The 276,871-nt window shown below is 33.2% G+C and overlaps 44 protein-coding genes, 2 long non-coding RNA genes and 1 other non-coding gene across 75 annotated transcripts; 33 read left to right on the forward strand and 14 right to left on the reverse strand.

Annotated features, from left to right (window-relative positions):
- Positions 1–6,674: 6,674 nt before the first annotated feature.
- On the reverse strand, positions 6,675–8,231 carry LOC101251827 (uncharacterized). Its single transcript, XR_002026698.3, has 2 exons — positions 7,777–8,231; positions 6,675–7,226 (listed from the first exon to the last, which is right to left on the reverse strand). It is a non-coding gene; the product is annotated as an uncharacterized protein (transcript).
- A 1,075-nt stretch (positions 8,232–9,306) lies between these two features.
- Positions 9,307–16,404, forward strand: LOC104645436 (uncharacterized). Of its 3 annotated transcripts, none has more exons than XR_011212219.1 (3): positions 9,411–10,423; positions 10,644–10,729; positions 15,520–16,404. It is a non-coding gene; the product is annotated as an uncharacterized lncRNA (long non-coding RNA). The 3 variants fall into 3 exon arrangements; XR_011212217.1 differs by lacking the exon at positions 15,520–16,404 and adding an exon at positions 11,969–12,110 and having other exon boundaries at positions 9,479–10,423; XR_011212215.1 differs by lacking the exon at positions 15,520–16,404 and having other exon boundaries at positions 9,307–10,423; positions 10,644–11,184.
- A 1,108-nt stretch (positions 16,405–17,512) lies between these two features.
- On the forward strand, positions 17,513–22,767 carry LOC101250059 (uncharacterized). 3 transcript variants are annotated; one of them, XR_003244934.2, is made up of 3 exons: positions 17,513–19,941; positions 21,083–21,149; positions 22,251–22,767. XR_003244934.2 is itself a non-coding variant. In XM_069290616.1 (2 exons), the coding sequence occupies exon 1, from the start codon at positions 17,941–17,943 to the stop codon at positions 19,909–19,911; it is 1,971 nt and encodes a 656-aa protein (XP_069146717.1). In that variant the 5' UTR covers positions 17,513–17,940; the 3' UTR covers positions 19,912–19,941; positions 22,251–22,767. The 3 variants fall into 3 exon arrangements, 2 of the variants coding, with proteins under 2 accessions (XP_069146717.1, XP_004230899.2); XM_069290616.1 differs by lacking the exon at positions 21,083–21,149; XM_004230851.5 differs by lacking the exon at positions 22,251–22,767 and having other exon boundaries at positions 21,083–21,301.
- A 6-nt stretch (positions 22,768–22,773) lies between these two features.
- Positions 22,774–28,321, forward strand: LOC101266273 (probable pre-mRNA-splicing factor ATP-dependent RNA helicase DEAH5). 2 transcript variants are annotated; one of them, XM_069290600.1, is made up of 2 exons: positions 24,454–24,745; positions 24,934–28,321. In XM_069290600.1, exon 2 carries the CDS (start codon positions 25,376–25,378, stop codon positions 28,208–28,210), a length of 2,835 nt encoding a protein of 944 aa, XP_069146701.1. In that variant the 5' UTR covers positions 24,454–24,745; positions 24,934–25,375; the 3' UTR covers positions 28,211–28,321. The 2 variants fall into 2 exon arrangements, with proteins under 2 accessions (XP_004230869.1, XP_069146701.1); XM_004230821.5 differs by having other exon boundaries at positions 22,774–28,321.
- A 72-nt stretch (positions 28,322–28,393) lies between these two features.
- On the forward strand, positions 28,394–29,894 carry LOC138339177 (uncharacterized). Its single transcript, XR_011212221.1, has 2 exons — positions 28,394–28,553; positions 29,501–29,894. It is a non-coding gene; the product is annotated as an uncharacterized lncRNA (long non-coding RNA).
- Positions 29,895–31,081: 1,187 nt separating this feature from the next.
- On the forward strand, positions 31,082–34,873 carry LOC104645439 (auxin-responsive protein SAUR22-like). The gene has a single exon (XM_026028826.2). The coding sequence runs from the start codon at positions 31,216–31,218 to the stop codon at positions 31,450–31,452; it is 237 nt and encodes a 78-aa protein (XP_025884611.2). The 5' UTR covers positions 31,082–31,215; the 3' UTR covers positions 31,453–34,873.
- Positions 32,871–34,724, forward strand: LOC138337072 (uncharacterized). Its single transcript, XM_069295367.1, has 3 exons — positions 32,871–33,115; positions 34,083–34,182; positions 34,467–34,724. The coding sequence occupies exons 1-3, from the start codon at positions 32,871–32,873 to the stop codon at positions 34,722–34,724; spliced, it is 603 nt and encodes a 200-aa protein (XP_069151468.1).
- Positions 34,874–35,395: 522 nt separating the features above from the next.
- Positions 35,396–36,947, forward strand: LOC101253036 (uncharacterized). The gene is made up of 3 exons (XM_004231399.5): positions 35,396–35,623; positions 35,753–35,831; positions 35,911–36,947. The coding sequence occupies exons 1-3, from the start codon at positions 35,514–35,516 to the stop codon at positions 36,706–36,708; spliced, it is 987 nt and encodes a 328-aa protein (XP_004231447.1). The 5' UTR covers positions 35,396–35,513; the 3' UTR covers positions 36,709–36,947.
- On the reverse strand, positions 36,720–50,774 carry LOC101253333 (pentatricopeptide repeat-containing protein MRL1, chloroplastic). Of its 2 annotated transcripts, none has more exons than XM_010317055.4 (19): positions 50,386–50,774; positions 48,400–49,291; positions 47,985–48,213; positions 47,556–47,619; positions 47,322–47,466; positions 46,729–46,844; positions 45,273–45,401; positions 44,944–45,117; positions 44,676–44,840; positions 43,552–43,692; positions 41,611–41,710; positions 41,189–41,297; positions 40,974–41,065; positions 40,199–40,289; positions 39,371–39,602; positions 39,183–39,275; positions 38,788–38,836; positions 37,827–37,920; positions 36,720–37,345 (listed from the first exon to the last, which is right to left on the reverse strand). In XM_010317055.4, exons 1-19 carry the CDS (start codon positions 50,689–50,691, stop codon positions 37,111–37,113), a joined length of 3,456 nt encoding a protein of 1,151 aa, XP_010315357.1. In that variant the 5' UTR covers positions 50,692–50,774; the 3' UTR covers positions 36,720–37,110. The 2 variants fall into 2 exon arrangements, with proteins under 2 accessions (XP_010315357.1, XP_004231448.1); XM_004231400.5 differs by having other exon boundaries at positions 48,400–49,384.
- A 1,191-nt stretch (positions 50,775–51,965) lies between these two features.
- LOC112940595 (ribosome biogenesis protein WDR12 homolog) lies at positions 51,966–57,372 on the forward strand. Its single transcript, XM_069290648.1, has 14 exons — positions 51,966–52,248; positions 52,797–52,897; positions 53,013–53,119; positions 53,604–53,639; positions 53,750–53,835; positions 54,242–54,309; positions 54,392–54,502; positions 54,602–54,724; positions 55,634–55,777; positions 56,185–56,293; positions 56,463–56,599; positions 56,696–56,731; positions 56,814–56,913; positions 57,139–57,372. Exons 1-13 carry the CDS (start codon positions 52,077–52,079, stop codon positions 56,904–56,906), a joined length of 1,323 nt encoding a protein of 440 aa, XP_069146749.1. The 5' UTR covers positions 51,966–52,076; the 3' UTR covers positions 56,907–56,913; positions 57,139–57,372.
- A 570-nt stretch (positions 57,373–57,942) lies between these two features.
- On the forward strand, positions 57,943–61,249 carry LOC101257023 (uncharacterized). The gene is made up of 5 exons (XM_004230876.5): positions 57,943–58,532; positions 59,629–59,925; positions 60,186–60,404; positions 60,585–60,713; positions 60,914–61,249. The coding sequence occupies exons 1-5, from the start codon at positions 58,281–58,283 to the stop codon at positions 61,130–61,132; spliced, it is 1,116 nt and encodes a 371-aa protein (XP_004230924.1). The 5' UTR covers positions 57,943–58,280; the 3' UTR covers positions 61,133–61,249.
- Positions 61,177–70,159, reverse strand: LOC138339173 (pentatricopeptide repeat-containing protein MRL1, chloroplastic-like). Of its 6 annotated transcripts, none has more exons than XR_011212207.1 (10): positions 69,770–70,158; positions 67,784–68,768; positions 67,369–67,597; positions 66,940–67,003; positions 66,706–66,850; positions 66,113–66,228; positions 64,657–64,785; positions 64,328–64,504; positions 64,060–64,224; positions 61,177–61,436 (listed from the first exon to the last, which is right to left on the reverse strand). XR_011212207.1 is itself a non-coding variant. In XM_069290603.1 (10 exons), the coding sequence occupies exons 1-10, from the start codon at positions 70,073–70,075 to the stop codon at positions 61,383–61,385; spliced, it is 2,274 nt and encodes a 757-aa protein (XP_069146704.1). In that variant the 5' UTR covers positions 70,076–70,158; the 3' UTR covers positions 61,177–61,382. The 6 variants fall into 6 exon arrangements, 4 of the variants coding, with proteins under 4 accessions (XP_069146704.1, XP_069146703.1, XP_069146706.1 ...); XM_069290603.1 differs by having other exon boundaries at positions 64,328–64,501; positions 67,784–68,675; XM_069290602.1 differs by having other exon boundaries at positions 64,328–64,501.
- LOC138339174 (COBRA-like protein 2) lies at positions 61,810–63,693 on the forward strand. Its single transcript, XM_069290625.1, has 4 exons — positions 61,810–62,367; positions 62,473–62,552; positions 62,801–63,254; positions 63,375–63,693. The coding sequence occupies exons 1-4, from the start codon at positions 62,295–62,297 to the stop codon at positions 63,629–63,631; spliced, it is 864 nt and encodes a 287-aa protein (XP_069146726.1). The 5' UTR covers positions 61,810–62,294; the 3' UTR covers positions 63,632–63,693.
- A 1,122-nt stretch (positions 70,160–71,281) lies between the features above and the next one.
- LOC138339179 (ribosome biogenesis protein WDR12 homolog) lies at positions 71,282–77,166 on the forward strand. The gene is made up of 14 exons (XM_069290657.1): positions 71,282–71,632; positions 72,181–72,281; positions 72,397–72,503; positions 72,988–73,023; positions 73,131–73,216; positions 73,623–73,690; positions 73,773–73,883; positions 73,983–74,105; positions 75,015–75,158; positions 75,566–75,674; positions 75,844–75,980; positions 76,077–76,112; positions 76,195–76,294; positions 76,520–77,166. The coding sequence occupies exons 1-13, from the start codon at positions 71,461–71,463 to the stop codon at positions 76,285–76,287; spliced, it is 1,323 nt and encodes a 440-aa protein (XP_069146758.1). The 5' UTR covers positions 71,282–71,460; the 3' UTR covers positions 76,288–76,294; positions 76,520–77,166.
- Positions 77,167–77,328: 162 nt separating this feature from the next.
- Positions 77,329–80,630, forward strand: LOC138339178 (uncharacterized). Its single transcript, XM_069290655.1, has 5 exons — positions 77,329–77,913; positions 79,010–79,306; positions 79,567–79,785; positions 79,966–80,094; positions 80,295–80,630. The coding sequence occupies exons 1-5, from the start codon at positions 77,662–77,664 to the stop codon at positions 80,511–80,513; spliced, it is 1,116 nt and encodes a 371-aa protein (XP_069146756.1). The 5' UTR covers positions 77,329–77,661; the 3' UTR covers positions 80,514–80,630.
- Positions 80,631–81,597: 967 nt separating this feature from the next.
- Positions 81,598–83,890, forward strand: LOC101253637 (COBRA-like protein 1). Its single transcript, XM_026028828.2, has 6 exons — positions 81,598–81,748; positions 81,854–81,933; positions 82,182–82,635; positions 82,756–82,915; positions 83,024–83,271; positions 83,349–83,890. Exons 1-6 carry the CDS (start codon positions 81,676–81,678, stop codon positions 83,648–83,650), a joined length of 1,317 nt encoding a protein of 438 aa, XP_025884613.1. The 5' UTR covers positions 81,598–81,675; the 3' UTR covers positions 83,651–83,890.
- A 727-nt stretch (positions 83,891–84,617) lies between these two features.
- On the forward strand, positions 84,618–90,931 carry LOC101256428 (5'-methylthioadenosine/S-adenosylhomocysteine nucleosidase). Its single transcript, XM_004230874.5, has 8 exons — positions 84,618–84,867; positions 84,982–85,045; positions 86,118–86,209; positions 87,917–88,023; positions 88,264–88,338; positions 88,820–88,894; positions 89,774–89,866; positions 90,391–90,931. The coding sequence occupies exons 1-8, from the start codon at positions 84,645–84,647 to the stop codon at positions 90,586–90,588; spliced, it is 927 nt and encodes a 308-aa protein (XP_004230922.2). The 5' UTR covers positions 84,618–84,644; the 3' UTR covers positions 90,589–90,931.
- A 575-nt stretch (positions 90,932–91,506) lies between these two features.
- On the forward strand, positions 91,507–93,844 carry LOC101257313 (type III polyketide synthase B). The gene is made up of 3 exons (XM_004230877.5): positions 91,507–91,784; positions 92,248–92,839; positions 93,242–93,844. Exons 1-3 carry the CDS (start codon positions 91,607–91,609, stop codon positions 93,621–93,623), a joined length of 1,152 nt encoding a protein of 383 aa, XP_004230925.1. The 5' UTR covers positions 91,507–91,606; the 3' UTR covers positions 93,624–93,844.
- A 122-nt stretch (positions 93,845–93,966) lies between these two features.
- Positions 93,967–95,060, reverse strand: SN2 (snakin-2). Its single transcript, NM_001320213.1, has 3 exons — positions 94,923–95,060; positions 94,623–94,668; positions 93,967–94,415 (listed from the first exon to the last, which is right to left on the reverse strand). Exons 1-3 carry the CDS (start codon positions 95,007–95,009, stop codon positions 94,234–94,236), a joined length of 315 nt encoding a protein of 104 aa, NP_001307142.1. The 5' UTR covers positions 95,010–95,060; the 3' UTR covers positions 93,967–94,233.
- Positions 95,061–99,682: 4,622 nt separating this feature from the next.
- Positions 99,683–106,118, reverse strand: LOC101258414 (uncharacterized). Its single transcript, XM_004230881.5, has 6 exons — positions 105,574–106,118; positions 103,331–103,530; positions 100,874–101,014; positions 100,659–100,739; positions 100,113–100,237; positions 99,683–100,020 (listed from the first exon to the last, which is right to left on the reverse strand). Exons 1-6 carry the CDS (start codon positions 105,794–105,796, stop codon positions 99,972–99,974), a joined length of 819 nt encoding a protein of 272 aa, XP_004230929.1. The 5' UTR covers positions 105,797–106,118; the 3' UTR covers positions 99,683–99,971.
- A 237-nt stretch (positions 106,119–106,355) lies between these two features.
- LOC101253328 (probable alkaline/neutral invertase B) lies at positions 106,356–111,486 on the reverse strand. 2 transcript variants are annotated; one of them, XM_004230862.5, is made up of 6 exons: positions 111,350–111,480; positions 111,229–111,246; positions 109,683–110,155; positions 108,296–108,727; positions 107,281–107,839; positions 106,356–106,891 (listed from the first exon to the last, which is right to left on the reverse strand). In XM_004230862.5, exons 3-6 carry the CDS (start codon positions 110,106–110,108, stop codon positions 106,602–106,604), a joined length of 1,707 nt encoding a protein of 568 aa, XP_004230910.1. In that variant the 5' UTR covers positions 110,109–110,155; positions 111,229–111,246; positions 111,350–111,480; the 3' UTR covers positions 106,356–106,601. The 2 variants fall into 2 exon arrangements, with proteins under 2 accessions (XP_004230910.1, XP_010315360.1); XM_010317058.4 differs by lacking the exon at positions 111,229–111,246 and having other exon boundaries at positions 111,350–111,486.
- A 7,907-nt stretch (positions 111,487–119,393) lies between these two features.
- LOC101250258 (uncharacterized) lies at positions 119,394–119,975 on the forward strand. Its single transcript, XM_004230940.5, has one exon. The coding sequence runs from the start codon at positions 119,490–119,492 to the stop codon at positions 119,880–119,882; it is 393 nt and encodes a 130-aa protein (XP_004230988.1). The 5' UTR covers positions 119,394–119,489; the 3' UTR covers positions 119,883–119,975.
- Positions 119,976–122,091: 2,116 nt separating this feature from the next.
- On the reverse strand, positions 122,092–128,291 carry LOC101246286 (triosephosphate isomerase, chloroplastic). Its single transcript, XM_004230837.5, has 9 exons — positions 127,826–128,291; positions 126,263–126,289; positions 126,067–126,136; positions 125,404–125,527; positions 124,244–124,328; positions 123,965–124,097; positions 123,428–123,601; positions 122,939–123,021; positions 122,092–122,341 (listed from the first exon to the last, which is right to left on the reverse strand). Exons 1-9 carry the CDS (start codon positions 128,051–128,053, stop codon positions 122,285–122,287), a joined length of 981 nt encoding a protein of 326 aa, XP_004230885.1. The 5' UTR covers positions 128,054–128,291; the 3' UTR covers positions 122,092–122,284.
- A 1,341-nt stretch (positions 128,292–129,632) lies between these two features.
- Positions 129,633–134,027, reverse strand: LOC101258704 (transcription factor bHLH121). Of its 2 annotated transcripts, none has more exons than XM_004230882.5 (5): positions 133,656–134,027; positions 132,295–132,419; positions 131,449–131,576; positions 130,887–131,357; positions 129,633–130,487 (listed from the first exon to the last, which is right to left on the reverse strand). In XM_004230882.5, the coding sequence occupies exons 1-5, from the start codon at positions 133,778–133,780 to the stop codon at positions 130,335–130,337; spliced, it is 1,002 nt and encodes a 333-aa protein (XP_004230930.1). In that variant the 5' UTR covers positions 133,781–134,027; the 3' UTR covers positions 129,633–130,334. The 2 variants fall into 2 exon arrangements, with proteins under 2 accessions (XP_004230930.1, XP_019067474.1); XM_019211929.3 differs by having other exon boundaries at positions 132,295–132,422; positions 133,656–133,995.
- A 1,727-nt stretch (positions 134,028–135,754) lies between these two features.
- Positions 135,755–141,106, forward strand: LOC101244814 (protein XAP5 CIRCADIAN TIMEKEEPER). Its single transcript, XM_004230832.5, has 12 exons — positions 135,755–136,132; positions 136,944–137,009; positions 137,107–137,171; positions 137,284–137,396; positions 138,285–138,363; positions 138,484–138,560; positions 138,687–138,748; positions 138,824–138,955; positions 139,046–139,099; positions 139,735–139,800; positions 140,498–140,572; positions 140,854–141,106. Exons 1-12 carry the CDS (start codon positions 135,962–135,964, stop codon positions 140,902–140,904), a joined length of 1,011 nt encoding a protein of 336 aa, XP_004230880.1. The 5' UTR covers positions 135,755–135,961; the 3' UTR covers positions 140,905–141,106.
- Positions 141,107–141,962: 856 nt separating this feature from the next.
- LOC101256722 (translocon-associated protein subunit alpha) lies at positions 141,963–146,494 on the forward strand. 2 transcript variants are annotated; one of them, XM_004230875.5, is made up of 8 exons: positions 141,963–142,255; positions 142,949–143,113; positions 143,234–143,284; positions 143,410–143,498; positions 145,121–145,198; positions 145,341–145,544; positions 146,003–146,080; positions 146,224–146,494. In XM_004230875.5, exons 1-8 carry the CDS (start codon positions 142,195–142,197, stop codon positions 146,272–146,274), a joined length of 777 nt encoding a protein of 258 aa, XP_004230923.1. In that variant the 5' UTR covers positions 141,963–142,194; the 3' UTR covers positions 146,275–146,494. The 2 variants fall into 2 exon arrangements, with proteins under 2 accessions (XP_004230923.1, XP_010315361.1); XM_010317059.4 differs by having other exon boundaries at positions 141,989–142,255; positions 143,234–143,287.
- A 2,516-nt stretch (positions 146,495–149,010) lies between these two features.
- LOC101254950 (proline-rich protein 4-like) lies at positions 149,011–151,138 on the forward strand. Its single transcript, XM_004230868.5, has 2 exons — positions 149,011–149,444; positions 149,654–151,138. Exons 1-2 carry the CDS (start codon positions 149,282–149,284, stop codon positions 150,793–150,795), a joined length of 1,305 nt encoding a protein of 434 aa, XP_004230916.2. The 5' UTR covers positions 149,011–149,281; the 3' UTR covers positions 150,796–151,138.
- A 1,089-nt stretch (positions 151,139–152,227) lies between these two features.
- On the forward strand, positions 152,228–153,076 carry CyP (cyclophilin). Its single transcript, NM_001247559.2, has one exon. The coding sequence runs from the start codon at positions 152,281–152,283 to the stop codon at positions 152,794–152,796; it is 516 nt and encodes a 171-aa protein (NP_001234488.1). The 5' UTR covers positions 152,228–152,280; the 3' UTR covers positions 152,797–153,076.
- A 7,408-nt stretch (positions 153,077–160,484) lies between these two features.
- LOC101256330 (eukaryotic translation initiation factor 4B3) lies at positions 160,485–169,363 on the forward strand. 8 transcript variants are annotated; one of them, XM_069292991.1, is made up of 8 exons: positions 160,517–160,949; positions 162,425–162,480; positions 163,349–163,487; positions 163,961–164,053; positions 164,158–164,401; positions 165,039–165,370; positions 166,826–168,234; positions 169,035–169,363. In XM_069292991.1, exons 7-8 carry the CDS (start codon positions 167,024–167,026, stop codon positions 169,090–169,092), a joined length of 1,269 nt encoding a protein of 422 aa, XP_069149092.1. In that variant the 5' UTR covers positions 160,517–160,949; positions 162,425–162,480; positions 163,349–163,487; positions 163,961–164,053; positions 164,158–164,401; positions 165,039–165,370; positions 166,826–167,023; the 3' UTR covers positions 169,093–169,363. The 8 variants fall into 8 exon arrangements, with proteins under 8 accessions (XP_069149093.1, XP_069149096.1, XP_069149094.1 ...); XM_069292992.1 differs by lacking the exon at positions 163,349–163,487 and having other exon boundaries at positions 160,485–160,949; positions 162,425–162,702; XM_069292995.1 differs by lacking the exon at positions 163,349–163,487 and having other exon boundaries at positions 160,485–160,949; positions 162,425–162,702; positions 164,158–164,385.
- A 1,824-nt stretch (positions 169,364–171,187) lies between these two features.
- Positions 171,188–173,692, forward strand: LOC101256630 (uncharacterized). The gene is made up of 4 exons (XM_004230959.5): positions 171,188–171,450; positions 171,809–171,942; positions 172,112–172,392; positions 173,121–173,692. Exons 1-4 carry the CDS (start codon positions 171,300–171,302, stop codon positions 173,470–173,472), a joined length of 918 nt encoding a protein of 305 aa, XP_004231007.1. The 5' UTR covers positions 171,188–171,299; the 3' UTR covers positions 173,473–173,692.
- Positions 173,693–173,824: 132 nt separating this feature from the next.
- Positions 173,825–176,965, forward strand: LOC101257218 (probable amidase At4g34880). The gene is made up of 5 exons (XM_019211931.3): positions 173,825–174,606; positions 175,296–175,510; positions 175,698–175,937; positions 176,058–176,256; positions 176,421–176,965. Exons 1-5 carry the CDS (start codon positions 174,133–174,135, stop codon positions 176,772–176,774), a joined length of 1,482 nt encoding a protein of 493 aa, XP_019067476.1. The 5' UTR covers positions 173,825–174,132; the 3' UTR covers positions 176,775–176,965.
- Positions 176,966–177,040: 75 nt separating this feature from the next.
- On the forward strand, positions 177,041–179,665 carry LOC109119323 (probable amidase At4g34880). Its single transcript, XM_019211930.3, has 6 exons — positions 177,041–177,617; positions 177,690–178,007; positions 178,140–178,354; positions 178,449–178,691; positions 178,836–179,034; positions 179,159–179,665. The coding sequence occupies exons 1-6, from the start codon at positions 177,408–177,410 to the stop codon at positions 179,510–179,512; spliced, it is 1,539 nt and encodes a 512-aa protein (XP_019067475.1). The 5' UTR covers positions 177,041–177,407; the 3' UTR covers positions 179,513–179,665.
- A 2,114-nt stretch (positions 179,666–181,779) lies between these two features.
- On the forward strand, positions 181,780–182,683 carry LOC101257513 (dirigent protein 23). Its single transcript, XM_010317061.4, has one exon. It carries the CDS (start codon positions 181,898–181,900, stop codon positions 182,447–182,449), a length of 552 nt encoding a protein of 183 aa, XP_010315363.1. The 5' UTR covers positions 181,780–181,897; the 3' UTR covers positions 182,450–182,683.
- A 281-nt stretch (positions 182,684–182,964) lies between these two features.
- Positions 182,965–183,525, forward strand: LOC101257810 (dirigent protein 1). The gene has a single exon (XM_004230963.5). The coding sequence runs from the start codon at positions 182,965–182,967 to the stop codon at positions 183,523–183,525; it is 561 nt and encodes a 186-aa protein (XP_004231011.1).
- A 576-nt stretch (positions 183,526–184,101) lies between these two features.
- On the reverse strand, positions 184,102–190,958 carry LOC101258108 (translocase of chloroplast 120, chloroplastic). 2 transcript variants are annotated; one of them, XM_010317062.4, is made up of 3 exons: positions 190,655–190,958; positions 185,740–189,952; positions 184,102–184,432 (listed from the first exon to the last, which is right to left on the reverse strand). In XM_010317062.4, exon 2 carries the CDS (start codon positions 189,931–189,933, stop codon positions 185,833–185,835), a length of 4,101 nt encoding a protein of 1,366 aa, XP_010315364.1. In that variant the 5' UTR covers positions 189,934–189,952; positions 190,655–190,958; the 3' UTR covers positions 184,102–184,432; positions 185,740–185,832. The 2 variants fall into 2 exon arrangements, with proteins under 2 accessions (XP_010315364.1, XP_004231012.1); XM_004230964.5 differs by having other exon boundaries at positions 184,102–184,586.
- Positions 190,959–192,915: 1,957 nt separating this feature from the next.
- Positions 192,916–194,680, forward strand: LOC101258705 (uncharacterized). The gene is made up of 2 exons (XM_019211932.3): positions 192,916–193,711; positions 193,791–194,680. The coding sequence occupies exons 1-2, from the start codon at positions 193,430–193,432 to the stop codon at positions 194,463–194,465; spliced, it is 957 nt and encodes a 318-aa protein (XP_019067477.1). The 5' UTR covers positions 192,916–193,429; the 3' UTR covers positions 194,466–194,680.
- Positions 194,681–196,925: 2,245 nt separating this feature from the next.
- Positions 196,926–198,556, forward strand: LOC101258415 (uncharacterized). The gene is made up of 2 exons (XM_004230965.4): positions 196,926–197,433; positions 197,518–198,556. Exons 1-2 carry the CDS (start codon positions 197,152–197,154, stop codon positions 198,190–198,192), a joined length of 957 nt encoding a protein of 318 aa, XP_004231013.1. The 5' UTR covers positions 196,926–197,151; the 3' UTR covers positions 198,193–198,556.
- Positions 198,557–210,774: 12,218 nt separating this feature from the next.
- Positions 210,775–214,038, forward strand: LOC101259003 (uncharacterized). Of its 2 annotated transcripts, none has more exons than XM_004230967.5 (4): positions 210,775–212,686; positions 212,802–213,401; positions 213,609–213,749; positions 213,821–214,038. In XM_004230967.5, the coding sequence occupies exons 1-2, from the start codon at positions 211,294–211,296 to the stop codon at positions 213,365–213,367; spliced, it is 1,959 nt and encodes a 652-aa protein (XP_004231015.1). In that variant the 5' UTR covers positions 210,775–211,293; the 3' UTR covers positions 213,368–213,401; positions 213,609–213,749; positions 213,821–214,038. The 2 variants fall into 2 exon arrangements, with proteins under 2 accessions (XP_004231015.1, XP_010315366.1); XM_010317064.4 differs by having other exon boundaries at positions 210,931–212,686; positions 213,609–213,721.
- A 290-nt stretch (positions 214,039–214,328) lies between these two features.
- On the reverse strand, positions 214,329–215,290 carry LOC101259298 (glycine-rich protein 2-like). The gene has a single exon (XM_004230968.5). It carries the CDS (start codon positions 215,026–215,028, stop codon positions 214,513–214,515), a length of 516 nt encoding a protein of 171 aa, XP_004231016.1. The 5' UTR covers positions 215,029–215,290; the 3' UTR covers positions 214,329–214,512.
- A 2,640-nt stretch (positions 215,291–217,930) lies between these two features.
- On the reverse strand, positions 217,931–219,014 carry LOC101259590 (glycine-rich protein 2). The gene has a single exon (XM_004230969.5). It carries the CDS (start codon positions 218,818–218,820, stop codon positions 218,176–218,178), a length of 645 nt encoding a protein of 214 aa, XP_004231017.1. The 5' UTR covers positions 218,821–219,014; the 3' UTR covers positions 217,931–218,175.
- Positions 219,015–222,448: 3,434 nt separating this feature from the next.
- On the reverse strand, positions 222,449–225,823 carry LAX2 (auxin transporter-like protein 2). Its single transcript, NM_001247746.2, has 8 exons — positions 225,606–225,823; positions 225,349–225,534; positions 225,014–225,126; positions 224,729–224,912; positions 224,408–224,505; positions 223,425–223,632; positions 223,088–223,345; positions 222,449–222,852 (listed from the first exon to the last, which is right to left on the reverse strand). Exons 1-8 carry the CDS (start codon positions 225,771–225,773, stop codon positions 222,583–222,585), a joined length of 1,485 nt encoding a protein of 494 aa, NP_001234675.1. The 5' UTR covers positions 225,774–225,823; the 3' UTR covers positions 222,449–222,582.
- A 9,062-nt stretch (positions 225,824–234,885) lies between these two features.
- On the forward strand, positions 234,886–238,852 carry LOC101260879 (thaumatin-like protein 1b). The gene is made up of 3 exons (XM_004230975.5): positions 234,886–235,147; positions 235,227–235,914; positions 238,287–238,852. Exons 1-3 carry the CDS (start codon positions 235,090–235,092, stop codon positions 238,369–238,371), a joined length of 831 nt encoding a protein of 276 aa, XP_004231023.1. The 5' UTR covers positions 234,886–235,089; the 3' UTR covers positions 238,372–238,852.
- A 6,240-nt stretch (positions 238,853–245,092) lies between these two features.
- On the forward strand, positions 245,093–247,082 carry LOC101261172 (thaumatin-like protein 1). The gene is made up of 3 exons (XM_004230976.5): positions 245,093–245,553; positions 245,660–246,329; positions 246,650–247,082. Exons 1-3 carry the CDS (start codon positions 245,481–245,483, stop codon positions 246,975–246,977), a joined length of 1,071 nt encoding a protein of 356 aa, XP_004231024.1. The 5' UTR covers positions 245,093–245,480; the 3' UTR covers positions 246,978–247,082.
- Positions 247,083–247,406: 324 nt separating this feature from the next.
- Positions 247,407–251,674, reverse strand: LOC101254249 (endo-1,4-beta-xylanase 5). Of its 6 annotated transcripts, none has more exons than XM_019211934.3 (9): positions 251,534–251,670; positions 250,744–250,842; positions 249,718–249,752; positions 249,494–249,641; positions 249,205–249,377; positions 249,019–249,120; positions 248,780–248,926; positions 247,981–248,619; positions 247,407–247,856 (listed from the first exon to the last, which is right to left on the reverse strand). In XM_019211934.3, exons 4-9 carry the CDS (start codon positions 249,597–249,599, stop codon positions 247,521–247,523), a joined length of 1,503 nt encoding a protein of 500 aa, XP_019067479.1. In that variant the 5' UTR covers positions 249,600–249,641; positions 249,718–249,752; positions 250,744–250,842; positions 251,534–251,670; the 3' UTR covers positions 247,407–247,520. The 6 variants fall into 6 exon arrangements, with proteins under 6 accessions (XP_019067479.1, XP_069149099.1, XP_019067478.1 ...); XM_069292998.1 differs by having other exon boundaries at positions 249,494–249,631; positions 249,832–250,842; XM_019211933.3 differs by having other exon boundaries at positions 249,832–250,842.
- Positions 251,675–251,723: 49 nt separating this feature from the next.
- Positions 251,724–256,327, reverse strand: LOC101261467 (protein NUCLEAR FUSION DEFECTIVE 4). The gene is made up of 2 exons (XM_004230977.5): positions 254,791–256,327; positions 251,724–252,386 (listed from the first exon to the last, which is right to left on the reverse strand). Exons 1-2 carry the CDS (start codon positions 255,975–255,977, stop codon positions 251,912–251,914), a joined length of 1,662 nt encoding a protein of 553 aa, XP_004231025.1. The 5' UTR covers positions 255,978–256,327; the 3' UTR covers positions 251,724–251,911.
- An 8,593-nt stretch (positions 256,328–264,920) lies between these two features.
- On the forward strand, positions 264,921–271,172 carry LOC101262058 (peptidyl-prolyl cis-trans isomerase CYP21-1). The gene is made up of 7 exons (XM_010317069.4): positions 264,921–267,005; positions 268,674–268,752; positions 269,636–269,683; positions 269,785–269,808; positions 269,946–270,128; positions 270,239–270,314; positions 270,770–271,172. The coding sequence occupies exons 1-7, from the start codon at positions 266,907–266,909 to the stop codon at positions 270,945–270,947; spliced, it is 687 nt and encodes a 228-aa protein (XP_010315371.1). The 5' UTR covers positions 264,921–266,906; the 3' UTR covers positions 270,948–271,172.
- Positions 271,173–271,819: 647 nt separating this feature from the next.
- LOC104644279 (uncharacterized) lies at positions 271,820–276,396 on the forward strand. The gene is made up of 3 exons (XM_004230979.5): positions 271,820–273,496; positions 275,208–275,550; positions 275,965–276,396. Exons 1-3 carry the CDS (start codon positions 272,448–272,450, stop codon positions 276,229–276,231), a joined length of 1,659 nt encoding a protein of 552 aa, XP_004231027.1. The 5' UTR covers positions 271,820–272,447; the 3' UTR covers positions 276,232–276,396.
- The last annotated feature ends 475 nt before the right edge of the window (positions 276,397–276,871 follow it).

The following is a 276,871-nucleotide window of genomic DNA, read 5'->3' on the forward strand; positions in this document are numbered from 1 at the left end:
TTTCTTGAAAATGGTGCTCTTTTATTTCTTCTCTATGTTTGGGTTCGCTTATCAAGAATAATATTTTTGTTACACTGTTGCTGGTGTCGAAGTAAATGCCTTAATGGATATAGGGAAAAAAAAAACTTTTTTTTGGGGTAAAAATTGGAGTAAAATCCAAAGAAAATTTGTTTCCAAAATGAATTTTATCATATTTTAGTTACTAAACAGAATTTAAGTTTGATTTTGAGAAAGTGTAGAAGTTCTGTCCAAAATGAGTTTTATCATATTTTAGTTACTAAACAGAATTTAAGTTTGATTTCGAGAAAGTCTTTAAGTTCTGTATATAATATGTACGTAATTTTATTTTTAAGGCATTATATATCAATATGTCTTTTAACTTGACTTTAAATCACATTTATAGTAGACACTTAAACTTGTATAAAGTTGAACAAATAGACTCACATGTTCTATATGTCATCCTACATGTCATTTTTTGTCCTACGTGGTGTCCTATATGTATTTTGTCATGCAGGACTCGTGTGTTTATTTATTCAAAAGTTGAATAGTTAAAGTACTTATTTGTGCATTATGAAAGTTGGAGATCAAAATTAAAATTTAAAATCAAATTTAAAATCTAATATATATATTATGCCTATTTTTAACTTGTTAAGGTATATAGGTTCTTTTCCTTAAATGCTGAAACGTTTGGTGCAAACTAAAAGGTACAAAATTTGTATTCAATAAATGATCAAAATTTGTTGTACTTAGCTCCATTCGTTTTAATTTCCATTTTTTATGAGTATTGTTATATCACTATCATCACCCATTTATGGCAAAACGTGTTATTAAAAGTCAGATCATAATAAGTATTGTTAAGTCAATGCAATTTATGTCAACACATTGTTAGTCATAAGAACCGATTATTGAAGAAATTAAGGAAGGCATACCCATCATTAATTAACAATTCATACTAGTTGTTGCCTAATTTTCTTCCATTTTTTGTGTCTGGAGACTGCAAGCCGATAGTTCACATTTAGCAATCGCACATGATTCTTAATTTTCACGTCCACTATTTGCTTAGTTATATTTTCAACAAGTCCTGTACACGTGGACATGATTCTTTCTCATAGGCCAATCACGTAGACATAACTTTTTAAATCAATTTTAGATGTAAGATATTTCTTCGAAAGTACGAGGTTAGTTGACTAATTAGACTTACTTAACATAACTAATTATCATGTTCAGATGTCTACAATCACATCTTTGATAATGAATACGGGGCCAAGTGAAAGTAATATAGTATTACTTATCCAATCCAAGTTGTCATTTGATCATTAGACAAGAGACTTGATCCATTCATAGTGGTATTAGTCAAATTAAAGAGGGTCCTCTTGCTTTTGGTTATGAGAAAAGTAGTAGGACATGATGTTTTTCTCTTCAACAAGTATTATATGGTCTAAGTACTTTGTCAATTAATGAATTGGAAAAGCAAACCATGTTATATTTCATGTGTTGTTGTCTTTCAACATCACTAAACATTTGGATATGCATTAGAAATTACTACTTGCCTATACTATATATACTTATGTACAGTGTTCTTAGCAAAAAAAAAAGAAGTTACTTTCTGTTGAACAATCAAGATAGTGATAGATTTTAGATGAAATACATGAAACTGAATTAGTTTGGCATAAATATTTGGTGTTTGGATTTTAGGCCATAGTGAAAACTGTCCATAAAAACCTTGAGGATCGGCGTTAGCATTGACCTTTATCATACATGGGACATTACATGAAGTAAGAGTGCATAGTCAAAATGCACCTAAAGTGCCTATGTTTGAACTTTGAGTGTTTAGCAGATTAGATTCCTACTAAAGAAGTGCTGCTCAATGTCGACTCATTATTCAATTTATGAAATTCAATGGGATCCAGAAGTATTGCTCAATGTCAACTCATTATTCAATTCATATAAATTTAATGGAATCCAGAAGTGCTGCTCAATGTCAACTCATTATACGATTTGTGAAATCTAATGGGATCCAGATACCATGTCTTCATCCATGAGATCCCAAGTACTCGGATCGATCAAAAGTACAATTCTATCCAAACCGCTCATTTTCAAATGATATCCATATTGCACAAGAATATTCATTTTTTATTTAAAAATTTTATATAGTTTGATCCATAACAATTCTCGCATTGTACCCACAACTATCTATATTTTTGAGTTATCCCGAGATCTTTCTTCTTTTGCTAATATCATTGCCCTTTGTGCAAGTTCGTCTACTGGAATATGTAATTTGTGCTAATGAATTTATCATAAATGATAGTATAAGTTTCTAGTTTCTACTTTCTACTTTCTTCTCTTGCTTGTCTATATGAACTTCTTATTGACTAATGAAACTGGAGGAATATTCTAGCTTAATCGATTTCTCTGTTATTTCGAATAATAATCATGGGAATTTGACCATTTTATAAGTACACTGCAGCACTACTTGAACCAAAATGCCTTCTGAGCGGTCCCCCTTTAGCACTATGAATGATCAGATTTTGTCTAAAATCTTCAGGAGATGCCCATATAGATTCAAATTTTATGATCCATCGATCGATGGGATGCTGACTACACTTTGACATCAAGAAATGTCTTCAGGAGGTCCCTAACTAAACTATTTCAAGAAAATGAGATTTCATGAATCTGTTCTTTATTTAGAAAAGCAATGGGGCCTTGTGCTTTTAGACAGTTTCAAAAGTCTAAATAGTTTGACAATTAGTTGGAAGGCATATTCATGCTTTGTACTCATGTGCTATTGTCTCTAAACAGTTCAAGCCAAAACTCAACTACACAAGTGATCTTTAACTGGTGCCTACTGAAAATGCCCATTCAATGAACATCACTAGGATTCCACAACTTGTCATAGGCCTATATAAACACAAAAAGAAAAGCCTCTACCACCACAACTCTCATCAAAACTTAAAACTATTTAAAGCTTCATTATTTGCTTATCTAATTGAGATAAACAACCATGGCTATCCGTATGCCTCGTATAATCAAGAAGTCTTCTACAGCTAAAGATGTACCAAAAGGCCACTGTGCTGTGTATGTCGGGGAGGAGCAGAAGAAGAGATTTGTGATTCCTATATCATTCTTGAGCCAACCTTTATTTCAAGACTTGCTTAGTCAAGCTGAGGAAGAATTTGGTTTCAATCATCCAATGGGTGGTCTTACAATACCTTGCAGAGAGGATGTCTTCATTAACCTTACTTCTTGTTTGAGGAACTGAAATGGAAACTTGCTTTCACAATTTTATACTAAAGCAAGATTCAGACACTGTAAAGTTTAGGAGTATTTAGAGAAAACAGTAATTAATGTTAGAATGAGGATTTTGCCTCTGACTAGGTCGAATAGTGAACTTATATTTACAAAGCCTGATTGTTAAATTATGGGAAGATAATGAAGTATTGAACCTTCTTCATTAATGATTTCATTCATTTAGAATTGGTGTTTTTTCAAGTTTTCATGGTTTTCTAACAATCTTGAGCCAGAATCAAGTTATCATTCCCAAACTAAGTGCAACAGAAGAACTACATAATGTTGTTAAGTCAAGCTGAGGAACAGTTTTGTTTTGATTGCCCCATTTGCAAACCAATCTTACTCTTACAAAATTAGTACATTTTCATATGTAAGGCAACACTAACTAAGTAACTAGTGGAAACAGTTTGTTGTTTGCTCCGACAGCAGGCAATTCAGAACTCCTTGAGACAAATTTAAACTCTTTTAACTTAGAAAACTGAACTTCAATACTCTGTGCTTGTAAAATTCAACAAGAAAAGTTTCACTACCCCTACGTTTTCTTCACTAGCTTTGTCTAAGTTAGTTGTAGCTGCATAGTTGATTGAGGGACATTATAAAACGCATCCAAGTGAAATGCTATATATAACCTGAGATCTAAGTTTAGCATATGACTAGGTCCTTACAAGTTACAGCTTCATTTATGGAAAAATCAACATAGTGATGAAACTGAATTTATTTGGCGTAAGTATGTGGTCTTTGGTTTCTAGGCCATAATGCTGACTGTCCATAGATACATAGACTGTTAATTTTGGTATAGTAATTTAGCTTCCAATTAAAGAAGTGCTGTTTAAAGTCTACTCATTATTTGACTTGTATATTCTCTCTTGACAAATTTAAGTCAGCATATTATTCTTCCGGATTTGTACCAGTGAATTATCAAAATGATCACCAGATTAGAAATAAGTTTCTACACTCTTCTAGTTCTTGTCTTTAACCTTCTTATTGACTAATGAAACTGGAGGAATATTCTTGATTTATCGATTTCTTTGTTATTTCCAATAATAATCATCGCAGTTTGACCAATTTATGTGTACTCAACTGCAGCACTACTTGAACAAACATGTATCCTGACCATCCCTTTAGCACTATGAATGATCAGAATTTGTCTAAAATCTTCTGGAGATGCCCATATAGATTCGCATTTTATGATCAATTGATCAATGGGATGCTGACTACACTTTTTTGATTCAATATCAAGAAATGGCTTCAGGTGGTCCCTAATTAAACTATTTCATGAAAATGAGCTTTCATGAATCTGTTCTTTAATTAGAAAAGCAATGGGGTCTTATGCTTTTAGACATAGTTTCACAGTCTAAATATTTTGATCATTAGTTGGAAGGCATATTCATGTGTAATACTCATGTGCTATTGTCTCTAAATAGTTCAAGCCAAAACTCAACTACACAAGTAATCTTTAACTGGTGGTGCCTACTGAAAATGCCAATTCAATGCACTTCACTGGGATTCCACAACTTTCCATTGGCCTATATAAACACATAAAGAGAAGCCTCAACCATCACATTTCTCAGCAAGACTTGAAACATTCAAAGCTTTACTCTGCTTTCAAAGTCCTTACAAGTTCTTTCCTTCATTATTTGCTCATCTACATTGAACTAAACAACCATGGCTGTCCGTATGCCTCGTATAATCAAGAAATCATCTACAGCTAAAGATGTTCCTAAAGGCCACTGTGCTGTGTATGTTGGGGAGGAGCAGAAGAAGAGATTTATAATTCCTATATCATTCTTGAGTCAACCTTTATTTCAAAACTTGCTTAGTCAAGCCGAGGAAGAATTTGGTTTCGATCATCCAATGGGTGGTCTTACAATACCTTGTAGAGAGGATGTCTTTGTTAACCTTACTTCTCGTTTGAAGAACTGAAATGGAAACTTGCTTTCACAATTTTATACTTAAGCAAGATTCGGACAATGTAAAATCTAGGAGTTAGAGAAAACAGTAATTGATGTTAGAATGAGGATATTGCCTCTGAGTAGGTAGATTAGTGAACTTATATTTACAAAGCCTGATTGTTATATTATAGGAAGATAATGAATTATTGAACCTTCTTCAATTGATGATTCCATTCATTTAGCACGGTGTTTTTTCAAATTTTCATGGTTTTCTAACAGTAAGTGATCATTCCCAAACTAAGTGCAATAGAAGAACTACACAATGTGATAAAATCTACAGTTCTTTGCCTCTCCGCTTCCTATTAAAATGGGACGTACAAAGGCCTAGAACCTTTGCTTTAGCCTTTGAGTATTAGTTTCAAGACTTGTTACGTCGAGATGAGTAGCAGTTTTGTTTTTGATCACCCCATTTGTGAACCAATCTTACTCTTGCGAAATTAGTACTATTTCAGCAATTTTGCAACCTCTTGTTACTCTTGAGTAATTGGTTAACACAGAACTGTGCTGCATTTTCATATGTAAGGCAATACTAACCAACTAATTAGTGGAAACAGTTTGTTGGTTACTCCGACAGCAGGCATTTTAGAACTCCTTGAGACAAATTTAAACTTTTTTAACTTAGAAAATTGAAATTCAGTACTCTGTGCTTGTAAAATTCAACAAGAAAAGAGTCACTACTCCCACTTTTCATTGCTAGCTTTCTCTCATTACTTGTAGCTGCACAATTGATTGAGGGACATTATAAAACGCATCCAAGTGAATAAAGGGAAGATCTGAGATCTGAGTTTAGCATTAAGACTAGGTCCTTGCAATGCATAGGAACTGACCAGGATCATCATCATAAGATTTTTAACTTTTCCAACTTGCTAGGTGTAACTTACCAATAGCAATATTTATGGGAAAATCAAGAATATTCGGTCTTTGGTTTCTAGACCATACAGGCCTTAATGCTGACTGTCCATTAATACATAGAATGTTTAGTTTGTTATAGAAATTTAGACTCCAATTAAAGCAGTACTGTTCAAAGTCAACTCATTATTCGATTAATATAATCTCTTGACAAATTTAAGTCAGTATTATTTTTGTGGATTTGTATCAGTGAATTATCATAAATGATTACCAGATTAGAGATAAGTTTCTCCATTCTTCTCTTGCTTGTCTATAATCTTCTTAGTGACTAATGCAACTTGAGAAATATTGTAGCTTACTAGCTTAATTGAGTTCTCTACAATAATCATCCTAAATTGACCGTGTTATAAATATTCAACAGCAGCACCATATGACAAGAATCAACATGCATCCTGAGCCGTCCCTTCAGCACTATGGATGATCACCTTTTGTCTAAAATATTCTAGAGATCATATAGATCGTGTTTTATGATCAATCAGTGGAATGCCGACTATACTTTGGTGATTCAACATCAAGAAAATGATATATCATGAATCTGTTCTTTTTTTGTTTAAATCAGTAGGGCCTTCTGCTTTTAGACATTTTTTGGAAGTCTAAAATAGTTGGAAGGCATATTCATGGGTCATCTCATGTGCAATTGTCTCTAAACAGTGCCTCACCAAAACTCAACTACACAATAATCTTTAAGCGGTGCCTACATAAAATGCATATCACTAAGACTTCTCTACTGGCCATTATCCTATATAAACACATAAAAAAGAACCCTTACCACCACAGCTCTCAGCAAAACCTGAAACTATTCAAATCTTTGCTCTGCTTTCAAAGTCCTTACTTACAATATTTGCTCATCTATATTGAACTAAACAATCATGGCTATCCGTATGCCTCGTATAATCAAGAAGTCTTCTAAAACTAAAGATGTTCCGAAAGGCCACTGTGCTGTGTATGTTGGGGAGGAACAGAAGAAGAGATTTGTGATCCCTATATCATTCTTGAGCCAACCTTTATTTCAAGACTTGCTTATCCAAGCTGAGGAAGAATTTGGTTTCGATCATCCAATGGGCGGTCTCACAATACCTTGCAAAGAGGGTGTCTTCATTAACCTTACTTCTCGTTTGAGAAACTGATATGGAAACTTGCTTTCACAAATTTATAGAAAGTAAAGCAGGATTCGCAGAGTCTGTAAATTTTAGGAGTTGGAAGAAAACAATAGTTGACATTACAACGAGGGTTAGTGCCTCTGACTAGGTAGATTAGTACTTATATTTACTATGCTGGATTTTTATTCATGTCAAAGAGATGAATGACCCTTTGACAATTGATCAAAGATACTGAAATTTTGGTAATTTTCTCCTAATCTTTTAATTAATGGATATATTCAATTAGCATTTGGTAATCCAGCAACGTCAAATTGAATCCATTGAAACTTTACCGATAAACTAGAGAACTCGTTACAATGATTAAAACATTACGTTGATATCATTAGCTAAGTAAATTGAAAGAATTTAATAATTGGGGATTAGGGCTAAAAAGGCCACTTTGTCCATTGATTTCTATTACTTATTCCTTCGGTTAAAATATATGAAAATCATAGTATAATCATTAGAATGGTATAAGGAATGCATACCTAGATTTATAGGATGCAGTTCCAACTGGCTGTTGCTTAATTCCGGCCGGTCTACTCAGTCTCCGGCTCCGACGATCCAGAAACTTGATTCTATCTTTTTCTTTGCGGGCTTCGACCATCAAATCGAACACGCTAATCAAGAAACCGCCCTATCACTCCAATCACAAAATTTAATCATCGTTTCAATGATTTAATTCCGAAAAACTCCCTTGTCCCCATTTACTCGCCCATATTTTCTGTTATATTTGTTTCTATTTACTAGTTCATTTTAACAAATCAAGAAAATATTTTTTTTGAAACAAAAAAATAAATTTATTATACTTGGTGAGTTACATATCTTTTAAGTTAAAAGTAAAATTGTAACTAACTTATGATAATAATTGGTGTAATATGTGTCAATTCAAAAGATGATAACTAAATAAAAACAGCGAGAGTATATACAAGGCAGATTCATGTAATCAAGAAACTAGAATTCTGGTAATTTTAAGAAATTAGTTCTTGCCATATGTTTTTTATTAGTTTATGTTGATTATCACACTATTATGAAGTTGTTACTGTTTTTCTAACTTTACCTTGCTTTTCTTATTAACTGCTATGTTTCTTTCATATTTTTCTTCTTTTACTAGAGTTTGATGCACTTGAGTTGAAGGTTTTTGGAGAACAACCTATCTACCTCCACGAGATAGAGGTAATATTTACGTATATTTTATTCTCACGTGACCCTACTTTATGAATTTCACTGGGCATGTTGTTGTTGTTGGATTCATGTGGACTCATAACTTTAAGGCTAGATGATCTATCTACAAGTCCAGCATACAAACGAAAATATCCTGTTTTAGTAAACTAGGCGACACAGGACCATAATGCTGGCCAAATTGGAATGAAGGTAGATTGCCATTATAAAAAGGTGCTATCTAAAGTCAACTCATTATTCTCCTTATAAAAACTAAACAACTCAAGGAGCACTGAGTCAATTGATTTTTCTGAAATATTTAAGTCAGCACAGCATGTTATTCTTATGGAGTAGAGATAATCTTCTATATTCTTCAGGCTACGTTCTCTTGGTTGTTTCCTACAAAATAGTGGTGAGAGTCCACACATGCTTAGCAGTGGAATAACAGGAGTATACACTGGTTGGCTTTGCTCTTCATTGACCAGAAACATTGAACAATTATGACCTTCTTATCGATAAATGGAACTCTAGAAATATTCCAACTTATCCAAATCTCTATTATTCAAATAATAATGATCCTAATTTGACCGTTTTATAGTTACTGTATAAGTCTTCAATAGCAGCACCAACTTGTATCATGGGCCATGACTTGAGTATTTTAATTGATCATTGGAATGCTGACTACAACTTGTTGATTCAACACCAAGAAATGTCACCAGGTGGTCCCTAAATCTACCATTTTCAAGAAGATGAGGTTTCCATTTGTTGTTTGTTGTGAATATCAGTGGGACCTTCTGCTTTTAGGCAGAGTTTCAAAGTCTAAATAGTTTGATGATTAGCCTTCTAAATAGTCTGATGATTAGTTGGAAGGCATAATCATGTGCTATTGTCTCTAAACAGTGCTGCACCAAAACTCAACCATACAAGTATTCTTTAGCTAGTGCCCACATAATGCCTATCCAATGCATATCACTAGGATTCTACTACTTGTCATTGGCCTATATAATCACATACAAAGAAAGGTTTATCATAACAGCTCTCACCAAAACTTGAAATCATACAAAGCTTTCCTCTGCTTTCAAAGTCATTTTACAAGTTCTTTCCTTCCTTATTTGCTCATCTATATTGAACTAAACAACCATGGCTATCCGTATGCCTCGTATAATCAAGAAGTCTTCTACAAGTGGAGACGTTCCGAAAGGCCACTTTGCTGTTTATGTAGGGGAGAAGCAAAAGAAGAGGTTTGTGATCCCCATATCATTCTTGAGCCAACCTTTATTTCAAGACTTGCTTAGTCAAGCTGAGGAAGAATTTGGCTTTGATCATCCAATGGGCGGTGTCACAATTCCCTGTAGTGAGGATGTGTTCATTGATCTTACTTCTCGCTTGAATAGGATCTGAGGCCTTTCCTTTCACAATTTTGTAAAGAACTAACCTGGATTTCCAGTTTGTACATCAGAAGAGTTAGAAAAGACATCATATATATACCGCGTCTTAGAAAATTAGATAGAGGGGATTACTGTCAGATACAACAGTAGATCCCAATTCGAATTGTAATATTCACTAGTTTATGCAATGAAATCTTTTCATACACATTTTTATCCAATTTGGTTTGATAGTAATCTTGTTGAACAAAGTTCCTTGAATAACTCCATTTTCTTCATAACATGGGAACTGGAGCTTCTGAAGTACAAGTCTCAGATTATCCAAGACATCATTTTAGTATATGGCATTCCATTGGACATTTTCATTCTTTGCTCATTTAAAAACAAATCTCTGACTTGATTTATCAGAACTTCTCTCTATCGGCTGAGTAACTTGGGATACTTTATGGTCTGCTAAGTTGATTAAATAATCAGATTAGAGGATTTATGATATGAGGAACAAAAATTGTCTGTTATTGATGAAACCAAAAGGAAGATATAAAACCAGTGCGTCTTGATAAATATTACAATCCAACACCTTACCGTAAAGGTAATTCTATTTGTTTGCAAATTATGCTTCTGATTCTCTAAACTTCACATCTAATCATCTACGCAGCCATAACTTGCTTTGCTTTTAAAATCTATTTTCTCCCATATTTGCGAAAATGGGTTCCACTCTCTTGCCCTCAATATCGTCTCATTCATGTATTAAATGGTATTTACACTGAAATCAGGATAGCTTTTAAGTGTGTGTCCTTTACATAATGCAGCTACGATGTTCGATGAAATTACTGAGAAGAGCATTTCCTGTCAGGCTGCTCTGAAGCTAAGATGTGGATAGAGGCCTTGTACACGGGTAATTTTTTTTTCTCTTTCAGATTCTTTAAGCTCTTTATTGGGCTCTTTGAATTAGGTAGGCAGTTTCATGGATATGTTATTCGGAAAGTTCATGACATGAAACCTGATTTTTCTGTTTACAAATGGTTATTAGAAATGTATGACAAGGTTAGGCCTGTATACACTAAATTTACAGCAGTGATTAGTTTGTATTACCACAAGTAGAATCTGGGGAGGGTAGAGTGAAATTTGACCTTACCCTACCTCATGGAACTAGAGAGACCGCTTGGCTCAAGAAAAGGGCATAGGGATAGAAGGAGCCAAACCAGTTGGTGTGGCATTCTGTGTGCCATGTGGCCCATGTCAGCTTGTAGTCACGCTTGCCAAGTAAATAAAGTACTTTGATCCTTGTGTGTTGCGATTGCAGTTCCGTACCCAGTCCCGAGCACTATAGTTGTTCAATTGACTTATTTTATCAAGCCAGTGTATGGAAATTTGTTATCTCAAATTATAAGTACACCACAAAAAGGACACCGAAGGAAAAGTGATATGATCCTTCATGTGCTAGTGTCTTTCATAGACATCAATCAAATCATTTTTACCACATGTTATAGGAAGTTTCAAGGTACCATGATCAGGTACCATTCTCTTTCTTCACCTATATGATCTGGAATGAAGTGCTTCTCAATAACAAAACTGATTAGGTAGCTGACCAATTCTTGCCATCACGCTCTGGCTTTAGCCTTTGAGTGGCCTTCTGTATATACACACAAATAATTAATAAGTCGAACAGTATATGTCTATGTGATGATGGGATGGAACAGAAGTACAATTTACAATCTTAGTACCAATTCCCAAATTTCTTCATATAAATTCTTTTCAACCATTTAGGCACTTATGATTAATGATAATTCTCCCATATATTTCGGATCAAGTTATAGACCTCAGGTAAGAAACGCTTGGAATTGGAAATTATGGTCATTTTAAAAAAATATTTACAACAAAACTGCATTACCATTTACAAATTTTTCAGGGATGTGTATCTAGACATAAATAATAACATGGCACAACTCTTGTTTAGCAATTGATTTTGAGAGATACCTTGTCCCAAGCTCAAAAAGAAGGTAGATCCGTTGTCCTTGATCTAAGGCCTAATGATAACTTATGTTTCAAGTCTGAACAAAGCTAGGAAGCACTTAGCTTCTCTCACATCACTGCTGTTTCTGGATAGTAACTGATAAATTTTCATGTCTCCCAGTATGGTGCTTACTATAAATCAAACAGCAATATATGTCCAGAGTTACCTTTTATCCGAGTGGTCCACTCCAGGCATAACTAAGCTCCAGGTCATATCTTATTAAAAATTCTACGCCTTGTTCCAAGTTTCAAGTAAGGTAGGGCCTATTGCACTTGATTAATATTAAAATCTAATACTTGGAGGGAAAAAGCATGTGATACTTCAGTGACATTGTCTTCTGCTGGGCCGACAGATACCTATTCAACACATATTGTATGAGTTGCCATTGTCTATATAAACATATTCAAAGAGGTATCTACCACCACAGCTCTCAGCAAACTTGAAAGTATTCAAAGTATTCTCTGCTTTTGAGTTCAAGTATCATCTATAACTAAAAGATTATGGCTATTCTTGGAATGATCAAGAAGTCTTCCACAACTAAAGATGTTCCCAAGGGTCACTTTGTTGTATATGTCGGGGAGACGCAAAAGAAGAGATTTGTAGTCCCCATATCATTCCTGAATGAACCGTTATTTCAACACTTGCTTAGTCAAGTTGAGGAAGAATTTGGCTTCAACCATCCAATGGGTGGTGTGACTATTCCCTGCAGTGAGGATTTTTTCATTGATCTCACATCACGCTTGAGGAAGTAAAAAGGAAACCAGTCCCCATTTTTGCTCAATTTTGTATAGTTGTAAAGCAGGATTATCTCCACCCTGTACAGTTTCAGAGTTAGAAAATACACTAGGTAGAACATAGCGAATGGATGTCATTTGACTAAAGAATTTTTTCTACTTCAAAAAGAATTGAAGTACTGAACCGTTTCACTTCTATGGTTCCATTCTAGTCCATATATTGATGTAATGAATTCATTGCAATAGAAAATTTTTGGTCAACTCTCATGGTTTGCTAATCTGAATGAGCTAGAATCTGATCTTCGAAGGTGGCATAACCCATAATTGATGATATTATGGTCATGCCATCTTTAGTAAAATGATAGTTGGTAAACGTTAGTACATTACTATTCTCTACCATTTGGAAACGGTTCTCAGAATATGTTGAAATAACATGGATTATCCTAATCTGGAAAGTTGATCCAAATGGCTCAAGTATGAGGGACCAAACAAATAATTAGTCGGATAATTCAGTAAATTTATCTTCAATCGTACTGTTGTAGAAGTCCAACTCTCAAATAATCCATTTATGAATCAGATAACCAGTTGGAACTACCATTGTTATAAACAACAAGACATCTTTTATCAAGTGGTCCAGACCTGAGTCATTACAAGACAATCAGCAATTGTTTTCAATTTGATTTCTAAAGATCCTGTGTTCTCTATCTTGTAATGAAAAATAGTGGTGCCTGTTGATCTTCAGGCACAATGGCCTAAAACCATAAATGCTTGAGGATGAGTTGGACAACAGAGCCATGTGATACTTCTTGACTTATTGTGCTATTGTCAATCCATAGTGTTACAAATGCCTCTTCACCAGTGAACTCCTATAAGGTTGGCATGTCTTCTCTTATTCTTCTTAAATATATGGACACACAGTTTGCATATATTTTAGTCCTTGAAATCATCATATGGCACTGTTCCATATTTATGGATTTGATTCCGAGAGATCCTTTGTTCAATGTATGAGAAAAAAGTAGGACCTACTGTTCTTGAACTTAAATGAGCTAAAACAATTAACCATGTCAATAAGCTGGAAGACAGGACCATGTGGTAATTGATATGTCATTGTCCTTCACTGATGCCCAACCCAAATGGCTCTTCACCACAAATCGAGGAGATTTTTTGGCTTGCCCTTCTCTTATATAAACAATGTTTTGAGGAGTAGCCACAACCACTACAACTCACCCATAAAACTAGAGAACTACTCAAAGATTTCCCTTTCCTTTCAGAATTTTTAGTAATTCTTCTCTTCATCATTTGCTCATCTTAATTAAAATATCATGGCTATCCGTGTTCCTCGTATAATCAAGAAGTCCTCAACATCTTTGGATGTTCCCAAGGGCCATTTTGTTGTTTATGTCGGGGAGCAGCAGAAGAAGAGATTTGTGATACCGATATCATACTTGAGCCAGCCTTCATTTCAAGACTTGCTAAGTCAAGCAGAGGAAGAATTTGGCTTCAATCATCCAATGGGTGGTATCACAATTCCCTGCCGAGAGGACATCTTCATTGACATCACTTCTCAATTTAGGATTTAAGTAAATAATTGAGATCAATTTTCCTTTTTAGATCTCATAATTTTGTATACGAAAGTAGGAGATTCATTTTGTACAGTTTGTTAAATAGAAGCTTACCACCACAAAGATTGGTGCTTTTTGATTCACAAAGACTAATTCAAAGAACACAGATTCAACATTATCAATGTGCAAACTCTAACCCATTGTTTTATTTCATTTGCAAAGTATTCTTTGAAATTGTATGTGAGATAAGACTTTAATGTTGAGGCACTTGTGTAGAGTACCAGACATTTTTGAATTAATGTAGTTTGCTTCGTGCGAATTAATAACACTGAGATTATCTTATTTAAATAGTGCATTCCATGCTGAGTTCTAATGTCACTAAAATAGAGGATCAAATTATGTGTGATCAAACAGATTAAAATTACTAATCTAACTTGAAAAGGAAAAATGTTAGAGACAAAAAACAAAATCTGAAGTACATTCAATTTTATATTACAAAATGTGGTATATATATTTTGACCCCTCAATAAGTAATTACACTTGAAAACTCGCTGCTCATCTCACACTTATTCCTTTTAAAACCTAAATTTCTAGTTTCAACACCCCATTGCATGTTAGCAGCATCATTTGAATTCTTCCTTTTCTTCATGTTTACTTCTTCAACAGCTCGTGGAAACTCTTCTACCGTCCTACAAGACTCTGAAGAAGTAGTGCTATTAGACTGTAGGAATCTGTTTACTGTGGCTCTTAGAGTCAAATTAGGCAAGAGAGCATCAACAAGTATATTTGTAGCCCCACATACACAAACAGAGTTAGACATAATATAATTCCTTATGCATTTGTCGCAGAAACTACTAAAACAACATTTACTTGCTATAACTGCATCTTTCATTAATCCTTTACACAATGAGCAGTGAAGCTCTGGTGGTATAGCTGTATAGGAATGCTTTGAAGAAGATCCTTGAACCACCTTAGTATCAGCTGCCACATAAGGCCTCAAAACAGCAACACTTGCACTGGGTGGCTGCAGTTTCTTGATGTCATAATTGGGGTCACCATTTGTAGGGCAATGCTGAATGAAATGGCCAGGCACCTTGCATCGATGACACACATACCCTGGTCCTGGTGGTGGGTTTTTCCATTCCGTTCTACCTTGTCCAACACTAGAGCCAGCTGATCTTGTGTTATTATACGATATGTTTCCTACTGAATTCTTGATTATACTACTAGAACAACTGGACTCTGGACTGCCTAATTGAATTGGCACTGCTATTTTTGGAATTACATACACATCATCGCCAAAATCATTGTAATCAATATCTTGAGAATATTTGGACTCTTTTTTAACTGAATGAACCTCCTCCTGTTTACACAGCACTTGCTTGGGCTCCTCTTTGATTACAATGGGGAAGCAAGGTAATCCAGCAACGCGACGAATCAAAACACTTGTACTTCTTGGAATCAAGGTGGCATGATCAACATAATCTTCGTTAGTTTGTAGGTTGGTGAGAAGAATGTCGAAATCTTTACCCCAACCATAACGCTTGGATTCAAATATCTTTGATTTCAGATTGCCCACAGAAATAAAATGATCAAGAATTGGTATCGAATCATAATCCTTACAACTTTTATACTTGATATACACTGCCATAACTGAAATATTTTTGCTAGAAAAACAATAAGAAACAAAGTCAAGAATTTGGTTTCACAGAAACAGAGTTAGGAATTGCGTTTATATAGACTTTTTTCTTTTTAACTTCCGAAACACAGTTGGAATCTGAAAGGAAAAAAAAAGTTTCCTAAAACTGTAAATCCCATTTCCATACTTTCCTAAGCCAACTCAGAATCTGAAAAAAAGTTTCCAAAAATTGTAATCCCATTTCCATACAAACTTAGATTACCTTATTTTATACTTACAAAAATAATTTGATTTTAGAAATTTATAATTGTCGTTATTCTAATATATTTTAGAATAATTTTATCTTTTCAATATTTTTGAATTTATAAAAAATACATCATATTCAATTATTTATAAGTCTAATTATTAAATTTGGAAACCTGATTGGGTTATTATATTTTTAGGTATGGAATGTATTTTTGTTTGACCGTAATAATTTTGGTGATTTTGTGCACTCTTTTTAAATCATTGTTTTTTTTGCTTGACTGTATTTTATGAGCGTTTTCTTGTTTAATTATATTTTTGTGGTGGTGTACAAAATACAATGCATTCAATGAATAACTAAATTATTTGAGATAATAATTATAAACTGAGTATATATTAATTATATATTTTTATTGTACAAGAATTATACAGAAATATAAGTGTGAAAGATTATAATGGCTATGACGCGTATATGCATAAAAAGTGTATTTACATTGTATTTAATGCATATACATTATCTATAACACATTCAATGCTCGTATATACTATGTATATAAATTGTATAATGCATACATATAGTGCATATACAACTTATAACATTTATATAATTATAAAGTGATTGAAATATAATGTCCACATGCCAAGTAAAATTTTTCTGTCACAAACAATTCTCATTTTCTTTCTTTTGTATTTTTTTATCCCTTTCTCCGGGAGCACTCACTTTTATTTTTTAATTGAAAGATGCTTATTATCGGAGCAAATTTCTCATTCTTAAAAAGTTATAGATAGAGCTTGAGAGTGCTAGGCTAGAGGTGGTTAAGTCTACTTTTTGTTTATTTAATTTGTAGTGTGTGATTTAGATGAGATTCTTTTATCAAGCACAAAATTAATTATAGATGATCAAACAAAAAATTGTTAATTCTTTAAAATAATATGAAAACCTCACAATGCTTGTTGAGTTGATAAAATTTACAATTCTTTAGTTTTGCTTGAAAATCAAATGGAACTCAAAGCCAGCAAAACACAAAAGAGATCAGCTCCATATCAAATAATTTGGCCTAGAAGCCAATTGTTTACTTGTACCATAAATTATTTCTATTAACTTTAATACTTCCTCAATTTTAATTGATTCAATTGTTGAGATATTTTTTATTTTTTAAATTAATTTAATTATTTGATTGTCAAGATTATTTTTTAAAATTTCAATTTTATCTCTCATTAGTACTTATTGAAATTAGTTATTAATTAATGTTTATAGTCATAAATTTAATAATAATTAATAAGAATAAAGATAAAAAGTTATGTCTAATTTATTCTTAATTTTGTTTTCTTAAACGATCTGAAACGTCTCAAGAATTCAATTAATTTGAAATGTGAAAATATTAAATAACTATATAAAATAATAGTAATAGTCAAATTTTAAATTTTAAGCATCCTCAAGAAAAAATATACCATATTAATATAGGCCAAATAATATAAAACAAAAAAATATTTTTTTGTATATGCGTCAAACACACCGAAAAAAAAAAATCTATTTATTTCCTAATTTTTTTCTTCTTCTAAAAAGGCAGTTTTTTATTGTGCCAAACGCACATTACATAAACTCATTTTCCATATTTTGAAAATTATAAGATATGATTATTTAAATTTTACATTAATATTGTAGTAGTAAAAATTAAATATGGATATAATTTTTTTTAAAATAAGTGGCTGCCTCGAAGTTGACAAAATAGTCTGCGTCGAAATTTTCAAAAAAATTAAAGGCGCCGTGTTAATAGGGCGCTTTGTGCAGATTTTGAAATAAACCCTAGACTGCTCTTCGCCGCTCAATCTTCTTATCTCATCTTCAATCCTCTCCATTGTACCCAAAAGCAAAACTCACCACAAAAATCGTTTAGCCAAACGCCATACACAATGGCCAAAAAGAAGACGACCCCGCAAGATAATCAACCCCAAAACCCCACTGAAGTGGTTAAGGAAAATCAGGTGAAAGAAAACAATCATTCCATTGCCATGGAAGAAGCTTCTGAGAAACTTGAGAATCTCAAGAACCTCAACAGTATGCTTCTCAAGGAGACTATTGAGAAACGGCAACAGGTGGATTCGCTAGTGCAGGCAAAAGGATGTCTGGAATCGGAACTCAAAAGGTCTAACTCGGAGAAAAGCGAGTTGCAGACTGAGTTGACTCAGTTGAGTGAACAGGTTGTTCGGCTGGAGATTGAGAAGAAATTGGTGTCTGTGTTTGTTGCTGTGCAGATTGGTTACCATGCTGAGGTGATTGAGAGTGAGAGGAATGGGTTTCGTGAACAGAATGACGTGGTTGAGAAGAAGCTGAAGAGTGTAGAGGTAGAAATGCGTGATGTTTTGAGAGAGAAGGGTGAGATTGAGAAGCTGTTGACTGAAAAGGAGAGTGAGATTGAAAACCTAAGGAAGCAATTGAATGCTGTTGCTGATGAGGTTGCACACGAGAGGAATGTTTTGGAGGGGATTCGTAAGGAGAAGGATGAAATAAAAATGAAGCTTGACGCCCAAATAGAGGAAGCAGATGGATTGAGGGTGAGGTTGGTTGAAACTGAGAAGCGAGAGAAGGAGATTGAAGGAGAAGTTGGGAAATTAAGGGTTGAATACGATGCTCTCACTGAGAAAATCAAGGACAGAGAAAGCAAGATCCAATCCATGGTGAGAGAGAAGGAATTGGTCGCAAATAGCCTTTTGGGTTCAAATAAAGTGATTGAAGAACTAAGGGGGCAGATTGATGGGATTGTTAGGGAAAAAGAAGGGATTGAAGTGGAGAGAAATGCGGAAATGAAAAAGAATGGTGAATTGCAAAACACAGTAGCTGGTCTTGACGATATGGTGCTGAGTTTGCAAAAGGAAGAGGCAAAATTGCGTGAAAATTTGGCTGGGTTAGAGAAGAAGTGTTTGGAAGGCTTAAGAAAGGAAGAGGAGATGGAGAAGAGGATAAATGAACTTGTGAAGGGAAACAATGAGAAGGACATCAGAGTTGAGAACTTGATTGAAGAAAAGGCCTTGGTTGAGAAGGAACTAGACAAGGCATTGAAGCAATTAGACGTAGAGAAGAAGAAGGTTGAGCAAACGGTTACAGCAAAGAATGAGATGGAAGAGGCTAAAGTTGGAAGGGAGACTGAAATTGTTGAACTGCAGAAACAATTAGCTGAATTCAAGAATTCTATATCTGAATTAGAGGTGTCTTGCAATGGTCAAAACGAGAAGGTGAAGAATTTGGAATCTGAAGTTGGTAAGTATAAGGCTGCCTTCGGGCGAGTTACCCTTGAGAAGGATGAGAGGCAAAAGCGATTTGTCGATGAGGAACAGAATGGCATAAACATGAAGAAACAGATTGAAGAAATGGAGGATCACATTCAAAAAATTGTGAAGGAGGTTGAGCAAACCAAGGCTGATTACCTCAATGCTGTTAGAGAAAAGAAAGAGTTGGAAACTCAATGTCAAGTGTTGAACAAGGAAATTGCTTTTGCGCAAACCTCACTTGGCGAAACAGAGAAGAAAATTAGTGATATGCAGTGCAAGGTTGAGTTGGCAAACAGCAATTCTGAGGAAATCTTGAATGCTTTGAGGACTGCTGCAGGTTCAATCCGCTCGGATGGTGAAGGTGAAAGTGGCAGTGTGGTTGGTGAAAAACAAATGAATGGGGAAGATGTCAAGCCTTGTGAAGCAGAGTTGGAGGCCATAACAAATGCAATCAAGAGTAAAGAGAACAAAGTTGAGGAGATGCAGAGGCAGGTTGAGTTTTTGCAGTTTTCAGTAGCTCAAGCACAAAACAAGAAGAATTTCTGGACCATGTTATCTTCAGCAACAACACTTTTTGCTGCAATTTCTCTTGCTTATGTTGCTCGTGGCCATTGAGTAAGGGAGTCCTTAGTATTATCCAAACTGGTAATGACAAGTCCGAAGAAATGACTTGAGTTTTGTTCTTATAGTTTACCTTTAAGAAAGGCACATGATGCTACTGGTATCATGGCCTAGGCTTGACAATCTGACTGTTGTTAGCTTGTTTCAACATCATATGTAACCATTATGACCCTTCTTTTCATCATTCCGTATGAAATAATATCAAGTCCCTTTAGTTTCCAGAAAAGATACTAGAAAGTCTCTATGTTTTCAATAGGCATAACTCATAAATATGATCCTTAACTTAGTGTGAATTAACAACTATGACCTTTAATTTTGGGTAAGCACAAATAGACACTTAAACTTGTATAAAATTGAGTAAATGAACACATTCGTCCTACGTGACAACCTACATGACAATTTTGTATTCTACATGGCATCCTACGTGTAATATGCCATGTAGGACACTTCTGTTTACTTGTTCAATTTTATAATAGTTTAAGTGTCTGCATGTGCACATTCAAAGTTGAAGGACGTACTTGTTTATTGACGCCAAATTAAGGCTCATGTTTGTATATTATGCTTCTTCAATAACAACTAAGAAAAAGTATGCCTCAGTTGAAAGATTGTAATCCATGTCAACAGCACTTTTTTGCTGCAGTTGTCAAAGATATGAATGAATTTGAATTTTTCTAATTCAAAAGATCAAGTATTGACCTTTTTTCACTTTATAGTTCCATTCAGCTAGCGTTTGTATTTTTCCTACTTGTGATTCCATATGCTCAAGTACTGTGTTTTTCTAGTTTTCTCCGTACGAAGATCGAAAGATCTTTGCTTTCTCAACTCCCAAACACTAGTTAACATCGTGCTCGAATGAAATTCAGATTTTTATGTCAGAGGTGGATATATGTAGTTAATCCAACTAATAAAGGGAGAAGAAACCATCTTCATCTGGAGTAGCTGTACTATATCATTGTTAAACCCACCTGAAGACCAAGTTCCAGTAATTCACAACCTTTTCAGTCTAATCACTTACAGCTGATGTGCACCTGAGACTCTGTTCTCTCTTCTTTTTTTTTTGGTTCTTATTTAATAAGTACTTGGTAATTTTTTCAGGATATGAGATCTCATTTCATATGCCTTGTGATTTTCCCCTGGTTCATATTCTGATGTTTTTTGTGATCAGGTCGCATTTCTAGAGAGCTATTTTAAAGTTATTCTGCACTTACTGCTTGGAAATATATGGCTTTAAGGTTAGTTATCTTTAGAATAAATGTAGGTTAGTCTGAGCCATCAGTTTACAAGGCCTTGCATCTCACTTCTATAATGCTGGCTAGAATATGATTTTACATAAACATTTACTAAACAATTTTTGCGAGGTTCTTAATATTCTTAATGCTTCAATTCCTAGCTTCTCTTATGCTTTTTAAAATAAGAATCAAAAAGGTTCCTGCCTCTGAAGAGAAGTTTTGAGTTATATATAGATTCGCTGCTGTCTCTCAGCACTTCCAAGCGGACATTCACCTATGAAATTTTGTCTAGCTTCTATTTTTCTTTAATGATGATTGTGTAGTCCCCATTTTCCGGAGGTGCTTTCTTATGATTCATCAACTGTTACAGTGGTAATTTCAAGGTATGTCTCAGGATTCATACAACTGTTACAGTGCTAATTTCGAGATCTATCTCAGGTTATGTTTTATCCAAGAGGTCAATAACTTGGTCTTTCTCCTCACCTTAATTTAGAGTCTTTTCCTCTATATGCAGTCATGAAAGTCATACAATGCTTCATATGCAACCAAAATGGTCTTAAATTATAAGCACTGACATAGAAGGCAAGGTCATATGATGCTTCATGTGCTACTGTCTTTAATATTGTTATTAATCAAATGCCTTTTCACCAGCTATTATTAGGATGTTTTTGAGTACAATAATCAGGTACTGTCTATGAAACAGAATGCTTCTCAAAATCACCAAATAAATAGTGCTAAGTAGACACTGGTTATTTTTTTTCTTCATTAACTAGAAACATTGCAGGACCAATGACCTTTGAACAACAACTGTGCCTTTGTTGTGAAAATCAGTGGGGCCTTTTGCTACTAGCTCAATGTATGAATTGTGTGTATGACAATGAGTTGGAAGGCAAATCCATGTGATACTTTAGGTGCTATTGTCTTTAGCTGGTGGTCCACAGACCTATCCAGTGCACATCAATTGGATTCTACATCTTGTTGTTCGCCTATATAAACACTTACAGAGAAGGATTTACCGTAACAACTCTTAGCAAAACTTGAAACATATACGGCTTTTCTCTGCTTTCAAGGTCCATACTAATTCTTCCCTTATTTTCTATCTAGATTGAACGTAACAACCATGGCTATCTGCATGCCTCGTATTATCAAGAAGTCTTCTACAGGTGGAGATGTTCCCAAGGGCCATTTTGTTGTATATATTGGGGAAGAAGAGATTTGTAATCCCTATATCATTTTGAGCCAACCTTTATTTCAAGACTTGCTTAGTCAAGCTGAGGAAGAATTTGGCTTTGATCATCTAATGGGCGGTGTCACAATTCCCTGCAGTGAGGATTTTTTTTGTTGATCTCACATCTCGCTGACTAGGAAACCAGTCCCTTTTTTTTTTCTTACACAATTTTGTAAAGCTGTAAAGCAGGATCACAGTGTACAGTTCAATATTTAGAGGAAACACTAGTTAGGCTAATGAGTTTAGCACATAAAGAATGGATGTCACTCTGGACACATTTTTCTACTTCAAAAGAAATTGCAGTGATATACCTCTTTACTTCTATGGTTTTATTCTATTCCATGTACCGTTGTACCCAATTCATTGCAATACAAAAGTTTTGGTCAACTCTCATTGTTTGCTGATCAAATGAGCTGAAATCTGGTCTTCTAAAGTGGGCATAACCCATTCAATTGGTGACATTATGGTCAATAGGCTCTACCAAATTAGCAATATAATAATTACTCCTTGTGGTTTCAAATGAACTTAACATGTACTAGAGCTCTCCTGGATTGTGGAAACACTCGGTGCAATTGAAAATGGATACAAATTATTAAATCTTAATAAGATATGATATCTACACTTACCTTGAATATTAACTCAAATTTCTGGCAATAATAAGGTTGTGACTGACTCATAATTCAACGGATATTCGAATAACATAGACACATACATGTTAGCCATTAAACATTTGTATCAGTTTGTATCAATTTTGATTTCTGTCTAGTATTTTGAAGCAGTTGGGCCTGCTGTTCTTCAGGCACAATGGCCTAAAATCATAAATACTTGACAATGAGTTGGACAACAAAGCCATGTGATACTTCATCTGCTATTGTCTATCAACAGTGTAAAAAATGCCTCTTTACCAGTGAATTTTTTATCTGAGGTATGTTATAGTCCTATGGATTTGATTCTGAGAGATCCTTTGTTCCATGTAGGAGAAAAAGGTAGGACCTAATATTCTTGAACTTATATGAGCTTAAGCAATTAATCTTGTCAATTAGTTGAAAGACAGAATCATGTGGTAATTGATATGTCATTGTCTTAACAAATGCCTTGCTCAAATGGCTCTTGTCATGAGATTTTATGACTTGCCAAAGGCTTATATAAACATGTTTTGAGAAGTCTGTAGTCAGCACCACAGCTACTCAAAGCTTTTCCTGTGCTTTTTCAGAATATTTAGTACTTCTTCTCTTCATCATTTGCTTAAAAGAGCATGGCTATCCGTATGCCTCGTATAATCAAGAAGTCTTCTACAACTAGAGATGTTTCAAAAGGCCACTTTGCTGTTTATGTAGGGGAAAAGCAGAAAAAGAGATTTGTTATCCCCGTATCATTCTTGAGTTAACCTCTATTTCAAGACTTGCTTAGTCAAGCTGAGGAAGAATTTGGCTTTGATCACCCAATGGGTGGTGTCACAATTCCCTGTAGCGAGGATGTGTTCATTGGTCGCTTGAATAGGATCTGAGGCTTTTCCTTTCACAGTTTTGTAAAGAACAAGATTTACAGTATGTACATATGAGAATTAGGAAATACACATTATTTACTGAAAATTATGATGTCTAAAAGATATACAACACAATCTTTAACAAATGAAATTTGTTCTTTAGCCAATTTTAGTTTTCAGTTTTCTTGTTGAAATATTTTGTCTACGTGGTGTGTCCTACATAACTATTTTCTGTCTTATTAATTGTCTTGCGTGTATTATGTCATGTAAAATATGTGTGTATTTGTTCAATTTTAATGTCTATTTGTGTGCATTTAAAAATAGAGAATATAAATGCTAGCTTAAATCAAGTTAAATGAAATATTTAGCACCAACAGGAGTCGGTACTTGTGAATAGGAGAACATTCTTTATTGCAAGATGTTCGTCTACCCGCCGCCTTCGGTCAACTCAAACAATGTCGTAGTATGAAAAAAAGGAAAATCCTTCATCTTATTTGATCTTTTAAGCTCTTTCGTTCAATAAAATGGAGGTAATTGTAATTAACTCAAATTTCAATTGCTATATAACACATTATTTTGAATAAGGAAACAGCAAGGAAGATAGGATTCAAAACGTATTTTTTTTGTTTGTGAAAATAAAATAATGTCGACACTCTAATAATACCTTTTATTCTTGTGGAGGAGGAAAAGTAATTTGTAACTCTACAAAGTCAAGTTTTAATAGTCAAATTGAGTTCTCTGTCATCTCTCTTTGTAAATTAACTCCGTCGGCGACGCCGCAAGTCTACCGGAAGATTTCTTCAGGAGCTATTCGTCTGAAGGATGGGAGCCGACATCGCAGAAAGCGAGTTGAAGAAATTGGAATACCTCTCGCTAATTTCTAAGGTATGTTCCGAGTTGGAGGCACATTTAGGGTTTGGTGATAAGGTTTTAGCTGAATTTATAACTGAACTTGGTAGAAGTTGCTTAACAGTAGATGAATTTGATGACAAATTGAAAGAAAGTGGTGCTGAAATGCCCGACTATTTCGTAAGAACGTTGCTCACTATAATCCATGCTATTTTGCCTCCTAGTGCCAAGTCCAAGTCGGAGAAGGAGTCGAACAAGGATGGCAATGATTCCGAGTTTTCAGCTCTGAAGATCAGAGATAATAGGGATAGGGTTAAGGAGTTGGAGAAGGAGATTGAATTGGAGGCTAGGAGTAAGAGGAGAGATGAAAAGGGAGAAGAACGGGATAGGAGGCGAGAGGGGGATAGAGATTATAGAAGAGAAAGGGGTAGAGACAGGAGGGATAGGGATAGGGGTAGGGATCGAGATAGAGATGATGGTAGAGTTGAACGCAGGGCTTCAGAAAGGCGCAGAGACAGGGATGGAGATGGAGATGTATATGCAAAGGGTAGTAGAGATGATTATGAGCAAGACGGGGATGATGATCGGAGGGATAGGAGAAAATCGAGGCATCATGTGGATGAGCCAGAGTTGTATGCAGTATATAAGGGGAGGGTATCAAGGGTGATGGATTCTGGTTGTTTTGTTCAGCTGAATGAATTTAGAGGGAAAGAAGGCTTGGTGCATGTTTCACAACTTGCTACTAGAAGGGTTAGTAATGCCAAAGATTTGGTAAAACGGGACCAGGACGTTTTTGTGAAGGTTATCTCTATTAGTGGGCAGAAGCTGAGTTTGTCAATGAGAGATGTTGATCAGAATACAGGAAAGGATCTGCTTCCATTGAAGAAGAGCTCTGACGGTGGTGGATTGACAACAAATCCTTCAGGCATGAATAATGAGGGCTCTAAGACCGGAATTGGCCTGTCAGGAATTAGGATTGCGGAGCAAGAGGATGTAGTTCCATCACGTAGACCGGTGAAGAGAATGAGTTCACCTGAAAAGTGGGAAGCGAAACAACTTATTGCTGCAGGTGTCCTGGGGGTCCATGAACATCCCATGTTTGATGAAGAAGGGGATGGAATGCTATATCAGGAAGAAGATGGTGTTGATGAAGAGCTTGAGGTTGAATTGAATGAAGATGAACCCCCTTTCTTGCAAGGGCAGAGTCGTTATTCAGTTGATATGTCTCCTGTCAAAATTTTTAAAAATCCTGAAGGATCATTGAGTCGTGCTGCTGCACTACAATCAGCTTTGATAAAGGAGAGAAGGGAAGTAAGGGAGCAGCAACAGAGAACGATGCTTGATTCTATCCCAAAGGATCTCAACAGACCATGGGAAGACCCAATGCCGGAGACAGGTGAGAGGCATTTGGCTCAGGAACTGAGGGGTGTTGGTTTGTCTGCCTATGACATGCCAGAATGGAAAAAAGATGCTTATGGTAAAGCCGTGACCTTTGGCCAGAGGTCTAAGCTATCCCTCCAGGAGCAGAGGCAGAGTCTTCCTATTTACAAATTGAAGAAAGAACTGGTTCAGGCTGTCCATGATAATCAGGTCCTGGTCGTCATTGGTGAAACAGGTTCTGGCAAGACAACACAGGTGACACAGTATCTAGCCGAGGCAGGGTATACAACGAGGGGAAAAATTGGCTGTACTCAACCTCGTCGAGTGGCTGCAACATCTGTGGCAAAGAGAGTTGCTGAGGAGTTTGGTTGTCGATTAGGTGAGGAGGTCGGTTATGCTATTCGTTTTGAAGATTGTACTGGGCCAGAAACTGTTATCAAATATATGACTGATGGTATGCTTTGGAGGGAGATCCTGATTGATGATAATTTGTCCCAGTACTCAGTCATAATGCTTGATGAAGCACATGAAAGAACAATTAACACTGATGTTCTCTTTGGTTTGCTTAAGCAGCTTATGAAGAGAAGACCTGACCTTCGTCTAATTGTCACGTCTGCAACTTTGGATGCAGAGAAATTTTCTGGTTATTTCTTTGACTGCAACATCTTTACAATCCCAGGAAGAACTTTTCCAGTTGAGATACTCTACACAAAGCAGCCAGAAAGTGATTACCTTGATGCGTCTTTAATTACTGTTATGCAGATCCACTTGACAGAACCTGAAGGTGATATCCTCCTCTTCTTGACTGGTCAAGAGGAGATTGATTATGCTTGCCAATGTCTCTATGAGAGGATGAAAGGACTAGGTAAAAATGTTCCTGAACTGATCATACTACCTGTCTATAGTGCCTTGCCCAGTGAAATGCAGTCCAGAATTTTTGATCCTGCCCCTCCTGGGAAAAGAAAAGTTGTTGTTGCTACAAATATTGCTGAAGCATCTTTGACAATTGACGGTATATTCTATGTTATTGATCCTGGATTTGCAAAGCAAAATGTCTACAATCCAAAACAGGGTCTTGATTCACTTGTTATTACCCCAATTTCACAAGCATCGGCAAAGCAACGAGCAGGGCGTGCTGGACGTACTGGACCTGGGAAGTGCTATCGTCTGTATACTGAGAGTGCATTCCATAGTGAAATGTCTCCTACTGCAGTTCCAGAAATCCAGAGGATAAATCTTGGGAACACCGTTATTATGATGAAAGCAATGGGTATTAATGATCTTTTGTCATTTGATTTCATGGACCCACCTACCCCTCAGGCTCTCATATCTGCCATGGAGCAACTTTACACTCTTGGAGCACTGGATGAAGAGGGGCTTCTGACGAAACTGGGAAGAAAAATGGCAGAATTCCCATTAGATCCTCCTTTGTCCAAGATGCTTCTTGCTAGTGTGGACTTCGGTTGTAGTGATGAGATCTTGACCATCATTGCTATGATTCAAACTGGAAACGTCTTTTACCGACCAAGGGAAAAACAAGCTCAGGCCGATCAGAAAAAGGCCAAATTTTTTCAGCCTGAGGGTGATCATCTTACCTTGTTTGCTGTTTACGAGGCTTGGAAAGCGAAAAACTTTTCAGGTCCATGGTGTTTTGAAAATTTTGTTCAGTCACGATCACTTAGGAGGGCACAGGATGTCAGAAAACAGTTGCTCTCCATCATGGACAAGTATAAATTGGATGTTGTGAGTGCCGGAAGGAACTTCACAAAGATCCAGAAGGCTATTGGAGCAGGTTTCTTTTTTCATGCTGCTAGAAAGGATCCTCAAGAGGGTTATAGAACTTTAGTTGAGAACCAGCCAGTTTACATCCATCCTAGCAGTGCTCTTTTCCAAAGACAGCCGGACTGGGTTATTTATCACGAGCTTGTTATGACAACAAAGGAGTACATGCGTGAGGTGACCGTGGTAGATCCTAAATGGCTTGTTGAGTTGGCACCAAGATTCTTCAAGACGGCTGACCCAACAAAATTAACGAAGCGCAAGAGACAGGAACGTATTGAACCTCTTTATGATAGATATAATGAGCCAAATTCATGGCGATTGAGTAAACGCCGAGCATGATATCCTTTTTTTTTAGAATGTTTTGTGTTTGTTTAATGAAATACCCACTGTTTGTTTATGTAAAAGTGACACATGTATGGTCTATCTAAAACATAACTTTTGACACTTGAAGCACTTCTTTCAGATAAGGCTTTTCCCCATTTGACCTATTACAGTTTTCTCTGAAGTGGACTCAAAATTGTTTTAACCTCTCTGTTGTATGCTTTTTGCTAGGGAAGTAATCTCTGGTATTGAACTGCAATTTTTTTTTCATGTTCGAAGTATTGAATGGTTAAGCTTGACTACTTAAGTGCCTTTTGAGTAGAATCAAGTTTAAAGTGGTCCAAACTGGTGTCAATTTCAGGTCAGTCAAAGGATGAGTAGAATTAATATTTTTTATATGGAACTGTACTGCTGTTAGCATTCTATGGTTACTCTAGCTCAATTGTACAAGAGCTGCAGCTTTTTGGGAAGCAAAAAGTCTGACTGACTGTAATAGTAAAACTAAATGTTGTGATATACTAATATATATGTTACGTAGATCCTTCTGCCGTTTTGATTTGCCTAAATGAAAAGCTCCATGTTCCCATACCAGATAGGTACACACACCTGTATTGAAATTTTCCTGCAAACAAGTCCTTGTGAGTTCTAACATAATATAAATGCTACATCTTCGGCCTCTAAAGGTGAAACAACTCTTTGTTTACTAAAAAATCCCAAATCACGAAAAAAAAAATGTGCACAAATGCATTCCTGATTGGTAGGTTGTGATTTCCATCTTTTTCAAGGAAATGCATACCGGAAAACCATGTAATTGACAAGAAATGTCTGGGAGTATATGTAGACATGAATAGTCACAACTAGGCTATATTTCATCTTTAGCATTTAGATTGTGATGCATGCTATGTTCCAACTAAAGATAAAATGTAGGGCCTTATGTGTTGATCTGATATGTTCTAAAGGTATCAATACTTTGACAATTTGGTGGAAGACAAAACCATGTTACTTCAGATGCTATTGTCTTCTGTGGGTGCCCATGAAATAACTCTTCACTATCAACTGGATTCTCTGAGTTTGCATTTGGCCTATATAATCACATCCAAAGAGGTGTCTACCACCACAGCTCTCAACAAAACTTGAACGTATTCAAAGCTTTTTCTGATTTTGAGGTCTTACTTGCTAATTGTTTTTTCCCTTCTTTTGCTCATCTATACTAAAACCAAAAGATCATGTCTATTCACATGCCTCGTTTAATCAAGAAATCTGTTATATCTGGAGATGTTCCCAAAGGCCATTTTGTTGTATATGTAGGGGAGAATCATAAGAAGAGATATGTGATCCCGATGTCATTCTTGAGCCAACGTTTATTCCAAGAGTTGCTCAGTCAAGCTGAGGAGAATTTGGCTTTGATCATCCAATGGGTGGTCTCACAATTCCCTGCAGAGAGGACGCGTTCATCAACCTTACTTCTCGTTTAAGGAACTGAAAAAGAAAACTTTCTTAACAGTCTGTAGAGTAGTAAAGCAGGATACACAATCTGTATAGAGAATACAATTTTGATGTTAGACTAGGTAGACTTAGTGAAACTTTAACTCCACAAAGACTGATTGTTAGTACATGTCAAAAGGACAAATGACATATTTGTTTCTACTACAAGTTCTTTGAAATTTTGAATTAATGATGGTTCTATTCGGTTAATATTTAATTTTTTTGTCCTTGTAATTCTCTAATCCTCTCATTGAATATTGGTTTTGAAGTTTAATGTGTTGCTAATCATAATGAGCCAAAATCAACTTTAAAATGGCCCAAACTGGTCACATTTTCAGGTTAGTTAAAGATGTGCAGAATTTAAATTTTATATGGAACTATGCTGCTGTTAGCATGCTATGGTTACTCTAGCTCAAATGTACAAGCGCTAAAGCTTTTGGCAAGCCAAAGTCCAACTGAGTGTAATAGAGAAACAAATGATGTGATAAAGTGTATGGTACAGAGATCCTTCATCCGAGTTGATTTACCTAGATCAATAGGCGTGCCATAGAAAGGTATTGTTACTTAATGAGGATTCTTCAAAATTCTTTTGAAATTAACAAAGAACTGCATGCTGCCATGCTGGTTAATTACACTCACTTGTATTGGAATGCTCCTGCAAACAAGTCTTTGTAACTTAATTTAAAAGCTACATGTTCAGCCTTGAACTAAAAATCTGCACGAATGCATTTCTGATGGTCTTCATCTGGAGTACTTCCTTAATGTGAAAGCTTTTGTGTCCTATGACCTAACAGAAGACTCACATCTAGCTCGAACATTGTTCTTCGTTGTTCTTATTGACCGAAATTTCAGAATTTTCTGTCAGAATGTAAGATAATGATACTATTTTCATATGCAGGACACATGATTCCTATGGTTCATGTTATTATGTTTAGAGTTTATCAAATTCTCATATCTACATAGCTACTTACAGAATCAGTTTTCACTTGAGGAGCCCCTGTTGGCTGCAACACAAATTAACAGTATCCACAGGCCAAGCTGTCATCATTGACTTGTCTGGTATTTCTGAAACCTCCACTAATTTTTTTTATCCAAGTTGTAAGATTAGACACATATTTTGGATTAAATTCAGGATCAGGTTAAGAAGCATCTGGACATCCCATTTCCATTGTTCTGTTGGTATGTAGTGATGGATAATCCATATATTTTTTTCGAATAAATAATTCCTGGAACGCAACCTTAAAGGTAGGCCTGTTGTCTTGAGTTGATGTGACCTAAGTCACAAATACTTTGGGAATGAGTTGAAAGGCAAAACCATGTTACTTCAGGTGCTGTTGTCTTCCATGGTACCCACAGAATAGTGATTAACAGGACTCTCTTAGTTGCCATTGATCTATATAAACACTTTCAAGAAGGTGTGTACCACCACAACACTCAGCAAACTTGAAAGTATCCAAAGCTTTCTCTGCTTCTGAGGTCTTCAGTATTTTATTCTTTCTTTCTCATCTATACTAAAGCTAAATATAATTGCTATCCGTATGCCTCGTATAATCAAGAAATCTGGAGATGTTCCCAAGGGATATCTTGCTGTGTATGTTGGGGAGGAGCAGAAGAAGAGATTTGTTATCCCCATATCATTCTTGAGCCAACCTTTATTTCAAGACTTGCTCAGTCAAGCTGAGGATGAATTTGGTTTTGATCATCCAATGGGCGGTCTCACCATACCCTGCAGAGAGGACATCTTCATTGACCTTATTTCTCATTTGAGAAACTGATGAAAAGACTTTCTTTCACATTTTTGTAGAGCAGCAAAGCAGGATTTGCAGTCTGTACACTTAGGATTTAGAGAAAACAGTAGTTGATTTTAGAATGACAGTTGTTACTAAAGTCTGACTAGGTAGATTAGTGAACTTATCTCTGTAAAGGCTGATTGTTATTCATGTCATGTCAAAGGGATGAATAACACTTCATTTTTTTCTACTTAAAAGATATCGAAGTATTGAATCTTTATCACTTTATTGTTCCATTCAGTTTGCGTTGATACTTCTCCTTAAGATTCCATATGCTCATTTCCTGTGGTTTGCTAATGATTACGGACCAGAATCAAACTTGACCACAATCAGTCACACTGTTGTGTTAGTCAAATGATAAGTTCACCTGGAATTGTACATAGAAACTAAGCTAGAGTTGAAAAAAAAATAATAATAACGCAATCATGGTTGCTCTATGGCGTCTTATTTTAATGGGAAGCTAGGATCTTTGCTTACAAAAGGATGATTCTATTTATTCAAGTTAATTACCCTTCATATGGAGTAGTAATGTACTTTATCAATGTTTTAACCCACCAAACTAGAGGATGTTCCACTAATTAGCTAGTGTTTTAGTCTAATATCCTTACAGCAGATGCACATCTGAGCTCTTCTTTTCTTTCTTTTTCTTTGTTCTTATTTAACCAAAAGTTGAGAATTTCCTGTCAGGATAGAAAATTGTGTGTCATATGTCTCATATCTAGAGAGCTATTTTAACGTCATTTTTCACTTAAGGACCTAGTGGCAGGCTGTTATACGAGCTAACTTAGCAGTGTCTACATGCCAAGCTGTCAGCATTATTTGATATGCTTGGAATCATAAGGCTTCAGAATTTGCTATGTTCAGATATATTGAGCATTTTATTGTAAGTGATAGGGCCTGTAGTCCTTGAACTAAGGCCTAATGTTAATTTGGTTTTTTAAGTATCGACAAAGGTAGGCCTCTCCCATGTTACGTTTTGTTTGTGATAATAAGAGATGACATTTTGTGTTTCCAGAGTTCGTTTTTTATCCTAGTGATTCAGGCAAAGTAAGCTCTAGGATAGGTATCTTATTGAAAAATTCCAAAATGAAGGATGCTTGCTCAAGTTGATTGCAGTGGTAGGGACTGTTGTTCTTGAACTAACAGTGTCTTAATTTAATTCACCTGGAAGGCAAAAGCATGTGATACTTAAGTGACATTGTCTTCCTCTGGTGCCCACAAATTTATTTTCAACACATTTCAGGATTCTATGAGTTGTCATTGCCTATTTAAACACATTCAAAGAGGTATATACCACCACAACTCTCAGCAAAACTTGATAGTATTCGAAGCTTTCTTTGCTCTTGAGGTCTTTGATACATATTCTTTCTTTGTTTTCTCATCTATATTAAAACTAAAAGATCATGGCTATCCGTATGCCTCGAATAATCAAGAAGTCTTCAGATATTCCCAAGGGTCACTTTGTTGTGTATGTTGGAGAGAAACAGAAGAAGAGATTTGTGATTCCGATATCATTCTTGAGTGAACCTTTATTTCAAGATTTGCTTAATCAAGCTGAGGAGGAATTCGGCTTTGATCATCCAATGGGTGGTGTCACAATTCCCTGCACTGAGGATTTGTTTGTCAATCTTACATCTCGCTTGAGGAAGTGAGATGAAAACCAATCCCCATTCTTTTGCTTACACAATTTTGTAACTACGTAAAGCAGGATTTTCAGTGTACAGTTCAGGAGTTAGAAGAAATAGTAACTTGACGTTAGAATTAGGGGAGTCTAACTAGTTAGACTAATGAATTTAGCTCCATAAAAGAATGTAGATGTAATACTGTCTCTTGATTAAGTTGACACTTTTCTACTTCAAAAGAAATTAAAGCAATTATATTTTTTTTACTTCTATGGTTCCATTCAATTCCTCAATAACTCATTGCAATATAAAAATTCTGTATACAAATACAATGAGCTTGTTGATCGGTTTTCTTTGTTCTTATCTGATCCAAGATCTTAAGTATTTCCACTCCTGATTAAAATGTGTAAGTTAATTTACTTATGATAAGATATGGCATCTGTACTTCTCTTGAATATTGAACACAGATATCTGGCAATAACAAGATTATGACTTATAATAAAGGAAATTTGGAAATTGTAGCCTTCTGTATTCTCTGTTATTTGGGAACATTTTCTCTGCTGAGATAATTCGAGTAATTATTATCTAGCTAGTTGATCCTGCATGATGACTTAGCATGAGGGACCAAACAACTTTGTCAGATATTGCTGTAAATTTGTTTCTAATTGTAGAGTTTATTGAATTACAAGACAATTAGAAATGGTTATAATTTGATCAAAGATCATGTGTTAGACAATTACATTTTATAAATTTGATTTCTAAAGATTCTTTGTTCTCTATCCTGTCATGAAAAACATTGTGTCCTGCTGTTCTACAGGCACAATGGCCTAAAATCATATATACTGGGCAAAGAGTTGAATAGCAAAACCATGTGATACTTCATGTGCTATTGCCAATCAACAGTTCAACAAAATGCCTCTCTACCAGCTAAAAATCTTACATATGATTGATTTGTTTTCTCTAATAGTTTGTTTATACATGGACACATGACAGTTTGCATCTGGGGTATGTTCCAGTGCTAGTGGACAGTGTTGCAGACACAAATCGTCATAAGGCACATATGGTTTTGATGATGAGAGGTCCTTTGTTCCAGGTATGAGAAAAAAGGTAGGACCTATTGTTGTTGAACTTATATGAGCTAAAGTAATTAATTTTGTCAATTAGTTGGAAGACAGAACCATGTGGTAATTGATATGTCATTGTCTTCACCACAAATAATGAGATTTTATGACTTGCCATTTGCTTATATAAACTTGTTTTGAGAAGTTGTGACCACCACAACTCTACACAAAACAAAGAATACTACTTAAAGCTTTTCTGTTCTTTTGGGATCTTAAGTACTCTTTCTCTTCATACTTTGCGCATCTTAAATTAAAGATCATGGCTATTCGTGTACCTCGTATAATCAAGAAGTCCTCGACATCTCTACAAGTTCCCAAGGGACATTTTGCTGTTTATGTTGGGGAGAAGCAGAAGAAGAGATTTGTGATACCAATATCATACTTGAGCCAATCTTCATTTCAAGACTTGCTAAGTCAAGCAGAGGAAGAATTTGGCTTCGATCATCCAATGGGTGGTGTCACAATTCCATGTCCAGAAGACATTTTTATTGCCATCACTTCTCAGCTTAATTAGGATTTGAGAACATAGTTGAGATCATTTTTTCTTTTTATAGGTCTAACAATTTTGTATACAAATTAAAGAAGGAGATCCATATTGTACAGTTGATTAGTTACAAGTTAAATGAGACTTAGCACCTCAAAGATTGGTGGTTTTTTAGCTAATTCAGAGAATACAATACGTCATTTTCTCTCTCTTAAATTGTGTTTCCTGGTTTATGTTTAAAAAGTTTTGCTTCAATCAGTTATCAATTGGGCTGCAATATGCCCTAGACTATCTAGTATAGCTCCAAGCATATAATAGCAACAACATACCTAGTGTAGTCCCATGACATGGAGTCCTGAAAAGTAGAGTGTAGGCGTATCTACCTCTAGCTCGTAGGTGGAGCTCCGAGTATCTACAACTTTATTTATTTATTTATTTATTTATTTATTGCTATCAACAAAATAATATTAGAATAGATTATCTACAAGGGGACATGCCAAAATATGTCTTTGTTTTTTAACCTTATTTCTTGGTAGGGTATAACATATATATGTCGTGAAGTGTTGAATAAAAAGGATTATCCGTTATATTTAGGGTATATGCGTGAAAAGGGATCTTAGACTAAGTGTATTTTGACACTAACAATGAATAGAAATGTTATAAACTAGTCCAGCTCGATGTACAAACATACAAATATATATTTTTAAAAAGAAAAAGAAAAAAAGTAGTTAATTTAGGAAGCTTTATACATATATAACCCGCCAAATGGACATACTTTTTCATGAAAAAAAAAACATAACTTGTTGAACGTTTATCCTTATGGATTCTACTAATGGAAATGTTCTAGGGGATGAAGAAAGTCAGCTTTCTTTTGGAAGCAGTAATAAAATTCAACCTACTATCTCTATTACACAAAAGCAAGTACCCAGGTTTTCTTTTTAAACTCTTCCCTCATCACTATTTATGATAAGCCTCAGATATTTTATCTTTTTTTGGTTTGATATCTTTTCAATTTGTTCTTACATATATGTATGGTGTTTGGCTTCTTTTTTTAACAGCTCAGATGATGAAAAGAAGAAGTATACTTGTCTCACAATGGCTGAAAGGCTGGGCTTACCTGACTTCTTCTCTTTGGACGTTAGTATATTTCATCTCTTACTCATCTTCTATACGACTGTATTGACTAAGCAATAGAATTCGACTATTTTTTATGTAGGTGTGGCGAGCATCGGTTGGAGAGCTTTTAGGCTCTGCGGTTCTTGTTTTTATGTTGGACACCGTAGTGATTTCCACCCTAGAAAGTGATGTCAAAATGCCAAATTTGATTATGTCAATTCTCATAGCAATTACACTCACCATTCTAATCCTTGCTGTTTTTCCTGTGTCTGGTGGCCACATTAGCCCTGTAATTACCTTCTCCTCAGCACTAGTGGGACTAATATCAATGTCACGAGCCATAATTTACATAGTGGCACAATGTGTTGGTGCTATTTTAGGTGCACTAGCACTCAAAGCTGTGTTGAGTAGTACCATTGAACAAAGATTCTCTCTTGGTGGTTGTACCGTTACGGTAGTTACGCCTGGGCTCAATGGGCCTGAAATTGTGGGCTTGGAGATAGCCCAAGCATTTTGGCTTGAGTTTATGTGTACATTTGCTTTGCTTTTTGGTTCACTTTGGATGGCCTATGATCATCGCCAGTCCAAGGCACTTGGGCTTATTACTGTCATGTCTATTGTTGGGCTTCTAGCAGGGATTCTTGTGTTTATTTCAACTTCAGTTACTGCTAAAAAGGGCTATGCTGGAGCTGGAATGAATCCAGCTAGGTGCTTTGGAGCTGCTTTTGTTAGAGGAGGCCACCTGTGGAATGGGCATTGGATCTTTTGGGTTGGGCCTGGACTTGCTTGTTTTGCTTTCTACTTCTATACAAAGATCATTCCTTCGGATCATTTCCAAACTGATGGATACAAGCATGATTTCTTAGCGATAATCGAGACATTGTTCAATCAGAGATAGTGTAGTAGTAGTTTTTGCAAATCATGTACTTATTGCAAACAAAATCCCTATCAGTGGTAAACATATAACTTGTATCCTTGTCAATTGTTTAGCTAGCATTCGCTCAAAAATAGCCCGACTCAATATCACAAACTGCACATAGAACAACTAGTGGCACTTGGACTGCTCCATGTGTAGTCCAATTGATAAGCACAGATTCTGCGGTAACGGTTTGTATGCTTTCTTCTTGCTTCTTTCTCCTCTGGCATCAAAAATTCACCTAGCCAGTTTTCCAATTTTCATTACAAAGTCAACTGGCAGCTACAGCACTCTGTTGTATCATCATGGTCATTAACTAAACCAGACCATTAATTCATTAATTAATTGAGTTGTCTAGTTTCATTAGCCCTCCTTGAACTTCTCCTAATCTAAGGACAAATCACCAGTTCGAATAGTACGTTGTTGATGGCTTATTCCTTTTCGTAGCCGTGTCTGGGAGAAGCTGAAACCTGTCTGTTCCCAACTAAAAGGTGATTCGAGCTTTGGCTGGAACCACCTTTTCATAATAACACCATTGATTCGAATCTTCCCAAACGATTCATTCCCTTGGTACGGCAGGCGAAGCCTCCTCAAAAGTGCTGCAACTGCCCTGTTGATCCTGTTGACCAAATAAGAGAATTTTGAATGTTATGTGATCGTACAGCTCTTAGAATGAAATAAACATACTGGAGCATACGAAGGATGAATTCCAAATAGGCTTAACTTCGAATGAAATGTTATTCACTTTTCCAAATGGGTACCCTTGGGCTTCTTTTTTCGCCAGTTAGTGATATCTTGGTTAACATGGTACTGCTCGCTGGGCATGGGAAATATTAAACTAAAAATAGTAGCTTAATATGCATCAGCCATGCAGAAATGCAAGACTTGTATACTGCCAAATTAACATTATTTTCTGAGTCTTACATTTGTCCTTTCTGTGTCATGCTATTAATGTTATTTCAGAAAGAAAAAAAGAAATACTGTATATGTTTGAAGTAGATGATTTACTTTTTCTCATGTCATATTACTTACTGGTATATATCTTAAAATAAGAAGTTGTACACAGAAGGAAATTTCTTCAAGAAAAGAGCTCTCATTACCTTCCAGCAATCTTAATTGTTTTCTGGCCTGTGGGTGTCTGAATATGTGACTGCTCTACAGGGAGTACAATGGATATGTTCGGTATTTTTGCACCTGCAGGATTTTCCATCATTTCAAGAGATGCTAAACAATAAACATAAAAGCAACACATTATCATCGTAAAGATATTTCAAGTCTTGTGATCTTTCTTAATTCTCTCTTTTTTATGATTATTGATAAGGAAATAAAGAAGCTTTTACTCTCTTCATCTGTTATAATGATAAAGTTTTGCCCTTAGCATTAACGTCATTTCTATTCTCTTAATTTGAAAATGAACCTAAACTTGGTATTATCTTAGTTGACGAGGGCACAAGGCTATGCCACATCTTGAACTATACCATGGAAGTGGGAGCTAAAAAAGAATCAAGGCATCATTTAATATTTTTGCATAAAGAATTCACAACTGGTATGATAAAATTCCACAAATTGCTAATACAACTTTAGATATAAAACTTTGCATAACTAGTACTCCCTTTATTTCAATTTGTTTTTTGACTGTTTTTATTTAGCACAGAGTTAAAGAAAGTAAACTGACTGTTTTTATTTAGCACAGAGTTAAAGAAAGTAAACAAGACTTTTGAATCTTAAGGTCTTAAACTAAGAATATGTAGTATGTACCAAAATATTCTTTAATCTTGTGGTTTCAAACATGGCACGTGAAAAGTTAGAATTTAAGAAACATTATCTTTCAAATGGACTAAGTACTACAAATAAATTGAAAAAGAGGGAGTACAGTATTTGATCTCTAGTATAAAATTTTGCATTACTACTACAAGCAAACCTTATGTGATGCATTATTATATGCAGGATAGAATGAGGGATGTGGAATTGTACTATAAAACTTTGCAATACTAATATTAGCAAACCCCTTATGTGATGTAACGAGGAAATACTCTTTCAAGTAGGCAAAATAGTCTTTACCTGCAGCCAAACGATGCTTGAGACTCTTTAGGACAGTCAAAAGATATACCTGGTTAATTTTCAGAAAGAAAAAAAAACTGTCAAACAAAGTATTAGCAACAGAATTGTTGTGAAAATGGATCGGGAACCTATACAATGTATAAGATTAGCAAAAGTAATACAGATGCATGAACAGTATTTTTTAACTTCCTAATCTTAAAAACTATTAGGAATCCTGCGAAAGAGGGAAACATAAAAACAGAAAAAGAGAGAAACCTTTGCAGCCAAGTAGGATAAACTCCTATTATTAGTAACTGAGACCAATAAAGCTCGTCAAGCATAAGAATACTCTCGTGTGGTTACAATTGAAAAAAATAAAGTAAATACTTAGTTACTGCCCACTAAGACAAGCTTACCTGAGCTGCATGAATATGCAAATTCCTCACATCGACAACAATAGGACTTCCCTTAAAGGAAGTCAATGGGACGATCCCAAGTGAAGCTGCCTCCTAAGAAACAAGAAAACATGTGAGATAATCCACCATAGTAACCAATAAGATGAAGTTGTAAACCTGATAAAAGACAATTAAGATAAACCACGGACCTCAAGCAATGAACAGGCACGGGGATCATATTCACCAAATCCATCAATCAAAGAGCAAAGATTTGAGCCTTTTGATGTTTCCACAGTTAATCCTAGATTTTCAATAAGTCTTTCTTTTATGGATGCATCACGAGGAAGCTGTAGGCAACCCAGAACTAGTGATAGCTCCTCAATTGTGGGTACCACACCAGCTCCAATTGTTTCCCTGTAGACCATTAAGGCCAACGATGTCCTGCAAACCAATTAAGAATTTCACAACTGTGTACCACGTCTTTTAACAAAGCCAGCATTCATATAATTAACTTTAGTGACATCTTTTATATTTGGACTAGGCACAAGCAGTCCAGTCCCCCTTAAGCCTGAAGGGAACATGAACATCCACTCAAGAAAAGAAAATTCTTAAGATAATTCCTCACCGTATACCAAATTTCCCTGAAATAGGCTAGACAAATCAAGATGGCAATCTGGCTATCTCAATACATGATTGCAACAATATGTTCAGCACGGCCTCTTATATCAACTACTTTTACAAAAGAAATTGAGTGCATTCACTACGAGATAATTTTACATCCATCTTAATACATCATGCAGTTCAGCCAAAGCATTTCAAAGCATTTAGAATCTGTATCTGATATAAATAAAACAAAATAACTACAGAAAGGTAGTAAACTATCACCAGAGGCATTTAAGATGGAAATGTTGATCTTAAAAATCATGTTCAAACTGGCAAAGCCAACAACAGCGTCACTATAACAGTATATATTAATCCTCTGCAATCCCTTTTTAACAGATATGTCAGAATCAGCAGCAGATTAAATAGAACCTTACCATTTACTGTCAAGCTGCAGGCGACCAGAGTTATTAGACAAGACAGGCTCACCAAGTGTACAAGCTTTCTGGAATCTCCTTGAGCACATAGCTACAAAAAAAATTCATATAATCAAATAAGTATGATGCCCAAAACAAATGACACAACAGAAAAATTCATTGCTTCTGGATAGATACAATGGCAAGACTGGTGAACATTCTTGTCATGAAGGACAACAAAAAACAAAAACTGCAAAAGGTAGTGAGCCTCTCCTTTATAATGACCAGGTAAGGAGCATGATTACTAATATTGGCTAATCTACTAAACATACCACTCTTGTAGAAACTTAGATGATATCCTAAAAACATTCCTTACATTGGCATTATAGGGAGAGAACAAGGGACTTACATATGATGTTCAATCACCTAGAAAAAACTTAATGTTCAACCTAGAAAAAACTTACATTAAAGTTCCCAGCCATTCATCTCTGAAGGAGATTAATGGAGCAGTATAGGGAGATATACCGCGTATGTTATTGTTGTGGTTGTTAGGTCTAAGAATTGCTGGAAGGGATCAATTAGTGCATAAATGCTCCAGCACTAAAATCCACGATGGAAGGATCGATTCAACTTAATTTGTTAGATGGGCATAAAACATACATCTTTTTTCACCACCATGAACATATCCAAATAAAAAAAGAACATGCAATCCCACTTGGTGACGGTTTAGCACCGTATATCAAGTCAAGATTCAATAATAGCAAACGCAATGCAATAACAAGCTTTTAATTCTTACCAAGAAGACATCTGCACATAACAAGGTTTGGGGCAACACCATCTTTTTTAGCATGAGAAAGAAGCATGAGGCCAACATCCAGGTCATCCTTTCTGTCATGAGATAGGAAAAATAAATGATAAAACTCAAAAACTCAGACATACAGAAAATGATATATTGACAGGAGAAAATGGTCATAATACATAAACGTCAATGTAAAGGAATCAAGGTATTACTTTTCACTTGCCACTAAAAGAGTGGAGTATGTAATGGTGTTAGGGCATAGGTCCACTCTCTTCATTTCAGAAAAAATTTCCAGAGCCTTCTGATATTGATCGGCATAACCTATTACAAACACATCTCATTGAGGAAAATAAGCAAATGCTTATGAAATGGGAAACAACTTCCACACATAGCAAAAACTAAATGAAGATCATGAAAGTCCATAAAGCAGCTATTGAAGCTAATTATGAATCATGAAAGAATCTTCCAAGTTAGCTCTACCAATGGACTGAGACCACTTAAAGGTATGAATTATGAGCCTTTTGAAACAAAAACTAAACAGGAGAAAGAAAAAAAGGAGTGTAGATATTATGGAGTAATAAAAGAGGGATCAGTGAGATGCTTATGTTGAGAAAACGTTTAAGATGTGACTTACACAATGCAGTTATCAATGCATTCATCATTGAAACAGTTGGTTTTAAGTTGATGCCTTTAATATCCTCATACAATTCTAGTGCCTTCTGCCAGTTCTTTGCCTGCAAATGGATTGGAGAAGTGTTTTATGACCAAGTCAAATGACTTCGAAAGAAATCTTAAAACCAACTTCACATTCTTGCCTCAGATGCCAAAAAAAAAAAACTAGCAGCATCTGAAAGTGTATTTGGGGCTAATACTTGCTAATTGGTCGAAAGAAAGTTCATGCTGGTTGAAATGACTGAGAGTAACAGCATAAAACAAGTTCTTTATGGCAGCAGTGGAAGACAATTTCACCTAACTAATGCTAGTAAGATAGTTCTGTATTATAGACAGAAAAGTGGAACATAACATGATCCACTTTTCTAGCTTGTCTAAATATATGATCTTCCAAGGCACACTTAACCTCAATCTAATATTGATTTCGCTTGACATTTGTTTCTTCAGATTGGTATTCTCTCTTTTTAAGTGTCTACTCTGTGACATCCACATGTGCACCGAATTTATCAAATAGAATTCATAAAGGTGCTCTTCAAGCTGTTCAACTGGGTAGTCCCAAAGGTATGAGAATAATGAGACAACAATATCATCAATTCTTTACTACTGACAAAATGTAATTTTACTGCACACAATCTTTTAAGCAACTATGTCATCTGCACATTCTGTTATTTTCAGGAGATCCATTTATTCATTTCATTCTTATTTTTCTAAAATTAGAAAGAGACCTTGAACAAGTCAGGTTTCAAAAAATATGTATACTTAGGGTCCTCTTTATCCCATTCATATAAGAAGAAGAGAGTTAATATTCAGAACATCATGGTAGGAGAAGCATGTGACCAGAATACAAGCAGTGACCTGAAATGAAATTGGAGAGCAAGTTCAAAAAGTACCAAAAATTCACACAAAACAGAACATAAGTCAGAGACTAAATTCCAGGAGGAGCATTAAGTTTAGAATTTCCAATATTGTCTTCTGCTGTTCTACGAAATATAATAAAAGGAGCTAGAGTTTATTTGCACGTTGGTTAACTATGAATCTCTATCAATTATTTCCCATCTACAGTGTCTGCATGTGACATTGTGTTTCCTCTTTGATGTTTTTTCACTGTTTTGTATTTTCCTAAAAGCTATTTCAGAATTGGCTAAAGAAAGACAGGTAGAACACAGCTTGACTACTTCTAGGTATTATTTAGTAGAATAGTGACCCGTAAGACATCCCTCCATACATAACTCCCTCTTAATTACGGGCCAGATGATCACTTCTTAGAGGCATTCACAAATCAAATGTTCAGTGAACTACAAAAGTGGCTTAAATACAACTACTACTCACTATCATAAATGAAGGTACCACAAGGTGAAGAAGACAAATTCGTAGGAGATCTAGCAGTCCAACGTCAAGTCTCAAGAATAGCCAACTTAATGCCCACAAAGCTGGCATAAAAACTACATGATCAAGACATATGAAAAAACAACAGTGTCGTGTTAACATAATGTGTGCGTTTTAAACTTTCGCATTGTTCCATATTATATGGACCATATAAACTAAACTTTCCCATAATGAAGCTTCATTGATCACAAGATATGGAAAAACGGATGTCGGTATTGCATCTAATTTTGAACATCTAAGTTGTATGACATTATCATCCCATTATAGCATATCCAATTACACTGAAATCAGATACACTATCAATTTTGAGACTTAGAGCAGGTAACACTCATTGATATCAGTTTCTGACATTAAATATGAACTTAACCCACAAAATTGGTATTAGATCTCAATCGAAGAGGATGATAAATTTACACAGACAAGTCCTATCACTTTATTTCAGAGACGAGAGGGGACAGAAAGCAGAGGTTGTACAGTCGTCTATATGAGGAAACACAAAAAGGATCAGTGTTCATACATTACAGCAGGCTCCCATCAATGAGCTATATGATATCGATCCCAAATTTATGCCTTTAGCCCTTGCTTCTTCTAGAACTTCAAATGCAGCTTCCAACTTACCTGTGTGCCCTGCCACATCTATCAGCGCACTGATAAACATCTGCACGAATAAAGGAAACTTAAGTTTTTTTTTCTAATTTAATTATTTATCAAAAAATATGACGGAAGTAAGAAATATCAGTGGCGAAGTTTTAACTTAATGCTGACAATTGATGAAAAGATGGAGACAGATACTGATGCATTTAAGCTCCGATTTCAGAAACAAGGTTGAGAGGCATGATTTTGGAGATAGAGGCCGACAAAATCTGTATTTCAGGAAACCTGACTCAGCTAATCAATCAAAACAAAAAATACTCAGCTATGCCGCGCTAGACCGACTACTCCAAGAGCACTCATCCATAAACCAATTACTGGTACAAACAACAAACAAGAGAAAGAAATGTAACCAAACGTTTATTGGGCACGCAGACCTAAAATAAAAGCCAGAATATCTCTTGGATTAAATTGCCCCAAGGAAGTGCATAATACTTTATGAGGAAACGCAAAAGCTGCTGAAATTTCATTGCAGTGTCATAGTCAGGTTTTTCTGCATTCCAGTTTCGGTATTGAAGATTCCAAACTTGTTTTGTGGATGAAAGATATCCTAAGCTTCTAAATGCTGTCAACTCGCAAATTTATTGTGGTTGTAGCTTTGAAGGCTGTTTTGGTGGTTGAGAATTCGGTTTGATGTCATCATCATCAAAAACCCCATTTTCTTTTCCCAGTCAGGCGTACTAAGCCTCATAATATATTGAAGAGAAAAAAAGAGTTGCAAGCCATCAAAATGTATAAAAATCTCCAGACATGCAACCACAACAGTTAAAAAATTAGTACCTCCTCATGCAACCACAACAGTTAAAAAATTAGTACCTCCACATGCAACCACAACAGTTTAAAAATTAGTACCTTCACATGCAACCACAACAGTTTAAAAATTAGTACCTCCACATGCAACCCAAAAGTTTAAAAATTAGTACCTCCACATGCAACCAGAGAAGTTCAAAATTAGTACCACATGAACCACAGCAGTTTAAAAATTAGTACCTCATCTGGATTAACACCTTTTTTGGACATGTCATCATAAATGCTGCGTGCAAATTCCCAATTACCATTTTGACTGCAACAATTTACAGCAATTGTGTAAACCTCTGGTGTTCCCTTGATATCACATTTATCAATCATACGATAAACCTCTAGAGCTCGATCAACCTAAAGCAATTCATGTCAATGGTTTATTATAATAGAGGAGTAGCTGAATATGGGAACACCAATCTCATTCAACTGAGATTTAACATCTAAAAACAGAATATACCTGACCAGAATTCGCACATGCCTTCATCAAAGCCCCAATAGTAATCTGATCAGGTTCTATTGGTCGTGCTTCTGCTTTCATTTCTGATAAGACATCAAAAGCACGATCGACTGCTCCCGATTGACCACAAGCTGTGATAAGAGCATTGAATACAACACGATCTGGCTTCACATTCTACTGAATACAACAGGAATCTAATGTGAGATATTCGGCCGTCGAAGTACACGTCACTTTTCAGTACAATTTGGTAAATGGTAAGGTGATACAAAATGAAAAGTTAAAGCAATACCCTCTATAATTTTGTACACCCTGAGTAGATAAATTCATACCTTAGATCTCATTATACCATAGGCACCAAAGGCCTTGGCAACTTGTCCAGCTTTAGCACAACCATCAATGAGGGCACCATATGTATTAGCATTTGGTTCGACTCCAGCATTGACCATTTCATGAAAAACCTACAACTTCAGAAAATATCAACTCGAAAGATGGTATATAACTTTATAAGTGCAAGGACAGGCAGTAAGAATCTAAGAAATCATGTAGGTCTAGCTATAATAAAAAACAAATTACCCTAAATGCAACTAGTGGGAGTAGCAAGCAACTATATTCATTCTAAAACATAATTATGAGAAAGGTCGTGAATTTGTTTCTGCCGTTTGAAGTACACTCTTTGACACAATTGTCATGTTGTGATGATAATTGAAAATTGCAAACGACAATCATGCCTTAATCCCCAAGCTAGATAAGATCGGCTATTTCCATCCCTCATTATCCATCTCGCTCCATTAAGATCTATCCTGATCTAATCTTCAATAATTTAAAATTATCTAATACTGCTTCTTTACATTTTCTACTGCATACAAATCTCTAACAGTAATCAAACTCCTAGTTTTTTTCTTTTTTGATCAAATAAACAAATTAATTTTCATAAAGCAGAAGTCCAAAATCGGCCATAGAAGAAATATACCAAATAGTAAAGAACCTACAAAAGATACCCAATCCTCTATATATACCAGGACTACATGATACACAAAAAATAAATAAGGCATGAAGATTACTCTTTTACTTCCCAAAACTCATTCTGCTCTCTTATTTCTACCTCTCCAAATGATCCACATCAAAGCCTGAGGAACAACATTCCGTGCCGTCCTTTTTCTCCTGCTTCTTCCCGCTTAGCTTACCAACCCAACTGAACATATACTACCATAATCTCCTTGACAGTCTGCACTGTAGTAGAAGATGATCAACATCTTTGCCCGCCTCCTTGCATATGTAACACCAGCTGTACAAACAGCCTTTCTTTTCCTAAGGGTTTTCACCGTCAAAATTACTCCTCTAGCAGCTAACCATGTGAAAAAGCACATCTTCCTTGGTAGCTTAGGAATCCAAATCAACTTTACAGGAAAAGACTGCTAGTGAATACTGGATTTAAAGTAAGTGTACTAATATGATCAAGCATTAATCACAAGCTAATTGGTATGCATACATGTATCTTTTTCATCTATTCTATGCTTAAGTCTACAGGGTTCAAAAAAATTGTAGATATTTCTGGAGTATTCCACTGTTTAACACCTTCTATCAATATGGTTTCACACCTATGGACAATGCGACTGGAGATCAACATAAGACATAAACTACTCATATTAAGCGACATTTTCTCATTTTATCCTCAGTGCTACTTGTAACTTTTGTAGAATATTTCAAGTGCCCAACACGCCCTCCTTAAAGAGGATATTCAATAAAACATTTTTTCATGAGAAATCAAAAAATGGCGGTACTTACCTCAAACATGGTATCAACTTTTCCAGCCTTTGCACAAGTTGATATAAGAGTAGTGTAGAGCTTGCAATCGGGTTTCAGTCCAGTCTCACGAACAAGTTGAAGCACTTGAAAAGCACCTAAGTAAACAAAATAAATTGACCAAAATTAAAATGGGATAATGTCAGTCCAATAGATAAAGTTTCATTTGCTACAGTTAACATATTATTTTGATGTTGCCATTGCTCTCTTCTTCATTGTTTTCGGCTGTTTTCGGCATGACTTCCTCGCTACTGTATTTGTTTTACATGCTTCTTTTTTATATGTTTTACTTGAACCAATGGTCAATTGAAAAGAGTCATTCTACCTTCACAATGGAGGTAAGGCTACATACACACCATCCTCCCCAGACCCCACTTGTGAAATTACACCGGATATGTTGTTGTGTGTTACAAGGTCATAAAGACAAACTGGAATTTTCCAAAGAAATATTGGAAGTTGATTTCCAAAGTCTATTGAAAACAATAACATCCCCTTGCACTTTTTCCTCTTTATCCGTGTCACAGAACCTTACCAAAGAAGAAACAGGAATAAGCATCAAGAAAAAGAAAACTTACGCTCCAAATCCCGAGAGCTTGCACATACAGACAAGAGCATATTGAACGTGCTTAGAGTTGGATTCTGGATAAGCTTGGTGAAACGGAAAGCTTCCTTCACTGCCTTTTGACTTTTACAGACTTGGAAAAAACCGGCATGGTACACCTGTAAATGGGACCTTTAACAAACTACGAACAAGCCAAAATTCATAAATAGAATATGAAGTAAATATAAGCAGAAATCTCCCAATTTACTTTATCCATATTCAGCGAACCGTGCCTTTCCATATCTTCAAGGATTTTTATGCAGTCCATCAACCTGCACCAGGAATTCCTGTGCATGAGCTTGAATGGTATAAACAAGAGCAACAGACCAAGGATGTCCATAGTCAGTGGTTACACAATTTTATTTCAATCAATTACATCATTTTGTTATTCAGCCACCATTTCCATAGTTTTGCTAGTTCAATCCCCTAAGTCTGGATGTTTTCATCAAGTGCAAACACTTTGTTAAGAAAGAAGCAGAACATCCAACAGGAGAACATGTTCACGTCCCAAGTATCATCTTTTTAACTATATCAGAAATATCATTTTCTACGTGCTAAACCTTTCAAACAAATATTATTGATGACAAGCATAAGGACCGGTCCAAGAATGAAGTCAACGTGTTAAAATATAGGTTACCTGCCCTCTCTAAGGAAATGGCGGTAAGCCCTGAACTGGTCGGATGGATTAGGTCGATCACACACTTGGATCGACTTTGGATTAGAAACCTGTAATTGTTTCGAGGCACCATTGTCCGATAGGATACTCTTTTCCTTATTAGTGAATTGCTGCATTCTTTTCACAAAGTCCTCTTTGTTGAATGGTCGTTCTTTATAACATCCATGAGACCTTTTCTCCTCAAAATCCTCTGAAAAATAATTGAATCTCATAAAAAAAATCAATACTGAAGAACACCAAGGAAAGAACAAACAAACCCCCCAAAAAAAATAAAATAAAGGGAGATGTATAAAAATATGATAAATTGGAATGAAGAGGTTGCAGCATTTCCATAGAACACCCTGCTGGATAATGCAGATCTGAGGAGATGCTTTACCTGCTCGTACTGAAAATGCTTTTGAGGGGGGTGAAAAGGTGCCAATGCCTTGACGGGAAGCATGAGAAGTCAATGCGTCTTGCCCATTTAGACTTTTGCTAGATGCCCCAAAGAACGAGTAAAGATCTTCGCGTGTAGAGTCCCTGAAAATAAGATTGTGGATAATGACTTCATCCTCTGCAACAAATCTATGGGCTTTCTTAAGTTCGTCCTTCATCATCAGTTCCTGGTCCATTATCTTGGTTTTCTCAGTTCTATTATCTATGTTGATTGTAGGAAACAAAGCAACACTACGCTCTGAACTGACTTCCTCTGTAGTCAGTATGTTACTCATTTTAGTTTCATGCAGATGCTCCTGCAGATTAATGTTTTTCGACTCTTCCATAAAGGAAGATGGTACTGCATCTGATTCGGTGTGTGCAATAGGTTCAGGTTCTCTGACTTCCTCTGTAGTCAATATGTTACTCATTTTAGTCGTCCGTAGATTTTCCTGCAGATAAATGTTATTCGACTCTGCCACAAAAGAAGATGGTACTACATCTGATTCAGTGTGTGCAATAGGTTCAGGTTCTCTGACTTCCTCTGTAGTCAATATGTTACTCATTTTAGTCGTCTGTATATTTTCCTGCAGATAAATGTTATTCGAATCTGCCACAAAAGAAGATGGTACTGCATCTGATTCAGTGTGTTCATTAGGTACAGATGCTCCCAAGGTCAAAGAGCCATTGGAACTAGGAGCCAACTGATTAGTATCTAGAGACTCAATATTGTTGGTAACAAACGTTTGTATCAAATAGGTTCCATCATGTTGCAGCACATCTGCCTCCCCATCCTCACGCTCATTGCTGACTTTGGTTACTTCCTTCATTTGAGTTTTGACAGATTTCTCCTCCTGTATGTTTATAAGAGCAAATACATGACGTGGAAACCAGTTCATCACATGTCTTATTTGTCGCCGCAAAGCAAGAGTTAACTCAGCTGAAATCTATGAAAAATTGTGGACATCAGAAATATGGACCTCCTGAAGTAACTCTGGTAAAACTGTAACACCTCTTGCTAACGTGTTTTAGAAAAAAATATTCCTACTTTTAAGTACCAATGACTAAAAAATTTGACTTACCACAGATGCCAATGACCAGAAAACTTCAGACATAATATTTTCAGTTTCTATAAATTTATCCAACAACTAAGAGTTGAGATGGTAGAGGACTCAATGTTTCCAAGATGACTTCTAAGACCAAGAACTTATCTGAAGAGAAACATGTTCTGACATATTAACAACTAGGATAATATTTCACTTTCATATTACTGAGATATACAACTCCAAATACTAATTGAAGATTGGAAAATTAAGAGTTAGCCTTGTTGCAATCAAACAGCATGTGTACTGAACAAATGATGATCTATGTTAAATGATGAGGATAGAAATTAGCTATCAACATCTACATTCTTGATTCTACACAACACAATAGAATCACTAAGACGTATACAGACTCAAGACACATCCTCTTTCTGTATTTGGCAACAAAAGTTAACTAGTAAAGTTATACACCGAGAAATTGCTAGGCTTACAAGAAATTGGTCTCTTTCAAGAAATAACAGTAAAAAGTGAACCGGTAATGTTATTCACAAAGTAGAGTTTACCTCTTTGAACTTGGCGTTGGCATTGGTATTTATTTTGGAAAATTCAAGAAAGATGATTATAAGAGCAAAGATAGTGACAACGGATGCAAAAACTACCTTTAGCGAGTCAAGAGAAGCATAGTTCTGAGATATTAATAATTAGTATATTATTTCCCTTCCATATAAACAACTCCAAATCACTATTAACAAATGAAGAGTTAGCCTTATTGCAATCAAATAGCATGTACTGAACCAACTACATTCTTGATTTTACAATACAAAATTTTCAAGAATCAAGAAATCGGCGTCTATTTCATGAAAAGAAAGGTGAAGCGTTTATGTTATTCACAGAGTATAGCTTACCTCCTTGAACTTGGCGTTGGCATTGGTATTTCTTTTGGAAAATTCAAGAAAGACGACTGTAAGAGCGGAGATAGTGACAACTGATGCAAAAACTACGGTTTGCGAGTCAAGAGAAGCTCTGAGAACAAATCTTGAAGTGTTGCCGCCGAATTGAAAGCCGATATTTCGACATCTCCTCCGCGAGTGAAGGCCAGGAGGCCGTAAAGAATGGGTAGAACCGGAGAGAAATTGGCGGCGAGGAACGAGAGAAGAGGAGATTGGAGAACAAGAAAGGAGAGAAAGTTTTGGAGAGAAGATTGAGTCCATGAAATTGGAGAGGAAGAAGAAGAGAAAGTGAAGATAGCGTGATGACTGGATAGGAAGTTATAAGCCATGAGCCATTTGACGGAAGAAACCAAGTTACTTACGTGGCCTTTTATATATCAAAATCCGAGCCGTTACAGATATTTTTATTCTTTTTCTTTTTTTATTTATTTTCTTTTGTTATAAAAAGAGAAAAAGAAAATAAATTTACTTCTTCCGTCCACGATTGTTTGATCAAGATTAATTGTCAATTTAAATAAATTAGTCAATTTTTTCAATTCTATCCTTAATAATTACTCCATTTTATTCAATAAAAAAGTTATGTAGACTATTCTTGGTACAGTACAATTATATTAATTAATTTATACCTTATATTAAATTTCATTGAGAAGAGTTCACGACATTATCTCGAAAAACAATTGTGGACAAAGGGCGTAATAACTACAACTATTCCCTTCAATTCATATCATGTTTTTCTTCTTTCTTAGAAAAAAATAAAATATTAACTTATTGTCAAAATTTATTTAATATTACTTTTTAATATCTTCATATTTTATCAAATAAAAATTATAATTATAATTTATCATTAATTATGTTTTAATTCTCAAAACGATAATTAGTTTAAATCGGATATTTTTAGTAAATTCGAATTGATAAAAATTAAAGTAGGCCGGATCAAATAGTATACGACTTTAAAAAGTATAAATATTTTATGTGAAATAAGTAATTGAAAATAAGAAAATATGTATTATACTATCACGATCTTTGACGATCGTGCAGTTCTACTACGTATAATAGGAGTAAGAATAAATAACAAGATTTGCACCATAATTAATATCTTGGAACATGTATGAAAAAAAGAACAACATTATTCATGTCTAAAAATAGTTTTTAATAAATAATCAAAAGAATAATCTCAATATTATTTCACATACTAATGTTATTATTTAGAGAGTCTATTTATTATCTTGGGTGCTACCACATAAGTAAAATAAATATTTCAAGAGCTAAGGTAATATTATTGTGCCAAAAACTTTATTGTAATTATTATGGAGCAACTTTCTTATAAAGTAAGCATAAGAAATTAAATTTGTATAGTATAATTATAGTTTATATAATTTGCTTGCTCCTCATCAGGTTTATATAATTTCACCAAAATTCTACGAAATATATTATTTTTTTAGATTAGATGGCCGAAAGAAATCGGGCTGTTGTCCATAATTGGGGTGGATAACGCGTTACACGAAGCCCAAACCCAAAAAGGCCCAACTCTGTTGTCAAAGTGTTCCGCACCCGCCAACTTCCACAAACAAACAACGCCTTAAACCCTGCGAATTTGGCTGTGAACGTCTTCCTCATACTCTCAAAAACAGTATTAGTATTATTTTATGGCGGAAATGGATAATAATGGGCAAGTCGAAGAGGCTGCAAGGCGTGTACAGGTCCGGTTCGTAACGAAATTGAAGCCCCCATTTAAGGCCCCGCCTACTTCCATTGCTATTCCCTCCAACCTCACCCGATTGGGCCTCTCTTCCATAGCCAACAACCTCCTTAAAGCTGGTAATTTTTTAGTTCTAACAGATTCTGCCTACTATTAGTTTTCTTTTTTTTTTTAAAAAAAAAAAGGGGGAATGTAGATCATATAGCTAAGCGGAACTAGTTTGTACCTTAAGCGTAGTTGATTGATTGGTTGTGTTTGTGTACCTGAGTTATAACTTTGAATTGGTGTGGAAATGGTTTGCCTTTTGTCGTAGGTAAATAATTATAATTATAGAGGATATGGTCATTCACGCTGAAGTAGATTTTTGTGGGAAATGATGAACTCATGCTAATTGTCAATTTGTCTTAATTGACTAACTCACCTCACTTGACTAGTAGAATAGATTGCTAGTTGTGGTCCGAGATATTTGTTATTATGGGTTAATGGTGCCATAAATGAGTTATTTTATCCTTAGAAATGACTATCAAAATGTTATTTTGTCAAAATTTGAGTCAGGGATAAAAGAGTCAGGTTTTATATTTAACTAAATAAAAGGAACTGTTCTCACCAATTCTGCTATATGTGTTTTTACTAGTATGCTTACCTGTTTTCATTTGATTGTTATTAGGAAAGGATAATTGGAATCCTGAGCCTTTCGATTTTCTCATTGATGGAGAACTGGTCCGCATGTCACTTGAAGAGTTTCTCCTCGCCAAGGGCATTTCAGCTGTAAGTCTCTTTCCTGACATCACTACTTGACTGCTAAAAATAACAGTTATGTCTCTTCAGACCAACTCAAAAATAAAAGGTACTCATGGAGAACTGTTATTTATTTCTTATACAGGAGAAAATATTAGAGATTGAGTACATTAGAGCTGTGGCTCCAAGAAAACAAGAAGAACCATCTTTGCATGACGACTGGGTCAGTGCAGTTGATGGTTCTAATTCTAAGTAAGCATGAGTGTGAAATTTGTTTTTCAAGAACCTTCAGTGTGATCCTTGTAATCTTTTCCGCCTTGTGTATCTTTCTATGTTTGATATATTTAAGACTTGATCTGAGTATGCTTCGCTTCTAAAGGAACTTCTGTACTAAAAGAGAATATTGGCTTATCCCGAAAAAAAATAGAGAGCCCTCATAATATAACTTAATGGACGGTTTTATGTTTTTGGCTATTGCATCTCTGTACCTTATACATTGTGCATTCACTTCACTCATAGATATCTGTTACACACTAGATTACCGAGGACAATGTTGATGATATTATTACATTGTGCTGCTTTTGTTCCAAGTGTTTTTGAGTTAAATTTCATCCTCCGTGTGCTTTTCTCCACTAAAATATGGGATGGTGATAGTTAAGAATGTAATAATGGTCTTCTTTCCATACAATGAATTATTGCCTTAACTAACAATATGTGCATATTTGTGATCTGTCAGGTTTGTTTTGACTGGATGTTATGATGGCTTAGGAAGGTGATCCACTGATTGTATCTTCTTTTGCTAGTCGCATTTTTTGGTTCAGAACTCAACTTTTTTTTTTTTTTTGTTATTACATCAGCCTAACATTTGATAGTGCTAATCAGAATATGGAAGGCTGCCGGATCTTGTACACATCTACTGGAGGGCCATACTGGGGCAGTTACTTCTGTTTGTGTTGTCAACCCAAGAGGTATCAGAGGGAGATAGTTTCTCCTCAGTTGCTCATTTTCTTGCATTATGCTTTACCGTCTGCTGCCATTATCATTTATCTGTGACACCAAAAGTTCATAGGTATCAGAGGGAGATAGTTTTTCCCCAGTTGCTTGTTTTCTAGCATTATTCTTTACAGTCTGCTGCCATTATCATTTATCTGTTCATACTCTTACATCACCTGCTTTTGGTATTTGTTTTTTCGAATAATATTTCTTGTTGATATTGCAATGCTGAAAACACGCTGGATACCAAAAACTATTACCAGCATGAGAATAATGCGGACATATAATTTGACATTCTCCTGGATGTTTTACTTCTTTGTGTTTCATTTCTTCCGCAATTCTGTCTGTGTTTATCATATTTATACCTTTTATTTTCTTAAGTGGCTCAAGATGGCGCTGATCAAATAGTCGTTACGGCTTCCAAGGATAGGACACTGCGGCTCTGGAAGGTAACATGATGTGCCTTTACTACGAATAACTCTCTGCCTAATTCGTGATCTTCCTCTAATTAGTATTTGTTTGGCTTAAAAGTTTGATTCAGATGAGCCTTCAGATCAGATAAAGAGGATTAGAGCATATAAAATTTTACATGGACATAATTCTTCTGTTCAAAGTGTTGCAGCAAATCCTGCTGGAGATATGGTCATTCATCTCTTCACTTAATTGATCATTTGAAGCTTTTTAATTACGTATTTGATTATAAGAAGTTTACTGACTCCCTGTTTTTGTTGTGTTGGACAGGTGTGTTCAGGGTCCTGGGATTGCCAAATAGCTCTGTGGCAAGCAAGTGGCTCAGATACAGGTGATGTAATTTCAGTCAAGAGAAGGAAGAAGGATGCCAAAGAGGAGGATCCTCTAGTAGAAGTATGGCCACATTTCTTCTAACTTGTCTAGGTTAAAGATAGAAAAATACATCTATTTCATGCCACATAGTGTTAGAAATCCATGACCTGTTTAATACGGATAATGTGTTTGTTCTAACATCTACCTTATCCCAAAAAAAGGGTAATGTGTCTGTTCACAAAACCAGTGAAAAAGAAGGAAAGAACAGTTTATGGCTGTTGTTACTATTTGATTTCAAAAACTTTTCAGTGCAAGGCATATACTTAACAAAACAATCTACTTTTACTCTTTGGCAAAACCTCTTCTTCCCTGAACCCTATTTTGAATCCTTCTTCATCCTACCTCTCATATGCCACACCCATCCAATTGTCCCAACTTTGTGTTGCTACTCCCTCAATTTTAAATTATGTGACATAGTTTGAACCAGCACGGAGTTTAAGAATAAAATGAAGATTTTGGGTACGTGTGGTCTAAAATATGCCATAACATTTGTGTGGCTGTAAAGATTTTGAAACTGGCTATCTGTCCGGTAGATTCCTCCCTTGTTCCTTATCTACCACCTTTGTTGTCATTATATTCTTCTTTTCAAAGTTGTTTCAACAACAATTTTGTGCCAGTCCAACGTGTTTCTGACTTTCTATGTTGTATCTCATAGAAAATTGATATTGATTAGCAAAATCTTTTGTCCCTTTTGATGAAAGACAAACAACCTTCTGATTTCCTTAAATGACGATGTTCATCAATGCAACTGAAGGACCAAACTAATGTTGAAATTGGTGTTCGAAATATGTCGGTCTTTGGCTCACTCTGAGTTGCTTAATCTTTGTTCTGTCTCTTCCTTTTTTATTTTTTTTATTTTCTTTTCAAAAGATTTTTTAATGATTGTTATCCTAATCTTGTAAATAATTTTCTCACATCTTATGCTCACAGGAGGAGGCTAAATCTACACTTGTAGGACATACACAATGTGTGTCTACCGTGGTGTGGCCACAAGATGAAGCAATCTATTCAGCATCGTGGGATCACTCTATTAGAAGATGGGATGTTGAATTGGGCAAGGATTCGTTGAACCTGGTGACATGCCATCTCTTTTCTTCTGTTCTTCCAGTCACATCTTTACTGTCATGTGCATGCTTTCCTAAACTTACGTACATATGGATCGGAGAGGGAGAAGTAAATATCAACTTGCAGAATATGAAATTATGAAAAAAATGTGGAAGGTGTCGCACTCAGATATGCCAATCCTAGTGATATTGCTTTCCTTTTTTGTCAGAGATAACATTTCTCTTCAGCAGTTAACAATCATATTTTTAAAAATTACACCGTCTTGAAGAAAAAGATACCTCCCCATCATGACAAGTAGCTGGGTTTGAACTTTGGTAATACCAAAATGTATCTTTCTTTTTTAAGTCTGTTCTGTTGAGAGCTTGAAACTGTATTTTCCTGAAAGTATGGATGATGATCGCCTTCCTCTTCAACAGTATTGCGACAAAGTCATTAATTGCCTTGATGTTGGAGGTGAAGGTTCTGCCCTCATTGCTGGTGGTGGTTCTGACCCCATTCTTAGGATATGGGATCCTCGCAAACCAGGTTTCTTTCTTTTTCTGTACAACTTGCAGAAGCACTTTTAAACATCCACTTGAACTTGGAAAACCTCGTCTCTATGTGCTTAAATACCTTTTTCTCTGTATTTATTGTCCAAGTAACTGTGACCTTACATCACATATTGATATATACTCTTTCATTTACCACTTAACAGGTACTTCGGCTCCTGTCTATCAGTTCTCATCGCACAGTTTTTGGATATCCACCTGCAAGTGGCATGAAAAGTCACGGTTTCACTTGCTTTCTGCATCATATGATGGAAAAGTAATGTTATGGGACTTGAGAACTGCGGTTAGTACTACACTTTTTACGTCTCTATTATTAGTAGTACGACTCTTTATAAGCACTTACATTTTCTGTTCCTGGGTAAAATAATTTGTGTTGCAGTGGCCCCTTGCTGTCATTGACACTCACAATGACAAGGTACTATTTTTGCCTTCTAAGATTTGGTTTAAGAGTATTTGTTCTACTATAGCATTTCCTAAACATCAGGCTGTCAATACAGGTACTATGTGCGGATTGGTGGAAAGGTGAAAGTGTTGTCAGTGGTGGGGCTGACTCGAAACTTTGCATCTCTTCTGATGTTTGTGTGTTGTGATATAGAGGTAAATTACTCTATTTTTTGTGTAGAGCTTTGAAACCTATTATCTTTCATCACTTTGTTCACTGGAGTAGAACAGGTTATTTGAAAAAGGATTAGAACTCATCATAATACAATTCGCAGACTGATGGTTGATGTGTTTTACTAACCACCCTATTTGAAGCACTCGATCCCTTGATTGAAATGATGGTAGCTGTGACAATTGTTCACTTGGCTAATTTTCTTTCAGGATTGATCTCCCCTCCCCTATTGCAGAGGCGACGGTGCTCCATATTGATGCGATTTTGCTAATAGAATTCGTTGGGTCAAGCTGAAGTTGTGATAATTTACTTCATAAAACAATTTTGTCTGTGCTAAAGTATAGTCTATAAATGGTTTGTATCATATATTCCTGTGAGTTAGATTGAATTGAAGTTGTATCTCGCGGATGTACATTTTTATTTTATTACAAGATATTTACCCTCAAGCAAATTGATCAAGAGTTACTATTTTCAACCATTGAACTATCCAAACACTGATTTCATGTGTTATTGAGTGACTGCAACTTGTCATCCAGGAATATGACGAATTGATCGATGTTCTTGGTTTGTTAGTTAAAGATTTGGTGTTCGAATTAACATTTTTAGTAATAAAGCACGTGTCATGTTACAAACACGCGAAGCATCGATCCGTTATTCTTGGCCAGTCCAAGTGTCCACAAAGCCCATGGAATCCACATCCGGCCCACTAAATTGTAAGCCCTGGCCCATGAGAACCAAATTACGTGTATACCAGGGTATACGTGCCCCACAAAAAAGGACACGCGTCACATAGTAAGCAAGAAAAAAAAGTTTCAAATCCCATGAGGTCACAAAGACTTCGTACAATTGCCCACCCTAACCGCCCCATCTGTCCCAACCACACAAAATATATATATTTGAAATTGCTCTATATTACTTATTCATATTTTTTTAATAAAATAAATTTCATGTCTAAGAATACAAGATAAAAAATAATTTTATATATTTAATATAATTTTAATTTCTTAAATTTCATATCACATTTTTTTTAAAACAAAGAAAGTATTAGTTTCATCCCAAACAATTATCAGGCTTAAATACTTTTTGATTGACTCTGCTTAAATACACAAACCTATCTCAACCTCTCCTAAAAGTGCTTATTTAAAACCAACAGTGAACATAAGGTGTCCTTATTGTCACATCGTTTTCTCTAGAACTCTCTCTCAAAAGAAGTAGTACACATAAGTCATACTAGTATACATTGATTTGAGACGCACCTTTTCTTTTCTTTTTTTTAGAAGAGAAGAGAAAAGAAAAAGAAAGTTGGTCACGAGGAGAAAGTGAGTTGTGTTGACAAGGAATTAAATTAAAAATGGAGAAAAATGAATTGATGAAGTTGAAAAGTAGTGAGAGTCAGGTGATGGACGGTTCAGATATAATGAAGTTAGTTGGAAATGAGGCTGTGTTTAGTAACTTTGTAGATCATAAGTTTGAAGAACTTGACATAGACAAAGACGGTAAACTTTCAGTGAAGGAGTTACAACCTGCTGTTGCTGATATTGGTGTTGCCCTTGGTTTACCTCCTCAAGGTTCTTCCCCTGAATCTGATCATATCTACTCTGAGGTACTTCCATTTCTCACTTCAAAAATACCATAAAAACTTGTCAGGTTTGTTAGTATTAAATAAATTTATCAGGTTACTTTATCCATCAAAACCTAACTAGGAGTAACATTTTTTTTGTTTCCGTTGAATTTTGAACCACGATCCCTCTAATTTTCACCCACTTTGTTGATGTTGTTACATATTCTTAAACAAATATATATACACATGTATTTTGGTTAATTATTGGTTGAAATAGTAAATGCATATCGCAAATGGTACTGGTATGGGGCCGTAAGAAGCCAGATGTTTAATGATTACAGAGTGCTTGAGATGAGACAGCAACTCAACTGGACTCTTGTGTTTGGACTGTTTATTTATTTTCTTCATTTTTTTAATTCAAGGGTTCAAGTTATCAAGTTTCAAAGTCATGGATATGGATGCGGTTCCATTTGCACGCACTCAAATATTTTTAAGGGATAGTCCAAAAATAGATATTTTAATATCGCCTAACTCCCAAATAAACAATTAAACTTTTGAAAATGTGTATCTAGGCACTTTAACTTTTAAGTTGTCCTATAAATACCACACAACTTTGAGAATGTAGTCCGTTGAAGGTGTCTGATGTGTATAAACAAAGTTAAAAGGTGTTCGTGAGGTGCACCTATGTAAGTAGAAGAGTTCATGAAAAAAATTACACCATATATAGATAGCTTAATATCCTAGTTGAAAATATTATTTATTCAAAAATAGTGTATGTCTTTTGATGAGTCTTGGCATTTAAGTTGTTCTGTCTGTACTTTTTTTTGTTTTTTGTCCCCCTCCTTTTTCCTTAACCATTTGGAATCACCATTGAAGAAGAGATGGAGATTGCCTAGAAATGTTCTTCTTTTTTTTTTTAACTTCTTAATTTTTGAATCTGCCGACAATGATGATATGGACAGAAAAAATTTGGTTAATTCTATTTTTTAAAGATTGTTCTCAGAGGCAGCATTCATACTTTTTATGGACAGGTACCTGTAAAAGTTTTTTACATTGTCAGTGTATAGTAGTTAAATTCTTCTCTATATCGAGAAATATTTTGTCAACCCTTTTCATTAGTGAACTTGTTGCGACTTAGGTTCTTCAAGAATTCACACATGGAAAGCAAGAGAAAGTAAGCAAGACTGAGTTTAAAGAAGTTCTTTCAGATATTTTACTAGGAATGGCTGCTGGTCTAAAGCGAGATCCTATTGTACTCCTTCGTATGGATGGTGAAGATCTTCTTGAGTTCGTTAAAAGTCCTGCATTCGAACCAGAGATGATTTCCCTGTACTCTGAGTTAGAATTGCCTGATGGATCCCTCAAAGATTACATCATCAAGGCTTTTGAGAAGCTCACGGTTGATCAAGGGATGCCTCCTGCATCAGACTCATGGGTAGTTCATTTTTCTCTTTGATGGCTTAACATTCATGTCTAGCTAGAAATTTTACTCTAGAAGATTACATAAATTTGGTTACTTGCAAGACATGACAAATTAACGGTTACAAGTATAGTCTTTTAAAATGTGATTGCTCACTGATTCGTAAAATTTGTTGCTTACAATCCTGTGTAACTTCTTTGTTACACATTTATTTTTATGATGAGTTCTTTTCTAATTATTAGAGCATATTACTTTGTTATTATCTTGATCTGTAGGTAATGAGTAATGTTGTGGAGCCAGTAGTTGAATCCTGCATTGGAGCAACTAACGAGCAACCTGTTACACAAGAAACATTTTTGGCTGAATTTAAGAAAGTTGCAGAGAGTGCTGCTCAACGTCTCAAGGAGCAGCCAGTCATTGTTGCTCACAGCGAGAATACATTTGATGGAAGTGGAATTAAAAGACTATTGTCTAACAAGTTTGAATTGGATAAGGTATGTACACATCACCCATGGTGTTGTCTTCAGGACCTAATAATATATAGTAAAATATCATGCTACAAGAAATGAAACTTTCTTTGGGACTAATGTCATACAAGAAGTGAAAAGTTGCGACAAGAGACTTTTCCTTGTGGCCTGAGGGTCTTTTTATTTAGTTGTTTATCTACGGTGCAGACGCTGGACTCTGCCTTAAAGACTATACCCAGAGATCGCAATGGGAAAATGTCAAAGGAATACCTACGAGTTGCACTTGATGTTCTTGCACCATCAGCTGGTTTACCTCCCATTGGTGCTGTTGATCAGGTATTTGTCAACTAAGGATTGAACTTCTATGCACTAACAATATCAGCTTCTTAAACATATTGTAGCCAGTAATCTACCTTAATTTTCAAATTAATAATCTTATCAGTGTGTAGAAGCTAAACTTGTCAACTAATAGATCACATTTTTGCTTAATTAAAAGCTGGCCTTGCGTATGATATAGTTGTATCCCGTGTTTGCAGATGGATAAGGTCATACAAGAAGTCTGTAAGATGTTGGATGCCGATGATGGGAAGATGGTTAAAGAGGAAGAGTTCAAGAAGTTGTTGACTGAAATACTGGGCAGCATGATGCTGCAATTAGAAGGGAAGCCAGTTTCGGTGTCCACAAACTCTGTTGTGCACGAGCCTCTTGCTTCTTCCTCTACGCTCTTGCAGCCTCCATCTATTTCTGAGATGTAACTGATCTTATTAAATTAGACAAAAAAAAAGAATAACAGGGGATGTATGATGTAAATTTCTGTTAAAATTTAAAGGCTGAGAGACACTGCCTTACTAATACAGTATCCATTTCAGCAATTAATAGTGTCATATTACATGAATTAAATCAGTGCCTGTTTAAATAACTTAATGATCAACTGCGCAAGCGAAGCCGGGAAACGGACCGCAGCGCAACGACTAGGACTCGTGTCGGAGGAGTTTTGAGCGTGAGCTAACACTCATGCAGCGGCAAGGACCCGCAACTCTCGAAGGGGCCACCAACCGCCTATTTAGAAATAAAATCATGAGCATAGACTATCATCATATTCATGAGATGGTGAAGATTTAAAAACTCAGCTAAACTGCGACTGTTCAGAATGTTGTGTGATGTTTTATGATTTTGACAGGATGGTTTGCATCCTCCACCTTTAGTCAGAGGATTTATGTGGTGTGAATTCAGACGAGTCAACGAGGGGTTTCCGATACTGAATGTATAAAGACAAAAAATAAGAACTTGGAATTTTGAAAATCATGATCAAAAGTATTTTAGGTTCCAAGATAAAGATTCTAGTTTTGTCTGCAAGTGTGAGGTCATTCTGTGACTCATACATGAATGATAAAATCTTTGTAAGTCAACTATGTGATTATAGTTGACATTTGGAGGATAAGTATTGAACTTTGAATTTTTCAATCCATCAAAGATGTAAGCTTTTCATGTTTAGTCATAAAAAAAAACTTGTTTTTTTCAAAATCTCAACTAAGAGAAGTTTAGTTTATTAATTTTCACCAACAGAAAGTAGATAATATAGGAACTTCTGGAATGATTACTCATGCTTTATTTACCTCTCTTGCATATTGCATGTTTGCCTCCATAACTAAAGGATGTTGGAAAGGACAAAAACTCCTACTGAAGATTTCTTTTATTGGTTAAATATACAAAAAACATGACTTAGCAATTAGTTGAGTATCTGAGAAAAAGTTCTTTTTGTCCTATTTGATTCTGTGTTGATATTTCCAATAGTCTTTTGCTTTGTTACAACCAAACATTGTGGATTTTGTTCCAAGATGGAATAAACAAAAGTTTGTCTCATTCTACTTGTGAAGGACTATATCTCTGTTCCAAATTGTACTTTCAGAAAGGATCATGGACTTGATCAGTGGACCAGGGTGTTTTCCCCTGATGTTGGTATTGATAATTACTATGTTCAATCTTTCAGGCAAACACCCTTTTCCTATTTTCATCTTTTTTTTGCTTCTGTTTTGGATATAGTAAATACCTTAGCCACTTGTTCTTCTGTTATGTTGGGTGCTTTTAATTTCAGATTGCTATGATCCTCTGGATCCTACTGGAAATATATCGGTTAAGTATGACATTGTTAGATGGACAGAAGATGGTTACCAGGTAAGGAAAAACGAATTACTTCCATATTGAGTAGGACCCAACATCTATTTTCTTAACACGATATCAGAGTCATTACCCACGCTCCAGTTACCAGGCCTGGTCGTGCATTTGGGAGGGGAGGGTGAAGTTTTTGAGATTAAGTCTGAAGTTCATTGTTTTAGTAGTTTCATTGCGGCCAAAAGTTTATATATATCCATCAGTTTAATATTAGTAGTTCTTTGCTCTCTAACTTGAATATAGTGCTTCAGGCAAGGATAACCATTCAAAATTACTACAAGTATAGACACATCGAGAAACCGGGCTGGCAACTAGGGTGGACATGGGCAGCTAATGAGGTTATTTGGTCAATGTCTGGTGCTTTCGCCACTCAACAAGGAAATTGTTCAGCCTTCAGATCTGAAATTCCACATTGTTGCAAGAGAAGTCCTATTATAGTAGACTTTGCGCCAGAAGCTCCACCAGAGAACAAATTAGATGGTTGCTGTCATGGTGGACTGCTTGCTGCCTCAGCTATCAATCCTTCCAATTCTTTTGCGTCCTTTGAGATGAAAGTTGGAAACTTAAGGGGAAATTTTACAGTTCACAAGCCTCTAAATCTCACTCTAATGGCTCCAGGACCTGGTTATACTTGTGATGAATTTATGGACACAGATCCAACAACATCTTTGGTTATAGAAGGACAAAGACAAGAGCAAGTAATCAGTAAGTATTCTGTTTTGAACTTATACTACTAATTTGAGTTGATATCGTTATGTGTTCTGCCTCATTTTTTAAGTGTTCACTGTAAAACATTAGATTGGACATTAAATCCCTTTTCTTCAGGGACATGGAAATCAACATGCACCTACTCAACTTTCTTGGCCAACAACTTGCCAACCTGTTGTGTTTCTCTTTCAACATTTTACAATCCTGAGGTAACACCATGCAATTTGTGTAGCTGTGGATGTAAATTAGCTGACAATGAGGCAAAAGCTGCTGAAATTTCATTGCAGTGTCATAGTCAGGTTTTTCTGCATTCCAGTTTCGGTATTGAAGATTCCAAACTTGTTTTGTGGATGAAAGATATCCTAAGCTTCTAAATGCTGTCAACTCGCAAATTTATTGTGGTTGTAGCTTTGAAGGCTGTTTTGGTGGTTGAGAATTCGGTTTGATGTCATCATCATCAAAAACCCCATTTTCTTTTCCCAGTCAGGCGTACTAAGCCTCATAATATATTGAAGAGAAAAAAAGAGTTGCAAGCCATCAAAATGTATAAAAATCTCCAGACATGCAACCACAACAGTTAAAAAATTAGTACCTCCTCATGCAACCACAACAGTTAAAAAATTAGTACCTCCACATGCAACCACAACAGTTTAAAAATTAGTACCTTCACATGCAACCACAACAGTTTAAAAATTAGTACCTCCACATGCAACCCAAAAGTTTAAAAATTAGTACCTCCACATGCAACCAGAGAAGTTCAAAATTAGTACCACATGAACCACAGCAGTTTAAAAATTAGTACCTCATCTGGATTAACACCTTTTTTGGACATGTCATCATAAATGCTGCGTGCAAATTCCCAATTACCATTTTGACTGCAACAATTTACAGCAATTGTGTAAACCTCTGGTGTTCCCTTGATATCACATTTATCAATCATACGATAAACCTCTAGAGCTCGATCAACCTAAAGCAATTCATGTCAATGGTTTATTATAATAGAGGAGTAGCTGAATATGGGAACACCAATCTCATTCAACTGAGATTTAACATCTAAAAACAGAATATACCTGACCAGAATTCGCACATGCCTTCATCAAAGCCCCAATAGTAATCTGATCAGGTTCTATTGGTCGTGCTTCTGCTTTCATTTCTGATAAGACATCAAAAGCACGATCGACTGCTCCCGATTGACCACAAGCTGTGATAAGAGCATTGAATACAACACGATCTGGCTTCACATTCTACTGAATACAACAGGAATCTAATGTGAGATATTCGGCCGTCGAAGTACACGTCACTTTTCAGTACAATTTGGTAAATGGTAAGGTGATACAAAATGAAAAGTTAAAGCAATACCCTCTATAATTTTGTACACCCTGAGTAGATAAATTCATACCTTAGATCTCATTATACCATAGGCACCAAAGGCCTTGGCAACTTGTCCAGCTTTAGCACAACCATCAATGAGGGCACCATATGTATTAGCATTTGGTTCGACTCCAGCATTGACCATTTCATGAAAAACCTACAACTTCAGAAAATATCAACTCGAAAGATGGTATATAACTTTATAAGTGCAAGGACAGGCAGTAAGAATCTAAGAAATCATGTAGGTCTAGCTATAATAAAAAACAAATTACCCTAAATGCAACTAGTGGGAGTAGCAAGCAACTATATTCATTCTAAAACATAATTATGAGAAAGGTCGTGAATTTGTTTCTGCCGTTTGAAGTACACTCTTTGACACAATTGTCATGTTGTGATGATAATTGAAAATTGCAAACGACAATCATGCCTTAATCCCCAAGCTAGATAAGATCGGCTATTTCCATCCCTCATTATCCATCTCGCTCCATTAAGATCTATCCTGATCTAATCTTCAATAATTTAAAATTATCTAATACTGCTTCTTTACATTTTCTACTGCATACAAATCTCTAACAGTAATCAAACTCCTAGTTTTTTTCTTTTTTGATCAAATAAACAAATTAATTTTCATAAAGCAGAAGTCCAAAATCGGCCATAGAAGAAATATACCAAATAGTAAAGAACCTACAAAAGATACCCAATCCTCTATATATACCAGGACTACATGATACACAAAAAATAAATAAGGCATGAAGATTACTCTTTTACTTCCCAAAACTCATTCTGCTCTCTTATTTCTACCTCTCCAAATGATCCACATCAAAGCCTGAGGAACAACATTCCGTGCCGTCCTTTTTCTCCTGCTTCTTCCCGCTTAGCTTACCAACCCAACTGAACATATACTACCATAATCTCCTTGACAGTCTGCACTGTAGTAGAAGATGATCAACATCTTTGCCCGCCTCCTTGCATATGTAACACCAGCTGTACAAACAGCCTTTCTTTTCCTAAGGGTTTTCACCGTCAAAATTACTCCTCTAGCAGCTAACCATGTGAAAAAGCACATCTTCCTTGGTAGCTTAGGAATCCAAATCAACTTTACAGGAAAAGACTGCTAGTGAATACTGGATTTAAAGTAAGTGTACTAATATGATCAAGCATTAATCACAAGCTAATTGGTATGCATACATGTATCTTTTTCATCTATTCTATGCTTAAGTCTACAGGGTTCAAAAAAATTGTAGATATTTCTGGAGTATTCCACTGTTTAACACCTTCTATCAATATGGTTTCACACCTATGGACAATGCGACTGGAGATCAACATAAGACATAAACTACTCATATTAAGCGACATTTTCTCATTTTATCCTCAGTGCTACTTGTAACTTTTGTAGAATATTTCAAGTGCCCAACACGCCCTCCTTAAAGAGGATATTCAATAAAACATTTTTTCATGAGAAATCAAAAAATGGCGGTACTTACCTCAAACATGGTATCAACTTTTCCAGCCTTTGCACAAGTTGATATAAGAGTAGTGTAGAGCTTGCAATCGGGTTTCAGTCCAGTCTCACGAACAAGTTGAAGCACTTGAAAAGCACCTAAGTAAACAAAATAAATTGACCAAAATTAAAATGGGATAATGTCAGTCCAATAGATAAAGTTTCATTTGCTACAGTTAACATATTATTTTGATGTTGCCATTGCTCTCTTCTTCATTGTTTTCGGCTGTTTTCGGCATGACTTCCTCGCTACTGTATTTGTTTTACATGCTTCTTTTTTATATGTTTTACTTGAACCAATGGTCAATTGAAAAGAGTCATTCTACCTTCACAATGGAGGTAAGGCTACATACACACCATCCTCCCCAGACCCCACTTGTGAAATTACACCGGATATGTTGTTGTGTGTTACAAGGTCATAAAGACAAACTGGAATTTTCCAAAGAAATATTGGAAGTTGATTTCCAAAGTCTATTGAAAACAATAACATCCCCTTGCACTTTTTCCTCTTTATCCGTGTCACAGAACCTTACCAAAGAAGAAACAGGAATAAGCATCAAGAAAAAGAAAACTTACGCTCCAAATCCCGAGAGCTTGCACATACAGACAAGAGCATATTGAACGTGCTTAGAGTTGGATTCTGGATAAGCTTGGTGAAACGGAAAGCTTCCTTCACTGCCTTTTGACTTTTACAGACTTGGAAAAAACCGGCATGGTACACCTGTAAATGGGACCTTTAACAAACTACGAACAAGCCAAAATTCATAAATAGAATATGAAGTAAATATAAGCAGAAATCTCCCAATTTACTTTATCCATATTCAGCGAACCGTGCCTTTCCATATCTTCAAGGATTTTTATGCAGTCCATCAACCTGCACCAGGAATTCCTGTGCATGAGCTTGAATGGTATAAACAAGAGCAACAGACCAAGGATGTCCATAGTCAGTGGTTACACAATTTTATTTCAATCAATTACATCATTTTGTTATTCAGCCACCATTTCCATAGTTTTGCTAGTTCAATCCCCTAAGTCTGGATGTTTTCATCAAGTGCAAACACTTTGTTAAGAAAGAAGCAGAACATCCAACAGGAGAACATGTTCACGTCCCAAGTATCATCTTTTTAACTATATCAGAAATATCATTTTCTACGTGCTAAACCTTTCAAACAAATATTATTGATGACAAGCATAAGGACCGGTCCAAGAATGAAGTCAACGTGTTAAAATATAGGTTACCTGCCCTCTCTAAGGAAATGGCGGTAAGCCCTGAACTGGTCGGATGGATTAGGTCGATCACACACTTGGATCGACTTTGGATTAGAAACCTGTAATTGTTTCGAGGCACCATTGTCCGATAGGATACTCTTTTCCTTATTAGTGAATTGCTGCATTCTTTTCACAAAGTCCTCTTTGTTGAATGGTCGTTCTTTATAACATCCATGAGACCTTTTCTCCTCAAAATCCTCTGAAAAATAATTGAATCTCATAAAAAAAATCAATACTGAAGAACACCAAGGAAAGAACAAACAAACCCCCCAAAAAAAATAAAATAAAGGGAGATGTATAAAAATATGATAAATTGGAATGAAGAGGTTGCAGCATTTCCATAGAACACCCTGCTGGATAATGCAGATCTGAGGAGATGCTTTACCTGCTCGTACTGAAAATGCTTTTGAGGGGGGTGAAAAGGTGCCAATGCCTTGACGGGAAGCATGAGAAGTCAATGCGTCTTGCCCATTTAGACTTTTGCTAGATGCCCCAAAGAACGAGTAAAGATCTTCGCGTGTAGAGTCCCTGAAAATAAGATTGTGGATAATGACTTCATCCTCTGCAACAAATCTATGGGCTTTCTTAAGTTCGTCCTTCATCATCAGTTCCTGGTCCATTATCTTGGTTTTCTCAGTTCTATTATCTATGTTGATTGTAGGAAACAAAGCAACACTACGCTCTGAACTGACTTCCTCTGTAGTCAGTATGTTACTCATTTTAGTTTCATGCAGATGCTCCTGCAGATTAATGTTTTTCGACTCTTCCATAAAGGAAGATGGTACTGCATCTGATTCGGTGTGTGCAATAGGTTCAGGTTCTCTGACTTCCTCTGTAGTCAATATGTTACTCATTTTAGTCGTCCGTAGATTTTCCTGCAGATAAATGTTATTCGACTCTGCCACAAAAGAAGATGGTACTACATCTGATTCAGTGTGTGCAATAGGTTCAGGTTCTCTGACTTCCTCTGTAGTCAATATGTTACTCATTTTAGTCGTCTGTATATTTTCCTGCAGATAAATGTTATTCGAATCTGCCACAAAAGAAGATGGTACTGCATCTGATTCAGTGTGTTCATTAGGTACAGATGCTCCCAAGGTCAAAGAGCCATTGGAACTAGGAGCCAACTGATTAGTATCTAGAGACTCAATATTGTTGGTAACAAACGTTTGTATCAAATAGGTTCCATCATGTTGCAGCACATCTGCCTCCCCATCCTCACGCTCATTGCTGACTTTGGTTACTTCCTTCATTTGAGTTTTGACAGATTTCTCCTCCTGTATGTTTATAAGAGCAAATACATGACGTGGAAACCAGTTCATCACATGTCTTATTTGTCGCCGCAAAGCAAGAGTTAACTCAGCTGAAATCTATGAAAAATTGTGGACATCAGAAATATGGACCTCCTGAAGTAACTCTGGTAAAACTGTAACACCTCTTGCTAACGTGTTTTAGAAAAAAATATTCCTACTTTTAAGTACCAATGACTAAAAAATTTGACTTACCACAGATGCCAATGACCAGAAAACTTCAGACATAATATTTTCAGTTTCTATAAATTTATCCAACAACTAAGAGTTGAGATGGTAGAGGACTCAATGTTTCCAAGATGACTTCTAAGACCAAGAACTTATCTGAAGAGAAACATGTTCTGACATATTAACAACTAGGATAATATTTCACTTTCATATTACTGAGATATACAACTCCAAATACTAATTGAAGATTGGAAAATTAAGAGTTAGCCTTGTTGCAATCAAACAGCATGTGTACTGAACAAATGATGATCTATGTTAAATGATGAGGATAGAAATTAGCTATCAACATCTACATTCTTGATTCTACACAACACAATAGAATCACTAAGACGTATACAGACTCAAGACACATCCTCTTTCTGTATTTGGCAACAAAAGTTAACTAGTAAAGTTATACACCGAGAAATTGCTAGGCTTACAAGAAATTGGTCTCTTTCAAGAAATAACAGTAAAAAGTGAACCGGTAATGTTATTCACAAAGTAGAGTTTACCTCTTTGAACTTGGCGTTGGCATTGGTATTTATTTTGGAAAATTCAAGAAAGATGATTATAAGAGCAAAGATAGTGACAACGGATGCAAAAACTACCTTTAGCGAGTCAAGAGAAGCATAGTTCTGAGATATTAATAATTAGTATATTATTTCCCTTCCATATAAACAACTCCAAATCACTATTAACAAATGAAGAGTTAGCCTTATTGCAATCAAATAGCATGTACTGAACCAACTACATTCTTGATTTTACAATACAAAATTTTCAAGAATCAAGAAATCGGCGTCTATTTCATGAAAAGAAAGGTGAAGCGTTTATGTTATTCACAGAGTATAGCTTACCTCCTTGAACTTGGCGTTGGCATTGGTATTTCTTTTGGAAAATTCAAGAAAGACGACTGTAAGAGCGGAGATAGTGACAACTGATGCAAAAACTACGGTTTGCGAGTCAAGAGAAGCTCTGAGAACAAATCTTGAAGTGTTGCCGCCGAATTGAAAGCCGATATTTCGACATCTCCTCCGCGAGTGAAGGCCAGGAGGCCGTAAAGAATGGGTAGAACCGGAGAGAAATTGGCGGCGAGGAACGAGAGAAGAGGAGATTGGAGAACAAGAAAGGAGAGAAAGTTTTGGAGAGAAGATTGAGTCCATGAAATTGGAGAGGAAGAAGAAGAGAAAGTGAAGATAGCGTGATGACTGGATAGGAAGTTATAAGCCATGAGCCATTTGACGGAAGAAACCAAGTTACTTACGTGGCCTTTTATATATCAAAATCCGAGCCGTTACAGATATTTTTATTCTTTTTCTTTTTTTATTTATTTTCTTTTGTTATAAAAAGAGAAAAAGAAAATAAATTTACTTCTTCCGTCCACGATTGTTTGATCAAGATTAATTGTCAATTTAAATAAATTAGTCAATTTTTTCAATTCTATCCTTAATAATTACTCCATTTTATTCAATAAAAAAGTTATGTAGACTATTCTTGGTACAGTACAATTATATTAATTAATTTATACCTTATATTAAATTTCATTGAGAAGAGTTCACGACATTATCTCGAAAAACAATTGTGGACAAAGGGCGTAATAACTACAACTATTCCCTTCAATTCATATCATGTTTTTCTTCTTTCTTAGAAAAAAATAAAATATTAACTTATTGTCAAAATTTATTTAATATTACTTTTTAATATCTTCATATTTTATCAAATAAAAATTATAATTATAATTTATCATTAATTATGTTTTAATTCTCAAAACGATAATTAGTTTAAATCGGATATTTTTAGTAAATTCGAATTGATAAAAATTAAAGTAGGCCGGATCAAATAGTATACGACTTTAAAAAGTATAAATATTTTATGTGAAATAAGTAATTGAAAATAAGAAAATATGTATTATACTATCACGATCTTTGACGATCGTGCAGTTCTACTACGTATAATAGGAGTAAGAATAAATAACAAGATTTGCACCATAATTAATATCTTGGAACATGTATGAAAAAAAGAACAACATTATTCATGTCTAAAAATAGTTTTTAATAAATAATCAAAAGAATAATCTCAATATTATTTCACATACTAATGTTATTATTTAGAGAGTCTATTTATTATCTTGGGTGCTACCACATAAGTAAAATAAATATTTCAAGAGCTAAGGTAATATTATTGTGCCAAAAACTTTATTGTAATTATTATGGAGCAACTTTCTTATAAAGTAAGCATAAGAAATTAAATTTGTATAGTATAATTATAGTTTATATAATTTGCTTGCTCCTCATCAGGTTTATATAATTTCACCAAAATTCTACGAAATATATTATTTTTTTAGATTAGATGACCGAAAGAAATCGGGCTGTTGTCCATAATTGGGGTGGATAACGCGTTACACGAAGCCCAAACCCAAAAAGGCCCAACTCTGTTGTCAAAGTGTTCCGCACCCGCCAACTTCCACAAACAAACAACGCCTTAAACCCTGCGAATTTGGCTGTGAACGTCTTCCTCATACTCTCAAAAACAGTATTAGTATTATTTTATGGCGGAAATGGATAATAATGGGCAAGTCGAAGAGGCTGCAAGGCGTGTACAGGTCCGGTTCGTAACGAAATTGAAGCCCCCATTTAAGGCCCCGCCTACTTCCATTGCTATTCCCTCCAACCTCACCCGATTGGGCCTCTCTTCCATAGCCAACAACCTCCTTAAAGCTGGTAATTTTTTAGTTCTAACAGATTCTGCCTACTATTAGTTTTCTTTTTTTTAAAAAAAAAAAAAAGGGGGAATGTAGATCATATAGCTAAGCGGAACTAGTTTGTACCTTAAGCGTAGTTGATTGATTGGTTGTGTTTGTGTACCTGAGTTATAACTTTGAATTGGTGTGGAAATGGTTTGCCTTTTGTCGTAGGTAAATAATTATAATTATAGAGGATATGGTCATTCACGCTGAAGTAGATTTTTGTGGGAAATGATGAACTCATGCTAATTGTCAATTTGTCTTAATTGACTAACTCACCTCACTTGACTAGTAGAATAGATTGCTAGTTGTGGTCCGAGATATTTGTTATTATGGGTTAATGGTGCCATAAATGAGTTATTTTATCCTTAGAAATGACTATCAAAATGTTATTTTGTCAAAATTTGAGTCAGGGATAAAAGAGTCAGGTTTTATATTTAACTAAATAAAAGGAACTGTTCTCACCAATTCTGCTATATGTGTTTTTACTAGTATGCTTACCTGTTTTCATTTGATTGTTATTAGGAAAGGATAATTGGAATCCTGAGCCTTTCGATTTTCTCATTGATGGAGAACTGGTCCGCATGTCACTTGAAGAGTTTCTCCTCGCCAAGGGCATTTCAGCTGTAAGTCTCTTTCCTGACATCACTACTTGACTGCTAAAAATAACAGTTATGTCTCTTCAGACCAACTCAAAAATAAAAGGTACTCATGGAGAACTGTTATTTATTTCTTATACAGGAGAAAATATTAGAGATTGAGTACATTAGAGCTGTGGCTCCAAGAAAACAAGAAGAACCATCTTTGCATGACGACTGGGTCAGTGCAGTTGATGGTTCTAATTCTAAGTAAGCATGAGTGTGAAATTTGTTTTTCAAGAACCTTCAGTGTGATCCTTGTAATCTTTTCCGCCTTGTGTATCTTTCTATGTTTGATATATTTAAGACTTGATCTGAGTATGCTTCGCTTCTAAAGGAACTTCTGTACTAAAAGAGAATATTGGCTTATCCCGAAAAAAAATAGAGAGCCCTCATAATATAACTTAATGGACGGTTTTATGTTTTTGGCTATTGCATCTCTGTACCTTATACATTGTGCATTCACTTCACTCATAGATATCTGTTACACACTAGATTACCGAGGACAATATTGATGATATTATTACATTGTGCTGCTTTTGTTCCAAGTGTTTTTGAGTTAAATTTCATCCTCCGTGTGCTTTTCTCCACTAAAATATGGGATGGTGATAGTTAAGAATGTAATAATGGTCTTCTTTCCATACAATGAATTATTGCCTTAACTAACAATATGTGCATATTTGTGATCTGTCAGGTTTGTTTTGACTGGATGTTATGATGGCTTAGGAAGGTGATCCACTGATTGTATCTTCTTTTGCTAGTCGCATTTTTTGGTTCAGAACTCAACTTTTTTTTTTTTGTTATTACATCAGCCTAACATTTGATAGTGCTAATCAGAATATGGAAGGCTGCCGGATCTTGTACACATCTACTGGAGGGCCATACTGGGGCAGTTACTTCTGTTTGTGTTGTCAACCCAAGAGGTATCAGAGGGAGATAGTTTCTCCTCAGTTGCTCATTTTCTTGCATTATGCTTTACCGTCTGCTGCCATTATCATTTATCTGTGACACCAAAAGTTCATAGGTATCAGAGGGAGATAGTTTTTCCCCAGTTGCTTGTTTTCTAGCATTATTCTTTACAGTCTGCTGCCATTATCATTTATCTGTTCATACTCTTACATCACCTGCTTTTGGTATTTGTTTTTTCGAATAATATTTCTTGTTGATATTGCAATGCTGAAAACACGCTGGATACCAAAAACTATTACCAGCATGAGAATAATGCGGACATATAATTTGACATTCTCCTGGATGTTTTACTTCTTTGTGTTTCATTTCTTCCGCAATTCTGTCTGTGTTTATCATATTTATACCTTTTATTTTCTTAAGTGGCTCAAGATGGCGCTGATCAAATAGTCGTTACGGCTTCCAAGGATAGGACACTGCGGCTCTGGAAGGTAACATGATGTGCCTTTACTACGAATAACTCTCTGCCTAATTCGTGATCTTCCTCTAATTAGTATTTGTTTGGCTTAAAAGTTTGATTCAGATGAGCCTTCAGATCAGATAAAGAGGATTAGAGCATATAAAATTTTACATGGACATAATTCTTCTGTTCAAAGTGTTGCAGCAAATCCTGCTGGAGATATGGTCATTCATCTCTTCACTTAATTGATCATTTGAAGCTTTTTAATTACGTATTTGATTATAAGAAGTTTACTGACTCCCTGTTTTTGTTGTGTTGGACAGGTGTGTTCAGGGTCCTGGGATTGCCAAATAGCTCTGTGGCAAGCAAGTGGCTCAGATACAGGTGATGTAATTTCAGTCAAGAGAAGGAAGAAGGATGCCAAAGAGGAGGATCCTCTAGTAGAAGTATGGCCACATTTCTTCTAACTTGTCTAGGTTAAAGATAGAAAAATACATCTATTTCATGCCACATAGTGTTAGAAATCCATGACCTGTTTAATACGGATAATGTGTTTGTTCTAACATCTACCTTATCCCAAAAAAAGGGTAATGTGTCTGTTCACAAAACCAGTGAAAAAGAAGGAAAGAACAGTTTATGGCTGTTGTTACTATTTGATTTCAAAAACTTTTCAGTGCAAGGCATATACTTAACAAAACAATCTACTTTTACTCTTTGGCAAAACCTCTTCTTCCCTGAACCCTATTTTGAATCCTTCTTCATCCTACCTCTCATATGCCACACCCATCCAATTGTCCCAACTTTGTGTTGCTACTCCCTCAATTTTAAATTATGTGACATAGTTTGAACCAGCACGGAGTTTAAGAATAAAATGAAGATTTTGGGTACGTGTGGTCTAAAATATGCCATAACATTTGTGTGGCTGTAAAGATTTTGAAACTGGCTATCTGTCCGGTAGATTCCTCCCTTGTTCCTTATCTACCACCTTTGTTGTCATTATATTCTTCTTTTCAAAGTTGTTTCAACAACAATTTTGTGCCAGTCCAACGTGTTTCTGACTTTCTATGTTGTATCTCATAGAAAATTGATATTGATTAGCAAAATCTTTTGTCCCTTTTGATGAAAGACAAACAACCTTCTGATTTCCTTAAATGACGATGTTCATCAATGCAACTGAAGGACCAAACTAATGTTGAAATTGGTGTTCGAAATATGTCGGTCTTTGGCTCACTCTGAGTTGCTTAATCTTTGTTCTGTCTCTTCCTTTTTTATTTTTTTTATTTTCTTTTCAAAAGATTTTTTAATGATTGTTATCCTAATCTTGTAAATAATTTTCTCACATCTTATGCTCACAGGAGGAGGCTAAATCTACACTTGTAGGACATACACAATGTGTGTCTACCGTGGTGTGGCCACAAGATGAAGCAATCTATTCAGCATCGTGGGATCACTCTATTAGAAGATGGGATGTTGAATTGGGCAAGGATTCGTTGAACCTGGTGACATGCCATCTCTTTTCTTCTGTTCTTCCAGTCACATCTTTACTGTCATGTGCATGCTTTCCTAAACTTACGTACATATGGATCGGAGAGGGAGAAGTAAATATCAACTTGCAGAATATGAAATTATGAAAAAAATGTGGAAGGTGTCGCACTCAGATATGCCAATCCTAGTGATATTGCTTTCCTTTTTTGTCAGAGATAACATTTCTCTTCAGCAGTTAACAATCATATTTTTAAAAATTACACCGTCTTGAAGAAAAAGATACCTCCCCATCATGACAAGTAGCTGGGTTTGAACTTTGGTAATACCAAAATGTATCTTTCTTTTTTAAGTCTGTTCTGTTGAGAGCTTGAAACTGTATTTTCCTGAAAGTATGGATGATGATCGCCTTCCTCTTCAACAGTATTGCGACAAAGTCATTAATTGCCTTGATGTTGGAGGTGAAGGTTCTGCCCTCATTGCTGGTGGTGGTTCTGACCCCATTCTTAGGATATGGGATCCTCGCAAACCAGGTTTCTTTCTTTTTCTGTACAACTTGCAGAAGCACTTTTAAACATCCACTTGAACTTGGAAAACCTCGTCTCTATGTGCTTAAATACCTTTTTCTCTGTATTTATTGTCCAAGTAACTGTGACCTTACATCACATATTGATATATACTCTTTCATTTACCACTTAACAGGTACTTCGGCTCCTGTCTATCAGTTCTCATCGCACAGTTTTTGGATATCCACCTGCAAGTGGCATGAAAAGTCACGGTTTCACTTGCTTTCTGCATCATATGATGGAAAAGTAATGTTATGGGACTTGAGAACTGCGGTTAGTACTACACTTTTTACGTCTCTATTATTAGTAGTACGACTCTTTATAAGCACTTACATTTTCTGTTCCTGGGTAAAATAATTTGTGTTGCAGTGGCCCCTTGCTGTCATTGACACTCACAATGACAAGGTACTATTTTTGCCTTCTAAGATTTGGTTTAAGAGTATTTGTTCTACTATAGCATTTCCTAAACATCAGGCTGTCAATACAGGTACTATGTGCGGATTGGTGGAAAGGTGAAAGTGTTGTCAGTGGTGGGGCTGACTCGAAACTTTGCATCTCTTCTGATGTTTGTGTGTTGTGATATAGAGGTAAATTACTCTATTTTTTGTGTAGAGCTTTGAAACCTATTATCTTTCATCACTTTGTTCACTGGAGTAGAACAGGTTATTTGAAAAAGGATTAGAACTCATCATAATACAATTCGCAGACTGATGGTTGATGTGTTTTACTAACCACCCTATTTGAAGCACTCGATCCCTTGATTGAAATGATGGTAGCTGTGACAATTGTTCACTTGGCTAATTTTCTTTCAGGATTGATCTCCCCTCCCCTATTGCAGAGGCGACGGTGCTCCATATTGATGCGATTTTGCTAATAGAATTCGTTGGGTCAAGCTGAAGTTGTGATAATTTACTTCATAAAACAATTTTGTCTGTGCTAAAGTATAGTCTATAAATGGTTTGTATCATATATTCCTGTGAGTTAGATTGAATTGAAGTTGTATCTCGCGGATGTACATTTTTATTTTATTACAAGATATTTACCCTCAAGCAAATTGATCAAGAGTTACTATTTTCAACCATTGAACTATCCAAACACTGATTTCATGTGTTATTGAGTGACTGCAACTTGTCATCCAGGAATATGACGAATTGATCGATGTTCTTGGTTTGTTAGTTAAAGATTTGGTGTTCGAATTAACATTTTTAGTAATAAAGCACGTGTCATGTTACAAACACGCGAAGCATCGATCCGTTATTCTTGGCCAGTCCAAGTGTCCACAAAGCCCATGGAATCCACATCCGGCCCACTAAATTGTAAGCCCTGGCCCATGAGAACCAAATTACGTGTATACCAGGGTATACGTGCCCCACAAAAAAGGACACGCGTCACATAGTAAGCAAGAAAAAAAAGTTTCAAATCCCATGAGGTCACAAAGACTTCGTACAATTGCCCACCCTAACCGCCCCATCTGTCCCAACCACACAAAATATATATATTTGAAATTGCTCTATATTACTTATTCATATTTTTTTAATAAAATAAATTTCATGTCTAAGAATACAAGATAAAAAATAATTTTATATATTTAATATAATTTTAATTTCTTAAATTTCATATCACATTTTTTTTAAAACAAAGAAAGTATTAGTTTCATCCCAAACAATTATCAGGCTTAAATACTTTTTGATTGACTCTGCTTAAATACACAAACCTATCTCAACCTCTCCTAAAAGTGCTTATTTAAAACCAACAGTGAACATAAGGTGTCCTTATTGTCACATCGTTTTCTCTAGAACTCTCTCTCAAAAGAAGTAGTACACATAAGTCATACTAGTATACATTGATTTGAGACGCACCTTTTCTTTTCTTTTTTTTAGAAGAGAAGAGAAAAGAAAAAGAAAGTTGGTCACGAGGAGAAAGTGAGTTGTGTTGACAAGGAATTAAATTAAAAATGGAGAAAAATGAATTGATGAAGTTGAAAAGTAGTGAGAGTCAGGTGATGGACGGTTCAGATATAATGAAGTTAGTTGGAAATGAGGCTGTGTTTAGTAACTTTGTAGATCATAAGTTTGAAGAACTTGACATAGACAAAGACGGTAAACTTTCAGTGAAGGAGTTACAACCTGCTGTTGCTGATATTGGTGTTGCCCTTGGTTTACCTCCTCAAGGTTCTTCCCCTGAATCTGATCATATCTACTCTGAGGTACTTCCATTTCTCACTTCAAAAATACCATAAAAACTTGTCAGGTTTGTTAGTATTAAATAAATTTATCAGGTTACTTTATCCATCAAAACCTAACTAGGAGTAACATTTTTTTTGTTTCCGTTGAATTTTGAACCACGATCCCTCTAATTTTCACCCACTTTGTTGATGTTGTTACATATTCTTAAACAAATATATATACACATGTATTTTGGTTAATTATTGGTTGAAATAGTAAATGCATATCGCAAATGGTACTGGTATGGGGCCGTAAGAAGCCAGATGTTTAATGATTACAGAGTGCTTGAGATGAGACAGCAACTCAACTGGACTCTTGTGTTTGGACTGTTTATTTATTTTCTTCATTTTTTTAATTCAAGGGTTCAAGTTATCAAGTTTCAAAGTCATGGATATGGATGCGGTTCCATTTGCACGCACTCAAATATTTTTAAGGGATAGTCCAAAAATAGATATTTTAATATCGCCTAACTCCCAAATAAACAATTAAACTTTTGAAAATGTGTATCTAGGCACTTTAACTTTTAAGTTGTCCTATAAATACCACACAACTTTGAGAATGTAGTCCGTTGAAGGTGTCTGATGTGTATAAACAAAGTTAAAAGGTGTTCGTGAGGTGCACCTATGTAAGTAGAAGAGTTCATGAAAAAAATTACACCATATATAGATAGCTTAATATCCTAGTTGAAAATATTATTTATTCAAAAATAGTGTATGTCTTTTGATGAGTCTTGGCATTTAAGTTGTTCTGTCTGTACTTTTTTTTGTTTTTTGTCCCCCTCCTTTTTCCTTAACCATTTGGAATCACCATTGAAGAAGAGATGGAGATTGCCTAGAAATGTTCTTCTTTTTTTTTTTAACTTCTTAATTTTTGAATCTGCCGACAATGATGATATGGACAGAAAAAATTTGGTTAATTCTATTTTTTAAAGATTGTTCTCAGAGGCAGCATTCATACTTTTTATGGACAGGTACCTGTAAAAGTTTTTTACATTGTCAGTGTATAGTAGTTAAATTCTTCTCTATATCGAGAAATATTTTGTCAACCCTTTTCATTAGTGAACTTGTTGCGACTTAGGTTCTTCAAGAATTCACACATGGAAAGCAAGAGAAAGTAAGCAAGACTGAGTTTAAAGAAGTTCTTTCAGATATTTTACTAGGAATGGCTGCTGGTCTAAAGCGAGATCCTATTGTACTCCTTCGTATGGATGGTGAAGATCTTCTTGAGTTCGTTAAAAGTCCTGCATTCGAACCAGAGATGATTTCCCTGTACTCTGAGTTAGAATTGCCTGATGGATCCCTCAAAGATTACATCATCAAGGCTTTTGAGAAGCTCACGGTTGATCAAGGGATGCCTCCTGCATCAGACTCATGGGTAGTTCATTTTTCTCTTTGATGGCTTAACATTCATGTCTAGCTAGAAATTTTACTCTAGAAGATTACATAAATTTGGTTACTTGCAAGACATGACAAATTAACGGTTACAAGTATAGTCTTTTAAAATGTGATTGCTCACTGATTCGTAAAATTTGTTGCTTACAATCCTGTGTAACTTCTTTGTTACACATTTATTTTTATGATGAGTTCTTTTCTAATTATTAGAGCATATTACTTTGTTATTATCTTGATCTGTAGGTAATGAGTAATGTTGTGGAGCCAGTAGTTGAATCCTGCATTGGAGCAACTAACGAGCAACCTGTTACACAAGAAACATTTTTGGCTGAATTTAAGAAAGTTGCAGAGAGTGCTGCTCAACGTCTCAAGGAGCAGCCAGTCATTGTTGCTCACAGCGAGAATACATTTGATGGAAGTGGAATTAAAAGACTATTGTCTAACAAGTTTGAATTGGATAAGGTATGTACACATCACCCATGGTGTTGTCTTCAGGACCTAATAATATATAGTAAAATATCATGCTACAAGAAATGAAACTTTCTTTGGGACTAATGTCATACAAGAAGTGAAAAGTTGCGACAAGAGACTTTTCCTTGTGGCCTGAGGGTCTTTTTATTTAGTTGTTTATCTACGGTGCAGACGCTGGACTCTGCCTTAAAGACTATACCCAGAGATCGCAATGGGAAAATGTCAAAGGAATACCTACGAGTTGCACTTGATGTTCTTGCACCATCAGCTGGTTTACCTCCCATTGGTGCTGTTGATCAGGTATTTGTCAACTAAGGATTGAACTTCTATGCACTAACAATATCAGCTTCTTAAACATATTGTAGCCAGTAATCTACCTTAATTTTCAAATTAATAATCTTATCAGTGTGTAGAAGCTAAACTTGTCAACTAATAGATCACATTTTTGCTTAATTAAAAGCTGGCCTTGCGTATGATATAGTTGTATCCCGTGTTTGCAGATGGATAAGGTCATACAAGAAGTCTGTAAGATGTTGGATGCCGATGATGGGAAGATGGTTAAAGAGGAAGAGTTCAAGAAGTTGTTGACTGAAATACTGGGCAGCATGATGCTGCAATTAGAAGGGAAGCCAGTTTCGGTGTCCACAAACTCTGTTGTGCACGAGCCTCTTGCTTCTTCCTCTACGCTCTTGCAGCCTCCATCTATTTCTGAGATGTAACTGATCTTATTAAATTAGACAAAAAAAAAGAATAACAGGGGATGTATGATGTAAATTTCTGTTAAAATTTAAAGGCTGAGAGACACTGCCTTACTAATACAGTATCCATTTCAGCAATTAATAGTGTCATATTACATGAATTAAATCAGTGCCTGTTTAAATAACTTAATGATCAACTGCGCAAGCGAAGCCGGGAAACGGACCGCAGCGCAACGACTAGGACTCGTGTCGGAGGAGTTTTGAGCGTGAGCTAACACTCATGCAGCGGCAAGGACCCGCAACTCTCGAAGGGGCCACCAACCGCCTATTTAGAAATAAAATCATGAGCATAGACTATCATCATATTCATGAGATGGTGAAGATTTAAAAACTCAGCTAAACTGCGACTGTTCAGAATGTTGTGTGATGTTTTATGATTTTGACAGGATGGTTTGCATCCTCCACCTTTAGTCAGAGGATTTATGTGGTGTGAATTCAGACGAGTCAACGAGGGGTTTCCGATACTGAATGTATAAAGACAAAAAATAAGAACTTGGAATTTTGAAAATCATGATCAAAAGTATTTTAGGTTCCAAGATAAAGATTCTAGTTTTGTCTGCAAGTGTGAGGTCATTCTGTGACTCATACATGAATGATAAAATCTTTGTAAGTCAACTATGTGATTATAGTTGACATTTGGAGGATAAGTATTGAACTTTGAATTTTTCAATCCATCAAAGATGTAAGCTTTTCATGTTTAGTCATAAAAAAAAACTTGTTTTTTTCAAAATCTCAACTAAGAGAAGTTTAGTTTATTAATTTTCACCAACAGAAAGTAGATAATATAGGAACTTCTGGAATGATTACTCATGCTTTATTTACCTCTCTTGCATATTGCATGTTTGCCTCCATAACTAAAGGATGTTGGAAAGGACAAAAACTCCTACTGAAGATTTCTTTTATTGGTTAAATATACAAAAAACATGACTTAGCAATTAGTTGAGTATCTGAGAAAAAGTTCTTTTTGTCCTATTTGATTCTGTGTTGATATTTCCAATAGTCTTTTGCTTTGTTACAACCAAACATTGTGGATTTTGTTCCAAGATGGAATAAACAAAAGTTTGTCTCATTCTACTTGTGAAGGACTATATCTCTGTTCCAAATTGTACTTTCAGAAAGGATCATGGACTTGATCAGTGGACCAGGGTGTTTTCCCCTGATGTTGGTATTGATAATTACTATGTTCAATCTTTCAGGCAAACACCCTTTTCCTATTTTCATCTTTTTTTTGCTTCTGTTTTGGATATAGTAAATACCTTAGCCACTTGTTCTTCTGTTATGTTGGGTGCTTTTAATTTCAGATTGCTATGATCCTCTGGATCCTACTGGAAATATATCGGTTAAGTATGACATTGTTAGATGGACAGAAGATGGTTACCAGGTAAGGAAAAACGAATTACTTCCATATTGAGTAGGACCCAACATCTATTTTCTTAACACGATATCAGAGTCATTACCCACGCTCCAGTTACCAGGCCTGGTCGTGCATTTGGGAGGGGAGGGTGAAGTTTTTGAGATTAAGTCTGAAGTTCATTGTTTTAGTAGTTTCATTGCGGCCAAAAGTTTATATATATCCATCAGTTTAATATTAGTAGTTCTTTGCTCTCTAACTTGAATATAGTGCTTCAGGCAAGGATAACCATTCAAAATTACTACAAGTATAGACACATCGAGAAACCGGGCTGGCAACTAGGGTGGACATGGGCAGCTAATGAGGTTATTTGGTCAATGTCTGGTGCTTTCGCCACTCAACAAGGAAATTGTTCAGCCTTCAGATCTGAAATTCCACATTGTTGCAAGAGAAGTCCTATTATAGTAGACTTTGCGCCAGAAGCTCCACCAGAGAACAAATTAGATGGTTGCTGTCATGGTGGACTGCTTGCTGCCTCAGCTATCAATCCTTCCAATTCTTTTGCGTCCTTTGAGATGAAAGTTGGAAACTTAAGGGGAAATTTTACAGTTCACAAGCCTCTAAATCTCACTCTAATGGCTCCAGGACCTGGTTATACTTGTGATGAATTTATGGACACAGATCCAACAACATCTTTGGTTATAGAAGGACAAAGACAAGAGCAAGTAATCAGTAAGTATTCTGTTTTGAACTTATACTACTAATTTGAGTTGATATCGTTATGTGTTCTACCTCATTTTTTAAGTGTTCACTGTAAAACATTAGATTGGACATTAAATCCCTTTTCTTCAGGGACATGGAAATCAACATGCACCTACTCAACTTTCTTGGCCAACAACTTGCCAACCTGTTGTGTTTCTCTTTCAACATTTTACAATCCTGAGGTAACACCATGCAATTTGTGTAGCTGTGGATGTAAATTAGCTGACAATGAGGCAAAATCATGCATTGGGTTGGTAACTAAGCAAAACAGCTTTTTTTATAGGATGAAATACTTCAATTTTGCCCATTTTGCAAAGAGTGCTGATTTTGTTGTGGTTTATATATATGTGTGGAACAGGCAAAGATCATCAGGACCATATGTTCGCGAGCTAATTCAGTGTACTGATCATATGTGTCCCCTTCGGGTTCACTGGCATATTAAGAAGAACTACATGAATTATTGGAGAGTGAAACTCACTGTTTCCAATTACAACTTAGGCAAAAACTATTCCAATTGGAATTTGGTAGTCCAACATCCTGGTTTTAGCCAGCAGACAACTGTCTTCAGCTTCAACAGTACAATGCTCTCTACCGTTGGTGTCCCAGGTATTTGCTCTACATTAAAGTCGCGCTACAGATGTAGATGATAGTATAATAAAAAATAATTATCGATGTTGATGCAGATGAAGTTGCACTGTTTTGGGGTCTAGACTTGTACAACGATGCTTTGTTGCAAGCTGAAGAGAAGCAAATGGGATCTGTGACTACAGAAATACTTTTACTTAAGGACATGAACTCATTTACACTTAGAAATGGATGGGCATTTCCAAGGAGAATATATTTCAATGGTGAGAACTGTGAAATGCCTCTTCCACAGAGTTTCCCTATGCTTCCAAATGGTTGCTCAAGGGAAAAACCTTGTAATAGCTATCTTTCTATGCTACTACTGTCGATATATTTGACTTACAAGACACTTAATTTCTGATCCTAAATCAAGATTATTCATCTTCCACCTCATGAGAATCAACTTTATTGATCCTATTCGATATGCTGAAGGTGAGAAATCATCAATAATGCAGCTTCCTGGGCTTAAAAGACGAAACTCTAGTGATGAAGAGTCATTTCATTTTTTGGCGCATCAGTACATTCCAAAAATATGGACCATGTTAACATTATTGGTTTGAGACCTTTGGCATATGATTAACTTGTACATGCTTCCTCACAATTGTATGCAAGCATACAAATGAGAATAACATTGCTTTGTAATTAATAACTTCCGGAAGTTGTGAAAAATATAGCATAAGGTAGAGTGATTTCAAGCGTTTTATAATATTCAAGAGTTAAACAAAAATGTGGCATGAATCAAGACGAATGATGTATTTTTCTTATTTTATCCGAAATATTTTGTATAGATAATATAAATTATAAGAAATATGCACAAGTACTTCCTAAATTATTACCAAAATTTCAGAGACACACCTTAATTAAACTAAGGTCCTATTACCACCTGAACTTGTTTTTTTTTGTAATTTTATACACCTTTTGTGGCACATCCGTGACTCTACACAATTAAGGCGCGTGAGAGATATTTGAATGTCATGTAAGTTAAAAAAGTGCACAAAATTACAAAAAAGAATAAGTTCGGAATAATAGGACCTTAGATTAATTAAGATATATCTCTAAAATATTAATCATAATCTAAGGGATACTTGTATATTTTCCTTAAATTATAAGTATAAACCTTTTAATTATTTTCATTTCTTTCAAAAGATTCTTTCACATTTATCGAAAGTTATAAATGAGTATTGAAGAGAAAGTCTAATATATCCTTTGTTATAAAAGTAATTTCTACGGATCTAAACTTTTAAAAGTTACGACCACATGAGTGCGTGAGTGTGAACCACAAAGTTGGGGGTATATTAGGAATAGTCAAATGCCTAATTTATTGGATTTTGGGTCGGGTCGGGTCGGTGCGACATATGGGCGGTTTAACAACATTATCAATCAAGAGCTCTCCAATAATAGACCGTACAAGTTACCACTTCGATTCTCAATTTCTCAATCGAAAAAAGTTTTCAAAGGAATTACCTGTAAAAATGGCTCCTCCTCACGGCGATAAGTCAGCAGAAGTCAAGGAGGAGGCCGCCGCCGCCGTTTCCTCAGTCGATAACCGCCCTATTTCCACCATCCTCTTCATCGTTGGTACTTCTTTTTTCTTTTCAAAAAGAACTTTGTTTGTTTGTTTCTTACTTGTGATTGCTCCGTTTATTAAGAAATCGTGTTGACGGTAAAAAAAAATTATTTGTGAATCTTCAGCTATGCAAACAGAGGCGTTACCTCTTGTTAAGAAGTTCCAGCTTACCGAGGACCTCAATTCCGTGTAAGCTCCATCTGTTCTTATTTTGAGGCTTTTGCTACTCAGAATTGAAGAGATTATATGAAAAATCACAACTGAAAAAGTTACAAATTCTCTCCTTTTTGCTTTCCCGCTTACTTTTCGGATATTAATTCTCTTGTACCGAAAGATCAAGAATAAGAGACTAAGTTTAGTTGTGAGTCTGGAAATACCTTTTTCCTTTTTGAAATATAAGCTACATATATAAATAAATCACAATTTCATAGCTAAAATATTCATTAAAAATGTTGAAATATGTAAGCCAAGGTAAAAAGAATTTGACTTTTTCTTTCGAAATAGAATGATGAGTCTTCGAGATGACCAAAATACACATGTGAAGATAACCAGAAACTAGTGGTAGAAGAAATGAAAGAGTAGTTATTAGACAAGTTTTGAGGCGGTAAATATTATAGATGCTAGAGCTCTATGTATATTTTTTATGACAACAAATGTTGCAGTGTTTACCTGTTGAATCATATGGACGTGGTATGAGGTTGCTTGTTAAACAAACTAGCAAGATTATGATGTGTTGCATATGTATTGATTCACCCGGCCCATTTTATGAGACACCCTTTCCTTTTTAGTCCGTTCAAAAAAGAATGTCACCTTATTATACTTATAAACAATGTAACTTTTGAATTTCCCTTATAATACTAATGAAATGATTTACACACACACAAATATCTAAGGATTGTTTGAGATTACAAGTTTCAAAAGTCTTCCTTTTCTTCTTAAACACCGTGTCTAGTCAAACGGCACCATAAAATGGGATGGAGGGGGTAATACTTATTCAAACTGAAAATATTTTGAGGATGATTCACATGATTTAGAAAAAAGAATGATATCCTATTCGAAAATGAATTGTGTAAGAGTTGTTGCCTTGTTGGATTCTTTCAAAAGACCTGGGAATTTTATTATAATGATGACCAGGAACCTCTAAATTTTCCACATGCTCAATATAGTTTGTAATTATTTATGCAGTAGATTTTTACGATGCTTGGTGGTTTGTTCTGCTGTCTCTTCTTGGATCTAATATCTGATGATGTGCCCAATGCAGGTTCCCAAAGGGAGTCCCTTGGGTGCGGTTCTATGGTAATTACAAGGGTCTCACCGTTAATATTGTTTGTCCTGGGAAAGACCCAGCATTGGGTAGGGTATTTTGATCTTGGCAATTTTTACTTTGCTGATTACATCTTATGAACGTGGCGCTTATATAACCAATGCACGAGCATATTGTTTCCACATTTGAGATAGAAAATTATATTATAGTAACAATCCTTCTTTCCCTTCGAGGTATTAGCATATTGTGTATTGCCTCATTTAGTGGTAGGATAAAGTTTCACCAACCAGTTCTTCAAATGGGAAGTTTTATGTGGACTCTCTCATTTTCTTCGTGGGGTATGTCTCCTATTAGTCCAATCATTAAGTACATTGAAGTATATAGAAAATGTCCATCTCTATAGATACATCTTTTTTCTATAAAAAAAAAATGGGGGGGGGGGGGTTGATGTAAGGAAAGTTGTATTATTCACAAACTCAGCACTGTGGGATTGTTGTGAACTACAAAACAGGCTAGGTTATCCCTATTCCCTGTTAGGGTGGTACTAATGTAGGGTGCCTGAAATCCAAAAACTCACATAACTTCACAAACTGAAAATATACCCAAGAACTGAAGCATTTAAGCAAATTATAAAAAGCCCTCAATCTATGAAGAGGATTATATTTTGCTTCAATGAAACTAGTTATTCTCTCCTTCAAATAGTCCAAACAGTAAACAGTGATACTGAACCTGTAGACCTTTTTTTCCTGCATCACTTAGTAGGCCTATCATACACGGTTTGGTGTCTAAGCTAGCTTACGGTTTGTGCCCATATCAGTTCAACTTAGGACCTGGTAGCTCTCACAAGCACATGGACTAGATCACTCTGCCATTGGAAAAAATTACACAAACGTATTTTTGATCTCAAGTGGGATTTGAGCCTAGTTTTCCATTATTTTTGTCCGCTTCACTGACTGCTTGGCCACGCCTTGGATGATGCCACAACTCAAAAGTATCCAAAATCATTAATTATCTTCCTTGCTATTCCATGATGCAAAAATTGAGTTGTTAAAAATCTTCACTATCCATCAGACTTGAATGGTATCTACACTGATGAAGCCCCAGAAAGGTGTGGTTAGCAACTTAGCTTCTTCACTATCCAAACACCGCAGTTATGAAAAAAAGACTTGATTCATGCATAGTAGTCCATCCAAAACAGGTTACTTTTGTAAGGGCCCTATTCTTCCACGGTCATACCTTATCAGCTCTGCTAGAGTGTATCATATTTGGTACATGCTGTAACTGTAAAATACCTTTTTTACCCAACCTGCTTCACAGCACCCTTCCTCCAGTGTTTTCAGTAATGAAATCTGTCTTTTAAACTTCTAACAATTTCTCTAAAGGTGATATTCGAACTCCATTGCCTTTGTGTTGGGTTATGGTGGCTTCTACATGTGCGGTGAAGATCTGGAAATTCATCCTTGAGAGGCATGTGGCTTAGCTAGTTATCCTGGGTCAAAGGATGAATTGCATTTTCAAGATCAAGGCTGTAATTTAGAGTTAATGAGTACATATATATGGGTGTGCCCATTTGCAGAGGAACGTAGCCAGTAGTCTTAGAGCCTGGTCTTCTACTCTTGAAACCTTCCTCTTGCTTGAAGGAAAATAACTTTGCCAAAGCACTAAAGTATCTGATGCTCTAAATAGTTTGATGTTTTCTCTTGCAGTGTGTGTCCTCGTATACCTCAAATATCTTATATGCATCAAATCTAGTGGTCTAAAGTTTGTCAAACTAACTTATGAATGGTCTAACACAGGGGTTGATGGTGTGGGCACGGTTTCTGCATCTCTTGTGACATATGCTTCTGTCCAAGCATTAAAGCCAGACCTCATCATAAATGCTGGCACAGCAGGTGGATTTGGGGTATGATTTGTGTTTTTAGATTCTGATATAATCTTCCTTTTCCTCTTTCCCTGTTATTTCTCTCATCTCTCTTATTGAGCGCTAGTAAGATAAATTGTTAGAGGAAAAGCGACAACCTTGTTGGAACAGGAAGATATTGGGACAGATTAATTGAAAATTTTGTTCCTGTTATTCCTCCATGTTGAGCAAACATAAATTTTTCTTTGGTTATGTTATTTTTGACGCGTTAACTTATTTCAGGCCAAAGGTGCTTCAATAGGAGATGTTTTTATTTCATCAGAAGTTGCTTTCCATGACAGAAGAATACCAATCCCGGTAATATCCATTTTCCATCCACGCATTATGTCTTTTGAATTCTATTGTTGTTAAGAACCACATAGAATGTGGGAAACTGGATCAAAGCTGACACTAGGTTGACAAACCATTTGCCTCTATACCTCATAACCAGAGATCACAATTCCTATTATTGTTGTGGCTAAACTTCTACATTTTACATCATTTCCAGTTTATTTACTGGACTTGGTGCTTCAACTGTTTTAAGGACATTGTGATCAATAATCTAGTGAAAGAAGTCCTTGGTTATAAAGTTATCATTCTCAAAAAAAAAAAGAAGTCCCTGGTTATTTACTGCAAACCTCAAATTTTTTGATTCACCTACGTTATGATTTGGAAAGTTTTTTTGCTAATTTTATGGGCAGCTAAGCTGTAGGTCTTTGGGTGCATGATTTGGATTATTTTTTGCTAATTTTATGGGCAGCTAAGCTGAAGGTCTTTGGGTGCACTCATATATGTGTAGGTATTTGATATATATGGAGTTGGTTCGCGGAAGGCTTTTGCTACACCCAATCTTCTGAAGGAGCTTAACTTGAAGGTAAATATTGTTCAACTGTGCATAAAAAAGAACCAACTTTAATTAGCTCATGGCTCACCTGCTTTGATATCTATTCTTGTCTATGGCTGCTGAATGTACTTCTCTAGATTGTGGTTTTAGCTTCTTCGTCATTGACATTTTGTGGATTCAGATTGTCCTTTCATTATCATTTTGTCAAGTTGGATTTGGGCATCTGTGTCATTTTCCAAACTAATTTTGGTTGGTTATATGAAATCCTAACATCCATTCCTCTCCAATTTGATTTATATGAAATCTTCTTTTCTCGGATTGGTGGGTGATTATCTTAATGTGAATGATGGTGCTGATGTTATATCAGATACGATCTTCTACTATATAAGTACGTGTTTCTATAGTCCACTTTGTGCCAGTACCTGTACACTATCTGCTATTTTCTTTCTGAAAAATGATACTCAAGTATAGACAATCTTAATAGGTCCTACCAACTTAAGATGTGGTCTTTTTGAGAATGAGAAGTAACATAGATGTGGTAACTTTTAACATAGTGATCTCTACAAGTTTAACATGTACCTAAAGGATATATTTTAGCAATATCTGTAATTAGGTGATTTTGGATGCTCGTGAGTTGGCATGTGAAAATGGGATTCTCTCGAAAGAGTGTAGTAATGATCTAGATGTTACGATGTGCTTGAGAACCATGTAAGACTTACATGCCTTTTTTGTCAAACTTGTTAATGTTCATGTATATACTTTCTTCCACAATAACATCTGATTGTTTCCTGCCTAGCTTATAGTGCCCATGTACTTGGAAAGTCATTAGGTATATTTAATAGCAAAAAGCTTTCCTGATTAAAAAAGACATTGAATTAATTTGTCATGTAATTTATCTCCTCATTACAGGTAGGCAAGCTGTCTACTGGTGACTCTCTAGATATGTCTCCAATGGATGAAGCATCTATCATTGCAAATGACGCAACAATCAAAGACATGGAGGTAACATCTAAATGTCTAAGTTTAGTATGATTGCTTTTGTGAAGACTTGGAGAAATTAGTCCGCTGGTCATTCTGTAGTCCCCTGTAGAGATTGGTCAAATAGTGTTATTCTGGCCATCAACATGTCTTTCCTGGTTGTCCTTGAGCTCCACATACTTCGTCGATTAGATAAACTCTTGTTGTCTAAGATATATTTTTTTTTTTTTTGAGAAAGATTGTCGTCTAAGATATTTAATATCTCAAAGTTGACCTTTTCAATAATAAAAAATAACTTGTTCCCTCCCAGGCATGTTTGATGCTAGTGCTAGGCATGATATTTGGAAACCTAATTCAAGACTGAAATTGTGCCAAGTTTTCAATGTAGCTTCCGTCTTTCCCCTCTAATTCAAGACTGCAATTGTGCCAAGTGTTCAATGTACTTCTGTTTTGTTTCCTAATCACTGTGCTCATTTAGCCTTGCTCTTTCTTGTTAGGATATACATTTTCACTCCTTTTTCTGTTCCAATTTGTTTTTTGGGTTTTAGGGAGCAGCCGTAGCTTATGTGGCAGATCTGTTAAAAGTTCCTGCCATTTTTGTGAAAGCTGTGACAGACATTGTGGATGGTGATAAACCAACACCGGAAGAATTTTTGGAAAATCTGGTGGCAGTAACCGCTGCACTTGATCAAACTGCCACCCAAGTTGTTGATTACATCAGTGGGAAGTGCTTAGTGGAGCTGTGATCTAATCTTATTTCATCTCGTGCATGCTTCAGTGGAAAGAACCTATGACATTTGTGTCTAGGCAATTATTAGACTTCTGGGCAGTGAGAATGTTACTTCCTTCGAACTGCATTATACTAAGTCACCAGTGACTCTAATTTTTATTATATTATGGTAAATTAGTGTATCAAGATGTCACTCTGAAATTTAATGTTGGTTCGATATGTCCACTTTCGTCCAGGTGTACAATTCATCGGCCCACATTGTTCCAGCTAGTTTCTCTAAACATAGCTGATATTCTGTAATCGTTGTAAAACTAATGAATGAGTTATAAGATTTATGGAAATTTTAGTCAGGGAAGAAAGCGGTGTTCCTATATACTAGTTGGGAAATTATCTGCAAAGCACTTGAACAACGTTTAAGTTCCTTTGAGGTTCAAAGTTTACAACCTCCATTTGCTCTTTCCTATTGATCATGAGATTGTTTAATTTTTTTAGTTAAATACATTGATTTTAATTGTCGACTTTCGTATCGCAATTAATGATGTTGTATCATTATTAGTGGCTTAGTAATTGTTTCAAGAGCGGGTGAGCTATGAGTAGGGCAAAAGTTCCAACTCATAAAAGAGCCTAGACTGCACATTACGTGAGGGAATTATTTGTGTCTATTTGTTCTTGCAGTAACAGATTCATTCTGCTCAAGGTTGTATCTTGAACTTCTTCTAACCAGAATGCCACCAACCACGTATCAAGATTCAACATTACTAAATTGAGATAGAACTTGTGGACTGTCAAAATCATGAACATCTTGTTCCTCAACTAATCCCCAAAAACTCAATAGTCAACAATATTTGAGCCCCTCTACAGTTTGATGATACATCTAAAACCGCTTAAATTATCTAACATAAACTATTCAATACCTGTTATAAATAGAAAGTTGTGCAACTTCAAAGTGGCAAGTATTGAGTAACATAAAACTATTTAGTACGTGTTATAAACACAAAGTTATATCCACCTTCAAAGGATCAAGTAGTGAGTAAATGGGGATATTAGAGAAAATGGAAGGAAGGAATGAAATCAACTTTGGAAACGCCACCATTCTTGCTCTGGGCAAAGCTTTCCCTCATCAGCTTGTTATGCAAGAGTTTTTGGTTGATGGCTATTTCAAAAACACCAACTGTGATGATCCAGAACTCAAGCAGAGGCTCACTCGACTCTGTAATCTTTTCCTTTCTTTCACTCTTTTAACCGTAAACATCTATTTAGCAGCTGTAAGGTGCTGATAGCATGATTGTTTTCTCGTTATATTATCTTGGGTAATCCTCTTCTCGTGAGCTAGCTTTTGAGGTTCATTTTCTTAACAATGACATCAGAGTCAGACTCATGAGTAATTCATGCTTCTTGTTGAGATTAAGTTACAAGTCCAATGCCCTTTGATTGAGAGAATGTGTTGATGTCTCGTATCAAACAATTTTTATCTCATGATTAAAATTTTGATATTAACTTACAAGTCTAATGCCCATTTTTTGCGTCTTCCAGCTACCTGCCTAAACATAGTTCATATATTTTATAGATACTTTATGTTCATGAATAACTAGTTAGTGCAATATTTTTTTGGATCCTGAATTTGCCTCTTGAGCGGATTTAATTATCTTGTTCTTCGTTTCCTTTAACTTTGCAGGCAAGACGACTACAGTGAAAACGCGGTACGTGGTAATGTCAGAGGAGATCCTAAAGAAATATCCTGAACTAGCAGTTGAAGGACTTCCAACAGTAAAACAAAGATTAGACATATGCAATGCAGCAGTTACAGAAATGGCAATTGAAGCCTCACAATCTTGTATTAAGAAATGGGGAAGGCCAATTTCAGACATTACACATGTAGTCTATGTTTCTTCAAGTGAAGCTAGATTACCAGGAGGAGATCTTTACTTAGCCAAAGGACTTGGTTTAAACCCGGAAACTAAACGTGTTATGCTGTATTTTGCTGGTTGTTCTGGTGGTGTGGCGGGCCTTCGTGTTGCTAAGGACATTGCTGAGAATAATCCAGGAAGCAGAGTCCTGTTAGCTACTTCAGAGACTACTATAATTGGGTTCAAACCACCTAGTGTTGATAGGCCATATGATTTAGTTGGTGTTGCTCTTTTTGGTGATGGTGCTGGAGCTATGATAATCGGATCTAACCCGATTCGAGATATCGAAAGACCTCTTTTTGAATTGCATACTGCTATTCAGCATTTCTTGCCTGATACAGAAAAGATCATTGATGGCAGGTATAGCGAGTATATTTTTAGTTCTGAGAAACCAATGTTATAACCTGTTAAATTAAGTCTTACACTTAACTCATGCCCCAAAAGTTAGCTCATAGAGAAGAGAATTATCCAAGCTTTACACCCATCTCATTAATCATGTGAGATTTTTGTCATTCTTTAACACCCCATCTCACTCCCAGTGCTCAGTATCTGGTGCGTGGACAATTTTGATTTTGGAGATCTCAACATCAAGTGAGACGAGCTCTGCTCTGATAAATTTGTTAAATTAAGTCATAGGCCTAACTTATGGCCCCAAAAACTAACTAGCTTATAGGGAGGAGGATTGTCCAAGCCTCAGTCAAGCCTGTTTAAACTTAGACAAATTACTTTAATAGATTAATTTAGCCACCTCTAAATTTGCAGGCTTACTGAAGAGGGAATTAGCTTCAAGCTAGAAAGGGAACTACCTCAGATAATTGAAGATAATATTGAGGATTTCTGTGACAAGTTAATAAATATTTCTGGAATCAAAGATAGAGAATACAACAAATTGTTTTGGGCAGTTCATCCAGGTGGTCCTGCTATTTTAAACAGGCTAGAGAAAAAGCTAGATTTGTCTCCTGATAAATTGAGTGCTAGTAGAAGAGCTTTGGCAGATTATGGTAATGCAAGTAGCAATACAATTGTGTATGTGCTGGAATACATGTTGGAGGAGAAAAAAGACATCACTGATTGGGGATTGATTCTCGCATTTGGCCCTGGGATTACCTTTGAGGGTATTCTTACAAAGAATCTCACTATTTGAATCGTGCGTCACTGATCTTTGAAAATTTTTCGACAAAATAAACGAAAAAGAGTCTCATCATTCGAATATGTTAAAAGAGTACTCGATGCAAGTCCAATTGTTGAACTTTTTTTTTTTGGTGTTTACTATATTCCTTCTGGTTCAATTTGTTTTATAATTTTCATTTACTGATGTATTCAATACCACAGGTAACATGATGTTATAAAAGTTCTTTTAAACCATTCGTGTCTAGAAGTATATTAGAAGCAATGCGATAGTATGAAAAATAATGAGCTGCGAATGAGACAAATAATCTTTATTTAATTCCGTACTATAAAACTTAACATCCAAGAATAAAACACATATAAAATAATATACTCAAACTTCATTTATTCCTCATCTTATTATACAATACAATGCAAACCAGAATAAATATTACACCAGATGTACTAATCAACACACAAATAAAATTTCCTCAAAATTACAAAGACAACACCCCAAAAAATAAATTACCCACGCTAAAGATATTTTACTGGATTTTGATTATTGACACAATATATGACAAAATAATACACTACAATAATAACATATCCGTGGTAATCACACGATATACGATATTTTTAGAAGAAATTTAAGGGCATTTACGTTTGTTGCCATGAGTAGTCAAACTGGCATAGCAAGGGCAAGTCTCAGTGTTGCCAGAAGTACCAGGAGGAACACAGTTGCATCTAGCACAACAAGTTCCACATGCCCTATGACACAATCTTGGCCTTGATGATAATCGGCACCTTGCTGCACAAGCTCCCCCACAGTCTGTACGTAAACAACATATATATGAGAAATTAATAATTAGTTATATATGCTCGAATTTCGCTTAAGGATGTTCGAGGTTTAATATATAAGAAGCGTATTATTTATAATTGATACATGACATAGGGGAATAGATATTTATAAATTGAAAAAGGTGACAAAATGTTGTATGGCATTCTAGCGGGAGAGTAATAAGAAATTAGAAAATACCAATTTTCTTGTAGGAATCAGCGCCTTCAGAAATAGCATTGCTGCTCTGCAAAAGTCAAACATATATCACCAGTGAATAAATTAATCTTGAAAAATTAAGGAATATGATTAAATTTTTCTATATATACTTAGATAGTCGACTAATTTTTTTTCATGTAGTAAAGAAAACGTTTGAAACATAATTTTATGATGAAACACTAATCCAAATTATAATCTTTTTGACTGTTTATTACGAGTTCAAAATATATCTAGGATAAATATAATTTTTGTGTAAGCTAAGGAATAAATAAAATAACTCACCACTTGATCAGTCTGAATAGATTGGACTTGCTCGAGAAGGAGCAAGGAGAGAAGTAATGAAGCAAAGAGAGCTTTAGAAATGGCCATTGGAATTTGAAATATTTTTGAGATTTTTTCTCCAAAAAATTGATTTATGAAAATTGATTAGTAAATGGGGTATTTATAGTGGGGGGAAATAGTGGTAATGTATAGAATCATGTATATGAAGACAAATAGAATAGAAAAACACACTTGGCAAAAAGAATATTTTTTTAAAAAAAAAAAAATATATATATATATATACTATACAAGTAGGTTTCATGCATGCGATTTTTTTTTCGTACGTGATGCTTAATACTGTAGTAGGTTAATGGGGTATATGTTAGGTTATAAAGCCTGATTAATATTTGATATACTGACATATATTAATGTTTACGCGGTTTAAATTTTAGATTGTACTGTTTATTCTGTATTTATTCTCTGTAACTGTTCATACTCTGAATTATTAATATATATATCTCACCACTGTAAAAGTTTATTCACGAAGTGTTACCACAAACTATTGGTTTCTCTCTCTAGATTTTTCATCTCTCTCGAAAACTCATGTATTCTTCATTTATCAAGTGTGTGTGAATTCGATCCTAACAGTATACTATTAAATCGAGAAAAGGAATTTAATTAATTACTTGATAAAATATCTAACAGCTTAATCATGGAGTCTGGAATGATTAGTACATTTTTCAAAGTGTATATAAGTGCTGTGGTAGGTGTACATAGCTAACACAAAGTCTACAAAGCTACATTAATTAAAACAAGTTGGTTCCTAATTATATTATCCTTGGCCAAAAGAGAACTTAAGATTCTATCTAACAAATAATTCAAAGTACCATTCATGTATATCTCTTTAAAACACTCTTTTTCATCTTAATTACTCTACCTCTCTCTGTCAATTTACCTGATATTATTTAAAATTACACTTTTTTTATCTTAATTACTCTACCTCTCTCTGTCAATTTACCTGATATTATTTAAAAAATTTAAGAGCCAGATTGTTAATTTTTTTTAATCATGAATTATTTTAGAAATAAAATTTATATATTTAAAAATTATTTTACAAAATATTATAAATCATAATACTCTAACACATTAGAAAAAACTTTTGAATCACATAAATCGAGATAAAAATTCAGTTTATGATAAATACTGTTATCCCTCGATAAAAAGTTCAACTACTTATATATATATTGGCATAGTCAAATACTGTCAAATTGGACACTTTTTGTCGGAAAAAATTAGCATATATACAAGTAAAATGACATACAAAATGATTAAATAACCTATTTTAGAAACTTTTAACATAACAAGTTGTTATTATTGGACACCCTTTCAGAAATTTCTAATTCCGCCACAATATATATATATATATTCAAGTTAAAGATAATAAGAAGCTCATTTCTTACTCGACCCCATTTGTTTTCATAATTACCTTTCATAAATGTTGATTTTTCGAAGATTTTTTATGCTTGGAAATTGAATTTTCCAGTGAAACATACCTTTTTAAAAAGTACTAGAAATAACACATAAATACGTATCCTAAAAAAAATAAAATTATTTGACTTTATACCAACCAAGAAACTATTTAAACTTGAGAAAATTTCAAAAACGTCCAACTTTAAAAAGAAAATCAATCTCTTTTAACTAATATTTTTCTATTTCAATAGTTATTGTTTAATGTGCTATTTCATTCATTAAATATATTTCACTTCTAAAATTTGTAATATATACAAATAAGTTTAGGTGATATACATGCATGATCGACACAATTTTTTTAAAATTAAAGGTTTTTTGACGAATCATGCACATTATCTTTTGTCCTAATCATCTTTAATCGATAAGACTCTTCAAGCTTTAAACTTCATTGTTAAACCACAATATGTAAAATTTATGATTCAAAATTCACAAATCAGTTCCAATATAAGTTAAGGTACAGTGTTTATTTTTTTTAAAAAAAATAAACAATAAATCCCAATCATTCACGAGGAGTCAATTAATACTTCTGAGTCAGAAATTATCCACTATGAATAAGTTAAAAACAATAAAATATTACTAGTATATTATGCATTGAATCTCGTTGACTATTTTGTGTATTTACTTTTTTTTTTTAAATATATATTTTAATTTATATCTTAACTGACTCCACTATTTATACTAGGAAAAAAAAGGGTATCTATCTTAATCTTTAGCACACAGCTAATAAAGCTATAATATGACCACAAAAGAGTTCCATTTTAATAAGAAAACGCGTATGGACCAGTAGTTGAAGTTTATCAAGTTAAAAAGCATTAATGTTGTATATGTGACAATTATTTAGGATTTTGGAAATTGTGCCATCACAAAAACTTGCAAAGTTGCATATGAGAAAAAAAGATAAGATCATGATTTTTCAAGTCAAAAGCAAACAGCATTCAACAACCATGGTACGATATTAAAAAATTTGAACTTTAATTTTATCCAATTCAAATTTTACTAGTGCGATTGTATCAAATATTTTGTTATTCAAAAAAATACATATATCATTATCATATCAAATAAATTCAATACATTTAATGACTGACAAGATAAATAAGTAAACATTTTAATCATATCATAATACTTTTTCTGTCCCTATTTACTTGTTTATATTTTCTTTTATATTTATTTCTATTTATTTGTCTATTTTAACAAATCAAGGAAGGACAATAATTTTTTTTTCTAATATGTCTTTATTTAATTCTAGAAAATTTTTAGTACTACTAAGTTGTAATGCATGTTTTTTGGAACTAGAAAAATACATTTATTATACTTGGAGAGCTGCATAATCTTTTAAAATAACATAAAATTGTAACTAACATATGATAATAATTGGTGCCGTGTCACTTCTAATGTGGACAATTAAATAGGGACAGAGAGATTATCAGTTAAGTAGGTAGAAATTTTTTTAACAAAAAAGTACAAACAATCATTTTCATTAATAAATTATACAAATATTTCAATCAGATAAAATAATCAAAATTTTAACGTTTAAGTAATTGATTTCGTATTAATACTAGTTTATTATTAATAATAATAATATGTAGTATATAAATGATATATACTTTATTAGAGTACTATATTTGTAGCATAACAACAACAATAATGAATGCTACTTCCTTTTTTTGTGGTGTAATGTGATTACTGTGAATGAGTTAAGCCCAACAGCTAGCATCTTGTGTGCATTACAGCTGTTTGTATTCTGGAGCTCTCCTTTTCCTTTCTGTACAAATATTTATATTCCATTTTAATTTGAAACTTCTGGACGCACTTATAACAAAAAATCATAGCAACCCAACAAAATGAAATAAAAAGGAAAAAGGACAACAATGAAAATGAAATTTTTATTTTTTACTTCAATAATACTCTGCTGTCACTTTCATCTTCACATCCCACATTTTAAACCATATACGATCAGGCAACTTTTTAATGATGTTACCGCACAATGGTAATTAAATAGTACTGCTAGTACAAGATATGGATCCAGACTTGTGTATGTTGTTAGTTATTATAATAATAATAATAACTTACGTAAATATATTATAATATATAAGTATTTACTATTTATAGCAATAATATTTTTTTTTCACTTGATCAATTTTAAATCATTTATAATACAAGTTTAATTTATATTACAAAGAATAATTTTTTATTCATATATAATACAAATTTTAATGATAGATAATTCATTTATCAGACATTTTAATATACTTTTGATACAATGTGTCAAATTTTTACCAAACAATTATAATATATTTTATAAAATAATTATAATTCAAATATATTGTATGTATAATTCACTTTTAATACATATTGCAAATTTAATATAATATTGCTATAAATGGTAATATATAAAAAGTATTGCTAAAATCAATAATTATTTTTCAAATATATCAATTTATGTAAAAAAAATTAATAATAATAACATATTCAATTCATTCCCACGAATAATGGTAAAGGGTATGTCGTTGTTCAAGAAAAAAAACTTGGCAAATCAACTTTCTCATCGATACAATATATTTAAAATGATTTTCTTCTGTTTTAAAAGCACTGCGGTATCATTTTTTAAAATATCATAAAACAATAATCTGTTCAGTTGGCAGCTATGTAACTTGATTATCCTCCCTTATTTTTTAGCTTTAGAAGGAAATGACAAAGATAAAGCAAAAGCTGCTTACCTAATCAAATGACTCTGAATTAGTGGAAATATATCTGAAAATAGGTTACATACTCAAGGGTAGAGCCAATGTCCAAAGACACATTTGGTTAAAAAGAAGTTCGGTCAGGAAACAGGCAATGTGGCAGAGGTAGGAATACCAAAATCTAAACAGTCGTGAAGCTAGGGGCGCAAAGGGTTCATCCTCTTAACGTCTTTCATATGTTCGCATTTAGGTTTCATTAGTTGTACTTTTATGCAAAAGGACAGTCTCTACGCTTAAAAAAAAGGGGTAGGAGTAAGATGTACATAAACCCTACACTCCCCTTCATCCACATACAAATTTACATTGTTGAAAATTTCTCAACAAATGCAGATCAAAAGAAATGGACGTTCTGTGGTGGAAGTGAAATGATGATCTGTTGTTGCAGATTTCACTCAGAAAACTTGTGTTACGAGTTCATCCCACTATGACAGAAACGAGTAAGTGTATGTCCCTTGTTACATGACCCTACTGAAAGGGAAAGGGCGAGGGGAGGAGTACATTCAGGAAAAGTTATGTCAGAAATCATTTATCATTCATTGTACATTAGTACATGAGTACAAAAATGAGTACATATCCAAAAGCCATATGTTAGTGCTACCTGCTAAACAAAGTAAAATAGTCTATCATAGCAAGAAAATCTACTGCTTATATAATTAAGATAGTGCTAACTTCACAAAAGGTGCATTGCGCCTCAAGGGTCCTAGACAAGAGCTGGGACCTTCTACAGAAACCCAAGATAACCAAAAGAAAAGTGACAAACGAATGTGAAATTTCTGTCCATAACTATCACAATCGTAAGTTACACGACCCCAGAAGGAAGGCGCATTACCAGCTGTCCACCGAAAACACTGCCAATAAATAAGAAAAATGTAAAAGGTCATCATCAATACGGAATGGCAGAGGATAAGAAACAGATGGACATGAGAGAAGCTTATTTTACCTTTTAACATAGTAGTAACAAAAGTCTGCTAGGATAAAGGTTTGAACTATTTCAGATATCAAAACCATAGAAGGCCATAGACCATGACCCAATGCTACCAGCAGATGGCCGCGACTATCCAAAACCTGTCACAAAGCAACGAAAAAATCATAAGGTTGTTAGAGCTAAAACAACATGCTAACAAAATCCAAATATGTGAAAATTTGCCCAACCAATGCATTAAACATCTTGATCAACCAATTAAAGAAATAATTGAACATCCCTAATGAATTCCACATAACATAGTGAGTACTTGGTATGTGATCAAAATGCAACTCCTTGCCTGCCCAACTAATGGTATTCCATACAGTAAAACTTGGCCAGCCAACAAGGAACATGAAATCATAGCATCATATAAGCTCGTTAATTGTTCGTCAAAGAAAACCATGTTGGGTAAAATCATAAAATGAGGCATCCATACAGGAACTATGAATGATATTCAAATAAAGTTACTTAAAGAGTTTTAAAATCCAATTACTACAAGAACTGCAAATTTGCAAATCAAACCTGGAGAACCCAGTGAGCGCAGCTTAAGAACCTTGCAACACCCAATGCAAATACATAATGAGCTGTGAATGGTTCAACTATCTGTGCACAAAACAGCAAAGAGGTGGTCAAAGGCAAGCAAAGGCAGTTCTCACAACACACAAAAATAATGAGGGAGAGGGGGGGGGGGGGGGTTGAGAAATCTGCATTACATAACTGTTGGCATGCAATTATACCTTAGTGTTTTGCATGACACGAAGTTGAGGTAGCACAGAAACTGCCTCCAAGTAAACACAGAACGCCCAGAAGACTCTATTGACGAAGAGATGTGATGTAGATGGATGAATTAGTAAAGCTAAGGCAGCACAAGGGATCACCTGCAGAAGACGGAAAAAAGAACAGATGCTTTCTTCTCAAAATGAAAAGAGGAAATATTGTGCAGAGGGTAGCATCACAAGAGTCATGCAAACAAAATCACAACAAAAACAAAGAGAATAATGACACCAGCTGCTTGAGAGAACCAAAGACAATTCACATTCTCAGATAAAACTGAAACCCACTCTGACTCCATTTAGAGTCCAGAGATAATTCTATGAAAACGAAAGATTCTAGGCATGGAAAAATAAGAAGCCTCTCTGGTCACTTCACTAACATGCTTTTGCTAAACTGCAAAAAATAATATATGAACAGAGTACTACTTCAAAATGCTTACAAGCAGCTAAAACAGAAACCAATAACAACGCCTCAGTCCAAATGATGATAAAAAATTGTATTCCCTCGGTCACATTCTTTTATACATAATTTGATTATTAATGAGTTTTAAGTTTTCAAATTTGACTTATGAACTACACAAGTAATAGTCATCACCTCTAATAAAACTAATTGAACCATTTTCATTATCTTAAATCCCCTAAATAACACAGATCTCAATAATTTAACACAACCAAGAAACATATATTCATGCTGGTGTGGATTTTGCCTAAGAATAAACCTAATTTCCTAATGTGTGCTATATATCGTAAATGACTACACATTATGTTCAAAACACTAAAACACATGATACGAAAACATTTTTGTCTCTGTTATCTATGAAATTATGAAGATGTTAAAATGCAATAAAAAGTTTTACACATCCTGAACATTGTTATGACAATATATTATAGCTTCGTTAATACAAGAATAGAAGGTTTCCTATATATCATGTGGCAAAGTTCAATGTAGACTGGAGATTTGAAGACAAACCCTAGAGTTGAAAGGCTTCAGATTGAGCAGTACTAAAAAAGACCACATGGAGTGCAAGTTTAGTATTGCACTGAAGGAGGAGGAGGGGAAGTGAGCATTGATATACAAGTCATCCTTAAGCGAGGGAACTTCAATTATCTTGGGTCTATCATCAAAGGAAATGAGGAGATCAACGGAGACGCTGCACATCGTATTGGAGCAGGGTGGATGAAATGGAGGCTTGCAGGTCTATGCGATAAAAATGTGCCACCGAGACTTAAAGATAAAGCAGAGTGGTTGTTAGATCAACTATGGTGTACATGGTGAAGTGTTAGCCAGTCAAAAACTCAAACGTCCAAAAGATGAAGGTAGCAAAGATGAGGATGCTTAAATGATGTGTGGACATAGACAGGATTAGGAACAAAGACATACGGGTCAAGGTGGGAGTAGCCTCCATGGTGGAAAATTTGAGGGAAGCGAGGTTAAAATGATTCGGGCATGCGAAGAAGAGGAGTGCAAATGTCCGGTGAGTGACATAGGGCATGCGAGTATGTTTCTTTTTTCAAAATTTTCATTGAAGTGTTTTACTCTTGCATTTCTATAAATTGTTCTATCACCAAACAACCTCTCTACCCCAACAAAGGTAGGGGTAAGGTCTGCATACGCCTCACTCTCTCCAGCCCCCACGTGTAGAACTATACTAGGTATGTTTTAGAAATAGTGACAAATGTTACAAAACTGAAAACATGCAGAAGTTAATACCTGCACGATTTTCTGATATAAATTGCGTAGTAGGTCAAACAACCCTTAATATTTAAACCTTTTTATGCGCCAGAAAATGTTATTCTACATTACTTGAGAGTTGGCCAAGTACATCTAGCATTGCATAAGAAAAAGAGTGCCTGGTGGCGGCAATCCTTTTAGACTGTGTCATTCTACAGCTTCCAATAACTATCCTACTGTTTCCTGGCAACCAGTTCATATTATAAAACAATGCAGAGATTTATAAATGGAAAAAATTATTCAGAGCAAAATAACCTCGCATCTAATAACTTAATATCATTTTCGTATAATGAATAGAATTAACAATTATGAAAAAGTCGTGCAAAAACCACTAGCAACATATTTTATGCAAAAAAACAAATAAGTCAATAAGTGAAATATTTGGAAATAGCATTGCAAGGGACGAGACCAGATCATGATACCGTTAGTTGTGCATAATACACTTATACTTTTGAATTGCTTAAACCAATCAATAGACCTTTATATCAACAAAATGACTTCTGAAGTCCAAATAACTCAAATTAGCCTCATTACTTGCATGTAATATCCATGAGCCACATACATAAAACACTATAAACATAACAAGATATCTCTTGGAGACGAAAATACCAAATGAGAAACTAGCCTCAACTAAGTCCAACTCAAGAAGAAAACTGGAAAAAGGTATACATAAGTTGTTTGTGACTTACCACGTAATAGATTAAAAAATTGTCTTTGTCCTCCATGTAACTTGATCTAAGATTAAACCGGATCATATAAATAACCCACAAGGTTGTAGCTAACGTAGCTAAATCAAGTAAGGTGTGTATATCATATTCCATGACAAAACTGCAATACAGCCTAACAGCCAAAAACATAGCAGTGAGCTCCTGGGATTTGAGTGAAAGACCTGCAATGATATACATCAGAGTCAATCAGAACAAACTGAGGCATAGGATTGAAACAGAAATACAAGACCAAGGTCCCTAATACATGTTCCAGTTTCCACATTGAAATCAAGAAACAGATCCCTAATGGAAGAAAAATTTGTACCTTCTAAGAAATAAAGAGGATATATGAGAAGAAAAAAAACTCAAAACCAAAATTTAATAGGATTCCTTAAAAACGTATAATTTGGCGAGTTAGTCTGAGCTTATCCACGCAGTTGCGCACTCTTTGAATAGGAAACCATTTTATGAAAGATCTTGGCTTTCGAACTTCGTGGGTCTCGGAGATCCTGTCGATGACCTATGTTGAAGGGATATCTGTCACTTTTTATTTTTTGGATATGTTTCTTCACTTAAATTCTCTCTAAGATGGTACAACAGGCGGCAGCCCTACCTACCCGCTAATTAGCTTCTGATGTATTCACTAGCATTGATTTTATTAAAGGAATGGTACAACGATCAAATCAATTGAAGATTAAAGTCTTTCTTTCTTCCTGAAAATGTAAAAGAAACCACCCATACTCTTATAACTCAAATTGGATGACTTTTAAAGAGCTCAAGGAAAAATCTTTTGTCAATTCCAACGATGACATTTAACTAGCAGAGAAGTCATGAAAGAAAGTTTGACTGCTTCACTCAATCTCAAGAAGGTTGTTTTACTCCTTTTTTTGGTCCAACTCAAAATATTATCACTTTCCTTAATGAGAAATCTTTGTGCTGCTAATAACTATGATGGTTCAAAATCCCACACAAAGTTTCTAGCTTTACTTTGTTGGTCATTAGAAAAGCCTGCTTACTGAACCTTTACAGAGCAGAGGTTTACATTTGCAGATTTTCTCAAGATGCCAGTTTGTTGACGGGATGCAGAAAACAATAAGCATCTATTCCTACATAGCAAGACAACAGTCTGTATTAAATGTTCTTTAATATTCTTGGAGTGAGCTGGTTAATACCAAAACTAATTTTCAAATGCTTAACAGTTGGAAGGGAGTGGGGGTAGACAAAACACAGAGTTGGTGGCAATGCTGGGAAGCATATGGTGGACAGTGTAGAAGGAAATTAGAAAAGAAATTTTGAAGATAGAAGCAGTCAGATGCAGAAAATCAAGATGAAATCCCTCAGTTGCTTCTATTTTTGGTGTAGACAAGACCAAATGGGGGATATAGATGATTTAGTAGAATTCAAAGGACAAGAGTAAAGCCAGTTGGCTTTTGCTTCCACCATCTCATATTTTACTTCTTTCCAATGGATATGTAACTCATGTTTACTATGTTAAGAGACATCATCTCTAGCAAGAACTTCAAATCTAAGCAAGTGCTCTAGCACTTCTTCACAGTCACCTCACAGATCTAAAATTGCTAGCTACGAGAAGACATACTGCTTTATACAGCTGAGTGTACTACTTTTGATTAATGTTGACAATGAAAAAGAAAAAAAAAAGAACCAAAGCAAGTTTTGCAGCTACTACATTTTAACCTACAACAATAATTGCACTCATTAAGAACAAGGCACCAAAAGGAAAAGTTGCTCTAATTTACTGGTGGATCATACAATTCACTAGTCACATTCAAACTACTACAAAATCAACACCACTCAATAAAATTGAAAATATATATATTAACCGATAAAGAGCATAGCATATGACTACAGCAGACAAGATTCCCCAACCCCTTCACAACACCCATCCTACGAACTCTTCAGACCTAAGAAAAAAGTCATTTTTAAAAAAGAATGCAATCAAACATGAAAAACCCTTCTATTCTTCAGTTCAAATTTCGAATCCAACAACTAAACCCTCGAATTCATCAGCAGCTGAACCAAAAAACCTCTAATCTACGAAGTTCGCATTTTTTCCCCGTAAAACATGTTGTTTCTAACCTAAATGACTAATCAATAAAACTTCTGCTAATTAGATCTTCAGTAATTCAGGCCAAAGAAGCAATTTTTTCTAATCCATCTGTTCAATAAACAATAATAAGAAGGCTTTTTTGAAGAAATTGAATTACCGGCACAAGTTTTTTCTTTCATGAGCTTGTAGATGAGAACGGAGATTCCAATTGAATGAACAGCTTCAGCGGCGACGAAGAGGTTATCGTGATCGTGGACGATGGCGCGTAGCAAGACCAACGCCGCCATACCGGTAATGACGGCCAGAAAAGCCTTGACCTTAGGCGGTTGCCGGCGGACCCATGTCGACACGACTTGGATCGGCCTCCGTGTCGTCCTCATACTGATTTTTCTCGATTAGTTGATTTACCCAAAATTCGATGATGAAATCTACAGATTGAAATATTGGAACTTCAAAATGAAATGGCAGTAGTAATTTAGGAATCCTCTTTGGAGTTGGACTGGGACACCACTAACTATGCACCTACCTTGTGGCCTGTGGGTCGATATATTTATTTATTTAATTAAAATATTTTATTGCCTTGATTTAGCAATTGTAATTATAAAATTACTATTATCCATCTCTAATTAAATGTCTCAATAATAATAATAATAATAATAATAGATCTGCCAAAAATAAAATCTTATTTTTCAAAAATATGGCAAATTTTTTTGAAGGATATTGATGGTTTCATAAACATGTGATAAGGCCATATCAGGCTTAAATTTTTTTAGGATTTTTCAAATATTAAATTAAACTTTTTGTTTCTTTTTCACCACTAACTTTAACCTCTTTGTGAACATATAATTCTACCATTTGAATCAAGTTCTCTTCACCACTTTTGGGAACATACTCTTCAACATGAATATGATCGTACGTATCAACAGGTGGTCACAGCAATAAGGTTGCAAATGCAGCTAAACTGAGTACAAGAAACAAGATAGCATGTTTTGGGCAAACAGAAACTAATAGCAATTCCAGTTAAAACAAGAAAGAATCAGACTAACCATATCTGACTACACATTCTATACTATTTCTTACAAGACCACTGAATTGCCTTGCTGGACCTGGGGACTTCAATTGTATTTCTCCGCATGTTATAAGCTAGAAACAACTTCTGAATGTCAGGTAAGATGGATGTAGTAATCAAAACGAAGCTGATCGTTTCAACACAGGTTTCAGCTGCTTGTCCTCCTCAAGTGAAATCATTCCCAAATGGGATGGGTCTTCAAGCATCATCTTTGCCACCAAATAACCAGCAATTGACCATGTTTGGTGTTTACGAGCTTGCTTGCCAATGAATCGGCCAAGTTTTCCATCATAATATTCAGGCCACCCATCCTTGGACAAACGCTGTTCAGCAAGTTCAATGGCACGCCTTGCAATCTGAGGCCTCCCGGTCTTGATACATGCAGCTGTGAGGAGCCATAGAAGCACTGTAGCCACATACAATCAAATATGAGAGGGATCTACTACACACTTCTTTTTATCAAAATAGGGCATACAAGGAAAATCACTATAATAAAATATTATGTATGAGCTGAGCGGCGCACAGCCATGATAAAAACTCTGTCAATGATGTTTCTAAAGAATTGAATACCCAGTTTTACACAGTTTCGGAAGTCCTTGGGCTTGTTTTATGAGGAACTAAAAGAGTGATTCGATATCCCAACCAAATTATGCAGATCTTCAAATATAACTAAAATCAACCTTCAAACAACAATTGGAAAAACATTTTTTTTTTCCCTGAGATAATCATCAGCTCATCCCTATTATATTCCAAAATTCAGTTTATACCATAGAACAAAACAAGTTAAATAGGTACCTGGCCATGATCCCCCATTGTGATAGCTCCATCTAGTGTTTTTTGGGTCGCATCCTGTTACAATCCGCCACTCATGACCCTCTATAGCCGGATAACAAACCTTCAAGGGCATCTCTCCTACCAATTCGTGCCAGCGTGAGTCAATAAGATCCATGATCTTGGTTGCCTGTTCGGGGGTTGCTAAGCTTGACAAAATTGCAATACAGTTGCCTAAGCAAAACCAACGGAAATCCATGTTTGAAGGACCGACATTACCAAGGAAATAACCACCAGAAACTGGCATGAAATCAAAAACCCATTCTGGAAGAGAATCAGGCATGACATTGAACTTGTTGACTGCTGTGTGGGAATATTCTTCAGTTTTATATCGGTAAATGTCATTAAGTTGCTTCAAATCAAGCCAAAAATAATTTCTCATGTGGTAGCTCAATGCATGCAGTCTCTTCACAATCCGTTCTACGAACTCCTTCCCTTCAGCATCATGCTTGAGTAAAAGAAGCGCACACCTTAAAGCCATGAAGAATAGTGCCTGTATTTCTATTGGGTACCCATACACACCCTGATATGTTTGTTTACCACAAAAAGTAGTCAGTGAAATTGCAGGATATAAGTGCATACTTAAAGCACAGAAGATACAGAAGGGCAAGTTTCTTTTAGTTGCAGCAAGCACTTGCACATTATGTATTTGAATGTAAAGGTTGATATGAAAAAAGAAGAGAGATAAAGAGAGACACGTATGCAAGAAATGTTTAGGAACTACAAAAAGAGATGCCACTTGAAAAAAAATCCACCTAATCTCAACATTCATGCTAAATGAAGAGATGTACTACAGTTATGAGAGACCTATCTTTCTAGTAAAATAAGAGTACAATATTCAGCCTATCTCAAGTAGGTGAAAACAATTTTGTCATGGCAAAAGAGCATATATATTATTTGGACTCCACAATGACAACCCTGTCCGAAGGGGAATTAGAGTAATTCAAATTTAGAACAAGCTTGAAAAGAAGAAACTCACCATTCTACGATCTATCATAGAGCACCCATCGGCACAAAGAAGAGTTGGAAATGTGTCAAACCCCTCTGAAAGGCATAAACTGAGAATCAAGCGCATACCCTTCTGGCATTCAGGCAGCTCAGACAAGGAGGTGTCCCCTGTAGACTTTGTGTATGCACGAAGTAATATAATCCACCAAAATCCAGAATCAATAGGAGCCACTCTTCCTATTGCACTCTCGCCAAAATCTGCTATTAATGTCTCGGTATTTCTAACCGGATCATGGAGTACCTTGAAACTAGCTGGCATTACACCCTCTCCCAGTTGGAACCGGTCTATCTTTTTCTCCCACGATTGAAGACGAAGAGTTTTCAAGAGGAAATTCTTTACTATTTCGGGTTCCCTGTTCATCAGAAAAGCCAGTGCACTTGGAACAAAATCTCTGACAAACACCTGAAGTTAAAGATGGCTATTAATAAACATCTTGATCATGAATAACAACCACTACCTTTTGTACAACGACCTCCTCCATGTACAACAAAAAGAATCCTTTTCTAATGTCTTTAGAAACATTTATCAACTACAAGAAAGAGATATTCCAAAAAGTGTATTGACCGATGAACTTTGCAAGAATACAACTCAATTGCTCACTGACCTGACTTCCTTTCGAGTCCTCTAATAGCAAAGGAAATTATCCTGTCCAGATATTAGTGTATCTAGAAGATAGCTTAAGTGGAGATCCCAGTAAATCATGAGTTTGGAGTTGGGGAATACAGTGCCCACAACACAAATTGGCATTCGATTATATCCAAATATTAACCCTTTCAATTGAACAAGGAACTTTCATTATTACGGAAGGATAAAAGAAACTATAACTTATTAAGTAGAAGACTACAAAAATATCTCAGAGGAATAAGATGGCATCTCTACTCCCCTCTGAATAGTGATCTTCTGGCAATTAGCACAATTTATCAAGAGCCAAACATTGTTGACCAACAAATTTATTAACTTGCAGTAGATGGTTATAAAAGGGCAATTCATATTTGGACCAATAGCATAACAGAGTGATTGCACACGGTTCCCAATGGTAACACTAAACTGACCCGATTACTATACTACAGAATACAATTATCCCAAGCACAAGTAATCAAGAACAAGCTTTTTTCTACTGTACTGTTTCATACGCAAAAATTATTCAGTCAAGTCAACTATAGATAACTTTACATGAGGTGATGGTAATTCGAATTCCTATAGCAACTGCAGAGTATGTAAATGCCAAATTATGAAATCAATGATTCACACTAAGCAAATATAAAATTCTTTCCATTGACAGAGACAAAGTTAACTACTCAATACAACAATGCACAGACCATTGACCTTGTAACAATTATAACATAACAGGCTTTACCTGATCATAGTTAAGCTTTTCATCTGAATTATCTAGAGCAGCAATTGTCCCAACAGGCTGTCCACGGAAGTGCACCAAAGTACGTCTCAAAGAGTCCCAAGCCTCAGCAACCATAGGATGTGGCCCTTGCCCAAAAGGTGACCTGGGAGTAGTGAACTCGGATCTTTTTGATGGAGAAAATATACAATCAAAATGCTCCAAAGCACGGAAAAAATTTTCAGCTCTAGAAGGGGGATGAGGAGAGAACCCCAGTTGAGTTTCAGTAAGGGACTTCTCATCATATGAACCTTGCCTCTCAATGTTCAAGTTTCTTGGCCTAGGTAACCTCGAGAAATCAATGTCATCCAATTCAGTTACAGTACTACATGAATCAATATTTCTTATACTAGCATCATTGTTAGATACATCCCCCGAATGCGTTGACATTCTTGAAGCCTCTATGGATTTACAAATTAATTCAGAGGCTCAACAATCTGCATCAAAATCACAACTCAGTAACCATGCATACTGATAAAAGTTTGAAATAAGGGCCATTGCTTGAAGAGACTAAACAAGCCAAGAAAATCAATCATAACCCTTTTTTACTTTGGCCCTTTTATTAGTCACTAATGAAACAGTAGAGGCATTAGCCCAATTAACAAAACAAGAAATCATCATACAGATGTATGATGTATCAAGATATATCATTAATCAAACAGTAGAGTGCACCTTAGATTCAACTATCAAGATTCTCTTTCTTTAATTTTTCTTTCTTCTTTCGAATCAAACAGGGGAATCATCTAACAGATACAAAATTGGATAACCCATATCAAAACTTCCAACGGAGCCCAACCAATGCATGCATGTACTACTAACGATCTCCCAGAAAGCCACACAATGAAGAAGACAGACGGTTCAATAAATTTATCTCTATTAACGACTATACCGTTACGCTCTATTTGGACTTATTTCACATATAATCAAGAAATCACTCACACGATAAAGAAACCATGTTCTTGAATGGGCATTTGCAACTTACACATACGACGAACAAAATCGGATGAAAAGGCAAGAACGAGAATGCATCTACCATCAATGACAGACAAAAAAAAAAAAAACGAAGAAAGAGAATCTAAGATGCACTCTACTGATAAAAGTTTGAAATCAGGGGCATAGCTTGAAGAGACTAAACGAACCAAGAAAATCAATCATAACCCCTTTTCTACTTTGGCACTTTGATATCTCATTAATAAACAGTAGAAGCATTAGCCCAAATTAACAGACCAAGAACCTTAGATTGAACTATCAAGATTCTCTTTCTTTCGAATAAAACAGGGGAATCATTATAACAGATGTATAAAAATCGATAACCCATATCAAAATTTTAAACGGAACCCAATCCAATGCATGCACATACTACTAACAATCTGGCAGAAAGCTACATAACAAAGAAGACAAAACCATCGATATTATCGACTATTCCATTAAACTCTGTTTGAACCTATTTCACCAAAAATATAAAATAAGAAATCACAACCATGTTGTTGAATTGGCATTTGCAACTTACACATTCGACGACCGAAATCTGATGAAAAAGAAGAAGAGCAATGGCATCAATCATCAATGGCGGAACAAAAAAAGATATAGAAAGAAAGAGAAGAGTAATGGGAAAGTGACAGGTTACTCACAGATGAATGGCGGAATGGATTTTGGATCGTTGTTTGTGCTACTGCGAGTCTGCATTATTTGTGTACGTATCATAGCTGTGTCACGGAGAGAATGTGAACTGATTACTCGTTTTCTTGCATTTGGATTTTTTCACCAATATATAAAAGGGGTTTGTGATACACGAGACCTATAACACTTAAAAATTTTAATTAGAATTTTGTCTATAAATTCTTAAAAGATTTTTAAATTCTAAACTACATTTGTACTTACAAGTTAACATAATTAATTACTCAAAATTTGTTAGAAATTAAATGTCTATTGGTTTTTGTCTTTATTAAAGATCATTGATTTTGATTTTACGATACTAATTGTGGCATTCTTGGAATCTATGTTATTTAAATTCTTTAAAAATAGTGTTACATCTATTTTGAATTATTCAAAAATAAATTTAACTTTTCAAAAATACAACGCAAATTTATTACTTATTAAAAAGAAATTCAATGTACAATATTGATTATTGTTACTTTTGTTGATATTTTATTTGTAAAATTATTCTAATAGAGTATAATATATATATATATATATATATATATATATATATCCACTTATGATTTTAACTTGATTTTAGAGAATAAATATGTCTATTAATTTTGAGTGTACACAAATAAACACTTAGGACCCGTTTGGTAGGAAGTATTAATCAAAATAATCCATGGATTAAAATATAGTCCAAACAAAAACATTGTTTGGTTACTTTATTTAATCTAATCCATGGGTTACTAATAGCTCATACATGGTCTTATATTATCCCTAGGAAAGGGAGGGATAACTAATCCAAGGTTTAGCAATCCTTGGATAAGACCCCTAATGACTAAATTATCCCCAAATCTTTTTCCTATTTTTTTTTTTTTTGTAATTCATGTTCTTTTTTTTATTTATATGAGAATATTTATAATTGTTCATTTAATTCTCCAAATTTATTCCATGTAATTTGATGATTTCACAAACTAATATTTTTTTCTCCAGGTTTGAATTGTTATATTGGGTTGATTTTCTGTTTTTAAATGTAGTTCATCAATTGACCACGTAAACAATTTTTTTAATTTTTAAAATAAGCTAAGCGTATTTGAACAATTTAAGTAGCCTTAAATTCATGTTAAGTTCAAGGTAAATTTGACCAACAAAAAATTAGAAATATACCATGTGACATATCACACCTCAAAATTAATAATATTTTTATATATTTTTTTTAATATTTAAGTTGACTAGTTAAATGAAATATAATCTCACAATAACTAAAGGGTATAATAGGAAATAAACTTTTTCTAAAGTTTTAAACCAAACATAAGACTAAGTAGGAAATAATGAACCAAACACTTGCTAAAAAATAATCTCTGCATTACTAAACCCTGCATTAGTAATTCCTGCATTATGCATCTTTGTACCAAACGATCCCTTAATTTATATAAAATTGTTCAACTAAACACGCATACCCTACATGACATAATACACGTAAGATGTCACATAGGACAAAAAAACTGCCGTGTAAGGTATCATATAGGTTGAATGTGCCCATTTGCTCAATTTTATACAAATTTAATGTACACTTGTACACACTCAAAATTAAATAACATTATTATCAAACTGATGATAAATTAAGAGTTATACGAATTAATCTTTTGCATGTGGTGTTGGGTCATGTACATGAAGAAAACAACAGAAATAGTCACTTCGTTGTAACTTTGAAGATTCACGATCAGTATCCCTTTAAATCTTGTGTTCCCCAGTACTCCAGCAGTACATGATGACAATGACATGTATAACACATATAGTCACTTCGTTGTAACTTCGAAGTTCAAATTAGATGTTTAAATTTATTTTCATATTTGACTTTCTATTTATTAAAGTTTTATAATTTTTAAAAGATAAATTACACTATTTATAAAATTAGTATATTTATTTCACAGAGACGATAGTGGAAATATGTCCTTGATATTTTAAAAAATGTATGTACATTGTTTCACAAATTCAATCAATATGAAAAACGAAAAATAGAATATTATAAATTGTGTATTTATTATTTTTTTCTTAACAGATGTAAATTAGCTAAAAATAGTTGTTCACAATTGACTTCACACACCCCTTAAGAAATCATAAATAGAATAATAATTTTACTATATTATTCTTTGAATATAATAAATATAATATCTTAAAAAATATAATTAAAAAATAATTATAATTAATGTTAAAAATAAATTTAGAAATTAAGCGTCAAAATTTTTCAATAATTTTATAAAACAAACAAGTATTATTAGAATTTTAAATTATAAGTACCCCTCAACCTATGCTCGAAATCTCAGAGACACGCTTATACTATAGTAAGGTCCTATCACCCCTGAACTTATTTTATTAATAATTTTTTATCCCTTTTCGACCTACGTGATACTATCTTGTGGGCCCAACGATGGTTGACTTTTTTTTTTCAAAGCAGTGCCACGTAGGCTAAAAAGGATAGAAAATTACTTATAAAATAAATTCAGAGGTAATAGGACCTTAGTATAGTATAAGTGTATCTTTAAAATTTTGGACATACGTTGAAGAAGTACTTGTGCATTATCTCAAAATAATACCGGAAATACTATCGTGCTTTTGATTCTTGCAGGATGGGGGACTTTAAGTTGGTTAATCCATTAATTTGTAGTAGTACAATAAATACCGAAAATTGCTATAGGCAGTTTGAGTCAAAAAGTAAAAATGTAAGTGTTGTTGAAAATTGAACGTCGAGTTGGAATAAGAAAAGACTCTTTAATTTTTGTAATACGTAAATTATCTTAGTTTTTAAATTTAATTTGTTAGGTGAGATTGTTTAGTTTTAGGATAAGTTAAAGTTGATATTAATTAATTTTTTGGATTAATTATCGAAATTTCATCTTTCTGTTTATTTATTATTGTTATTCTCTATAACTTTCATAAATTTCAAAATTTCTCATTTTCGTGCATCAAATTAATGTATCTCGCGCATAAAATATATCTCAGACATCAAATTAGTGTATCTCGCGCATCAAATTAATGGATCTCGCGCATTAGATTAGTAAATCATGTATAAAATGTATCATGCACATCAAATTAGTGTATCTCGTGCATCATATTATTGTATCTCACGTATCAAATTAATGTACCTCGCGCATTAAATTAATGTATCAGCGTTTATATTATTGTATCCGCTTTGAGGGATTTTTGAAATTATAAATTTTTAACGAATAGATTGTAATTTTACCTTAAAAGTATGTGATTTCTGTAATATACCTTTTTTATTTAGAACGAGTAAAAGTAATATATATCCCATTAAATTATTAATAAGGATGTAATGATAAATTTATGTAAAATCTTAAAGAATATCTATTTTTAATAAAGACATGATATAAATAAAAACGAAAGGCTTACCGAAAAAGAATTTAAGAGTATTTTATTGTTTTGATAGTTTTCTCTATAAATAATAAATCTCATTATTGTTATTATTATTATTATTATTATCCTGACTTTGGTTTTTGGGTGCCTCAATTTGGGCCTCAATCTTTGTGTTAGTGTTGGGTTTTGGTATCACTTTCACGTTCGTGTAAATTAGGTATATATCATATTATGTAGTCATATTCTCAAGTTATGGCATAAGAGTTTGATTTTCATTCTATAACATTTAATATATCAACTTATAGCATTTCTTTAAATTAAAAGTTATAAATATTTATTCTAAATAGGACGAAAAATAAAATTAAAAAATGAATAATAAAAATTGGATAATTTCCTTGAATGTAGTTACTATTATTAACTGATAACAAAATGTGCACCTTTTAAGGGATTTTAAAATATATTAATTATAGATATGCACCTTAATTATCTCAATCCGTTTTTAATGGTAATTATTTTTGATTTTTTATCCTTAAAAAATTGTATTCTGTTATCTTTCTTCCCATAAACGTGTATCTTTTTTTTTTCCAGAAATTGACTATATTCATATATTCGAATTCTGTCATATTTTATCTTTTTTTTTTGAAAAAACAATTAAAATTGAAGGTTGAAAAAGTTTAGATTTGATTTGATGGAGAAAATTGTGTCAATTTTAATTAAACATGGTTCTTGTAACTTCACTTTCACTAATTGCGCCTTCATCATTCTTTGATTTTCCATAATGCCAAAGTCATCCCTAACATTTTCATTCCCCATTATAAATAAGTGTCTCAACAATTGAAATTGGATTTTAATGTGATGCGAATTATAAAAAAATCCAAAAGATGTTTCATCTAGGAATTGTTGAAACTTAATAAATCCGCAAACACATTCATGTTAATACATGAAGACAAATGTGTTTGTGTCTTCTTCTCCTAAAAAATTGTAAAAATTAAATACATTAATCATACACATAATCATACACATGTAATACAAAACTAATACAGTGAATCATACACAATTCAAACAAACTTACAACATAATATTGAAAAATACATAATTTATACACATAGTATACAAAACATAATGCAGTAAATCATACACAATTCAAACAAACTTACAACATAATATTGAAAAATACATAATTCATACACATAGTATACAAAACATAATACAATATAATCATACACATTTCAAACAAACTTACAATATTCTTTCATACACAATATATTCAACACCAAAATATACAAATCAAAACATAAAGTATAACTAATTATGGATATTACTATTCAACAATATCAAAAAATTTGATACAAAAAAATTTATACACAATTCATACACATTTTATATACACCGTGAATCATACAGTGAATCATATAAAATTCATACAGTGAATCATACACAATTCATACAGTTAATTATACACAATTCATACAGTGAATCATACATAAAAAATACATGTTTCAGCAATTGATATTGTAATATGAAGAGATCTGTAATTTCATACAATGAATCATACACAATTCATACATTATTTATTTACACAAAATTTATATTTTAACTATTTTATACCCAAATAACTGAAAATAAAAATAACAGAACATAAAAAAAATTAAAAAAATTAACTTTTACTAACCTTTGAACTTTTTTGGGGTTTAACTGTTTCTTCTTCTTCTTGTAAATGTGAAGTATCGATTTCAGATGCTCTTGGTTTTTTGGATTTTGATTTTATCAACTCTTCCACAAAATCAGATTCAGAATCTGATGATTCCTCGATTTCTTTTCCTTTCCTCTTATTTTCTCTTTCTTTCGTTCTTTTCTCAGATTCATCTACATTTTTCTTTTCTTTCCCTTTTCTCTTCTTCTCGTTTTCCTTTGGATGTTTTTTTTTTTTCTATTGTTGATTTCCCTGATCTAGATTTAACTTTAACAGATGAAGGTTGAGATTGTGTTTGTGATAAAATTTTGAAAGATGGAGCATGAAAATTGTCTGAGTTTGCTTCTTCATTCAATCTTCTACTTTTTCTCGGGGTTTCGTTGCCTCTTTTCGACATTGTACGGTTTGTTTATCGCAAGAGTTGAAGATTTGAGTGCTAAAAATGAAGATTTGAATGCAAATATTTGAGAATTCTTGAAGAAGACTGTGTAAGAGAGGAATGATTTTTAGAGAAAATTTGATGAAAATAAATTAGGCGTGCGAATTATGGTGAAAAGTTTTGATAGGCGTGCAGAGGTAATGATTTTGAAAAAGAGTTGGGGAAGAACAAAAATTTGGAGAATATAATTTTTTTTTAGATAACATTTTACAGTTTTAAAAATAAAAATGTAATTGTTTTAGAGAAAAAATCCCTATTATTTTGTAGTTATCTTAAAAAAGGTAACTATATAACATTTAATTTAAATTACATTAATTAAGAGTTTGTTTAAAAAAGGTAACTTAAAATAATAAATTTAATTAACTACATTGGTTTAAATAAGGTAATTGAATTATTTAAATAAGTTAATTATTATTTTAAAAAATTAATGAGAATAATATATTATTTCTTGATATGCTATAACTTGATAATAATATGCTATAAGTAGTTTATTATTAAAAAGTTTGTTTATAACTTGATATTTAACATCTTAAATGTGTGTGTAGTGTTATTTTTAGTTTCACGTTTGAGTGAGCCCATATTCTAGAAACAAATTGGGCTAAACGGCTTACCTGTAGTTTTGATGAGGAAAGGATCAAAACAGTTCTTCTTTTTTGGGTTAAGACTTAAAGTGATTTTTGAATTTTCACATAAAGCAGTAACAGTCTCTCATATTTGTAATATTGGTGTACTTTTGGTTCTCATCCAAAATTTTATCTATTTTTTAGCATTAATTTTATTCATAATCTATGTATGGGATGTGTAATCGTCATTTTATTTATTTAGTAGAAATAACAACTCTATATGAAAGCATGTAAGAAGAAAAATATTTGTTTTGTTTAGTAGAAATCATATTGCAGGTAAAGTCGAGAGATTCATCACAATAATTTCACGTGTAATAGTACAATTTTTTCTTTTTTAGCAAAGTCATATGTTAAGATGTTCTTAGTTTAGATGCAGTAACAATTTTAGTGAACAAAACAAAGTGTTTTTCTAATGACCTTCTCTTAGATAGAGTTATTATTTCTACTGAATATATAAAAAGATGATCGGATATTTCTTATATAAAATTCTGGGCAAAATTAACGTTAAAAGATAGACGAAATTTTAGGGTAAGACCAAAAGTGCACCAATTTTGTAAACATAAGGGACTATTAGTGCTCTATGTGAAAAATCAAGAATCAATTTGAGTCTTAGCCCAAAGATGAGGGACTATTTTGAGCCTTTCCTCGGAATTGATCATCTATCTTGTAAAATTGCTTGCTCGCTTACACCTACGCAAATATTGAAATAAATTTGTCGTCTCATATAAAACTTGAATGAAATTTTATAATTTTAATTTATTTCATCGATCATTAGTTTACACTCTTAATGCACCGTATTCTTATACCGGAGCTTTTACATTCAAAAGTCAGTATATAAACTTGGGTACATTTCAACATAACTCTCTCACACACACTATCTCTGGAGAAAAAGTATTCTTGTACCGGAGCTTTTACCTAATTTTGAAGAAAAAGTAGTTCAAAGTTCACAATTATTGTCTTCTTTGATGATTAAGATATTATTCTCATTAACTTTATGTATATCATATTAGTGTCACTTGTAATTTGTGCTCACTGAAACTAGAACTATCTAGAAAGTACTATATAATTTGCTCTTTGGTTCAAAATAGGACTAGTTGTGGCTTTAATTTCTCATTCAATTACTTATAATTTATCAGGATGGCTTGAGAAATTCTCGATTATTATTCTTAAAATTGATGATTACGCTTAAATATTTATTGGAGTATATCTTAAAAGAAAATGTTGCTATGTATAAAACAAAACAAATTGTTTTTATCTCCAGCAATTGGATCGATCGGAGACATGTAGATATCAAAGTATGTGACAAATTAAAAGAGAAAGCCACTGTAAAATTTCTACTTTGGCATCTCTTAAAGTAGAAATTCCAGGAAGTAAAGTTAACAAAGTTTTCACTTTTCACATGTAACTAAACATAATACCATTTCTTTGAATAAAGGTTAAGCTGGTTATACATATCCTTTCATTTTTTTTTAATCACGAGTTACAAGTTGGAATCATGAAAATAAAATTAAATATTTTGTATTTTAAAGTGAGATTTTTTTATACAAACTTGAACTAGTTGAATTTAAAATTCAATATATAAATTCACGAAGATTTTATATTTTTTGCCCAAAAATATAAGGTATCTCCAAATACTCCCACAGCCTCATTTATTTATATCATTTTAGACTCTTCTGTTGAAAAATAATAACTACATAAAGTACAATTTATTAAGTTATTCTTGTTTAATAAAAATAGATTTGATTGTTTTTATTTCATCTTAAATTATTTAGATTTTTATAAATCGTTAATCCAACGGCTAAAAAACATCCTTAATAGAAACAAGTGCAAATCAGTGAGTGACAACTGTCACACACAACACATAGCTTTTAGCTTTAGCGTTTGCTATATAAATTGGTTGAGTCTAGCACCCCACTTGAACTTGTCCAAATTCTAATTTTCAAGAAGGAAATAAACTTTATACTATTCCATTTTTATTTTTATTTTAAAGAAAATTCATGTATCCACATAGAAAAAATACAGCATCCTCAATCTTGGACGGTTTTTCACTAAATCCTTTACCATATCCAGTTTTATTATTTTTAGGTGTTATATTTATATTTCTTGGTATTCAATGGTTTGTTTCGTATGAAGAAGTGATGGAAGCTACTGAAGAAAGTTTTGGTTGGATACTTATGATTGTGCCACTTGTTTTGTTATTCGCCGTCAAGTGGTTATCCACGGTGGACCCGCCAGATTGGTTTTTTGGCGAATCACCGTGGGACCGACGGCGAAGAACGTATCAACTGCCGTCCGAAGGAAGCTCACCGTGGGGGGTGGCTGCTTTAATTATGTTGTTACTAATATTGTTGCAATATCAGTCTACTTTTCTTGATATGTGGTTTTTATAATTAATTATTTAGGATGTGTTAATTAATTAAGTGTGTAAATATTATGTAACTATTGTTTGTAATTTATCGAATTATTATTTTCGTTTGGATAAAGATCAAGATTCAGTAAAGTGAATTTCGTTTGAGTTCTTTTTATTTTACTATTTTAATCCAGAACTCAGAGTACTGATTTTTTTTATATAATTATCTCTAACTCGTAACTTTATTTTACTGTATCCGTTGTACTTTTAATTGTCATAACTTTTATTTTTAGAGTAAAATAATAAAAATTTCAATTAATATTTATTCATCACATAAATATGTAAAAAATTGTAATTTATAATAATTAATATAATTTTAAAATATTTTTTTTGTATAAATTATTGAATAAATGTAATTTTGTTTAATTTTAAAAATTAATTAAATTTATCTTTCGAAAAGTATAATATGACAAATAACAGTAAATAAAAAGAGTTATTTGTTTTCAAAGTCTATCATTGTGATAGATCTTTTTTTTTTTTAAAAAAAAGAAGTTATCAAACACAATTTTAATTTTATAAATTTTAAATAAATCAAAATTTTACGGGCAACCGCCTACTTAATTTAGTGGAATTTAATAGAACTAAAGATAAAGTTGATTGGCCTAGTTTGTCATTTTATATTACTCTATCTGTATATACCCCATGTTGTGTTTAAAATGGGTGATTAATCATGATGGTAGGGTAGATATAAAACCCCACAATCTTGAGATAATTACTTGTGGTGGTTAGCTCTCCTTTATATTTGTCGTGGTCTTTTTAAGCTTTACATTCATTGAGGATAGATGAACTATTAACCCAAAAGAGTAAATTGTTCAATCAATTCAAATTCTAAGCAAAGTTTTATGAGTTGTTGAGTCACTGCATTCTCTTCTAATGACAAATAAAATTCTCATTTTTTTCGATACATAAATAAAAAATATGATTTTTAGTAGTAATTTGTATTAATCTAGGCAAGTATTATAAAAGAATGAAAGTGAGAGGTGATTATTGCGTGTAGGAGAGAAGATGAGGCGTATTGGAGGGTGGAGAGAACACAATCAATGTGACTTGTTAGTTGTGATATTTGCTTTCCTTCTCCCACAACGGAAGACATTTTGATTTTCATTTTTAAGGTAAAAATCAAATTTTTAACCAACCAAGTTAAAAAAAATAAATCAAAAACACATCCATCTTAAGGTCTACTTAAACAAATAGGAGGTACATTTCACATGTTTTAAGCCTTTACTAGCGAGTAACTAAAGTGGAAAATGGATTTACTTTTATTGTTGTCATTTCTTAAGTTTTAAGCTTTAATCATGTTTTTTCTTAAAAAAAAAAAATCCTATTTAACCAATTTGGGGACTAGAATTATCGATTGAAATCATGAAGGATATGAAATTTTCCAAGGGCAATTATTGGTGCCAAAGACCTTATTTGGCCTGAAAATGACATTTGAGGTTTTATATCTGTCCTATAATTGAATGTCGAATTGATTATTCGATATCGTTCCACTACCCACTTTGTTATCAAACAGACAAATTATAATGCATAGACTATTTGGTGTGGTAGTAACAAATATTATTAGACAGAAAACCAGGAAACTCGCAATTACGAATCCTAATTAATGCTACCCAAAAGTTACAAAAAGACAAACGATAATGGAACTCTTGTATCTACTATGAAAAAATAAGTATTAATTATCATTTTTATGAGATTATCAATTACTAATACTCCATAATTATTTGTAGTGAGGTGGTGGTCCCCTGAAATTAAACAGGACTAGTGGGAGTTGGCCAAAAGTTATGGCACAGTACTGCACTCCATGCTACTTTAAGCTACTTCCGTCTGCTTTTGGTTTTGACTCCTTCAATGGAAGTAGATCAACAAATATTATATAGCGTGTGCCAGAAGACTATAATATATAATTAATTGTACAAAAAAGAAGACTATTATATACTATATATCTTTCATAGCAGTCTGAAATCCTTGACTTTGCTTGCCTGCACAATCCCTGGTTATATCAATTGAAGGGGAAAAGAATAAAAATATTTTATATCCTCATCCCCCACACACTGGTCCTCTGTCAGTAGTGAATTTGCAATCTGTGCGAATTAATTTTCTGAAGTATATGTGCTAGTTAATTTTCTGAAGTTAGTTGAGATCTCAAGATTGGGAAGTAATCTGTAAACCTTGTAAACTCGAATCAAACATATCTCAACTATGGGTATATAATTCATAGTATAGCAAACAGTACAAACCCAGTAATACAAGCAGTCAAAAATAATAAACCTCATTGTGTTGCTTGTATTAGAGGGAGATGGATGGAAAACATGGTACAAAACTGAAACAGTAGTTTATTGTTTAGTGTTTCTCTATGCTGTTTATTCTCTCCATGGCAAATGATCAAGCAGCTACCTTCTTCGCAGTTACAGAATTAACAATGGTTGCAAACTCGGGACCCTGCAATGTAGAATATCAAGCATCATTCTCGGTACCAACCAGCTGAATTTTAGACACAAAGAAAAACATATATTGATCATCTTCATTAAGAAATCTTTAGATACAATCAAACTCTGTGATGTTCTGTACGTATCCATTCTATTCTTCCATCTCCACCTAAAAACTCCCTTGCTAACGTACCTCACAGGTCCATCAACAATCAAATTCTTGATTTCGGGAAGCAAACACAACTACAAGGGAAGGATCTTCAAACATGACTCATATACTACTCCTGTTCAGAACCAGCTCAGCATCTCCATACAGCTATTTTGCGCTAAACATTACCACCTAAACAAGACTGTCTATCTAGGTTCCAGATCTTCTCACTCTTGTTAACCATGATCATAAAAAGCATCAAACTTCTAACTATGGCTTATTCTCCTAAAAAACTTTTTCACACATGGACTGGTATAGTGCATCGATATACTAGAACGTCTTGGTCCAAGAAAAACTCTTCAAGGTATGTGGACAAAAACTGATGATGTTCAGTAGAGGCCAAGGATTTGAAGACTGTAGCTTAGACTAATAAGACAGGCATATTAGCAATAACTAGATTACCTTTAAGGAAGCACCTCCTACTAGAAAACCATCAATGTCTTCTTTCTTTGCAAGGTCAGAAGAGTTGCTTCCATTCACGGAGCCTGCAAACAACATTTCAGCTTTTTAGGCAACAGAGAATTACAATAACACTGAAACATGTATTTCCACATTTCACATGACGAAAAGAGTAACAAGTACAACCAAAGCACTTCCAATATAAAAGACAGGTTCTTCATATTTAACAAGGCATTTGCTGATTTGAAAACTCAAAAAGACAAACTAAAATAAAAAGAACAAGGGAAATCCGTTGGCTGTAGCATATTTGCCATTGTTTTAGCAAGGTACATCGTTTTCTTTTGAACTTCTAACAAAGAGGTTCCATGTCGCTCAACCGAACAAGGGAACTTTACTATGTCTATATGACATATAAATGCAATTCAACCCAAACAACTCATGCTATCTTGGAATAAAAGATGGAAGAGGAGTACTATATATGAACAAAAATACCTCCATATATAATGCGTGTTTTAGAAGCAACTTCAGCTGAAACATTCTTAGTAAGCCAATCACGGACAGCTACATGTACCTCCTGAGCCTGCTCAGGCGAGGCAACTTTACCAGTTCCAATAGCCCAAACAGGCTCATACGCAATGACAACATTATCCCAACTTGGTATAGCATCTGTGCAGTAAAAAACAAAATTTAAAAAGATCTGAAGGAGTAAAGCTTTTGAGAGCAATGTGTTTATCATATCAGATAAACTCATTCAAACAAGTTATCTAAGCGAATACCCCATCTCTGCCCTCAGCAAGTACTTTTTATTTTAAAAAAATTATTATATCTAGGGAGGAGTGGAAGGGGAAACAGGAGGGGATTACAAGTGGGAATCGAACCCTCACCAACGGGGTGAAGTAGTAACCAACGAAGTGGCTACTAAGATTTTCCACATTTTGTCTTTATGAAGCATCAATCATATTGAATCTTGTTTGTCTATAGAAAAATGTTTCAGAGAGAAAGGAGACAATATTGATCAGAAAAACCTGCCTGCAAAAGCCTTCAATTGCTGGAAACAGACATCAAAAGTTTTTCCTGCTTCTCTTTCTTCTAACAGCTCTCCAATACAGGCTATAACGCCAACGCCTTGGCTCAAAGCATAAGCAGCCTTCTTGCCAATAAACTGCATAAGAATGGTTTGGTTAAGTCCTTAGAAGGCAGCTCTAACTCACAATCAGCAAAATTTGCATATTTTTCTTTCTTTGACTTGTGATCAAAATTTTTGCTGTTATATACATCAACAAATCAAAAATTCCAGATAACTCTTACTTCATCATTTTCTCCAATTACATGTCTCCTTTCCGAATGACCAAGAATGACCCACTTGCAGCCAAGATCTTTCACTTGTTCTACACTGCATATGGAAGGATAAACATCATGGAGTGGAGAACAACACAACAAGGATAATAGCTGCGAACCAAAGTAGATCCATTACAATTGTTTTGCAGGCAAACACAGTAAACAACAAAGAAATAATGGCTTTTATAACCTTCATTGTTTTTTAATGAAGGTGAACTTGCACACCTCAACTATTTCACCAGGTACCTGCTTCATCTGACCAGCACATATACCGGGTGTGACTCTACATATCAAATCTTAGGCAGATGAAAAGAAATTGCCTAGTGTTTTTTGCCTCTGTTGGGATTTGAACATGACACCTCACGGTTCTCTTCCCACTTCATTGACAACTAGGTCACACCCTTGGATGCCATCAGTGACCCTTCACTTCAGCGATGACAGGAATTTTATTGCGGCAAATACAAAGTCATAATATATCGATTTTACAATATACAACAAGGAATCTAAAAAATAAAAAGTTGTATCAACTAAGGATGCTATACAGGCAAAAAATTCCATAACCTGTCTTAAAGATAACAATCAAGTATGTGATAGAAATCACATATAAAGACCCCTACCTAATACTCTGCAATTTATTAACCAATACAGCCATGCAGTGACAATGTTAACCAAAGTCCTGGTAACACTCTCGGATATAAATAGACAAGAACAGAGGGTTGGTGCAACAAGGAAAGAAGCAAACCAATTTAAAACTTAACCTGGAGTCAGGTTAAGCAAGTAAGATTGTGGACGCACTTCTGTTAGAGTGTTACCGTGGTAGAATCACTAAACCAACTGCCTGTAATAAGATACTGAGCTCGTATCTTATCATTATATAGCAATGAGCCCTTTTAAAAAGAGACACTGGGTGCAATGTAAACTATTTATTTAAGATCTTCTGATCTGAACTTTCAGAAGTTGAGAAGACTGCAACTTTACTGATTTAATATTGAAACCAAGCCTTCTAAATTTTATATCATTTTTATGAGTTTCTCAAATATCATTATAAAGTCTCATACCAAGAGTGTTAACCAATCCAGCCATTAGATAAGAATAAATTTAGTCTTAAGCTTGGGGAAATGGAATTGTACCTGATTTCACCAGTGAAAGCTCCACCTTTTCCAGTCCAACAATTCTGAGCAGAAACTTCAATCCTATCGGTGAGTGAATTCTTTACTTGATCAATGTACAGAAAGGGAGGTGCTACAACCACATCTGAAAATTTTCCAAAAGCAGATTCTTGCATTAACATCTGAGGTAAGAGATATAAGATGTTCTTATTCTTTTTTAGCTGAACTAAAAAGGAAATGTTGTCACAAAAATTGCAACACGCGCACGCACGCACACATATATACATGCAAATATATAAAGAGCAATGCCATCTGTGTAGTCTGGAGAACAAAACAAATATCATCTTGTAAAGGACAACAGAATGAGAATGGCAAAAACTATTGCCAATCTAAGAGTCTAAGACTGAGAAGACTAAGGTCAAGTGTCGACAACTATTGTATGATCACGGAGATCATTTGAGCTATTCCAAAAAGAACATGGCAACTATTTGCCTAATGAAGATTAAGAAGTATTCATGAGTAACCAAGGTCAATGCCCAGGAAACTATTATATGATCACAAAGATCATTTAAGCCATTCACTAATTAAAATCTAGATTGGCCACAGGGCCAGTTGCCCATCTTCCTAGAAATGTTGTATACACATATTTCATACGTGATATGATAGCAATGTAGAAGAACTCACCAACATCAGACTCGAGCTGAGCACTGTTTAAATCAGAGACAAGCTTGCTTATGGAGTCCTTTGTTCCATTCTGGAAACATTGATGGAAGTAGAGAACATGGAAGATATATTAAAGTAATTTCGACCATACATACATAAATATCACAATATATATCCCCTATATAAATTTACAGGGAAACAAAGAAGTGATACTTACACATTTCCAATTTCCTCCAACAAAGAACTGCAAGCAAGTAGGAAGAAGAGATCAGACACACAATTGGAAAAGAAGAATAATTTAAACATGTTAATAAGTACAAATAAAAGCCTTAAAGGGAACAGGCCATTAGGCTGATCCGTTGCAGCTAAGTTTATCTCTCCCTTCTTCTAATTTAGCACTTTCAATACTTCTCTTTTAAGACACCAATTCTCGAAATCAAATGAGGCCACAATATATCCGCTATTGTCTTCAACTTCTTTCAACATTATTTTCTGCCTGGTTAATGAGATGGATTTCCTTTTATGGAGTTCCACTCTAAATACTTCAGATCAACGAGCAACAAGTTATCTTTGTTATTTCATACTTAGATGTGTTTATTAGTCTTGTAGTATTCAATCTTCCTTGGGTTTAGCAACTGAGCAATTATCACCAACTTTTAGAAAATGTAAAGGCTAGCCTATTTGGGATCATCAGTTAAAATGAATGGTCAAAACTGAATCAGAAATTTATTATAAATGCTATCGACAGAAATATGAATAGGACAAGCACTTGACTTTTTCACACTAAAACTCTTAGTCTCATAAATAATCCATTTATCAATGATTTAAGAACACTATAGTAGCAATATCTCTAATAATTATTAACATTTATAATAGTTATTGGTTAGAGGATGTAAAATCAAAGTGTCATGTGTCTAGTGACCCAAAAAAGGACTTTCCAGTTACGGAAAAGGATGAATCAGCTTAAGCGACTATTTCAGAACTCTCATTGAGAAAGAAGTTGAAAGCATATGATCATGCATATTGTGGGAAAATTCTAGTGCCTGATGGAAAACTTAGTGCAGACATTGTACCGGATGCTCATCGATTACTGAAGATGATACTAGCCTCAATCCAGTCAGTGCAGGCCAATGTCATGCTGGTAATCCATCCCAGGGTTCTAGAGCTATATTTTCACTTCTGCAGCTTACGTTCAGGAAAAAAGATGGGGCCAGGGGAAAACAACGGGGTGTTTTCTGCTTTTGATACGTACAAAGATTTCTTTTTTGTTAAACAGTTTTATGCTTAAACAGGTAAACAGTGCTAGTTCCAACTAAGTTCAGCTGATTAATTCTTGCTCCAAGTATCCAATTAGTTCACATAGACTGTCAGTTGACTCATTCACAAGGCATACTATGATGCTCCTTGTAGTTAATTTATTACATAATAGTCTTAAAAAAACAATACTCTAAACCGTTCGAACTCTTCAACTAGCATTAGAAGTTCAGAACAAAAACCAGAAAGGCATTTTTTTCCTTCCTCCTACTTGAGAGAGAGAGCGAGTAAAATCCAAAAAAAAGTTAACAAACCAACAACAGATCTTAAAATGTACATCCTGGATCCTGAAAAGCACAATACTACTACGAGAACAATTCTTCCATTAGATTACTATTTCTCGAGTAAATTCAAATTAACAGATGATGACTTATTACAACATGTATATTCCTTCACTAAAGATAAGATAAAATAGACCATTTAACTCTACAGAGGGTATGCATAAAGAAGGGTAAAAAAAAGTTACCTTGCCGGAGCCGGCCATGGCGACGACGGCCCTACAACCTTTCCGGTCAGAAGAAATTCGGAGGTGAGAATCGACGTTTTGGAAGAAAGCTTGAGAAGTGGAGAAGGAAACGGAGTTATCAAGCTTGGAGAGAGATTTCCGGAGGCCAGAGAACTGCGGGCATGAAATGGAAGTGACGGATTTAGGGCCAGACATTTGAGAAGCTAGAGATGTTGATGCCACCGCCATTTTTGGAATTCAACAAGCAACTGATAGAATGATGATATCCCCTGTTTCGGCACCTGGTTCTTCTGCTTGTGCGCCTGAATAAAGTGCCGGTGTTACCAATATCTATTTATGTTCAGTCTATTCACACTCGTGTTTCAGAGCGTCGAACACACGAACTGGCTAAACCTAATTAAGGGTTGTTGAGCTTTTTGTAATATTATTTTTAAATTAAGGTTGGTGAGCTGCTTTCTTTGTTACTCTATTATCTAATTACAAAGCATTAGTTAGGTAATAATTATAAATTAATTTTATATCAATATTTAATTAATTATAAATGAGTTAAATTACATTAGTATAACTATAAAAATATATGCAGATGTTACTGCATTACTTTGAAAAACTGATTTACAAATATATCTTAAAATATTTTTTTTCTTTTACAAATTTATAATTGCTATTCGTTTGCCTTAACCTTATATTTTTTGTTGATAGAATATTCACATTTTTTTTACTATAATCAAGCATTCTCTTGTACTAATCGACACTTAATAATTTAAATGAAATTGGTGAATTATGAAAGTGAACATGTTAGTTAAAACTTGGAAGGAATCAAATAGCAACCAGCTTGTATTTCTCTTTTCATAATGTCTGAAGATTAAAAATTGATCTCCTTTTTTTTTATTACTTAATTACATGGTGATCTCTTTTTTCGTAGCTAATTTACATTATATTTTAAAAGAAGTTTATGATACTTATATTTTATTATTAATCACCTAAAATACTTAACCTAATAAGATGTTCACACTAAATTTCACAAACTCCATATTAAACAAGTTCAAATATTTAAAGTGATGTTTTACGCTTCTAGACTTTCAATATCCAAAGTAACACTTCAATTGTTGATTTATAGATCAATACAATGTTGAACAACTTAAAAAGATAATCAAATTTTTTATTATAAATCTCTTCATGCTTGTTTCAAATTCAAAGTATAATTTGTACCATAAAAAGTTCTCTTTATTACATGATTTCTTGTTCGCATATTGAGAAATAGGATGAAATATTATTTACTTAGAAGTACATTTTGTCCTCTAGTTCTTTTTATTTCAAGAAAATTACCGTACATTCTTATCTAATATCTAAAAGAAAACATTAACTTTACTCTCACTAACATATTTAATAAAAATTTATAATAACAAAATTTAATGTAACTTTTAAAATCATCACAAAACTTTATTATTTGTTTTTACGTCATTTTCTATCTGTCCATCCACCAACTGAAAGACCGGATTCTCCGTGACAAGTCATTAACTTCTTTTTTCTTTTAAAAAATAATAATTTATTATTTATTTCTCAAGGATATTTTTTCCAAGGTGCTGATAATCACACGTTTGCTACCATAGAAAAGACCTCTTATCTATCCCCTCAGTGGTTCGCTAGCAGCCCATACGCTGTAGCAAATTAACTAGTAGGAGGAGTAACTAGAATTTTTGGAAAAAAAAAATAAACTTTTGCCAAACTTGAGTTGTTTGGCCTGATTAAATTGAAAGTTCAAATTATCCTAACTAAATTGTTCGGGATTCAGAGGGGGAAGAATTCGTTTTATCTACAAATACCAATCAAATTAGCATATTACACCAAATCACTTCCCCTGTTTGGACGTAAAATTAGACTTGAAAACTTACATAAAAGAAGTTAGTTTTCCATGTCAACAAAGAGCTGCCTGAAACAGTAAACATAAACTCCAATGATGAATCCTTCACATTTACAAGCAATTATGGATCCTCCTTGCTGATCAAAATGGAAAACCTATTTTATACTTGTATCATGCATTGGGGCCTTCAAGTGTGAGGTTCACTGAAAGTACCAGTACAACTAGGCGGGTCTTTGCGAGAGTCCAAGATTCAAATAGTATAACAACAAAACTAACCCTTCTTAATTCATCAAAACAAACACACCCCTAAAGGGATACAATTTTGTAGATATGCTTAAGGATTAGGTATGTGAGGTGATGAATAATAATGGGTGTTATGGCAACCAGACCATTAGTTCATGGAGGGGAGCTAGCTTTCTCTTTCATTCAATTACTCTTATATGAACACGCTTTCTAGTCTCCCATGTGACGACCCCTTAGAACTGTTAGTGATACATGAGAAATATCCAAATTGGAAACCCATTGCATTAGCAACAGCTCCCTGACTCTCTATCTGTAACCCTTTTTATACAACAGATGGAGCAGAAGAAGCTAGAAAGGAAAAGTAATTAAAATGGTTATAACCTGGTTCCTACACGGTTTCAAACGTCAATCACCAGTCTTTGTTCCCCTAACTACACTATTTGAAGAAACAGCATGTACACTATGGGATGATGAACATTTACTTGAGGAACTTCCATCCGTGAAGCTGTTATCCTTCCTTGGCAACTTTCTGGATTTCTTTTGTCCAGATGAAAGGTCCTGCAGAATTTGCAAGCATGTCATGATGGTATATTTAAATTGTCAAAACAGGCCATAGAAGACACTCTGCTCTCCAATTTTATTTAACGCTCTTTCACCGACAATACATTAAGAAAAGAAAGCTTGAAGGGTCATGGGAATCGTTATAACAGAATAACTGAATATATGATAGTTGAAATACATAAAAGTAAAGTAGCTTGGTAGAAGTGAAAATTAGGCAATGCTAGAGTAAAATAAGAGTAGTTGAATAGCTTGATCATTTCCTTATTCAAAAAGGTGGAATCAATATTAATTTGAATGGTTGGAGATCAGAGATTCGGCCATTTAAGAAACAGGTCAAATAAGTTGGGATACCCTAAAAGGGGAAGTAGGCCAAGTAAATCAGCAGTACTAACTAACCTGCTCGGATGTAGATCCAGGTGTCTTAAGCTCTAAATCTGTTGCCACTTCATTGGAATCTTCACTTTTCTCAATTCTGCTCTCTCCTTGATCTGATGACTTGTTCCTGGATTCTTGCCTGGTCATACTACCTGGTTGTATAATTGGAGACATATACTGAGTCGGTTGCTGTTCAATCAATGTATTGGGAGTCATGTATTGAACAAAAGATGAAGGGTTTGGAACAACTGCAGGATTATGATTGCCGAAGAAAGGATAGGGCTGCAGAGGTGGATGCATAGGAACTGGTCCAGTTGGAATTGGAACGGGCATTGGATACGGATATGAAGGCGGATGCATGACCATGGAATGATCCATCCCGGCCCATGGATACATAGTCCTCATTCTTTGTTGATATTGGGCATTAAGGCTCTCAATATCAGATTTAAGAGATGCCTTCTCTTCTCTGAGATCATTTTTCTCCTGGGTCAACTGCTTGAGAACAAAAACAAAATAATAAGAACTTCTATGGCTATGAAATAAGAAAGTAGAACATTACTTTCAGAATGTATTAGGAGATGACCTCACGGCTTTCATCAGTAAGTGCAGCATACTCAGATTTTAATCTGCTGACCTGAGCAGTCAAATCCTTCAGTATTTGAACGGTATCACTTAGGATGGATGCTTTGTCATTTTTAGGCCTATCAGGATCTGCATATTAAATTTCTGACTGCATAAGAATTCATGCTTGAACCTATGCTTCCTTCAAGCCTGTTTGTTTTATTCTAAAAAAATGTATACATAGAGTGTGCACAAAAACTAACTACATATGAGATCATTTGGTACTCCATTCCAAATTTGTGTTTGGACACTATATAAGATATTCGGGTGTTTGGTAAGCCATTTGATACTCTGTATTAACAATTGGAAAATTAACAAACATCATACCAATAAACATATGGTGTTGTCACTATGCCATGTGAGGCCTTCAAATGACTTTAAACCCCCTTACAATGTGAAAGATAGAAATTTAGCTAGATTTGAAAACGAAGAAGGTATTCAAATTGCAAACCAAACATATTACTAGAACCATATTTTGTTATCAGTGTATAAAATGAGCCCTACAATACAACTAATGAAAACATTTGCAGTGATAAACCTATTTGTGGAATCAAACACCATGGACCTACAAAATCAAATATGATCCCCACTCAAAAAGATGAGTGTCATAGTGAGTTGATTTAAAACTAAAATATAACAAAATACTGCAATTCAAAAACAAGACCTCTAAAGGTCAATGTGCAGCTTCAAATTGAAAGTACAACATGTCTCAATGAGGTAAAACAACATGCAGCAGTCAAATGTGCCAACAGGGTCAGAGAAAACAAAACATATCTCTGCTATATCAAACAAAGATGTGCTAATTTACCAAGGGTCTTTCCTAATTCCATGAACTGCTCGTTCAAGCGGTCCCTCCTTAATTTTTCTCGATCTGCCTTCTGCACTTTTCTTGCAGCAATAGAGTCTTTGAGTTCTGCCTCAGGTTTTTGTTTGCTGCTATGCATGAAATTAGTTCAGGAGAGTTTCAATGAACTCATATTGAAACAACATTTATATTTCTTTGTAATAGTGACAAGGAAAAGGACATGTAAGGAAAAAAAAAATACTCCATTGCACGTGCAGCTAACCTAGATACTTGTCAGAATTCGGTTGCTATTTTGCCTTACATGTAGCTAATTAGATGTTTGTCTGATTGCAGCAGGGCTGGAGCTACAAGCATGTCTACGGATTTGGTAGAACGCAGTAGCTTTGGCCCAGAATCTACTTAACATGTATAAATAATTTATTCAGAATGCAGTAAATTGTTTGTTCTAGAATCCACAACCCCATAAACTTAAAATCCTAGTTCCGCCTCTAGATTGCAACATCATTTTGGATTGCAACATCATTTTGTGGTATTCTGTCATGCTTGTAAAACAGTTAAGTTTGACAATGAAACAATGTAGCTGCACTTGCTGTGCCTGAGAATTTCCTCACATAGTTGGAAGAGAATCAAATTCTGAGCTCCCCACTTTCACATTACATCTCAGCATGATAATAGACAAAAATTTCACAAAAGTAAACAGCAAATGTGGAGGAATGAAGTGAAGGAGTCACAACTCTGTTTAGAAGTCTTCTTGCTTTTTCTATGTCTCAGATCACCCCAAAAGAAACTCCAGAGCAAGGATCTTCTTAACTCAAAGTCCTACCATATCCTGAAATGGAAAATCCCACTACATACTGACCAAAGACAAGAACACCCTTATAATACCACACAACCATATAGAATTCACCATTTTAGCAACATACCGATTGCTGCAGCTTTCTCTACCAGCAAATGTGGAAAAAAACACCTCAAATGAGATACAGATCTTTGCAATCAATTAGAATCTCAATCAATTAAACTTGGTTCTGTATTCAACTTTCTCCATTGATTATACTGTTACTTTTTTCTTTTATGACTATGGTGTTTGCGCCAGCTTTCGCACCCCTTCACAAATTTCACGGGATACCTATCACCTCCCACGATCAATAGGTACTAGATAACTCTGTCCATTAAAGCTGTGACAAATGGGAAAATCACCTATCTCTGAGATTTCACTAGTACTTTGAAAAATGGAAACTTCTAAAAAATACTAATTGAAGTAGCATAACTAAAATCCAATCGCGTAGAATACGTGCACAAACTCAGATACATCAATTAAACATGCTAGATTCAGAACCTAAGCTGAAAATACATAAAAAATTTACCTTGATTCAGAAAGCAAGCCATTGGGAGGCGTGGAAACATCAGAAGGAAGCTGATTTAACTCTGTTAAACAATGATTTGGAAGCTGATTCGATTGATAGAGGCCGCCATGGTTGAATTGATCCATTTTCCGCAGTATATCGCCGCGAATTGAATCGACAAACTAGGGTTTTGAAGTCGAAGAACAACAATTTATGCACTGTTTTGTTTTTCTCTTTTTCTCGCAGTGCTTTCCGATGCAAGATTCCACCTTCACGTTATCCGTTATCCTTTTTTTAGTAAAATTTTATTTTCCCTTTCGTTATCAACTTCCTACTTGAAAATATCACTCGAAGTTTTCTTTCAATCGGATAGTTACACATAAAGCCTGTGGAGTGTATTTGCATTTTTTTTTTGTTTTTTAACCTTGTCAAACCTTTCGTAATTTGAATATAGTGTCTAAATTAGGTAGATTTTATTTGTTGCATTGTAATCTCAGTATGTATTATTTATTTTTGTAAATATATTTTACGTATAAATAATTAAATGTTTAAAAATCTAAATTTAATTAAATAAAATAATTGTTCTTTAAAAAATAAAATATTTATATTCAATAATGATATAAAAATAATTTGTAAAGGTAATGATTGTTATTAGTGACTAATAACCATAATTGTAATGATAGACTTGATTAATATTATAATAATTGACTTGAGGACGATTGATATAATGGTGATGATTGATAGTATCGAGTGATGCAATGTTTGTAATAGAGATGGCTATGATAATGGTGGAGGTAAATATAATTATGATGATGGTGTTAATATATAAATGGTAGGCTAGTGGCAACACATAATAATAGTTGACATTGGTGGTGATTTGTAATAACATAGATGACTGGTAATTGGCGAAAGTAAGATTGATAGTGTTTTGAACTTGTGATAGCAAAGATGGTTAGTGATTGTGTTAAAGTAGTAATGAAAATTATTCTCACAAAAATCTCTTAATTATATTAAGATGTGTACTATCCCAAGTTTTATATAAAAAATAGATATATTTAGGATTTTGGAATAAAATTTTATACCATTCAATGGTTAAAGCAAAACATTATGAATGTTTTATCATAGACTGGTGTAGTTGTAAATAAGAGAAACTTTGAACGTTGATAATTTTTGCTTTAGATGTTAGTTTTGGGTATATATTAACTCTATTTCACGGTTCATCCCTCATTTGAACTTATAAATACCTATAATTATCCGTTCAATTTAAAACACATAATATATTAAATTATAAAAAACAATCACTAAAAAAATTGGGTAAAAAAACTACATTCAATCAATGTGTCTCTCTTGAGCGCAAACAATGTGTACTATTATAAATTTTACTACGTAATGAATTATGTGAACCATGATATATGAAAATGTACGCTCATGAGTTTTCTTTCAAATGACACTATTTGAAAACCACACAAAAATCATCACAATTAACCACAAAAAAGTTGGCAAAAAAACTACATAGAGTCAATATGTGCCTTTTCTTGAAGGCAAACAATGTACTGCTATATTTTTTAGTACGTAATGAATATGGTAAATCATGACATATGAAATTGTACGTCAACGAGTTTTTGTTCAAATACCATCGATTTTGTATCATTTAATTTTTGTAGTAAAACATTATGACTATTTCACCAAAGACTAATGTAGTCGTAAATAAGAGAAATTTTGAGCGTTCATAATTTAACTTTAGTTATTAGTTTCGGACATAAAAAAAATCTATTTCACGGTCCATACCTCATGTGAATTCAGAAATACTTATGATTATCCATTCGAACTAATACACATACTTTATTAAATCGTCACAAATAACCACATAAAAATTTGATCAAAAAACTACATGCAATCAATATATGCTTTTTCTTGAAAGCAAATAATGTATAGTACTATATCTTTTAGTACGTAATGAATTAGATAAATCATGCATATCAAATTGTATGTCAACAATTTTATTCAAATGTTACTAATTTTGTATCATTTAATGTTTGTAATAAAACATTATGACTATTTACCATAGGCTAGTGTAGTTATTGTAATTGTAATTAATAAGATAAGTTTCAAAAATTTATAATTTTAGCTTAGATATTAATTTTGAATAATCAGTACTTGCGTTTTTTTTTCTTTTCGTACTTGGTTTTGTTGCCGTGGGTTTAAAATTGTGAACCGACTCACGCCCCCAATTTCCCTCGCTCACCATAAACATTAATCATCTTCCTGAGAAAATCGATTATTCAAATTCAAATCTTTGTGCCCTAGAATAAGAAATTCAAGGAATAATGTCGGGCATGGGAGATGGTTATGTGGGCACGGCCCAAGACGCCGTCAGAATCCGACGGCTTGAAAAGCAGCGAGAAGCAGAGAGGCGAAAAATTCAGGAGCTCAAGAACAAGACTGCTTCATCTAAAGGTCAACCTGGTCTTCTTCAATTTGGGTCCAGTACATCTGAGGTTTGCATTACACTTGCATACGAAGCTCGTTCTTTTATTTAATTTTTCTTTTAACTGATATGCTGGCGTAACTAGTTTGGGATAAAGGTGTAGTTGATCAATTGTTATATATTGAAATTAACTTGCCTAGTGGCCAACAATGAGAACCATGAGGTCTCAAGTTCAAATCCCATCAGAGACTATAACACTAGGTGATTTCTTCATAGCTTTGCTGGACAGAGTCCTTTGGTAACCATAGGAGGTGGTAGGCATCCCGATTTATTAGTAGAGGTGCGCAAAAGCTGGTCCGGCCGGACCTCATGGTTATAGAAACATAAATAAATCACTTACAAGATTTCTGGGACTTTGTCACACCATAACTTATTTCAGCAAGTTTCAATTAAATTTGCATCCAAAGCTTGTTCTTTTTATTTTATTTATTTTTAACTGATTTGCGAAGTATCTAGTTTTGCATATAATGCTTCCAAATAGAGTGGAGAGTTACTAATTTGGTATGAAATCGAGCCAATGGAGCAGATAGATATAAGTGTTCATATAGTCTGACCTCAACTAGTTTGTAGATTAAGGTTAAGGCCTAGTTGATTAATTGTTATCTATTGAAATGTATGTCACAGGATTTGACTTTTATAACGCCTGAGCTAATTCAGCCTTTTGCTCATAGAGAATTAGACATTCTCCTTCTCTTGTTGTAAGGAAGAGTGGTAATTATGTTTTTTTTTTTAACTTGTTGACTCACTGAATAGACAAGTTGATGTATTTTTTAGATATTGTTGCTTAGGTTAGTTCTTATTGTCGAAATATGTTGTTTCAGATTCTTGAAACTGCCTTCAAAAAGGAAACAGTGGGTCTTGTTACAAGGGAACAATATGTTGAGAAGGTGAGCCAATTCATTTGCTTATAAGCATTGCTTTATTTTTCAATTTCATTTTTGGTTTAAGCTGACTGCTCCTTATATTTCGGTTCACGTGTGGTAGAGGGTCACTATCAAAACCAAGCTTGAAGAGGAAGAAAAGGAGAAGCTTCAGAAGTTGCAACAAGAGTGAGTTTATTTCCTACTTACTATGGCATTTTTGCAAAGCTGAAATATTGTAATATGTATGAATTTTGTTGTGATGTATGTTAAAATTTGTCGACTGATTCTTCTGTCATAGGGAAGAAGAGCTACAGTTACAAAAGCTTAAAAAGAGGAAGATTAAGGCTGACCCTCGGCTCTCCTTTTGTGATGATTTGGATAATGGCAATGAAGATGAAGATGAGGAAAATAGTAAGAAATAATTTTCTTTTCTAGTCTTGAAATTTGAAGTCTTCCAGAGCAATTGGGACTATTTCATTCACATGCTTCTTTTTGAAGTGAAAATTTGTGGAACCCGTGATTAAGATATTTAATTTAAGAATGTGATCTTCTTTCTTAGACTGGGTAACTTTCTTGAGGTTGCATAGTCCCTAAACAAGCTGAATAATTAGCAGTCTTCTCAGTTCTTTATGTTAGTTTGTTTTTGCCATGTTTCAGAATACATTATTCAGTATCACTTGGGTGTCTACCTTAGAGTGAGATGTTTCTTTCCCTCCTTTACTATTAGGCGAGAAGGGGAGAGGATGATTGTTGTATTATTTTGTCGGGATAAGGATTTTGGGGATATTGCTAGTAGGTAGATCATAGACGATACATGGCTTGTGACATCTCATTTTTTGGAACTCTGACATGCACATGGCACAATTGTCTAAGTATTAACTGTGAGAGAACTTTCTGCTGGTCTGTTCGATCACATAAATCTGCAGTTTGACATGATTTCAGCTTTGGAGGTAAATGCACTTGAGTTTCAGGAGTTTCTGAAAGTAGATATCCTACAGTTCATAACTTCTTTAATGAAAATCCTGTTTCATCTATCATCTCTTCCTCACTGTAATTTTTCTGTTCTTCCTCATCAAGATTTAGTCTCGTAAGTATGTTTGCTATGTTGCGGGCCACTATGACGCTATCAAGTATCAAGTGTCACCAGATATGCATATGTACATGCAGGGCCATCCACAACATGAGCATGTTTAAACAATTATGTTAGCTATTATTTCCGACATAGTTGAAGATATAAATTGGGTTCAGATTGTGATGGCATGGTACTTATATTTCCATTCACTTTCATCTCCTATATAGAGAATGAAGAATCTGACAAGCGCGTGTGGAGAAAGTTTGGGAAAGATCCTACAGTAGAGACAAGCTTCTTGCCGGACAGGTTGGGCATTCCTACAATCTGCTTCCCCCAAAATAAATCCTTTCTACTTCTGTTTTACTTATCGTGTTCTCTTCTGGCCTTTTTACTATGTAATTTGGAATTCAAAGTGCACCTTTTCAGTGAGAGGGAGGCAGAGGAACAAGCAGAACGTGAAAGGCTCCGGAAACAGTGGTTGCGCGAACAGGAGCTAATCAAAAGTAAGCATATTATTCTTGTTTAAACATTTTCCAGTATTCCCTTACCCCGTCTTGGAACAGTTTCCTAGAAATCTGAAGTGTTTGAAGAAGCTTAGGTTCTGATTGTTTCTCTTGCAATATTTCCAGATGAGCCTCTACAGATAACTTATAGCTATTGGGATGGAACAGGCCATAGGCGGGTGATCCAGGTCAGTAACTACTAGGCATGAAGATCCAAAGGTTTTCCAAACTTTTGGATTCACTTATACTTCTAACATTTCCAGGTGCGGAAGGGTGATAGCATAGGAGAGTTTCTTCGGGCTGTTCAGCAGCAACTTGCACCTGAGTTTCGGGAGGTTCGAACTACTTCAGTGGAGAATCTTCTTTATGTGAAGGAAGATCTAATCATTCCTCATGTAAGATCCTTTTTACCTTTGTGATTCATGTCTTACCTTATAATTTGCTGAATATTGGCTAACTTACTACTAATTTTATTAAATGTTCAGCAACACAGTTTCTATGAGTTGATTATAAACAAAGCCAGAGGAAAGAGTGGACCGGTAATGTTCAACCCCGACCTATATTCTGGTGAAGTTGATGCATCACGTTGCTTGTTGCTTATGTCTAAGAAAAGAAGAATACCAAGATACCGTTTCCAATTTTTTCACATTAATCAGTCAAAGAAGTAGAATCTCTCTTCTGTACTGAGTGCATTTTTCTTAGATAGAGCTTTATTGTTTATCAAAAATAGCATTTGAAAGAAAATGATGAAGTTCCAGGGGTGTTAGAGGTGGCAGTGTAATAGAGCCGTCTCATGAAATGATCTTTGCCTTTTGGTTATCTTTTATCCCCGACAACTGTGCTTTGATTAACACAATTATTGAAATTTAAAGGATACCTACAGTTTCCATTTTTACATCTATTGTACGTTACTGTCTTCAGTTAAAGCTTATTTTACAAGTAAAGGAGCACACACACATCCTTTCACGTGTGTAATTACAAAAGAATGTCCAACGATAGTAATTACTAAAAAGTTGTATAACTATGTATCTGTAAGTCTGCGTCTTGGTCTTTGTATAACGCCTTACAAGTTACGTCTTTGTGTGATGTCTAGTACCTGATTTCTAGTTTGTTTCCAAGTTTATATTAGATCCTGTGGCAGTCACTCAGAAATATCTTTACTTCTCTTTGACAGCTTTTTCACTTTGATGTCCATGAAGATGTGCGGACCATTGCTGATGCTACTATTGAGAAAGATGAGGTATGATTTCCTATGCAGATTCATTTTCTCCATGTTAAGTGATTTTTAATTGTGCTGGTTACAAAAACTTTTCACCATGATATATCATATTGAGTGCCTTGTATGATGCATTTTTTAATTTTGGGATGCCATTGATTGATTAAAAGAACTTTGGGTGCTGCTGTAGCATGACATATGCTTTTTTAATTAATAGAAATGGAAGGTTATTCTCCTTCGGGGTGATCCAGTGGTTTGGGCTTGTGACTTAATATGTTGGAGCTCTCAAGTTCGGAACCCCTTGCCAGCGAAAGCAAGGGGTTTGCCTCCTGGGTCAAGCTCGTCACACCGGGCCTGCCTAGTGCGGGTTATCTCTCCTGTGTGGTTTGTGAGCTATTGCATAGGAGCGGGGGTTCTGCCCTTGCGCACCCAAAGAGTAGCAGCTACGGGTTTCCCTTGTCATCAGAAATAGAATCTTTTTAGTTTTTTCTTCCTCTTTCCACCTGTTCCTCTGAAATTGACCTCAATAGCAAATATCTAGTATGATGTCCTGGAACCACTGTTAATCACAGAGAACATAAAAGCCCTGAGTGTGTGTGAGAGAAAGAGAGGAAAAAGGGGGGAGGGGGGGCAGATACTTTACATAATCGTTCAAGTCACTTGTCCATTCCAACTGAGCATTGATTTTTCTTAATTTAATTATGTTACTACTGATTTACAGTCACATGCTGGAAAAGTTGTAGAGAGGCATTGGTATGAAAAGAACAAGCATATCTTTCCAGCTTCACGGTGGGAGGTAACATTTCTATTTCTATTTTCCTTTGCCCTTCTGTTTTTTTTCTTTAGTGTCTGGCAATGGACTTGATTGACAATTATCAAGTCATGTCTTTTAAGTGCTCAGTTGACACCGGTTTCTTGAGTATATTAATGCTGCTATTGATACCATACTCCAACTAACCAAACAAAATACTGTAGTTGCTCTCATAACCACCCTTCCACCTCCTACCATTCAAATCCGCAATGTAGTATAACTATTTTCTTCTGCGTAATATGCTTTTGGTTGTCTTTCCGTTTCAGATATATGACCCAACAAAGAAGTGGGAGCGATATACAATTCACGGGGATTAAGTGTCATCGCCAATGAGATTGCCATTTTTCATCATCATTTGACATGTTAAAGACAGAAAGGGCTTAAACTTTAGTTTTTACTTGTACGATGTTTGTGTAAGATCAAAGGAGGTGCTGATGTATTTCTTCTACTCCCAATATATTGTACTTTTTGGATTAAGAACTCCTACTCTAGATTATTAATGTATTGAAATTTGTTTTACTATTTGTATTACTTATTCTACTTTGTTTTCCAGTTCCCATAGAATAGCCCTATTGAACTTCTTTATTTAATTATTAGCAGGTTGGCAACGTGAGCACCACAAGTTCACTATCAGTTGTATATTTTCACTAAATTTTATGTTTGTTGACACCACTTGCTAGGCATAGTAGATCACGATCTCAGCATGATGAACATGCAAATTGTCAGTATGAATTTGTTAAGCAAAATAATATAACAAATATGTGTCACTATTAAAATCTTACCTTTAAGCTCGTATGGCTAATGATTATATTTAATACGTAACTGTGATTTTAATCCTAGACTTTTAACATATTTACAAGTTTTAGCATCTCATTTTACAAATTCCACTACTGTGTTGTATATCATTCAAGTTCGGAAATCAAGTTCAGATTTCCGAAGAAATTAGCTTTTAATATGGTAAATTGAAAAATAGATCAATTACTACCTATTATAGCAAGATAATTACTCATGATTATATTAAGTTGACTTACAAGTATGGTAACTTAAAAAATAAGTCAATTATCAACTATAACAACTTAACTTATATCAATGCTGCAAAAATTATATATACTGCACATAAAAAAATTATGAAAAATCATTAGCCATTTTTTTAAGAATACAAAATTTGTGAGAGGTAGTTTTTCCTAATCAATTATTACTTCCTCTAATCCAATTTCTTAAAGCACTTTTAAATTGTTCAAATAAATATATTATTCAAAGTTGAAAGATACATATTTTTTTCCTTTTAAAAGTTACTCTTAACAAAAAAAAAATGGTATTAGCAAATAATCTTTTAATCAATATTATTAATGAACGTTTTAAAGAAAAAATGAATAAGAATAGCTTTTTTTAAAAAAAATTAGGTTAGTAACTCTTTCTTCTTTCGAGCCCAAAATGACAATATTTCAGATTTGGGCCGAATAATTCTCTTGTTTACCCAAAAGAAAAAAAAGAAAAAGAAAAAACAAAAATTTAGACCGTGTGTTCTTCTTCTCTGATTTCTGTTTAACTTTCGTCTTAAAGTCTTCCTTTGTGTATACCGTCTTCTTCTCTCTAACGCTTCAAAAATGGAAATTAGGGTTTTTTGTGTGTTGGCTCTTCTCCTCTTTTCTTCATCGTTCCTTCAAGGTTTGCTTCACAGATCGCAGATCCCCTTAGTTTGTTCATTTCCGTAATCAAATCCCGCATCTTTGCATGCTAATTTGATTGTTTGCATTTGCATTTACATGCACGATTTCATGAATACTTATTATGTTATGATCTTTGCTTAATATACTCTGTTTCGTTTATCTTGGGAATTGAGATTCTCTTCGATGTAATCGATGTTTGACTATTTAATTTTAGTTAAGGCTTCCACTCTAGAATAATTTTGTATTTTCTTTTCGATTTAATTTCACAATATGATATGGATTAGTCGAGTAAATCTCGGATATTATTAAATATTATGCTTGAATCTTCTCCATTTGGAAATAGTAAGCACTAGAATTGAAAGTTGACTTTTAATTATGAATTAATTTTGCTAGTTTTGGCAAGTCAAACTAATTGTTTTTAACTTGTCATAACTGGTGTTGCATGCATTGCCCGTTCCCTGATCAAATTGTTGATTCTTTTTGTTTAGTTTGATCTTTGTTGTTATACTGAGAGTTGGCTTTTACTCTTCAACCTGTTATGTTGTAAAGGTCATTTTCAGTAAAATGTATGTTGCTGATTTGTGTAGATGACATTAACTGGTTTAGGATTGAGGTGTAGTAGTTATTACTCTGTGTTATTATTGTTGTATTTGTAATGTTCGTTATGGTTTCCTTTGATCTCTTCTTTTAGTTGCTAGAAGTCAGTCTGACCCTGCAGTAGAAGTGGTTGAGGGTACTGAGGAAGCAGGGGATCTTGGAATTGTTGGCGATGATGTTCAAGACTTTAGCAGTGAGAGTTATACTCCTGCAGCTGGGGTTGAAACAATTTGTGTTTTCCCTAAAAACCCTTCGAAAGGTAAGAACTTTAAATTGTGTGTTCTACTCTTGTCTTTATTATTATTACGTAATTTAGTTTTTGAAAAGGTAGATGTTAATGGTTTGCTCTCTTAAATCATGTTTTTTGTTGTCTATGCAGTAGTGGCAGCTGGTGAGGAGAGTGAACTGTTAGTTGGCATGAAAAATGATGGTAGTTCTGTATTTTTCTTTTCGTTTGCTTATTTGGTGTTTGATTTTCAGTAGTAATTTTCTGATAGCATCTCTTTGTTCATCTGCTCTGATGGATTTATTTACTACTTTGGGTTCTGAAAACAGGGGAATCACATCTGAATATCATTGCTATCCAAGCCAGTGTTCACCTTCCTTTTGATCACCGCTATTTGGTTCAAAATCTTTCTGTACAGGTGATTGTTGGCTTACCTGAACAATTTTCTTATTTCTTCATTCTTAGTATTTCACATCCTGCATTTCTTAGAAATTCTTTGTCAATAGTTTCTAAGAATGTGAGCCCTGTTGTTAAGTCTGTGTATTATTTGTATCATTCACGCAAGGACTGTTAATTTTATAGTGAACCGGTTGTGAAAATGGGGAAGAAACTGAGCTCAGGCGGACAATTTTGCTGAGTAGCTATAATCCCCCCCCCCCCCCACACACACTCACCCACCCCCAAAAGAAAAAGAAAAACCATCATTTGTAGGATGCAGTGGCTTGCTAGCTGAATTATATGACAAGGTTTATTAAACTGATCTACTTCAAGCTCTGCACTTGAAATCATATGGTATCATTTGAGAGTTGTGTTTATCTTGAGTGGTGATCTTCACAAGGTTTTCAAATATCTGGTCCAATGATAGAGTTATAACTTCTGGAATTTTAATTTTTTGAAGTATCGTAATCAATCAACTATGTGAGTGAAACTGATGATTTAAGGAGTTGAGTGACATAATTGATGACCTAAAAAGAAAACTTGAACTGTTAATTTAGTACGAGGGAAGGGTGTTCAGTGCTTAAATATGCTAAGAACTATTAGATGTTCTTTCAATCTTACACAGGTTTTCACTTAATCTTAGAAGATCTCCAATTGGTCAGGCAAATGATTTCTGTTTTAGTTGTGATGGAGCAGTGATGTAAACCTCCAATTTGAAGTGGGTATCTCTCACCTCAAGTTGGTGCACAAGAAGTTGGTCAGATAGCCAAAAACAAGAAGATGGGCTGGTAGTGAATTGCTGGTGATATAAAAGAAAGAACAGGCAAAATAAGAGGACAATAGTTGAGGATATGGCTTCCATTAGAATTTCATTTTCTTAAAAATCGCTTTCAACTAGGCACCTTAGGGATTATATGTGACCTGAAGTAGAGAACCAATTCGGCAACAAGTAATCACATGTAGCTTTCTCAAGTAATTTTCCCACAGGCTGTTTCTTTCTACTTACCATCTCCACTGTCTATGATGGCCTTATGGTGAAACCATAGTCTTATTTTTGTTATTGACATTGCTTTTGCGGATGACTGTTTTTGTTTTGTAATTGTTGCTGTTGTGGTGGTTGTTCTTGTTATGAGTATAATTCTGGTTTTTGCTGATATGCAATGTGTGATATAAAAAAGTTTGTGGTATTAGTTTACTTTAACGTACTCAGTGATTAGAATTGGTAATCACATGTAGTAATTGCTGAAGATATATTGTCACAGGATTTTTTCCTGCTTTAATAACCCATATCTATATTTGCATTTCTTGGAATTCTTTTTTAAAAATTATTATTATTATTGCTGCTACTATTATTATCAGTTTTACTGTTGTTGTTGTCTTTGTCGTTATTGTTATTGTTGTTGTCATTGTCTTTATTGCTGTTGTCATGGTCGTTATTGTTATTGTTGTTGTCATTGTCTTTATTGCTGTTGTCATGGTCGTTATTGTTATTGTTGTGTATTATACGTGTTTGTTCAAACATCTCTGAGATATTTTCATGTTTTGTTAACTGTGATTTGGATACGATAATTGGCTAATTGTGTATGTTCTTTCATTTACTAGGCTTTTAACAACGCAACAGTTCCTCCTTCAGCTCAGGCTACTTTTCCATATATATTTGCTGTCAGCAAATTTATGCAGGTTCGTTTACAGAGCATTGTTACCCTCTTCTCCCATCAATTAACAGGGAAAATATTGCCCAGCTTATATTTATATAATTTGCTTTCAAGTAATTCTCACAGTTCCTTCTCTGAACTGATGACTCTGTTCTGTCATGTTTCAGCCTGGAAGTTTTGATCTTGTTGGCACAATTGTTTACGAGATAGATCAGAATGCTTACCAAAATGTGTTCTACAATGGAACTATTGAAGTGACTGAACCTGGTGGTCTTCTCAGTGTTGAGTCAGTTTTCTTGTTTTGTCTTGCTGTAGCCCTCCTTGGTCTTCTTGGGTTCTGGATCCGTGGTCAGATACAAAATCTCTCAAAGGTGCTTATACTTACCTATGTTCCCTGTAAGACTGGATAGTAAATGTGCTTCAAAACCTCTGTTATTTCGTAAAATGCCTGTAGGGCATGTATGAGGGGCCACAAGTAGTAAATATCTGGGGTTATTATTTCTTCATATCTTGCATCACTATCCTCTTGACATGTCTTGTGTCAAAGGACCCTGAAATCTGCTTCTAAGAGTGACTGAGAGCTGATGTGGCAGTGATGGTGAGAGGGTTTTTCAGACTTGGAGGCATTACATATGAGAACAAAATGATTTGCTGAGCAGCTGGACCTAATAAAAATACCTTGCCATCTAGTCCTACTTAGTGCGCTTTTCTGAGTAACTTATCTTTTTTGTTTTTTGTCAGTAATAATCACAGTAGGGGTTTAAGTGTATAAATTCCTGTGCTTTTTTTCCTTCTTAATCATTGTCTTTATTATTTTGGATGTGTGTAGAAAACTAAGAGAGCACCAAAGGCAAAGGTTGAAGTTGGAACTGCAACAACTGATGCATCCACAGACGAATGGTTGCAGGTTTGTGGTTTATTATAATGTTAAAGAGTATATTCTGGAAATGTTTTGGCAATGTAGTCTTCAAATTATCATTGCTTACTTTTATTTTTTGGACTTGGTTTTCAAGAATTTGCTGACTGACTTGTCCTGATCTGTTTTTCAAGGGAACTGCATATTCTCAGTCGCAGGCCAACAAGTTGAAGAAGAAGAAGTGAATGCGTTGAAGCTACTAGCTTAGCTGTATGAAGCAGTATGATAAGTCTACAATCCTGAGTTCGGCTTGGATTTTACGTGATCTCCTAGACGTGAGGTTTTAAATTAGAATTGTTAGACCTGCTTCACTGTTGTAGCATGAAGTATAACTTATTATCCTCCAATTTTTACTACCAATGAACTAACTGGGTATCAAGGATGCAAAGAAACAGTTTTGTCAAATTCACTCTCATTTATCTTCTCTTTTTGTTTCTTTGAGTTAGATGGTTCTGTCAATATCACACCCCTTATACCCTGCTAATGTGGGATGCTTGTGCACCAGACTGCCCTTTTTCCATATAGTTGCGTCATCTAGGAAAATTTTATGTGTTTATTTTAATGTGGTAATACCTAACAGAAACAGCGATAGGTTGGACCATGGGAATGTGAATACCTTACTTAGATGGAAGCAGATCACATCAATATACAGATCATCAAGGCCTGTTTCATTATTATGACATTTAGGAGATTGGTGAAGAAGCAAAAGATTTCATTAAAGATATTTTATTTTCTAGGTTTGCTGGATGTGTCGTATCCACATTTGTTTGTTGCACTGAATTAGTAGATGCAATTAATCATCACATGCTACAGAAAATAAATAAAGCTACCATTCATTATATGTTTAATTGTGGATCCTCACAAAACTTATTGCTAACCGTGAGGTATCATTTTCCTTCCTCTTTCTGGTTTGAGAGGAGGGAAATTTTTTAGTTCTCTTCGACAAAAACCAGAAGAAAGGAAAAAACAATTTTTTAAACTCATTTCGCACCCCACGATATCTTTACTGTCATAGGAATGATCATTTGCACACCATGCTCCTAGACTCCATTGTGAGATTTTACTGAGCTTGCTGTTATTGTTATATTTATTTAAGAAGAATAACTTGACACGGAGTTTAAGAAAATAAAAAACATATTTGAATCTTGTGATCTTAAATTAAAAATATGTCAACTGTATAAAAATGCTCTATAATCTTGTGGCTTTAAATATGTCACGTGAAAAGTTGAAATTAAAATGTTGCCAAAAATAGAAAGAGTTCATTCTTTTTAAAACAAAAAAAAATTCATTTTTTTAAAACGACCTTCTAACGTGGCTCACCAATTTTGTGCTTTGCCTAGTACAACGCTGCATTCAAGTGAAATCATGCTTAATCAGATGGGGAATCATTTACTCTGTTCTATGAAAGCTTAACCACTTTCCTTTCTGATTCTTTCTTTTTTTCCACCTAAGTTAAAAGCGATAGCAGTGTATTCACAACGTAAATTTCAAAGTTTAATATACATTTACCATCTATTACCTGGTAATTTTCTTAATATATGTAAAGATATTGTTGGACAGCACTAAACAAAGCAAGTTGGACAGCAATGACAATCAAGATATTGTTTAGTTATATTTTAACATTGGGGTAGAAATGAAAGTCATATAACAAGACATTTTGATAACAAATTTTATTAGTATGTGATGCATAAGTCAATAAAAGGACAAAAGAATGATCTAAAATTGTCAAATTTATGAAAGTAACATTTTTTTTGCAGTGATTGTGTGTCAGAAATAGATAATTGAAGAAGTCGCCACGAGGTAGATGGAGGTGGGATTTTAATTTGCGGGACAAACAAAGGACAGCAATTTTCTTCCCCTTTTTCATTTGTTTTTAAAAAGGGAAATCAAACAAATTACTGATATATCTTTGCAGTTATATGTCAATTCAGTTGTCCAATACCTAATGAGCTTTTCAAATGTCATAATTTTATTTTGAGATTGATTTTTCATATGATCGTTCGAAAAATAACAAATGAGTAGTATTAGTTAGTCATTTATTAAATTGTTTCCTATAAAAGGGGTAACAAAAATGAAAGCTTACATTCTGATTAATCCAGACTATATTACACTATTGTTATAGGATTTCATAGTAATTGTCGATGAATGGGACCAATAGAACAGTCTTTTATATATGTACTTCCATTTTATTCCACACTTTATTGGGTTAAATCGATACTCTTAACATGATTTTTTGAAAATAATTTGCATTATTAAAGTATTCTTACAACTTATATCTAGCTTCTCAAACTGTTCAATATTTTGTCAATCATTCGTACACCCAACCACAATGGAAGACAGTAAAAAACTTTCCTTATATTAAAAAAGACTTAACCCTGTGGATTATGTAATTTTCTAGGGGAGGAACTTGTAAAAATAGGATACATGCGCATAACTCAAACGCAAAAGGGAAGTGTTGCCAAGTTCAGATTATCAATCCATCTAAAACCAAATGCAACTAACTAATGCAAAAGATGCAAGATCGAATGTTATTGAATTATAGGAAGAGGATGCAGCTATGGTAGAAGTACTCTAGATTAGTACAATAATAAATTTTTGTTCCATAATTTGCCGCAGTAGAAGTTAGTTGATTAATGTCAAAAAATCACGTGAAGATTGGGAGAACATGTTTTTGTTACTCACTATAAATGCCAACATTTACCTGCCCCTTGTATTCAATTTAATAGAAAGAATGGCAATCATATCATTATTAACAGTTTTAAGTTCAAAAAAGTAGTCAAAGTTTCACATATAATTCAGTAAAATAAGTGACATTAATGAGAGCTAACAAAGTAGGTTAACAGATAGAAAAAAAGGCATTTTTATGTACAGTTGGAGACCTCATTGAATGATGATAATGTCATTTTATCAAACAGCTCTGTGACCACCCATTCCTCAATAATTTTTTTATTTTTATTTTACAAAAATCACCTTTCAATTTTATAATCTTTCTGTCATTCATAAAAATTCAAGACCATGGGACCTAAACTCATGTGAGGACCTTAATTACGTGCCGGTGAGCCGGTCATAAAAACAAAGTTTTTCTTTACTTTATGGTAAGCAAACAATTACTATAAATATACCCTCTAGTTAGTTGAGAGGAACACATTCAAGAATATCATTCAAAACTTACATTTATTTTGTATAAACAGAATGGGGCTTCAGTCCCTTTGTGGCAGAGTCCTTCTGGGACTGTCCCTGTCTTTACTACTCTCTACTTTCTGCATTGCTGATGACAACACAATTAAGGTGGTTGGTTTTGGAGAATGTGCTGACTGCAAGGAGAATAATATTAACACTATTCATGCTCTATCAGGTTCTCTCTAATTTCATTTCAATGCATGTCATGTTATCTGTCTTACTATTTCACAGTATCAGAAAAAGAATAGCATGTATACAAGTAACCTGATTTTGACATTCTTAACATAACAAGTTGATATTTTTGGACACCCTTTAAAAAATCTCTGACTCTGCGTCTCTGCCACTGAGTAGATTTCCATAACATTGTTATATTATTGGTTTCAGGACTTCATGTAAGCATTGACTGCAAGCTTGCAAATGGAGAAATCAAAACAAGGGGAGAAGGAGAGCTTGACCAAGATGGCAAGTTTGAAGTGTCACTTCCGAAGGAGATGATGAAAGATGGCAAGCTGAAAGAGGAATGCTATGCGCAGTTACATAGTGCATCATCTGCACCATGTCCAGCACACAATGGCATTGAATCATCCAAGATTGTTAGTATTAAAACTGATGGCAAAAATACATTGAAAACAGCTGGAAATCTTAAGTTCTCAACACCCTTGTGCACTTCTGCTTTCTTGTGGCCTTACTTTAAGTACCCACAGTTGCCACCTTTCCCAAAAGATCATTCTTGGATGAAGAAGTTCCCTAAGTTGCCACCATTTCCACCAATGCCACCATTGGGACACCCTTTTCCTCTTCCACCTATTCCTCCCTTTTTTAAAAAGCCATGTCCCCCACCGCTAGAAAAGCCACTTCCTCCTCCAGTTCCCGTTTACAACCCAACACCAAAGCCCACACCAGTAGTTAAGCCACTTCCTCCTCCCGTTCCTGTTTACAAACCAAAACCAAAGCCTCCTCCCGTTCCTGTTTACAAACCAAAACCAAAGCCTCCTCCAGTTCCTGTTTACAAACCAAAACCAAAGCCTCCTCCAGTTCCTGTCTACAAGCCCAAACCAGAGCCTCCAGTTAAAAAGCCATGTCCCCCTTCAGTTCCAAAACCAAAGCCTCCACCAGTTAAAAAACCATGCCCTCCTAAAGTTCCAACTCACAAACCCAAGCCTAAACCAGAGCCACCAGTAGTAAAGCCACTTCCTCCTCCAGTTCCAGTTTACAAACCACCAGTAGTGAAGCCACTTCCTCCTCCAGTTCCAGTTTACAAACCACCAGTAGTGAAGCCACTTCCTCCACCAGTTCCAATTTACAAAAAGCCATGCCCACCACTTCCACACCTTCCACCACTGCCACCAATAGTGAAGCCACTTCCTCCTCCGGTTCCAATTTACATGCCACCCATAGTAAAACCCCTGCCACCACCTGTTCCAATTTACAAAAAGCCATGCCCACCACTTCCACCATTCCCTAAAATTCCTCCATTCCACCATCCTCTATTCCCACCACTCCCACCTAAGATCCCTCACTCATAGACCAAAACATTAAATTCAACAGTTCCTTTTGGGTGTATGTAGCCATGAAAATTATTTGCATTTTAATGAATAAAATCAACATTCAAGAGATATAATGCTTGAGAATGTCAAACATAAGAGATCAGAGAAATAGGAAAGTTATTTGGGGTGGGGAGTTTGGTTTGCTTTGTTAATTAGTTTTCATGCAAATGTTTGTATATCAATCAAGGTCCAGAGGGTGATGTTGTATACGTTTGAGAACGGATCTTTTAAATTTTTCTTGTAATGTTATTGTTTATTCTCATTCATAGAAGCTACTCATCGTTGTACTGCTCCTTTCTAATGCTACAAAGTTAATTAATAATGTCAGAATTTATTAGGATACTTATTAGAATATAATAATCTATAATTTTCAGTGATCACTGGCGATTGATAGAGATCGATGATACATTTCTATCAATCTTTATCATAATTCATAATCATAGTTGGCTTATATGCTCATTTACGGTTCCATTAATTATATAGTAGCAGATTCCACGGCTACCGACAAATCCCAGTAAATGCTATCTACCTACTTGTTGTGTAGATAAAACAATCAATCTTCCTATAATTAGCGATCCATGATTAAGCAATTAACACACAATTATTCATTTCCTATGGGAGCTATTCCTAATTTATTCCATTCAATTTGTCCAGCTATTTAAACCAGTGCCACACTTGACTTAAAAAGTTTTAATTAAGTTGAGAATAATACAGATAAATTGTACTGTACTGATGAGAAAAATACATTACAAGGCCGTTTATAATTATTGAAATATTTGTTCAAACTTTGAAAAAAAACTTATTCATGTTATTAGTTTGACTCATTTCTGTCAGAATTACTTTTTACACCTAGTCAATTATGATTCAACTATATTGTTAATTAAATTATTTTTTAAAAGAGAAAAAACTTAAATATGTTATCAATCAAAAATTGATATAAATAAGTCATTTTTGTAACGAATGACATAAATAATTATTTTTCTCGTAGGATTATAACCTCAGCTCAAGTAACAACAATTCAAAGCAGATGGATGGAAAAAAAAAAGGGAAGTGGAGAAGCATGGGAATTCATGCACAAATTAAGAAGAGAGCTTTACCAGAAAAAGAGACATGTTCAGATGCCCAAAATAATGGGCCTGTAGATATCGCACAGAAAAAACATGGGCTTGTGGATATTGCCGCCTTAAAAACGGCCCATTAGCATCAGTGACGCATATATCACGTGATTAGCCATATCTCTAACTAACTATGGTAACTTTTTCACCAACCAGGGTGACTTTTAACTCAAGTCCGTCCTCTACCAGACTCTCCAAGATCCCGACACCTGTCCAATCAAACGGTGGTGATTATTCTTTCATAAGTTATCCGTGTTCACATTTTCCTATATAATATTCCGTCTCGCTTAAACCCTAAGCACAAATCGTACCATCTTGTAAGTTTGAGAAACGTCTAGTCTAGAGAGAAATGGCAAATCCAAAGGTTTTCTTTGACCTTACCATCGGTGGTGCACCAGCTGGTCGTGTGGTGATGGAGCTCTTCGCCGATACCACTCCCAAAACCGCTGAGAACTTCCGAGCTCTTTGTACCGGTGAGAAAGGTGTTGGAAAGATGGGGAAGCCTTTGCACTACAAGGGCTCAACCTTCCACCGTGTGATCCCAGGGTTCATGTGTCAAGGAGGTGATTTCACCGCCGGAAACGGGACCGGAGGAGAGTCGATCTATGGAGCCAAATTCAACGATGAGAACTTCGTTAAGAAGCACACCGGCCCTGGAATCCTCTCCATGGCTAATGCTGGACCTGGAACCAACGGTTCTCAGTTTTTCATCTGTACCGCTAAGACTGAGTGGCTCAACGGAAAGCACGTCGTGTTTGGACAAGTTGTTGAAGGCATGGATGTGATTAAGAAGGCAGAGGCTGTTGGATCTAGCTCTGGAAGGTGCTCCAAGCCTGTGGTTATTGCTGACTGCGGTCAACTCTAGATCTGATGATGATGATGATCTAGTTTTATCAGTCTTTTATGTATTTGAGTCGCCGTTTTAGGCTTTGTTTTTAATTTCAAACTATCTCTACTGCTTTGGTCGGGTCGTGTCGGGTCGAGTTCTAGGGTTAACCGTAATTGGTTGTTGTGTTGCTTCTACCAGTTTATGTTTAATCTTAAGACTACAATTAAATAAGATACTCATAGACTTGCTAATGCTAATCTCGATTTTGTTGCTTAATCTCCAAATTTTGGTTGAATGTCGTCATACTTTTGTGCTGAACTAAGTCATCATTTTGTTGTTTTCTTTTTGGCCGATAAAGATGTGACAGTGTGTTGACCTGAGCGTGGTTTACGTGAATTGAATGTATTCCTCCCTCTCAATTGTGGGTCCTATTCGAATATAATGCCGATATTTTAAATTTGTGGTATATGTGGATCAAATTGAGCGGTGACTCTTGTGGCGCACCACCGAACAGCGTACTATTAATTAAGGTGTTCTTAATTTGCTTAAGAAGAAAAGTTAGATTACTAATCCCCAAAAATAATATTCGACCCCTTCCAAAACTAAACCAATACCAAAAAAAATGTCACTTCCATGTGTTGGGTATGGGGTTTTAGTATTTATCTTTTAGGAACACTGGAGTGTGATTCGTTGAACTGCGTGTGGCTCATTTGAATGGTAGATACAGTTTTGAAGAATTTTGACGTTTGCTTATTTTGAAAAGATTACACATTCTTGTATCAAATTATAATTTATGTGTGACTCGTTTTAGATCATAATAAGAACGGCTACCAAAAGACATAACGCTGATTTATTTCGAAAAGAACATCCGCATTAATTTTTGCAGAGGAAAAAAGTTTTGCTAATTAGCGCTTGTACCTTGTAATATTTAGTTATATCTTAGGTCTCACTTTTTCATAAATTCAAAAGATAAATTTATATTTAAAGACTTTTACTCTGAATAATATGCAAAAAAAAAATCATAAATATTATTCCTTTCGTTTTATGTGATATTATTTTCTTTGGTCTGTGTCAAGAAAAATGTCATATTCATTTTATGTAGTATTATATTTTTTTGGTCTGTGTAAAAAAGAATGTTATATTTTCTTATATGGCAAGTATATAAAGGTATAATTCTTTTTTTTATTTTTTCTTGTACCACTTTATTTTTAAAAATACTACCTAATATATTTATAAGGAGAGAAGAAAATGAGTTTACTTTTATAAAAGTTAATTTGATAAATATTTTAAAATTTTCATTATTTTTTGAACTCTATTTTCAATCAAATGTTACCATTTAATAAGATATCAGGAGCACTGTGATATGCTAACACATTTGTGTTAAGTAACCTTACTTTGTTGAGTTCCGTGCTAAGCATCTTTTCTATTTTTATTTTTCTTGCCAATCAAAAAGTTAAATAAAGTAAAATTCCACTGTGAGTTTATTACTCCTATTGGAAATTTTAGGAGCTAGAGCTCACTTAAGAATGATTAACTTATCCTCGTAACCCAATTTTAGTATATACCTTGGTCTTTATTTATTTCTCTATATTTTTTTTTATATTTATTTTTATTTATTTATATATTTTAATAAATTAAAGAAGAATAATAAATTCTTTTTAATATGATCTTCTTTAATTTTAAAAAGTTTCTGATACTACTAAGTTATAATGCAAGCTTTTTATTTCCCTCCAATTTATTTTACTTTAATTCCTTCCAAGAGCATTGATTAGTTATCTTTGTCATAAGTACTGTAAATAAACTTATGAACTTCCTTCCAAGATCATTGATTAGTTATCTTAAGTGAATTTATTTTGGAATAGTAAATTGTACTATAAATATAAAATTATGACTAGCCTATAATAACTATTGGTATGTGTCACTTTTAAAGTAAACAACTAAAATAGGAACAGAAAAAATATATAGTATAAGGTGGTCACATGAAATATCACGACCATCTATTATAGTTTGTCAGAATATTATGTAATATCTCAATTTATCAGTGTTTGTGAACTTTATTTGCATTTGCCCTTCAACTTTAATTTATTAGCCCATAAAGGCAAAATCAAGCTATTTAGTAATAATGATCGACTATTTTTTACCGAATAACAAAATGATTCCATTTGAAAATACGGCAATGGCGTACATTTTGTTGTATTAATATTCTGGACCTTTTGAGAAAAATAGTCAATGCTAGATTAAACTTTAATATTCATTTAATTATTCTTTAAAGTTCCTTCTTTTTAAGACCATATATAAGTGGCCATGTGTCCTAGCATCATCTTCAAAATTTGAAATGATTGGATTCTATGTTTTGAAAGGAATTCATTCGTAAATGGTAAGTGGACAGCTTTTGAATTGCAGTATTTTTCCCTACCACATTCATTGATAATAATAAAGTGAGAATATATAATCAGAGGCCGGTCGTGAATTTCAATTTTGCTATGATTTCATAACTGGTTTTAATAATTAAGTTTTGCAATTTTATGTTTGTATATATTAAATTTAAAAATATAAGATCCCAAATAAAAATTATTCGTTTCCCCCACTATTGACAATAATGGTTATTTACTTTGAAATTGTTGGTGGAAACAAGTGGTCCTTAACCTCGGAGAACATTATTCGCTTTAGTGGAACTTAATTCTTTATTTCTTGAGAATTTTTATTTTCATCTATTATTAGCTTTGTGTGTAATTTTATATATTATATATTTGTTATTTGTGTTCTCGATATCACTAAAAAAGATTTTTTATGTATTAAAATTTTCATTTGAAGATTTAGCTAAGAAATTTGGGGTTTCTTGATGAATGATTTTTGTGTGAACTTCAACAGCAAAGTAGTGGGGGAAGAAGAACAAAATAAAATTTCAGAATAATTAGCCACCCAATATCATAATATAATCTTTTAGTGTCGTCATAATATATCTTAAATGAGTCAATAGCTTTTGAAAATATGTATGTATCTTCGTGTTTTTGTTTTTTCAATACTTTATAAATAGTTCTAGTTCTATATTATCTACTTTTTTGGTGAAAAATATGTAAGTTTTCCTTATAAATTCTTTTAAAGATTTGCAAAAATGTTTTCTTAATTGCAATAGTTTTTTAGACACGTTCGCTGCTTCTTATAATTTGTCTTGCCAGAGTTTCAAGTTGGTTCTAAACTAATTTTATATTTGGTTTAATGATTCTTAGCTTTGCACGATCTCTATTTTACTTATTTTGATTACATTCTACGTAAAACATGTATAATCATTAAATATAGGCGTCTTGAAATAATCAACATACTAAATATGTTGATAATTTTTCTCATTCTGCTTCATGGAATTGGATGTTCATTTTAGACAATCATAATAGCGAAGATGTACAGTTGTGCCAATTGAATAATGATAAACGTGTTGAGAAATTTTCAAAATGTTAATATTTTAACATTTAAGAGGGCTTATTAGCAACACTTTCAATATTTAGTAGAAATATCAAATTTTAGTTTGTTATATATCTTATTTATGTTTTTATTATTTGTTTTTATTTAAAGAATATAATTATTTAATAACAAAAGGGGAGAAAATCAAGGGAGACAATATTTCAAAAACGTAAGGATCACTTAATTTTCTCATCAGTTACATTTTCAAATAAAATTTAAACTTTGCTCTATTTTTTCTCCAGAATTTTTACCTTTTTAAAATTATATTCATTCCACAATATATTCTATTTATATTCATTATAGTTTTTTATTAGTTTGTATTCATTCCAATAGGTATGCCAAATGTATCTATATAGTCATTTAAGAAATATATTTGTATTCGTATATTTTTTTTCCTCGGTAGTTATTTTTTTCTTTAAAAATCTTGTATGTATTCATTTCAATATGTATTTTATTTATATTTCTATTTATTCTAGTTTTTATTTAGAATTTTGTATAATAATATATAAAATACAAAAAAATAGTATGATGAAAAAGTTAGAATGAAATATAAAATTGAAAAGAAATAATTGAATATTTGGTGTAATCATTCTTAAATAAAATACATAACTAGTTGATATACCTTTAGAATAAATACAAATTAGAAAAAAATGTCAAATTCATAAACTATACAACACAATTTTTGAATGAATACAAATATTAATTGTATACATACGATTTTAAATACAAATTTAGAAAGGGGATACAAAATTCTGAATTTTTTTTTATATATATAAAAAGAAACTAATAGGATTTTGTCTTCATGTAAATAATATACATATCTAGTTAGTATACGTTTGGGATGAATTCAATTAGGAACAAATACAAGATTCATAACTATACAACATGAGGTTTTGAATGAATATAAATATTAATCTCATACATACTAATTTGAATATTAATTGAGAAAGGATATAAAATTCTAAGAAAAAATTACAAATACAAATACATAAAAATTTCATAGCATACAACACAAAAACAAAAGTTTATTAATAAAATCTGAAATGTCATAATAATGTAAAATGTATTCATAAATTATTGAATATCTACAAACGTGAAAAATGTAAAGGAATGAAAAAAATAATACATTATCAAAATTAACAAAAACTGACTTCAAAATACAATAATAAAATAAAAACTGAATACAAAATACAAACTAATAAATATTGAACAATGTACATAACAAGAAATTTACAAATATATTCAGTACATTGAACAAATTGTTATTTAACTTCAACTCAACATGCAAAAATCTAAACATGTAAAAAATATTTAAATACCTCTTCATCAACAATTTGGTCTTCGCCGTCATTTTCTTGTACCATACGAGTTACGTTTTCAATCTGAATTTGATGAAGACTTTATTCTTGTCGTCTCTCTTCCCTAATTTTAGAAGCAGATCTTACAATATCCGTTATTTCTTGAGTAGTACATAGATTAAATGATAAAAAATCAAGAAAAATCGTTTTACTAAGATGAATAGTGTCTCTTAGAATCATTCTTTGAAGAATGTTTTATAAGTTCTAAACGAGAAGAATTTTACTTCCACCAATGATTTAAACAACAATAAAATCAGAAAATAAATCTAAAAAAAAAGAAGATAACGATGAAAATACCTTAATTAGAGGAATTTGTGTGAATCCAGATTTTGATGACAAAAAAAAATCATTTCGGTAGAAGATAATAAAAAAATTGGAGTTGAAGAGAAGAAGAATTTAAAGGTTGAATAGGAATATGAACATGAAAATATGGAGAGAGAATTTTACTTTTTTTACTTATGGGATAAATATGGAAGAGAGAGATATGGAGAAAATTTGCAGATTTAGATTTTTTAAAAATTAAAATAATTTGGGAAAAGTGAACTATGGATATATATAGAAATGTAAATAAATTATTTTTTAGGAGATAAAATAGGGTTTTAATTAGGATACATATTCTTTTTCAAAATAATGACATTTTCGACATTTTAATTAATATTTTTAAAATAGTAAGTTTTTTACTAATTAAGTTATTGATTTTGACTAGTTTGTTAATTTTTCCTCTTTTTTTTTTCCTTTTTATGTGGAAATAGAGTCTAAGGTTTTGAGAATTTCATCATATTTTTTTTGGGCAACTTTCACATATAGCAAACACAAATTTAAATTTGTATCTTATAACAAAGTTTGCATAATTGCACTTCATAATAAATATATAAATGTATAATTCGCTATATATATACAACTAAAAGTTATGCCCATTTCGCTATACATATATACAAAGAAGTAATTATATAATTCATTGGTTCCTCTTTAGATTTGTATACAATCGAACCGTATTGTATAAAACAAGAAAGAGATAAATTATATACAATTTGAATATGTATAAAACGAGAAAGAGAGAAAGACAAAAGAGACTTGGGCAGGGAATATACAATTGAATCAAATTGTATAAAATGAGATAGAGAGAAGTTATATTCGAATTGTATAAAACGAGAAAGAGAGAACGACAAAAGAGACTTGGGCAGAGAAATATTTGTATTGTATAATTATAAGTGTATAGGACGGAGATATATGTATTTGCATGTGTATATACAATTTTCTCACGCTTTATACAAACAGTAATACAATTTATATAATTATATTGTATAAAGCGAGAGAGGCAAGCGACACTGACAAACAGATTGCTAAGGAACACAAATAAATCAGATTGTTTGCTAAGGAACACAAATAAATGAAACGGTAGCTACTGTATTTATTTTACATTATTAGTTTGCAATTTTATACAAAAAAATTTTTGGGATAAATTTAGTCCAAATTTGAGTAGCCCATTTTTGCATAAGCCCAAAATTATGGTGCATATGTAAGATTTCTTTTAAGTCTTATTGGAGAAGAATCACAAGAGATTGAGTGTAGCATCCATTTTCATACCGCGATTTCCTCTTTGTTTCTTGTCTGATTGAGCTGATATTTGGACAGCGTGTTCCTTTCAACTTAATCTTTGATTTGGAACTGAGAGAGGGTGATTTGGAGCCGTGTAGCTCCAGATTTTAATTTGTGAACAGTAGCTACGTTTGGTGTTTTTGTTTATCTTATTTCTTTATTTTTTGATGCTATCTTGTAGTTGTGTTGCTCATTATTGTTGATGACCATTTTGGAGGACACTTTTGTAATTCTTGTTGATTATTATGGAGCTTTGGTCTTGTAATTTTTACTCTTTACACCGAAAAAGTTTTTCACGTTAAATTTGATGTCTCTTGTTTTGATTTTTTTCTTCTTGCTTGGTTGATTCGTTTGCTATCCAAACTATTTTATTATTACATTATTTTATCTTCTCTTAGTTCAAATATAAGGAAAAGTTTTGACTTGAATTTCTTCTGCTATCACTTTTTCTTTACACTTTTATTTTTATGCTCGTCTTTCCACCAAAAAATACTTTCTATATATAATAAAAATATAGCAGAGATTAATTCTACTCCACAAAATAGAAAGAACAAAAATGAATTCTTTTTCTTTTCTAAAATGTTTAAAAGATGAGTCTTTTTAAGTATTAGACTTTGTGTCTGTGGACTAGTCAAAATGTCGCCCATTTGCGATAGTGTATACACTGTATACTTATAAAGATTGATTTATTCAAACTAAATGAATTATTTAAATTAGATTAGAGATGATTCTAACAAAAATAATATATTAATTTCATAATTGGTAAATTTTTTATCTTTACCATACAGTTATAAGAGAGTCTCGCCACATCTTTATCATAGTAGCAAGGATTTAAACCTCCCAAATCTCATTTCATCCCTCCTAAAAAAGAAAACGTCTAAAAATAAATAAATTAATTTAGCCGATTAAAATTTATTTAAAAATTAATTATAAAATATTCTATATCATGAAAGTGAATTAAGATAAAATAATAAATATGTATCATAATTTTATCTCGTAATTAGTCATTGTTTAGATTTTATTATAAAAAATTCTATATCATAAAAATAAATTAAGATGAAATGATATGAATTTTGAATCACAATTCCACGAAGGAGTTTGATCTGTAAACATAATTAGATATCGTTAATTTTTTTGCTCCACTTTAAAGTATGTAATTAAAAATTTAATTTAATTAAATCAAATGCAGCGGCAAACCTGATTCGGGTCAGTTGGGTCAAAGCTTACACCCTTTTTGTTTGACTGCTGACGTGGTTTTCTTCGTTAGACTCGTTACCGTTATCTGATCATTTTCCCAAAGCTCATATTAACGACGTTAAGTTTGCTCCATTTTTTTTTTCATGTCCAACAAGAAGAGTCCCCCGGGTTACAGTAAAACTTTGAAGGAGGAGGAGGAAAAAGCTTACAGCGGAAGCTAAATTTGGGTTACTGGAGGGAGAAGAGAAAGAGAATTCTCTGAAATTATAGTTTAATTTGTTCTTCAACTGTTTCAGATCTCCCTCGCCCAATTTGAATTTTGTGAAACTAACGTTCTTTCAGGTTCTATATATGTTCACATTTTTGACCGTATACAGCAGAAGAAAGGTATAGTGGAGATTATTCTTACGGATTGATTGATTGTGTGTATATACATATATTGAAGAAGTAAGGAAATTGGTTATTGGGAGAACGCAACTAGTTTAGTTTTAGCAATGGTTTCAAGCTTGTTTATTGGAACAAGTTTTACATTGAAGAAGAAAAGTCTCATGCGTGCTGCTGTTGGCACTCGAGCAGGTATGAAAATAAAAAAAAAACTCTCTCTACTACATCTTAACTTCGATTTATTAGTCAATTTACTGTTGATTGAATTCGGAAAATCTGTTCGCTTGCTTGATTTTTCATTTATTGCTCATGGATTAAAGTTGCAGTGCTTGTATGGATGCACAATTCTAGCAATTAATGATGGAATTTAGTTGGAAAACTGCTCTATGTGTGATATTAGTGAAATAATGTATCAATTGATTGCGAATTATCTGACTTACGAACTCCTTTAGTGTGTGATATTAGTGATATAATGTATCAATCAACTGTGAATTGTTTGACTTATGAACCGCCATAGTCATTCCTCTTAATTGAGGCCTGTTCGATATTCAAAAGATTCATTATAGTCGGATTACTTTACACTGACCATCTCTCTTTCTTTATCATGGCTTAGGACCATATATGCTTTGTCAAACTCACATGGGCAAAATTATATTAGTGAAAGAGTGTACTGCATTTATAATTCATTATTTGATATTTGTATTTATTCTATATAGTACTTAATTCCTAAGCATTGTTATGAAAATGTATATCTTCAGTATAGGGTGAACTGTTCAATTTGTTGTATCTATGTTGGTTCTACTTTGATTGATCAAGGCAATCTTTTTTTAAGATAGTTCCTTGTTCCTTGTTTGAGTGGGTAGATACCGTCTGATAAACAGTGCTACTGACATACAACTAGATTTAAGTTTACTAGGATTTTGCCCATTTCGGTGGTGGATTCAATTTCAATAAGGATCACTTTCAGTCAGGTATTACTGTTCAGGCATGTGTTGGAAACATAAATTAAGTGGGATGTAACACATGAAAAGAAAAGAGAAAATCGAGTAATCCATTTTCTTGGAAATGGACAGGAAATGCTAAAATATCAAATATGAGGTCTAAAGGCAAACTATTTATCTTAATGTTTTCGTGCTGTGTTTCTAACCCCATTATGTCCATTCTTTTTCTGTTAACAATTACATGATGTGAATAAGCGAATTGGGTTCTTGACATTCATGGTTCTAACCTCATTGTCTGTAACTTTAATTTAAACCATGAGTAGAAAGATGAATAAGTAATACTTAGTTTTCTAGCTAATTAAATTTTGCAACGTCAGTTTGCACAACTTCTATTCTCATTCATGATCTTGCCAATCAATTCAATACATAATATGAGAAGAACCATTTTCGGTTGGACATTATAGTGAACGCAGAAGTATTTATTAATGAAGTACTTATGAGTTCACAAGGAGTATTAGCTGTACATGTAGCGGAGCATATTTTGCTTGAAAGTTTATACTATTTTGTTTATCAAACTGCAGTCTAGCGTGTCAATTTTCTGTTTAGTATTTAATTGGCAAAATAACTTTAACATTTTCTTTCGTATCCTTTTTCCTTATTGTATTCTTTGTCAACTTCAATTCGCCGGGTTAAACAGTTATTTGGCGACTGTGATCTTCACTGCAGGAGTTGGAGGCTATACCTATTTGTTGAACCCCTTTGGTGGGCAGGCATGATTACAAGTAAGTGGATCATGAGTTGTGATTGTTATTTCCTGTGCTAAACCCAACAGTTTCCACGAGTAAACTTCATTCAGGATAAATATGCATTAGTATCGTTGGGGTCTTAATGACATTTGGATTTGGATATGCAATGATTGCTGGGGAGGTTTCCAATTTTGTGGCCTATATTTATGCTCCAGCAATTCTTGTGACCCAACTTGGTGCGTTGAGTATAATTGTCAGGTGAGATTTTGAAGTCTTATGTGCTGTTTTGAAACTCTGGCAAGGAACTCCTGCTGATGTTTCCATAACTAACCTTGGTAAATCTGAATAGTGCTGTCTTGACACATTTTATTTTGAGGGAAAGACTACAACAATTAGGTGTAGTGGGATGCATATTATGCATAGTAGGATCTGTGGTAATGTTTATACATGCACCTCAAGAGCATATGCCAAGTTCTGTACGATAAATCTGGATTTTAGCAATTCAATTAGGTCTGGACTTTAAGTGTTTTTTCCTGTTTATCTTGCTATAGGTTATGATTCTCTCTCCGTTGAGCTCATTATGAATTTTTCCTCCTAATTTTGTCTGCAACATTTGTAATTTATGTGGCAGCAACAGCAACAATATTCATAGTAGCAGCTTTGATGTTTCATTATGTACCTCGTTATGGACAAACATGCTCATATATTTGGGAATATGTCCCTTAATGGGTGCACTTACAATAATTATGGTTTCTTCTAGACTTCTTCTAGTCATCGTCTATATTCCTACGTAGAATTTGTACATTACGTTCTTCTTGGACATAATAAATCTTTGCAGATGTGAACACTTTCCTAGCCCATCAAGATGTTTCTGTGGCTTTCTATTAATTTATTGAATTTGCAGGTTGTCAGCATAAAGGCTATTGGAATTGCAATAAAACTTACTTTGGAAGGAATTAGATAGATTGCCTATCCGCAGACTTAGTTTTTTTCTAGCTGTTGCAGTAATCTTTGTCTTCACGCAGTTAAATTATCTAAACAGGGTAATGCCATAAAACTTTCCAGCTTGACTGAGATCTGCTGTAATCCATCTCATAAGTCATTTGCATTGCCTTTCCTAGCGTGAATTTCCAATTCTCTAAAATGAATGCTTATAATCAGGACTAGTTCAGACCATACATAATGTGTATATATGATGTCAATACTTGATACCAACTATGCAACAATATTTGCCAAGTCTTTTCATTCTATCTGTGTTTCAACTTTTGTGATTTGGCAATAAACTTGTTGCTCTTTGTTGTGTGTGCTTGATATGTGAGCATTTTTAATATCTGAAACAAGTGCTCTGGTTGAGAATCTTGCAAAGAACTTCATTTAAAATTTTCCTTATTACATGAACCTTGAGATGCACTTTGACCATTGCAAAGTGCAGTAAATGGGCAGTGCATGCTCCTTGACCATTACAAAGTGTACTAAATGTGCAGTGCATGCTAACATTTATGCATCATTTTGATAGGCACTGGATACATTCAATGCTGCAATTGTTTCTCCAATATATTCTGTAATGTTCACCACTTTGACCATCATCGCAAGCACAATAATGTTCAAGGTATGTGATCAATCTGAAGCTATTCTTTGTTGTGGTCCTCTATCAATATGTATACCGAGTAAAGGCTTTGAACCTGTCGTTTGCTTTTTTATATTTCTTTGCAGGACTGGACTGGGCAAGATGTAGTAGTATCGTATCTGATATCTGTGGATTTATCACAGTTCTTTCGGGAATAATTTTACTCCATCTGACTAGAGAACAAGAACCAACAAATCCACCACGTAAAAATTAAAGTTGAAGCATGTACCTGCTACCCAGCTATATAAATCGTCTGGCTCTCATCTTGATATGTGTATATCCTTGATATCATGCAGTCTAAAATCTTATAAAATGTATGGCATTGGATCTGTAAGTCTGCAATACCTAAAAACATATGTTGATTTGGGTGCAATTATCCTATTTTGGGTCAATTTGACTACTTAGTTTCAGTGAACCTTCTAAATTTGGTTACTTTGTGTTTACCTGATCTCAATGAAGACGGTAAGGAACACAAATAAAATAATCAAACTTGTAATCTATCTGATTTTACTTGACCTTTCACAACAATTATTCCATTTCGATATGGGGCTAGACCACCAAAGGAGCACACAACTTTACAGTGCAACATATGGTGAAACAGTGAGGTTATCTGCTCCAAATTTTTCTTAATTACTGCACATGCTCTTCTAATTTTGGGTACTTGGTTCTATGATTAAACATTTTAAAAGAGCATGTGTTTCCATCATGTAACACATTAGCATCCTTTTATTGACATTGGGACAGATGACTCCCTTGAGCTAGTGATTGACAGAAATTATTAAGTACTTTCTGGCATTAATTTTGATGTTGTAGAACTTTCCGTATAAGTTCAGGTCTGGAGTATACTAAATGTTCTTAGAGATACTTCTGCAGAAGCTAGACTTGGAACTCCAAATTGAAGCCTCAATATATTTATATGCCTCAAAAGTATTGTAAGTTTGTGCTTATAATACAGAAGTTTATGCAGGAAATGTATCGTGGTATGATGGAAAAGATATAAAAGCTATGGAGGATGGACACTACATAATGTTGAATGATTCAAACTATTTCTGCTGATATCATCTCGATATACATTCTAGATTTTGACTGCAAAAGTTGAAATTGTATCCACAACTGATGCTTAATTTGTGAGAGTTCTTGCTGAAGCTCCGCAATGTTGAGCTTTACAACTAGGAGGGAAGTTCTGGTACAAGCACAATTTTGGGGAAGGCTATTGATTCAGTCACCTTGTAACTGAAGCTTGGCGTGGATCTTTGCTGAGCTGCTGTTCAAATTTGAGAGCTGTTGTTCAAATTTGAGGTTTGTACATACTCGATGATGTCTCTTCATTCAGTTGGTTGTGCAGAGAATTTAGTTGATTCATGCTGTAATTTATTGTGCCACCAAATTGGTGCAACATATTATGAGTTCTATAGTGTGAGAATATAACATAGTGAAGAAGGTTACAGCAGTAAGTTGGATCATTTATTTTCTGAGGATTTCATGATATGGAAATCTAACCTGTTTATTTACGGGTAATGACATGATGAACTCATTTTCACATCTAAGAGTAATTGGAAGAATTATTCCCTTTGTAGACAAATTTAGCTAATTTTTTTTAGTATAATACATAAATATTACCTTACCTTGACCTTATTTTATATTTATGCCCTTCAATTTTGGATATGCACAAATAGACACTTAAATTTGTATAAAATTATATAAATAGACAGAATGTAACATCTTACATAACAATTTGCATAGTAGGTGGTGATCCTACGTGTTCTATGTCACGTAAGACTCATGCGTCCACTTATTCAACTTTAAAATAAATTTTAGTATTTAGTTGTGCGCACACACAAAATTAAAGGGCATAAATATAAAATATGACTAAGTTAAAATTCACGTTTATGTATTATGCCTTTTTTGTTTTGTTGCACTTGTAAGAAATGACTTATAAAATAAAATCAAACTAAAAAACACATTTATGTATTATACCGTATGAACATAAATAGATGATCAAATAACCCAAGTTATTCATAGGCAGACAATTACTATCTTAATATTTTTCTTTGTAATTGATATTTTTAGGACTTAAATTTTAAATTGAAGTAATCATTTAAGTATCTTGTATAATACTCTTGCCTTAGATCCCCATTTTCTATTCTATCCCCATTCCTCTATGATTAATATTCAGTTAATTCAAATCATAATTAGTAACTCTCTTTTGATGTTAAGATTAGAAAACGGTTTGCGATTACTATCAAAATGTATTAGACTCTATTTAATATTTGTGAAATTCAATTTAATAATTTTTAGTTAGGAAAGAGTAACAAGATACTCAACATATTGGATAATCTTGACAAAATTATTAGTAAGGAATTTAAAAAATCATTAAATCTCTTACTTAAACTCAATTTGTATAATCTTATTCATATTATCTATCTTAAATTAATACAAAAAATGATCTATTACCTTGAACATTAAAATTTATCAATTCATGATAAATCTTCGTATAAGCTCTCGCAATCCTTTTTTTTTTCCTCATAATACTCCTTTTAATTCTTTCAAGTGTTTCTACTTGTTGGTTTTCCTTTTCCTCTTTATTTTCTAGTCATCAATAAATTATTATGAGGATTACCTGTAATTTCTTAGTTATTATTACAGCAAGAAGATATGGAATGCAATATTTGTGGTCTACAATTACACATTTACACGTCTTGAATAAAAAATTAAAAAATCTATATAATCAACGCAAAGTCCTTTTCCTTTCAGATGAAGGAGTTAATCTCCACCGTTGATCAAGACGAATCTATTCCGTAAAATCGTTTCTTATCGTATGTTGACCGTTGGATTAAATCGACAGATCCCCTTTAATAAAAACCTATTTCTTCGCTTGAAACGAAAGCGAATTCTCTCAAAAAAAACCTACACAGAGATTAAGAGTCCAAAGAGCAATAGCAAAGAGCAAACATGGCGGCAACCGTGAGCGCGTGGGCAAAACCAGGCGCGTGGGCACTTGATTCGGAGGAGAACGAGTTGGAACTTCAAAAGGAAGAGTCGGTGAAGGTTGAAAATCACTCCAATGGCGGCGGTGCCGGTGGCCTTGCCGATTTTCCATCTTTGGCTGCTGCCGCCACCACCAAAACAAAGAAGAAGAAGCCACAAACCCTATCCCTTCAGGAGTTCAGCACTTATAGCGCTGCTAAGCAGTCACAAACTGCCGCCGCTGCGTCAACCAAAGGCCTGACACCGGAGGAAGTCTTGATGCTCCCCACCGGTCCTCGCGAGCGCACTGCGGAGGAACTTGACCAGTCTCGACTTGGTGGTGGTTTCAGATCGTACGGTTACGACAGGCAAGGGGGGAGGGGTTCGTCGGACGATTCTCGTAGGCAGGGAGGGTTCCGAAGAGATACCGATAGGGAAATTGCTCCCTCTCGTGCCGACGAGACTGATGATTGGGGTGCAGCTAAGAAAACATCGGCTGGTAATGGTTTTGAAAGAAGAGGGGAGAGAGGTGAAAGGGGAGGTTTTTTCTCCGATTCCCAGTCTAAAGCTGATGAATCTGATAATTGGGGTGCGAATAAAGCTTTTGTACCCTCTTCTGGTCGAAGATTTGATAGGAGAGTGAGTTTTGGGTCAAACGGTAGTGATTCTGATTCGGATCGGTGGACCAAAAGAAAGGAAGAGGAAGGAGGACGGAGATTTGCCTCTGGTGGTGGTGCATTCGACAGTTTAAGAGAAAGAAGAGGCGGTTACGATTCAAACGGTGGCGTGGATTCAGAAAATTGGGGAAAGAAGAGAGAAGAGAACGGAGTTTCTGCTGGTGGTGGTAGGCCAAAGTTGAATTTGCAACCAAGGACATTGCCATTGAGTGAAGGACAGCAGAACGGTAATGAGCCCGTGCCTGCTCCTGTCCCTGCCCCTGTGGCGAAGCCAAAAGGGACTAATCCATTTGGGGCAGCTAGGCCAAGAGAGGAGGTATTGAAGGAGAAGGGACGGGATTGGAAGGAGATTGACCAAAAGCTTGAGTCTTTGAAGGTAAAGGAGGCTTCTGAGTCCAGTGATGGTGCTCCAATCCCCAAGAAAGCTTGGGGGAGTCCTAACGGGAAGCTGATTTTTCGCGAGGACAAGACCGAGAAGAGTTGGAGGAAGCCTGAGCTGAATGAAGTTCCTCCTTCCAGGTCTGATGGATTCTTATGTTAGATTCTAGATTTATCAACTCTTGTCGTGTGCTGACCAATGTTAATTTTGTGTGATTTCATGGATTATTACTGCTTGCTATTCGCAGAATATACTTTGATTAGTTAATTGGTTGTAGATATTTGTGTAGCCTTGTTTAGGGGTTTAACAAGTTATGTAAAGCTTACTTTTATTGTTTGCTGGATTTCCCTAAATCTAACTGCCTATACTCCCATATTCTAGAGCATGGTGTGTACCAAGTACCAAGTATAATGTAGTCGTGTATTTACATAGTCCAAGTGTAGTTGTAATGCCATGGATGACTATAATTTTTTATTTGCTTGCTTGATATTGAAAGATCATTAACCAGCTCTTGGACCTGACACTCATTGGTAGGACTTAGGGAACAACCTTGGTGTCCAGCAATGCAGTAAAAAGCTGCCTTTCTGTTTTCCCCTTGTATCGGCCTCAGAGGAACATTTGTACTGGATGCACTTCCTCCTAATTTAGGGTTATAAAGTGGGGGTTTGTATGCAAAATGTATATAGATGATTTGTACAAACTCATGGAAAGAATGAGGCTTTAAATTGCTTGATGTGCTGATTCTTGCTTCTGGGTAGTGCATTTTCTGGCAAGGACTCAACTTGGAGTCAGATAGGATTGGGTCGTTCATGCTGTGTACTGGGTCGTTCTTGTTCCTTTGTTTTGTTTGAGCAGCAGCTTTGAGTTTTACATAATTTGCTGATTGTGCAACAACCTAAATGCCATGGTTCCTGACACTCATTTTTATCATGTTTTGTAGTGCTGAGGAAACTGTAAATGAAACTGCTGCTGAGTCTGGTGGTGAGCCACAAATATGATGCCAAAGGAAGTTAAAAGTTTATGAGAGCTATGTTTCCTTCAGAGTTTGAAATAGATTCATGTGATGCGAAGCATTGAAGCAATTTTGATAGAACGTGTTATTTCTTAGTGTTTTGTTTTCTGTGTACCTACAACATTATCATTTTGCTATTTATGTTTGTTCCTTTTTTTATGTGGACTCAGTTTAAAATTGTTTCTTCTTATTCTTATGTGGAACAAAAAGGGCATAAAGACTGTTAAAGATGATAGATTTTGATTTTTGATAATTTATTTTTGGACTTCTCCCGGTTATTCTTATCATGTTATCTTCTTCTTCTTAGTAGAAAATAGATGTTCTAAGTTCTAACAGGAACGAAGATTCATCCTTATTGAGCTCTAATCTCTTCACTTCTGCTTCTTCTAGACTTCAAATTTAAGAAATATTGAGGTCTTGTTTCATCTTATAATAGAGAGTATGCATATTGTCTGTTTTTGTATCAAAAGACATTATGCTCAAGGAATTGTAACTTCAATTTTCTTAAAGGAGCACTATTTGCAACAATTTCACCTAACATATAAAGCTAAAGCTATATTGGAACTAAAACGTAATTGTCAACTATTTCCCGTATCATTTTCTAAGACAACATTTCTAGATTTTCTATAAAATATATTCTTAGAAATAGGTCCATTCATTATCCAAGATACGTGGCGATCTTCTGATGTGATAGATTAGTCCTTTTGCGATGTGTTGACACGTTAATTACATTACTATTAAGTAACAATATCTCTAATTATCAATCATAATACATTTTCATGGTACGACAGCACATCATTGTGTTACGTGTAGTTCTGTTGTTATTGTTTTCTTAGTTAATATTATTCATGAATGCTCCACACGACTCGGACGGCTATCTAATATGTTATGTATCAACACCAGTAGTTTTACGGGCGGAAAGTGATATGTATATAATTTTATTTGTGTCTTATGAATTTGGATAGACTTTTATTAATAGATACACAACTCAAGTAAATTAAATCAAATTAGGTATAAAAAAAGATATTGATAATTGTAAACAACAAATAATATGATAATAAAATAAGTAATAATAACATTGAAAATTATAAAAAAATAAAAAATAATTTCACCTAACATATAAAGCTAAAGCTATATTGGAACTAATATCAACCGTAAGTGATATTATACAATTACTACACACACATCAACCATCCTTCTATAACCCAAAAGTGGACCTGCTTTTTACTCTGTTTGTCAACGTTCAACTGGAAACTGCATTACTCAACAAGATGTTGTCTATTATTATTGCATATTTACACTTTATGTTGCTTCAATTTGAAAGTCATAGCTGTAATTGCAACTTTCTTTCGTTTCACATTTGTATTATTAAATAAACAATTCATTTTCTTATGAGCAATTCTAGTCACATGAGACATATGACTCTTGGTTTATTTTTTAAATGATGTATTGTAAAATATGGGAGCTTTATATCTATATTAGTCCCTCAAAGTCTTACTTAGTCCTAAAAGTACAATTATCCACATTTCTCAACGCTTGATCGAAGTCCTAAAAGAAATTAATTTGTTATTCTCTTACATGCCTTCCAAAAGTAGTTGTACAATTAAGTTGTAATGGATCATCAAGAATCTTTAAAATTGACACTTCAATTAAAAACAATTATAAAAGAGTTGTACGTAGTTTAATTTGTAATTATGTACACCATTTGTACATAAAATAGTATGGCAAATAAGAAAGGTTGGTGATTGCAATAAATTGATTTAGTTTGCATGATAAAAAGCTGGATCATAATGATTTTTACCATGTCTTAAATGAATTTCCGTACCAATATACTGCATCTATCCCAAAATAAATATTTTGTCATAAAAATAAAAATAACTGTTTTAAACTATACCCTTATATAATTGTGGTAAAAATCTCAAGAAAAATATAGAGTAACTTAGTAAATTATATCTTACAATTTTTTTAAATAAACATGAAATGAGTTATAACAACACTTATTTTGAAACGGAGGAAACAGTAGTCGCCAATTTTTTCAAAAAACTCATTAATTGAGACAGTTGAGTGTTGCTGTATAACCAAAGCTTCATAAATTCTTGCCCTGCAAAATTGGAGTCGGAACCAACCCATTACTGGCTTTTACTACTACTACTTAAGTATCTTTATCTTGCCATCAGAACTCAAAAGAACATCATGGATTGGTCACAAAAGCATTACTTTACAGCTTTTCTAATTGTTGCAACAGCCATTCGGGGAATTCATGGTTATACTATGGTCTCTGGAACTGTCTTCTGTGACCAATGCAAAGATGGCCAAATCTCTCTCTTTGATTATCCTCTAAATGGTAACTAAAACTATTTAATTAATACTTAAGTTCCCATATGACATTATAATCAACTCTGTTTTTGGTGTCCTGCTTCTTGATATTCTTGGATTATAAAAATCTTGATTATATGGGGAGCATAGTGTATAAAGCTCCTGCTGTGCATAGGGTCGGGAAAGGATTGGATCACAATGGGTTTATTGTACGTAATTTTACCTTACATTTCTGGAAGAGTTACTTTCCACTGTTTGAATCTATGACAAAGACTCTTCACATTGCATCAAAGCTCCCTTTTCAGTCTTGAATCTTGATTAAACTCGAAACAGTCCTCTTCTTACTAACATTGTTACTTAAGTTTTAAGTGTCAAATTGTGTGCAGGAATAAATGTAGCAATGGCATGCCCAGACAACAATGGACAAATGACAACATGGGGAGAAGAAACAACAAATTGGCTAGGAAGTTTTGCCATGAAGTTCGATGGAAATCCAGATTTGAGTAGCTGTGTTGCACAGGTTTATCTAAAGTACTGCTTTTTTTTTTCTTGTACTGTGGATTGATTTCTCAGATGATCATTCAACAAATACAGTTATTATCTCATAATGTCCATCTGAGAAATCAGATTCATATAATCGACCTTAGATTGTTTGAAATTGAGACGTAATTGTTATTGTTGTTGCACAGGTTACAAGCAGTAATGAGCAAGGGAAAAGAGGATGTGGGACAGGAGGAGGACCAGGGAAGTCACCAAGATTAATATTTAGTATGTTTGATATGAATATGTACACAATTGATCCTTTGATTTCTCAGCCTTCAGATCCAATGTCTTTCTGTCCAAAATTTTCATACCCACAGCCACATCCTAACCCTGTTTCCCCAGCTACACCACCATCAACACTTCCATATCCACCTACTCCCTCAATGCCTCATTTCCCCTATTTGGATGCTTCAGCTTGCCCACATCAGTAAGTTCTTAACATTATTTTTTTATAAAGTCAGATTAGTAACATGAAATATAACACACTCATAGAGGTCACTTTGGTACACAGTTATAAGTATATTTTGATTAGTTATAAAAGAATTTATGTATTTTTATTTTATGCAGTGATTAGTTATTCATGTATTACTTATTTCACCTTCTATCACGTTAAAATTATACATAGCTTTCCTCATAGCTTATACATATACTATAAATTATGCGGATTTTCAAATTGTAAACCAAACACTATTAATTTTATGTATGAATAACTTACCTCTTACCAAGTGACTAAATATAATACCACTTATGCATAATTTAATACATACATGATTGATCTCCAAACCAATTACCAAACGACACCTTACTACGACCGTTTAAATACACAGTTATGCAAAAAAAAACTTTTACACTGTAGCCGTAAATGCATAGCCAAACTACTCTCTTTAAAAAGAAATTGTCTTTATGGTCTGTACATCTGGACCATTATTTATTCACATCTTTGACTATTTCTGTTACTAAAAAATTTTCCCCAGTGTCGGTGGAGCATAGTGAAACAGAGCTAATAACATTGTTTAAATGTTGACATCAGATGAAGAAATTAGTACATTTTTCTAACATAATGACAACATTTACACCAGAAGAATCTTGGATCGAATGATTAGACATATTACATTATTTTTAAATATAGAAATGTGACGTTCTTTTTACCTGCAGGAGCTGGATAATGCCAGAGTACCGCTGCTACTGGAAAGTAATAAATCCAGATTTAAAAGTAGGTGTTGTATTTGGCCTAATTGCAGCTAGAAAATATGGAACTGATATGACATTATGGGAGGGAATGCAAGGTAGAGGAGAACCTTATAAAACTTTGTTAAGAGAAGGGACAACTGCACTTTTGAATTCTTATAACAGTGTACAATTTCCATATCATCCATTGAGTGTTGTTCAACATATGAATTGGGCATTAATGGGATCAACTCAACAAGTTATGCATACAGCTTTGAATTTCTTGAGGGCTAATTCTGGAAATGGAAGAACTACTTGCAAGTTCAATCCTTGCAAGTGATTATTAGTATTAATTTCATTTCTTGGTGTACTTTTAATAGATTTGTAGTTGAGTTAATCACGATTATATTACTCTCTAATTAGTAATACGTTGTTGGCGTATACTCTGTGTCTACATTTGCTCTGTACATCATAGTATTTTGGAATTGTATGTTACTGATTCCCAAAATCATTGCTGATTGCTACAGTATGAAAATAAAGAACTCCTTTGAAATTTTCCATACCTAGACTCACGGTGGAACTTCATTTGTTCAACATTAGACAGCTCAATTTGCCATTTCAAAAAGTCAATATTACAATTTTATTTTCTGTTCGCAAGCAGGTATAAAGATGAACAGCTAACTATGGAGTACTTTTTCTTTTTTCCGTGAAATTTGAATCATGCATTGCAGGGCTTCAATAAAATTTTCTTTCATATCGAGGGCTCGAATATAGAAAAACTTTGTTAAAGAGAATATTTTCTTGGGCACCAAATCCAACTAAACTTGCTTAAAGCTTAAAATAATAATAAAGTAATCCCCAAGTCTATCGGCTCTGTGTTTGAGACTTGAAGCATACGAATTATGCACATGGCAACTTCTGGGAAGAAGAAAAGGGAGTAGAGGTTGCGTTTTATATGATGGTAAATTTCCACTAATTATCTTGAATCAGAAAAACAAAGATGGAAGGCTGCTCGGTTTTTAAGATTGAAGAAACCAGCATTAAGGAAATCCATCAAGCATTTGCTCAAGGCAAACTCACCGCAAGAGAACTAGTCGACTTTTACCTTCACCAAATCGAAACCCTAAATCCGCTGCTTCGCGGGATTATCGAGGTGAACCCGGAGGCCCAAAATCTAGCTGATGAGGCTGACAGACACAGAGTGAACAGTACTGGAACTGGAAGTTTTTTAGGGGAGTTACATGGAATCCCTGTGCTTCTCAAGGATACATTTGGGACGAAGGATAAGTTGAATACTACTGCGGGTTCATATGCTCTGCTGGGATCTCAAGTGCCGCGAGATGCTGGAGTGGTAGAGAAATTGAGAAATGCAGGTGCTATTATTTTGGGAAAAGCAAGTATGAGTGAATGGTACAAGTTTCGTTCTCTCAGTGGAGTTCCTAATGGATGGTGTGCTCGATCTGGACAAGGAGTGGTTCGTTACTCCTTTTCTCCTTTTCTTTATTAGAAAAAATCTTTGATCAATTAATATATATGATGATGCTCTCTTCCCATATATCCTAAGGCTCTCGTTTGATCATAATTTTGAAGTTGGAACTTGAAAAATTTGAGTCTTTGAAGTTGTGTTTAGACATGCATTTTACTTGCAAAAGAAATTGAAGTTTTGGAGGGGAAAGCCCCCAAAACCCAAAAATTGATCTAAAAATATTTCTTTTTCCAAATTTATGGTCTATAGCTGCATGTGATAATTGACATGAGAGAGATTCAAGCATAGTTTTTGTTTCATCACTTTATCTTTGTTCCCGGATTAGAACTCCTTGGTTGTATGTGTCACATAATGCTTACAGCTAGCCAAACAAGAAAGCGTAACGTGACAAATAATTTGAGAAATGTAGACAGAGAGTAAGAAGCTATAGTGAAAGGAGATGCTGTATTTTGTCTATAGATTGTGCAGATTACCAGCCTAAAGCTCCTTGTCTGGATAATCTTCCATGCTTCAGAACTAGTAGTATAGAACTGAATACGTCTTCTTATTGGTAAAGCTAGGAAGAGTATTATATATCATCTTCGAGCTTCCTAGGACAACTATCCAATTTTTAACATAACAAGTATCTAATAGCTCCTCCAAAGAATGTATTACATTTACCTTTTCAAAATATGTAGAATCCTTATTGCCCTTCTGGATCACCATGTGGATCAAGTAGTGGCTGTGCAATATCGGTTGCTGCAAATATGGCAGCAGTCTCTCTTGGGACTGAAACTCACTGCTCCATCATCTGTCCAGCGGATCATAATTCAGTTGTAGGGCTGAAACCTACTGTTGGGCTCACAAGTCGGGCTGGGATCATACCAATGACGCCCCTCTGGGACACTGTTGGGTGAGCTATTTTCCTTACTTGCTCTCTTTTAATTTATTACATTATTCAACACAAAGTAGAAGAGTAATTATCCGAAATCTGACCAGTGTTTTGTTATCATATCACTGCACAAGTTAAGGTGTGTTCAGGAGATTGATGTTAATTTTTAAGGAAGCTGTCTTAAACAGAACATTTCCTTGTTATTCAGGCCTATATGCAGGAATGTTACAGATGCAGTTTACATGCTTGATGTAATTGTTGGATCAGATCCAAGAGATGAAGTCACCGCGGAAGCAGCTAAATATATTCCTGAGGATGGCTACAAACAGTTTCTCACGGAAGATGGTTTGAAAGGGAAGCGAATAGGCATTGTTAAACATCCATTTGTGGAAATGATACATGGAGCTACCGAAAAATCAGCTTTTGAGCATCACCTAGATTTGTTAAGGTATGAAGCTTTGTTACCTCAAAGTCATCTACTTATCTGCAAAATCACAAATAAAATTAAGTCGTCCTTTTTAGTTTGTTTGCGCTTAATTTTTTGGTGGACTTTATGTTGGAATTTAAGACAAGAAGGAGCAATTCTGGTAGACAAACTGAGCATACTACATATTGAAGAGATCATGGATTCAAATAACAGCGGTGAAGCGTTGGTGATGATGGTTGAATTCAAGAGCTCAATCAATGCTTACCTGAAAGAGCTGATCACTTCTCCTGTCAGGTCATTGGCCGACATTATTGCTTTTAACGAACGCAACTCTGAGTTGGTACGAAACTTTAATTTTCTACGAAAGGTCTTTAGACATTGAGTAAAACTATAGCTAGAAACAGGAACAGTTGGGTGGGAGTGGAATAAAAATTGTCATTTGTTTTTTGTGGTTTACATGCTTGGAAGTTACATGAAAATGTCCAATGGACCCTTTGGTTACAGGAAAAACTTGCTGAGTTTGACCAACATACTTTTATAGAAGCTGAGAAGAGAGACGGATATGGAGAAGAAGAGAAGAAAGTTATGGATAAGTTGAAGAACTTTTCACAAAATGGATTCGAGAAAATGATGAAGGATCACAAGCTTGATGCAATGGTCGTGCCTGGTTCACGTGCCTCTCCTGTTTTTGCAATAGGTGGCTACCCAGCAATAACTGTTCCAGCCGGGTATGAAAGTGATGGCATGCCATTTGGCATCTGTTTTGGAGGTTTGAAGGGTACTGAACCAAAGCTGATTGAAATTGCATATGCCTTTGAACAATCTAGCAAAGTTCGACGACCTCCTTCTGTAATTTAATATTGCTTTAGTCTGAAGATTTGAGTATATTTGGAATGAAGAAATCAAAAGAACGTTTGCTTGCTGCTGAATGTGGAGCTAATCGTGCAATGTTGAATTAACAGAATAGAATGCTTTTATTTTACAGCACAATGCTAAATCTCTTAGTTTTAGTCAAAACAGTTTCTTCAAGTTTGACCATTTGAGCTAAATTGTTTCCTTCCTTTTTTCCTCCAATTTTAGATACATTATTTTTCACTTAATTGTTTAATTTTGCTTCCCCTGTTGAGGATTTTTGTTTTATTTTTGTATACCCATTTTTTTATGATGACTAGATTCCCCGGTCTTTTAGCACCCTAGCTGTGTTGCCGCTTATAAAGCTGTCTTATTAAATTAGATATGTCCAAGAACTGAATTTTTCCCTTTGTTAAATAACTGAGGAAAGAATAAGGCACAGGATTTAATTAGTCGATCAAAAAGATACCTCCAGAGACAGTTGCCGGATGCCGGCATACGTACTGTGACCAAAATTTCATTTGGCACTCAATAGAGTTTTAAAGAGCCCGTGGACTTAAATATCATGAAAATTTTGGAGAGTGAAGAGCAATTAGATCCTCTTTTTAGTTGGTCTGCTACATCTTGGCTAAATTTGCCATGAACGTTTCCGCATTACTTACTCTTACGGCTATCTCACTTTTTGGGTGGTCGTATATTGATACTTGCCATGCATTCTCGATCAAAGAAGCTAGCATTAGTGATCTTCAGCTTGCTTTTATCCAAAACCAGCTTACATCGAGACAGCTCGTGGAGTTCTACCTAGGAGAAATTTCACGGCTAAATTCCGTTCTCAAAAGTGTCATTGAGGTAACTATGTTGAAATGTATAATCATCTCATATAAAAATACAGTCTTATTTACTTAATTATGTCTTTAACAGCTAAATCCCGATGCACTCCTGGAAGCTGACAGGGCTGACAGAGAGAGGAACGATGCAAAGGAGTCAGCAAGCTCTTTGTCAATGTTGCATGGTGTTCCAATCCTTCTTAAAGATAACATTGCAACAAAAGATAAGCTTAACACTACAGCTGGATCATTTTCATTACTGGGATCAGTGGTGCCCCGTGACGCAGATGTAGTGAAAAAACTGAGAAGAGCAGGTGTGATTGTACTAGGGAAAGCTAGCCTCAGCGAATGGGCTCACACTCGGGCGCTAAAGGCGCCCAATGGCTGGAGTCCTAGAGGTGGACAGGGAAGGGTAAGTTATATATGTCAAAACGGAAGCTTAAGAAAATACTTCAGAACAGTAACACCACTGAAAACCAGTCTATGCTCGCAAAATTATGCAATGTACTAATGAGGTACACCACTTTTTTGAACTCCTATGCAGAATCCTTATGTTCTCTCCGCAGACCCTTGTGGCTCGAGTAGTGGATCTGCAATATCAGTGGCAGCAAACATGGTATCTGTGTCATTAGGTACAGAGACCCGTGGTTCCATCTTATGCCCGGCCAGCTCAAATGCAGTTGTAGGCATCAAACCAACCGTTGGACTCACTAGCCGAGCAGGGGTGATCCCAGTTACACCTAGACAAGACACTGTTGGGTAAAACATGTTCTAAATCCACATACATTGATTTGATACTTCTTCTGAGTCAAACCAATGCAACACTAACTTGTCATATGCTTTGTTTGAACAGACCAATTGGCAGAACAGTAACAGATGCTGTTCATGTTCTTGATGCCATTGTAGGCTTTGACCACAATGACGCAGCTGCAACTGCTGCAGCAGCTAAATTCATTCCTCATGGTGGTTATACTCGATTTCTGAAAGTAGATGGCCTTAATGGCAAGCGCATTGGAATAGTGAGAGACCCCTTCTTCAATTTCACTAATAATCCTGCCCTCGCTCAAGCTTTTGAGAAACATCTCCAAACACTCAGGTAACTTAGCTAGTTGTTCTGAAGATATCATTGTTTGTTAAAAATGCATCTCTGCTTATTTTAACATCATGTTGGAGTGTGAAGACCATTTTGCTTAACAGATCTTTATAGATTCAGACAATTTCCTGTTTTTCTCAAATGCAGGCTACAAGGTGCAGTCTTGGTAGACAATGTGAAGATAGCCAACCTTGAGACAATTTTAGACTTCAATCTGAGTGGTGAAGCATCAGCAGTATTGGCTGAATTCAAGATAGCCTTAAATGTTTATCTAAAAGAGCTAATCGATTCCCCTGTTCGATCCTTATCAGATATAATAATCTTCAATCGAAAAAATCCCCAACTGGTATGTTATTCATGACCAAGCAATCTACAAGAATGAGTAGATTTCACCGGGTTAATATCACTAGTGATCATCAAACTAAGTGTCTATTTCACGAAAGTCACTCAACTTGTATTTGTCATTTCAGGAGATGCTAAAGGAATTTGGTCAAGATATATTTTTGGCAGCTGAATCTACAAATGGAATTGGAGAAACAGAAATAAAAGCTTTGAGGAATTTATCAAGATTAACAAGAAGTGGATTTGTAAAGTTGATGAATAAGTATGAGTTGGATGCATTGGTGACTGCTGGCTCTAGTGTTGCTGCAGTTCTTTCAATAGGTGGATTTCCAGCAATTAGTGTGCCAGCTGCTTATGACAAAAGGGTGCCTATTGGCATTTGTTTTAGTGGGTTGAAAGGTTCAGAGCCTAAGTTAATTGAAATCGCCTATGGCTTTGAACAAGCAACTCTAATTAGAAAGCCTCCTACATTTTTGCCCTAAAAATGTACTATTATTAAAAAAATGTGTGTTACATTTGTTTTGTTGTGTGTACTTCTTATTTGAAATTTACCGATCCATGTAACTCAATCTTAAGAGCAAAAAGAAAATCGAATTTGAATAATTGATGTTCGACAAAATCAAAAAGATATTTAATTTCTTTTCTAGATTTGCCCTTAAACATATTCATAATTCGATAAATATAGTAGTACTTAATAATAAACATGTCAATCTAAAAAGAAAAAAAAAAGATCATAATTGAAGAGTATTTTTTGCCATCACCTTTAATGACGGTTGATTTTGGATGCTTTAATTGTGCAATGGGGTAAGTGAATAAATTGATATAGAACTAATAAACAGAGACGTTATGATTCGTCAAATTATCAAATCAGACCCCTCAGGACCAATACCTATCATGATTATAATGGAAAAGGACAAAATCTAATTTTGAAAAAATAAAGTAGAATTTGAACAAACACTTACTTTCGTCCAATTTTTGTGATGGCAATTGATGCCTAACTAAGTATAAAACTGTAGTTTTGAAATGCAAAAATTTTCTATATAATTCGATCTGTGTATACAAATAAATTGCATCATATAAATTGAGACAAAAAAAATAAGTTTTAATTTCTTTGTTTGTTGTTCTAAAGAAAAAAGTACCAATTAATTTAATTTAACAATTAAATAAATTAATGGAGGCAATAAGGATCAATAATTCATCACAACTGAAAATGAGTCAAGAGGGATCATGTTTTTATGCAGTAATACTAATTTTGCCTAAAATCATGCTCTTGCGTCTGAAGTTGGAACTCTGGTAAGTTTCGTTAATTTCTGAGTAGGAGACACCCTCGTGGTTGGTCTGTCATTTCAATTGCTGTTGAGTTTTTGATGCTTTTGTTGACGTCCACACTTATAATATATAGTAGTTAAGGGGTAAGTAAACTTGATTAACTAAACAGACACAATTACCAACTCTTGTTTTTCGGTTCTTTTAACCAGTTTGTGCGCATTTTACCTAATTTCATATGATAATATATATTATTTCAACTTTTCTCATTAATGCTAGAACAAATAATAAGAAATTATCAAGTGTTTTGTTGTTGTTGGGATTTGAATTTGAGATTTCACAGTGCTCAACTTACTTCATTAATCTCCAAGTCACACCACAAAACATCAAGCTCACACACACTTATCACAAATAAAAAAATCTTATTGGTCCAGAGTAGTCTGATTCTGATGAAATGGTTCGACGTAGACATTTTACAATATAAATAGAATAAGAAAATCCTAAAATATTAACCTATTTTCTCCAACCTGCTCCTATGTTCAGAGGCGTAGCTTTGGCTAGGGTGTTCGATTGGACATTTTTCGTCAGAAAATTACATCGCATTTATAAAAAGATAATAATTTAAATAGTTAAATAACATATTTTAAATATTCTTGAAAAATAAAAAAAGAAAATTAGCTTAGTAATTTTAATTATTCAATTCTTACTAAGTTCTTTGCGACTTGCAGTGCACGATTTTGATTCCCGTTATTTGACTTTGATTTTTTTCTTTTCATTAAAAATTTAAAAGAATTATCTAATTTAAAGTTAATAAGAAAATTCTATTTATTTATTTCATTAAGCTACTAAAAGTGAATACTTTATATAAATTCTCTTTTAATATAACATGTTTGATTCTATTATTTATTTTTCATTTTTCGTTGTTAGTCATCAGAGGTTTATGAAATGTTGAAGCATAAAAGTGATTTTACTCTAAAATGAAATATCTCTCTTTTTCTTTATTTGTTCACTTTCTATTAATAAACGTGACACAAAAGCTAAATATTATGTAGTTTGATTTTAAAAAAAATTTGGTACACTTTAATTAAAAAAATTAATCGTTAATATTATGTAATTTGATTTACAAAATTTAAGTACACCCATTCTTTAAATTATTTTTACGAGCTATGAGATTTTTGAACACCCTTTCTAAAATTTCTGGCTACATCATTGGCTATCTATATTGTTGAAACTCTTCGAAAAACTACACCTATTTTCGTTAGGACAAACGTTGCACGATTTAATGTTGTACGACTGCAAAATCTTTACTTGACTTTATGCTCATTACTGAAAACTCTATAATTTATTTATTTTCTCAATAATTCAACAAAAACTGTACCAACTTTTATGTGGGGCTAGATTAGTTAGTAATGTAGCTTGCTTAATTTGTTTACATGCCAAAGATTCATTTATATCTAATCTCCTTAATTTTACTTATAAATAGCACTATCCCTCAACTTATTTGATTTAATTGTGTAGCAACAGCCAGCAAGTCCTTAGCATAACTCATATCTGGATCTTGCTCTCACGTATTTTTTCCGCAAGTCATCACGAGATAGATCATGAAAAAAATTATTTTGCTTGTCATATTTGCGAACCTATTTATATGGGTGGCTCAAGCACAAGACCAAACGTCATGGGCTAAGAGAGTTGATACAGGCAAAGAGGTTGTTACAACTCTTCAATTCTACTTCCACGATAAACTCAGTGGATCAAACCCGAGTGCGGTTCAAATTGCACAAGCTGCTAGGACTAACAATTCGGGTACCTTATTTGGATCTTTGTTGATGATTGATGATCCACTTACTATTGGACCTGACCCAACTTCAAAGCTAATAGGTAGAGCCCGTGGACTATATGGGTCTGCTGGTCAAACTGATATGGGCCTTATCATGGCAATTAGTTATGGGTTCTTGGATGGTATCTATCAAGGGAGTTCATTTAGCCTATTGAGTTTGAACCCGGTAATGAACCCGGTTCGTGAGATGGCTATCGTTGGTGGGACCGGACTTTTTCGGTTGGCCCGTGGGTATGCTCTTGCTCAAACGTATTCGGCAAATCCTAATGGTGATGCAATTGTTGGCTACAATGTTACAATTGTCACATATGTTTGATTTTTTTTTTTCTTATATTTTTGTGAGCATCTTTTTAGTTCTATGTTATTCAGGCAACTTAAATATTTCATTCTCGAGTTTATAGTAATGTAACATGCCGAAAAAGATGAAATCGTTGACTTTGTGTTAATAGATGGAAAACAAGCAATTGCATCTAGAAAGAAAAAGAAAAAGACAATTTCTTGTAAAAGAGTAAATTTAATTCTGCAATAGAATGTTTTACCCTCGACAAAATGAATTTAAGAAATCTGTCCATTTATTATTTACGTATAGTTTAATAAGATCATTTACAGAAATATACAAGTTGAACAAAGTTTTTTTTTATATTAAAAAAGAACTCTATTAAATCAAAGTGGGTCAGTTTTTTTATTAAAAAAAAAACAAAAACAGATAAGAGCAATAAAAGTCATCGGCTATTAGTGGAGATTTGTAGTTGAAGCCAAGTTGCTTCAAGTATTCTTTATATATCTTTGTTTCTTTCCAAATTCTTATCAATTCTTACAAATAAGAGAGAAATGGAGAAGCATTTAGTCATTGGATTAATAAGCTTGTTAATACTACTAACAATTGCCACAGCAGATAAAAGCCCAAAAGCAGTAGAAAAATGGTTCAAAAATCTCCCTTATGCAAAGACCAAAACCACCAAATTTCACTTCTACTTTCATGAAATTTTTGGAGGAGATAACCAAACAGCTCCTATAATTGCTCAAGCCAACACTACAGCTCAATCACCTACATTCTTTGGCATGTTGAGAATGTTCGACAACCCGTTGACTGTTGGGCCGGATCCTAATTCGAAACAAGTGGGCCGAGCCCAGGGAATCCATGGATCTCCATCATTGAGTGAGTTGGCCTTATTTTTCGACTTCAATTTTGTGTTCACTGATGGGCCTTATAATGGTACCACTTTGAGTGTGATGGGCCGGGTCGCTGAATCGCAAGAATACAGAGAATTGTCGATTATTGGTGGATCTGGAATTTTCCGGCTTGCTAACGGTGTTGCTACTGCGAAGACTTATTTTTCTAATGATAGCCTTGTTATTGTCGAGTATAATCTTATAATAATTCATTATTGAATTGTTGTTTCGATGTAAAAGTCAACTTAGTTTATTGATTGCGTGTTTGATGGTATTTTACTTTCTCCATTTCAATTTATTCATGTAAGCACAAAGTTTTGAAAAAGCAGATATAGTTTTTGAATGTTGTAATTTTAGATTAAAGACATGGGTATTAATATACCAAAACACTATCAATCTTCCATCACCGTGCTAACCAATGGTTCAAGTAGTAGTCAACTAGTCGATATGGATGAGTCGATCAGCACAATGATAAAAGGTAATTTCTACACTAATCGAAATAGATGTCCGTTGAGGATCACATGGATTCGCAGGAAACAAAAGGATCAAAATAATTATTAATCGATTTCAGCAATACTTCCACCAATCAAATAAAGATAAAGACCATTTTTATGGGCAATGGGAAATTGAGGGCCACCATGTTTGGTAAAGAGACTGCAGAAGATCATGATTCTGCTTTGTCTCTTCCACTTGGCCTTTATGTTTTGTTTATAAACATACAAGCACAAGCCATAAGAATATCGTAAAGCATATCAAGACTAAGGGAAAAGTTAACAAAGATAGCACTACCGGACAAATACAAAAGTGCAGTTAGATATATCTGGGGAAAAGAAGACCACAGAACGGCACTTGCTACTTGCTATAATGTTAAACCCATTTTTCATCATCAACATTAAAAACCTAATTAAACAAGACTTAAAGTTTCGGTCTAGGAGGATATAACCAGAAAGAGTTAACAAGCAAAGCCATTATGGTAATAAACAAAATTGGAAATTTAAGACGAGCGTAAGCTAAACTCTTCTTAGGTTGCAATGGCATGCCTTTGGATGATCTGAAAACCACTTTTCCTAGCGAAGCCAGAGACAATGCAAGTCATTCCTTTCTTCACAAGAAAATAAAATTGCATCTGCACATTGATAGTTTATATCAACAATGGAAGTTGTCAACATGGAAACAACATGCCACCTTGCAAACAACTTGGAATCAAATATACAGCTAAAGCTGAAATACACAGCAATTTGATCTGAACTACTGCTTCCTCCTATGCTAGAACTGGAAACCTAATTAATTGCATAATTAAAGAAGGGTCAAATGAAAAATATAACAGCAATATGGCTGTTAATTGGGAAGCATCATTTAGATAACAAGATCACTTTTCCTTAAACACAACGCAAATAATACTTCAAAACCATAGGAACATTTTCCAGTAAATAATAAACTTCATATAAAGCAATCCAGATCTCACTCCAATTAGATGAACACTCAGTTGTCTAATTGTTCAGCATTACTAGATGCAGACCTGAATTAGCTGGTGCGAAGAAAAACAAAATGGTAGTACAACCCTGCAGCATTACTAATCGGAATTGGGCTTGATCAATTGAAAGCAAATTATTTGCATACTTTGCATGCCCACAAAGAACGTCTGCCCATTGCACAGTCATTTGATACAGGTATATCTATAAGACAAGTTGTTTTACAATCAACTCCACTAGGTACTAGTCTTAACCACAGTAGGACAAATTTTTAGGTAACTGATAGAATTCTAAATATCAATTTCACCATTCTCCAACATAGAATAAGACATTTGAGCGAATATTTGAACAGTAGAATTTATCCACCATCAATACAGAGGTTCTTCATCAGATTGGAAAAGGATGTTTCTAGACAGGAACATAAAAAATGCTTTCAACTTTTGGCATCCATTCTTTCTATATATAATTGTCACCAGAGGTTATGGACATGAGAGTAGAAATTTTTTAATAGATCACGTCATGCACTATTATGGGAAGAAACAGGTAAAAGGGTTTTTCCATCTTCTCCCCCTTCTAAATTTTCTTTATTGCATAGAACTTTTTCCAGCATCATTATCTTGATGCACCTAAGGTTTCTTTACCAAAGATTATAATCAATCAGTGTGTGAAGGCGAAGTATAAAGTCAAAATACATATACGATGCAAGTACAAGACTACAAATGGAATTTAACAAGAACTATTGCAGATCCCAGTTGAGAAACTATGCAAACAGATGGAAATAACCCAAAAGCTATTGAAACTAGAAAGCGGTACCACTGTCATGGAAGAAAATAACTATCATACCAACAAAATAGCGAATTTTACCCATAAAAAAGAAAAACCACTTCATAAAATGCTCACAAGAAGTAACAGCATGCATTATATGGCTGAGAAAGAAACTAGGTAAAAAAAAAGTACTCACGTTCTGTGATGCCGATCAGCTAATGGCCACTAAGAAGTGATATGTAAGTCACTAAATGGTTGTATGGAGCGCTGTCTGGCCTTAGTTTCATCATCATCCATATTGTGCTGGTTGAGAGTAGCTAATCAGCTTTCTGACAAGTGGAATTAAGCTTATCAAAGCAATCTGAAGCTGTTCTGAGCTGTTCAAACGGATACTGACTTGTCCAGATCCTTTATTGTTAATGTTGACACGGCCAATCAAGTTTGTGTATCGTCCAATAGGTATCTGTGTTTGTGAATTGCATCCGATAGCAAGATCTCCATGCCAGTCCATAACCGAGAGGCCCAAGGTTGAGAGGAAACGACCAAGAGGATGGTCTTTGTCTCGCAATGTCGCTTCCAAACTACCACCATAAGCAGCATCACCACGGCCAAACATGGCTCCCCCAGACACAACCAAAGATCCCCGTCTATTAAAAGTTAACCTGTCCTCAATTTTCACCCCACCTGTCATGACGTCACCTAAGAGAGTTACTGAAAGACCAGCTGTCGCCTTATTCTTCCTATAATTGCAGAATCTGGTCTCACTGCGAAGAGTATAAGCTAGGTCTTTACCAACTGACTGCATATCAAAACCTAAAGAAGTTGCTTTTCCATGCCCATGCTTCACTGAACTTGCAATTTCCATTTGAAGATTGGTGTCCTTTTTGTCCTTTGAAACCTGACTGGACAGAGATATAGGGATCTTGTCTTTGACAACAAACAATCTTTCTACGTTGATGCCCTCATAACCAACATCATGGTCCCAGCCGTTGGGTTCTAGAACAGGCCTCACAAGCCACTGATTTGAAGAATCCAGATATCGATATCTATGAGTTGGATTATCAGAATCAAATGAAGCAGGTAACGCCAAGTCTGGCATGGGTACTGGCACTGATGATGCACCACCAGTCTCTTCATCTACATTTTCGCTGGGATCAGTTGGTGGTAAACTTTCAGCCGCAGCTTGCATTTTCTTCATCATCTTCCGCCTCTTCCTCTCTTCCTTCAACTGCTTTTTCATAAAAAGCTTTTCCCTGTATTCTAACTCATCATTGTAGGCCTTCTTCTGCTCTTTGGACAACTTTGCCAGCTGTGCTTTGGTCAAGCGCTTGAAAGGTGGCAGTTGATCATATTCTGATTCATCTTCTGACTCTGAAGACTCATCCAGATCATCATCTAAAGCGTCATCATCATCATCAAATTGCTCTGCTGGTAGTTTAACCTGTGGCCTTGACTGTAGAAGGGATGACAATAGGAAAGGTAAAGGAGGGGATCTTGTTCTAGTGGCATAAGGCTGTCCTGGTGCGCTACTATCTTGTAATTTAAGCAATGTGTTTGCTTCAGCCAAAATTTTTGATGCAAATGACAGAAGTAACAAGTGAGGCCTCCAAACCTGTCCATTAGGCAGCACCCTCTGTCCAGCCCTGTTAGTCCTGCATGCTGAGTGATTCTCAACTAGCGAAACAGGATTCATAAGGCGCATATCTCCAGCAGCCTGACGTATAGCTTGCTGGACAACATGAGAGCGCTGAGTTACAAACATGTCATAGCTTGTTACAGTACCATTGGGGCCTTCAGGTGGAGCAGACGCAGCATGTGTCAGAACAACTATGGCATTAAACCATATTGATGGTCCAAAAATTTCAGTAATTGTCCTCAACAATGGCATATCACCATTATCTCTGCTCTGCATATCCAACCTGTCAAGATACAGAACAATATCTGGGGGTGTCTTCTTAATAAACCGTTTGACAGAATGAAGGATCTTCTCATTCTGGCGCTGGTCTGACCAGGAAGGAAGAAGCCCAGGAGTGTCAATCACCCGAACCTTGATTCCCTGCACAGTGCCAACAACATCCTGAACCTTTTTTGTCCCTACCTGGAAAGCATCAGTGTCAAACTTAACTTCATCAAATATCGAATTTATGGTTGCACTTTTACCAACACCAGTTTTTCCAAGAACCATTATTGTGCAAGAGAAGTCCAGGGGTTCTTGTCCAGCTGCCTCGAGTTGCTCAGCCATAGCACTTGCACGATCAAAACTAAAAGCACCAACACGACCTCCACTTCTCCCCCGTAGCTGTTCAGCCAATCCCAATCTATACAAGACTTGGGCAACAACCACATTATGTGGAGTCTGTCCATTCCGATGAGCTAGACGCAAAAACTTGACTCTTATCATCTGGAGCTTCTCACGTGTCTCATCATATTCATCAGCCTCTCCATTTGTAGATTCTTCAACAAGCTGGTTTTGTACTGGAGATGCTGTTCCATTTACACGAGGCTGCTGAACCACTCGGGGAGCAGGTTCCAATAGTGGGGCAGCACGACCAAGGCCGGCAGGTGCCGGTATCCGAGTTGCAGATGCATTGGAAGATGATGGATGCTCCGTTGCAGATCTGGCTTCAGATTCCCTAACCCTAGGAACACTTTGCTTCAGGTCCTTTACAACAACTGACACCGGTTCCTTCTCTATGACTTTATCAACCGATTCCTTCTCTACAACTTTATCAACTCCAACAACTGCATCTTGAGAAACCTTCGAGACCTTTTCATTATTGTCAGAGGGCAATGCTTCTGATGATTTAGACATTTCATCATCTGCAGTCACTTTACCCCTAACTGAAATTCCGGAATGGTTCAAAGAAGCTGAAGAGTCAGAAACCGAAACATCTTTCTGCTCATTGGTCCTGTCATTCAAATTTCCTGGTTCCATAGTAGGGGACTCATTTAATTTCAGTCCTTGATGATCAGAAGCATCACCCATTAGTTCTGGACCAGTTGATTCTTTTTCTGTCACTTCTGCCTTTAAGGGGAAGTGACCTCCTTGTAGAATAGAAACAGAGTCGTTGTCTTGATCATCTATCTGCTGTTCATCCTTATTAGTACAGTTAATTGGTTCTGGACTACACACGGCCTTTTCTCCATCTAACTGCTGCCCTTCAACTTTATTACTACCGTTGACTGGTTCTGGACTAATGGCTTTTACTCCATCTATCTGCTGCTCTTCATCCTTATTACTTCCATTAACGGGTTCTGGACTATGCACTGCTTTTACTCCATCTATCTGCTGCTCCTCATCCTTGTTACTACCGTTAACTAGTTCTGGACTAGGCACTGTTCTTTCTACATCTCTCTGCTCTTCATTCATATTATAACCGTTAATCCTTTCTGGACTAGGCCCTGCTTCTTCTTTGAGTTCATCACTTGGGTTCAAGCTTTCACTGTGGTGACCATTTGTGGAAGCATCATTAGGAGAAATATCTTTCTGCTCTTCATCCTTAACATCAGAATCCAGAGATTTAAGCACTCCTTCCCATTCGGTATCTCCTTCATCTTTCAGCACAGAGCCAGAACTATCTGAGACATTGTTGTGGACGTCAGCAGTGTCCTGATGTCCAGCAGGCTGAACAGCAGATGTTTCAATGACATCAACATTATCTTCATCATGCAGCAATGCATCTTTGTATGAATGAACCTGGTTCTGCAGAACATTATTACCCGCTTTCGCTTCATCGGCATCCTGTTGATCAGAAATTGTTTTCTTTGCATCATCACTTTGAGTTTCTCCCAAGTTCACATGATTGAAAACTCCATTCTCAAATTCAGTTGGTTCGCCAGAATTATCTTTCCTTTCATCCCAATTCACTGAAGTTTCAGTTTCTATAGCAGCACCCAGATCTGCAACCTCAGACATGTCATCTTTGCCCTTCCCTACTTTGATATTCTTCTCAACCACTTCTGTTTCATCCGGTGCAGCGATTTCATGACAACTTTCCTTCTCAACTGAAGGCTCCTCTTTCAAGATAACATCTGTCTTCTGATTAGACTCATCATTGGCATGCTGTATCTCATGTAAAACTTCAACTGCTTCCTCAAAGTTCTCAACATTGTCCCTTGACTCAGAGTTGCTACTGTCCTCAATAGAACTATTAATATCCCCAGAGTTATCATCATTTCTTCCCTCACTAGCAACTACATCCTCAACAGCAAAACCAGGAGATTCTGGCTCTATTGCCTCCTCAAATACTTCATCCCCTTCCGATTCCTTTGATACATGTGACACCACAACTACCTTATCCTCCGGGCGCACTTCAACAGTTTCATCTACTACACCATTCCAGTCGTCCATTCGGGCCTTGCCAAATCTTTCCTCCCCATTTTCCATCATAAATAAACTTCAACAGAACCTAGATCAACATCAAACAGAATTATAATCACAAAAAGTTAACAGTAAAATAAAACCAAATCACAAAACTATCCGCAGTAAACAAAAATCAAGAAATAAAAGCTACCACCCGAAAGACCAAATTAGCTATTCCGACGCATAAAGCAATACAGACTGATAAAACTCCATCAACTACTGTAAAATTTTAAAATAGAGCTTAGAATACCCAAAAGAACCTTTTTTCAAGGATTACAAATCAGCAGCAAACAACAATCAAGGCGAAAAATCCAAGCATCCAAAGGACAACATTATCTATTAGTACCCATAAACCAACCAAAAGAATTAAAACTCAATAAACCATATCAAACGAGATCTTACAATAGCTTAGACTACAAATCAGTATTCTCTTCAATTCTAATCAAACGAACTAAAACCCAATTAACCATAGTAAAATGAGATCTCACAATAACTTAAACTATACGTCTAGAATTAAATGTCCGCACCATGAGTGAAGCCAAAAATAAACCCTAGCACCCAAAAAATCACATTATCTCGTCGGACCCGTATAGCAAATCCAAAAAGACTAAAAACCCAGAAATTGAATCAACCACAGTTAAACAGCTCAGATAACTCATTTCTAAGAACTAAAAACCCCAGTAAGAATTTACTATAAAGGATACTAACAAAAACAGTATAAAACAACCAAAAGAAAAGCGAAAAGTACCAGTTTATGTCGACTACGATCCGTCCACGTCGATTACGATGACGATGATGATGAAGATGGTGAAAGAAAAAAAAGGTGTTTGTTAAGATTGGTGAAAAGAGAGGATCTTCGTTGTGGTTACCTCAATATCTGGAGAGGCGAAAAAAAGGAAAAAGAAGAGCAGTAGGTGAAGTTTTGAGAGGATAAGGGGTTTATCGACGGATTCAGAGGGTTAAGGGATTTCAGATCCAACGGTCATAAACATGCCCTCCTCCCAAAAATCACACTCTATTTCTTTATTTATCACGTGTTCTTCTCTATCACTATTTCATTTCTTTCTTCCTTTTCATTTAATATCAAATTTAAATTAATAATAAATAAAAAATCTGTATGGCAAAAAAATATTAATTAGATTCTTTTTATTATTTTATGATAAATGATTTTTATATATTCAAACTACATTTAGAGGCGTGGGTGGGGACTCTTAATAATAAACATAGAGACGGACAATAAATGATAGTAGTTCGTTATTTTACTATATTTTAGTTAAGATTGAGTTTGGTCAAATATCTAATAATTTGATAACATTCAAGTATTTGAATTTAGTTATAGTTAAGATTCAAGTTTTAAAATTTTGTTTTGAGCTAGTTTAATTTGTTGTAAAATTTATTTCAATATATATTTTTTATGGTCATTAACCACTTCATCAATTAGATTAGCATAATATATAGAACAATTTATTATAGATAATTACTTTAAATGATAGTACAACTTTTATACTATATTAATAATTTAATATACATAACCTACATCTTGTATATGTGGAGGCTTCATATAAACTAGATTAAACAATTGTTAAACACTAAATAGTGATACAATGATCTTTTGCAAATTTACTGATCATGCAACAGATGACAACCATTCGATAGATTACAAGAAAATACCATAATTCTTATTTTAAAAAAAAAAAAAGTTTTTGTTTATGTGCCACTTAATTCAGTTGAACTCCCTTTTTCTATTTTAAGTTTTTAACACACTCATTAAAGTAACCTAACTTTAAATATAGTTTAAGCATTATCTGTTCTTGATAAACTTGGCATACTTACATAGAAGCCTTTACCTTAAAGCCCGTTTAAACGAGAAATATGACCAATCCATAAAAATGGGCTTGGAAGCCCAAATGGAAACTGTTCTCTGGTTTACTCATATGTATGCATTAGTCATATACATTACAAAACTGTATCCATTTGTAAGTTATTGATTTTAAATTTCGAATCATTTCTAAGTTGAAATACATGTAAGGGTGACACTGGGGCGGGTGAGGCGAATTGGTTTTTTAAGCCGTAAAAATTTTAATCCGGTCTGTATAATATTTTTTTTTATTTTTCATTCCGTCTCACATAATTTTTATCATATTTTCTTTTTCTAGTTAAGTTTGACTATTAAAAATAAAATTCATACAAATAAATTTATTTTTCATTAAGTTTTTATTAATTTAATATGATAGCAATTTTTTAAAATTTATTTTTTAGACGTCAATTGATAAACATGTAAGAAATAGGAGTAATACTTTTGACGAACCATTTTCATCAACTATTTTGAATATTCTAGTAACTTTAAAGAAATTTTATTAATAAATATTGGTCCCACTTATAAAATGTAAAAAAAATAAAATTAAACTTGAACCTACATAAAATTATATAAACCTGGATCCCCGCCTCATATTAGTTTTTTGAGAAATCCACTTTAACCCACACCATCTCACCTGTCCCGTACGACCTTAAACCTATTCCGTCCCGTATAGCCTTAAAACCATCCTGTATGCATCTCCCCATTGTCACCCCTAAGTACATGTTTTTCCCATGATTAAGTTATTAACCATGTCTTGTTAAATTCATGAATCTTGTTTTTACCTGACATATCTCAATATATTATTAAGAAGTTTTTTTTTTTTTTTATCATTTTTAAAATAATTATAAGTTTTATGTATTAATAATATGATACTATAAAAATCATAATTATACAACTGCAAACAACTTTATTTAACAACTCTGATTTGTGACCTATACTAAATGATACACACCATGTTATGATAAGTTAAAGTCACACTAATAATATAAGAAATTCAATATACTATAATTTTTTATGACTTAAATCTTTTCTTTTTAAAAAAGTGACAGATCATTTTCACCTGCTACACGTTTTAATACTTTTCATTTCAAATGTTACAATAATCACATTCAATGTTTTGATTAATATATCATTATGTGTTCATATTGGTTGTTGAAACTTCTTGTATAATTCTAAGTTGTCGCATATGCTTATTCGTCCTCGTTTGCCATTTGGAACATCATGACCAATCGAGGGTACTTTAGGTAATCAACCGAGATTCGATTAAATTTTCTTTATCTAATTATTTAAGAGAATATTTTTTTATATATATTTTTATATCATAATATTTCATAAGCTATATTTCACGTTTTAAAGAAACTTATGTCCTGCTATACTTAATTCTGTTTATTAAAAGTGAACGCATTTGAAGGACAGTTCCAATGAAGCAGGCCAATTTATATCTAACTAAATCAATTATCCAATTTAATATTTGTCCGAACAATACACGAGTATTTAAAATTAAAAATAGTTATTAGGAAGTTTCTTTATTTTTCGTAAGGCGTTATAATGCATATAAATATTAAACACAGAAAACTTAATTTTCTCCAACTACAAACGTGAGAAAACTTCTCAGAGAAAGAGAACTACTAAATTGCTTCTACTTCTTCTTTCTTTTGTGAAAAAATGGGTTCTTTTTTTTCTAAACAAGTGGAGAGAAGAAAATCAATTCATACTCAGAAAAAACTTTTGTATGATCTTAAGGAAAAAACTAGCAGTAACTTTCCTGGTTCTGATTATCGCTCAGATGATCGAAAAAATTGGATGTCAACACTGGCTCTGGAGAAACTTCAAGTGAACCAGATAATTTGGCCCGGTACCCATGATTCAGCAACAAACAAAATTGGAATCCCATTTATTTCTCGACCTTTTGCCCGAACACAATCTATGTCCATTTACAATCAGCTGGTAATGTTGAATTGTGTGATCTATCTTTTTAAAGTTTATTTACGTACAATTTTTATTTATTTGATTATATTTTTAACAGGTAACGGGCACTCGTGTCCTTGACATCAGAGTTCAAGAAGATAGTCGTGTCTGTCATGGCATCCTAGTTTCTTACCATGTCGACGTTGTGATCAACGATGTGAAGAAATTCTTATCTGAGACCCAATCAGAGATCATAATTCTGGAGATCCGAACAGAGTTTGGGCACGATGATCCACCGGAATTCGACACGTATTTAGAGAATCAATTGGGGGAATTTCTTATTCACCAAGACAACTCTGTTTTCAACAAGACAGTAGCAGAGTTATTGCCAAAAAGAGTAATATGTGTTTGGAAACCAAGAAAATCAGCTCAGCCAAAACATGGAAGTCCGTTGTGGAGCGCTGGGTATTTAAAGGACAATTGGATTGACACTGATTTGCCTGAAACAAAATTCGAGAGCAATATGAAGCATTTGAGTGAGCAACAACCGGTGACATCCCGGAAATATTTTTACAGAGTGGAGAATACGGTGACGCCTCAGGCGGATAATCCGGTGTTGTGTGTGAAACCGGTGACGAATCGGATTCGTCCATATGCGAGGTTGTTCATAAATGAGAGTATTTCTAGAGGTTATAGTGATCGGCTACAAATATATTCTACAGATTTTATTGATGAAGATTTTGTGGATGCTTGTATTGGACTTACAAATGCAAGGATTGAAGGCAAGCTTTGACGTGAATATGCATGCAGTACAAGGTGAATTTATGTGTTCTCTTTTGTGAATTATGTTGTTTGGTTCTGTTTTAATTATACTTGTTACTAGGTAAAATAATGTTTGCTTATGATTATATATGTCGTTAAATTGCGTGAAAATGAACTTATTGTAAGTTGTACTGAAATTCCACATTATTTGGAAGGATAAGAGTAACCAAAATTTTGATGAGAGAATTTATGATTTATCTTTAGTAGCTTTTGTTTGTTTGTACTAGTAGTTGATATACATGGTACATATAACACTATGTATCAGTATATATTTTCAACGTTTTTTTGAATAATCTCACTTAAATAAATCAATATCTGATTGTGTTAATATGTGTAAGATTCTAGAAAATGTAAAGTTGGATAAAAATGCTAGGTAAGCTAGCTATATAGCTTCACACCTTATTGAATTGGATCCCCAATGTTTTCAAGTAGTAAATTTATGTTGCACTACTTGAGGCATGGGAACCCAACCTATATATGCGTGAGTTCTATGTTGATATGATCGATCAGAGTACGAAGTTTAAAGGGTATAAAATCTTAGTAAAACTTTTAAAATGGTATATGAATATTTATTTTAACCAAAAGAACAAAATCACTAAAAGAGCAGCGATTTCGCTCGCCGAAAAAGCAAAATCGCTGCAATAGCAGCAATTTGCAAAATTTGATTGTTTTTATTTTTTTAAAAGAAATTGATTTATTTATTTATTTATTATTTGAAATTTAAAATAAAAGAGAAACTAAGAGCAAATCGCTGCAAGTGCAGCGATTTGTCTTCAATTTCTTTTTATATATTTTTTAAATCAAAATTTTTTAAAAAAAATTGATTACTATTTATTTTAAAAAATCATTAAAAAAAATTATCTTGGAATAAGTAGTAAAAAAATTAAAATTTTATTTTAAAAATTTTAAAATAAAATTTTATTTTTTAAAAAAATGATTTAAAAAAAAATTTGGAGTTGCAGCGATTTGCTATTAATTTCTTTTTTTCTTTTAAATTTCAAATAAATAATTAAATAAAATTAAAGAAATCGCTTCTTAGGCAGCGATTTATTAAAAAACCATTAAAAAAAATATTTTGGAAATCGCTGTCAAGGCAACAATTTCTTTTTTTAAAAAAAATTTAATCAAATTTTGCAAATCGCTGCTATTGCAGCGATTTTACTTTTTTCGCCGAGCGAAATTGCTACTCTTTCAGCGATTTTTCACTTTTGATTAAAATAAAAATTCATATACCATTTTGAAATTTTTGTTAACATTTTATACCCAAAGGGTCCAGACTTATCAACCAGTTAACAATCGATCATTTTATCATTAATCCATTAAGATAGAATATAGTTAACAAAAAAATAGAGCTTCAGAGGGTGAATTGAATCTACTACGCTAGCTTAAGTTGCAGTTCATATGAATCTAGATACTTGATTGCATCAATGTCTATAAGATAACGGAAATTTTCAAATTGGATAAAAATGGTAGCTAGTTAACCATCTTATTGAATTGGACCTCTAATGCTGTCAAGTAGTATATTTATGTAGCACTACTTAGATGCATGGGAACTCAACTATTCCTGAGTTTATGTTAATAGTATCATTCAACTAATAAGGATGAAGTGGTAATAGAAAAAGGCAATAATTAAAATAAAATTACTTTAAGCAAGAGTATCTGAATTAAAGAAATATTTGGCACATGTTTTTAGTAATGTTAACGAAGAGAAAATGTTGTCTAAAATGATTTCTTAATGGTACTTTTATCGAATTCGATTCTTTAACTATACACTTTACCTATTTTAGTTCTTTAAATAATAATTAAAAAAAAAACTCATGAGTTGTATTTCCCTATTAACGAAGAATGCATCTACAGTGATGTTTGGCTAATTTCCTTGAGCCCAAGACGTATACACCCCATATACATATTAAATAGTACTGTGATTTATCATGTATGTGGATAATTTGATTGATTATTTGATTGCACGGGACTCATAGGCATTTCTTCACAATCTATCCCTCCTTACTAATTAGGGACGTGAAATGAGCGAGTAATCTGTTTAAAAGTTTATGAATTGATTAGGTTTAATGTCAACACATTCACGTCTTAATTCATATTTTATGAATTTTTAATTGAACTTAATATAATTTTTTAATTTCAACTTGTTGATAGAATTTTTATTTGTATTAGTGTAATGTAAAAATTTATCTATCTATTTATAACTTATTTTGATTATTTTCTTAAGTTGAAATTCAAATTGTGATTATAAAAATTATAAATATTAAATGTTAAATTCTCCAATTGCCTTCTCACACATACCTGACCAGCCGATTGGGAAAATGATGAAATTAAATTCAGTCCAAAAATCATAAAATAAAATATTAATCTAACGACTGTGACTTTCTAAATTTGTATCAATAATTCCAACGAAGCGGACCCCTAACTAATTAAGACAACTGGACCAATTCACTTTGAAGTCATTTCAAGATAACATAAATATTAAAAATACTGAAAAGGAACTTTATTTATTTGTCATAATAATTGATGTATTAAAAAAAAAAAAGAAAAAAAGGCGTTATATTAAATCAAACCTTAATGCTTTCCAACTACAAATATTAAAGAGAAAGGAAAAAGAAATTGTATTGCTTTTTTTTTTTTTTTGAGGTATTGTGAAAATGGGTTCTTTTTTGTCTAAACAGATGGAAAGAAGAAGAGCAATCAGTACTCAGAAGAAACTTCTTTGTGATCTCAAGGAGAAAGATAACACCGATTTCCCTGGTTGTGATCATTGCCCAGAAGATAGGAAAAATTGGATGTCAACACTTGCTCTCAATAAACTTCACGTGAATAAAATCGTTTGGCCTGGTACACATGATTCAGCAACTAACAAAATTGGGATTCCATTTATTTCTCGACCTTTTGCCCGAACACAATCCCTCTCCATTTACGATCAGCTGGTAATATTGAATTGTGTGATCATATCTTATTAAGTTATGTGATTATCGACTATTTTTTTATTTATTTAATTATGTTTTTGATAGGTAATGGGCACCCGTGTTCTTGACATCAGAGTTCAAAAAGATGGTCGTGTCTGTCATGGTATTCTAGTTTCTTACAACGTTGATGTTGTGATCAACGATGTGAAGAAATTCTTATCTGAGACCCAATCGGAGATCATAATTCTTGAGATCCGAACAGAGTTTGGGCACGATGATCCACCAGAATTCGACAAGTATTTAGAGAATCAATTGGGGGAATTTCTTATTCACCAAGACGACTCTGTTTTCAACAAGACAGTAGCAGAGTTATTGCCGAAAAGAGTAATATGTGTTTGGAAACCAAGAAAATCAGCTCAGCCAAAACATGGAAGTTCGTTGTGGAGCGCTGGGTATTTAAAGGACAATTGGATGGACACTGATTTGCCTGAAACAAAATTTGAGAGCAATATGAAGCATTTGAGTGAGCAACAACCGGTGACATCCCGGAAACATTTTTACAGAGTGGAGAATACGGTAACGCCTCAGGCAGACAATCCGGTGTTGTGTGTGAAACCGGTGACGAATCGGATTCGTCCACATGCTAGGTTGTTTATAAAGGAGTGTATTTGTCGAGGTTATGGTGATCGGTTACAAATATATTCTACAGATTTTATTGATGAAGATTTTGTGGATGCTTGTATTGGACTTACAAATGCAAGGATTGAAGGCAAGATCTGATGTCAAGGTCTTATTTCTTTCCTATTCCAGTTTACACGTTTGCTTCAAGAATATGAGAATTATCGTCTTGATTCCCTGTTTTCTTCAACAAAGAAAGTGATTTTTGAGGTAAGAATTATTAGTTGAGTGACCGTGTGAGAAGTCAGCTCGAGAATTAATTAGCTGTTGTATAATTATTGGGTGTAACTTGTCAGATTTATGTGCGTGTATGTATTGTATTGTTACCACTTGTTACTTTGTAAAAATTGCTTGGCTTGGAATTTGAGATTCTTATATGTAGTGAAATTGTGGGTAAACGAAATAATAGGTTAGTTGTACTGTAAGTCACATTGTTTGGAAGGATATGTATTTTACAATTTACGTATATTTGTAATTTTTCATTACTATTAGATTACTTAAAGAAAGGAATTACAAGTAAAGGTTCTTTAATAATGATATTATTAAGGACAACTTTCACATATAGCAAACACAAATTTATATTTGTATGTTATAACAAAGTTTGCATAATTTTGTTTCATAGCAAACATATATATATATGTATGATTCGCTATAGATATATACAATTAAAGGGAATTATATAAAACGAGAAAGAGAGAAATTATATACAATTTGAATTTATATAAAATGAGAAAGAGAAAGGCAAAAGAGACTTGGGCAAGAAAATATTTATATTGTATAATTACAAGTGTATGGACGATTATATACAATTTGAATTTGTATAAAATGAGAAAGAGAGAAAGACAACAAAGACTTGGACAGGGAATATACAATTAAATCGAATTGTATAAAACGAGAAAGAGATAAGTTATATACAATTTGAATTTGTATAAAATGAGAAAGAGATTTGGGCAGGGGAGTACTTTTATTATATAATTATAAGTGTATAGAACGAAAATATATGTATTTGCATGTGCATTATATAATTTTCTCTCGCTTTATACAATTAGAAACACAATTTATACAATTCTATTGTCTAAAGTGAGAAAGCCGAGCGACAGGAAGCGAGCGAGAGAAAGAGAATGGCGAGCGAGAATATGAAAGAGAGAGGAACTGACAAACAGTTTGCTATAGAACACAAATAAATTAAACGATAACTATTATATTTATTTTATATTATTTATTTATTATTCTATACCATCAACCCTATTAATAAACTGAAAAATAATATAGATATATGATATAACAAAGTCAAAATACACAATGCAGTTTCATGTGCCTATAATAGTACTGGCGTCGGTAAGAAGTGTGGTGCCGACTAATTTTACAACTTTGATCAGTGGTTATAATGAATATAAGTTAAATATAAAACATAAGAAAAAACAATATTCAAAAGTTTGTCTCAAAATGGAGTATTATATTTACATTTCTTGTCACTTTCCAATCAATCAATATATATATATATAAATGAGGACCACTGAGGAGGTGATGTGGCACCTCTATATGGCCTCTATTTGCATTTAGCTTTTTTCATCTTTTTTTTTTTTTAAAAAATAATTATTATATATCATAAAAAGTTATTTAAATTTATTACAAATAAATATTTTATTAATGGTGGGTCATTTATAACAAAAACTCTTCCTATTTTTTATTTATTTATCTCACTTATAATTAAAAGAGAAACATAATTTATTTATTTTTAACTTTTCTAATTTAAATTAATTATTTTATTATAAAAATATATTACTTCATTTATACAAATATACAAATAAATACTTTATTAATGTATGAACATTTATAATATAAAAAAAACTCTCTATATTTCTTTTCTATTTGTTTATCTCACTTCTAATCATGAAATCATAATTTTTTTATTTTTTTTACATTTTAAGTATTTTTATTTTTATTTTTGAATTTATTCACTAGGAGTTACTACCCATGACTTGTCCCTCTTTAATTTTTACTTTTAATAATATTCATGACTCTCATAATTTTTATATTCATAACCTCCAATTTAAATTTATAAGTTTGTATGTCTTATGAAATTCCTTTATTTTGCCTATCAATTTATATTAGTTTCATGAAGATTCACATCACAATTATTCTTTCTTTTTTCATCATATAAGTTTGATTTGTAACAAAAAAAAGTACATAAAGGTAAGAAATACTTCATTGAAATTTTCATTTTTTATCTTCTCTATTTTTGTCTATATAAATTCGTATTTGATTTGTGAAGGAAATTAACATGTAACAAAAAAAAATAATACATGAAGTTAATAAATATATCATTCTTAAGTCTTTATTTTTTCATTTCCTTTATTTTGTCTATATAGATTCAAATTTATTTTCATGAAGATTCGCATACAAAGTTATAATTTCTCTTCTTCATAATACTTGTTTGTGAATTAACTAACATGTAACAAAAAAAAAAGTATATGAAGGTAAGGTATATTTCATTCTTAAGTCTTTCTTTTTATTTTTATGTACTTAGACATGCTTTCTTAATATATATTTTTATGTTTGTATTATAATTTATCAAATAAGTATGATTGAAAAAATCTCGTTAATTCTTAACAATGTTTTGTCCATATGCAATTACTCTTTCTAATAGTTAGTTTTCCATATATAATATAGTTTGATTATAATATTTGTTAGATTTCAAGAAATAATTATTATTTACTATTGTTATTACTATTGAAAAGATAATATATAAATATATTAAATATGGTTTATATTTCGTTCTTTCTTTTGACATAATTATTTTTAATTCGTATATGCTTTTTTTTATTCAGTTGGTTGCATATATGAAGAGTTTGACATATGGATAAAAACATGATGACGGATCTCTTTGCAAAGGAAGATGCTACAAGGAAAAAAAATGAAGCATAATTAGAGACTATTTTTTCACTTTGAAATTTATTAACAACTTAGTTACTTTCGCTAGAGTTTTTAAAATTTTAATTTATGTAAATAATTTAGCTAAATGTATTATATTGTCAATGCTAATCATTTGATCCTTTACTATTCTATTTTCTCTTTGTTATGAAAAAAATAAATATAATTATTTAATTTTAACAACAACAAATTTTATGATGATTAGTTTCACTTTTATTATAAATTATAAAAGTAATTGAAAAATATATATTATTATTTTCATGATGTCATTTTTTGCGTATGTAACAATCTGTCGTCGTTCTTTTTGCTTTGAAATGCATTTATAATTTTTATGTAATCACCAATTATTATATTTTCTCTGTTCATTTTTTGTATTTTCACACATTTTTTTTATTTTTTTATTTTACAAATAAAATCAATACATAATTAGTAATACATTTAGTGGCTAATAAAATTATACATTTAAATTATTTATAACTCATGTCTCTTCATCTTACTTGTAAAGTTTAATACTAAATATGAATCATGACTTTATATGCTTCATTTTTCGTAAATCTTATAAGTATTTAATTAATGTTTAAAAAATTATAATAAGCAAATCTATATATATATAAAAATCTGGATATGAAAGTGCTGATGTGGCACCCCTCATAGGCCAGCATTAGAATTTATATATTTTATCTTTTTTTAAAGCTTTTTTTCTCTTAATTTTATCTTGATATATTGGTTAAATTAAATAAATATCCTCTATTCATTATTTCTTTTAAATTCCTCCATTAATACCTTTATTATTTTAGATATATATAAGTTACAATTTATCCCTTTAAATATTTAAACCTTTCCCTATTCCTTCTTAAAAGTATTACTAAATTATAATTAAGACACTAATGACCAATATAAGTTATAATTGTAGGTATTGATTACTCCATTACTCTTTTAATTTATTTATTCAATAGTTAAGAATTTATGGATTACTATAAATACTAAAACCATGCCATCTTCATCAATGCAAGAATTTTTTATTTTATTTTTCCTTTCTTCATCATATTTATACTAAAGTACATCACTTTGGTTATTTCTAATTTTATAATATATAGTTTATTTGTTACTAACTTTTACAATGTGGAAGATAAGATGAGCATTTGACAATTTTGGAAATTCAAATTCAATGAGAACAATATCTAATTTGAGTTACCAAGGCACATCACTTTGATTATGTCTAATTTTATATATATATATATATATATATATATATATATATATATATATATAGATTCTTTGTGACTAACTTCAATTGTTAACACTTAACAGTGTGGACGAGTAGACGAGTATATGACAATTTTGGAAATTCAAATTCAATTTTGATGAGTACAATATTTCACTCATGTTACTCTTTTTATTTCAGTTTGTTTGATGTCTTTTATTTACAATATCTTTTTTGTTCTTTTTTTTTTGTTTTTATTGCTTTTTTCCTCATTATTGATGATTTTACTTATTATTTTGCGCATTTTTTTAAATAATCTTTATTATTTATAATGGAACACAAGATGAACATATGACAATATTTAAGTTTAACTTACATAAACTCACAAGGAAAAGGAACCCTACATTAATGTTTATGTCCATTAATGTTCAAATGGTGTAAGTGAACATTGAGAGTGTGTACAAATTGAATAATTAGAGGCTAGGATAATTTTCTTTGGTATTCCTACAAAGATTATTTTGTTTATTTGTTTAATTTTAATTTATTTTAATTTTCTTTGGTACTCCAACAAGTATTCTTTGATTAATTTATCTAACTATAATTTATACCTACACTAAATAATATTTTTGAAATTTCAGGTATATTAATTTTAACTTTGAAGACTTGAATCGTTTTGTTTATTATCTTTTAAGGTTTTTTTAATGGTTTCAACATTGTATATATTTTATTTTGAATAATTTGAGAATTAGGAAATTTCACAATTTTTATTTATGTTTACCTTTTAGAATAATTTAGAAATTGTAACTAAAATATAGGTAAGTTTAAAGTTGTATTTTAGTTAATACATATATATAATTTGGGTTTAATTTATTTGAATACTTTATATTATTTACGTATTTAACACTATTTATCTTTCAATCTATTCATTTTTATATAAATAATAGGCAATATATTATAATCGTAGTAAAATTAGTCAAGATAGAAAATGATTTACAAACATTTCATAATCTAAGATTAGTGAAAGATGAAAAAAAAATTCATTACTAAAGGAAAGTATAATACTTTTGAAGGAAAAAAATAGATATTAGAAAAAAACTATATTAACATTAAGCTTATTATATTATTAAATTAAATTTAAATTTCATAAAGAGTTCAACTTATTACATTAAATTTACTTTTCTTATTAAAATAAAAAGAATAAATTTAGGATTTTATTTTATAATTTAAAAAATTTTCTTAAGCGATTTCAAATTACAAAAGATATAAAATTTAAGTACTAATAATAAACTTAATTAAGACTTAGAATTTGATATATTTAGATTAAAGACTATAAAGAATCTTTAGAAATATATTTAGTAATCAACTATTCAAAAAATTAATTATTTAGCAAATTTAACGAGTAATTTTTTATCGCGCAAAGCGCGGCTAAGTTCACTAGTGTAATAATAAAATAAAAGAAAACAATATTGTTTTGACAAAATCGGAGTTTGGATAGAACATCACTACTCCTAGAAAAGATAGAGAAAATTAAAACATCTAAAATATTTTCAACCTAATACAATATATTGTTATTTCAACATATTATCCCTTATTTCATTTACTTCATCACGGTGAATATTTTGTTCTAATATATACATATACAAAACAAACAAATATATATTATATGTTTTACAAAAGTTTATGATATCACAGACGAGAAGAAATATAAATATTATCTATATATTCGATACTAACATAAATATTATATATTTCATATTATTATCTTATAAATATTTTATATAATCGCGCGAAGCGCGAATAGTTTCACTGTTTACCAAATAAGCCCAAGAAGATATTTATTGAAATTCAGCAGCTTATGCCGTGTGTACCATTAATTCAGTTCACATCTATAGGTCCAGAAGAAGATTATTGTAAAGAAAAATATTTATTTATTTATTTATTATGATTGACATAAATGATGAAGTGAGGTGCTAAAAGAGTGGTTGACGCTCATTATTGTTATCCACAAACCCAAATGAGTTTATGAACAAACTCTCTTAGCTGTCCTAGAAAATCATTTTTGTGCTTCACTATAAATATATATATTATTTTAACTGAGAAAGAAGCCACTGAGTAACAGTAAAGTTATGTAACTTCATGAGGTTTATAGGTTATGAATTTGATCCATGCTAATTTAAAATGTACTGTTTATTTTTTGAAGTGAAATTTTTTTCTGGATGTTATAACGTGAAATGTTTTGTGCACCGAGTTATTTTTTTGAAAATAATTGTTCTTCTAGTTGTACCGTCATTTTCACGTGAGAACTTTGGTATGTTCATTTACTCTTACGCTGTCAACCCCACCTAATCAGACGGAATTTATAATTATGCAAATGATTTTACCACAGGCAAACGAACATATCAACATCATGAAACCAATGGAGTATATTCTACTTAATAAGTCTATGATTTTGTCAACCAGAAATTTGTTTCTTTTGGCAGAAAATATGAAGAAAATGTTGGTAATTATTGAGAATTTTGACAACTTCAAGGTTATCGATACGTTTTACCGACAACTAAGTAGGCCATTACAAAATTAAGCTTCCTTCAATAGTACTAATATATACAAATAGGAAATATAACAAACGAATTGTAACAACATTTTATTGGAAAACAAATGCAATCGTTAATGACATCTATGACCAAACGCTAACTCATTGTCAAAGCTGCAATCAAATTCAGTAACGAATTAATCACATTGTTGAAGAAACCACTTTTTGATGCCCAACTCTTATAAGATTGTGTATGCACGTCTCAATTAAATAAAAATTCTACTTACTTGATAAATCATGGATTTCTTCTTTGACAAGACATATAATTATTATTTAAGATGCTATCCACACGTTATGTGTCTAATCTTAAGTGTCCAAAGATCCAATTTATTGATAGTATGAGTATTGATTGGAATCATCTATAATCAGTATATACCTGGCAAGTCCAACTGGCTATTTGTGTAATAATTACAGCAGAAAGCCTGATAATGAAAACAGGCCCAACGTTAAGGCCCAAGTGTATTATGTTCCGGAAAGGGAATCTTACGTAAATAAGAAAATATTTATATCAATATTTTTTTTCACTTGATCAATTTTAGTATATTTATAAGATAGTTTCTATATATATACAAAGAACAATTTATAAAATATATATAATACAAATTTTATTGATAGATAATATATCTGTTACACATTTTAATGCAATGCGTCGATTCTTACCAAACAAGTATTATTTATTTTGGAACAATTGTAATACGTATATATTCCATATATAATTCACTTTTAATATATATTGCAAATTTATTGTAATATTATTATAAATAATAGTAATAAATAAAAAATATCGTTAAAACTAATAATTAATTATTGAAATGTACTTGTTCGAGTAATTTTTTTCCTTCGGGAAAGCGTGCAGATTGCCCATAAGTTTGGTTCATTTCATTTCGCAGGAAACAATTGTTTTTTTAAAATTTATGAGAAATAGTAGTAGTATTTTGTTTTTCGAAAGTATAAATACAAGTGATTCTTGTTAAAAAAATTCTTTCATGACGAAAGTAAATGTTTTTCCTTAAATCAAATGCATTAACATATTATTTTACATACTAAGAAAAATGTAAACTAAACGTGTTTACATTAAAAAAATATTTATTTTAAGATCATAACTTGCTGATAAAGAATGAATATATATCGCCATAAAAGATGAATTATTTTATTTTTTCACTTTTAATTAAAGATTTTAAATTTAAGTTTGAAAAATTTAAAAAACAAAAAACTATTAAAAGCATCACCAAACAAAATGGTTGAATCTGAATTTAATTAAATCCTTATGCAGATACCATGCATTAGACACCTGAAACAAAAACAAAAACTTATTTACTTTCAAGTGTGCTTACACATTCATAGCTAGAATGACGTGTTGGAAAAGAGTATATATTGTTGATCAAGTATCACACATTGCAATGATCTTTTCTATCACGGCTAGCTTTAGGGTATGAGTTAGACATAAACATAATTTTACATGATATCAGAATTTAAAATTCTTTTGCTCGCTCAGTATTGATTCAAAAAAAAAAAAGTAACACATTGCAATGACCCATTCTACCAAAAAGCATGTAAACCTTTTTACTTCACCAAATAATTATCGCTTGCTCCATTAAACGTAAGTCAACAAACTACCTTATAAAGAGGACACACATATCTCAATTGATTTATATCATAGAGAATAAACTAAATAAAAGTAGTTGTCCACTGGACAAACTACTAGGAAGTTATAGCAGTTAGGACTTAAGAAGGGATGCAAAAAAAAAAATAAAAATAGTGGCACTATTGATGATTCAAAGGAGAAAGATGTGTTACCAAAGAGTTGAATCTCAAGCACCTTGACCAAAGAAAGCATAAAATTAGTTGTGGAATGCTCAACTACCAAGGAAATGTGAGAATACTATCAAAAAAATAAAAAACAATTAATTTTGCTAGAAGCTTAGATAAGACACCATATCTCATCCTTAATCAATTTGTTACTGCTCTGACAGACTTTTATATAAGGGAAGAGGAAAAAAAAGCGCCATAACAAAATAATAACATTGTATTATCTGTCCAAAAAGGCAAATGAAGAGGAAACAACAACATCAATATACCGAAACATTGACAAAATAAATTTTTGTTGGGTATTCAAAGTTTTATTTTTGCTGGATATTCAGCAACAACAACAACTATCAAGGAGATGTGGGAATACTATCAAAAAAATAAAAAACAATTAATTTTGCTAGAAGCTTAGGTAAGACACCATATCTCATCCTTAATCAATTTGTTAATGCTCTGACAGACTTTAATATAAAGGAAGAGAAAGAAAAAGTGTCATAACAAAATAATAACATGGTATTATATGTCCAAAAATGAAGAGGAAGAGCAAACAACAACATCAATATACCGAAGCATTGGCAAAATAAGTTTTTACTGGATATTCAAAGTTTTATTTTTGTTGGATATTCGGCAACAACAACATCGATATACCGAAGCATTGACAAAATAAATTTTTGCTGGGTATTCAAAGTTTTTTTTTTACTTGATATTCAAAGCAAGCTAGGAGTAACTGTTCCTCTACTCCCTACTTGAGGGAAAATGTTGAAAAAGAAGAAAACTGACGATTGAAACATGTCAAAGGAACAGGTCCAATGCAGTTGACTGACCGACTAACCTATCTAATTAGAATCACATTAGGATTAGATTAATTATATTTATTAGAATTATATTTTGTCAATAATTATATTAGATTAGAATTATATCAAGACTAGTAATAGATTAATATTAGAATTATAGTATGATTAAGATTTATATTATTTATAATTACATTATTATTATTATAATAGTAGTATGTATTGTAATAAGAGTCTAAGTATAGTTCACTTAGAACTTTACAATTCTCTCATATATAAGAGCTTGAAAGATATTTGTAATAAATTAACATAGAACATCCAATAAACAAATGATTTAATTGATCCATTTGCATTGGGACCAGTGCTTAAAGCTCTGCTAATGTCATTAAGCCTTGGTTTGAATCTTATTTTTATATTTTTAATTTTGCTATTTTTAAAGCATTCACAATCTTAAAATTATAGATCAATAGTCGAAATTCATTAAATGCATCAAATAGTATAAAGAAATTATGTTTCCAATTCAAATATTAACGTGACTTAAACGCTAGATACATAATATATAAGCATTTCTCTAAAGAAAATTAGACAATGAGCTGCATAAAACGTAAGGTGGAAGAAGTGATAAGTTGCTTGATTTGATACAACCTTAAGAAAAATAAATAAATTTCTATTTATGACTATAAATTTTTTTATTAAGGGTAAAATACCGCAGAAAATATAGAATTAACGACAGATGAAATTTCACAACTAAACTGCAAAAATGCCATGCTAATTTCATTTAGGGACAAATTATATATTAAACTGCAATTAGCTAGGAGATATTTAGCAAGTATTAGTAAGATCTACTAATAAATTCCATAGATAATTCTATATTTTTGAAATTAAATTATTTCCAACTCTAAAAAAATAGTATTTTTTTTTAAACTGACTAAAAAAAAGTAAGTTACATGAATTATATAAAAGAAGTATTATTTTTATGACCATTATGAACTAAATAAGGAAATAAAAGAAAACTAATCTCTAACAAAAATATCAAAATCTATTGGTTAAGTTTGTCCTAGTATAGAAGTGTCCAAAACTCTGAACCTTCTTTGCACTTTCCTGACGATGTTAAACTTTAACATAAAAAGGGGATTCCATTGTGAGATCACAAGTATATATGTATGTTCTTAAACCTCTCAATTCTCAATCACCCTGATTTTTTTTATTCTTGTGGACAAATATATATTATTGAAAAACATTAGTGTAATTACCAAGTCTGAATGCTTCACAAAAAAAGTTTTAACTAAATTATGGGCACTGATATATGGTACATGATCAATTGAATATCTTATTTCATTAGAAAATAAGTAACATAATATAGTAATCAAGAGATACAGTCAATAACTTGGTACAATCAATTAAGAGAAAATTATATATAATAGCAAATTAATAAATCAAATTAATTGTTATAATCACCCTTTGATTTAATTGTGTCCCATAGCAAACTGTTTGTCAGTCACCTCTCTCTCTCAAAGTCTCACTCGCCACTCTCCTCTGTCGCTCGTTTCCTCTCACTTTTATACAAACACAAGTAGATAAAATATGTTTCTATTTGTATAAAGCAAGAGGAAATTGATAAATACATATATTTTTGTTCCCCTCTCTCTCCTCTCCCAGATCTCACTCACCACTCTCCTTAATCTCGCTCGCCTCTCTCGCTATACAAACAAAAATGAAATGTGTAAATTGTCTTTCTGTTCATATAAAGCGAGAGAAAATTGTATATAAACATGCAAATACATATATTTTCGTCCTACACACTTATAATTATACAATTAAAATACTCCCCTGTCCAATTTCTTTTGCCTTTCTCTCTTTCTCGTTTCATACAAATTCAAATTGTAAATAATTTTTCTCTTTCTCTTTTTGTACAATCCGATTCAATTGTATATTCCCTGCCCAAGTCTCTTTTGCCTTTCTCTCTCTCATTTTAGACAAATTCAAATTGTATATAAAACGTTCTATACACTTATAATTATACAATTCGTTTCATACACTTTGTTTTATACAATTCTCTGCCCAAGTATCTTTCTCTTTCTCGTTTTATACACTTCGTTTTATACAATTCGCTTCAAATTGTATATGTATAGCGAATTATATATTTACATGTTTGTTGTGGAGTGCAATCATACAAACATTGTTATAGCATACAAATATAAATTTTATGTTTGTTATATATGAAAGTTGCTAATCAATTAAAGCACATAGATTGTATGGTTTTTTTTGCACTATGAGTGTGTATAAAATAAAAACTATGTTTCCATTCACAAATAAGTTAGAATTTGCTATATAAATCTTTCCTTCTCCATTTAAGCTTATTACATATCGTGATCATAATTAGAAACAAAACTTATTATTTAAGCTAACTCATCATATGTTACGTGCACGATACATGTTCTAAGGAATATAATCAATTTAAATCTATGCTAATCTTGTATGACGTACTGAATATCATTCTTAACATAAGTAATTCTGCAACACATTTTGTGAATATTAGACGTTAGTATAATATTCAATGTCATATAACATTATTAGTAGGGAGGATATTGACAATGCAATGATAATGGAACAAAATTCCAAATCCATATTATACATGATGTTTCATTTTCGAAGTGCACATAAATGTTTGAACAATGAAGCTCCTAATTTGATATCTCATGAACATTTAATATAATATGCCTAATAATAAAACACAACTCAATTATTGTACTAAATATAACGAATGCTCTCATATTGTAAAGTACATTAACCATAAATCATGATGCATCATGCATGTCCTTGTACTTGATGTTACAAAACTATAGTGGCTTTTTTTCTTGTTCTGTTGCAAAAAATATTCATGGAATATGACCATGATTTAAAGGGTCGTCATTCCTTTTGCATGTAATTTTTTCACCAATGATATATATATGTACGTACTACGTACACAACATAATGCACCACGCTTTTTATTTTATTTTTTTAAAAAAATCTATTGATATAAAAATATACGTGTATAAACTGTAATAACTGTGTAAAATGTATTATCAATTATAATAATTGATAATTCAAAATATTTAATAGGCGAACAAACAATGTTGTAGGAGGTAAAATGGATAATTTTTAGAGTGCATTTAAACAGTTCATAACCTAAGCCCTAGGCTAGTATCACTTTCCATAATATTTATTGTATGAAGCACTATAGAGAGAATATTTTGAAGTTTATAAAAACAAAATTTACATATTTTGGCAACTATATAAACATATTATTAATAGTTGACAATTTAAAATATTGAATAGACATATTAAAAGAGTTCAGTTGGTGGTCGGAATTCAAAATTTCTGCAGAGATATTTCTCAATTCTTTTTAAGAATAGTTACTTACTATCAATATATGTGTGTGAATTAGTGGGAGGTTAATTAAAAATTAGTAATATATAATTGTCTGCTCCGTTACTTGTTAGCCAACCTTTTGACATTTCCATTGACTTAACTGAAAAATTGAGATTGTAAGATATCGAATGGCTAAAATGGTGACTCAATTTCTTCGGCTACTACAAACATTAATTCCTATAAATAAGGTTGTAACGTCCATGAATTTTTTGTTTTCCATTTTCATTGAAAGCTATAGAGACATTTGCGTTTCACCATTGCAAAACCCATACTGAATCATCCATCCTTCTCCCCGCCCGCCGTCACCACTATCGCCACCTCCTGACCTCCGTTTCCGTTTATGGCCAATTTCATCATTTCCCTAAACCCCCCATAGAAGTAACAAATTGCACCTTGATTATTATTATTATTATTTTCTTTGATATTTTTTTTTATCTTTTGTTAATTGATTGTCCGCTATTACGATGGCGGACATAGTGAAACAAATTCTAGCACGGCCAATACAATTGGCAGACCAGGTAACAAAAGCGGCAGATGAAGTTTGTAATTTTAAGGCAGATTGTCTTGAAATTAAAGCGAAAACAGAGAGGCTGGCCGCGCTGCTAAGACAGGCAGCGCGAGCCAGCAATGACTTGTACGAGCGTCCAACGCGTCGAATCATTGATGACACGGAACAAGTTTTAGACAAGGCACTTACTCTTGTATTCAAATGTTGTGCAAGGGGATTGAGTCGGGTTTTCACGATTATACCAAATGCTGCATTGAAGAAAACGGCACAACAGCTTGAGAATTCATGTGGTGATGTTCAATGGCTGTTACGTGTGTCTACTCCAGCGGATGATCGTGATGATGAGTATCTCGGGCTTCCTCCTATTGCAGCTAATGAACCAATTTTGTGTCTGATATGGGAACAGATTGCAATTTTGTGTACAGGGTCGTTAGAAGATCGTTCTGATGCAGCGGCTTCGCTTGTATCATTGGCTAGGGACAATGAGCGCTATGGGAAGTTGATTATAGAAGAAGGTGGGGTTGCACCATTGTTGAAATTGGCTAAAGAAGGGCGAATGGAGGGTCAGGAGAACGCATCGAGGGCTATTGGTCTTCTTGGTAGAGACCCTGAAAGTGTTGAACAAATTGTAAATGCTGGTGTTTGTTCTGTGTTTGCTAAGATTCTAAAAGATGGGCATATGAAAATTCAGGTTGTAGTGGCTTGGGCAATTTCAGAATTGGCTGCAAATCATCACAAATGTCAAGATCATTTTGCTCAAGCAAATACTATTAGGCTATTGGTTAGTCATCTTGCTTTTGAAACAATTCAAGAACATAGTAAATATGCTATTGCTACAAAACATCAGAACATGTCCATACACACGGCTGCCATGGCACATTCTAATTCTTCTAGTACTAGCAAATTCAGTGATACTGGAGGTAAGCTCGAAGATGATGACAATAGAACTCATAGTAAAATTCTTCATCCTATGGATAATCAAGCAACCAACCAAATGCATAGTTTGGTTTCAAGCGCGATGGCCTTGAAATCCCAGGCACAGAATCAGCCCAACAATCCTATATCAAGTACAAATCAACAGCAGCAGCGACAAAACCCGAATCAGCAGAGGAGCCACCATGTTGGACTGACAGGGACTAGCATTAAAGGGAGGGAATATGAAGATCCTGCTACAAAAGCTGAAATGAAAGCAATGGCTGCCAGAGCACTGAGGCATCTGTGTGCAGGAAATGTTAGCATTTGTACTCATATTACAGAATCCCGAGCTCTTTTATGCTTTGCCGTTTTGCTAGAGAAAGGCCATGATGAAGTACAATATCATTCAGCCATGGCACTTATGGAGATCACAGGTAAGTGTATCACATTTAGGCTTTAGCTAATAAAATAGATGTGTTTATAAATCAACGAAAAGTGAAGGTTGTAATCCGTTTTAACCCTTGTGGATTAACTTAACTCGTTCTGCAGGAGTTGCTGAGCTAAATTCAGACTTGAGACGTGCAGCTTTCAAGCCGACTGCACCTGCTGCCAAAGCTGTGCTTGATCAATTTTTGAGAATTATCAACCAGGAAGATTCAGAATTGCTCATTCCAAGCATCAGATCTATAGGCCATCTGGCAAGGACCTTTCGAGCAACGGAAACCAGACTCATTGGTCCATTGGTGGTTCTGTTAGATGATAGGGAACCAGAAGTAACTAGGGAAGCTGCAATTGCATTGAACAAATTCGCTTCCTCCGATAATTTCCTGAGAGTCAATCACTGCAAGGCCATAATACAGGCAGGAGGTACCAAGCACCTAGTTCCACATGTTTACTTTGGTGAACAAATGGTTCAAGTTCCTTGTTTGATTCTCTTGAGTTACATAGCAACCTATGTTCCTGATAGTGAGGCATTAGCTGATGACAATGCACATATAGTGTTGGAGTGGGCTACAAAACAGGGACACCTAATGCAAGATCCTACTGTTGAAGAACTTGTGAACCAAGGCAGAGAAAGCATGGAACTTTATCAGTCCAGAGGCTCACGCCTGTGAACCTATCAAGTTTTGTAATATGTCCCAAATTTAGGTACTCCTTTAAACTTCCCTCTTCCAGTTTTGTTGACAATATTGACGAGGTAAGGGTAAGATTTGCGTAATACTTTACCCCGCGGGTGGAATTAGAATAGGTATGTTGTTGTTTATACAAGATTATAACATGTTAGTCAATGTACAATGTTAGTCTGATGAAATATGTTGAGTTTGATTCAATTATGCAAGTGTTATCATGGTTTAGGTTGAAACTCGAGGCCCTCTTTATCATGGACCAAAGTTGATGATATCAAATGTGTAACATAAACAAGACACAAGCAAATTCTTGGAGCAGTCCAAGACGCTGGTTAGAGATAGGTAATCAAGACGCAAATGAACAAAACTGGTAGGTTTTGAATCTGAATTCAGTTTTGCTGCAGTCAAATCTTTTGATTGATTCATCTATTTTTCATATAGTTTACTTTGGAGTTGGAGCAATGGCCAAGATTCGTGACCTCTTGATTACTGAAGACGTTACCTCGAGATCTTTTTAGATGTAATTCATTCCCACTTTTGTAACTCGCAATGTGAATATGTCACATTAAGCTTATACTGAATTTTGCACTTGTACTATAGTTAGATCATGTACATTTACCCCAGAAAAAAAAGAGTAGAAAACTTACTTCATGGGCTCATACGATTACGACTTAATGGTGACTTAACATAAAAATGATTCTCCATTCAAAATTAAAGAAACTTGCTTTTAAAATTCCTGTAGTCAAAAGTTGTTATTCCATAGCTAGAACCACTCAATAATAGAACCGTATTCACCAACAGGGTACATAACCATTATCATTAAAGCAAGCCATAAACAAAAGTAAGGGATCATTTCCAACACTAACTCAAAGATCCAAATAACACAAACAAACATGCATTTCAACAAAAAAGAAATTAAGCAATCGAAAAATGGATGTGAAATTTCAAATTGAAAAATTAAAGATAGATTTAAGCAAGCAGCTTAAAAAATTGATATTGCTTCAAAAACATGTATGTTTTTACTTGTACAGAGAGTATTCATTGCATCGTCGACAATGCTAAAAGCTTCAAATAATACTAATACTACTAAAAAAGGCGACCATAAAACACACTGAAAACATAGCAGGCCGCGATCACTGACCACCACTGGTGCATTCACGGGCAAAGTGGCCGTCCTCGCCACATTTGTAGCAACGGCCACCGCCTCCTCGTCCACCACCTCCTGAGTATCTACCACCACCGCCTTCATTCTGGTTACAATCACGAGCGAAGTGGCCTGATTCACCACAGTGATAACAACAGCCTCCACCACCACCTCTTCCCCCGCCGTATCCTCGATTACATCCACTGTCTCCATCACCGTATCCACGGCTTCCACCTCGGCTACCACCGTAGCCACCATAACCACCACCTCCAGAGACCGGTGCTCCATCAGGCCCGGTAACATCAACAGCCTTGGAACGGCCATCATTGCCGGACTCAATCACGTACTCTACTTCCTCACCATCAGAGAGACTACGGAAACCCTGAGCTCTAATACCGGACTGGTGAACAAAGAGATCAGTAGAACCATCTTTAGGAGTTATGAACCCAAAGCACTTCTCGTTACTGAACCATTTGACGATTCCTTTACACCTTTGATCCGCCATTTTTTTACCTCACAAACAGAAATCCTAAAACCCCTTTGGAATTGTTTCAGCAAGTGGATGCTATTTTATATACCTCAGTGCCACCTTGCTGGGCAGTGGGCCATAAGGTTAATTTCATAAAAAAAAGACAAACTGTCAATTAAATGTTTTTCAATTTATTTATTCATTTATCATCATAATATATTCTCATACTCATTTAAAAGGCAAGTAATCAATAAGATTATATAATAAACTTTCCCTAATTCATTTATTGAAAAAAAGATAATCATTTAAATCATAATAATTGCCTCTCTCTTAATTCTCCTTATTTCCTTCTTTTTTTGTTGATTTTTTTCCTTAAATCATAGTATTATTCTTTGGTTATATAATCTGATTTCATATATATTTGTACTCTTGACTGTTTTAAATTTCTTTTGAAAACTGTTTTGTCCTATTTCTATATAATTATCATTTTTTATTTTTGATAACTCTTTTGTCCTATTATATATATATATAGAGAGAGGCTGTTTTTGACAGAAGGATAGAAAGGCAATTTGGAAATTTTTACTTTATATATTTCTCGTACGAACTGCAATTAATTCATACTATTTTATAAAGTGGAAAATTGCTTACTTTCTAATTAAAAAAATTAGTGTAAATATTTACATAAAGACACATAAATAAAATATCTAGAAAAGTTAATAAAGAGATAAGTAGAGGGGTCAATTATTCCAATGTGATGAGGTATAAAGTTGTTATGCTGTGTATGGAAATTATTCAGCCCAAGAATAATGACTGAGCCCATCACTGGCCCAAATAGAAAATTCCAATAGTGGAATATGCCTCACTATTTGTATTAAATTAAATAATTTATGTAAACTGTTAAATTAAACTAATAAAGTTAGGGTTTTTTCAATCTCCAGTTTTTTGGATTTCTCATGTCGATGATTCATATAAATATATTATAATCTTCTACGCAATTAAAGTATTGTTTAATTCTATCAAAATATAACTATATTTTTTTAAAAAAAAATAAGCACAGAATATGATATGAAAGATCACTAAAACAATCAACAAATAATAATAATAATAATATAATTATTGCATGATGAAAATATTGTAAATAATTAAGTCAAAATATAATTTTTGAAGTACTAAATTATTTGAAAATAAATCGGCAAAACATTAATTACATTACTAAATGTTAAAAGAAAACTACAATAAGGTTATATATTTTAATTGCTCAAATCAATATAAAAGTAAATGACAAATACAAAATATTATTGTTATAGATAGTGTTGAATTGATCTCTTTTAGTTTAATTCTATTTTGAGCTTTATTAGAGTTTTATTGGACCATTGAAATTCTAAAATAACATGACTATATATATTTTAAAAAGATATAAGAGTTATTTATAAATTATATCAAAGTAATTATTTCTTCTATATGTAAAATAAATTTAAAAATAATATATATAAATGTCAGATTAGTTTAGTTTTGTGTAGCCTCTTTTAAGTTAAATAAGAAGCTCGTTTAATAAGCAAGGTTTTTCCGATTGAAAGATTTGCCTGCGATAGAGATCACAATCCCGTGAAGGCGGCTAAGCAAGTCTTGTATACGAGCTTTCACCCAGATAAAAAAGACAAGCTAGCAAGAAAAATTATTTCATTAAGTAAGATAAGTAAGAAGCAAGGGCTCAGCTTTCACGCGAAAGTTGTTGCGCAAAAAGACAAATGCATAGCATAAAAGGTTATTTCACTAAGTAAGATAAGTAATAAGCAAGGGCATAGCTATCACGCGAAAGTTGCAAGCGCATAGCTATCGCGCGAAAGTTGCAAGGACATAGCTATCACGCAAAAGTTGCAAGCGCATAGCTATCGCGCGAAAATTGCAAAGGCACAACTATCACACGAAAGTTGCAAAGGCACAGCTATCGCACGAAAGTTACAACACCTTTATTGTTCTTTAGTGCATTTTGTTGATTTTTGGAAGTGAACCTAACCTAGAATCGATGAAGCAAAGCAAACTCAAAAAAAAAATTCCCAGGCACCTTTGATATCTTATTTGTCATACGCTAGCACCCTTTGAAATCTTATTTGTCAAACGCTAGCACCCTTTGAAGTAAATTATTGCCATCATCAATGAAAGAATGAAAACAAAAAGAAGACTTGTAGCTTGATCCTTGTATTTTTTCTTCTCAATTACGATTTAATTTAATTTTAGATAATAATAGTAAGCAAATTTGCGAACCAATGTTAGCTTCTTGAATCGGAAATTTATGAAAACAGTTTTTGTGATTCATTCAAGATTTTTATATTCATAATACACCAATCTATTTTAAAAATTAATCAATTATCTTCACATGAATCGTCTAATCAACTGGTGATTGATACATCAACAATAAATTTAAGCATCAAGTATGAACTATGAAAATAGAGCAACAAATTGCACATCCATCCATTCACTCGAAATCAGAATAGAACAAACTCATCAAAACCTTTCTTGTGATATTCACTCATCGTTAAACACACATTATCATTGTCAATTATGGGCCAATAAACCCAGAGCTCATGCGGAGAGAGTCTTAGAGCAACTGGGCTTCAACAATTAGTTAAAACTCCAAATGAACCAATTTGATGAAACAACCCCAACAATCAATAATCAACTTTTAACACAAAATACACGCTAGAGGATCAGTTTATCTGGAATATAATAAGAGTCAAAAGTTATACTAATAAGAACAACACTGCCTGCTTAAAAACACAAATAACAATCCAACTCATGGAGTATACTAATAAGAACAACACTGCCTGCTTAAAAACACAAACACAATGGACACAAAAAGGATCAGTTTCCCATACACACAATGAATTCATCTAGCTTCTCACAAAAATATAATATGGAACCATAAAGTGAAAGAGAATTTAGCAGCATAATAATTGATATTGCTTTCGAAAACATGAATGTCGACATGTACAGAGAGTATTCATTGTCGCACCAACAAAACTATAACTCCCCATTACAAAAAGCATGATACTACTAACTACCATCAACCACCAGTACAAAATAAGATAAAAACAAGCAATACTAGAGATAATCATTCAAGACTAACAGTGTCAATAAGCACCGGAAACATAAAAACAGCAAAAACAAACATAGAGATAACGATCAATGGCCGCCGCTGGTGCACTCGCGGGCGAAATGACCTTCTTCGCCGCATTTGTAGCAGCCTCCGCCGCCGCCGCCGCCGCCACCGGAGTACCTACCACCTCCACCACCAGAATATCTACCTCCACCGCCTCCGCCACTGCCACCATCCTGTGGACATTCTCTAGCGAAATGCCCAGATTCCCCACATTTGAAGCAGCCTCCGCCGCCTCCGCCACCTCCTCCATAGCCTCCACCGCCTCCGTAGCCGCCACCACCTCGGCTACCTCCTCCGTAGCCACTGTCACCACCTCCATAACCACGATTTCCTCCTCGGCCACCACCGTAACCTCCGCCTCCACCGTAACCACCGCCTCCGCCGTAACCACCTCCATCACGTCCTCCACCGCTGCGGGAACCTCCTTTAACAGCCGCTTCATTAGGTCCAGTAACATCGGAAGCCTTAGCCCTACCATCTGAGCCAGACTCAATCTGATACTCAACATCCTCACCTTCAGCTAGGCTTCTGAATCCTTCAGATCTGATACCAGACTGGTGTACAAACAGATCTTCAGAGCCATCGGCGGGGGTGATGAACCCAAACCCCTTCTGGTCACTAAACCACTTGACAGTTCCCTTGAGCCTCTCACAACCCTCATCAGCCATTTTTTTCGCTCACAAAGAAAAAGAAACCCTAAAACCCTTTGATTGTGTTCTCTTGGGAAAGTCACCGTGGCCTCTATCACAAAGGGATGGTCAGCTATATAGTGTGAGGCTGAGTGCCACGTTTTGTTTTGGGCCAAGAATTTAGTGGGCCACGATTCTCTTGCTTTGGAGAATTAAATCAACGGTTGGAAATTTACGAGGTGAACAGACGGTCAGGGTCTCAAGCTTGGAAATACGATAAAATCAATGGTCAAATTTCAAAATCATTTGACTATTTTATCCTCTTTATTTGAATACATATAACTGTAGTGCTCAGGATATTATAGTCATTTCGCTATTTTCATGCAGAAAACGTTCCTGTTCCTTCTGTGTAGCAGATTAGCAGTCAAAGAGTTGTCATTCAAATATCAATCAAATTAGTTATTATTTAAAAAAATCATTAAATTCGAATTGGTGTGTTTTATTAAATTTGGTTCTTTTAGATATTTTTTACAACAAAAATATTTTCAGTAACTTATGAGAATTAAATTCAAGATCTTTCATTAAATTTCTAATTGTTCCGTCCCAATTCCTTTTCATCCTTATCCAACGTCTTCCTATCCCTTTCATTTTATTATAATATACTGTACATAAAAAATAATGTTTCTATTCAATGAATTAATTTACGAAATATGGCTTTTCCATTTAAATGAAAATACAAGCGTATCTTTTTACTATTTCTTGTATTTAATGCGATGGTATCAATATCAAATATATAATGCGATGGAGTAGTATTTTGTTCCTAATTTGTTTCACCGCATATCGTAATAGAAATTATTCTAATGTTAGCTACGATTGTTTATATGAAATTAGATATTTTCATACTCAACGAAATTTGATAGATTTTACACAAATTTCATAGTGTTAAAAGCTAATTATATTTTATTCCTATTTTTAAAAAAAATTATAAAAATTCTTTAAATTTAGTTGAATCCGGGTACATGCTAAAACGTCTCGATAAATTGTGTCCTAGTTTTTGATATATCCCGTTACATCATGTCACATCGTTTCTCAATTTTGAGTACATCACTGAATATCCTAGTACATGTCATACGTCCTAAGATATTGCATAAAGTGATATATCCAACTAATATACCACGTAAATAACGTTCCAACTCTCAATATATTGCGTACATTTCAATGCATCGTAATAGAATGTATTTGATTGATACATCACGTAAAGTAATGTATCCTACTAATATATTGCATAAACTAACAACTTTTGGAAAAATAATAATTAAAAAACACAAAATTTTAAAAAATATAATAAAATAAATTATGTACTTAAATAATTTATCCATTTGTTATTCACACTCAATGATGTTAGATTCATCAATCTTAAATTGTGCTTGTGAGACTCTTGTGCCGGCAGTCATATACCATTGTTTCTCGACATATTTAATCCTTTTTTGAGCTAATTTATGGGTTAATTGGGGGCACATTCTATCTTCTTTAAACTCGTGATAAGAAGTGTTTTCAACTAGAAGAATTGCATGTATGTGTGTAATATATCACTATATTACATGATTTGTGTATAAAAGTGTATATATATAATATTTGATGAAATTATATATACATATAGACATGTTGTAATGTAATATTTATGCATTGTATTAGTTCCTTCCCTCAAAGAAATCGATTTTTTTAGTTTGGATCAGTTCTTATCTTCTTTCTAAATAGTCCTAAATTTTAAATATGAACTCTCTATGATATTTTAATTTATAAAATAATATTTTCACTCAAAAAATGACAATTTTTTTAAGTCTAGATTTCTTGTATCGGGAGTGTAGTCAAATTGTACCTAATTAAGTTATTTTGAGAAACATCAATCAGGTAAATATCTTAGAAAGAATCATCTCCAAGTTGAATTAGTTCCTACTTTTTATTTTGCATCTTTTTTGTTGTAATCTGAATATTGCTGACACGCAGTAATTCCAGAAGAAATTGGGATAAATTCTTTTAACGTGTAGGTCATGATTTGTTCACTTGTGAATTAGTATTTTTCACATAAAATATATTGTGTTATTATTTTTTTTATTTTTTTTACTATTTGAAAAAATATGCAAAGCGCTATAAACTAATAATCGATCATTTAGGCAAAAATCAAGCAGAATCGATCCATTTCACTCCTCTTGTATAATTAGAAAATGCTAAATAACTTTCACTTTGGTTTTTATAAATTTGAGTTCTGTTAGTATCACTGTTCTAAGTCCACTGAATTGTTTGAGAACTTTCACTACAAATATCAGTGTAGACATTAAAATTTTGTAAGACTCTACAAGATGCGTTTAATTCGAGTTGAGACTCTACAAACGGTATTCAACTCAGATAAGGATTCTTGGATGCTATTCAATCCTAAACTCTAAACCCTAGTTTATGGCTATATAAAGGTTACTAAATTCCCTTGAAAGGCATCGCGAAAATTTCATAAAGAGATCAAGATCTCGAATACTCCACAAGTTGATGGTTTATTCATAAAGAGAGATTAAAATCTAAATCATCCTAGTTCGAGAAATACGCTACTAACGACCCTTGAATCATGGATAAATCTTAAGAGAGTAAAATCAAGGGATAATTGTAACCCCAATCTATCTAGATTAATAAAATCATTTTTTATTCAAATTTTATTTGTGTGATTTATTTATTTTCCATATGTTTAAAATTTGTTGCAAAAATCAATTACTTGATCATAATTTGACTCATAATTTGGTAATATATGAGTATACACTAATAAAAAAAAATTGTTAAGATAATAACATGAATTTACATTTATTAACTAGTCGTAGAGGGATGGTGCTGTATCATAATTTCGAGTTGAGATAGTAATGACCTATTCATTAGATAATCTTCAGGGTAAAGTTATAGCCGATTTATGGAAATATCTCCTTTTTAAGTTATTATTTAAAGTTTATCTTTGTTTTTAAAATAGTATAAATATAGATTTTGAGGGCGACAGAAAATTAAATATTTGTATAATATCTACAACATTTTAGTCTGTAATCTAACGTTTTCTCATCTAAGACTTGATTGATAATAGTATTTTTTAATTATATAATGAATAAATAAGAAATTAAAAGTGGCCTAGAAGATGATTAATTTCATTTGAAGATGAGTCATAAGATATTTCATATTTCTTTGGTCCCACAAGTGTAATAACAAGTAAAATGCAGTCAAAAGATGTAGTTGAATAGGCAAATTTTTATTCTTCATTATTGTTCATTTGTCACTTTCCAATCCATATCAATGTTTGATACTCTAGGTAAGTATGTCACTTTCAACCACCGACCCATAAAATATCTTGAAATTCTTTTCTTTAAATATAAGTATTTCGTATCTCAATATTCGTGAAATATTAATGATTTCTCAAATTACAAAATTCAAATTCAAAATATTAGAGGAGATTGAATTTCATACAATCCACCAAAACCTTATAGATTAAGGAATGTCACACGGTCACATCATACACTAGTAAAGATCTAAGCATCATATATTAAAATAAGAACAAAAAGTTGGAAATCTTCACTAGAAATATGTTGCATACTACATTAATTAACCAAATCCTCAAATCAAGCTAAGCAAAACTCAAGACGTGGGATGATGGGGGAGGGAGGGAATGGATTGTGGTCATGACTCCGCAAATTTACACATAACAACCCATGCATCTTCGTCTTCATCTTCATCTATCGTACCAGTCATGCATCTTTTTTAATTTTCGTGACGACCTCATAGGTGGTGATGGTGAGTGATGTTGGCCGGAGATGGGCGTGGAGCACCAACATGAGGGAGGAATGGTGGCGGGGACCCCGGTGGAGGTGGGCATTGGTAACATTTGGTGAAAAGACCAAATGTATCAATTTGATGTATGAAATTGGTCATACTGGCCCAACCACCAAATCCAAACCCAACAATAAGTACCCAAACCACCACAAATATATTAATTGTAAACGATCCAGCCCAACGTCCCACAAATTTTGGTGGTTGCTCTACCGCATTCTGCATAATATCAAAGTTTATAATCACCACATATTTTATAACACACCAAAAGTATAAAAGACAAAAACATCCAAGTGCTACTACTATATTATGTGAGATGTGACTTAACTTTATTATTCTCCATTGGTCCTTGTAAATCATAATATGGTTATTTTTTTTTCTATTTTTAAAGTAATAGTATATGTAATAAAATTTACTAACAATTTTAAGAGATGGCGTAGTAAAGATCGGGTACCTCTCGGGCTGCAGCGGATTTAAAGGTGAACATGTAAGCAAGAGCCGGGATAATGTAAACGGTGAAGCTAACGAGGAGTGAACCAACGGAGGAGTTTATAGGGCCGAAAAATGGGAAAACTATGGCCAGAAACCATATCGGAATCACCACCGGCAACCGTGCTGCCGCCCTCTTACACATGCTCTTGCATTCGTGCATGCCAATAGCCTTCTCCCATACAAAATACAATGGTGTGCAAGCGAAACCAAATGTTATGAACTGTAAAAACAACAAATCGATGTTATTTATTTGCTTGCTCGTTAACATAAAGTCAATATTGAACGAGTAAAAATTGGACCTGATGAATAAGCATGAGGATGACAGCCATGTCTCTGAAGGGTGATTTAGGAAGTAGAGAAAATGCATTAGAGTGATCAAGTAACAAATCACCAAATGCCCAATACACTGATGCTGCTGATGGAAGGGTCAGTGTTAACACATAAAGAGTTGCCCATAAGTAAATTGCCTTAAACTTTTGGGGTTTCCACATAGCATGCATTATTTCTCTGCCCAAACAAAACACAACAATTAGCCTCTCCTAAAAGAAAAATCTTTTAAACTCGTATGTATCCTAATTTATTTGTCATACTTTCATTATTAGTCTCGTTCCAAATGATTTTTACAGTTCACAGAAGCTAAAAATCTAGTTGAGTAAATATCAAGATTTATTTGCAGTCCCTTTCATATTTATGATAGGATACTTAATTATTTCTTGGTTAATGGTACCTTTTAATTATGTTAAAAAACAGAAAAAAAGGAACATAAAAGGAAGAGATGTTCAGAGCATTAAACCATTCATTGATTCAGTAACAAATAAAGCAAAAGTGATTCGAAAAAGATATTTTGCTTTCTAACTTAAAAAGGGTAAAAAGGGTTCATAGTAAGTAATGACTTTTTTTTCTTCCCATGCCTGAGAAAGGCACTCTGCCAAATTGAAAAAATTTAAAAAAAAAAAAAACATGTAAAAAGATTAAAGTAAAAGTTAACAGTTGTATAGAGAATAACAATAATAGTTTTTTGATAAGGATTGGTCACCACGTAGTAAATGTTAAAGTTTTGAGGGAATATTTAATATCTTAGACAAAAAAATAATACACTACTATATACCATAGTCCGTTTCTTCAGAACAGTCTAAGGTTTAGTCATTTTCACACAAGAATAATGTTGTAGATAGAGGCGGACCTACAAAATTTAGTGGCTTTGGTTCAAATTCCCGCTTTAAATTTAGTCTTATTTGAATTTTATTTAAAAAGGAAATAAATCAATTAAGATATATCTTACACAGTAACAGCATGTCCCCCAAATGTGTAGAGAATGTTTGTTGCTCCTGTGAAATATAGAACCATTTTTGTTGGACCTGAATGTTTCACCCCCTCTACCTATTTTTATAACAAGTAACAAAAAACATTAATCACAATTAATTATTCATGAATAATTAAGATCTCAAACTCTTGAACAACATGTGCTTAAAAATAATGTGTGACTATATTTTTGAAACGATCACGTGGTATATGCTTATAGTTTATTCACTAGCTAAACTTCAGTTATATAAATACGATAAAAAAATAATAGTGTCCAGTAATTATAGGTGAAATTAAATACCTGGCCATGAAGGAGCGATGCGACAGTAAGATACCAAGCAGTGTAAGTGGTCATTAATAAGCCAAGAAAAGACCAGATTCGGTAGTTGTGAAAAGATGGAATGAATACAGTTGTTGCACAACAAGCTCCGAATATATAAGTCCAAGTTCTTTTGTCCAAATTATTATTTATATAATATATATTACTGCAAAATTAAAATAAATTAATCAATCTCATTTTTATTTTTATTTTTAAAAAAAACAGAATATTCAGGGGGGCAGGTAGAAAATTTAAAATAAAACAAACCTTGCACAGGCTATAAGTTGAATTACAGATCCAAACAGAAGAAAAGTACAATTAAATGCCAAACCAACGTTCCTCCAATGTTTTCCAAGTAATCCATCAAGAACTTCAAACCACTATACAAATAAACAAAATCACATTAAAAAAAATTAATTATTACACATTAAATTAAAATACTATAGTTTTAATCAGAATGCCATGTGAAATTTAGAAGTATTGAGACAAAATATCTAGTATTAACCTATGTCTTGTCGGAGTGTCACCCCTTCGAAACTTGAAAAGTTCTTTTTTTTCGATTACGAAAAATTTTGCGTACGCTACTTTGATGTGAATTTTACCTGAATGACGTGGTTGCGGAAATCGACCTTTTCTCTTTCTTTTCTGGTTCTGTACTCAATGTAGAGAATGCTAATGAGATAAGCAGTCCAACTGCCTAGTAAACCGTAGAAGAGTTGAAATGAAACGCCAGAGAGCATTCCAAGTTGAGAAAATGAGTATGGTAGTGTTAATAACACTTGAGCTACCTGAAATTGAAAAAATGAAATTTTCAAAATTTACACACTTATACTTTACGAGAATATCGCAGAATAAGTACCTGATTAGAAGCACAGCTAAACCAAGCATCATAAGCAGAGCCACCATGCCAAAATAAATTAGAGAATTTGGATTTGATGTCATTATTATTATTAGGCTTTCCTTCACTCTCCATCTCAACATAATTTCCAACCATCACTGTTTCCACTACTTTGTCTGTGGATTCCATCTTCAACTAAAAAAAAATTTAAGTAGTTAAAACAGAGTTGAGTGTTTAGTAGGGAAAGCATAGTGGTGTATGTTATATTTATATTGAGTGAAATGAATGTTAAAACAGCTTTTTTTGAGTGGGCCTTGTCGACACATCCTTTTTTTTTTCCAACCTAATTGTCCTTTTAGTTTTTGTTTTTCAGTGGAAAAAAAAAGGGGTCGAAGAAAATGGGGGAATTGGTGTTACGTTCTTTGAAGGGAGAAAATTCGTGACTAAAATGTAGTTGTAACTTAAAAATTAAAAAAACGTACCATTGATTAAATGCTTATTAGTATCTAAATAAATACTCCTATATAGCGGTGAAATTGAAAAAATAATTAAAATATTCAAAATATGAGAAGTGAATACGTAAAAAATTTGTTGAATGTTTTTTTTTTTTAACGTCTTGTTTGAATGGTTATTTCTGATAATTTTATAATATATTATATTGTAGTTTATTATGTTAGTATGTGATATTATTTTTGATGAAATAAGACTTGGTAGTTGGTAAAACCATGCTTATAAGCTATTTCCTCACTCACTCACTTCATTTGTCCATTTTTTACTTATTTAATTTATTATCTTATATTTATTTTATCCTTATGAATTATTATTAAGAAATACTCTTCATTATCCGACATTTGAACTAATTATGTCAAGTTTATAAAAACGAAAGGAGTATAAAAAACTATGAATTGAGATAAACAACTTAGGATGTTTATGTGATTTTAACTTAAAAGCACTTTGCTTATAATTTTTTTTATTATTATATCTGTTCATTTTTAATTATTATGTTAGATTTTTTGAAAGTTAATTTGACTAATTTTTAAAGTTAAATTAGATTAAATTAATTTTATATGTTAAATATAAATTTAGATATTAGAAAATTATACAAAATATTATAAATTGTAATTTTTTTAATCTATAATATGATAAAAGATATATCTTAAAATATTAATAGAAACTTCTATAATTTGATTTTAAAAAAAGAAAATTATTTCAATTATAAGTGGACGGAGAAATGAAATGTTAAAATATTTAGTATTACCTCTTTGAAGTTACAAAGGGTGTGATTTTGGGGAAGTGTATAAAAATGTTGGTTTATAGCTTCCAAGTTGAAACAGTTCAAGTTTGCGAGCTTTGACGAATAGCCATGGTAATCGTGCCCAAAGCAATTGTTCCTATGATTAAATCTTTTAATTTAAGCAAATTATTTATTAGTTAAATTAAAATTATTGTCTTTTAGTGCAGATGCTAATGTAATTATGGGAGCGTGACTGGCTTCTTTGCACGAGTGGGTTTCTCTTCTTCCCATTGAGAAATATGCATAACATTTGATTAATTTAACTTAACCTATGCTTCGTATTAATTGTATTTTATGTGCCTACAATAGGAAATGATTTGCCTTAAATCACATTGTACTTATATTCTAATTCTGTCTTTATCTTATGTGATAATGACGTCAACATCAATGTCATTAAGGCCTCATTTATTTTTATTAAAATTAAGAGGTTTGAATTTGAATATACATCTGAATATTAAGATTCAAGTGTTTTGATCTGAATAAATATCTAAATATTAAGATGTGATTTATAAACCTGAACATTAAGTAATTAATGTTGTTTGTTTTCAATATCTAAACGTGAAAGCGAAATTGAATATTATACTAATAAATATTATAAAATTTTCATTTCAACAAAATATATTACTTTTTATTAAAAAAAATAATTTAAAAATTCTAATAATCATGATTTGAAGTACTGTTTTTTCATTCAAAACCTTGATAAATAACAATATACCAAAAATATTATTGCAACCATTGTTCTTGACTCAGGTCAATACAAGAAAATTATTAATATAAAAAAAATACTTGATAAGATTTATGAAAACTTACCTATTGGAAAAAAAATGGTGTTTAATTGATAAAAGAGAAAAAAAATTAGTTATGAGATAAAAAGACACGCTAAAAAAAAAGTTATGATTTATTGATTGATAAATTATCACGTGAGTTTGAATATTGGAAAGAGTCATACAGACCTCTTCAGACCCATTAAGAGGCTTTTTTAAAAAAAAAAAAACAAATAAACTTAATGAGTTGAATATGAATGATTTAGATTTAGATCTAAAAATTAAACATATTTAATGAGCTAAATCTGAATGATTAAAATTTAGACGTCCATCAAATACAAACAAATAAGACCTAAGACTAATAAGAGTATTAACCTTTTTCAAATTTTCTGGTTTTTTTTTGTCAGAAGTCAAATAACTTGAATTTTGACAAATACATAATTCGGAGAGGAAATATAATTTATAATATTTCATGTAAAAAAATAATATCTAAACATTAAATTATTTCATCTAATTTAACACCAAAAGTCTAATTAAGTTAGATCCTTAAAATCTAAATGTGACAATTATTTCAAGATAAAAGGAGTATCATTTTATCTTTCTTCGTTTCCTTTTTTTGTATTTTTATTCTTCTTTCAAATAATGAGATTATTTAGAATAAATGTCACATGACATTATAAGTACACAACCTAAGACAAAGTAGATAATATGTCGTAAATTCATTATAAATCGAATTACACCAACTCATGTCCATGTAGTTCACAAAGTTCATGTAGAAGAACGAGGAAAATAGTAGTAGTAATAAAGAGAACGACCACACCAAACAAGAGGATGGATTGCTCCTTTCTTTGATTAAATGTACGATTTTAAGTTTTGAATTTGAAAAATCTATAGTTGAAGTAGTAACAGCGATAAAATTTTAAATAAGGGATTTAAAATTTATAGAAATAGATACACATACTAATTGAAGTGGGTTCGATATTTACTATATACACATAAAATATTATTTTAATCATATATAAATAATATAATTTTTCGTCGAACAGAATTCGAATAAACCCCTTTTACCTTGATGGCTCCGCCCCTTAGTTGGAGTGCTTTACTGAATCCAATGCAATATAAATTTATATACATCAACATTTAATATGAATATTGAACATCGAACAAAAAAAATTGAAAACGAAAGAATTATAACAAAATAGACCGTATGATTATTGGCAAAGGGGCGTGGTCGCTTTATAGCAAGAAGAAGAAGAGAAAAAAGCTGCTTTTATCACATGGCTTTGGGAGGAAAATTACTTTATTGTCTCGAGAATTTCATTCAATCCATTGCGTCTTCCAATTTACCATCTTCTATATTGCAATACACATTTTGAAACATAGCATATAAATTCATATTTTTTACTCTTTTTGTTCATAAATATTTGATAGATATACTAAATATAGATATCTAAGATTAATTGTTAATTTAAATAATTAATTATATTTTTTCAATTATATTCTTAATAATAACTCCATTTTGTTCAATTGAAAAGTTATATAAATTTTTGATATTCTTACTATAATATGATTATATTAGTCAAATTACAACTTGTATTAAATTTTTTCGTGAAAAGAATACATGACCTTATTCTAAAAACAATTGTGAACGGAAAGAGTAAGTTATAACTTCATTCGTCGCAATTTACTTGACTATCTTTTAGTATTTCAATAAAAATGTTTCTTTGATGGAACTTTCATGTTGTGTTATTCATATTTTAGATGTTAAATTTTATGCAAGAAGCTGCTAAGTATCTCAATTACTTAAGAAAATGAATTGTTATATTTCTATATGCTAATTTTCACTTCGAGAGCTAATTTTTAATAATTTTTTTCTTGAACTTCTCTTATACTATTTTTTGCAAATACGATTACATATTTTATGTACCAATTACCCATTAAAAAACCTACGTTTTCTTAACACTATAGTCTTCACACATTTTAGAGACATAAGGACAAACTTATTCTTTGAGAACTGTAAGATCATGTGCCTTTGAAACTGCGCTGTATCTTGTAAATTTCTCCCATCTCCTTTTTCCATCAATTTATTCATATGTTATACTAATTTCTTATTTTGCTAAACATGCTTCTGAATTTGTACCAAACGCAATATAATCAGAAGTATTGAGTTCAAATTCTATAAAATACAAATTGTCAAGAATACTACTTTTTGAAAGATTTTTTTTAACATAAATTTAACTTAAATTTAATCAAATGTACTAAACAGTTAGTTAGGAACCAAGAAAATGAAAGGCAAACACAAAAGCCTCAAAAACCAAGACAAGAAGAAAGAATAAAAGGACAAATGCTTTTATCATAAAAATTGAAACAGCAAAAAGTGTTAAAAAGTAAGAAAAATTCATCCTTCCCTCAGAAAAGTTAGGGGGACTAAATAGAGCATACTGATTTTGCTAGTGCAAGACAAAAAGAAAATTCACAAAAGAAAAAGTTCTTTAAATTCATATTTATTTAACCAGCATTTTTATTTTTTACTTTTATTTTAAAAGGCAAAGATGTTATTTTTTTTAATACTATTCAGTCCCCAAGGGCCAAGAACCTTTAATTATATGTGTCTTCTGCTTTTTACAGAGGTCTTTTTCGAATTTGAATGTGTCACCTAGAGTTATCATTGATAATTTGCAATGTGATGATGTTAAAACATCATGAGGTCAGGTTTCTTTTTAAATATATATATATATATATATATATATATAATTTTTATGATGTATTTCAATTGTAAATACTAGTTGACGAGATTTATGTTTTTTCTTTGTTTTAACAGTTCTTTCTACAACATATCACAATTTAATTAATTGATTGTCTATATTCCAACGGTTCTAGACATGGGTAAAAGTAGTTCAGATCAAGTTAATATCACAACTTTATTCACCATATAACACCGATGAAAGTAATTGTACTTTACCTACTGTAATAGCAAATTAACAAATACACAGTTTTGTCACGTTTATAATAGTTGAACTTAACCACATGATAATTGTGAAATCACACAAATTTATTCGTCGCAACTGTGATCAGTAGCGAATCTTGGATTTTTATTAAGGGATTTAAAATTTGAAGAAGTAAATTACGAACTAATCGACTAATCATTTTTCTAGTAGAAAAAAGTTTAGGACTCTATAAATAGAGAGACATGTTCCTTTTAACTTAATCAGCATTCACAATATAGTCTTAAAGGGCTTTGAGAGTTTTGGTTAGGGGGAGAATTTGTGGGTCACAAGCTTGATACGTTATCACTTGTGTGAACCTCCTATTTATTCCGAGTGAATTGATTGAGGTTGTTTCTCTCTGTATTTTGTACTCTCTTATTTATAGTGAATTGCTTATCTCCTTTATGGACGTAGGTCGATTGACCGAACCATGTTAAATCTTTGTGTCTTTTGGTATATTTCTCATTTGTCTTTTTACTCGTGATCTTTCGAGGTTTACTTTGTTACTTTCGCATTTACACCTACTTATTTTTGATCCCGATAATGTTAACCATCCTTTTAACTCTATGCTAGCTGGCTATAGATTCCATCGATATCTAGAAAAATGTTATGACTTCACTGTCCTGGCTAGTAGAGTTAAATTATTTTGACATAAAAAAATTATTGTTATAGTGACAATACTGAATTTAGGTCAATGAAACTGGGATTGGAATAATTAGTATGAGTAAATATATAAAGTGATGAAGTGCTAACATATTGATGTTAGCTGTTGGATAAAAGAGTGATAATTTTATTTTTGTCACGCTTTACAGACATGATATGACATATATAATATTCATGGGACCAAAAACATTCTCTGACTATTTTTGTCCTACTTTCCTTCCTTTGACTGCTAAATTGTTCATTCCCTTTTGTCTTAATTTCTAGCACAACAATTTTACACTATACTTCATCTTACTGCTCCTCTTAGTTATATTTGAAAACTTGGCGAACATTTGTATGTATATATATTGATTGACGAGCAAAAAAAAAATACATAAGTTTATGCTAATTTGAGTAATTGTGGTGTAAGCAAGATTAATTAACTAATGTCATGTGATGGATGCACGTCATTTGTACGTAGAAGCCAACCTCATAGTATATTATGTTTCCTTAACTATGTTGTTAGTAGTTTTGACATGACAACCTATCATCCACCCCTATAGTTTTCCCGACATTGACATTAAGAGAATATTATAACTAGTAGTCGTATACGAAGGTAATCTAGCACTCACGCATTGAATTCACATGAATTCAATAACTTTTATTTGTCTGTGTTGAAAAACATCAAATTCAAAATCTGCCAGTAGTTATATAAGTTTGGTCTCAGGATTAACCAATAGTTATTGGCGCTAGCTAGCCATTGAATCATGAAGTGAAGCATTATGTTTCTTTAGTCGTAACTCGAAATTGTATATTTGTATTTTGTGTCTACTACGATTGTTAGATACATTTTGTATCTTGAAAAAGCTTGAGAAGATCTAAGTTGACAGACAAAAATGATAACCTAAGTTGACCTTTAATAAGGAGAGACAAAATCAGCTATGCCAATCTATGTGGGCTCATTTTTCAATTAATGGATTAGACAACTTATGATTGAGTACAAGAAAATGGGTATTTATGCACGCTAGGGCCAATGTATATGATGATCAACAGTTATTTCAAAATTATGCCTTTTAAGCATTCGTTAGTAAGCACAATGATACATAACAAAAGGTCCATTAATACACTTCTAGAGACTTAGATTTGGCACAAAAGTGCATTACAATGCCGTTAATTAGTGTTTTGAAATGATTATATCTTTGTAATGGGGGTCAATCTTTATCCTTATTTGTTGAATTACCAAACTGTATGGGCCTCTCATGAATAATGCACTTTTTTAGTATGACAAACAACTAATGAACAATAGCCAAATGAACTACATTAATGATTAAAAAAGTACATTGTATCTATAAAAGTAGGAGTAGGTAATACTACGTATTATATTTGGCTATTATGTACTTACTTGTTAATCATTAAAACATTTTATAAAACAAGCATTTTAAAATTTTGTTTAAGAATGAGATGAGTGGACTCCTTATAAGACTTCGGCAATCCTCCTACCGCTTTTGGGTGTGAGTTAGGCCTAAAACCTAATTTCACATGGTATCAGAGCGGGGCCTGTCTCATCAGATGTTGGGGTCCCTAAAATTAAAATTGTCCACGCACCAGTTGCTAAGTACTGGGCGTGAGGTGGATATTAAGGAATGAGATGGGTGAACTCCTTTTAAGGCTTGGGCAGTCCTCCCCTTTGAGCTAGCTTTTGGGTATAAGTTAGACCTAAGATCTAAATTCACAAAATTTGTAAATGAATTCTAATGTCTATATGTTGCAGGGTGAATCTGAGAGTTTAGCTATCTCATAGAGGGTCAGTAGCAGAGTTATGCTACTGTGTTTCACATATCTAATACTATCATCACACTATGAGTTATGATACACTTGTATAATTCAGGAAGATTTCTGTTATTCCAAGATCTTTAAGTAAGATCGGAAGATGAAACTAGACGAGAGAAAGAATATTTTGGATAAAATAACTTGGCTATAGAAGAAGACTGTTAGATTTGAGTTGTTCTTAGGTTGCTCACAAATGACTATGGTCGTCCCTATTTATGCTTGTGTAGGGATGTTTTTAGATGTTATTCTAAATAGATCTACAAGAAAAATCTAGATGACCTTATCTTCTAACTATCTATTCAGAATCTAGATTATTCTATACTTTACAGTAAATATCTAATTATCTAGAACATTTAGATTCTTTTTTAATATAAATATCAAAAATATTTACTCTCCAAAATTTACAAAATTTCACTAAATATCTAAGATATTTGTTATAGCTCCAAAAAATCTAGTTTAATTTTTCACATAATATATATGAACCAACAGATATAATTTTGCATTGCTCCTGTGGGAAGTAGCTAGACTTAAGCCTCTTAAAGAATCTAGGGGCTCATGAGATGGATTAAGCCTCAAAGGGACTTTCTCTTTTGATGGGCTATAGGGCCTAGGCCCATTTAATACTCGAGACATTTTGGGCTGATCGTAGAAGGGGAGACAGGAGAATATAAGGTCATTTTTATAAAAAAAAATTCTATTAAATAATAAACTATTCATTCAAATTAAATGTTATATCTTTAGTTTTATTTATTTGTAATTTATAGTAAACAGTTCATGTTTTTTATAATTCCATTTCTATATCAAAATATACAAATACAAGACCTATTTCTATATCAAAATATACAAATGCAAGATCTATTTATAAACCAAAATATACAAATGCAGGACCATTTGCATATCGAAATATGCAAATGCAAAATCCATTTGTATATCAAAATATACAATCCGAGAGCCATTTGTATATCAAAAATATACATAGACTCAAATATGTATTTTTTTTATGTATATGTATATCTAAATATACAGATTAATAGTCATAACAAATGTAAAGTTTGTTATAGAACACAATTATACTAACTATTAATATATAAATATAATTTTTATATTTGCTAAACTTAAAATTTACTTTTTTTCAAAGCAAAATAATGACGGACTCAAAAATCCAATATAAAAAGATGAGTAAATATTAGGTTAATCAAAGTTATAAATGTAATTGGAAAGTAATCAATTTTAAATAAACACAATATCTAGATAAAAATGTGCTAGAGTTTGAATTTCCTACAATGATGAAGTTCTAAAAATTTAAACCGGAAGAGTTCAATAATTTTATATGGAGTTTGAAATAGACATCATGAGTGAAATAACGATAAAGTAATAAATATGTATCATAAGTAAAATAATAATATATTGAGTGTAACTTAAATATACATCGACCTTATTTATTTTAAACAAGTGTCATCATGAGTGAAATAATTATAATTCAACTCAAAACTTTCGAATCATGCAGAATACCAAATTATATCTTGTAAGTCTGTATAACTTGCTGGATGAAATTATATATTTTATTATAGTGACGAAACTAAAACTTTCATTAATATGTCCAAAATTTTATATATATACTTCACGTAGCTTTCTATATGCATAATATAAAAAATGAAAATTACCAATCTAATAATAATAAAAAACCAGCTTTTTATGTATGAAATAATTTTGTAAAGAAAAATATTACATTAAAAACAAATAGCACTACAATACAAAAAGTAGATCTGTTAAAATTCTAACATATAGTTACAGTTTCTTCTCTTCACATTCACTTTACTTTGATTTGCCCCCTCTCTCTATCTGTATTATTTGGCGCTGTTTCTTATCTTATTCAACTTTTTTCCCTTTTGTTTTATTCTTCTGGACCTCAATAACCCAATTAAAATGAAAAAGAAAAAGTTAACAACTTTGAAACCTGAAAATCAATCACTCACTATTCATCATCAATGGATCGTCTTCTTATCTTTCTCTCCCTTCTTCTCATCACTTTCTCTCTCTTCTCAGGTAATCAGTCACTTAACTTCTCTTCAAATCTTCATTTTTAAAACTTGATTTTAAAAGTTTAATTTTGTTTTACTTACAGAGGTGCAGTCAACAACTTTCAAGATAGTAAATAGGTGCCGCCACACAGTATGGCCAGGAATACTAACCGGAGCTGACAGAGCACCTGTTAATCCAACCGGGTTCGTTCTTAAAAGTGGCAAATCCAAGACTCTGAAAATGCCCAGAGCTTGGTCGGGTCGGGTTTGGGGTCGGACCCTCTGCTCCAACGAACCCTCCACTGGTAAATTCACCTGCGTCACCGGAGACTGCGGGTCCGGTAAAGTGGAATGCGCCGGAGCGGGTGCAATACCGCCGGCGAGTTTAGCGGAGTTTACTCTAAACGGAGATCAGGGCTTGGATTTCTATGACGTCAGCCTTGTGGATGGGTACAACCTTCCGATGCTCATAGTTGCTAAAGGAGGTACAGGGGGATGCAGTGCGACGGGATGTTTAGTGGATTTGAACGGCGCGTGTCCGAGAGATTTGAGGGTTGCGAGTGGGGGTGAAAGTGTTGGATGTAAGAGCGCGTGTTTGGCGTTTAATGATCCGATTTACTGTTGCAGTGAAGCGTATAATACGCCTGACACGTGTCACCCTTCGAGCTACTCGCTCTTTTTCAAGCACGCGTGCCCACGCTCTTATAGTTATGCTTATGATGATAAGACTAGTACCTTCACTTGTGCCTCTGCTGATTACTTGATCATATTTTGCCCTCCTCCTTATACCAGGTGAATTACATTTATACCCTTCCTATTTACTGATTTTTTGTTTTTCTTTCTTAGTTATTTGAAGATTTTTACTGTTATGACGTATCTGATCTAATTATATCTAGTGGCGAGTATAGGATTCTTTAGAATATGATACGAGAATGAGACATCTCAAATAGGTAAATTGGTTTGGAAAGATTGGGGAAAAACATCTATCATTTAAGTTTTTGAGTAGCTAAAGTTAAAATAGAATAGGTTTATCACATCCCGGGGTTTAAGAATAAGCAGTTTAAAGAGGAAATGGCAAGCAGGAAGGAGAGTGGTAACGTCGTGCTATATATCCGAAGCAGTAGCAGGCCAGGCACCGGTCTTTCTATCTTCTGGCTGTTACCAGAAGGAAAAAATCCCTAGTCCTATAGGTAATTAGCTCAACATTAAACCAAGTCCACTATTTAGTTCTCCTGTAGCATTGATTCCAGTTTAGTATATCAATTTTAGAAAATATATACACAAAACACCAAGTTTTAGTGATCACACGTTCATGTGTCCCACATTTTACTTATAAATTCGCCCTTGGTAGTAATGTGAAGGAGTCATGGCATATTTAAGTATGTGCCAACTAATATGTTCAGTCAAACATTGTCATATAAAATGAGTCATATAAAATGAGACTGAGGAAATAATAGTTCAATTATGATAAAAAGCCTAAGCATGCACTAAATCCGCCTCAATGTGGTGTTTAAATGAGTAACGAGTTCCATTTGTGGACCTGAATAAAATGGAACAGGTGTAGATAATTTATGTAGTTGACTTCAAATAATTTAGAATTGAGGCATAGTGAAATTGATTGACATGATCTGGATAGTGGATGTGGGCATAAGAGATGGAAAGTAGTTCTGAGCATAATATAAACTTGGTTTGTTTTGACATACCAATAGGAAAATTTGAATGTTTAACCTTTTCATTTTACCCTTAACGAGAATCTTTTATAGCCACACAAATGTATGACATATTTAAGAGCACAAGATTTAAACGGTCTGCATAAATTGATACTGTGGGAGTGTTAAAAAATGAATTGCCAACATGTCCTCCAAAATGTTGGAGGCTACGCATTTGTGGAGTATACACTTGATATAAGAGGTTAGAGGAGTGGAAGCAAAAGTGGAAGAGTATTACTGGGCGTTTGGCCATGTTTCATCATGAAATTTTAGAAAAGAAGTTTTCAAATGTCAATTTTAATACAAGTTTTATCTCTTAACTTGCACCTACATGCTACGAGTTTGGAAGGGTTGCCAACTTCATCTTCCAGCTTCCCACCATTAAAGCATTCACAAGTCTTAGTTTCTTTTAATAACCCCTTCTATGGTTTGATAAAGCCGTTTGTCATTGTGCTCATGGGAGCTCTATAATAATTTACCTTGCTTGCAGTTGACTGTCAACCAGTCCTCTCTAACAACTAGGTCAGTGATGGAGATATGTATGGTTTATTACTCTTCCTCAAGGTGTTAGGAGGTGTAATTTACTTATGATGTAATGTTTACATTTTATTTTCGACACTTATATATATCACTTTTAAATGAGATGCACTTTACGGAAAAAAAGAAGAGGATTTCCTTGGTATTTGTAGAAACAAACTAGCAACTCCTATGTGTTCTTAGTTGTCGGTATAACTAACTGTTCTCCACTTAAGTAAGAAAAAAGATTTGTAGCGTAGTAAAAGTCTGTTTCATCTAACTCTTGCTATTCTAACTATGATTATTTTGTTGAGAACTTCATCTTAACCTGACTTCTTCTGCCCTCTGAAGTGAATGTCTTACTCATGTATTTTGTTCAATTATAAGAAAAAACTTACTTCCACCGTCTCAGAATGAATGGCAGAGTATCAGTGTGAGAATCATGACACTACCTTCCATTTTGATATTGAACATCGGCTCCCAAAATCTAATGTTTTAGAAAGTACACTCTCTACCCTCACAAGATAGGGTAAGACTATGCGCACACCACCCTCCTTTGACCCTACTAGTGAGATCACACTGGGTATGTTGTTGTTTTAGCAATTACAGAAAAGACAACACAAGTTCACATGGATAGAAGTATTTAGAGATATATTTGGAAAGAATAGTCAAAGCTATGTCTTATTAAAAAAGTTATTTCTACTTCATTGTTATAAGATATGTGTGAGAATCATGACATTCAAATGGAACTTATGGGAACTCTACTTAGTTGCTTGATAATTCTGAGGAAAATGGAAAAGTTATTTTCTGATTTTATGTCTACTCTGACAAACCAATATGATAAAATCACAATCTTTGTTGTTTTGCAATTTCAAAATAGATTAGAAAACTAACTATTAAACTCACATTTTAACGCTGTTTGAATAAAAAACTATGCAGCCAGAAAGTGTTAGGAGCACGGAAGGATTCAGCTGAGTTGCCACTGGTTAACAAAACCATGATGTACATAGGAAGGCGTCACTGAAGCGCGGTTAGACATCCATCTGTCCATATCTACTGCAAATTATGGTGTCAACCATGCCTATAACTGCACTTGCTTGTACTCAGAGAACATTGTGAATGACTTTGCTGGGAACCTTTCAGGCTAATTTACAAAAGAAGTTAAAGCTTTGGACTGTTAAGAAACACAATGCCGACTATCTCTCATTTAAAATCACGTGTGCAGATCTCGTCGATAACAAATGACAATAATTGTTTATAGGAGCGTGTAGTTTCTTATAAGATCGATATTTGTTCATTTTCAGTCTACATTTTGCTCTCCGTCGCTTTTGGTGCTTGGAAGGGTCCATAAACTGTATTTAAGTTGATGCACAAACAGATTTATGACCCCCTTAGGTGTTAGGGGTATGGTAATTTTTTTCTTTTCTTGAGATAGTGATAATGTGGTGGAGAATTCAAAATATTTTGAAACTTGTTGAAGGTACAAATAAGGATATTTGAGCTAACTGCCTAGAATAGAAATTGTATTTTGGTGTATGATTTGTTTAAAATAGTATTTACCATCATTGGGCACTCAAGGGTAGCACAGATCTTATGTGCATGTAATGAGAAAAAGCATTTTCACCGTAAATATAATTAGGAATAAGTCCAGCTCCATGACCAAATGCAATGCAACAATTGGTGTACCTCTTTGAAGAGGAATTGAATTGATTACCCACTTCCCATGATACAAACAAATGTAAATATTAATATTGGAAACATGTCAATAATCAATTCAAAGTATGAACAAGTTTATAATTAGGTCACAAACTGATTTAGGCCTCCTATTCTGTATAGTTATGGCTGGTTTACTGGCCAAGTAAAAGAACTGATTGAATTAGGTAGCTCAGAGTATTTTTCAAAACCATATAAAGAGACTGTCTACATATTACATTCTTGGACAAATAAGATAGGAATATTTCAACGTTATTTTGCAGGAGGCCAATAAAGCTGTTATTATTTTAGTAGAGAAGTAGAACAAGTGAAGTGAAATGAGAAAAAGGAGGAAAAAAGCTTTGTCTGCCAAAGTGTTGATCAAACATATCTTACTTTTTTGTACCAGCCCTTCTGCTTTGCTTTTTCCTCTTCTAAATTCTTAATATCCATATAACCTTAGATATTAGTACTATATTTTTAGGATATATTGTGAAAATTATTTTTTCTCATTGTTTCAAGTGTTTTTTGAAAAAAAGTTTGATTAGATAAGAAATTTAAATAAAAAATGGAAATTTTTATGTTATGTAATCTTACATTAAATATATGTGTACTGTATCGAAATAATCTTTCATATTGTAATCTCAAACATGTCATGCAGGATATTAAAATATCAAAAGTGACAATTTTAAGAAATAAACTAAAATTAAGAAAACAGTACACATAAAATTAAAATACATGATAATCCAACAAGTAGTTGAAATAAGAATTACAAACAGATACTTAATAAATATTTATGTAAAAAATGATTTTCAATCTCTATATATCATAACACTTTCTATATGATAATAATAAGTTGCACTAAGTTTTGATCAAACACATTATGTTTGTAATTAATCCGTATGTTTTCTTTTTATCAGTTCAAATGAACCAAACATATACACTAAGAATATCGTTACTAAATAATTTTATCATTCTTTTATTATAATAAACAGGTGTCTTTAAAAGATCTTCCAATCTAATCGATTTGAGTTCAATTATTTGAGAGAATTTCACTCTTAATTATACACGATTCTTTTTAATTATTTAAATTATGACTATTTATATATAATAAAAATACCTCGTTTAGTGGCTGAGGATGTGCTTTCACTAGTTTTGCATGAGCAAAATGCGGACTTAATTATCTTTGTTCCTTACTTTGACCCTACCCTCTTTATAATTATTTTAAAGAAAATGATTAAGGACGATTTTTTTTTTCTTAAAAGGTTAAATCTTGTCTAAAAGTGAAGAGAAAAACCAGGTTGCTTTTGAAGAAAAACACCTCATAAAAGCATAGAAAAAAAAAAAAAAAACAGCAAGTTGCTCTACTAAAAAAAGTCATTCAGTTAATCAAAGTTTTTTTTACTTTCGTCCTTCTAAAGTGAAATTTGACATAATTTGTTATATCTACATATTGGGTCTTTATAATCTGGCATTGTGGGGGCTAGTTCATGTTCGTCAACTGAACTTTGGAGCCTAAAACATTACATTTCTCTGATCACATTCGATATCATCAATGAAATTATCTTAAAAATTCTCTTTATAAGGCATAAGTCTCTTCTTCTTATTTCGTTATGATGATAAGATGTTTACCAGCCAATTACATAAATGGATAAAATGTGACAATTATATATCTTATTTTTACTTAAATGACCTATTAAATGGTCATGAATTAACTATATGTATTTTGTATACATCCAAAGTATTGAGAAGTGATATAAGTATTTAATAGGAGAGCACTCCCATTATGAAAATTTTGGACGTAAGTAATTAATTGCATTTGGCCAACGAATAGTCAAAGTTTTGCAGCATATGATAGGACTTATTGGAGAATCATCAAAAGACGAGACACTTTGAGTCATGGAATCCAAGGTCACTTATTCACACTTTATTGGATTAAGCCTACCCCAGACCTACAAAATTAAAGACATAAATTCTACAAAATTAGATCATAAAATTATAATTTACTTATCAACCTTTCTATTGGATACCCTTAATTCAATTCATCTTAAAAATTTATAATACGTATATAACATGAACTGAAATGTGCAATATTTTGTTGAAATATTTTAAAGTTGATGTATTATATATAGTTATATTATAAAAGATATTTATTTCATTAGACACCTATAAATAAAAATAAGTTTAAAATAAAAAATTAAATAACAATTCAAACTTTTAATTTGGCGTTAGTTGATAGTTATGACTTTTAATTTTGGGTAAGAATCAGTAGACATTTAAATTTGTAAAAATTTGAACACATAGACATATTCGTCTTGTATGATACTGTTGACGCAATTTTGTGTCCTATGTGACATCTAAATATATTATGCCATATAGGACATATATATCAACTTATTTAATTTTATACAAATTTAAGTGTATGCACATTAAAAATTAAATAACATAATTGTCTAATCAAATTATGGATCAGATCATGTTTATGTATTAAGTATGTAACTTTGTATGTATGAATGATATATCCATTGGCCTAAGTCATCCGTAGCCACTTAAAGGAAAAATATTATTTTTAATAAATCAACGCGCTCAAAGAAAGTGAATTATACGTTTTTTGCCATTTCAGCATTTTGTGTCTAAATGAATGATTTTTGAACAAATAAAGTGTTCAATTGACACAAAGATTAGTTGAGGTGTCTAAATAAATTATGCGGACAACTTTGAGTGGCTGCAGATGACTTAAGCCTATATCCATTTAATAATCCTTTAGATATGCCATGATGTTAATCCACCTTATTAAGGGCCCGTTTGGATGGCTTAATAAAAGCAGCTTTAAAAAAATATTTTTGAAAGTGTTGAAACTTATTTTTAAAATAAGCAGTTACGCGTATAGATAAAAGTGCTGAAGTTAAAAAAAAATTGTTGATGTGTTTGGCAAATAAGTGCTGATAAACGGCTTCTTAAATCAAAATGTCTGAAATATCCTTAAAAGTTGTTAACATAATAAGAGTTAATTAATTTAAATTTTATAGTCATAAATAATTATATTTTGCTATTATTCACATATTTCTTTCTCATCACAAATTATTTATAAGAGAAATATAAACTTATTATAGATTTTAAAGATATATAATTTGAATAGATCAAAGACCGATTTAAGATTTTATTTTAGTTTCATCCATATGTAATAATAATTGTCTATCATTCACATATTTCTTTATTATCAAAAATTATTTATAAGAGGAATATAAATTTTTATTTAAGTTATATGTGCAACTTATTTTACATTTTAATAATATATAATTTGAATAGATCACTTGAAAGATTTAAGATTTATTTTATTTTCATTCATTAGTAATAGTAATTGTCTATCATCCACACGTGAAAAGGAAAAAATGGAAGAAAGAGATGTTAGGGTTATGCGGGTAATTTGGAGATTGTATAAAAATATTAAGGACAAAAAGGTAAAAATATGGTCAACTTAAAACAACTTATAAGCTAAAAAACACTCCTACCCCATCTTTTAACTTTTGGCTTGAAATAAGTTTTTTTTAACTTAAAATAAGTTATTTTGAGTGTTACCAAACAGCTAAATAATTCAAAATCCAATTTTTAAGTCAGTTTGACTAACTTTTAAGATGAGTCAAACAGACTCTAAAAACCAAATAAATATTCATAATTTCTTACCGGTCACTTCAAAATTGATCAAATCTACTTTTAAGTTATTTTTAATTTTTGAGAATATTTAACAAAATTAAAATATTTTTAAATAAATTCAAATAACAAAAATAAATAGTTAAAAATAAAAGATAGATACTGCCATTCATTTTTTAAATTGAAAGTTACTAAAGTTTGACTTAGAAACAAAAATTTTAAGAAAAGTCATGTACGAATGGGTTAAGTATCGAGTTAACTATACGACATTAGTAATTGAGACAAATTATTTTTTTGATAAATTTTTTATTTGTTATATAAATTTTGGAAAAACAACTAAATGCTTGATTAAAAAATGAAAAAAAAAGGTTAAAATTACAACTCAACTTTATTTTATTGATTGATTTTATTTCTCGTTAAAAATAAGTTATATTTATCTTGTAATTAATAAACTTAACAAATATATTCCTATTTGGATCAAAAGTCACAAATCAATTAATATTATCTAATTTTATTTAAATGACCTAATTTTAATCCGATCCAACTCATCTAATAAAATAACCCATTCATTTTATCCTAATAAACTTTTTTTCCACCATCAAAATCATCACCCTCTCCAAAATCTCTTTCACCACCACCGCCGAGTCCCAGCAAATGCCATTCGTAAGGACTTCAATCTTGCTTTACTTACCCCGCCCTGACTTGGAGTTTGTGAAAAAGGAGACCAAAGAGGAGCAGGTAACTTGTCCTGTGTTTATTAACGACAAAAGTAAATATAACTTACTTTTAACAGCTAATCAATAAAATAAAATAGATAATTTTAACTCTTTCCTATTAAAAAATTAAAATATATGAAAGTGTGGTTCTATACCACACAAGTCTCCATACCACATTTCTGTCCTAAAAAGTGACACGTAAATCGACACTAATTCCAATTATTTTCATCTTTCGTTAATTATTTTTAAAATAAATTTAATTTTTTAATATAAATTTAATTTTTGTAATCAGTTTAAAAATACTTAAATAGTATTTTTGTGTATTTTTAAATTTATTTATTTTTTAAAAAATAATATTAAATATTAATTAATATAAATATTATAATAAAATTCATACATCAATTATTATTCTTTATTTAAAAGAGATGATCAATTTATAAGTCTAAAATAGACAAGTGAAAGCAATTTGAAAAAATAACTAATGAATACTAACGTGGAATATTAAATCATTACACCTAACACATCCATTTTATGTTAGTTTTTCTTCTTAAATTCACAAAAACATATGTATTTAACTCTCGATTAATCATAAATTTTAAAACTAAAATTTAAAAATTTTTCCTTTTGAAATATGAAGCTATATTTTAAAATGCATTCTACTTGAAAAGATTTGAAATGTCATATGTAGAATTCACATGAATTTTACGTCACTTGTGCTATTTTTCATTAACATAAATATAAACATTAAATAACTGTATTTATCATTATCATGATTTTCAACTATTAGATTATCTTTTTACTAATATATCCATACTTTGATAAACTAGGCAAAGTTCATAAATTAATATTTTATATAGAAATAAGAGTTAACAATATCTTTTTACTAATATGTTATTTCTCGAAATTTATTTTCTTTCTCTATTTCTACCGTTAGAAACCAACTCTTATGGCCCGTTTGGCCATAAGATTTCCCAAATAATATTTGGAAAAAATTTAGCATATAATGTTTGTTCATACAATTTATCATTATTTGACAAATATTTTTGGCAAATATCTTAAATTTCCAATATTAATCTTCTGTAGTATTTGGGTCAAATCTCATTATTTGGGATCTTTTGAAAATTAAATTTTTACCTCAAACTTTTATCTTTTACAAAAATATCCTCTACAGTAGTTGTTTGCGTTGCATTACATATTTTTTTAAGTGAAACACCAAAATAGTGATGAAATATTTACTGAATATTAAGTAATGATTTGATTGTTGATGAAAATGATGAAAAATTGGTTCAACGTAACAAAGTCATGCACTTTGTATACTTCACGATGTATGTAATGATGTTTGTTGCACTCCCTCCAAATTATCACATTGCTCTGGTATCATGGACACTATTAGTTATTGTCGTAACGAACATCCAAGTGACTTGTAATACAAACCTATAGTTAATTTTGATAGTTCTAAAACTTATGGATATAAATTATATTTTTCTAAAAAGATGAAATATATTTTTTAAATTCTATAGCCAAACACATGGTGAAATTTTATTAAAATAATATTTACCAAGAATATTTAGACAGTAAGCCCAAATCCATATTTTTCGCGGGGTAATAAACATCTGGTACCAACGTTGCTGTTAAACTATACCATACAACTATTACTACTAGCATTTATTAAATCCACCTTATCACATAATGCATTAAAAAATTGTTTACAATATTATCATTGTCCCATAAAAGCATTATTACAATATGAATTTTCTATCTTACAACTGACATTGCTAATTCTTGCATCACCCATTTCTTTTTCCTTTTTCCTTACAAAAAAATCATTTTTGTTATTTTCTAAGCATTGAAAAAACCCTACATAGCCAAGACCTGATTCCCGTTTCCCATTTTTTCTTTAATCTGCCATTACCTTATCACTATCCCCTGCAACAGAAGCAGAATCAGCAAGAAAAAGCCCTACATTAACCCCACTCCATCGTCTTCTTCCTCCTATCTATCACTCTGTTTTTATTTTTGTTGTTGTTGAACATTACTAGTATTCAACAGCTAAAGGAAATTAGCAAATACCCATATGGATTTTTCATATTCTTCCCCTTCACATTTCATTCTTAGTTTATGTTTTGCTCTCCTCATTTTATCCAGAGGTGAAAAACAAAACTCATTCTTATGCCATATGAATAGCATTTTCTGTTATGAAGACTATAATACATACTAAAGCGACATTGTAACTGTATTCTTTTTTCTTTTCAGGTGTTTTAGGGGCTACATTTACATTTGTGAACAAATGTGAGTACACAGTATGGCCAGGGATTCTAGCAAATGCAGGTAGTCCAACTCTGCAAAGTACTGGATTTGAGCTTCCTCAAGAGTCTTCACGTGTATTCACAGCACCCACTGGTTGGTCCGGTAGGTTTTGGGGACGAACCAGTTGTACGTTTGAGGGATCCGGGTCGGGTTCTTGCGGAACAGGGGATTGCGGCTCCGGTGAGGTAGAATGTAACGGTGCTGGAGCTGCTCCGCCTGCTACTCTAGCGGAGTTTACATTGGGTACTGTTGGGCAGGATTTCTATGACGTGAGTTTGGTGGACGGGTACAATTTACCTATGGTGGTAGAAGCGTCGGGCGGGTCGGGTATGTGTGCGACAACGGGTTGCGTAACGGATCTGAATCAAATCTGCCCGTCGGAGCTGAGGAGTGGCGGTGGAGAGGCATGTAGAAGCGCGTGTGAGGCGTTTAACAAGCCGGAGTATTGCTGCAGCGGCGCGTACAATACACCGTCCACTTGTAAACCGTCAATGTACTCACAGATGTTCAAATCTGCGTGTCCAAGATCATACAGCTACGCTTATGATGATCCTACCAGTACTTTCACTTGCAGTGGTGCAGATTATACCATCACATTTTGTCCCTCTACCCCAAGGTAAATATTCCTTTTCATTTCAATGAATTGACATTTCCAGACTCATGACGCTAACTCTTGATTTTATTGGAGCTCCAATTTGAAGTATAAAAGAAGATTATTTCGAACCAATGTCCAAATTTAGCTAAATTAAGGTCTCTTAAGTATAATAGAAGTTAAAGTAGAGATATTTCATTTTTGATACTCCATAACACATGCAATGTTTTTGGTCACGGGGTATCTGACAACAGGTTGCAGTGAGTGAGTGAATGATTGTATTTGTTGTATGGGTTGTAATCAATTACTACTACATTGATTTTGACATTTAGCTAATATTGCAGTCAAAAATCTACAAAAGATACTACTACCCCCAATGGTGATGGGTCATATGGTGCTACTGGTACAGGAGTTGTGGACCCTGCAACAGGAGGAATCGAGTCAAGTTCGGGTCAAATGGGAACCGGATCAGGCACCGGGTTTGAGTTTGGTGCAGGAACAGGATATGGGTCAGGAACCGAAACACAGCCTGGATCGGGTTCACAAGCTATGCTAGCAGATGGATCCTATTTAGCTGGACTGGCTATGGGAGAATCAAGTAGGGCATTTTTTCCATTGAATTTAGCAGGCAGTGCTTTGGCTACAACTTTGGTTTCATTAGTTTTCTTGTAGTTGTGATTTTTTCTTTTTCTTGCCTTTTGTCTAGTAAAGCTGATAGATTCCTCCAGATTGTAAGCCACCACTTTCTATAAATTAATCTTCTTTTTTAGCTATGAATCTTTCTTTTTCTCTTCTTGTTGTAATTGCCCATATTTTTCCTTTTTTTTTTTAAAAAAAAAATGTGTATATATATATTGTGATGCAATATTCTTTATCCCTGTTCATTATTCCATGATTTTGTTGGTGAGATTTGCAATTATTAAGTTGCATAATGTACCTTGATATTGAGGTAGGTGAGTTTAACTTTACCTTTGATTTGGGGCTCTAGAAATTATTAAATATTTATAATGTGAAATGTAGAAGATTGAGAAAATGGCTGGACGATAAAACTGACTTTGCGGAAATCACAAGCATGGCTTTTGTTACTTTTGTCTGCCTAAATTTGTATCTTAAAGAATACCCATATATTAATAGTGTTATATTCTCGAGAAACATCTAATATATCTATTGAAATAGTTAAAGCGCGTGCAAACATTACTCATCTGAGTAACATCATTACAAATGAATATTCAAATGCCTGGTGTCATCTCCTCTGTATAACGAGAATGTTGAATTAGTTGTTCTGTTTCCAGATTTGACATTAATTTTATACTCGCCTAAAAAACCAGAAAAGCTAAATGAACCATGCTCATCAGTTTCACCATGCACCACACCAGTTTGCCATTCTTTCAGCAAATTATCAACTATGTCCCCAGCAGGTAGGTTATGAAAATCGTTATCTGTTAAACACATTTGGTAACATCCATTAGAATGTAATCCTGTCCAAAGCATGATTCCATTTACACCTGGATGTGAAAATCCCTCTCTCAAAACCATCTCTAGATATCTAGCCTGTCATCAAATTCATAAAAAACTGTTACCTTGTTTGTCTGGTTTTAATTTGACAAAGTAGTTTAAGAAAGTAAAAAAGATATTTGAATCGATTTTACTGTTATAGTAAGTAAAGTACCCTGACCTGAGTTTCTTTATCAAGATTCTTGCTGATATCAACTTCTGTAAGCCATATAGGAAGTTTAAGTGTAGCCAATTTGTCTAACACTGCTCTGATAAGTGGAGGATTTGGTACTGTAAAATGTCCTTCTAGGCCAATTCCATCCATGAATATTCCACCTTGTTTTAAATCTCTCAACTTGGAAATGTATGCATCAACTGTTGAATTCATGTCATAGCAAGTTTCTACAACATTATAGTCATTCATAAACAATTTGGCTAAAGGGTCTAACTGTTGTGCTGTTTGAAAAAACTCAAGACTTGTGTTGATGCCAAGTCTTTGTTCATAGAAATCATAATGAAGCATCTCGTTATCGACATCCCAATGAATGAATTCATTCTTGTATTTGTTCATCAAACTCTGTATCCTGGAGGTTACAGCTGATTTAAGGTCTGGACCAGTCAGGTTCCGAACCCATGAAGGAATGTATCTCGGATCCTCCCAAAATATGTTGTGGCCTCTGGTAATGATTTGGTTCTTTCGGACAAATTCCAGCATCTGATCAGGTATTGTATAGTTCACTACTCCTTGTTGATTTTCTGTTGAATACCACTTCAGTTCATCTTCAAAAACTGCGGCATTGTATCTCTCTTTAAACCATGTCTGTAACAAGTATAATAGTAGTAAACAACACTTTTTAAGTACTGGAACTAGTTTTGTAAATAAGCAGTTATGTATTTAGCTAGAAGCGTTGAAACGAGCCAAAAAGTGCTTGTAATAAACAAACAGCGCGTTAACTCTTATTTGATCAGCATTTTATTACCTGATATGCTGGATTTCCAAGAATTGTCTTTGTGATAGCAGAACCAAATGGAAAATCTCTAGATAGTTGCTCTATTATGATTGAAGCTCCAGGCACTCTTTCTCCTTGCACGTCTGAAATATGAATAATCGCGGTGCATTTTCTTCCCTAGAAGTTCAATTTGGCAGAACTAGTCAGTAAAAATGCAATGTTACCATAAAACTGAAGATGCTAAAAGCCATAGAGTTTCAGGAGTTTACTTTATCGATAGCGTCTTGTTGGTTTTTCTTCCATTGTTGATAAGTAAATGGCTGCAACGAAACACTAGAAATCGAGATATTTAACTTTTCTCCATCTGATCTCTGCACCAAAATTTATTGTAGTTACTCAAACAATTGCAGAAAAATTAACTCAATACCTGAAGCTATCGTCTTAATAAGACATACCTGGAGATAAAGTAGACCATATGAGGAAGGCAAATCAAGCACAAATCCACCCTTTAAAAATGACCAGCAACCAGCCCTAGCAATCACATTTCCTACACACTTAACTGTTCCATCATCTGTTTTCAAGCTTGCCTTCATCACTGCTGAATCTGCATCAAGTATCCTGATCCAACCTAACAACAAACACGACGATTGATCAATACTACATTTCAAGTTTGTAACGCCACGTATCAGAGTTGTAACGAAAAATATATGCCTCAGTGATGAATTTCAGCTCCAACAACTTAACTGGAAAAGCTATAGATGGTATCACCAGAGAGATTGTTGAGAACAAAGTTATACGAATTAGTTTCTGATCGAATGACTTTATTTTCATTTGTCCTATAATCCTTCATTATCCCACCATTGTAAAGTGCGTCTTCTGGCACTGATTTACACTAAAGCAGATGAAATTAAGTAACTTAAAACGCGATAACAATCGTTCATAAAACAGGATAAAAGGAAAAATGTTACCTCAGTATATGCAGAGTGATCATAAATTGGTTCCTCTGCATCATAAAAAAGTAGTTACAAACATACAAAAATAACTAAACATAATTAAAAAGAACATATTTTGATGGTCATTACCATAAGAAGCAAAGGAGGGAAGTATGCTGAGAAAGAGTCCAATGATGAGTAAAAACAAGTATTGGCACTTCATTTTTCTCTCAACAGACCAAAATAATAGTAGAGAAATTTGAAAAAGCCTTAGTACTAAATTTCAATAAATAAAATGCCTCAAAGTGTCAACAGAAAATTAAATTTCATGTAACACAGGATACATATGAGATATCCAACAATATGTCTATATCCTAAGTATCTCCGTGACCAATCACATGACTGAATACTATTTATTTTATTAACTTTGGAATGTTTTTGGAAAATGATCCTTGGAATATTAGAAATTTTTTTTACACTATTTCTAACATTTATAGTACAAAAGTTACCTAACATTTCTTTTCATAAAATATGAAGTAAAGAAAATGACAAGAAGCCTGTAGTTTATGATGCCAGAATGCAGTAGTAATCACATTATTTGAGTGGAAAGCTAATTTCGAAATATTGAATTATTTATGATGCCTTCAGTTTGATGTACTGCCTCTCTTTTAATTTAAGTAGCGGTGTTTAACTAAATATTTAAATTACAAATATTTGTGTAACTATAAGTTATCTTATAGATTTGAAAACATGGTAGCACTAATGTAGGTCAGTAGATGCTTAATTGATGATCAAGAACTAAATGACATGTCTGATCTACTCCATTTGTCTTAAAAAAAATTATAACCTGAAACAAGTTATAAATTTTTGTATAACTATAAATCAAGGAGGACGGTAAATGCTTTATTCATGATCAAGAAGTAAAATGACATGCTCCTTTATTTTGCAAAGTTTTTTATAATTACTATTAAAGAAATGAAATTAGGTTCTCTATTTTGTAACGAACATGACAATTGAATGCATTATAATAGGAATCAAACCCGTGAACAATTTTGGCCTTACATGTTTGCTACCTGTACCACTTTTCAAGAGTTGGTGACGCGAGCTCATGATATGAAGTTAAGTATTGTGGTTGATCTCTGATGATGTTTGTTATCATGTCTTGTAATTATTACAAAAATAAAAAATAAATCGATTTGTATTTTGATCATCGAATAATGTAAGTAACTCGAAAATGAAAGCAGAACTCATTAGAATCCTCCTGTTCTTTTAATTTCAATTTTCTTTTGTACGTAGTAACTCATTACTAAATTTTTCAGTGCCAGGTTAATTAATTAGAAGTAAATGCAATGGGGGTGGCTACTAACCTCTTGCGGGTACGTAGTAAAAAACTCTTCTTTTTTTTTTGTTTTAAGGCCCGTTTGGATGGGCTTAATAAAACCAGCTTTAAAAAAGTACTTTTGAAAGTGCTGAAACTTATTTTTAAAATAAGCAGTTATGCGTTTGGATAAAAGTACTGAAGTTGTTATGCCAAACGTGAAAAGGTAAAAATAGAAGAAAGAGATGTTAGGATTATATGGGTAATTTGGAGATTGTATAAAAATATTAAGGGAAAAAATATAAAAATATGGTCAACTTAAAACAGCTTATAAGCTAAAAAAAAAAGCACCCCTACCCAGCTTTTAACTTTTGGCTTAAAATAAGTTTTTTTTTAACTTAAAATAAGCTATTTTGAGTATTGTCAAACAGTTAAATAAGTTAAAAACCAGCTTTTAAGTCAGTTTGACCAGCTTTTAAGCTGAGCCAAACAAGCTCTTAATTCTGTTTTTGTAGCCAACTAGAAGTTTTTTACCTCTTGGTCCCATTGCTATCATCCTGCATGTGTTTCTCCAGTACTGGGCCAACTCCTAACAATTTAGTCTGATATTGCATTATTTTGTGGGCTGTCATCATGGGTCAATGGCCTTGTCCACAATTACACACTCTGACTATACTGATGGTGGTCAATCTCACTGATCATTTGCTTCACCACGCCCAAGACGGAGGATAAAATACCAGTTCAATAGTTTTACAAGTTCAGTATAGTACAATGAATTAAGATTTACTCGATACAAAGTAACGAAATAATCCTACTAATCAAACAAAGTTGACTTGTGCAAGTGGAAAGGGTATCATCAGCACACGAATGTCCTATCAATCCTCCCACTTTTGAGTTCACAATGAGTACTCATCAAGACAATATACTAGTACTAGTCTTCTTGGCTTTCTTGCTTGCATAAATCTTACCATATAAGCTCCTGGTTCTAATGGATAACAAAATATCCAAGCCGAACCCAATGATGCAAGCTATAGCCATAACTATAAATACAAGCCTGTAGCAGTGAGCACCTACACAAGTGTTACCACCATCAGCTGTTGTTGTAGCCTGAGCATCATATAACAGACCCGCAAGCAAACCAGAGAAGAGAAATGAGCCGAGTGGAAGGTTGAGAATTAGGACATTATAAATGAGACCGTAATATTTGAGACCAAAGAGTTCAGAAGCAGCTGGAACAGATATGGCAAGACGAACCCCATAGCAAATTCCAACCACAATGGAGCCAATGTAGAGTGATCCTGGCATAGCCATGGCTAAACAGATGTATCCAACAGCCATCAGAATCTGTGAAGCCGCATTCCATATTGGTCTTGGCACTGCAGCTTTCCTGCAAATAACAAAATTAACATCACTATTATCAAAACTAAACTAGTACACTAGCTTGGATTTGAGGTTGTAAGATTTACTCCCTCTCCAAATCAGTGTGAACATTGCATTACTTTAAAAATATGGACGACTTTGCCCTCCATTTCATTTTTGGTACAAATTAACCTTGTTAGCCGAGTATCAAAATAATAATGTCCCGTCTAGGGGAAGAACTAGCAAGGGCTCAGTGTCATCCAAACCTTCTTTCATGGATAATTTTTATATGTACAAAGTAAGATGTTGAACCCCTTTGACTAATATTTAGAATATTCTAAATGAAAATCCAAGCTTCGGCATGCTAAAGGTTGTTGTAGCTTGTATGTAAAGGGGTTCATGTTGTCCCTTGAACTATTTGAATGGGACAAATATATTCTAATAAAATTCTTGATGCTGTAAAAATATGGTTCTGAATTTCTGCAATTCACCGTCCAAGTTGGAGAATCTAGACAATCTTTTTCCGACTAAAGAAAGATATTCTTAAAAGCAATCTCTATTGGTCAAAAATTGAAATGAAGGAAATAAAAAGACAAGCACGGTCCACAACTTTTTTGCAGTTTTAATGCGAGGAAGACTAAAATATATTATAGCTTGGAAGTTTCTCAAGAGAAGCGATACCATTAACTATTACGAAAGGGAATATAATATATTTTCTAATCTTTCTTAGATCTCGTTGAAAATGTTGTTTATAGATAATCTATTAAACATATAAAGGAGATTAGACTTTTACACAAAAGTACATGAAAGTCACAAAATTTACACCATAAAAAAGAAAAGCTGAACGAACCATTAACTATTATGAAAGAGAATATAATTTATTTTCTAATCTTTCTTAGATCTCGTTGAAAATGTTGTTTATAGATAATCTATTAACATATAAAGAGGATTAGATTTTTACACAAAAATACATGAAAGTCACACAATTTATCTCCCACCAATTTACCCCATAAAAAAAAAGATAATGCACAAGTACCCCTCAACCTAGGCCTGAAATTCCAGAGACACACTTATACTATACTAAAGTCCTATTATCTCCTTAATTTATTTTACAAGTAATTTTCTACCTCTTTTTAGTCTACGTGGCACTAGTTTGAAGAAAAAAAAGTCAACCATCGTTGGACCCACAAGATAGTGCAACGTAGGTTAAAAAAAAGTAAAAAATTATTAATAAAATAAGTTCAGGGGTAATAGGACCTTAGTATAATATAAGTATGTCTCTGAGATTTCGGGCATAGGTTGAGGAGATACTTGAACATTATCCCAAAAAAAAAGTTAAAATGAACCATTAACTATTATGAAAGAGAATATAATCTATTTTCTAATCTTTCTTAGATTTCGTTAAAATATTGTTTATAGATAATCTATTAACGTATAAAGGGGATTAGACTTTTACACAAAAGTACATCAAAGTCACAATTTATCTACCACCAAGTTACCCATAAAAAAGAAAAGTCCTCATCGGCCTAATGTGCCCACCAACTTATGCCACCTTCGTCCAGCTTTTCTTTTACTTCATTCATATGAAATTTAAAAAATAGAAAAACAATTATAAATTTTGTAATTTAAATTAACGATAAGGAATATCCAATAAATATCCTTGTTTTTTATTTTGGATCTTCTGAATCATTTTCATAGGAGGTCCTGACCCATTTTTTTTCTGATCTCTCGAGAAAAAACTTCAGTCTTTTCATAAAAAAATAGGAGGCAGAATATTTTGGTTTTCGAGCACATATTTATTGGTGAAAAAATTAAATGAATTCAAATAGATTTTTCTCGAACTTAAAAATGAAAAGAGTCATTTTCTTTAAGAAACTAAAATAAAAATAAATTAATCAAATTATAATAAAATGAGTAACTTCTGCACATTTAATAAAAAGTAGTCTTATACCAATAGCTAGACGAATCTGCCGTTTTATGTAGTATATATAAAGTATGCATATACTCTATTATATACCTATAGACTATTTTCAAGTTAAAGCAATTTAGCTTAGAAGGGAAAAGATAGGAAGTTCATTTCAATTTCTTCCCACCAAACACTAATTTAAGTTTAAAATAAGTTGCTTTTGAGGGAATACCCCCTTTTGTTTCTATAGTTGCAAAAAGACTATGGAAAGGGAATCCTCAACAAAACTACCTTCAAGTACACCTAAACTTGAGATTTCCATAATCAGTCACAATTAGTCAAATGCTTTGAATTGAAAAACAAGTACGATTAGTAAAGTAGGGCTATTTTGGCTTTAAAATACTTAAACTACGTTGGTTCAAATAGGCTCGAAATCAAGCTACAAAGTAGAAAAGATGTACGTGTAACTAGCATACAAAAACAAAAATCTAGTAAGTTTAATAAATTATAGGGATGGTAAACTTACTTGATGAAGTATTCGGAGACGGAGCCGGAAATAATTCGACCGAAAAATCCCCAAATGCTGGTGAGGGAGACGAAAATGGAAACATCAACATATCCCAGAGCTAATCCCATTTGCCCCAAATTGTTCATCACAGTCAAACCTGTTCCAACTCCACAAAGAAATGATACAAACAAGATCCAGAAATCCAGAGTCCTTATTGCCTCGAAAATCGTGTGATCTTCTCCAATAACAGGTTGCCGTTTCTCCACTGCAACTGGCACCTTATTTTCCTCCACTACAACAGTCTCCTTTTTCTCAACTTCTTCTGTAACCGTTTCTTCAACGCACAGTAATGGCTCTGCAACATTGTTATTCCCTTCAACGTCAAAGTTCTCTGAATTTTCGCGGATAAAATTTTTCACCATAAGGTGAATCGGAATGAACAAAGGCGATGCTATAAGTACCAGAAGTATTGCAGCAAAAAATTGTGAAAAAACTTTGCCATGAGTACCGGAAATGTCAAATACTAACAAATAAACAGCTATAATGACGGCAATTATGTTAATGACGCCGAAGTATTTGACCTCTTCCTTTTCTTCTGCAGAAGTTGAGGAAGGTGGAATTTCACGGAGAAAGACAATCGCCGCGAGACAAACGGAAAAAGGAACTACGGCAAGTATGAGTAAGAAAGTAGCTGGATCGCTGGAAAATAACGCCGAACAAATATCGGTGAATATTGCCGTACTCAATCCAACATATCCTTTCAAAATCCCGGTTACAGGTCCCCTGTTTTTCCTGAAATTCCTTATACAAGTAACTAATACGGCGGTGTTCATCCATGTAGTACTGTTACCTCCCATGCATAAAAATATACACATGACCCAGTAAGGAAGAGGTTTAATTGTACCACTAACGACAAGCCATTGTACACCGTAACCAATGAAACCTTCGATTCCTCCAATGAAAAGAATAACCGGAGTAGATAGACGGTCGGAGGCAAGTCCGGCGAGTATCCCGAACGCTTTTCCGACATCCTTAGCTACTGAGAGGTTGTTTAATTGGAGCTGAGTGAGTGCCATTAGAGACTTTAAAGCGTCGGAGTAGTTAGAGAAAGTGTAATTGTTGCCGGAAATAGCTTGTACCCAAACGGCGGCGACGAAGCCAAGCCATTTTCCGACGGGAGAATTGTAACTGAATACAAAAGTCATCAGAGTACAAAGTAGCTTAGAATTAAGATTAGTAAAGAAACACAAATTTTTGGTTCAAATTTTTTTGATTCAAAAAGGCAAAGAATTGATTATTATATAGAGAATTAATAGGCTTTTATTTTATTTTGATTAAAATTTGTTGCTGTCAAGTTGCACATTGTTGTTTCTACGAAAACACATACATATTGCCCATCGCTTTTGTAATTTGAAAAATAAAATATATTATTTTCTTCCTAAGTGTATTTTTTATTTTATTTTACGTCTGAGGTGAAAAAAAATTGCTTGAAGAAGATTATGTACTGCATTTTGTTACAGGGTAGGTAGATCATAAATTCATAATAAATACACGTTCAATGATAACCTCAATCATTAGGGGGAAAAATATAGATGCCACATCCGCTTATAAAAATTTATATTAAGCTACTTATAAAATAATATAATATAATACAATACAATATAACATAATAAATATTTGTATAAATCATTCGAAGAAAGTATAGTAAGATCTTGCAATATGTATTTTTATTCATCTATTTTTTATTGGAAAACACCCAAAGAAACAAGCACCTTCTATTCACTTTTTTCTTATACATTCATTTAGGTGGTTGTTACGCATCATTATATAATTTATTGTATTGTATTATATTGTATGTCATATATATTTATAATTTAAATAATATTTTTTTATAAAAAAATAAAATCTAAATAGAATAAAAATGAAAACATTAGTATAAATGATAATTTAAATTTTTTAAATATTTATTATCCAACGAATTAAATAGTCTGATATAAGTATTAAAATAAATATGCTTTGAAATAAAGGATGGAGGACTTTGGTAACATAGTTATCGTTAATATGACAATGACGATGAATCATCTCGTGTAAGGGCCGTATTGCACCGTGTTGTCATGATTTTAGGACCAATATCATCAATTATGATATCCTTCACTTTCTTTTCGATTTTTAATGAAAATGAATATTACAAATTTAATACTGTAAATGCAATAGATAAACCATAAATATAACAATCAAGACTTTGATAGTACTCCCATGGTATGACAATAATTGATTATAACCGAACTATAACCGTTCGGTCTTTAATTATTTGTCTATTTTAAAATTAAATTTTTATTAAAAAATAATTATTAATATAATTAATTTATTATTCTATTTCTATTAGTTATAAAGTAAATAAATTAAAAAATTTAAGATTCTTAAAAAAATTTATATTTTTTAAAGTAATTAATTGATAATATAATAGATAAATTTTTTTTATCATTTTTTGATTTATCAAAATAAATAAATAAATAGGAACAATTAAAAAATATAAAATAGATAAATAATTAAGAACTCATTAAACTAAAATACAAATATCAAAAAAATGAGACCAATAATAATACTTATAAATATCAATACATGTGCATCCTTACCTTTGATTTTGACTCTTTTTTTTTTCTCACTAAACTACTCCTATTTCCCATAGATTAATTACGAACTTTTCTCCTTATTAATTACACTTACCTAAAATGAAAATGAGGTCGTATGAGAGTGTAGATGTCTAATGTACACGAGGAAGTTATTTGAAATTTGATAGAATTTTTTTACTTTTTTTTAATCTAAAAATAATTTATAATATCTAATTTTTTTTCAAATTTAAAGTTTATATTAATTATAAAATATTTAATTTTATTTTAGATTAGTATCTCGAAAAATTCTCCTTTAAGAAGAATTCCTTAATTATTTATAAATAAGATGTAATATCTATTTGAATGAATGTAACCAGTACAAAGTTTTATTATGCATTCTTGCTTTAATTTCTCTTTCTATTTTCTTCCATTCTGTAATAGAAGATGGGTGAAAATTATTCATACCCTCCAATTTCAATTTAAAAATCAAACTCTTCTCTCAATTTTTAAAAACTAATTATTATCTTTTTGTCATATATTTACAGTACTAATTAAATTGATAAATCAAGAGAACAGATGGAGTTTAAATTGGTTTTGAGTTTTCATTAAATGGTTTGTCGTCGTCTTGTAGGGCATTTCCTATCTCTTAATTAAAACAACTTTGTTTCATTCACAATATTTCTTTGTCAAACCATTGGGACGTGACATTCCATAAAACTGTTTCGGTTTTGGATCATGAACATCACATTCATTTATCTATCACAAATTTCGAAAATATCTTAAGTTTATACATAATAAAACAGTATCACATAAACTATAAAGTAAAGCGTGGATATAATAATGAAAAAGGGTCAAAACTCGTTGAACTATAGAAAAAGATTTTAAAATATCTTTTATTCATATTTTGGTATAAATACCTTTTCATTCACCAATTTGATTCCCATATACCCTTCTATTCATTTTTTTTTGGCTCAGTTATATTATTTCATTCACTTTTTTGACTAATTTATACTTTTATAACTAGCCACTAAAGTTTTCTTTAAAAAAAAAAGAATATTTGTTATTTGTCATTTTCTTATTAGATAAAATAAAAATCTCATTTCTATTAATTATTTCCCCATAATCGATTTAAATAAAAATATTTTTACCTCTTCAAGACCCCTTTTTTTAAAAAAAAAAATCTAGCAAGTTTGTATTTTCTCTGATTTATTTTATTTTTTTAGAGAAGTTTGTTTTAAATAATTAATATATTATAAAAATATTAATAATTCCACAAATGTCTATCTTTCTTTTTAAAATAAATAAATAAATAGAAAAATTTGTTAATTTTTTTTTTTATTTTGCTAATCTGTGATAGCTACTTTTAAAAGAAAAAGTTTCACAAACAATTTCACTTACAAGATTATCTCATTAAAAAATGAAAGAAAAAAAAAGCAGATTAATGGTCATAGCCATAGGAAAAATTTAAAGTAGAAAAATAGAGAAAAATGTGTATAATATATTTATAGATAAAACAATATATTGTTATAAGTATGGCATAATAATTTTTTTTATAAAATACTAATCATCTATATCATGTTTAGAATCTTGACTTAATTAATTAAACATTAGCCGTTAATTTTGTTATGAGTCTTCAATCCAAGTAAAAATTGAGAAGGAGTCAAAAATAAATTTAAAAAAAAATTATAATTCTTTTTATAAAAATATTGAGGTCTTAAAGAAGTATATTATTTTGATTTGAATAAATAATGACAAATAATCTAATTGAGGTGGGCACTTTATATTATCTAATAGGCATAACACATAATAAATATTTTTTAAAAATAAAAAATAAAGAAAAATTGTTAGTTTCAAGGATATAAGTAAACCAAATAGATGAATTATAAAAGATATTTAGACCAAAAGATAAATGAACGTATTTTTAAACCTTTTCCTAATAGTACAATGCTATTTTTGATCCTTTTCCCATGTAATAATGATGAATTCAAAATGTAACCTTCAGGTTCATAAGATCTAGTAATGTTTACATGGATTTTGTATACAATTATTATTTTTTGTAGAGATTTATAAATTTAAAATTTGATGATGAATAGCGATCAAGATTTAGAATTAAAAATTATCAATTTTTTATAGGAGAGAAGTTCCCTTTTTAAAGAGTTAGATACAATTTCGAGTAGACATAGCTACAAAAAGTATTTATTTTTTTTCATTTCCAAGTAATTGCATGAAGCATGTCGTTATACCTTTTCTTTGCATTTAGGCATTGTGTGCTGTTGAAAAATAAACAGCATGGATTAGCTTATGAAAAATCAAACAAACAAAAAGAATGATTGGTGTATTTGATCGATTATTATTTATCTCAAACTCAAAATATCATAATTATTATTACTAGGTGAAAATATGAATTTTCTATATAATATACGATACAGTTACATAACATAAGAAGTATAGAACTTCTTATAGAATTTATAGAGAAATTAGTGAAAGAAAATTATTTAACATGATATGTTGTTATTTCTTACTTTTTAGCTACTCCTTTTATGTAATTTTTTTTATTTCAATTTACGTGAATATGTAGTTAAATATATTTTTATATTATTATTACATTTTATTAAAAAAAATTAATTATTAGGCAAGTTACTTGTGCTGGTATTTTTTGCATGGTAAAAAAAAAATAGTGTTTCACACTCCAACTCCATATACCTTCACCAAGAAAATATATTTTTATTTGGTTAAACACAAATTGTAGAATATAAAAAAAAAATTCAAATCATATAATTTTAAGCTAAGAATATGTAATGTACAATTGTAATTTTAAATAATCATACGAATAAAATGAAAAAAAAATCGAGAACCATGAATGAAAATAGAAAAGTATATTTGGTGCGCAAGTTGCTATAAAGTAAGTTGTCGATAAGTTTATTTTTGTTTGCTAGAAATCAAATCATCAAATAAATAAATAAATTTGGTACACAAGTTGTTGATAAGCTGTGTCTGTTTAATAAGGCAGCTGCCTTATACGGAATTGTATCTTTTTTGCTGTTTGCCCAAAATACACCAACCGACAGACTATACAAATGTGCTCCGTACTTATTTAATCTATCAAACAACAAAATTCAATCACGACTCTTTTATGAATTACAAATATAACTATGCACTCTTACTGATATAATTACTAATCAGTAGATATTAAAAATTCATTGATATGTGCTAAACATCAAATTTTTGAAAATACAAAAGTTTTCGAAGCTAAGAATAAATTAATTTGATTTGATGTATGACAACAAGTGAGGAACATAACCCTTCATTGAATTTGAAAATTTACTTTCTCATATATTCCTTCGATATTAACTAATATAGATAAAAATTCAATTAAGTATAATTAGGTCTAGTAATGTCTAATGGCTTTATAAATTCATGCCATGTATACTATATAATAATTTATGGTTGAGATTTATTTAAATTATATATTCATCTGAATAATAAAATAAAAAAACTGTTAATTATTTTTTATTTTTCTAAAACTATCAAATAAAATAATTAAGTGTACTCAAATTAATATTTTCAACAAAAAGAATTGAGATTGGGGGTATGAGGATCGAGAGCTGACGATAAGACAAAATTTGATAATGCAAATACTTTCAATCTGGTATATTAACTTTTCTTTTTCAATCTTATTTAAAAAAAATTGGCTTTGTGTATACACTTAATTGTCTTATTTGATAGTTTTAAAAAAATATTAATAGTTAACAACTTTGTTATTTTTATTATTCAAATGAGTATATTTAATTTAAATAAATTTCAACTATAAATTATTATATAATACACCTATCATGAATTATAAGGTTATTGTATATTACTTGACCTATTTATACTTGATCGGATCTTTATTCCTAATATTTTAATACACTGTATATGTAAAAGTTAATTAAAAATCAATAATTGAAATATTATCTTTTTAAAGCTGATATGAAAAGGAAAAGAATAAGCTATTAATCTACTTCCTTATTATTGAAATTAGAAAAGACTTAGAAGTTTGTTGCGTATGAAATTAAATAACTAAAAAAAACAAATTTTGAGGATTATAAAAATGCGTGAATGGTGGTGTGCGGTCTATTTATTTTCACTTATGGAAGTAATTATGAGCTTAAAATTATTAAGCATATTATTTTTTTTAAGAATTATTTATTTGATTTGATTTGATTACAATTATTTAAATCTCATATAAGTTTTAAAAACTTTCACGGATCATTTCAATACCCCACACACAACTAATATTTTTAGAGTGCAACTGTTGTGCACCATCAATACATAAAATTCTCTACACTATCAAATAATTTTTAAGATATACATGGTTACTTAATTATGTAATTAATAAAATATCTTTTTGGAAAAATAGAACAAGAAGATAAAGAGATAGAACAAAAAAATATCAGATTTAGAAAACCAATTATTTAAATCATGTTCAGTTTTTTAGTTTATGCATCTTCTTTCGTTGTATTGATCTTTCAATTATTTTCAATCAAATCGTGTTTAAAAGTTGTTTGTAAATTTTCTTGAGGATAATAATTATATTTTTATCAGTAATCATATTGTTATCAACCTTTTAATTTTCGATCTGAAATATTATAGTATAGCAGATCAGAATAACAAGTTGTTTGTATGGATCATGACTTTGTCAAAATTTCAAAAGAAAAAACAATGACTATTAAGAAATTATTCTGATGGAAAAAAAACAGACGTAGAAAATAAAAAAAAACTTGATTAATTTAAAAGAAAACTATGAATTAATTTTAGTTAGAGGAGAAAGACAACTCAACTTTCCTTTGCTATATTTTAACATAATTATAATTATATTCAAACAAATATTTTATTAATTACTTAATTAAGTTATAATATTTATCTTAAAAATTATTTAATACGGTAGAGAATCTTATATACGGCTAAAACTTAAACTCAAATTTTTAATCACTATCAATCACCAAAAAGTTTTGAGAATATTTTAATTTGGTAATTTTCTAAAATTTATTCAAACTTTATATAAAAATAGATTAAACATATTTGACACTAGAAAGGTAAATGTCGTTATCATATTTTCATATTACCAATATAATATTTTAAAATATTAAATTTGTTCCACAAATCCATACTCATACAGATTATTTAATACTGTAGGCATGTTTCAGACTTTGCTTATCATATTTTTAATAAAAAATTAAATATGTACGGTGCAAAAAGACAGTGTGACAATCTGTCGTCCTCAGATAGGGACGCCAATTGAAAAGCACCTAATAAAAACTCAAACTCTCTTTTTTGTAATAATATCTACTCAACTCGATTATGTATAGATATTTTAGGGCAGTCAATTCAAAGTCATATTTATAATTATTATTATTGAATCATTTATAACAGTAGTACACATGTGTTATAATTTTACAAGATGGAGATTTTAAAATTTTTGAAGATAGAAATGATATTTTCAATCAATTAATGAATTGTTTGTAATCTCAATTGTCATTTCAATTTATTTTTTTGATATAAAATTTAATTCATTATATTTTGTATTAAAAATAGTCATTTTAAATTATAGAGAATGAGTCATGCCTATCACAAATCTATCATTTTAAATTTTATAGAATAACTCATGCTTAACATGAAAAAAATTACTTGAACCGTGAGAAAAAATTGTATTTGAAAAAGTAGCTAGCAGTATTTTGACTAGTTAATCGTTATAAAATTGTATGTATTTTAAAAATTTATATATTTTACTAGTTTAGGGATTAATTAATTTTTTCATGATTTTTGATATCACAATTTTTATAATGACATGATATATATATATATACCCTTTAACTTTCATTTCAAATTTATATCCTTAAACTTTGGTTATGCACAAATAGATACTTAACTTGTATAAAGTTGTCCAAGTAGATATATTAGTCCTATGCGGTACAATTCACATAAGACACAAATTGTCATATAGAATATCACATAAAACGTGTATGTTTATTTATATAAATTTTAATGTCTATTTATACACATTCAAATACTTTTTAATAATGAGCACATCACTCCTATTACATTCCGCTTGAGATAGAAGGACATCAGGTGGTCTCATTCAAACAAAGAAATCCTAGAGAACTATTTAATGACCCAACAAGTGGCAATTTATTTACAGCCAAATAGGATCCATCAAACATGTTATCCACGCTATGCAAGTGAAATGGTTTACATCAAAGGTTGAGTTTGTGAAGGTAAACATTGGTGATAGAAGTAGAAGGCATATTTAGAATTTTAGGACGATGTTGCACTATATAGAAAGGTGGATCTATTCGATTTAACGTTTAGGTTCTTATCATTAAAAATGATTAAAATTTCAAAATAATAGATTCAAAATTGAAATGCTTAATTAATTAATTAAAATGTTAAATGTATCATCCATAACCACTTCAAGAATATTACCTAATTTTAGATAGAAAAATAAAATAAGATAGAAATAATATCCAAATTTACAGAGAGATGCATCTAATCATTGTTACATTATACGATACTTTTAATATTGATTTATACGTCTATTTAAAAAACAAAACAAAAAAGTAAAATTATTATATCTGATTTCGAGAGGAAAGCATGGGATCACACTAATTCAGTGACCCCTCGTGTATGTGACTTTACTCATAAGAGAGTAAGTTGATTCAGATTTAACAGTGAAAGAATAAATGAAAAAGATAATTAAGTGTATATGACTCTATTTCAAGATATTTTAAAGAATGATAGCTGATGATAGATATGGTACAAACTTATGTCTATTAACTAGTTTTTTCAACATTTATTAATAAGAATATATATATATATATATATAATTTATTAATACAATGCTTTAAAATATCGCATAATCTTTTTAATGAATCATGAGTTGCTTATTTGTTAAAATAGTATCAAAATTGATTGTTTTTTTTTACACTTTTACTGTGTGAAAAATTTACGAAATATCCATTATTTAAAAATTTAAATAAATTTCAACTTTATATTAATTTAATTTTATATTTAACAATTTTAAATATTACCCAAATAATTCGTAAAAGTCGTGATTCATGCGAGCTGTTACAATAATTTGTATTTATCGATCGTCGTTACATCAATTTCCCTTTTCCAATATGCAAGTGGGGAGGATTGAAAATGACATCTTTAATTAGTTTTTGTCAATTCCCTTTTTCTTTCTTTTCAACTCACTTTATCATGGTAGGGTCCACTGAACTCTCAGGGACTGTTTGGTCTTTTCAGCTTTACTCTCAACTCGCTATAACCCCAATGTAGCTATGAAAAGGCAAAAATGCATTTTGTTGTATATAAATATATATTTTTTCTTTGAAGAAATAAAAAATGTCTCCGACTTTTAAATATTTTTTTATTCATAGAATGGATCGCTTTCTGCTTACCCTTTATGTAAACAGTGTTGTTAATGAATTAGTAATATAAATATTCATAAATCAAATAAATTTATTTTTTAATAATAAGATAGGATCTGTATTTGTTTTTTATTTTTCAGTGACTATTTTAGCTTTTAGGACAAAGTTAAAGAGTAGTACGAATATAATATAATGTTTTTTTACTTTTTGGGTTCAAATTCTTAAAAATGTGTATGCTGTAAAAGAGAGTAGACAGTACATGTCTCCGAGTGAAACGAATATGATAATTAATAAATTAACAGGCGATTGCAATTAATTAAATAATATATAGAGTACTGGACTGAACCTTTTTAATTGCAGTATTAATAAGTTTTAATTTTCTATTTCATGATTTTAGGCAAGTTGCATGAGAAACAACAACCTATGTATTACAGCAGCTTTATAAATCTGCTCGAATATAACGTGTGCTATCAATCAATTCAAAATAAAAGAGATTAAATTTTCTTGACGTTGAACTTTTTTTTGATGAATTATTATAGAGGTATTTGTATTAAAATAATATTTTTTTATAAAATTGAAAGTTAGAGATTTTTGTTAAAGATGGAGGAATTATAATTTCGTCTACATAAATTGTTGATGAATATATATGCTTCACCTATCATCGTCGTTGTTTAATATACTTCTCTTTTTTATCTAGTCAAATTTCAATACTTCACGACATTCAACGTATAATAATTATTTTAAAAAAGAAAAATCTCTTCTTCTTGATAAGTTTTTAACAGATGACTGAATTGGACTGCCCAAATTGATTTGGCATGAAATATGTAAACTCAACTATTCCAGATTAGACATCACCTATTTTTCAAATGTTTGGTCCAAACATTAAAATGAGAGTTCTAAACCAATTTTTCTTCATTTTCTGGAAAATGTATCTTTCAACCAAAATTCATAATTTTTTTTTTGAATTTCGTGTAATTATGCAACCAAAATAACTAATTAAATTACGCACGTACAAATAATTTTATATTTTTTCGTTATAATATAAATCTAAATTAGTACCGACGTTAAATAATAACTAATGCCGCAGCATTTTGCTACCAATTTTTCAAATGGTTGGTTTCCTATTTATGATGGAAATAAAAGTGGATGTTGAATAGTCAATTGACCAGTTGGAATACTAATGAAAATTATTAATTTTTTTAATTATGGGAAAATGATAAAAAATGCAACGACCTGAAAGGAATAAAAATGTTCTCTCTTTATAGCTTGTTTAAAAATATCTTATTTTTATTAAAAGATGTTCTTGCAATCAATACTTTGATAAAAAATTTCATATAGTTACTATGGCTCAACAATGCTATTTTCTGAATAAATATATAATCTTCTCCTTTTTAAATACATTTTCTTCATAATTAATATATTATTAAAGAATCATGTACTTGTTTTCTTTCTTCTAAAATCATTTTTATTTCTTTCACATAATTTAAAAACATAATTTTTTAGTCTTTTTCCTTTTTTTAATTTGAATTAAGTTGCCGTCCATTGTATTTATGTAAAAATTAGGCAGGGTGACTCTAGTATAAATTCTTTAAATTTTTTTTCTTGTTTCTGTTACTGAATTTTTGTACAAATTGTATTTTGGATTTCACATTAAAAAATGGTTAAAATTTAAATAATTTTGAAACGCTGTTAGGTTCAGCTATTTCATAAATTGACAATCTTTAACAGTCCCTATTTATGTTAACTGGACTTTCCCATTTAGATACTGGGCTAATTGAAAGTGAATATCCGGCCCAAACATGATTTGCATAAAAACCCCCGAAGAAAACAAAGAAGTCAAAAAAGCACCAAAATTAATAATGTGATTAATCAGCACACCGAACTGAACAGGGTAAACAAAGCTGTACAGGAACAACAATTTCATGCTCTGAGTCTGAGATTCTGCTGCCACTGAAATATTAAAATTAAATAAATCATACACTATTTCTCCACAACCCCACTTCCATTATTACCTCATATACATTAAGAGCTTGTGGGAATGTTTAGTTTGTTGATAATGGAGGAGAACAGCTGAGATTCTTGAAGTTTCTAGGTTATTTTTTTTGGGGAGGAGATGGGTAGAGCGATCTCTGTTTTATTGCAGCCTCGATGGCTACTGATCTTTCTTGGGGTTTTACTTGTTATCTTTCTTGCATCTTCCATCTTCCAAAAGGTAACCATTTTCCCTCATTCTTTATCTTTCTTGAGTTATATCTGTGAAGTTTAGGTAATTTCTTATAATGGGTATGGATCTGATGGTACATAATGAAGCATTATTTTTTTTCTGCTTATTGGTACAAAAGATCTGGTCGTTTTTTCACAGTATAGAAATTTACTCAATCGTTTATTAAGTTACTTGATAGTTAATTGAAAGGGATATACAGCCTTTAGTGCAAATATTGCGTTGATTTCTGTCTTCTTGTTCCATTGAAGCATACACAAATCTTGTTGCTTTCGTGTTTTTCCTATCGAATAATGCAATGACTTCGAAAGACACTGGAACCTAGCTGGTGTGCTGATTAACCACCAGCAATGCTAATGTAGTCCAAGATTCTTGGTTTCTTAGCTTATCCTTTGTTGGGTTGGAGTTCATGATGTTTCAAACGTGGCTTCCTCTTTTTTATTCTTGTATGTGGTCAATGAGCATCAATTCATTATCTTGTTTTATGAACCAAGTGTGTTTTCTTTACGGATTTAATAGTGATAGGAGGCATAGGATATAGTCTAATCACCACTACTAGCCAAATTGGAAAGAGGAAATACTTTGTTTTTGAGCTATTTGTGTGAGATTTGGATAATTAGTGAGAATCAATTTTGTGGAAATCATTGTATTTAAATTTGGATAGCTGTGCAAGGATAGTTTATACAGGAGGGATGACTGATGAGTAATAAGTTTGAAGTTGTCCCCTGCAGCAAATTAGAGAACTATATAAGAATCAATAGGAGGAGAAACGGAAGAACAAAAATCCTGGATTAGAACCTCTTCAAAATTCAGATTAGACACCAAACACTAGTCTTAAGAATTATCCCTAGAAGCAAGAAAGTTCACCCAAAACATTGAGATTTCAGCTGCTACATCTCTCTCACATTATTCCTTTTCTGTAAAGCTAGTTTCCCTCAAACCTGCGAGGATGTTAACTAATTGATATGTAATCTATAATTCGTAGATTAGTTGAATCGCAATCTAAAGTTGGTTTAGCTTTCTATAATTCATTATACAACTAGGAGTCATCTCATTCCCCATTGAGATACCCATTTTTCATACAATATCAATTGAGTTGATTATGTCATGAGCCAGTCAGACGTTCAGACACTGATTTACAAAATATAGCAGTTTCCTTAAGTTTAAACTTTTGATCATCATCAAAGAAATGCAAATGGACAGCTAAAACTTGGCCGTGTATCCTTTTTTTTCTTTTGTTCCCATTAAATAGAAAGCTTGGAATCTTCGTTCTGCTCCATATTCATACAGAGAGAACTTGGTGAAAAAAAAAAGAAGGGAAAGGGGGATACTGAATGAAGGACATCATCAACTGTTTCTGTGACAAGCTACTAATATGTTCAAACTTGTACGATGACTTAAGTTTATATATGTATATTTAAATAAGTAAGTTGCTAGATAGATTTGATAAATTCTCGTCTATCTATTTGGGTTTCAAACTCTTTGTCAGGAGCTAGATTTGCTCATTAAAAGTTAAAGCATAGTTCTGGCTCTCCTTTTGCAAGTTCTGTTGATGTCTTCTATTCTATTTCTATGAGCTCCCTTTGCCTAGTGGTGATACTTTACGACCCAACGGCTTACTGAGCTTCTTTATATATACTTTCCTCTTTGATTTCTCAGGAACATGAAATGGTGGATGAGGTGTATGAAGTTACTCACAGAGTGTTCTTGGATGTGGATATAGATAAACAACGTGCAGGTAAACTCATTCTGCTAACGTTCATATATTATTAGATGTCATTGAGTTAATGAACCACAAAAAGTCCCAAGCTTCTTAAATGGAAATCATAACTTCTCTGCACACAATAATAGAGAAAAAGGACAAGAAAAAGGAAATATAAATGGGCTGAATGAGTGACGTAAGCTTTCCTTACTAACCTTTCTGAAACAGTTTGCCCCAACATGTCATGCTGACATAGTTACCTTTCCTTTTGGTTTGCGTAAATTTGTGATCTGTACAGTTGTCCCAATATATCCCCATGTGTTCACCACTTCATCTCATTCTAGTAGTCAGTTAAGGATCCTAATTATTGTCCTATCTTCTCATTCGAAAAAATAGACGCTTGTTAGAGGACATATAATGACTTTGATCTATTAATGATTAGAAAAGCTGTGGTTTGGTGTAGTATGTGCTTCATTCAAGGAAAATGATACTTGTGAACTTGCATTGCTCTTTACTAGCCCTATTTTGTGCTAACATGGTTTGGAGCGTGATGGCTTACTTCAACTAATTGATTTTTTAAGAACAAATGTAATGTTTGAAACTGTACAAGATGTATTTTAGCCACAACTTCTAACAATTATGAAGATTTAGGAATTGTTTGAGAAAATCGTTTTGAAAATTTTCTAACAAAAGATCTTTTACCAAGAAAAAGTTATTTGCCTCTCCAAATAATTATTTGGAGAGTAAAATATTTATACAGCAGGATGGATGGAATGTTATGACGAATATCTAAGGAGCTTCATATGTTGAAGACAAGATCTTCACTGTTTTGATGATTTATGGAATATCAGAATTCGTGCACGGTGAAGACTGGGACACGTTATTGTGTATTGACGATCCAAATTTTGATAATTTGCAGGAAGAATTGTGATAGGATTATACGGGCAAGTTGTACCAAAAACTGTTGGTACGCCTTTATCCATTTTTTTCATGACTTTGCTCTCCTCTTCAGTTTCTTTTGTTCTTCCATTCTTGTTGCATAATGCCTGCAATTTTACTTATGTGCAGAGAATTTCAGGGCGTTGTGCACAGGTACTTTTGAGTTATAACTGGCACTGTTTTGTGCCTTCTTTCACACACATACCTACACATATACATATATGTCTGTGTGTATATGTCACATAATTATTTTAGACTAACAATTGCTGCACTTATTGTCGTTGACTCAGGGGAAATGGGCAAGACTGCTGATGGAATATCTCTTCACTACAAGGGAAAACCATTTCATCGTATAATACCTGGATTCATGATTCAAGGTGGAGATATTGTGTCAGCCGATGGAAGGGGAAACATTTCCATTTATGGTGGTCCCTTTCCTGATGAGAATCTCAAGATAAAGCATTCTCATGCAGGTTTGAAATCATCACTTGATTACTCTAGTTCCATCCATAGGAAAACTAAAGGCAAACTTAAGTACATTCACCTGTTTGTGTACGTTTATTAGCATCTTTGACTTTTGCAGGTGTTATATCCATGGTGAACTCAGGACCCAACTCCAATGGTTGTCAGTTCTTTATACCGACAGTTAAGGCGAGCTGGTAAGGTTTCAAAATGACCGTATTTCAAAGTAACTAGTATCTATTAAATAAAGAAAGCTACACAAAGTCTTTAAAAAATGAATAGTGAATGATCCTTTTGAACATGCTTATACCTAAACCAATGAATGCTCATCTAATTATGATTTTGCAAAACAATACAACAACCTATCTAGTGTGATCTCACAAGAGGGGTTTGGAGAGGGTGGGGGTACACCTTACCACTATGTATTTGAAACCAGAAAACAACTATAATCTTGAAAATTTTTGCTTCAGCACTCCCGTGGTGCTGATTATGAACGGAATGAACCAATGGACCTTACCTTTCTCGAAGAAAGAAACAAAATACTAGTTCAAACAATATCCCAGTTGGTTTTATCCTGCATCGTTTTATGGAAGAACCACAAAAGCCTTGAATGTTTTGAAATTTCTCGTACTAACACCACAGCTACAATCAGGTTGGACGGGGAGCATGTGGTGTTTGGCAAGGTTATTGAAGGTATGGACACAGTATATGCAATTGAGGGCGGAGCAGGAACTTACAGTGGCAAACCTAGGAAAAAGGTGCTTATCGCAGATTCAGGGGAAATACCTAAGAGCAAGTGGGATGAGGACAACCAGAGTTCAGTTTCATAAATATCGTCAAAATTTTGAAGTTACTAACCAGCCCTATATACATTCTGATACACGTACCATTCTTGTGTATTACAAGCTTAATTTATGTGGTGCTAATTATGAGGTCTCAATATTTGATTCATTAACCTTACGGATACGAGTGTTTTTATTCTTAGAATTGGTTGTGAATATTTTTGGTTTTGTAGAGGAACTGAAGTGAGCCTATACATTTTCTTCTCATTAAAACTGGCTTGCTGGTTTTATCCACCATTGCATACTGCCAAGTCCCTTGAGCTTCATTAGGACCTGAAAGAGTTGCCATGACTAGTATTTGGCTGAGACGAGTGTAAATAGAGCGACATGAATATGGATAGTGAGAGAATATTGTCAATCAAATAGCCTATCTTATTCTTCTTGAGCCATAATTAGTGAGGAAATAGTAGAAGTGTTATTTTCTTGTTGGCACAATCAAGAAATTGAAACTGTGTGGACCACATTATCTCTTTGCTGTATGTGAAAATGAAACAATATTCTTAAGGAGCGTTTAACCATTTTTAGTTTCTTTTCAAAGTTAAACTCCGAAAAACATGTTTTGGGAGGACTGTCTAAATTTTTGACACGGTTTATTCGGGGCGGAGAGGGGTATGGTGTCTTGAGATATTACGTCATTTTTCACTGATTTGCTAGTGAAAAACCACATTGGATGTTCATTATGTCTTATCATAAATTATTTTTCAAGTTCGAATCTAGCAATCCTTTCCTGAGGATCAATCAACTTTTTTCCCTTTCACTAAACTTTTCAACAAGTGTAGTTTTCTTTGTGAACCAGATTCAATTGTTAACCGTCTCAGAATTATTTACTATTTAAAAAGACTATCATGTGCTTAATCCTCAAAGCAAAGTGATATTGTCGGAATTTAATATATTTTTCTCTAAGGACTCTCATAATCTATGACACATCTAATAAGAAGAAAAAGAAAGAAGAAGCTCTAATTAATGAGGATAAGAAACTCTCTCATACGAAAGAAAAATCTCTGGCAACAAAAACAATGCTCTTAATTCTGCTCAGAATTGGGATTGGATAATAGACAATGTGCTAATGATCAACAACAGTAACATATCAATCACACAAATGATACATTACGAGAATATTGTGAGTATAATTGAGTAGACTTCAAAAATCAATAAAAACATGTCTATTATAGTCCTATTAATTTTGGATGCCTACGAGTTTATTTAAAAAATTAATAGAATCATTCGTTATGGATGTTAAATTAGTGGAATATATCCAGAGTGACATAACGTTTTATAGTGGCACGTAGAGATCGATCAATTTGAGTATAGAATAACACCAAATTGTCTCACGTGGGTGGTCTTAGCTAGCAACCACCGACCAACCTCGTCATCACCACCACCATGTACTACCCTACCCCCACCCCAACACCCACCATCCCATTCTCTTCTTTCTTCTTCTCAATCTAACTTCCGCTAACCCCAAGAAAGATTCTTGATTTTTCCGCCATGGAAACCAGTGAAGACCCAAACAAGCTTTCTTCTACTCTTGCTGACCCAACCACACAACCCCTTCTCTCCAAACCTTACCCTGTTGATGATTCAATAACACCCCATCAATACCCTGGACAATCTTCTTTAGACCCAGATGATCAAACTCAGTTCCTTCAGATCTCTTACAATTTTGGAACTCGACCCTTTAAGGACCTTCCTTTTCTTATCCTTTTTGTTCTTCTTGTTCTTTGCACTTTTGGTTTTGGTATCTTTGCTTCTGTTCATAGAAATCCTCATCACTCTCAAATTTCATCTTTTACCTACAATATCACCTCATCTTCTTGTAGTATTGGGAGTTCTACCTCTGAGAGCTCTAGTGACTTCTTTTCACTTTACTCATCTGATTCTAGTTTCTTGAAGAGTTTGATATGGACCCTTGTGGTTACTTTAATTCTAAGCATACCCTTTATGCTTTTTGTGCTTTTCTTGCTCAAGCGCTATACAAAGCAGATAGTTTATGCTTCACTTCCCTTTTTTGTAATTGTCCCTGTTTTTCTTGACATCTACTGGTTTGTTGCTTGTACTGTGAGCTCCAAATGTAGTGAGGATTTCCCTTTGGCTTATAGAATTTTGGTACTGTTTTTCGTGTTGTTGTTAATTGGGCTACTTGTTTGGATTTTCGTAGCAAATTGGCACAGGATCGAGTTGACTATTAAGATTATTGGGGTTGCTTCTTCTGCCCTTTCAAGTAATTTGGGGTTGTTTGGAGTGCTTCCATCATTGACTTTGGGGCTGTTAGCTTATTATGCACCCATTGTTGTTTTCTTGGTGTTTGCTAGGCTTAATGGACAAGTAGTACCCAAGGAAAAACATGGGGAGTATTATTGTGTATGGAAACAGGATAGCTGGGTTCCTGCTTATTACACATTTGCAATTCTAACCATGCTTTGGTCAGCCACATCAATGATTGAGGCACATGTTTATGTCATAAGTGGAACAATTGCACAATGGTACTTCTCCAAGGATGAATCAGGTCCCAAAAGGTCTATGAGAAGTGCTTTGAGGTGAGTTCATAATCTTTAACAATGATTGTGTAGTGCCTATAAGTATGATTTTATATTTTGCAGTTAATTATCCATGCAAATGATAGCAGAAAAGTAGAAGTCGTAAAGCACCTTATATGTCCTTCATGCATGCAATGGCTGTTTTTCTGTTATGCTGTCTACATCTCAACTGATTCTATGTTATGATTCTGGAATTCTGAAGGATGTTTGTAGTATGCGTGAAATTCATTGCCGACTCACTGCACTATTGGCAGTTATACTCCCTTTGGCATAGGAATAAAGCCTCAAAGCTAAGCATTGACTAGATGGTACTAGATTCACTAGAACTCAAGCATTCAACTTGTTCATGATCCCAGTCTTTACTCAGTTATCAGATGATTCAGTACCAAATAATGCATCAGAAGGGAAAAAAAAGACATGTCCCCTAAGGCTTTGATTCTGGGGCAAAGTTAGTACCATGTTGGATGTGTTCTAGGTGCACGAGCCATGTTGGATGTGTTCTAGGTGCACGTCACTAGTTCAAATTGTGCTAGGGAACCATGTCTGGTATTTAAGCGGAGAAAGGGTCCACCAAGTGGCTTTCTTGATTATCAAAAAAGAAACTGCAACTACTCTTCCCCAGTGTAGTAAATCTAATTTGAAATCTCTTGGTTTAACTGTGTTAGAATTATAGATTATTTTTCTGTAATTAAACCATGTGAAAGAAGAGTTGAGAGAGACAGAGACAGAGAGGAAGAAGCATACACCAGCGATTGACATTGAGCCCCTACTTGTTTACCCTAGTTATAGATAAGTTAATCAACACAATCATGATGAGGTCGTGTTGTATGTACTATTTGCTAACATTAATTGACTAAATCGACGGAAGTGTCGATCAAAATCTTAAACAATAGAGAAGCAGTTGTAGGAATTTTAGATTCAGTAGAAGTAGAACGAATATATGAAATTTCAAATTAAGTCAGCAAAAGAAGAGTGAAGTTGAGGTGGATAAGACAGAATGACAGATTGTGGTGCCTAAATGAATGAGGTGGATAAGACAGAATGACCAAGGTGTTATGTGATAGAAGGATGCCTATCAAAATGAATGTAAGCTATAAGACAATCAATATTGTACGAGTGTTGTGGATTTGCGAATTCTAGGATGGATGTGACTCCATACAAGATTAGACAAGATTAAAATGACCACATTCGCCAAAAGGTGCTCATAGTGTACATTGAGAATAAAATGAGAGATCTCTTGAGATAATTTGGTCATGTTTTGCCCCGACCACCATATGCGCACTCAGGTGTGAAACCATGGTCCATGGTAAATGAAGGTGTTATAGAGGCAATACCAATTAATTGGAACATGCCCTAGTCATGTTAGTACGTTTACTTTAGGTCAATGTATTTCATTAATCTTTTCTACCTATTAGTGATATATTTTTAGTTTTATTTTGTATAAAGTTGTCTTGGATCAACTGAGAAACATGGTCTATAAGGATTCCTACATCCAAACTCAACTTGTTTGGACTAAGGTTGTCATTGTTATCATTTCCTTGCAATGATGAAATCCTTGCTTTACGTTCTTGTTTCAGCTCATGATTAGCTGCCTAGATCTATACCAAATTTTCTGTTCTTTCTCTGTAGAGTTTCTGTATGCTAAAATCCTCTTAAAATAATATCAAATGTTGTAATGCTTGATGTATAATTGTTTTGTAAAATTCTGCAGAAATGCATTTGGTCCATCCTCAGGCACAGTATGTTTCTCTGGGTTACTGATTGCTGTGGTTCGTGTTGTTCGTTCCATAGTTGATAATGCAAATCAAGAAGATTCTGGAATTGTGAACCTTATTCTGCGATTTTGTGCCAATACCTTGCTGTCAGCGGTTGAGTTTGTGAATAAATTCACCATAAACTTTGCTGCTATAACTGGTGAAGCATACTGCACTTCTGCTAAGATGACATATGAACTTCTAAAGCGCAATCTTCTCTCTCCAGTGTTTGTGGAGACCGTCTCCACTCGTTTACTGGCTGGAATAATCTTTGTTCTCTCAACAATATATGCAATATTGGTGAGTCATTCTGGATGCTGATCAATTTTCTTTTTTCGGAGCTTCCTATCAGTTTTCTTGAATTTGAGAATCTATTGCGCACAATTATTCTTAAATCTATAGCAAGTGCATGAGTTCATTCTCAAAGATTTGGAGTGGAGTAGCTCTAGTTTTTCATTAAGAATATCAAGATTTGGTCTCAATGATCCTAGGACTCTCCTTCCATATCAGTGAATGGGAGTTATGTCTCTTCACTTCTTGAGATTTTTGTGGGCAGTTCAACTATGTCAGAGCTTTGTGGGAGTTATCAATTTTTTCCTTTTTTCCTTCTTTTGCAGAATATAAATTTACAGTTATATTTATTTCTTGAGATATTTGGTTAAATACTTCCATTATCTGCCTTCTAAAAAAATACGTTCAATTATCTGCTTCCAGGTTTTTGTTGTGGTAAGAGCTGCTAGTAATCTTGATGTCGAATCATACCTTATTGCTGTTCTGGCATGGCTGCTACTGATGGTGATTCTTGGTTTCTTCGTCTTTGTTTTGGATAACGTTATAGACACAGTATATGTTTGTTATGCGATTGATAGAGACAGAGGAGAGGTATGTAAACAGGAGGTTCATGATGTTTATGTGCACCTTCCTATCAGTAGGAGTCATAGTTCTGCCTCTTATGGTGCCAGAAGTCCCCTGCTTGTATAAGGACTTCAATGTGTTGTAGTCTGTCTGTAATTCTTTTTCTCCTTTTTGGTTTCGGTTTCCCTTTGTAATTGCCGGATTGTCCTGTTAGGCAGGTTGTGCAGCGAGGTAAATTTATTCTGTATAACAGTGTTTTTCCAATAAAAATGAAAATATCTGCTGACTGTGCGATGATCTCTATAGTTAGGGAATAAGTAGTCTTGAGAGTTGACATTACTGAATCAGTTATATCTGTTTAGTTTTTTTTACCAAAAGAACTTCCTATGGTTTCTATTCTTATTCTTCGATTTTTATTATCTGTTGTTTTTAAACCTTTGCTTAGGTTGTTTTATCAAGTATTTGTTGTTGCTACTGTTCTATTTCCCTTCATTTTCAGCATTTACTTCTTCATACTGTATTCCTTTTCATATTATTTTTATATTTGGTTACTTGGGTCGAGGGTCCTTCAGAAACAACCTCTCCACCTTCACGAGGTAGCGTAAGGCTGCATACACAGACCCCACTTGTAGGACTACAGTGGGTATGTTGTTGAACCTTCCATGGTTTTTCTATTGTAAATGATTGTAGAGAAGGACAGCTTGTGTCTGCTTAATTACATATGCTAGAAACAGTTAGAACTTCTGCTGGACCATAACAACACTAC

This window comes from Solanum lycopersicum, chromosome 1 (assembly GCF_036512215.1).
Source record: "Solanum lycopersicum chromosome 1, SLM_r2.1".
NCBI lineage: Eukaryota > Viridiplantae > Streptophyta > Magnoliopsida > Solanales > Solanaceae > Solanum > Solanum lycopersicum.

What these genes read in the sequence shown, in the direction of transcription:
- LOC101250059 (XM_069290616.1), top strand. Translation starts at nt 17,941, where the DNA reads ATGGCCAAAAAGAAGACGACCCCGCAAGATAATCAACCCCAAAACCCC.
- LOC101266273 (XM_004230821.5), top strand. Translation starts at nt 24,683, where the DNA reads ATGGGAGCCGACATCGCAGAAAGCGAGTTGAAGAAATTGGAATACCTC.
- LOC104645439 (XM_026028826.2), top strand. Translation starts at nt 31,216, where the DNA reads ATGCCTCGTATAATCAAGAAATCTGGAGATGTTCCCAAGGGATATCTT.
- LOC138337072 (XM_069295367.1), top strand. Translation starts at nt 32,871, where the DNA reads ATGGCTATCCGTATGCCTCGAATAATCAAGAAGTCTTCAGATATTCCC. An exon ending in CTTACATCTCGCTTGAGGAA is followed by an intron (nt 33,116 to 34,082) that starts GTGAGATGAAAA and finishes GACACATGACAG; the next exon opens with TTTGCATCTGGGGTATGTTC. An exon ending in TGAGAGGTCCTTTGTTCCAG is followed by an intron (nt 34,183 to 34,466) that starts GTATGAGAAAAA and finishes CTTAAATTAAAG; the next exon opens with ATCATGGCTATTCGTGTACC.
- LOC101253036 (XM_004231399.5), top strand. Translation starts at nt 35,514, where the DNA reads ATGGATTCTACTAATGGAAATGTTCTAGGGGATGAAGAAAGTCAGCTT. An exon ending in ACACAAAAGCAAGTACCCAG is followed by an intron (nt 35,624 to 35,752) that starts GTTTTCTTTTTA and finishes TTTTTTTAACAG; the next exon opens with CTCAGATGATGAAAAGAAGA. An exon ending in CTGACTTCTTCTCTTTGGAC is followed by an intron (nt 35,832 to 35,910) that starts GTTAGTATATTT and finishes TTTTTTATGTAG; the next exon opens with GTGTGGCGAGCATCGGTTGG.
- LOC101253333 (XM_004231400.5), bottom strand. Translation starts at nt 50,691, where the DNA reads ATGGACTCAATCTTCTCTCCAAAACTTTCTCTCCTTTCTTGTTCTCCA. An exon ending in AAGCTCTCGGGATTTGGAGC is followed by an intron (nt 46,845 to 47,321) that starts GTAAGTTTTCTT and finishes TTGTTTACTTAG; the next exon opens with GTGCTTTTCAAGTGCTTCAA. An exon ending in ACAATTAAGATTGCTGGAAG is followed by an intron (nt 37,346 to 37,826) that starts GTAATGAGAGCT and finishes TTTGGTCAACAG; the next exon opens with GATCAACAGGGCAGTTGCAG.
- LOC112940595 (XM_069290648.1), top strand. Translation starts at nt 52,077, where the DNA reads ATGGCGGAAATGGATAATAATGGGCAAGTCGAAGAGGCTGCAAGGCGT. An exon ending in CAACAACCTCCTTAAAGCTG is followed by an intron (nt 52,249 to 52,796) that starts GTAATTTTTTAG and finishes GATTGTTATTAG; the next exon opens with GAAAGGATAATTGGAATCCT. An exon ending in TATGGGACTTGAGAACTGCG is followed by an intron (nt 56,600 to 56,695) that starts GTTAGTACTACA and finishes TTTGTGTTGCAG; the next exon opens with TGGCCCCTTGCTGTCATTGA.
- LOC101257023 (XM_004230876.5), top strand. Translation starts at nt 58,281, where the DNA reads ATGGAGAAAAATGAATTGATGAAGTTGAAAAGTAGTGAGAGTCAGGTG. An exon ending in ACAAGTTTGAATTGGATAAG is followed by an intron (nt 60,405 to 60,584) that starts GTATGTACACAT and finishes TCTACGGTGCAG; the next exon opens with ACGCTGGACTCTGCCTTAAA. An exon ending in CCATTGGTGCTGTTGATCAG is followed by an intron (nt 60,714 to 60,913) that starts GTATTTGTCAAC and finishes CCGTGTTTGCAG; the next exon opens with ATGGATAAGGTCATACAAGA.
- LOC138339174 (XM_069290625.1), top strand. Translation starts at nt 62,295, where the DNA reads ATGGACTTGATCAGTGGACCAGGGTGTTTTCCCCTGATGTTGGTATTG. An exon ending in GGACAGAAGATGGTTACCAG is followed by an intron (nt 62,553 to 62,800) that starts GTAAGGAAAAAC and finishes ATAGTGCTTCAG; the next exon opens with GCAAGGATAACCATTCAAAA. An exon ending in AAGACAAGAGCAAGTAATCA is followed by an intron (nt 63,255 to 63,374) that starts GTAAGTATTCTG and finishes CCTTTTCTTCAG; the next exon opens with GGACATGGAAATCAACATGC.
- LOC138339173 (XM_069290602.1), bottom strand. Translation starts at nt 70,075, where the DNA reads ATGGACTCAATCTTCTCTCCAAAACTTTCTCTCCTTTCTTGTTCTCCA. An exon ending in AAGTTGATACCATGTTTGAG is followed by an intron (nt 64,786 to 66,112) that starts GTAAGTACCGCC and finishes CTGAAGTTGTAG; the next exon opens with GTTTTTCATGAAATGGTCAA. An exon ending in ATGGTATAATGAGATCTAAG is followed by an intron (nt 64,502 to 64,656) that starts GTATGAATTTAT and finishes TGTATTCAGTAG; the next exon opens with AATGTGAAGCCAGATCGTGT.
- LOC138339179 (XM_069290657.1), top strand. Translation starts at nt 71,461, where the DNA reads ATGGCGGAAATGGATAATAATGGGCAAGTCGAAGAGGCTGCAAGGCGT. An exon ending in TCGCCAAGGGCATTTCAGCT is followed by an intron (nt 72,282 to 72,396) that starts GTAAGTCTCTTT and finishes TTTCTTATACAG; the next exon opens with GAGAAAATATTAGAGATTGA. An exon ending in GTTGATGGTTCTAATTCTAA is followed by an intron (nt 72,504 to 72,987) that starts GTAAGCATGAGT and finishes GTGATCTGTCAG; the next exon opens with GTTTGTTTTGACTGGATGTT.
- LOC138339178 (XM_069290655.1), top strand. Translation starts at nt 77,662, where the DNA reads ATGGAGAAAAATGAATTGATGAAGTTGAAAAGTAGTGAGAGTCAGGTG. An exon ending in CTCCTGCATCAGACTCATGG is followed by an intron (nt 79,307 to 79,566) that starts GTAGTTCATTTT and finishes CTTGATCTGTAG; the next exon opens with GTAATGAGTAATGTTGTGGA. An exon ending in CCATTGGTGCTGTTGATCAG is followed by an intron (nt 80,095 to 80,294) that starts GTATTTGTCAAC and finishes CCGTGTTTGCAG; the next exon opens with ATGGATAAGGTCATACAAGA.
- LOC101253637 (XM_026028828.2), top strand. Translation starts at nt 81,676, where the DNA reads ATGGACTTGATCAGTGGACCAGGGTGTTTTCCCCTGATGTTGGTATTG. An exon ending in GGACAGAAGATGGTTACCAG is followed by an intron (nt 81,934 to 82,181) that starts GTAAGGAAAAAC and finishes ATAGTGCTTCAG; the next exon opens with GCAAGGATAACCATTCAAAA. An exon ending in CTCTACCGTTGGTGTCCCAG is followed by an intron (nt 83,272 to 83,348) that starts GTATTTGCTCTA and finishes ATGTTGATGCAG; the next exon opens with ATGAAGTTGCACTGTTTTGG.
- LOC101256428 (XM_004230874.5), top strand. Translation starts at nt 84,645, where the DNA reads ATGGGCGGTTTAACAACATTATCAATCAAGAGCTCTCCAATAATAGAC. An exon ending in ACAGAAGAATACCAATCCCG is followed by an intron (nt 88,339 to 88,819) that starts GTAATATCCATT and finishes ATATATGTGTAG; the next exon opens with GTATTTGATATATATGGAGT. An exon ending in TGAAGGAGCTTAACTTGAAG is followed by an intron (nt 88,895 to 89,773) that starts GTAAATATTGTT and finishes TCCTCATTACAG; the next exon opens with GTAGGCAAGCTGTCTACTGG.
- LOC101257313 (XM_004230877.5), top strand. Translation starts at nt 91,607, where the DNA reads ATGGGGATATTAGAGAAAATGGAAGGAAGGAATGAAATCAACTTTGGA. An exon ending in GCAGAGGCTCACTCGACTCT is followed by an intron (nt 91,785 to 92,247) that starts GTAATCTTTTCC and finishes TTAACTTTGCAG; the next exon opens with GCAAGACGACTACAGTGAAA. An exon ending in GAAAAGATCATTGATGGCAG is followed by an intron (nt 92,840 to 93,241) that starts GTATAGCGAGTA and finishes CTAAATTTGCAG; the next exon opens with GCTTACTGAAGAGGGAATTA.
- SN2 (NM_001320213.1), bottom strand. Translation starts at nt 95,009, where the DNA reads ATGGCCATTTCTAAAGCTCTCTTTGCTTCATTACTTCTCTCCTTGCTC. An exon ending in CTATTCAGACTGATCAAGTG is followed by an intron (nt 94,669 to 94,922) that starts GTGAGTTATTTT and finishes TGACTTTTGCAG; the next exon opens with AGCAGCAATGCTATTTCTGA. An exon ending in TGATTCCTACAAGAAAATTG is followed by an intron (nt 94,416 to 94,622) that starts GTATTTTCTAAT and finishes GTTTACGTACAG; the next exon opens with ACTGTGGGGGAGCTTGTGCA.
- LOC101258414 (XM_004230881.5), bottom strand. Translation starts at nt 105,796, where the DNA reads ATGAGGACGACACGGAGGCCGATCCAAGTCGTGTCGACATGGGTCCGC. An exon ending in ATTTTTTAATCTATTACGTG is followed by an intron (nt 101,015 to 103,330) that starts GTAAGTCACAAA and finishes CGTCTTCTGCAG; the next exon opens with GTGATCCCTTGTGCTGCCTT. An exon ending in GCGCTCACTGGGTTCTCCAG is followed by an intron (nt 100,238 to 100,658) that starts GTTTGATTTGCA and finishes GCTTTGTGACAG; the next exon opens with GTTTTGGATAGTCGCGGCCA.
- LOC101253328 (XM_010317058.4), bottom strand. Translation starts at nt 110,108, where the DNA reads ATGTCAACGCATTCGGGGGATGTATCTAACAATGATGCTAGTATAAGA. An exon ending in AAAAGCTTAACTATGATCAG is followed by an intron (nt 108,728 to 109,682) that starts GTAAAGCCTGTT and finishes CTTTAACTTCAG; the next exon opens with GTGTTTGTCAGAGATTTTGT. An exon ending in CTATGATAGATCGTAGAATG is followed by an intron (nt 107,840 to 108,295) that starts GTGAGTTTCTTC and finishes CAAACATATCAG; the next exon opens with GGTGTGTATGGGTACCCAAT.
- LOC101250258 (XM_004230940.5), top strand. Translation starts at nt 119,490, where the DNA reads ATGTATCCACATAGAAAAAATACAGCATCCTCAATCTTGGACGGTTTT.
- LOC101246286 (XM_004230837.5), bottom strand. Translation starts at nt 128,053, where the DNA reads ATGGCGGTGGCATCAACATCTCTAGCTTCTCAAATGTCTGGCCCTAAA. An exon ending in TTGGAGGAAATTGGAAATGT is followed by an intron (nt 126,137 to 126,262) that starts GTAAGTATCACT and finishes CAATGTTTCCAG; the next exon opens with AATGGAACAAAGGACTCCAT. An exon ending in GCAATTGAAGGCTTTTGCAG is followed by an intron (nt 123,602 to 123,964) that starts GCAGGTTTTTCT and finishes TTTACTGCACAG; the next exon opens with ATGCTATACCAAGTTGGGAT.
- LOC101258704 (XM_019211929.3), bottom strand. Translation starts at nt 133,780, where the DNA reads ATGGATCAATTCAACCATGGCGGCCTCTATCAATCGAATCAGCTTCCA. An exon ending in GGCTTGCTTTCTGAATCAAG is followed by an intron (nt 132,423 to 133,655) that starts GTAAATTTTTTA and finishes TTTCATGCATAG; the next exon opens with CAGCAAACAAAAACCTGAGG. An exon ending in CTGGATCTACATCCGAGCAG is followed by an intron (nt 130,488 to 130,886) that starts GTTAGTTAGTAC and finishes CAAATTCTGCAG; the next exon opens with GACCTTTCATCTGGACAAAA.
- LOC101244814 (XM_004230832.5), top strand. Translation starts at nt 135,962, where the DNA reads ATGTCGGGCATGGGAGATGGTTATGTGGGCACGGCCCAAGACGCCGTC. An exon ending in GGGAACAATATGTTGAGAAG is followed by an intron (nt 137,010 to 137,106) that starts GTGAGCCAATTC and finishes CACGTGTGGTAG; the next exon opens with AGGGTCACTATCAAAACCAA. An exon ending in TTCCAGCTTCACGGTGGGAG is followed by an intron (nt 140,573 to 140,853) that starts GTAACATTTCTA and finishes TTTCCGTTTCAG; the next exon opens with ATATATGACCCAACAAAGAA.
- LOC101256722 (XM_010317059.4), top strand. Translation starts at nt 142,195, where the DNA reads ATGGAAATTAGGGTTTTTTGTGTGTTGGCTCTTCTCCTCTTTTCTTCA. An exon ending in TGGCATGAAAAATGATGGTA is followed by an intron (nt 143,288 to 143,409) that starts GTTCTGTATTTT and finishes TTCTGAAAACAG; the next exon opens with GGGAATCACATCTGAATATC. An exon ending in TTCAAAATCTTTCTGTACAG is followed by an intron (nt 143,499 to 145,120) that starts GTGATTGTTGGC and finishes TTCATTTACTAG; the next exon opens with GCTTTTAACAACGCAACAGT.
- LOC101254950 (XM_004230868.5), top strand. Translation starts at nt 149,282, where the DNA reads ATGGGGCTTCAGTCCCTTTGTGGCAGAGTCCTTCTGGGACTGTCCCTG. An exon ending in CACTATTCATGCTCTATCAG is followed by an intron (nt 149,445 to 149,653) that starts GTTCTCTCTAAT and finishes TATTGGTTTCAG; the next exon opens with GACTTCATGTAAGCATTGAC.
- CyP (NM_001247559.2), top strand. Translation starts at nt 152,281, where the DNA reads ATGGCAAATCCAAAGGTTTTCTTTGACCTTACCATCGGTGGTGCACCA.
- LOC101256330 (XM_069292990.1), top strand. Translation starts at nt 167,024, where the DNA reads ATGGCGGCAACCGTGAGCGCGTGGGCAAAACCAGGCGCGTGGGCACTT. An exon ending in AATGAAGTTCCTCCTTCCAG is followed by an intron (nt 168,235 to 169,034) that starts GTCTGATGGATT and finishes CATGTTTTGTAG; the next exon opens with TGCTGAGGAAACTGTAAATG.
- LOC101256630 (XM_004230959.5), top strand. Translation starts at nt 171,300, where the DNA reads ATGGATTGGTCACAAAAGCATTACTTTACAGCTTTTCTAATTGTTGCA. An exon ending in CTTTGATTATCCTCTAAATG is followed by an intron (nt 171,451 to 171,808) that starts GTAACTAAAACT and finishes AATTGTGTGCAG; the next exon opens with GAATAAATGTAGCAATGGCA. An exon ending in GCTTCAGCTTGCCCACATCA is followed by an intron (nt 172,393 to 173,120) that starts GTAAGTTCTTAA and finishes TTTTACCTGCAG; the next exon opens with GAGCTGGATAATGCCAGAGT.
- LOC101257218 (XM_019211931.3), top strand. Translation starts at nt 174,133, where the DNA reads ATGGAAGGCTGCTCGGTTTTTAAGATTGAAGAAACCAGCATTAAGGAA. An exon ending in CTCGATCTGGACAAGGAGTG is followed by an intron (nt 174,607 to 175,295) that starts GTTCGTTACTCC and finishes CAAAATATGTAG; the next exon opens with AATCCTTATTGCCCTTCTGG. An exon ending in CCCCTCTGGGACACTGTTGG is followed by an intron (nt 175,511 to 175,697) that starts GTGAGCTATTTT and finishes CTTGTTATTCAG; the next exon opens with GCCTATATGCAGGAATGTTA.
- LOC109119323 (XM_019211930.3), top strand. Translation starts at nt 177,408, where the DNA reads ATGAACGTTTCCGCATTACTTACTCTTACGGCTATCTCACTTTTTGGG. An exon ending in TTCTCAAAAGTGTCATTGAG is followed by an intron (nt 177,618 to 177,689) that starts GTAACTATGTTG and finishes TGTCTTTAACAG; the next exon opens with CTAAATCCCGATGCACTCCT. An exon ending in CTAGAGGTGGACAGGGAAGG is followed by an intron (nt 178,008 to 178,139) that starts GTAAGTTATATA and finishes ACTCCTATGCAG; the next exon opens with AATCCTTATGTTCTCTCCGC.
- LOC101257513 (XM_010317061.4), top strand. Translation starts at nt 181,898, where the DNA reads ATGAAAAAAATTATTTTGCTTGTCATATTTGCGAACCTATTTATATGG.
- LOC101257810 (XM_004230963.5), top strand. Translation starts at nt 182,965, where the DNA reads ATGGAGAAGCATTTAGTCATTGGATTAATAAGCTTGTTAATACTACTA.
- LOC101258108 (XM_010317062.4), bottom strand. Translation starts at nt 189,933, where the DNA reads ATGATGGAAAATGGGGAGGAAAGATTTGGCAAGGCCCGAATGGACGAC.
- LOC101258705 (XM_019211932.3), top strand. Translation starts at nt 193,430, where the DNA reads ATGGGTTCTTTTTTTTCTAAACAAGTGGAGAGAAGAAAATCAATTCAT. An exon ending in TGTCCATTTACAATCAGCTG is followed by an intron (nt 193,712 to 193,790) that starts GTAATGTTGAAT and finishes TATTTTTAACAG; the next exon opens with GTAACGGGCACTCGTGTCCT.
- LOC101258415 (XM_004230965.4), top strand. Translation starts at nt 197,152, where the DNA reads ATGGGTTCTTTTTTGTCTAAACAGATGGAAAGAAGAAGAGCAATCAGT. An exon ending in TCTCCATTTACGATCAGCTG is followed by an intron (nt 197,434 to 197,517) that starts GTAATATTGAAT and finishes TGTTTTTGATAG; the next exon opens with GTAATGGGCACCCGTGTTCT.
- LOC101259003 (XM_004230967.5), top strand. Translation starts at nt 211,294, where the DNA reads ATGGCGGACATAGTGAAACAAATTCTAGCACGGCCAATACAATTGGCA. An exon ending in GGCACTTATGGAGATCACAG is followed by an intron (nt 212,687 to 212,801) that starts GTAAGTGTATCA and finishes CTCGTTCTGCAG; the next exon opens with GAGTTGCTGAGCTAAATTCA.
- LOC101259298 (XM_004230968.5), bottom strand. Translation starts at nt 215,028, where the DNA reads ATGGCGGATCAAAGGTGTAAAGGAATCGTCAAATGGTTCAGTAACGAG.
- LOC101259590 (XM_004230969.5), bottom strand. Translation starts at nt 218,820, where the DNA reads ATGGCTGATGAGGGTTGTGAGAGGCTCAAGGGAACTGTCAAGTGGTTT.
- LAX2 (NM_001247746.2), bottom strand. Translation starts at nt 225,773, where the DNA reads ATGGAATCCACAGACAAAGTAGTGGAAACAGTGATGGTTGGAAATTAT. An exon ending in TTAGCTGTGCTTCTAATCAG is followed by an intron (nt 225,535 to 225,605) that starts GTACTTATTCTG and finishes TTTCAATTTCAG; the next exon opens with GTAGCTCAAGTGTTATTAAC. An exon ending in TCCGCAACCACGTCATTCAG is followed by an intron (nt 225,127 to 225,348) that starts GTAAAATTCACA and finishes TTATTTGTATAG; the next exon opens with TGGTTTGAAGTTCTTGATGG.
- LOC101260879 (XM_004230975.5), top strand. Translation starts at nt 235,090, where the DNA reads ATGGATCGTCTTCTTATCTTTCTCTCCCTTCTTCTCATCACTTTCTCT. An exon ending in CACTTTCTCTCTCTTCTCAG is followed by an intron (nt 235,148 to 235,226) that starts GTAATCAGTCAC and finishes TTTTACTTACAG; the next exon opens with AGGTGCAGTCAACAACTTTC. An exon ending in TGCCCTCCTCCTTATACCAG is followed by an intron (nt 235,915 to 238,286) that starts GTGAATTACATT and finishes AAAACTATGCAG; the next exon opens with CCAGAAAGTGTTAGGAGCAC.
- LOC101261172 (XM_004230976.5), top strand. Translation starts at nt 245,481, where the DNA reads ATGGATTTTTCATATTCTTCCCCTTCACATTTCATTCTTAGTTTATGT. An exon ending in TCTCCTCATTTTATCCAGAG is followed by an intron (nt 245,554 to 245,659) that starts GTGAAAAACAAA and finishes TTTTCTTTTCAG; the next exon opens with GTGTTTTAGGGGCTACATTT. An exon ending in TTTTGTCCCTCTACCCCAAG is followed by an intron (nt 246,330 to 246,649) that starts GTAAATATTCCT and finishes CTAATATTGCAG; the next exon opens with TCAAAAATCTACAAAAGATA.
- LOC101254249 (XM_019211933.3), bottom strand. Translation starts at nt 249,904, where the DNA reads ATGAAGTGCCAATACTTGTTTTTACTCATCATTGGACTCTTTCTCAGC. An exon ending in AACAAGACGCTATCGATAAA is followed by an intron (nt 248,927 to 249,018) that starts GTAAACTCCTGA and finishes TTGAACTTCTAG; the next exon opens with GGAAGAAAATGCACCGCGAT. An exon ending in ATCTTGATAAAGAAACTCAG is followed by an intron (nt 247,857 to 247,980) that starts GTCAGGGTACTT and finishes ATTTGATGACAG; the next exon opens with GCTAGATATCTAGAGATGGT.
- LOC101261467 (XM_004230977.5), bottom strand. Translation starts at nt 255,977, where the DNA reads ATGACTTTTGTATTCAGTTACAATTCTCCCGTCGGAAAATGGCTTGGC. An exon ending in GTCTCCGAATACTTCATCAA is followed by an intron (nt 252,387 to 254,790) that starts GTAAGTTTACCA and finishes TGTTATTTGCAG; the next exon opens with GAAAGCTGCAGTGCCAAGAC.
- LOC101262058 (XM_010317069.4), top strand. Translation starts at nt 266,907, where the DNA reads ATGGGTAGAGCGATCTCTGTTTTATTGCAGCCTCGATGGCTACTGATC. An exon ending in TATAGATAAACAACGTGCAG is followed by an intron (nt 268,753 to 269,635) that starts GTAAACTCATTC and finishes GATAATTTGCAG; the next exon opens with GAAGAATTGTGATAGGATTA. An exon ending in GATAAAGCATTCTCATGCAG is followed by an intron (nt 270,129 to 270,238) that starts GTTTGAAATCAT and finishes TGACTTTTGCAG; the next exon opens with GTGTTATATCCATGGTGAAC.
- LOC104644279 (XM_004230979.5), top strand. Translation starts at nt 272,448, where the DNA reads ATGGAAACCAGTGAAGACCCAAACAAGCTTTCTTCTACTCTTGCTGAC. An exon ending in TCTATGAGAAGTGCTTTGAG is followed by an intron (nt 273,497 to 275,207) that starts GTGAGTTCATAA and finishes AAAATTCTGCAG; the next exon opens with AAATGCATTTGGTCCATCCT. An exon ending in CAACAATATATGCAATATTG is followed by an intron (nt 275,551 to 275,964) that starts GTGAGTCATTCT and finishes ATCTGCTTCCAG; the next exon opens with GTTTTTGTTGTGGTAAGAGC.